Source organism: Canis lupus, chromosome 23 (assembly GCF_003254725.2).
Source record: "Canis lupus dingo isolate Sandy chromosome 23, ASM325472v2, whole genome shotgun sequence".
NCBI lineage: Eukaryota > Metazoa > Chordata > Mammalia > Carnivora > Canidae > Canis > Canis lupus.
In genome coordinates this window covers 1915841-2204198 of record NC_064265.1, presented here as the reverse complement: position 1 = coordinate 2204198, position 288358 = coordinate 1915841, and the positions used below count along the sequence as shown (strand labels likewise).

At 39.1% G+C, this 288358-nt stretch overlaps 4 protein-coding genes, 2 long non-coding RNA genes, 1 other non-coding gene and 3 pseudogenes across 25 annotated transcripts; 4 read left to right on the top strand and 6 right to left on the bottom strand.

The window, feature by feature from the left end:
* The first annotated feature begins 35096 nt into the window (after window positions 1-35096).
* LOC112668893 (cyclin-J-like) lies at window positions 35097-42614 on the top strand (annotated as a pseudogene).
* LOC112668927 (U4 spliceosomal RNA) lies at window positions 35644-35834 on the bottom strand (annotated as a pseudogene).
* A 10212-nt stretch (window positions 42615-52826) lies between the features above and the next one.
* On the top strand, window positions 52827-130797 carry TOPAZ1 (testis and ovary specific TOPAZ 1). Its single transcript, XM_025461469.3, is given in 21 exon segments — window positions 52827-53058; window positions 53571-56022; window positions 65618-65634; window positions 65637-65678; window positions 66377-66504; window positions 77570-77634; window positions 79638-79777; window positions 81147-81232; window positions 81949-82074; window positions 84003-84066; window positions 90473-90624; window positions 90807-90899; window positions 92224-92339; window positions 106760-106826; window positions 107911-108085; window positions 108812-108912; window positions 111076-111241; window positions 120476-120640; window positions 121894-122097; window positions 127318-127501; window positions 130495-130797. Coding segments are annotated over 21 exon segments (4968 nt in total). The 5' UTR covers window positions 52827-52853; the 3' UTR covers window positions 130715-130797.
* Window positions 109885-165009, bottom strand: LOC118352014 (uncharacterized). 2 transcript variants are annotated; one of them, XR_004808395.2, is made up of 4 exons: window positions 164833-165009; window positions 115094-115150; window positions 114182-114229; window positions 109885-110083 (listed from the first exon to the last, which is right to left on the bottom strand). It is a non-coding gene; the product is annotated as an uncharacterized LOC118352014 (long non-coding RNA). The 2 variants fall into 2 exon arrangements; XR_007405099.1 differs by lacking the exon at window positions 164833-165009 and adding an exon at window positions 131352-132448.
* TCAIM (T cell activation inhibitor, mitochondrial) lies at window positions 132493-186176 on the top strand. Of its 5 annotated transcripts, none has more exons than XM_025461472.3 (11): window positions 132493-132679; window positions 144807-144879; window positions 147567-147705; window positions 157176-157329; window positions 162413-162665; window positions 174756-174878; window positions 177269-177366; window positions 178243-178334; window positions 181038-181270; window positions 181863-181994; window positions 184481-186176. In XM_025461472.3, exons 2-11 carry the CDS (start codon window positions 144851-144853, stop codon window positions 184719-184721), a joined length of 1494 nt encoding a protein of 497 aa, XP_025317257.1. In that variant the 5' UTR covers window positions 132493-132679; window positions 144807-144850; the 3' UTR covers window positions 184722-186176. The 5 variants fall into 5 exon arrangements, with proteins under 5 accessions (XP_025317257.1, XP_048955603.1, XP_025317256.1 ...); XM_049099646.1 differs by having other exon boundaries at window positions 183608-186176; XM_025461471.3 differs by having other exon boundaries at window positions 132502-132617.
* LOC112668835 (uncharacterized) lies at window positions 184446-192496 on the bottom strand. 2 transcript variants are annotated; one of them, XR_007405098.1, is made up of 3 exons: window positions 192366-192496; window positions 185574-190788; window positions 184446-184693 (listed from the first exon to the last, which is right to left on the bottom strand). It is a non-coding gene; the product is annotated as an uncharacterized LOC112668835 (transcript). The 2 variants fall into 2 exon arrangements; XR_004808392.2 differs by lacking the exon at window positions 184446-184693 and adding an exon at window positions 185030-185233.
* Window positions 192497-202452: 9956 nt separating this feature from the next.
* Window positions 202453-285351, bottom strand: ZNF445 (zinc finger protein 445). 13 transcript variants are annotated; one of them, XM_049100015.1, is made up of 8 exons: window positions 284222-284324; window positions 214622-215173; window positions 212171-212339; window positions 211746-211822; window positions 211326-211452; window positions 210739-210849; window positions 208047-209923; window positions 202453-204536 (listed from the first exon to the last, which is right to left on the bottom strand). In XM_049100015.1, exons 2-8 carry the CDS (start codon window positions 215048-215050, stop codon window positions 204477-204479), a joined length of 2850 nt encoding a protein of 949 aa, XP_048955972.1. In that variant the 5' UTR covers window positions 215051-215173; window positions 284222-284324; the 3' UTR covers window positions 202453-204476. The 13 variants fall into 13 exon arrangements, with proteins under 13 accessions (XP_048955972.1, XP_048955973.1, XP_048955974.1 ...); XM_049100016.1 differs by having other exon boundaries at window positions 202453-203582; XM_049100017.1 differs by having other exon boundaries at window positions 202453-209923; window positions 214622-214777; window positions 215041-215173.
* Window positions 220670-222601, bottom strand: LOC112668838 (graves disease carrier protein-like; annotated as a pseudogene).
* On the top strand, window positions 260023-273898 carry LOC125753446 (uncharacterized). Its single transcript, XR_007405324.1, has 2 exons — window positions 260023-264386; window positions 265094-273898. It is a non-coding gene; the product is annotated as an uncharacterized LOC125753446 (long non-coding RNA).
* Window positions 273572-284798, bottom strand: LOC112668840 (zinc finger protein with KRAB and SCAN domains 7). Its single transcript, XM_025461485.3, is given in 5 exon segments — window positions 273572-274452; window positions 274455-275702; window positions 277530-277656; window positions 277978-278069; window positions 284670-284798. Coding segments are annotated over 5 exon segments (1707 nt in total). The 5' UTR covers window positions 284710-284798; the 3' UTR covers window positions 273572-274252.
* Window positions 285352-288358: the final 3007 nt, after the last annotated feature.

The following is a 288358-nucleotide window of genomic DNA, read 5'->3' as shown; positions in this document are numbered from 1 at the left end:
TAAAACTAAAAACCTTTTATTATACTCTGTAACTATAACAGAGATTAAAATAATGCTTAATACATCATATGTTAGTTAATATTATGGTGTCATTTTTCCAATTTTCCAAGCAAAAATACCTTTTTACAGACACTACTTATTTCCCTTAACTAAGGTGGTCACTATAGGTCACTGCTTGGTAAACTCTAGGTTCCATCTGGTCTGGGGCATGACCATGTCCCAGCTACCAGGAAGCAAGTTTTCATTATGCCAGGCTTTCAGTTTCCACTCTGCAGCACCACCCTTTGCTTTCCCAAATTCCAGGGGTATCAATGGGACATGGCCATCATATCACACAGATGGTCACCCTCTGGTCATTCTGATTCCACAAATGCTTGCTTGTATAGTTTTTATAGTCAAAGTCACGTCTGACATGGTCAAAGGCAAAGTAGATTCTGAGATACTGTGTAAATAGCAGGATGCAGCTCTTTTTATGTCCTTAAATAGAGGCCTTATTGGCTCTCAACAATACAAAGTATCAGCTTCTAGGCAAAATAAGACAATGTGTCCATCTCAGTTCAAAGATAGAATTTTTCTCAAGGCTAAAAAAGAACCAATATTATAATATAAACAAAGCAAATAAAATTAAATAAGAACTACCCAAATTAAGCCTGCTATTATTCAGGTTGCTCATCAGGGGATACTGAGTGATGTCATTTCTCTAAATCAACCAACTAGAATTCTAAAGTATAGCTTATATTCCAGCTTCATTCATTTAAATCTCATTCTCAAGGGAAAGCAAATCCAGAGGTTTCTCCCACATTTGCCGTGGTTTGGCACAACAAACAACTAAGAGCATTTTTCTCTTGCTCCAAGATGCAGCATAGGGAAATATCACTTTATCCCCCTTACCTGCATCATTATCCATTTGTGTCCTCCATTTCCATCTACCACAATTTCCCATAATGAATGGACAACATTCATTATCTGTCTCAAACAAAATAATGAACCTGGATTTCTGGATTCAGCCATAATGTCTACCCATAGGGTAGAGAGCTGGATTAGCCTTGCTATAACTTCCCCTTTTGTCCATTTTCAGGAAGAAGAAGAAGAAATCAAATTAGAAAAGCAAAGGATGAGGGAACTGGGCAGGCAACTGGGTAACATTTAGAGACAGTCCTAGTGTAGACATGAGGTGAAGCCACTAGCTTGCCTTTTTGCCTTTGGAAAAAATCACAGTTAAATTCCAAGATAATGAAATTGTATCCTGAGTGGCAAAGTCTCTCGTCTCTATAGTCTCAACCCAAGTTATTCCCAAGAACTGAACTGATTAAGCCTTGCCTTTTAGACAATCAATTGACCATCTTTAGCTGTGCTGTATATGCTGTTGGAGTTCTCCAATTTTCCCTTGTTGCTTCTTCTGAAAAGAGCATCATAATATCATCAATGTGGAAAAAAAAAAAACAACAACTTAATTTTGATGGTTGTGAGCATATACTGGAGACCTCAGTTACTGCTGTGGGAAGATTGAATGCATACTGCATTCCTTCCATAAGAAAACAAATTGTGCCTGGCCTCCTTCCAAAAATTCATACAGAAATGTAGGCATTAATCTAATCTGTCAACCTTTAACTTGCTATACTTCCTAAACACCTTTCACTATGTCTATAGCTTGCTGAAAAGACCAAAAAGACCAACATGTGGTCTCCAGGAGCCACCTGCTTTACTCTTAGACCAAATGAGACTACTAATATGAAAGTGGAGAGATTATCAGTCCTGCTTCTTGCATTTAGTCTTCCCACAATGGCAGTATTATTTAATATTCAGTTGAGAGTGTGTATGGCGGAGAAAGGAGGGACTATTATATTTGGGAACTGAATTCCACATACAAATAGCAGCATATTCTTTTTTTAAGATTTTATTTTATTATTTATTAATGAGAGACACACACAGAGAGAGAGGCAGAGACACAAGCAGAGGGAGAAGCAGGCTCCATGCAGGGAGCCCAAAGTGGGACTCGATCCCGGGTCTCCAGGATCACACCCTGGGCGGAAGGCAGCACTAAACCGCTGAGCCACCGGGGCTGCCCCCAATAGCAGCCTATTCAATACTCAGACAAGCACGTTTGATCTTCCCTGTGGTGGGTTTTCTTCTCAATCACATTGGAATGGTGTCAATAACTACAGAGGGTCTGAGATTTTACCCTACTTGCAAGCTAAAAAATTTAGTCTGCTGCAGTGTCATAGTAGAAGGTCAAAATACTTTATTACGGGATCCCTGGGTGGCGCAGCGGTTTGGCGCCTGCCTTTGGCCCAGGGCGCGATCCTGAAGACCCAGGATCGAATCCCACGTCGGGCTCCCGGTGCATGGAGCCTGCTTCTCCCTCTGCCTATGTCTCTGCCTCTCTCTCTTTCTCTCTCTGTGACTATCATAAATAAAAAAAAAAAAAATAATAGAAAGTTTAAAAAAAACAAAATACTTTATTACTTATGGAACAGGAAACATATGGTTCTTTTTAGCATGGTTCCCCTGGCACCAGGTAAATGTAGCACTGCAGATATCAAAGTCCCAAGATGGGAAAGGCATCATCATGATTAAGAGTAGAAAGAGTAGGGGATCCCTGGGTGGTGCAGCGGTTTGGCACCTGCCTTTGGCCCAGGGCGCGATCCTGGAGACCCGGGATCGAGTCCCACGTCGGGCTCCCGGTGCATGGAGCCTGCTTCTCCCTCCGCCTGTGTCTCTGCTTCTCTCTCTCTCTCTCTCTCTGTGACTATCATAAATAAATTTTAAAAATTAAAAAAAAAAAAAAGAGAAGGAAGAGTACTAGGGTGCCTGGGTGGCTCAGTTGGTTGAGCATTGAATGCTTGATTTCGGTTCAGGTCATTATCTTAGGGTCATGAGATTGAGCCCTGCATCAGCTCTGGGTTCAGTGTGGACCCTGCTTGAGATTCTCTCACTCCCCCTCACCCTGCTCATGCTCTCTACCTCTCCCTCTCTACAATAAATAAATATTTAAAAATAAAATAAAATAAAAATTTTAAAAAAGAACAGGAAGAGTCAAGTGTGCCTGAAGGCTGATCATCAAAGGGAGAAGCAGAATGAAGAGATTAGCAAGGTAAGTAGGGGCCAGATTTTCAGAACCTATGGATCATGGTAAGAAGTCTTGAATTTTATTTTTATTTTTTTAAATATTTTATTTTATTTATTCATGAGACACACAGAGAGAGAGAGAGAGAGAGAGAAAGAGAGAGAGAGAGAGAGGCAGAGACACAGGCAGAGGGAAAAGCAGGCTCCACACAGGGAGCCTGATGTGGGACTCAATCCTGGGACTTCAGGATCATGCCCTGAGCGGAAGGCAGGCACCAAACTGCTGAGCCACCCAGGGATCCCCCTAAGTCTTGAATTTTATTCTTGTAGAGAGGGACCCATGCAACTCTTCAAAGTAGGAAATGCCATAATGTGATTTATGCCTGAAGAAGATCATTCTGGTTGCAATGTGGAGAGAAGATAGAAGGTCAAGAGTGAAACGTTTAGTCCAAGTGAGAGGTAAGGATAGTTTGATTAGGAGGTGGTAGAAATATGGAAAGACATAGATTTCAGGCCATATGGGGCTCAAATCAACATGTCTTGCCAATGGATTGGTGAGGAGAGGCTCTGTGCTAGAGGTAAAGGAAGAATTAAGGATGAGTTCTATGTTTTTTGGCTTGAAGAAAAACTAAGCATACAAGAGGTGAGAAGCTAGGAAACAAGATTTGGGCAACCAGAGGGGCATCATAAGCTCTCCTTTTGAACAAAAGTGCCTTGAATACATATAAACTTTGGACTGTTAGTATGTTGGATATAAGTAAAGGAATGGAAGTAGACAATGTGGCCCAGTGAAGGAGTATAGAGAAAAGACCAGATCAATATCACAGATGTGGGTAAAGATTCAGCTACAAGTGTGGACAACATGGTGTTTATCATAACAGAACAAAACAGTAGCCCCAAATCCATCAATAGGAGAGTGATTAAACAATACTACTCCATCACTTAAAATTGTGTTCTATAATGTATTTGCTCACATAGAAGAGGTTCATATTAAAAGAGTTATGCAGCTACATATTCCATTTTTATTCAAGGACTCTCTGTAGGCAGGCATAAAAGTAAGAATAAAAGAAACAAATATACATAAAAATATTAATGATAGTCTGAATGGCTAGATTACTTTTTTTTTTTTTTTTACATTTCTACAGCTTCCTCAATGAACATGTATCATTTGTATAATAGGAGAACAGCTATGAAAAAATGAATTGACTTCTCAAAGCTCATCTTTCTAGGGATTTGTGTGTAGGCATTAAGCTAACCCCAGGAAATCAGAACAGTCCAATCTGTCTTATTTCTTTGCATCATTGGTGTAGCCAGCGGTTCTGAATCTTCATTGCACATTAGAATCGGCTGGGAAACTTGCATTTCTATGCCAGGGCCCTCCCCCTAGAGATTCTGACTGAAATGGTCTGGACTGGGCCCAGGCATACCTATTTGGAGGCCCAGGTGATTCTGATGGGCAGGTAGAGATGAGAACCATTGGCAAGCCCTGGCTCGGTCTCCAAATCATGGTCTGTGAAAAGTGGGAGAAGTGAGGAGGGTAGAAAAGGTAGAGAAGGAGGAATTGTGAAAGAAAGAAGACTTAGAATAAAGCATTAAAGAGAAATTAATCAGGACACAAAATGCAAGGAGGAAAAGGTTGAGAACTCCTCCCACCTTAAAATAGCTTTTATTTCACACCAGGCACTAGTTAGTTGCAAAAATCTGATCCTTGCACAGAAGCTGATAATAAGAGGCCGTTCCCAAAGCTGCTGGAGCAGGTGTTTCCTCCCAAAAGAGGGTGGGCCAGAACTGTAAATCTCATTTTGGAAGTTTCAAGCCCTGGGGATACTATTCTGTGTTGCTGCCACTCTTGCTGCCATCTGTACTGAATCTCAGCTCCCGTTTCTGGGGCAGCCCTCCATCCAACTGGCAGCCCTACCATTTGCATTCTTGCACAGTGTGTGAATGAAGGGGGAGAACCTTTGGCAAGGCAGCCCTGGGGTCTCCTTCCCTCAAAAGATTTGCCAGTGATCCTTGCCCTGCTGGCGTCTTTAATTGCTCCACTATGGGGAGCAATTGAGATTAAATGGCTGCTTGCTGGGTGGCTGTGTAATGCAGGGCCTATGCGGCCCTATTTGGAGCATTTGTTGTATCCCAGGATTGAATGAAGCAACTGCTGCTGTTGCTGAAGCTCCCGGAGTGTTCCTTGAAGCCATGTCAAAGCAGGCTCTTAATTTTGCAAAACAGCCTCCAAAGTCAAACCAGCTCTGTACTGGAGTCATTACAGATAGAAGGATGTCACAAACAGAAGCCAGAAAGCACAGAAAGAACTGGGCAGAAGGAAATTTAGGGCTATGAGCCAAGAAAATGGGTTCTCATAGAAGTTCAGGTTGCTCTGAATAGCCAGCAGGGGAGAAAAAGACCCCACACTCCTAGAAGTTCCACACTTCTCTAATAAAGCTGGGCAGCCTCTGGGGCAAAGGTCATCCCAAGAGAGTCCAGAAGTTCAGTGTTTTGGATGCTCAGGCCCAGAGTAAGGTACTACTACTGACTACTTGGACAAGTTGCCAAGCTTCCTAAAACCTCAAGTCACTAAACTTGCAAGATGGTAAAAGGAAAACATAGGAAATCAAGGTGTGTTTACATCTTCTCTTGGAAGTGTTTTCAAAGATGAGCTTTGATGGGACACCTGGGTGGCTCAGTGGTTGACTGTCTACCTCCAGCTCAGGGTGTGATCCCAGAGTCCCAGGATGGAGTCCTGCATCAGGCTCCCCACAGGAAGCCTGCTTCTCCCTCTGCCTATGTCTCTGCCTTTCTCTTTGGGTCTCTCATGAATAAAAAAAAAATTGAGCCCTGTTCAACATCATCATACAGAATGGACTGGGGACCTCATTTAGATTGATCCAATACAAATACCAAATCTCTTGGCAACCCCAGAAATTGACCAGTTCCTATCACATATTAGAGAGTAAATTAAACTTCTAGTAGAAAGGACAAGCATTTCCATTTAGGAAAGATCTCTTCAGGGATCCCTGGGTGGCGCAGCGGTTTGGCGCCTGCCTTTGGCCCAGGGCGCGATCCTGGAGACCCGGGATCGAATCCCACGTCAGGCTCCCGGTGCATGGAGCCTGCTTCTCCCTCGGCCTGTGTCTCTGCCTCTCTCTCTCTCTCTCTGTGTGTGACTATCATAAATAAATGAAAAAAAATTTAAAAAAAAAAAAAAAAAAAAGGAAAGATCTCTTCAGGCAACTACTGCAAATGAATCACAAAATGTATATATCAAGGCAGACTAACCAGGGAAATTGATGCTTGATTATTATCAACTATTAGCTATACTAATTATAAACTGGCAGTTGTCTACCCCACAGAAAACTTTGCTTACTCGGGCCTTGAATCTGGGCAAAATCAGTTGACAGGGCCTATTATTTACTAAGGCTTTTCCTAATTTTTAATATTTAAATGACCTAGTTCTAACTTTATTCTGCTTACATCTAGTTCAGCCCAATGTGTTAGGCAATCATTAAATGCAGGAGAAAAACATCTCAATCAGCCTATGAGATGTGAGGGAACAACCCAAGAAACCAGAGCAACAGTCAGACAAGCTTATCAGGTGATAAGCAAGGATAAAGGGGGCAGATGCAGACAGGAGGGGCAGGTTTCATGTAGGGGGGCAACTCCTGCTCAGCACTAGCCAATTACTACTCCTTGGAAATGTGGATGTGGTGCTACCAGATATGATTTTTCAGTGTAAGCCAAAAACCCAAATTTAAGAGAAATTCCTGTTTTTAAATATCGACAACTAATTCAAATTGCAAACAAAAAGTGTCATGGGTCAAACTATATCTTTGGGACAGATTCAGCAAACAGACTGCCAATTTATGAGATCTAGATTGACACAGAGAAGGATGCAGTAAATAAGGAATGAAACCAACAGAGCTCTATAAATGAGTGAAGAGTGGTGACCCCTAAACTTGGGGTCAGGAAAGATGTCAGAAAGAAAACAAGTCTTACAACAGTGCCCAAAGAACATAATTTGGGGTTGCAGGCAAGTGTGTATACATCTGCCAGACTTCAGAACAGTCAGCAAAGGAATGAAAACAAGATGGAAAATGCAGAGCCCAGTGAACTGAAGTACAGCAAGTATGCTAGTGCAGTAGGATATTTAACCTTTCCTTTTATTTCCCATATTTTCACCTTTTAAGAATATAGGCAGCGCTGTGCTCATTGCTTCAGGGAAGAAGTCATAGCAGCTGGGACTACAGAGCTTGTTTCCAGAACTCCCTGGGTCTAGGGTACAATTCCCAAGAAAGGTGGTCACAAAATGAAGTGAATAGCCTAGAAAGAACTTTCCCTTGATTGTGGAAGTGAAATCAAACAGAGAAGCTGAGAAGTATAGTGGCAGAAGTAACCTGCTCCCTATTTGCCAGGAAGAACCATGTGGGAAGGTGCCAGAAAGAAAAGGGATGTAGTATACCCAGGCAGATGAATTTCTATATGGCTGCCCAGATAGATTCCCAGATACAGTCTGGAAGTAGCAGAGAGTCCCAGGAAAATGCATATCCCATTTTACCAACACATAAGCATGTGTTGACAAATGCTTCAAAACCAAGAAGATCCCGCCCCATACCTTGGCTACCCTGAAAAAGAATGAAGTTCACATTTCTAAGGACCCAGTAAAATGAAAGCTTAAAATAAAAGCTTTGCTTTGTTTTTCATATACCTGGGTTTGTAGACTGAGATTCAAACTGGCTCCCTCATAGGATTTAAAAGTGAAGGCGGATAGGTCAGAAGCAGTATCTGAACTTGAATCTAAGCTCCTCTGCCAATGATCAGAGGCAATTTCCAATATGGCCCCCAAAGAACCCCATGCCCTTGTGTAGTCCCCTTCTACATTGTACCAGGATTGGTCTGTGTGTGACCAATAGCATACAGCAGAAGTGATTGCATACAACTTTCAGGACTAGGTTATAAAAAGACTAACTCTATCTCACTTTTGTGCCCTCTCTCTTTCTCTCTCTCTCTCTCTCTCTCTCTCTCTCTCTCTCATCACTCTCTCTGGGAGAAGTAAGCTGTCATGTTGTGAACAGCTTTAGGAGAAGCTCACATGGCAAAGAACTAAAGCCTCTGGAAAATAGCCAGTGAGGCGCTGAGGCCAATCACTGACTATGAGTAAAATGAGAAGCAGATTCTATGTCCTCACTCAAGCCTTGAGATGACTACAACATCACAAGAGAGACTGAACCAGAACACCCTAGCTACGCCACTCATGGATTCCTGACCCTTATAAATTCTGAAATAATAAATGTTTGGTGTTTTTACCTGTTAAGTAATTTGTTATACAGCAATAGGTGAACTAATACATTCTCACCTCAAAAGACACAGCAGATGTTGAACCTAATAAATAGGAATTAGATGACTGGCCAGTAGCAAAGTGCAGAAGTTTTGTCCTTTCTCTGCTAAGATGGTGTCACTAACCTTCTGCCAGAGGTGTGGATTCAGGAGAGAGACATAAATAAGGTGAGTAGTCTGGGATAGATCATAACCTTGAGTTTATTCAAAAGAGAGGATTCAGGTAGACAGTCAGGTATGGGTGCTAAGCCGTGCTAAGCATTAGAGGCACTTCTGGGTGTTACAGGACAAATCTTTACAGAAATTATGTCAGCAGAGGCAAATTTGCCATCATGGTTTACAACAGTTGAGAAACTAAGAGCTAGTTCCCAAGTATTCTGGAAACTTCAAGCCAAAGCCCCACAGGCTGGGCAACATAGTCAGTTGCATTGGGTGATTTAAGGTAAAGACTAATTTTCAAGAGCAGCAAATCTTTGCAAGTCACTTCTTCCCTCCCACTCATTTTTTTACACAGAAGGGGAACATTTGCTGTTTTTTTAGTGCCTAGAGCCTTAGCATCTGCCCCCTTGTCATTTGGGAATTGAGTATTTCAGCACTTGCTGATTTTCAAAGTAGCCACTAATCACCTATGACAAACCAGAAGCAGTTATAAACTGGTGCACTGAAGGGTTAACCCAGGGCTTCTTTATCTCTGATGTGTCTGACATTTATTTTTCATGGTCTATGAAGCTGGTGGGTGTAAACTGGGTACCCCAGAACCCAGGAGAGAGCCTGGGCTGGGAAGGCCTGGAATCCAGCTCTCTCTGGAGAGGTTTCCTGAAGTCTTTCTTCCAGTGCTAAGGCTTTGCCCACAGGTATCCTTCTGTCTTAGCAGAGCCACAAAAGGGTGCTTCCAAAATGGTGCCAGTGACTTCCCTATAGCATGCGTTAGCTCCACTGCTAACTATTCCCACTAGAAACATTTATAATCCTAAATGAATCTATTTTGGATCCTGATGTAAAATGTAAGGGACTTCTCTAAACTAGTACAGAGTTTTTTTCTCAAGGATAGTCATTCCTATCACCTCATCCTGGTGATTCTTCCCTTTAACCTTGTGACAAAGTATCCATTCACAAAGGACTGAGTTTGATTTTAAATTCTCTTATCTGGAAGCAGGGAAGAACTGAACGTAAGCTTGTGGTATCAGGGGAAGGGCAACTCATGATGAGTAGCCTCTGTCAAATGTTAAGAAAATGTTGAAGTGAATGACAGTGGTCTTCTGGGTGTTTGGATGGACCAGAGGTCACTGGGTGTTTGGATGGACTGAGCTGGGCTCTGGGTGGCCAGAGCCAAATCCTCTGTTACCTTCAGTCTCTCTTTGCAAGCAGAGCTTTTGCTTCCTAACTGTAGGAAGAAGAGGAGGTTTGGGCTGGCAAAGGAGGAGTAGAAAGAAAGCTGACCGGGGCAAGAACTAGGGGTAGTATGGAGACAGCTCTTTTCCTGGCCCCTTGGATGGCTTTGAATACCTATGGGTAGGAGCATAAAGAAGAGTGAGAATAATAGTTCATGAGAATCTTGAAGACACTCTGGAAACAGCCAGAGCTGCTTCTGGGCCTAGGGATAGAGTTGGACACAGCTGTTGGAGAAGGTCTATCTCAGCAGAGCTTAACATGCCTCTGGTCCCTCAAAGAAGGGGAATTCCTAAAACCATTCACATCCCTAACTCCATCTGCTTTCCATAGAATCCAATCTGTGATTTGTACACATTGGCCTTGTCAGAACCTTGTTCCACTCAGAATTAGAATCATTATAAAAGATTTGAGAAAAATTAATACACAGGGGCTTTTCCAGAAGGCTCTCCACAGCCAGACACATGGAAAAATGTTTTCAGGAGCCTCTTCTAGCTTCCCATTCCCAGGCCTCCTGATACTTAAAGATGTTTACATCTCCAGGACAGTGTCTAAAGATAAAATTACAAGAACCCCAATGTATAAGGGAAAATGAAACTTCTGATTAAATGAAGGAAAATGGAATCCAAAGTTTCACCAAACCTAGTTAGAAACCATGTGGTAACATTAAATGGTATCTTGGGATGTGACCAAAAGGGCCCCCTTCATTTTGTTTCCCACATGCAGGTCTGTTTTGTTTTTGTAAAACGATAGCCAATTATATGGGGCTCTATGGCTCTGTCAGGGCAAGCTGATACCTGAGGGCCCAGCTAAAATGCCACTGGGAAATGCCAGCAGGTACACAACAGGATCTATTCTGATGCTGGTGATGGCAGTAGTTTAAGTGGCTGTAAAATTTAGGGTCTGGCACAGTGGTTGTAAAAATGTCACTTGTATGTCCTTCATGACTATAAAGGCTCCAAAGCTGATTTTCATCTTTCCTGCAAACTACTTTCTTTTCTGCTTAAGTTAGCCAGAGTCAGTATTTTTTTTTCAGAGTCAGTATTTTTAAAGCAAAATCTGACTTTCAACAGCCTTCAAGAGATGGATAGACAAGGGAAGAAAGCTTACTTCAATAGGAAAAGACTCAAATGTCTCCCCAAAGAGAACCATACACTGTCTGATGCACTCTTCCCCCTGTTGGATACACTCTATTTCTGGTAGCTTAGGGTACACATTTGATGTGTTGTTCTTTCAGTTTGAACCATGACAACTGTCTCAAAGATATGGCACAGGCTTGGACCAGGTGCTCTGACAGACACAGAAGAGCCATGGTCCTAAGGGACCAGCTGAAAGGCTGAGTGTGAGCTTCTACTGCTAATTAATGAAACTTAAAGAATGATACAAAATAGCCATTTTCCCTCCACAGAAACAGACTTCTGCATAAAGTGCTTCAGATGGCACTCTGCTTCACTGCTGCTCCTAGAGGAGTAGAACTGAGACAAAACTTGCTTGCAGGTAGTTGGCTTGTCAACGCATCCCAAGGATCAGCAGTGAGGAGAAAGGAAGCATAAGATGGGGGAGGAGTGAAAGCTATCACCAGATGTGTCATCATCACTGATTGTCACCACTGTAGACCAGTGGAGATCAGCCTTCTGAGAAGGCCAGGAAAAGTTTACCCCAGAATTGTCTACCTTGGGGACAAAAGGGAAAAGCACTAATAATGGGCTATTTGTCCACTGGCCAAGGGTTACCCCATGGTGCCCTAACCCCACGCATCCAGATTACATATGCAGCTGTGTGAGGTAGACTCTCACAACTCCAACTTGCCTGTCACCCCAAGCTTTAAGAGTAGTTTCAGGGCAGGTGTGGCCCTGCCAGCAAAAGGCGATGACACCAGGGAACCGTGTATTCTAGCTGTGCCTGGAATCAGATGCTAGCCCACAGAGATGTGAGATGTTGTGCAAAGTATCTCATTGTATCCCATCTCACTCCCAGTGGTGCTTTCTCATAGTCTGTCATGTTTTCAGAAGATTAGTACCATGTTACATATCTACTAAGAAAGATTGTTGCCCAGGTTTGGTCATTTTCAAGGGTTTTCTTTTAATATTTTATTTTTTTAAGTACTTTCTATATCTAATGTGGGACTCAAACTCAGAACCCCTAGATTGAGAGTTACTTGCTCTACCAACTGAGCCAACCAGGTGCCCCAGTCATTTTCAATGTTATTTTTGGAAAAAGCCCCACATCATCATGGGAGCAAAACAGATCCCACAAGGTCTTGGCCTCTTTTCCTTGGGCACACTCTTTAGCTTATGCATCATTACTTTGGATTCATTACCATGGGCTGGGCACAGAGAATGGGGTTCTAAGATTTGGGTTTTGGGCTTAGGAAAAGAAATCCTAGGGACGCCTGGGTGGCTCAGTGGTTGAACATCTGCCTTGGCTGGGGGGTGATCCTAGAGTCTCGGGATCAAGTCCCACATCAAGCTTCCTGGAGTCTGCTTCTCCCTCTGCCTGTGTCTCTGCCTCTCTCTCTCTCTGTCTCTCTCTCTCTGTCTCTCATGAATAAATAAATAAATAAAATGTGTTTTAAAAAAGGAAAAGAAATCTATTTAGGTCTAAAGCATGAGCCTCAGGCTCCAGCCCAGCTTCTTCAGACTCTGTATAGGGTCCTGGGGAGTATATGTCACAGACTCAGCTAAAGTGACTGTTGGTCTTCCATGAACTATTGTTCCTTGAGTGTGGAGCTTCCCTGAGGACCTCCCAGGAAAAGTATTACTGAACCAAGATATGATACAGGGTCTATCACCACTTTGAAGGCAACAGAGCACCTGTCTTTACCCATGGCATTTACCTGGGCAAAGGTGTGAATGATATAATCCAGCAATAACCTGAAGCTCTTCTTTATAGGTTTCAGTTTTAGTTACCAGAACTGTTTACCTTAAGTTATTATTTCCAAATAGATTTGGAAACTAATTCCTCTTTGCCTTTTGGGGAATATCCTTTATCAAAATTGTCAGCATGTAAAGCAGAAGTAAAATAAAGCTTAGGGTTGGAATTCTGGCCATAATTATGTAACAATCTCAATACATTATCACTGGCAAAGTATCAAAGTAAATTATGAATTAAGTAAAGAGTTCAGAGTTCATTAGTTTCTTCTAAGCTTAAGTTTCTATTAATTTCATTCTTCATTCCTCTTATTACTATAGCACTAACATTTGCAGCCACTAAACACTTTTCTCAGCAAAGAATTTCTCTGTAAGTCTAAAAAACTTTTCTCAGTTAACCAATTTCTTTTTCAAACCCACTAAGTGGAAGAGAGCTCTTATAATAGTTTTTTCTACAAGGAAAGAATAGTGATCCAAACAGCATTAATGGGTGTGAAGACATTAAAGATGATAGCTATTAAAGTATAATATCTGTGTCCTATACCATTATATAGGCAAAAGCTATAAGGTGAACTGTCATTGACAAATAGGGGTGCTAACTCAGGGAAGAGACAGCCTATTTCAGTACTACAGTCAGAAACTGCCATCATGCTTGCTCTCACTTTTAGCCCAAACTCTCTCTTCCCTTCCAATTGCTCTTTTGGCCAGAGAAAGCTCTTCAAGCAGCCATACTACAACACATTGAAGCATCTTGCATCTGACTTTAGCTTTGATATAAGTGTTAGCAAACCTCCATGTTCATATCCTTGCCAGGATTTGGTATTCAACACTTAAAACCTCTGTTTATTCAGCGCTTAAAGTTTAGAGAGATTAAGATTATCCCATGTCATAATTTAAAGAACACAGACATGTTCTCTATAATAGCCCAACATATGATGTAAAAAAGTATTATGGGAAGCATACACAGGCCAGTGCAGTGGTCATGGCAGTTGCCAAAGAAGAAACAATGACTGTGTATTGACATCTTGTCACAGGTAGATGCCTCTCTCCTCCCCTTTTGGAGAAACGCTCCCCTACACTCTCTAGTCATATAGCTCTGGTCACTCTGCCAATCACAGGCTGAGCTGATCAGTGATTTGCCACATGTCCTTGTCCCAGCCAAATTCAGGCCAATCTAAGTCCCTCCTTGGAATTTTTCTTATTGAAGTTGTTGTGGGAATGCTTTTTTCTCTCTGATCATGTAGAATTGTGTTCATCTGCTGACTTTTATTTTAGTGGTTGCTTTATGGATTATAATATATATCCTTACCTTAGTCTATTTTGGGTTAATATCATATTATTTCACCTAAACTATCCTTACAGTCATATACTTCCATTTACTTACCTTATCCTTTGTAAGATAGCTAATATACATATACATGTATATGTGTATATATATATATATATAGCATCCATATATATTATAAGGCTCACAATTTAGTGTATTTGTCAATATTTGTCAAAATTATTTGCTATTTAATGTTTGCATATATATGTTCTATTTCTGGTGTTCTTAATCTTCATTGAAGAGTCAGGTTTTCATCTGGTGTTATTTTCTTTCAGTGTGTAGAACATCCTTTTATTTATTTATTTTTTTGTGGAACAAATCTGCTGGTGATTAATTTTCTTAGGTATTGCTTATCAGAAAATGTTTTTATTTTGTCCTTTATTCTTGAAGGATATTTTGGCTGGATGTACAATTCTGAGTCGACAGTTTTCTTTCAGCACAAAATTCTTTTTTTAAAAAAGGTTTTATTTATCTGAGAAAGAGAGCAAGCAAGAGAGAGAGAGCACAAGTGGTGGAAAGGGGCAGAAGGAGAGGGAGAAACAGACTCCCCACTGAGCAGGGAGCCTAACTCGGACCTGGATCTCAGGATTCAGAGATAATGACCTGAGCTGAAGACAGATGCTTAGCCAACTAAGCCACCCAGGTGCCCCAAAAATAAATTTCTTTAAAAAACCACACACACACACACACACACACACACACACACAAAGAAGATAGGAAAGAAAGAACAAAGGAGCAAGTAAGACAAGCAGAACCCAAATAGCAAAATGGCAACCCTAAATCTAACCATAATTACACTAAATGTAAGTAGATTAAACACTCAAAATAAAAGGCAGAGATTGTCAATCTGATTGAGGAAAAAAAGACATACCTAACATGCTATCTACAATAGATATTAACTTTTTATTTAAATTCAATTTACTTAGCATACAATGTAATATTAGTTTCAGGTGTACATTATAGCGATTCATCACTTACAACACTGGATGCTCATTATAGCAAGCACACTCCTCAATCCACATCACTTATTTCACCCATCCCCCTCACCCACTTCCCCTCTGGTACTCATCAGTCTTTGATTATTTGTTTTGTTTCTTAAATTCCAGATATGAGTAGAAATCATATGGTATTTGTCTTTATTTGACTGACTTATTTAGCCTAGCAAAATACTCTCTAGCTCCATCCATGTTGTTGCAAATGAAAATATTTCATTCTTTTTTATGACTGAGTAATAGTATTCATATATGTAATACTAATATTCATTCATATATATGACATTTTCTTTATCAGTCATCTATCAATGAATACTTGGACTGTTTCCATACTTTGGCCTTTGTAGACAATGCTACTATAAACATTAGGGTGCATGTGTCCCTTTGAATTATGATTTTTGTAGATGAGATATTTTAAATACAAAGATATAGACACCTTTAAGTAAACCTATAAAAGGGAATATATGGTGCAAAAAAGAAGCATAAGAAAATTAAATTTGCCACATTAAGATTGTATGTGGTACTTTGTAAGACAAAGAATTGCCATCAATAAAGAGACATTTCAAATTATAGAAGAATAAATTCTCCAGGAAGATAAAATAGTCAAATTTTAAATGTATAGGTCAACTAACAGAACTTGCAACTACACGAAGCAAAAATGGATAGAATAAAGATGAGAAAAAAAATCTATAATTATACTTGGAGATCTAACATTTCTCTCTCAGTTACTGATAGAAAAACTAGACGTCCCCCAAAATCAGTAAGGACAGAGAGACTTGAAAAATACGTTGACCAACTTGACCTAAATGACATCTGTAGAACACTTTACCAATTGTGGAATATATATGGTACATTCATCAAGATAGATCATGTGCTGAACCAGAAATTGTCAATAAATTCAAAAGATAAAATTCATACAACATATGTTCTCTGTCTACAGTGGACTTAGAAATCAATGACAGTGAGTTATTTAGGAAAAAAATAAACTGCAAATATTTGGAAATTAAACATACTTCTAATAAGTCAAAGAAGAAATAAAAGGAAATTATAAAATATTTTGAACTGATTAATAATTAATAAAGCATATTAAAATGTGTGAGATGCAGCTGAAAGATGCTTAGAGTCTCAGAGGAAAATTGTATCTATAAATATTTATTTTAGAAAGGAAATTCTTAAATCAATAATTTAAGGTTCTGTGTTAAATAGATATGATAAAGAGCAAAGTAAACCCAAAGCAAGCCCAATATAAATAAGAGAATTGATAAAATAAAGAAAATTTGTAGCCCATAAAAGATACAAGTACAGAAAATACAAAAATGGAGCATATTAGGAATATGAGAGGTTGGTTCTAAGATTAACAAATTGATGAGCCTCTAGTTACACTAATCAAGAAAATAAAAAGAACATGAATTACCATTACTATGGATGAAAAGACATTAAAAGGATAAGCAAACATTATGAACAATTTTATGACATTAAATAATTTAGGCAAAATGAATGAAGTCCATGAAAAATAAAAATTATTAAAGCTTCAAGGAGAAGTAAGTAATCTCAATGCCTATACCTATTAAAGATACTATTATCAAAATTCTTCTCATAAGACTTTAGGCCCAGATGGTTTCATTAGCACATTCTTTCAATAATTTAAGGAAAAAACACCAGTCTTACACAAACTCTTCCAGAAAAAGGAGTAGAAAACATTTCCTAATTTATTTTATGAAGCCAGCGTTTTCTTAATACCAACACCCGACAAAGGCTATACGAGGGTACTGTAGACCAGTATCTCTCATGTACATATATATGGTACTTAGCAGAAGTATTAATAAATCAATGCATTTGAACAAATGAATTTTATGCTTGGAATTGGTTTAAGTTTTGAAAACTAATCAGTAAAATTCCCCATGTTAACATAATAAAAGGGAAAAAAAAACACATGATTTCAATAGATGCAGAAAAAGCATTTAACAAAGTTCCACACGAATTTAGGATAAAAATCATTTAGTATACTAGGAGTAGAAGGAAATTTCCTCAATCTGGTAAAAGTCATCAACAAAAGACTTGCAGCAAACATCATACTCAACTGATGAAATGCTGAATACTTTCCACCTACAATCAGTGACAAAGCAAGGATATCCATGCTCACCATTTCTATTCAACTGTGTACTAGAAATTGTAGCCACTGCAACAAAGTAAGAAAAAGGAAAGCCATAAAGATTAGAGTAAGAAGTTAAACTTTTTCTATTCATAGATGACATGGTTGTTTATGTAGAAAGTTTTTAAAAATCTATGTATTGGGATGCCTGAGTGGCTCAGTGGTTGAGTATCTGCCTTCAGCTCAGGGCATGATCCCAGAGTTCTGGGATCAAGTCCCACATTGGGAGCCCTGCATGGAGCCTGCTACTCTCTCTGCCTACGTCTCTGCCTCTCTCTGTGTGTCTTTAATGAATAAATAAATAAAATCTTTTTAAAAATCTATGTATCAATTACTAGAACTAACGAGTGAATGTGTAAGGTCACAAGATACAAGGTCAACATTGGAAAAAAATTAATTTTATCTCTTATATACCAATTTAAAAACCAACCCCTTCTATAATAGCTTTCCAGCCTCCTTGGCATTTGGTATGGCCTGTCACCAAGCTCTAGTCAATGGAACATGATGAGAAGTGTTCTGCACCCCTCTTGACATGGCCCAAGAATTCCTCAATCATCAGTCCTCCCTATCCTTATCATTATCAGAAACCTTGGCAGCCTTGCCTTGGATACCATAGTTTGAAGATGACAGAGCTACAAGATAGATGCCTGGGTACCTGAAGTCCTATTTTAGAAGAGAGATGCCTGCTGTCAGGAATAAGTGTTTTGATACTTCTCATAACAAATTTATCATGTTTTATCCATTAGCTGATATGACCTTAACTGATGTAGTGGCTATCACTTGAGGATCAGATAAGGAATGAGTGGTGGGTGAATAGTCTAGAACTCCATGCTGCAGTTAAATGCCATGGTATGATATATCCATATGGCTGTGCATACTTCTAAGAATTGAGTTGACAGAGGCCATAGCAGCATTTTTCTAGATATGTCTCCTGAGGCAAGGAAAATAAAAGCAAAAATAAACTACTGATACTACACCAAAATAAAAAGCACAGTGAAGGAAACAATCAATAAGGCAACCTACTGAAAGGGAGAAGATATTTACAAATGACATATCCAATAAAGTGTTAGTGTCCAAAATTTATAAAGAACTTATACAGGGCAGCTCTGGTGGCTCAGCGGTTTAGCATCTCCAGCATGATCCTGGAGACCCGGGATCGAGTCCCGGATGGAGTCCCACATCGAGTCCCACATCGAGTCCCACATCGAGTCCCACATCGGGCCCCCTGCATGGATCCTGCTTCTTCCTCTGCCTGTGTCTCTGCCTCTCTCTCTGTGTCTCTCATGAATAAATAAAATCTTAAAAAAAAAAAAAAAAAGAACTTATACAACTCAATACCCAAAAACCAAATAATCCAATTTAAAAACAGGCAGAAGACATGAATAGACATTTCTCTAAGGAAGACATCCTGATGACCAAAAGACCCATGAAAAGATGCTCAACATCACTAATCATCAGGGAAATGTAAATCAAAACTAAAATGAGATATCTCACACCTGTCAGAATGGCAAAAATCAAAATCACAAAAAATAGCAGGTGTTGGCAAGGATATGGAGAAAAGGGAACCCTCTTGCACTACTGGGGAGACTACAAACTGGTGTGGCCACTGTGGAAAACAGTATGGTGTTTGGAAAACAGTATCCAAAAAAGTTAAAAGTAAAGGGGGTGCCTGGATAGCTCTGTCAGTTGGGAGCCAACTCTTGATTTCTACTTAGGTTGTGATCTCAGAGTTGTGGGATCAGGCCCAAATTGGGCTCTGCACTCAGTGGGAAGTCTGCTTGAGATTCCTTCTCTCCCTCTCCCCCTGTCCTTACCACAACTCCCTCCTGCTTTTTCTGGCTCTCTCTAAAATGACAAATGGATAAAAATCTTTAAAAATTTTTTAAGTTAAAAATAGAACTACCCTACAATCCAGTAATTGCACTGCTTTATATTTACCAAATATATATATATATATATATATATATATATAAACACTAATTCAAAAGGATATAAACATGCACCTCAATGTTTATAGTAGCTTTATCTACAATAGCCAAAGTATGGAAACAGCCCAAGTGTCCGTCAATAGATGAATGGATAAAGAAGATGTGTGTGTGTGTGTGTATTCCACTAATACATAAACAATATTATATATATACATATATATAATATATAATTCAGCCATAAAAAAGAATGGAATCTTGCCACTTGCAACAACATAGATGGAGCTAGACAAAATAAGTCAGTCAGAGAAAGACAAATACCATATGATTGCACTTGTATGTGGAATTTAAGAAATAAAGCAAACAAGCAAAGGGAAAAATTTAAAAGAGAGACAAATCAAGAGACAGACTCTTAATTACAGAGAACAAACTGATAGTTATCAGAGTGGTGGAGCTTGAGGGATGGGTGAAATAGGTGATAGGGATTAAGGAGCGCACTTGTCATGGTGAGTAATGAGTGATGATGTACAGACTGTTGAATCACTATATTGTACATCCAAAAATAATATAACACTGTATGATATATATATCATATATTGGATTTAAAATTTTTCAAAGATCCATAAAAGAATTAGAACAAAAAAAGAGTTGAGTAGACAGTACAGCTCGCGCGGAAGCACCGCGGCTGGGTGGCGGTGGTGTGCTCCAGCACCCAGAACCGGAGTATGGAGGTGCACAAAATCCTCAACAAACGTGGATTCAGTGTCCGGTCCTTTGGAACAGGAACTCATGTGAAGCTCCCAGGACCAGCACCTGACAGGCCAAATGTTTATGATTTCAAAACTACATATGATCTCCTTAGGACGGATAAAGAACTCTATACGCAGAATGGCATCTTACATATGTTGGACAAAAATAAGAGGATCAAGCCTCGGCCAGAAAGGTTCCAGAACTGCAGAGACCTGTTCGATCTGATCCTCACCTGTGAAGAGAGAGTGTACGATCAGGTGGTAGAAGATCTGAATTCCAGAGAGCAGGAGACCTGCCAGCCGGTGCATGTGATCAATGTGGACATTCAGGACAACCACGAGGAGGCCACCCTGGGGGCATTCCTCATCTGTGGGCTCTGCCAGTGTATTCAGCACACGGAGGACATGGAGAACGAGATCGACGAGCTGCTTCAGGAGTTCGAGGAGAAGAGTGGCAGAGCCTTCCTGCACTCGGTGGGCTTCTACTGAGCCGCCTGGCCTGGCGCGCCGCCCCCTCCTGAAGCGCCTTGTTGAGCTTCCTTTTGTTAATACTTTTTCCCTCCTGATATTTGTTTTTACCTTTAGGTATTCCACCGGCCGACGGTAGCAGTACCCAATAAATTGTACATATGAAACGCAAAGCTACACATAAATGCCAGATTAAAAACAATCAAGTTTTTCTGTCCGCTTTGACTTAACGAGTGGGATGTTGATTATAAAGTTTTTTTCTTTAACCAAAACAGTAAACAACGGTTTCTAGTACCTTTCCCCCATGCATTTGTGGCTTCATTGTGGCTCCTTCGTTCCACCCTCAAACTTGCTGTAATGTACAAATAATCTGAATAAAGCAATGGGCTTGGTCTTACTAGGAAAGAGCTTTAAAAAAAAAAAAAAAAGAATTGAGTAGACAGAAAGATTAGACCCATAATGTGGATCCATTTAAATAACTTGAAATACTGTCTAAACTGAAGGAATTATACACATACAAAGACATATTATTAAGTGCATTAGAAAGGCTGGAGTGGAATGCAAGTGGATTTTAGGGACAAGGAGAAAAAACATGTGACCACAAAATGATGCTGAACTCAGCAGGCACAAGGAGATAACACAAAGAGACAACAGGTTGGAAGATGGGGAGTCTAAAAGTAGATGCTATTAGGAGTCTATGTGAGATCAGCACACAAAGACAATGTTAAGGATTGTTTAGGAAGAAGTCTGGTGGCACAGTTTACAGAAATAGCAAATAATAGTATATTTAGTTTTTAAAAACCCATTTGATATTCATTGTCACATTTGCAAGACAGGATGGTATATTTTTTTCTGGCAGATGCAAAAATATCATTAAGTCATAATAGTGCTTATCTACGCATTCACTCAGGAGTTTAATAATGGCCATGTAGACTGCACTTGTCTGAATGAATCCTTATCTAATAGTGCTTATCTATGTTTCAAAGGAAAGGTTATTGGAAACAGTAATCTGATAACCCAGGGGGCTATTGATGGGAGCCTAAAAACAGGAATGTTAAAATTGAGACTATCATTTAACCAAAAGTTCTGCTATGGATCTATAAAGAACTTCAAAGACCTTGAACATATCTTGCATGCAACGATTCATATTTGGCCTTATTTCTCTTCTAGAAAAAATAGCTCAAGACTGTTAGACATTTCATCAGACACACATGAGAAGGAAAAGATCTGACTGCATAATAATCCTATTGTTTAAATTCCTATGTAAGGGAGAAGAGACATAGTTCCAGTCTGGCCATTTGGTATGTGAATTATATATGATGTTTGAAAGGGTTCTTTAGACACTCAACTCAGTCTCTGCTGAAAAGGGTGCAATAAAAATATATTTAAGGCCCTATGGAAATAGCAACAGCCATTAAAGTTGTACCCCTTAAAGAAAAAATTGTAATTGAATGACATTGCTATAGTATTCACATATAGCTTGAGAAGAGACAGCACCTAGAGATGCAAAATACATTTTGAATATTTGCCTATATTTGGGTAAGTTTCTGAAAGCTCACCAATAACAGCAGAGAGTATCAAAGTAGAATTCTATTTAAGAGGACAAAGTATAGGGAAAGGTAGAGAGTCAAAATGTTCATGTCTCATTACTGATTTCAGCAATAAAATATTTCAACACACACTTGTGGCTTCTGTGTTACTGTGGTTCTCAAAACTTCAATGCTTTAGAATCTTTGCACTATAAGAACTTTGTAAAGATGTCAAGATAAAATGCCTTTCCTTCACAGTTTTATACTATAGAGTGAAGCTTAAGATATATCCCTTGGTGGCTAGCATTCTGATAGGAAATAGCCTTTGGCACACCACCATCTAGTGGCATCCAAGAAGAACTCAAAAGCTTTTTTTTTTTTTCCTTTAAATTCACTGGAACAGAGGAAGTGGAGTCTACCCAACCTGATAACCTCCTTTCTTTGCACTTTAAGCCCTCTGTAATTATAGAGGACGCATTCACTCAGGAGTTTAATAATGGCCATGTAGACTGCACTTGTCTGAATGAATCCTGTCACCTTCCATCATGACTTTTTTTTTTAGGGGTTGGTGAGGAGCAGAGGGAGAGAGAGAGATAATCTCAAGTGGGCTCCATGCTGGGCTGGATCTCACAACCCTGAGATCATGACCTGGGTTGAAATCAAGAGTCAGACACTTAACCTACTGAGCCACCCAGATACCCCAGTCTTTCATCATCTTGAGTGAGGATCATAGTATGTATCCCTAAATCTATTGTGAGACTAAAAAGGACTCACATGTGTAGTGTTCACAACTATGCCTGGTATAGAGTAAGCACTCAAATATCCTCACCAGTAACCAGTTAGAGTTAATGAGATTCCATGCTTAAAAATTTAACTCACCAGTCGTTAGAGTTAAATCAAGCCATCTAGGTTTGTCAGGTTGCCCTACCACCATCATTCACAAACATAGGTGGGCAGAGGCAGCAGCACTTCCACTGAGTAAGAGCAAAAAAGAAATGAAGGAAAAGCACCCTTTCCCCTCCTATTTTTAGGACATTATTCTTTCCATTACCTCCAAATAATATTAGAATTAATCAATATGCATTTCACAAACACATCTGGGAATCTGGTAAAACGTGGATTTACCTGAAAAAAAAATGCACACAAATCTTACATTTGGTTTTGGGCAGTTCACTGAGCTCCAAAGTTTATTCCCATCAACAGCAAGGTCAATACTACCTCATCGAGACGCTGCAGGGCTATCAGAATGATAGGAGGAGATGACTTTCCTCCAATCCCTTTTTAAGCTCCTTACTTCTAATTCCATGGAGAAGAGTTATTAGTAAACAGAGGGCTACATTTTTATGTGTCCTCATCTGTGCCCTGGGGTAAATGGGTTTGCCATTCACTCATTCACTGAGAAGAAGCTAACAGAATTTCTTTATGGCTGCAGTTGCTTTTTATTCTCAAGCTTTATTCTCTTCTTCCTCCAAACCAGGAATAAGGGTTTAGGGGCTGTTCTAATGCAATATGACAGCTGTAAGAAGAGGATGAAGGGTCTATAAAATACACTGACATTAAGAACCCAGACATCTGTCGGGTAATTTAGGATTTTAAACAATAAATAGAACAGGTGTTCAGGATTGCCAGCAGGCCTGGATAGTCATATCTTCATGAAAGCCACATCTTTTATGAGAGAAGTGCCCAAGAAGGGGTGACCTAAGTTGTTCACTGAGAACCACAGGATTTTCCTCAGCCCTATCACCAAACACTCCTGGATCATGGTAGATATTTGTTGGATCACAGTAGACATTCTCAAGTTCAAAAGTTATACAAGGTTCATTGTGATTTTAGGGATGTCAATGTAGTTTTATATAGCTGAATATTATCTGGTTTATATGGGGAGGGTATGCATAGTTGAACATTCTGTCCTTGCCAGGTCAAATATATCAGAAACCCAAGTGGACTGCAGGATAAAGCAGGAAGAAGAAAATTGGTGTTAGTGGCAATCTTTTGATTTTTTTTTTCCCTGCCTCCCTGCCCCATGAGAAGTTAACACTCTATTTTGTAATTTTGGTTGCAATTTTCCTAAATTGTATGCAAGCCAAATAGTGCCTCTGTGGACAATCATGCCACACTAAACCTAGCCACCTTTCTGATGAGCCATGGTCCCCATCTTTCTTTTTGGTCTCCCAAACATTGGAGCTATCCTTCATATATTACAGTTTCTTTTATCCTTTCTTAATGATTTTATATTCCTTTTCATCTGATCTTTCATCTTAGCAATTCATTCTTTGGCTGTATCTACTACTGTTTATCCTATATACATGCTCTTTATCGTACTTTTCTCATATTTCTTCTTGGTTCTTTGATTTCTAGCTCTTGCTTCATGCTCCTAACACCATTATTGATCATCCCTATTTTAGGTTCTTGACCTATCTGTTCCAAAGTTCTGTTTCAGAGAGTTTGTATTATTCAATTTGTGGTCTTTTATATAGTTATGGTGACTCCAGGCTATTTCCTTGAGTGTATCTGCCACCCTACCTGGTCATGAGGAAAGCTAAAAGGCAGGTTCTCTTCTTTTTCAGTGCTGGTGAGCCTGAAGAATAAACAGGAGAGGAATCCTGGGTACCACAGAGCTGCCTTTGAAATTTCTTCGAGGCAATTCTCATCTTTAAATACTATATATAATATTTAAAGATATATATTCATATTATTTATACTCTATAGTGCATATATATATTTTCCTATTACTTGGTAATTGAGTAATTAATATATTTAGTATACTAATATGTATATACTACTAAGAAAAACACTGTTCCCAGAATGATACATGAAAAGAATGTGACTCTGGAGGTTTAAACCTCTATGAGCCTTAACGTAAGCCTCTATGAGCCTACACTTCAGACAGGATTGTAAGGATTAAAGAAAATGTGTCTAGGCTAACACAATCCTGGCAGAGTAGACACTACTCTGTGTTAGCAAAGAGTTCCCTTCTACAAACTACCTCATAGTCTTCTTACTCTTGACATTCAGAATATCTTTCAGATATCAAGATAAAAAATACTAAGGAATCAATCCAATAATGAAAGTAAGGGTTGGGACTCTGTCATTAGCAGTTCTATACTACAAAAATAAATAGATGAGGAAAATCATACATCTCATACATGGTGTCTATCATTTTCATAGATGCATAATTCATAAATTTACAATTAAAAAGTGGTGAAAGCAGATTGAAGCTCTCTATGGAGGTTACATTCAAAGCTCTAGCTTTAAGGGTAACATTGACTCTTGGGAGCCAAGGCCAAAAACATGGTTGAATGCTTTCTGCCAAAAGCAATGATAATTTAATCCAAATGAAAGGAAAGACTGACTGAGCTCCTTCACTAACATAGTCTTTGGGATTGCAAAAGAGTCTTTTAGGGTTTTTGGAACCTGTGTCAGATGGAGACAAGAGAGATAGATGGAGCCACAGCTGGAGAGTGGCCAGAAGGAAATGACTACTTCTGAAAGAGGAAAGACTATATGGTGAAGTAAACCAGCCATTTGGGCCCCTGAAAGCTATATTTGTTCAGGAACCAACTGACTGTAAAAGCACATGGGTACGCACACTAAGAATTGGAAATAAAATCTGAAGAGGACTGTTCCCAGAGTCCAGGCTGGCAAACTTCTGAAGGCAAGTGTTAAGTAGATAAGCTGAACAGTTCTGTAAACCCACCATAGCTATCTGCCATAGGCAAGTGGATGAGATGTGATGGGCAATGTATTCAGTATCAGGCCAGACCCCTAATACCAATACCCTAATGGCACCCTACCATTAACGAGTTATAGAAAAATCTAATATCTGAGTTTTAATTGTAGAGTTGTAAAGGAAGAGTATTCTTGTCATTTTATGAAAGAAAAAGAGTGATAGAATAGACTAGATTATCACTAAGCCCCCTTTAGCTGAATTTCTCAGTGTCTCAAGCACTGGAACCTTAGGCATATAATAGTTTCCTTTCAATCAAGATCATGCATGGTTTACATATTTGCTGTAGAACTCATCTTAGATTAGGGTCCTCTCACAAGCATACCTGGGATTTTCTTAAGACTTTCAAATGCCAGAGAACCTGCATTCATTTTTAAATCAGCACTTTGAGTAGCTACTTCACACTAGGCATTGAGTTAACCCAATATAAGTAATGGGAATGTAGGAACTGTTCCCTATTGTCAGGGTATTTGGTCATCTGAAAGGGAAGAAGTCACAGTGAAGAAATTATTGTGGCTTAAAAACTAGTAAAAAAATTCCCTTTATTAGAAATCAAGCTCAACATTAGAAACTTTTGATCCATATCCCAAGCAGACAAGGGAAAAGCCAAGTTCTTTGGCTGCTTCATTCCATTCACTCACCTTTCCTGGGTTGGGCATAGCCATATAAGCCAATATAATACAACACTGGGGAAGAAGGACCAGGACATCTCCAGGTTCAAAATTGATGGGCTTCTCTCATTAACTTATTTATTCAGAGTAGCAGCGGCTTACCATGGAAGTGAATGGGAAAAAGCTGGTAAGGTCTTGATGTGTAGATGGGGCTTGTAAGGCAGGACTTAGACTAGATACAGTGCCATTTTGGTTTTGGTGATTTGGCAGGCTGTACTGGTGACCTAGGCTGGGTGGCCAAGGACAGAGGTGTTCCAGGCTAATAAACACTTAGACATTTAACAAAAACAATAGTTGGCTTAGGAACCTGCTATTCCCCTTCACTACATAAAAAACTAACTCTTCAGAGCAAAGTTTGGATGGATGGCATGACTGGAGGCTATATTCTTCAGAAGAGCAGATTAAATGCACAGAGTAGGGATCCCTGGGTGGCGCAGCGGTTTAGCGCCTGCCTTTGGCCCAGGGCACAATCCTGGAGACCCAGGATCGAATCCCACGTCGGGCTCCCGGTGCATGGAGCCTGCTTCTCCCTCTGCCTGTGTCTCTGCCTCTCTCTCTCTCTCTCTGTGTGTGACTATCATAAATAAATAAAAATTAAAAAAAAAAAAAATAAATGCACAGAGTAGTTAATATCTATGAAGATAGGGAGACACATAGCTGACCTTCCAGCTCTCTTCCAGCTGACTTCCCCAGGAGTGGAAGTGGCTCTCTTCCACTCCTAGGGACTCAGCTTTTTCTATAAGCCCCTTTGTTCAACCTGGGCTTATCTTTCAAAGATCATAAACTTCTCATCACAGTGACCCAAGCAGTAGGTTTCAAAAAAGGACTCTAGGCCTTTTGACTGGATTCCCCCACCACCCATGAAGACAGAAGCTGTTGGGCTAGAGAAATTTACAGCTTGTGACTAGATTTAATGCTCAGGGAAACATGAGAGGGAGGGGAGCTCATAAGACCACTCAGTTGCCTTGCACAAAGGATGCTTCATTTGAGCAACAGTACACTGTTTCTAACCAGCAATAAATATTTCTTATGATTACAAGGAATATGTTAGGTAAGTTCTTAAGAAAATTTGGAGAGGCAATATAAGAAACAGCATAAAGGATCATAGCAGAAGGGAGGGAAAACTGAATGGGAAGTCATCAGAGAGGGAGAAAACCCTCCCAATGAGAATTATGAGAGACTCATAACTATGGAAAATAAACTGAAGGTTGTTGGAAGGAAGGTGGGTGAGGGGATGGGGTAATTGGGTGGTGGGTATTAAGGAGGGCACATGATGTGATGAGCACTGGGTGTTAATACGCAACTGATAAATTACTGAACACTACATCTGGAACTAATGATGTACTTATATGTTGGCTTAATGAGTTTAAAGAAAAAAAAAACTTGGAGTGGCTATATTTTTGAGGGAAGTACAAAATCATTCCCCAGAGTCTAATGTGCCATTGGGGAAAAACTATTGCCCAAACAGCACTTGGAAGCATGGGTTAAGTAAGTGGTCCTCAGACCTCATTGAAAGTGGGTGATACCTTGGGAGCTTATTAAGGTACAAGTTCCTGAGTCCCACCACAAGAGATTTGGAGTCAGTGGTCTGTGACTCTTCATTTGTATCAAACACCCAGATAATAACAATGTAATTGTTCCATGATTTACACACCTGAAGGAACAAACCTTTAGTTGGGACCAAGATCCACACAGCCCAGCTGGACCTTACACTTTTAGGAATACACCTATGACTCCATAACATGGGTGGTCTGCTCCAAGATTTGTTTGGGATACCACCATACACTGAAACTGACTCCACACCTGTGTCTGTGTTATGAACAGAAGTGGCTCCGGGACTTCTCCATAGGTCAGGGATTTGGGGTGCTGGACAGAGGAACTGGGAAGTAATGCTTGAACTTAAATAATGAGCTATTTGGGGTAGCTTGGGAAGGACTTAGTGCTGATTGTTGGGCAAGTGACCCTGATTTTATTGTTAGAATGACAGTAGCCTACAAAAATGGCTGATTCATACAGTGGTTGCAGGTGTCAAATTTTCCATCTTACACTGGATTCTAAGCTCATTGAAGATGAGAACTGCGTGTTACACATTTAGTGCCCCAGAAGAGCATTCCAAATAGTAGGTGTTAAAGTTAATTGCCCTAACTGCACATCCCCTAAACCTTGCCCTAATGCCTATAGACAAGTATAGTTCCTTGCATATTAAAAGGCATACCACAAGTAATTACAGATATGACTTAACACTAGAGTCTCCTAAGTCAGAGCTGCCACACAGGGCTACACAGGATGTGCACTGAAAAAAATCTATCACGTGGAAGAGGCCATCATTTACACTGCAGTCATCAAAGGTCTAAGTGTAAGAGCTACAAACACAAAACTCAGAAGAAAACACAGATGTGAATCTTCATGACCTGGGATTATATACGCCATGAAAAGCACAAAGAACAAAACAAAAAATAGAATAATTGGTCTTCATAAAAATTAAAACTTTGGTGCTTCAATAGACACCATCAGAAAGTGAAAAGACAATCCACAGAATGGGAGAAAATTTGTGTAAATCACCTATCTGATAAGAGACTTGTGTCTAGAATATGTAAAGAACTTCTATGCCTCAGTAGTAACATGACAACTCAATTTTTAAAAAATATATTATTTAATTAATTAATTAATTTAGAGAAAGCACAAGTGGGGGGAGAAGCAGAGGTAGAGGGAGAGAGAGAACCCCAAGCACAATCCACACTGAGCATGGAGCCCAACATATGGGCTTACTCCCATGATCCTGAGATCATGACCTGAGCCAAAATCAAGAGTCTGACACCAACTGACTGAGCCACTCAGGTGCTCCAAAATAACTCAGTTTTTTAAATGAGCAAAGTATTTGAACAGACATTTCTCCAAAGAAGATATGCAAATGGTCAATATGCACATGAAAAGCTCAATATGTTTAATCATTAGGGAAATGACATAAAAATCATAATGAGATATCATGTCATACTTACTAATATGGATGGAACCAGAAAGATGGATAAATCTTTATGATGATGTGGAAAAATTAGAATTTTCATACACTGCTGATGGAAATGCAAAAAGCAGTCTGGCAGGGCAGCCTGGGTGGCTCAGCAGTTTGGCGCCGCCTTCAGCCCAGGGCCTGATCCTGGAGACCCGAGATTGAGTCCCATGTCAGGCATGGGGCCTGCTTCTCCCTCTGCCTGTGTCTCTGCCTCTGTGTGTGTCTCTCATGAATAAATAAATAAAATCTTTTAAAAAAAACAGTCTGGTAGTTTCTTTAATGGTTTAATATATAGATATATACCTAAGAGAAATGTAAAAAATAATTCCACACAAAAACATGTACACAAGTATTCAAAGCATTGTTGTTTATAATAGCCAAAAAGTGGACACAACCCAATTGCCCATCAACTAATGAATAGGTAAACAAAATGTGGTATATCCATGCAATGGAATATTATTTGGCAATAAAGAGGAATAAAGTATTAATACACACTACAACATGGATGGATCTTAAAACAGGCAAAGTGAAAGAAGCCAGATACAAAAGATCACATATGATTCTATTAATATGAAATTCCCAAAATAGGCAAATTCATACAGATAAAAAGTATATTGGTGGTCACCAAGGGCTGGGATGGTTGGAAGGAAATGGGGAGTGACTGCTACTGAGAATGGAGTTTCTTTTGGGCATGTGAAATGTTCTAAAATTAATTGTGAGGATAGTTTCACATTCCTGAATGTTTTAAAAACCATTGAGTTGTATACTTTAAATGGATTAAATGTAAGGTATGTGAATTATATTTTAATAAAGCTGTTATTTCATTTAAAAAAAACATTACAATAAAACTGACAAGAAAACATCTAGAGGAACAAAGGTGTTCAATATTTTGAAAATCTTTGATAAATTTGTATAATATTAGATTTATACAATAAGAAATTCTTCTAAGTGTGTTTCATACCAGCTGAGCCACTGTGTATGGTTGGGCAAACTGTACACTCAACAATGTACTCAGCAGTTTGTAAGAACCTTGCCCAAGGTAAACTCCATCTCAGACTGTATGCTTTTCTAGCCTGGGAGGTAGAGGTGACCTGTGCCATGACTCTACATTGTATCAACACTCAAACAGTTATTCTTCATTTCCACTCATTCCTCCCCACTTCAAATGACCTAGTTCACCTATATTCCCTAACCAATTACCTTGAAATGCATAGCACATGAAAAAAGGCCAGGGTTGAGCAGAATGGATATGAAACCCCAGCCTTCTTCCAGGTTGGGTTTCAAGCATTTCCATTTACTTCCTGAGTCTGTACTGACCAACTGGGGACTCCATGTATCTCCTTCAAGGCACTGAAACCCTGGATTGTGATTCTTGCTAACAATTTATTTCTGTGACTTTATTTTAGCAAAATGATTTGGAGTTTTACCTTGAGTGCTGAAGAACTCTTAATTATTTCCTAATGGCCTAAAATGGATAACATCTTTTAACTGCTAAAGGAAATTGAACACTGACTAACTGAACAGTTTGGTACACTAATATTTTGAGAATAAAATAAGATGATACATATGAAAAAAACTTGAATGCATATAGAGAATAAATGGTCTGTAGCTAGAAATAGGAAGACACTATTTAAAGGACTTCAAGGCACGTGTCCTTAGGTTAATTATTTTGCTTCTTTGGGCCTCATTTTATCCATTAGTGAAGTGGGGAGGGAAATAGCAGTACCCTTTTTATAAGGTTGTTAGGAAGATTAAATGAATTAATATATATTAAGAACTTTAGGAAAATATCCATTTCAGGCTCTTCTATTGTTACAATGTTTGCTATTCTATTTCATAGCATATTCCAGATTTTCCTTTGATTGAATTTTTTAAAGATCTGCTCCAATGCATTGGCCAGCAGCTTGTAAGCTTCCTCTTACCTTGATCTTAATTTTTCTAAATATATGACAATTAAACAGCATAATTTATATCAACATATAACACTAAGAACTTGGTTCTGGAGCTGGACATCTTGATATTAAACCTGATTCTGTTATTTCCCTATAACCTCTTGGAGCCTCAGTTTCACCATCTGTTAAATATATAGTTGTTGTATAATAAATGAATTATTACATGCAAAGTCTTAGAACATAGTAAGCACTGCATAAGCATTTGCTATTATTAAGTTAGATTCAAAATATGAAAATATTATTGTTGGTTTTATGATCAGAATTACTTATTCTTCTGGATTGCTGCTTAAAAAAAAACCCTCAGGTACACAATCAGGTACAATCTAAGTCTATTATCTCTAGACCTCATTACTGGAGAAGAATCTTAGGGCAACCATTATGAGTTTAAAGCCCAGAATTTATATCAGTCTAAACAAATACAAAGGAAAACAACTAATAGGAACCAATCAAGGTGGTTGTTTTTTCATGCAAATTCATATTTCAGGAGCAATATAAAAGTACAATTGAAAGCAAGATTTTTAAAAATCTTCATGGTATTAGGCTGACCAGTCCTGGGAATAATTTCTGGCGTTAAAAATTAAAGACAGCAGTCCATATTAAAGCTTAAGTCAGTGTAGGAACCCCAACCTACATGAATATGATCATAAATCCTGGACTTCAGGTCTTAAAAAGAGGCAATATTCTCTTGTAAATATTGATTAACTAATTAATAATTCACGGGAAAGTCATTACACAAAACCTCTTTAGTGGCTACTGACTGCAGTGCTCCCTCCATGCGCTCAGTGCTGTTCTTTGATTGTCCTGCAAATGTGGCTTGAAATCGCTCTGGTCCTCTCACTCCCCTGGTATCCAAACCAGTAAATTCCAGACGAATTCGTTACAGCCCCTCACAGGGTCCTGCCCGCGCATTCACAAATTGCAGTACGTGCATTAAGATGTTACTTTTTTTTTTTTTTTTGAGATTAAACAGGCGGGTTTTTATTATCAAATGTAATAATTCTACGAAAACTCAGTGGTATTGTGGTTAAGTATTACTTCCTATCTTAAAGTCTTTCAGAGCTTTGAGCAGACAGCATCTTAAAGCATCCGGTATAAACAACTCTTTTTCTGATCTTAAGTGCCAGTTGTCACCAATCTTCACGCAAAATGTTTTTTTGTTTTTTTTGTTTGTTTGTTTGTTTTTCCCTACTGCAGTTAAAGGGCCATTCCTGGTCAAGTGAAGAGGGAACGTTTGGCTCTCCATTCAAGATGTTAATCAAAGTAATGCAAAGTAAATAAAAATAGCAGCCACATAAATCTGCAGGGCATTGCATCCAAACACTAAGGACAGCAGGAGGAACTTAAGAAACACATGTACACTTAATCAAATCCTATTTTCTTCTTTGGAGTTACTCAAGGCAGCAGTACTAGCTAGCCAGTGTCTAATATTTGCACTTTTGTAGCTAAACACATAGTGCTAAACACTGACAGCATCAATAGCCGTTCTAGAGTAGAAGTTGGCTGGGTTAGAAGTTGAAGGGTCAGAAGGAATTTGATAGAATACGCACACTGAAAGAGTTACCTCTGAAGAGTTTCTTATGATCCCCACAGAAATTATTGAACCATCTAAAAAATTCAGTGAATCACAAAACTAAATGATGAATGCTAATGTCACCCAATGATGAATAAAATGTACATAAACATGAGCATTAATTTTGATATGCTATTATATATCCACAGCATACATATGAGAATATGGGCCTCCAAATTAAAATGCATGGGAAGATTCATTGCTTTCCTACTTAAGGGTATCTTATTAGACATAAAATAGCTATCTCTCAGAAAGGAGGCCTCCTTCCTCAAGAGCTCTCTTCTCTTAGAGGTTTATATTAAAACCAAGTGTAGGGATCCCTGGGTGGCGCAGCGGTTTGGCGCCTGCCTTTGGCCCAGGGCGCGATCCTGGAGACCCGGGATCGAATCCCACATCAGGCTCCCGGTGCATGGAGCCTGCTTCTCCCTCTGCCTGTGTCTCTGCCTCTCTCTCTCTCTCTCTGTGACTATCATAAATAAATAAAAATAAAAAATAAAAAAAAAATAAAAAAAAAAAAAAACCAAGTGTGGAGAGGAAATCACTGGCAGATTGAACACATGCAAATTCAGATCTTTTATTTAACAAAAGATATCATAGAATCAAAAGACAAGCTACCAATGGGAGAAAATGCCAGTGATATACATAATCAGGCAGGTAGTGATATCTGTAATATAGACAGAGAATATGTAAATCCACAGGAAAAAACCCTCCATAATTGGCAAAGGATATGAATACAAATTCACAGAAGAAACAATAACTGACACCTCATAAAAATATGTTGAGCCTCAATAATGTTCAATGAAGTGCAAATTAGAAATAGAAGATGCCATTCTAGTCCATCACAAGGTAAAAAATTAAAATATCAACATATAACACTAAGAATATATTTTACATTGTAATTTCCATTTCCATTAAAATAAAAAGAATTTGAAAATCTCTTCATGACTAACTTCATTTATTCAACCAGTATTTATTGACTGTTACTAAAGCTGATCACAGGGCTAGACCATGTAGTAGTTACTATATGAATAAAAAGACATCTGCAAGTAAACTATAGTTTAGAGAGAAAGAAACCAGTATCCAAGCAACCTACTGCATATAAGACAGAGTGAAATAGGTACATGATAGATATGGAAGATCAGAGGATTCCCAGGGGGAGACATTCTCAAGAATAGCTGGCATTTGAACAGATCCGATAATGTTGAGCTGAAATAATATGGGCAGAAGAAAGAGGAAAAATAGCCAGCTACAGTTTTTTTTTTAAGTAAAATCCCAGAATTAAGAAAAGCCATGAATAATTAGAACATTGAAGCTAGTGTGAACATGGTAGCCAGATTGCAGGTGGTAAGACCAGTAAATAGAAGATGATTTGATGGTTTTCAGCCTAGAATCTATAAACTCCCAACCAAATATCCTCATGTCTGTGAAGGCATTTGCTTCCAAAACTTCTTACTAAACCATGATATAAGTGGGCTTTATCCTCAGGGCAAGAATGATTCAGCCATCACCTGGGTATGTTGCCCAGGTTCTTATCACCTGGATTAAATGGACAAATTGCTAGAAAAAAATAAATTACCTTCCCAACAATAAATAGAAAACTTGAATAGTTCCATGACCACTAAAGAAATTGACTCAATGGTAAAAAAGAAAACAAAACAACCACAAACCCTGCCTCTTTCCCCACAAAAAATTCCAGATTCAGAAATGTCCAGCATTATGAAAGATATAACTATAATCTAGCCCTAACTATTCCAGAGTATAGATAAAAGAAAAAAATGCCCAAATCATCTTATGAGGCAAGAGTAACCTTGACATCAAAACTTGGCAAAAACTATATAAGAAAAAGGAGCACCTGCATGGCTCAGCTGGCTAAGCATCTGCCTTCAGCTGGGTCATGATCCTAGAGTTCAGGATTAAGCCCAGTGTTGGGCTCCCTGCTCAGTGGGGAGCCTGCTTCTCCTTCTCCTTCTCCCTGTGCCCCTCCCCCTGCCCATGCTTGCTTGCTTTCTCTCTCTGAAATAAATGAATATAATCTTTTTTTAAAAAAGAACTATGTAAGACAGAAAAAGTATAAGGCAACCTCATTCTTGAACATAAATACAAAAATCTAAAAAAAAAAAAAAAAAAATTCCAGGTGGGGCTCCTGGCTGGCTCAGTTGGTTAAGGGTCTGCCTTCTGATCATAATCTCCAGGTCCTGGAATCAAGCCCTGCATCAGGCTCCTTGCTCAGCAGGGAGCCTGATTCTCCCTCTCCCTTTGCCTGCCACTCCCCCTCCTGTGTTCACTCTCTCTTTCTGTCAAATAAATAAATAAACACCTTAAAAAATACAGGCAACAAAAATTAATGAATAAATGAAAATGATATTATACCATGACCAAGGTGAGTTTATTCCAGGAATGCAAGTATGTTTTAATATTTGAAAACAAATTAACTCATCACATTAACAGATTAAAGGAGAAAAATGATATGATCATTTCAACATAGAGTAAGCATTTTATAAATGACCTTGTAAAATACACAAAATTGTAAAAGCCAGGAAGATCCAAACAGGCTTAAGCAGAAGCATATGATTAGAGGATTTGTTCCATCAGATACCAATTCTTTTTATAAAACTATAGTAATGGAGAAAGTGATATTGATATAGGACTAGACAAATGAGCCATTGAGAAAAAAAATAACCTAGAAATAGAGTCTCAAATATGAAGACACTCTTTAAAATGAAAGTGCATTGCATAATACTGGGGAAAAGATTTTTTTTTTGCAATAAATGGTACTAAGACAACTGAGTATTCATATAGGAAAAATAACTTTGAAACCCATATCTCATGTGGGAGGCAAATCTAAGCTTTCAGCAAATAATGTAGAATATTGTCTGGACGTGTGAGCAGGAAAATATTTTATAAACAAAGAACAATGACTTTAGAGAAAAGCTTAATAAATTCACATTAAATTTTAAAATTTCTGTTTAACAAAAGACATCATAAAGTGAAAAGGCAAGCCAGCCATAAAACTCAAATCCAGAATATGTAAAGAACTCCTACAAATAATTAGCAATAATCGCGCCTCGGATAAACCTCATTGGCCACGATACTGCTACTGCACAAAGCTTCTTACAAATAATTAAAACTAAAATGGCTACATGTCATTATAAATTTATCCAAATCCAAGGAATATACGAAAGTAAACCGTAATGTAAACTATGCATTTGAGGTAATGCTGATGTCAGTGTAGGTTCATCAACTATAACAAATGTACCACTGTGAGGGGAGTGTTTATAATGGAGGAGACTATGCATGTGTGAGGGTAGAGGGTATATGGGAAATAGCTATACCTCCTGCTCAATGTTGCTATGGGCCTAAAACTGCTCTAAAAATAAAAATTTATTTTTAAAAAATAGTTATGAGTCAAGAGAACTTTTTTAAGAACCAAAAAATTTGGATAAACACAGCACAAAAGAGGATATCCAAATAGTCAATAATTAAGGAAGAATGGTTCATAGACTAAAATCTCAATAAGTTACCATTGTAGACGCACCAGAGTAGCAAAAAGTGGAAAGTCTTAAAAAATAAAAATAAAAATAAAAAATCTTAAAAATGTAGGAAGTCTTATAATTCTAAATGTTGTTGAACATATTATGGTGGAAATTCTCATATTCTCCAGGTGTGAATGAAAACTGGAATAACCACTTTGTATGTTTACAACTATTGGAATCCAGATTTATCTAATAATGTAGAAAGAGCTATACCCTGAGCCAGCCACTTTACTCTTGGATCCTAAAGAAATTTGTTTACATATGCATCAGGATACACATAAAAGAATATTCATGGCAACATTTTTATGATAGACAAAACCCATATGCAAACCAAATGCACATCAACAATAAAAATAGGTACATTGAGATACATTAATATAATGAAATATTATGCAGCAATGAGAATGACCAAACTGGAGCAATGGATGAATATTGGCCACAAAAAACAAACAAACAAACAAACAAAAAAAAAAAAACAGGAGGGAAGGAGGAAGGCAAAAAAATTCATACAATATGACCCATTTAAATAAAGTTCAAAAAGAGCCAAACTCTACTAGGCCATTTAAAGAAGAGGTATATATGGGACAAAACTATAAAGGAAACAACAAATCATTGTCACAAGAAGCAAGAAAGGATAGAAGTGGCCAAGCATCTCATAATCAGGCAATGTTCCCTTTATTGGTCCCTGGTGGTAGTTACACAGGTGTTTGCTTTACTATTGTGGATTAAAATATTCATCTATCAATGCTACATTTCAGAAATAAAAGCATAATTTCGTTATGTTTTTAAATGTATGTTTGGTTCTCCTTTGTGTTCTAAAGTATTTGATAAGATTTGTTTTTAGATGTTTACATGAAATAGTTTATAACAAGTAGAAATCAGTCCTTCTGCCTTTATGAGAATTTTAATATTAAACTATGAAGTACAATTCAATATTATGAATATCAACACTGAAGGGAGGAGAAGAGGGATGATGAACTCAGAATTCACTCAGCATCACATTATTAACAAGCTCTGTGCTGCCACACATTCAGCTGAACTGACTCAGCTAATAAGCAGGAAGGTGGTATAAGAGGAAGGATGGGCCAGAACCTGCTAGTCTTGAGTCAGTTAGGCATGATGGGTGGAGATGTCAAGAAAATAGTTTTTTGAGCAGGTCAAACCTGGCAGGGAGAGGGAGCACAAAGCTTGAATCCAGAAATGGAAAGACTCCTCAGCAACTGCACAGGAAAGGGCTGCAGCCTCACAAAGGGTTTTGTTATGGTGTATGAGGTGAAATACACTGGCTCTACAGAGACTCTAGCTGACAAGGCTTTTTGTGCATGGGTGGGGGGAGATTGAGTACAGAACCCACATCCCCCTTTTCTTTAGTCACTTCAATCAATGCTCACAATGCCCAGCTGCTTTCTTGAGTTGGAAAATATCTTTTTTGTTTGTTTGATGGGCTTTGCTCTTTATGAGTGAGGTATTTTGAGGCTTCTCTTATTCCCCAAAGAGTGGTCAGTGACCAAGAGAATATCAAAGAGCCTGGAAAATGGTAAAAATTTGTGACCAAAAACAAAACACAATTTTCATCTGCGTATTGGCAATATACCATGATTAAGAACTTGTTATCTCTATGCTGAATTGTCTTGACTGGAGAGCTAACACTAGTGTGAAAACTTGCCTTTCAAACATCTCTAATGATCTATGCACTAAAGTGAATCACTTCTCTGGTCTACCTTCCACCCAAATCTTCTCCCGCTACTGGTGTGCTCTTGCTCTGCTTGCATTGATTCTTCCTTTTGACTTAGGAATCCCTAGCTTTTTGCAAAGGGGCACCTGGACGGTGAAGGGTGTAGATGGGTAACATCTAGCTTACCTATCCATAAACACATCCCGTTTATACCGTTCTGTGCTTACTGCCTCCATGTAATATTCTTACTTCAACAAAGGAGGGGTCATTATCAACAGTGGTACAGGATGGGGTGAAAGGGCGTTATGGAGGCTTGGGGCTCACCAGATTTTTGGAAGCAAGACCTGACACACTTATAAAAAATCTTAGCATCTAATATTGAAAATTAGATCTCTTCCCAAAAAGTATTCCTTCACAAAATCTTGTTCAAAGGAACCAAAGGCCAGAACTCTTTATTTCCTTTTTCTGAGATAGAGAAGGTCATTCTTAGGGAGGTGATGTCTGTCTTGGTTTAAAGATTTGCATGGAAAAAGAAGCAAAGGGCTACCTAAAATGCCTAAGTCTCTAAGCTGTACTGAATTGGAGGTTCACTAAGAAACTTAGCAGTTTGGGATCAGCGTTCAGGTTGACAGGTGGAAGCAATGAACCAACATTAATTCCCTTCTCCCTTAAGGAGCTAGCAGTTCCCCCAGTGACCTTTAGTCAAGTACACCAATATGGGAACAAAATCTGGCAATAAGGAAGATAGCACTTCTCAAGCTTTCTAAGAAGTTGAAGGGAGATATAACAAGTAAGCACCTCAATATTTGAATTGAATTTGTTTGAATCTCAATTCTTCATTCCTTTGGAGGTGCTAAGAGGAGACTAGGAAAAGGTAGATTATCAAGGAAAGGACAAAGAGCAAGGGCAGGATGGAGGGTTGGAATATAGAGGGTAACATTACTTTATAGGAGGAAGTGCCTGAGCTGTGTCCATGTCACAAGTTCCCAGTTGCCTGAGTCTCTGCCATTTCCCAAATTCCTACTATTCTCGAATTCGTAAGATAAAAGGGTCAATAAATAACTTCAAGATAACTGCTTGGAAGTTACAGGAGATAGGAAGAAAAGTACACACTTTATGACAACCTTGGAGTTGTCTCCCTGTTGTATCTGCTTCCCACTTGAGGGAACCCAGTAGAAGAATTGGTTAGGGAAAATGCACAGCGGGTACTCAAGGACGGTACCTGACTTATTGAAGAGGGCTTGAAAAGCAAAGACAGGTGCCCCCTGTTGGTTTCCTGCTGCACTGGCCTCTCTGGCAGTTGAGTGAGCCCATTTCCCCCCCAAACTTAGAAGTCTCTATGCCTTACTACTTGAAACCACAGGCTTGGACACATGCTGGAACAAATGGCAGAGAGTTATTGGGGATGTGACTGGCTGCAGTGCCTGGGGGAGGGGGGCGGGGAACCAGGTCACACTGCATAGGAGAAGTCTTCTACCTCCATGGGTAAGCCATGCAAAGGGGAAAAAAACTGCTAAATGATGTAGGGTTGGTTTGTACTTTCCTATAGTGATTCCAGTAGACTTTAAGGTGAATTATAGGGTGGGTAGGCAGTAGTGACTGCGGTCCAAGCCAATCTCAGGAAAAAAACCATAGACCCACACAATGTGAATGTAGCTTATCACAATGACAGTGCGGTACATAAACTCTCTCTGGATTCTGCTGAAGTGAACAAATGCTTCTAGAGTACACTTATGCCAGGCGTCTTACAGAATCTTCATTTAGGAGCACAAGGCATGCAGCAAGTGATTTATCACCCAGGTCTCTTAGATCAGCGTTCTCAAACCAGAGCTTGCATCAGGATCCCCTGCAGGGCTTGTTAAAACACAGATTGCAGGGCTCCACCCCAGAGTTTCTTATTCAGAAGATCTGCAGTAGGGCCTGAGAATTTGCACTTCTAACAAGTTTCCAGGTGAAGCTGATGTGTTGCTTAGGGATGTTTCTAGATGTTTCTTACTAGCAGAAGTACTATTCATAGGAAAGGGCAGTATTAACAGGAGACTTATGTAGGGCTGCAAGGAAATTTTATTATCTATGAAGACTGTAACATTAACATTGCCTGAAACCACTGACTTCATAGCTGTGTACCTCCCATCGTATGCCCCCATCGTGAATACACCAGATGAAGTTGGGGTTGTGACTGCCTGAAGTCAGAAGTTTTCCATTAACCTTCAGCTGGAACTGATGACCTTTTAGGTAAACAGTCGTTTGGGAAAATCAATGCAGGTACCAAAGACTCTACAGAAAGTGTTTACAAGTGTGAAGCATTGAGCTGGTGTTTGCTTTGTCTAATTGATGTGATAATGATATGAAGAAAGTATGCATATCAGCAACCCATAGCCAAATACATCTGGGGTAAATACAGGGTTTTTGTATGATTAATTGATCTCATTTCCTGAACCTGATTTCCTGTTTCCCTGCCACTTCCACCTGTAAAACCAAGTACACTTGTTGAATCTTGTCATGTCAAAAAAGCAGGGAAGCTATCAAACTACCAAAAAGTAACAGGATTATATTTCTAAGCACTTGATAAAACTCCCAAAGGCCAGAGATGAGAGAATTGACACAACAACAACAAAAAAAGACAGTGGTAATAGAAATACTCAAATACGTAAGTCATCAGTAAATCCAAGAAAAATATCACCTCTGGAGCATGATAGAGAACAAACTCTTTTTAAAAGGTAGTTAACTGCTTTTTCCATATAGGCAGAACCACTATGTAACCCCTAGCAAGTGAGGGGAAACTTCTCTGTATAGAAGCAGCTACCCAGCTAATAGATGACAGAATAGATTTAGAATGTCAGCATTTTGCACTCCACAATGAATTAAGGCATGTAGGCATTGAGCATCAGGGGCTCAGTATCAGACACCGAGGGGTGACCAGATATCATGAGCCTCCTACTGAAAAAAAACACATTGTCATTTATGAAGATATCTTGGGGGGGGAAAAGTATAGGATCAGGTCTCAGAAAACTCAAGAGGACAGAAAAATGACAAATTATGTTCTAAAAGTGCAATTATCAACATTTAGCTAGCTTCTGGGAAACTTTAACAAATGACTCCGTTTCTTCAAAATGCAAAAGGAAGAAGGGAGAACCCTGAAGATCAAAAGATGCCAGAACAATGGGCGGTTGGGCCGGCGCTGCGGGGCCCCAGCTGAGGCCGGCGCTTCCAGAGAAGGCTGGTGGCCGACCCGCACGCCGGGGCTGTGGGGCCGCGGTTCCGGACTGAGCTTGCTGCGTCTGGCAGGCTCGCCGCGCGGTCCCCTGGAGCTGGAGGGAAAGTAGTGGCGGGGACGTCCATCAACCGCTTCGATGCAAGGAGCTGAAGTTGCCTTCCTACAAAGGCCAGTCCCCTCAACTAAGTCTCAGAAGCTAGTTTGCTGACCTGATTGCCATTGTGAGCAATCGCTTCACCCTCTGCCATTCTGCTCGACATCTTGCTATTTGCTGGACTTATTTATGGATCCGTATGACCTCTCTATCCAGCAGCTGCATTTAGTTCCACCTTCCTGTCTGCTTTTAGGAAGGAAATTTGAAGGGAAAGAAGATAGCGTGCCTAAGCTGGAACAGCTCAACAGCCTAGGTTGTATAATTAATATGAATCTAGTATTAACAAAGCAAAATTTGCTACATATGGAACTGTTATTAGAAACCTTTCAGTGGGGGATCGCCTGCCTTTGGCCCAGGGCGCAATCCTGGAGACTCGGGATCGAATCCCACGTCGGGCTCCCGGTGCATGGAGCCTGCTTCTCCCTCTCCCTCTGCCTGTGTCTCTGCCTCTCTCTCCCTCTCTCTCTCTCTCTCTCTCTCTCTCCCTCTCTCTCTCTCTGTGTGTGTGTGTGTGACTATCGAAAGAAAGAAAGAAAGAAAGAAAGAAAGAAAGAAAGAAAGAAAGAAAGAAAGAAAGAAACCTTTCAGTGGAACCTCTGCCTTCCAGCAGCTGCCCATTTCATTATTATCTCTCCGAAGCAGTACACGAAACAGATCTTGATGATGGCTGGTCAATGATTTGCTTGGAAAAAAACGAAACTCTACAAGACCAAGTATGCAGATTTCCTGGAAGTATCTTTGCAAGATTATGCCTTTTTAAATTATGCACCTTCTTTAGTAGCTGCTGCATGTGGGCTTCTTCAAGGATTATACTTTGTCCTTCTCCAACGTGGCCCACAAGACTGCATCGTCTTACTGCTTACTCCTGGGATTTTTTTTTAGTGCAATGCATTGAACAGCTATTGATCGCACATGATAACGATGTGAACGATGCCAACAGAGGACAGGCAGGGTCCCAGCCGGCGCAGCTGAGTGTGCTGCAGTCAGCCTCCCAGCCCACAAGGCCGGTTCACTTTCAGCAGCCCCACTATCTCCATGAGACGCACCACACCTCGCTGCAGTACCGCCATCCTGTAGCGGAACAGCCAAGGTGCCAGCAGATGGGATCTACCACACACAGCTCCTCTGACACACTACAGACGTGACCTGCTGGCTTCCAAGCCAGTGTTCAGGGCCTCAGGCATGTGCAGACCGGTGTTGGGATGTCACTGGCAATACCAGAAGTGAAGCCCTGTCCGAATGTTTCTTATAACCAGAGTTCCCAGAAAAATGAATATTACCCTTGCATTACTCCTTGCTTTGAAAAGTGATTTTATGTGAAGGTAATTCCTGACTCAGACTGTTCTGTGACTTGAAGCTCTGGGTATTTTCATGGCTTGCTTCATCTTCTTTCATGCTACTTTTGCAGTGAGGTTCTCTGAGCACCCTATTTTGAATTGCAACATCTCCAATAGCATTCCCTGGTACTCTTCCCTTACTTCCTATCCATCACCTTATCACCTATCCCTACACCTTTTTATTATCACTTTATGTACTGCCTATTTTGCTTATTCTTTGCCCACAGGAATGCAGTCCATGAAAGCAGGTAATTTTTTCTGCTCTACTCTCAGAGCCTAAAACAGTGCCTGGAATGCAGTTTGCACTTAAATATTTCAATTGTTGTTTAACTGTCTTTACACTTAGGCATGAAATGCAGAATTATTTTTCCTTTTAAATAGTTTAATTTTCCCTTGCTTGGGGTGTTTCCACTCATAGAAGAGATTGCTTCTTGAGAATAAGTATCCAACAGTAATATAATTAGAATTATTCTATTAATGTGAGATATTGCCTTTGATGTTTATCACATTTGCCTTAGCAGTGGATATTAGAAATTGCGGAATGAGTGTAGACAGAAAGGGAAAAGCCTGGAGATGTTGAGTTACACATCCAGTAATAGTGGACCAGATAGGTCAACAGAACTCTCCAAAGGAAGATAACTAGAAAAGCCATGTTAAATATAAAAATTAAGTTCCTAGAGGCATCGAAGATCTACCAACCTAGTGAAGGATTACAGAGGTCAAGTTTTACAAAAAGATATGACTCTGAGAAGGTGAGCCCAGTAATTGGAGGACTGCTAATGCAGTAGAGGTAACATCACCAGTTATATACAACCAAATTTGATTTCAGATGAATAGCAAACAGTTTTAGGGTCAGCATATCCCAAATATTATGTGGGATATACTTTTATTTAAAAAAGTATTTGTTATTTATCTAAAAGTTAAATTTACTGAATGTTCTTCAACATAAGAATGGACAAAAACCCTTCCCAAATCTCCCTTGAATATCCATGGAATGACCATAAATGTTCAATGACTGTTCTTTCTAAGGACTGATCGGTGCCAGGCCTCACACTCAGTGCTTGGAGAAGAGAGATCAGTAAGACACTCTCTGGCTCTCAAAGAGGAATTTTTCTACCTTGGGGTCTCTTGAATCTGTTACTTGATTTTTTTTTTTCCAATGTTTTCCTATAACCTAGGGACTATGGAGAGAGCTCTCTAGTTAGCCTCCTCCTTCCTGCAGTCCTGCACAGCCCTTCTTGCAGATCAGCCTTCCTGAACTTCAACTTACCATCTGCTTTTCCACAGTCCCTCAAAAAAGAGAATTTCAGGTTCCTTGTATCCAACAAATGTGTACTCAAGCATTTGCTCTGTGCCAGGGACTCCTTTCAGTGGTAGAGGTCCAGAAGGGCCCTGCTGGGAAAGACAATGAACAAGTATACTATGTGGCAACAATAAAAGTGCCATGAGGAGGAATCTTCTGTCTTCAAGTGGTGACAACATTGAATTTTACCTGAGTCCTGTGATCCTGGAAAACAGAAGGTTAAGAAATTCCTGGGCAGCCCTGGTGGCTCAGTGGTTTAGCACTGCCTTCAGCCCAGAGTGTGATCCTGGAGACCCGGGATCAAGTCCCACGTCAGGCTCCCTGCTTCTCCCTCTGCCTATCTCTGTGTCTCTCAAATCTCTGTGTCTCTCGTGTCTCTGTGTCTCTCATGAATAAATAAATAAAATCTTTAAAAAAATTCCTCCACATTTTATGTTCCAGGAAACTGCTTACTGCAAAGAACCACCTTTTATCATATAACTGAGATAAGACTCATAGATGCCTCTCTTATTTACCTATGACAAGGTGAGACCCAGATCCTCAAAATTCCCTTTCTTGCTTCATAAATGATTAGCTGAACTGCCTGTCCCCATTGATCAATTGGAACAGCATGCTTGTTAACCAAACTTTGGTTAATCTTCTCTCCTTCCTCCACATTCCTGAACTTTGGCCCATCCTCACCCTAAGTCAGCATGGAAACTCCTTTTCCCCACTACCCCTGCTGGCCTCAGGGTCAAACAGTCTCTATTCTACTTTCAATTATAATTACCCTATCATCCTACTACCCCACACCTGGTTCATTCAAGCTTTATTTTTTTCCTTCCTGTAAAATAAAAATTATTTTTGCCTTACTCTGGAGATGCTTATAGATCCCATAGCCATGGCACTCTCCTACGGCAATAGTCTCCTTCCCATCACCCTTGCCATAACCCTTTGAACAGAAGTCTCTTCTAAGTCCAGATTTCCTTTTTATTTACATTGGTCAGTGAAGATCTCTTTTTATAGCAGCATTTGAGTAGAACCCTGAAGCAAGTTGGGGAATTGAGCATATCAGTTCTAGTGGGAAGAAACATTCCAGGTAAGGGAACAACAAATGCAAAAGACACAAGGACAGATCGTGCTTATCATGTTCAAGTGACAAGTGAGAAGGCTGGAACACCATAAGGGGGAAAGTGATAGAATGTTAGGACAAAGGGATACTGGGGACATGATTGATTATACTGGGCCTAAAACCATCAGGACCTGGATTTTATTTTATTTTTTTTCTGGATTTTATTTTAAATGGGATAGGTAGCCATTGAAGGCTCTCTGGGCAGAGGCAACTGTTTTATTTTTTAAATTTAATTTCAATTAATTAGCATATAATGTATTGTTAGTTTCAGAGGTAGAGGTCAGTGATTCATTAGTCTTATATAACAACCAGTGCTCATTATATCACATACCCTACTTGATATTGATCACCTAGTTACCCTATTTCCCCATCACCTTCCCCTCCAGCAACCCTCAGTTTGTTTCCTATGATTAAGAGTCTCTTATGGTTTATCTCCCTTTCTGATTTTGTCTTGTTTTATTTTTTCCTCTCTTCCCCTATTATCCTTTGTTTTTTTAAATTCTACTTATAAGTAGGATCATATAATTGTCTTTCTCTGATTGACTTATTTCACTTAGCACAATACCCTTTAGTTCCATCCATGTCATTGCAAATGGCAAGACTTCATTTTTCTGATGGCCAAGTAGTATTCCATATTCCAGTGTGTGTGTACATTGTGTGTGTGTGTGTGTGTGTGTGTGTGTGTGTATAACCATATTTAGCCATTCATCTATCAATGGATATCTGGGCTCTTTCTATAGTTTAGCTATTGTGGACATCACTGTTATAAACATTGGGGTGCTGGTGCCCCCTTTGGATCGCTACATTTGTATATTTAGGGTAGTGCAATTGCTGGGTCATAGGGTCAAAGGGTGGCTCTATTTTAAACTTTTTGAGGAGCTTCCATACGAAGAGGCAACTTGATTTTAATGAAGCAACTTGACTCTTGTGTGGGTAAAGTTAGAAATAGGGAAATCATGTTTCTCTAATAGTTCAGGCAAGAAAGGATAGTGCTCTGACTAGGGGACAGAAGTGATGCACATGATGAGAAATGGTGATATTTTGATTTATTTTTTATTTCTTTAAAGATTTTTATTTATTTATTTATTTGACAAAGAGAGAGTACAAGCAGGGGGAGCAGACAGATTGAGAGGGAGAAACAGGCTCCCTGCCGAGCAAGGGCTTAATCCCAGGACCCTGGGATCATGACCTGAGCTGAAGGCAGATGCTTAATGGACTGAGTTACCCAGGTGCCCATGGATTTATTTTTAAGGTAGAGCAGAGTTTGCTGAATGGGAGTGGAAGACCAGGCCAGTGAGAGAGAGGATTCCAGGATGAATCTAAGGTTTTTGACCTAAGTAACTGGAATTATGGAGTTAAAGCTAACTGACCTGAGAAAACTATGGGAGAAAAAACTATGGAAGGATCAAGAGTTCTCTTTGGGGCATATAAATTTAAAATGTCAAGTAGATATTGTCTTAGCTTGAGCAGAGCCCAAAGCCTATGTGTAAGTAATAGTAAATAGGAGGTACAGGCCCAGCAATAAGAAAAGGGACCAGGAAGGAAGAAAGGCCAATTAAAAAGTGTGTTATTAAGGTTGCTGCTATGTGCAATGAAAACTTAAATCCTCAAAAGTACCTGAGAGAATATACAAAATGCCTCCAAAATTGTCTGTCTGAAGGGCAGGGTACAAGCACACTTATTCATTAGCTCTCCACCCCTGCTGGTTGTCGGTTTCTCCAGGTTTGCTAACAACATCTTTCAACCCTCTTGTTGCCCACGCCCAAAACAAACCCAGCTGTCTGCTCTGGAACACTGGGGGAAATCCTAGGGGCAGAAAATGAAAATTCTTGGTGAATGCTCTCTGCTAAGTGAGTCAAAGCCTGAAATAAACTATTTGTCCCAGCCACTTGGATCAGAAGCATGGGTAGAATGTGGTGCTGGAAATATAAATCAGGAAGTCATACATGTATATAAAAACATATATAATGTCCTTTTGAGTGGGAAACTGACTAAATAGAAGGAAATTTTCTCTGTCACACTTCACTCTACCCATTGGTAAGCGTAATTCTAGTATAGTAGCCACTGTCATAATTCCCTTCTATCTAAGGTTATCCCATATTGGACAGTAAAATGAGGATTCCCTCCTCCACAAACAAGATAATAGACTGCAATAATGACCCTAATTCAAATGGAAAATTTGAGAGGCATAAATATAAGATCCCTAACAGATGTTAGAGTATGGGCACCTGCACCATAGTCATTCATAGAACAGGTATGTAGCCATATGCAGAAGCAGCAGAATAAATTTGTGCTTGCTTCAATCTCACTCAGACCAGAGTTGGTTGTCTCCTGAAGAATCCTCACTTGGAAGTACAGGAGACTAAGCAGCAAACAGAATAAACACTTAGAAATGATTCATTTACAGCACTTTTAAATTAGCTTCCTATGCCTCTCAATGGTAAAATGAAGAGTTTAGACAGTTTCTGATTCACAGATTTCCATTGTGTTCCATTTTGGACTTATTACACTGAGTAATTGAGTTCTTTTTACTCAATGACACAATCAAACGCTCTTATGATCAAACAGCGTGGAATGGGAGGAAAGAGTGATGACTCATCCTTGGTTGCTCTGGATCTGAAGCCCTCTAGCGGATAGAGAGTTAATTGAGATTCCCAAATCTGGACTTTAATCTGAAGTAAAATATTTGGTCTTTGATTTTTTTTTTTCCCCCTAGAGGTAAAAAAGGATCACTGATTAAAAAAAAAAAAAAACATTTAAAATATTCCAACATGTTATTCTTTGTGGATCTCAGATTGATTATGTGATATTCCTGGACAGAAGATTTATAACCTAAAACAGAATAAAAAGCTAACCCTAGAGAAAGTATTGGAAATACTTAGGAAAAAGAACAGTAACCATATTTTATGTTATTTAGACATTCATTTTAAGATAGATGGTGAAAAAAACATTTCCTGATACTGTGTCAAAACAGAAGTCTTTCCTTTCATTCTCTTTGCTCCTTCTACCCTTACCCTTAGTTACTAGGGGTGTGTGTGGGGGGGTTTCTTATCAGAAAAAAGAAATTAAGTATTTTATTTTTTATTTTTTTAAGATTTTATTCATGTATTCATGAGAGAGACACATACACACAGAGAGAGAGGCAGAGACATAGGCAAAGGGAGAAACAGGCTCCATGCAGGCAGCCCAATGTGGGACTTGATCCCAGACCCTAGGATCACAACCTGAGCCAAAGGCAGATGCACAACCACTAAGCCACCTTGGCGTCCCAGAAATTAAGTATTTTAAACAGTGGAATGTAATTCAGGAGATGGGCTGAATGAATGGAGAAAACCAACAGGGTTTCATGATTCTCAGAGATTTGTAACAACAGAAAGCCACTGCCACCCCATGAAGCAAAGAGATCTCTAGGTACCTGGTGGAAGCTGCACCACAGTGAGCCTGACAAGCAAGAGATTGGGTCTCAAAGGAAATGCAGCTAGTGTCTGATAGGCAGCCTAAGGACTAGAAAAGTATCCCTTCTCCTACAACAATGTTTTCCATTAGTCAGATCTCACCCAAAGCCAAATGACCCAGGAGAATGGAAAACACAGACTGCAGGGGCTGGCCCTGTGATTCAGAGCAGGCAGAGAAAGGGCATGGAATTGCTTTGAGTACAAACTGGCCAGGGACAGGCATGATAACAGAGTATAAGTCATACTGTCAAAGCTGATAAATATCTCAATAAGTTTGATAGTTTTCTAGATGTTTGGAGAAGTAGACCATGGATCTATAGGACTGGCTTCATGGGCACATGATCTGTGTAGTTGCACAGGCCCCACAAATTATGTAGCCAGTCCTGTACATTAATAATCTACAGCTACAGTTGTGGAATATAGAGAATGTGCCTGTGCTGTCATCTTTCCAGGATACACAAAGGATATTGGAGAAACAGTGACCCTCTAGCTGACTTTGAGGGCTGATCAGTAGTGTTGTTCAGGATCCAGGGGCAAGGGAAAAGGGTTAATAGAAAAAGGGAAGGGACCAGAAGGGACCCCCAGACTCTCACAGAGGGCCAACTCTGTGGACTGAGATGCAACCCAAAAGGTATGGTAAATATTCTGCTCCCAATCCCAAATCTTCTGAACTACCAAGTGTGTAAGATCTGCGCTAGGAAGATTGAATCCTGTTGGTAAACAACTGTGTTGGTGGCCCTTTCCAGAAATTATCAAGCTCAATAGAAGACTTATGATAATCGTGTCACAGAAGAGAGCAGAAGATCCATGAAAACTTGTATAAACATACCTAATCTCAGGTTTTCTGTGAAAGTAGTTTGGTATGACGAATTTGAAATCTGTAACAAAGATTAGAATTTTCTTATTCAGAACATTCAGTGCTTGATTTTGCAGCTACCTATGCTACTAATCTTTCTTTTATGCATTGCTCAATAGTTATGGGACACAAAAGTGTTTAAATTCCTGGGTCTATAGCTATATTTAGGATCATCTGTTTTTATTCAGACCAAATAAGCTGGGCTCCTGAATTTTTATTTTATTTTATTAAGATCTTAGTAGCAATGTTTATTTTGTAGGTAGTAAATGTGAGAATTTATATAGAGTCTCTCTTTTGATATATTGAGGTTTTTATTTAACAAATCTACTTAATATTTACAATCTGCTAGGTTCTAAGTGCTTTACAAACATTTGCACACAAAATTCTACCCATCTTAGGTTCTCCATTTGTTAAAGTGCCCTTTGTTAAAGGGGCTTTAACAAAAAGATTAACAAGAGAAATCAGTTTAATGAATACAGTGTACATCATGCAGGAGAAACCTCAACAAAAAGTAACTCAAAGTGATGGCTTAGAGCTCTGGCCTATGCGGTGCTATCATCAATGAACAATAAATTTGTTTAGAAGTGGCAGGACAAAGGAAAGCAAATTTAGGCTTCCTAAGGTGGCAAACTGTAGGAAGATCAAAATATGAGAAGAAACTAATAGAGTAAGATTTATAGATTCCTCTAGTGACATCTCTATGCTGATAAAAGTCTAGAGTCATCTCCAGTAAAGCAGAATTAATATCCTGCCTTTAGGCAGAAAGGGTGGAGAGGTAGAGCGGGTTATCATGTATTTGCTGCTTCCTAATTGTCATCAGCTCAAAATAATGTATATGTCAAAGAGTCCTATTTGGGGGTGACATATTTGGATTCCTTCACAAGACCCTATTATTTCATTTTGCAGATGAGAAACTGAGACAGAAGTGAATGAAAATGTAGCCTGAAATCCCTAAAATAGATTTTTCTATTCTGTAATTCTTAAACTGGTATCCCTTTGCTGGGGATTTTCATAAGCAGAAAGAGCCAGGGGGAAGTTTCTAGATCCTCTAAAAAACCTCCCCTACCTAAGTTGTATTTTATAGAACCTCCTAAGAACAGTCCTCTTAAATTGCTCATCCAAACTGCCATAGTAATCTGTGCATCACACCTACCATCCTTTAATATCCACACACATTGGGTTTAAAAAAATCACATTTCTTTTAAAACATACCTTCTGTTAGTCTTTGCATTTTTGTATCTGTCCAGGAAGAGATACACAAGAGCTTAAGGCAATGTGTTAGCAGATAGGCAGGAATATCTGACACTCCTTGCTCCCAACACACACATGCAGACAAATGCATACATATGTAAGAAGAAACGTAGCAGGGAAGCTTCCTTGAGAGGTGATTCTCACACTGAATCTTGAAGGGGAATATGCAGTTCACCAGGTAGAAAAGCATTAAAAAAAAAAAAATCTCCACGACTAGCATGTAGAGATGCACAGGCATGATGACACTGCATACAAAGTGCAGGATATGTGTGGTGTTAAAATATAGTTCCTCCCCAAAAAAGATAGAAGTCATAACTTTCACAGAGATGTAAAGATGAACATGTGTTAACGACTTTCTCTCATGAGACAGATTTTATAAATACCAGTTGAAATGGTAAGTCCAAAGAATAGACACATTTATAGATCAGGAATATTGAAAAGAATGTGCAAATTGAGGCAAAACTGGCTTCTTCCATTAGTGAGAGTGGAAGTCAACTGAACATCTATAAGACAGAATTTGCATGTCTACAAACAATTCTTTTGTATTGCTACCACTTATTTAAAACTTAGAGTTGTAAGACAGCTCCCAAAGAATCAGCAGATAATGCAGAAGGGTGACTCCTTCAGTTTTCCACTGAAGCACAACTTTTCCCCTACAGTGAGTGTAAGAGACAAAATTTGTTAAATATTCAGTGGCCACATCAAAAAAAGCCACAAATACCACACTGAAGAGTTTGGACTTCTTTCTGCTAGCTTTAGTTTCTGAGTAACGGAGGTTCGTGAAGGGCCAAGCTTTATGATCTCGCCAGATCGCTTTTCATGCGAGGCCAGTGGGGCAAAGCCCAGCAGCAGGTGGAAGCTTCCCCGGAATAGTGCAACTGTCACGGGCTATACCCCAAGACCTGACCTTTACCGCCCACATGCTTGTACTCACTGACCTCTGTCCCGCATTTTTCCTTAAGCTCTTCTTTCCAGCTTATCTCTTACCTCAGGCAAATGAAAGCGAAAGCTCCCCCAGAGGGATAAGAGCTGCCCAGATGATGACCTCCAGCCACACCAGTCTGAGCCTAAGCCCGGACTCCTGCTTGCGCAGACGGATCACGCAGTGACCTGCAGAATGATCGGGACAACTTTTACCTCCTTGTGATACTAAGACCTCCGCCCAGCGAGGAGCTGGAGCCTCCTTTACGTAACCTCTTGCGGTTGGAGGACGTGAGCGAGCGCCGCGGCCTGCTCCCCTTGGCTGCACGCTCGTGCTCGTGCCTGAGCACGCTCCCATGCCCAGGCCCACCTACGCTGACAGGGCTTCCCTAAGTATTCATCCTCCCCCTAAGTCACCCAGCCACCGCTGCCAGGAGTCACAGCTCTGGAAGCCATTCCCAGTGGTCTCCGTGTTGCTGAAAACGAAGTTTTCCTTCGTTTCCTTCGGCTCAACCCTGACTCACCAAGGAGCAACCCCTGCGGGTTCGGTTACACAAGCACAGAGGCACGAATGCAGTCTAGAAGGCGGATGCTCTAGATAGGTCAGATTCTGAGAGGCTGAGCCAAAATCCTAGCAAAGCGGAGAGAGTGGCCAAGCCCAGAAAGCAGAACCGAGCCGCTGGACTGACTGTGGCTGAGGTGGATGAAGTGCAAAGCTGCGTGGGGTGGTTTCTGGATTCCTGGCTCAGACAGCCGGGGGGCTGGTGGCACGCCCCCTACACAGGGAGGGCGAGCCTGGCAGGAAAGGTGGGCTCCGGTTTGCACCTCGAGACTTGCGGCGTCTCTACGGTACGCGGGTAAATATGCGGAGAAGGCTGAGAGGCAGGAACCGCAGAGACGGGACGGTTAGAAACCACTGGACGTGGTTGTCCCGGCGAGCAGCAGGCTGGTGGGACCGCGGGCCACAGCAGGCCCTGCGCGGTTCCACCGAGCTGTCGCCTAAGACGGCGCCCGGGCCGCAGCCCCAACGGGCCGTCCACAGACCCGCAGCGCAGCGGCCCAGCCCTTCGCCCATTGGGCCCCGCCCAGCCGGTCCAGCCGGCGGCGGCGCGGCGGCGGCGGCGGCGGCGGCGGCGGCGGCGGCACGCAGACCCACTTCCGCTTCCGGCCTGGGCCAGCCGGCGGCTGCGGGCGACAGGCCGCGTGCTGAGGGGCCGAGGCCGGCTGGCGCTTGGCACCGGGCACCAGGAGCCTTCGCGCGGCGGGTGGGCTCCTGTGAGCGGGTGCGGCGGGCAGGGCGGGCTGCCCGGGGCGGATGCGGCGGCCACTGCCCTCGGGCCCCGCGGCGGCCCCCAGGCGTGAAGGCGAAGCGCGAGGTCCGAGGAAGCGAGGCCGGCGGCCGGGGCCGAGCGAAGCGGGAGGCCGCGGCCCTGAGGCTGGGGGATGCGAGGATAGCAGGCAAAAGAGGAGGATGGTGGCCCGGGCGCCCGGGAGAGAAGAGGTGGAAAGTGACAAGTCGGGTGAGCGCGGGGCCGGAAGGCTGCCGTGAGGCGGCGAGAGGAGGGCTGGGGGCTCGGCGTCCTTCGGACCCGGCAGAGCCGCGGGGCTTAGCGGCCGCCAGGGCGGCGGAGCTCCTCTTGCGGTTGGGGGGCCCGAGCAAGCGCCGCGGCCTGCTCCCCTTCGCTCCGCGCTCGTGCCTGACCTGAATTGGCGAGGGCCTTTCCGCTGCACGTGGTGGACCGGGAGGGTGCCCAGGAGCTCTCTGGGAAGGTGTTCGCCCTCGGAGGAGCCCGTGGCTAGAATTACTGAGAGGGTTCCTGCTAGTACTCGTTGGGCTAGTGTTGGGGTGAGGCTGCTGCGGGTTTCTGTGTAGCTCCTTAACAGGAATTAGGTCCTTTATATAAAAACAGTTGTGTATTCTCATATAGCTATTAAGGGAAATAAAAGTGGATGGTTTCAGTTTCTTATTTTAAGTGGGACTGCTTTTTTCTTCTCAATATAAAGTCTTTTCTGGTTTTTATGTTTTTATCAGCCAAGGAAAAAAAAGTTACTGAAGCCTCAAGTGATGATCCACAGCCAGGGATTGACCTGGTAAGAAAGGAATCATTAACCAGTTCGGAATCTTTCCAAACAGTGGAGTGCAGTGAATTTCAAAGTATGGCTTTCTTGCAGTCTTTGGGTCAGGAAGGTTTGGTAGAAAGTATTAGAAGAAGAATTCGAATTAAAAATCTTAAAAGCTTAGAAAGCCCACCTCTCAAAATAACTGAAAGTAAGGCTACACAAAATATTAAGGTTGAATTCCAAGATGAACTGTGCAAGAATACTTCAAAATATTCTTGTAACAGCTTGTCACCTGGAGTGGAAAATAATTCCACTTTAAAATTACGTGATTGCAGTTGTTTCCCCCATTCCAAGGGTTGTAGTGATGAAAATAACCTTTCATATAAACCTGATGGTGGATATATGCAAGTATCAGAAAATTCCTCGAAGTTAAAGAAAGAAAACCTTAGGAGTCTTGCAGATAAGAGTGACACAAGTAGCGCTCCTCAGCTTTTACAAACTGAAGAAAACTTAATGGGAATAAATAAATTTTTGCTTGAAGAAACTGATTTATACCAAAGTAAAAGTAATGGCTTACTTTCCTGCCTTCAAAATGAAAAAAATAAATACTTAATAGAGGAGAGCAATGTTGATAGAAAACCCAGGAAAATGATGAAGGTGTCTGGAAAAGGAGATGAAATGATTATTGAGATGAACTTCTCTAATGTGTATAACAAGTCTGAGTTGGTGTTACAAGAAAACCAAACAAGTGCTGAGGGTAAAGAAACAGAGACTTTAGAAGCTAAAAAAAGTCCTTTAAAGGTTTTGAGAAAAATAAGCCATAATACATTCTCCCCAATGGATCATTTAGTAAGTCTTCCAGAAACAGCAGAAAAAAAAACAAGTCCTGAACATGATGTAAATGCTATGTTTCAGAAAACCATTGAGCCACTTTTGGAAGAAGAAACAAAGACTGCTTCAGAACCCTTAGGATTTAAACGCATGGAACCAGAGGAGTACTTTAAGTTGATGCAAAGCTCAATAGTGAAATTACCTAGTTATTGCCATCTTACTGAAAAGGGATCTTCACGGGAAGACTTGAGAAATGAAGCTGAAGAATCGAAGTTAGGCTGTCACAGAACAATACCGATGACTGGTAAAAGAACTTGGCCTTGTTTTTCATGTGCTAGAATATCTCCCCAGTGTTGGAAAAAGTCTTCCTTGTCAGATTCAAATAACTTTCTTCCTGAGTCTCAGGAAAGTTTTAGGCAAGATGATTTTTCTAAACACCAAACAAATCAAGCTCACTTAACTGATTCTAAATTATCATTACAAAGTACCATAACAGAAACAAACAGTGAATCTTCAAGTAAAGAAAAATTGGATTCTAATTGTTTGTCTTTAGTCTCTACAGTAGAACCTACTTTAATGATTATAAAGGAACCCATAATCGATGATAAAAAGATAAAGTCAGAGGAACCAAGAAGTGGGTCAGAGGTAGTTGCTAATACTACGGAAGATACTCAGCTAATTAATGTGTCTCAAAACTTAACAGGAAGTAAAAAAAAAGATAGAGGGAATTTAACAAAATTTAATTTGACAGTGGCTTCCCAGGATGGCCAGGAAGCAAATAACTCTATAGGCAAAACTATGCATCGAAAAGCATGCATTGCTAAACAAACCCTTGTGGTTCCAGACTTGGTTAAAATACTGAACACAGGACGGCTGACTAATTTTAAAATTCCGTTACTTAAGAATAAAACAGGAAAAAAAAAAATAAATGCCAGATCATCAGAGAGAGAAGCATGTAGTCCCCTAGAACTTCTTGACAACTTCTCTGGAGCAGAGGTAAGACAAAATAGGAATAAAGAAAATGTCTCTACAGTAACTTCAGGACCTCAATCTTTGAGAATACAAAATAGTGTAACTCCAGTGCAAGCTAATTCTGACTCCTGTGGCTGCAAGAATTCCTGTAGTATTTCTTCAAGCTTTTTAAAGCAAGGTGATGATAATAAACCATCCAACTACATTTCTGAACCAGGCAATATTATTTCAAATAAGGAAGCTATTTCTCTGAGAGTTGAAAGAAATACTTTTTCTTGTGATCGTGGGTATATAGAGAAAGGTCCTGCTTTCTGCTCTAATGAACAAGAATCTTTCAAATCAGTTTCCTCTGAAATAAGTGGTAGAGATATGACTAAGAACTTTTCAGAAATTAAAATGGGGTTTCCAGATATTCTTAAAGCATATGAAGATGATGTCCTCTTAATTGATGTCATTCAAGATGACCCAGATCTCTTTGGGGTCTCCAATGAAGGGGAGCTCTCATTTACTTCAGAGTTCCCTATGATAAACCAGGAACCCAGTGTTGCTGAAGAGCACCAATCAACAGACTCTAAGCACATGGAACTTCCAGAAAAAAAAGAACCAAGCGATGACTTGAGGTATGCATGTTCAAGTATGCCTTTTGGTGCAGATTATTGTTGGGGGTTTCAAAAGCACTTTCTGCTCTTACATATCGCTAATTTATTCAGTGATCATTGAAGCTCCATTATTTTTTTTAAACCCAGTTATTTACTAAATGCAGTACAGCACATTACTCCTGAGACCTGGAAATGTCATTATGCTAAAACTTAGAGTCAAAAACAATTCTGTATATCTTGGAAATTATAATGGGGCAGATTAGCTGTTCAGAACTTTATGGTTTAAGTAGCTTTTTAAATTACTAATATTGCTTTCAAAGTAAATTTATTTTCCTGTTTAATTATTACAAATATGTGGGTATACTTTTATTTCAGCCATGTTACTTATTAAGAACTATGTATTTTAACTCATTTTCTGTGGCTTCCTTCTTAGATAAAAAAAAAATTCATTTTTTAAGGAACATAGAAGCCTGAGAAAAGTTTGACCTGTTTAGGACTTGAGAGTAGAATCAGAAGTTAAACCAGTTTTCAAAGGAAAATAGCATTTTCTAATGGTTCTCCTTTTTAAGGTGATGGTTTTATATGATGATTTAGCCTGAGGCAATTTTAAATGGAACCATAATAACCTTCATGCTCAGGAATTTGATCTTTTCTGGTTGGTCCAAATTTTATATTATGTCATATTTTACTAAATTTTTATGATTCTTTAAGATCTAATTTATATAATATTTGAATAATAGAATGTTTTGTAAACAGACTCAAAGAAACATGAAAACATTTTCTGCTAAGATTCACTGCTACATGACTTAAATCTCTCTGGTATTTATAAAACTCAGTTACTTTTGTGATATCGTAGTCTTCTTGATGTTCTTAGTGTTTCAGGAACTTGTAACTTATCACCAAATAGAAATAAAGAGTTTTATTATTTACTTTTAGTGATGTAAAAATGAGGTAGAATTGATAACCTGCCCACTCTGAAGACAGAAAAAATAAGATGACAGGTTGTCAACTTGTACAGGGTCACACTGCTAATAACATAATCTGGATTTGATCCTAGGCCTGTCTTGTGAATTAGTCCTTTGGGGGAAAAAATAGTGGTTCTTACTTGACCTTTATGGTTTTTATGGTTTTTTAATCTTCTTGCCACCTATCAGCTATGAGACCTTTAAAGGCAAATCACTTTGCCTTATCTATAAAAAAGGGAAGATACTTGCTTCCTCTTCATGCAAGTTAAATCAAAGAATGAATTTTGGTTTTAGCATGGCACTGGGTGAGGAGTAAGGGTTCAGTAGAAGGTAGTTTTTGAAGGTGATTTTAACTCTTGTTATACCATGCCTCCTTTGAGGAATACAAATTAGAGCAAATCATGTATTCAAGAGCAACATCTGTTAGCTAAGAAGATGCTGACAATGAGCTACCATCAAAGGTAGCGAGAACTGTGGGCAGGAAGTTTGTTTTCTGTCCTTTTTTCTTTTTTCTTTTTTTTTTTTAGTATAATGGCTGATTTTGAAAAAGTGATACATGTTCATTGCATTAAAAGTGTAAAAGTAGGAATCCTACCACCCCAAATAACAAATTAATTGCTAACAATTTGTATTCATCTGGGCATGTAGTTAAATACTGTTTCAGAAAGATTGTATCATGCCATTTTTTTTAGTAAAAACATTTACTTTTATTAACTCTTAACGTGGTGGGGGGAACTAAAGCAAAACTAAAGGGGATTGCTAAAACAATACACTCTGTATCACAAGAAATTAGTTTCTAGGGGTGCCTGGGTGGCTCAGTTGTTTAAATGTCTGCCTTTGGCTCAGGTCATGACCCCAAAGTCCTGGGATTGAGCCCCAAGTTGGGCTCACTGTTCAATGGGAAGTCTGCTTCTCCCTCTCCTGCTCCCCTGCTTGTGCTCTCTCTCTGTCAAATAAATAAATAAAATCTTTTTTTAAAAAAAGGAATTAGTTTTTAAATGTTTGTTAAGTTAATAAGAAAGATTATTTAAAAGTTTGAATTTTATCATGACTTTTAAAAATTGTATTCTAACTTCAGACAGCAGCATTTGCTTTTCTGAGGTGAAAGATGAATGTAACAAAGTACACTTTGCTTTTTCTCCCAGTCTTGCCTCCAACTTTTTTGTTTAAAAAAAAAAAAAAAAAAAGTTAAGCCTTGTGTCATTGACATTCTCTTCAATAATCTGAATTCCCAAAGACTTATTCTTAATTATGTGTTTAAATTGATTCATTCCCTACTACCAGTCCTTTTACTTTCCTCTAATATTGACTAGTTGGCTAGATTTCAGAGCATTTTTTTTTTTCCAAAAAAGTTCATAATTGCTCTGTTCTTTTAGATCTTGGAAACCTAAGAATGACCTGTCTAAGAAAAAATTTGGTATCAAATTTTCAGTTTACATATTTCCTCTTTACAATTATATAATTCCTACCTGCTCTCTGGCTTTGAATGTTGTGGAAAAGTCTGAAGCCAAACTAATTCTCCATCACCTCTCTCTAAACTGCTGCCACCACTTCTGCCACCACTGTTGTCATCTTCTTTCTCCTTCTCTTCTGTGCTGTCAGTTGTTTCTCCTATTTTCTATCTTGGGATTGGTAATTACATGTCAGTTTTTCCCAGTCGGGATGAACCATTTTGATTTGCAGTATCACATTTACTTAAGATAATTTTTCTGATTGTCTTTGAACTTCATTCCTCTTTATTTCAAGTGCACCAGTTATACTTTTATTGGATTTTTTCTTTCATACTGCTTCTGAAATTTTGGAAATTGAATATTTCCTCAGTAGTTAAATTTTTTCTGCAATAGAAATACCAGTTTTATAATCATGCACAATGCTACCACAAACTTAACGGGGAAGAATGGAGGTATGGTAACCAGAGGGTCTGCTAATAGTTGTGCAAAGAGTTGTTAATGGTTCCAGAATTAAATGAAGGTTAAAATATAATTTCAGATTTATCCCTTTTGTCAACCAGTTGCTAGTTCATATACTATTTTTTTTCCTCACTCTAAGACAGTAAGAGGTTGAAGCCTGTTAGACTTGAGTTTGCATTTAACACGAACAGAAATTAAAGATGGGAGGCTTAGGCTCAGAAGCTCTGGACTGCCTTATTGTTAAAACAGGTGGACAAAGCTAAGTTGATTCAGTTGTTGGGGGAAGTGTTCTCATACCTGGTTAGGGAGATTTTGTAAGATGTTTAAGTTATGTTAGAATGTCTGTTCATTGTTCTCTACAGTGGGTGAAGCCCGTATTAAAATCCAAATAATTAGAAACATATTAGAGCTAACTAACACTTGAACTGATAAGCTTGGCAATGTATATTTTGTGAAATTGATAAAACTTTTGAATTAGCCTATAAACATGGTTGGAGATTTGAGAATGTCTGTAATAGCAAGTGGACTTAGAAAATAGAATTAACTTCCATCACAATTTTATTATATCCTAAAATTTCTGTTGAGTGATCTACAATGGATCATTGAGATTTTAAGAATCTGCCAAATATTCAAGGGAATTATTATGTAGCCACAGAGGAAAAATCAATGTATCTGAAACAAAAATATACAAACTGAAGTACTAAGAATACTAGTAGTTTAGAAAAGAGGGATGAAAAGGCATCTTAGAAAAGTCAAAATTTCTACTGATCGTTGAAATTTGTATTGATTTATATTTAACAAAAGGGAAGAAGGAAGAAGGTTTGGTGGGGGAAGAAAAATAAGAAAAGGTGGGCAGAAGATAATGGTAGATATGAATATGGTTGTGTAGGACAAATTATGAAGCATTTTCCCGACTTTCAGAGTTAGGAGCCCTTTCTGTTCTCATAGCACCTTTTGCTACCTCACTTACGGCACTGATTTTATGATAGTATAATTTACATCTCTCTTACCTGTTAAATTGTTGGACTTCCTGAGGCTAGGAAATGTCCATGTGTTATTTACCTCTACAAGCGCAGTCCCTCATACTCTGAGGGAATTAAACTTTTAATTTTAATTTCTACTATAAAAGGCTATTCCTCAGGCATCTAGATTTAAATATATATAAGTGGAGTCAGTAAATCCATTCTTTGTAAAGCAAATAGATGTTGATGAATAGTAAGGTGATGCCAGATACACCAGTAGAATTGATTCTGGTGATCAGTGAGAATCAGTTATACCACATAAAGAGCCTTGTACATTCTGGAGCTGGTAATAATAAACACAAACTTCTAACACAAACACAAAAATACCTGGGACCAAGGTCATTCAAGTGACTCACAGGTCATTCTTTCTCACCCTTGTATGTTTGGACTCTAGAGTAGGCTATCTTTCAGGATGCTTAACTTGCTCCATTCTCCTTTTCCACTGCATGTCTGAGATACTCTACAGTGCAAAATTTTACACTCAATTATCAAAACTGATATTTAGTGTCTACCCTGTGCTAGATACGCCATTTATTTCACTTAGTTTCAACCTCAGAAGTATTTTACTATTTTAATTTTTTATAGTTGACATATAATGTTATACGTATGTTATATAAATTTCAGGTATACAGCATAGTGACTTAACATCTCCATACCTTAAGCTGTGCTCACCACAAATATAGCAACCATCTGTCACCATACAACACTATTACAGTATCACTGACTATTTCCTATGCTGTGCCTTTTAATCCCATGATTTATTCATTCCATAGCCAGAAGCCTATATCTTCTACTCTCTTTCACCTACTTGTCCCATTCCCCTACCCCCCCTTCCTTCTGGCAACCATCAATTTATTCTCTATAGATTTGATTCTGCCTTTTTTTTTTTTTTAAGATTTAATTTATTTATTCATGAGAGAGAGGCACAGACACAGGCAGAGGGAGAAGCAGGCTCCATTCCATGCAGGGAGCCTGACATGGGACTCAATCCCGGGTCCCCAGGACCACACCCCGGGCGGAAGGCAGCGCCAAACCACTGAGCCACCCGGGCTGCCCCTGATTCTGCTTTTTGTTTATTTGTTTGTTTTTTAGATTCCACATACGAGTGAAATCATATAGTATTTGTCTTTCTCAGTCTGATTTCACTTAACATGATACCCTGTAAATCCATCCATGTTGTTGCAAATAGCATGTTCATCCTTTTTTAATGCTGTGTAATATTTGTGTGTGTGTGTGTACCACGTCTTCTTTATCCATTAATCTATCAACGAATACTTAGTTTGCTTCCGTATTTTGGCTAATGTAAATAATGCTGCAGTAAACATAGAGGTGCATATATTAGTGTTTTCATTTTCTTTCAGCACTAGCATTACTGGATCATATGGTAGTTCTATTTTTAATTTTTTGAGGAACTTCCATACTGTTTTCCACAGTGGCTGCACCAATTTGTGTTCCTACCAACAGCACACAAGCGTTCCTTTTTCTCCACATCCTTACCAACACTTGTTATTTCTTGTGTTTTTTATTTTAACCATTCTGATAGTTGTAAAGTGATCTTTCATTGTGATTTTGATTTGCATTTTTCTGATAATCAGTGATATTGAGCATCTTTTCATGTGTCCATTGGCCATCTGTGTGTCTCCTTTGGAAAAATGTTCAGTTCCTCTAAAACTAGCCATCTTTAAAATTAAATCAAAGTGTTTAACATTCCAAAGGACACAAAGCTATTAACTTAGTAAGGGCTAAGATCTGAACCCAGGGTAATATGCTCTAAAGTTTGTCTCCCCAGCCCAAAACAGACTGCTGGGAGAGTGGCATTTTGGTTATTTCTTTGGCTTTAATTCGATTATAGATTGCCAAAGAATAGTAATTTACTTTTGATCTCTTTTCTCTCCTATCTCTTCCCCTTTAAAGTGGCAGGTGTTGATGCTAGAGGGGTTCCTGGGTGGCTTCAGCCTGGGTCATTATCTCAGGGTCCTAGGATTGAGCCCCACATGGGGCTTGCTACTCAGTGGGGAGTCTGCTGCTTCTTCTCCCCCTGCCCTCCTCTTCACTTATGTTTTCTCTCTCTCTTAAATAAATGATAAAATCCTTTTAAAAAGTAATAAAATGGCAGGTGGGGCAGTATGAAGAAGTGCCATTCTGATTTTTACTTTTTTCTCTTTTGGACCACATAAACCATTGTTATTGTCTTTGCCAGAATATATGGTATTGTACTTGATGGAGTGATCGTTTGTAGTATCAGGAGACCTACTACTTCACACCATGGCATCAGGTTAGGCAACCTCTGGCCAATGAATTATCCGGATATGTTTCTCTGCTTTTGGCCACTAATATTTGCAGAATAATTGTAGTACTTTCAAATTAAAGCAATATACTTGCTATACCTATTTATGGTTTTGTTTTACTTGCAAGAATAACCTATGTGTATGGAGCTATACCTATTTGAGGATGTAACTTTCAGGTTAATTAGAAACTGCAAAGCACCCCTGTTCTTCTCTGTTTGAGTCACTTAATTATATTCATGCTATTACTTTAATATCTCACAATTTTTCCTTCCTCTCAATTCTCACTGCTACTGTCTTATTCATCTTTCTCTTAGAGTATTGTAATGAGCTTCTGATTAATCTTCCTGAATTCTCTTAGTTTATCCTCCTTCATAGTGATATTCCGAAATAGAAATTGATCTGCCAGTGACAACTACATTGCTTCAGTGGCTTTCAGCCACCTGAAGATAGTCTAAATTGCTTGGCATGTCTTTTTAAGGCTCTTTAGGGGATTACATCTACTTTCTCTTTGACAACTATGGTTTTAGGAAGGAGGAAAGGGGAGCAAAAAAGCTAATGAAAGATAAGCACAACAAGCAGTTCACTGTTTTCACAATATGTCATGTACTTGAATTCTTTTGCATATGTTTCTTTTTTTTCTTTTTTTTTTTTTTAAGGTTTTATTTATCCGAGGGAGAGAAAGAGGACAAACAGGGCTAGGGCAGAGAGAGAGGGAGAAGCAGATTCCCCACTGAGCAGGGAGCCCAATGGAGAGCTCAATCCCAGGCCCTCAGGATCATGACCTGAGCCAAAGGTGGATGCTTAACTGACTGAGCCACCGAGGTACCCCTGCATGGGTTTCTTTATCTGGAAGTCCCTTTTTATTCAGTTATCTTTCAAACCTCCTCTGAGCTGTTATTCTAGTAATTTGTTCCAGTAGTTCCCTTGGCATATATCTCAGTATATCCTTTCTACTTGTATGTAAGGCTTCTTTATACTAGGAGTTCCTAGATAGAAGAGAGGCATCTTCATTTGGGTCTCCCTAGTGTCTGGCCAGGAAAATGTCAGGTGCTGAGTATATGGAGAGCAACTAGACACACAGAGGCTTTGTCCTCACTGAGCTTTTGATTTACCAAGAGAGGCAGATAGTTAAGCAAGTACAGTCAGATATGATTGCATGTTGCATATTGAGAAGTACAAGATATTTAAGACTTCCTGGTCAAAATGACTTTAAGATGAATATTAAAGGAATTAGCCAATTGGTGAAGAAAAGTAAATAGAATTTTTTAAAAGATTTTATTTATATATTCATGACGTGGATGGAACTGGAGGGTATTATGCTGAGTGAAATAAGTCAATCGGAGAAGGACAAACATTATATGTTCTCATTTATTTGGGGAATATAAATAATAGTGAAAGCGAATAGAAGGGAAGGGAGAAGAAATGGGTAGGAAATATCAAAAAGGGAGACAGAACATAAAGACTCCTAACTCTGGGAAACGAACTAGGGGTGGTGGAAGGGGAGGAGAGTGGGGGGTGGGGGTGAATGGGTGACGGGCACTGATGGGGGCACTTGACGGGATGAGCACTGGGTGTTATTCTGTATGTTGGCAAATTGAACACCAATAAAAAATAAATGTATTATTTTTTAAAAAAGATTTTATTTATATATTCATGAAAGACACAGAGAGAGAGGCAGAGACATGGGCAGAGGGAGAAGCAGGCTCCTCACAGGGAGCCCAATGCGGGACTCAGTCTGGGAAACCCGGGATCACGCCCTGAGCCGAAGACAGATGCACAACTGCTGAGCCATCCAGGCGTCCCTAGAATTTTGTCACAGATGGAAGAAATAGCCAATATAAAAACCCACAGGGAAAGACCTGTCACAACTGAGAAACAGAAATAGTGTCTGGTGGCTTAGAGTTCCTATGGCAAGAAATAAAGCTACAAAACGTGTGGAAAGCTCAGTCATTAAGGGCTTTTCAAATAGGATGACCATAGAATTTATTTTCTGAGCCGCAACTTTTGAGAATGAAAAGAGGAATTTTTAATAATATATGCCAGGACAACAGGCATAAACTGACCATCCTAGATAAACTGGAAGTCATCGTGAATTTGAACTTTATCCTAAGAGCATATGGAGATTTGCCAAAGGACATGATGATTTCAGACAGAGATGGGAGTGTATTTGAGAGAGATTTAGGACTTGAAAAATTGATTAATCTGATTGGTTAATCAGAGGTAGGAGTTAAGGATGATACCTGGTTCCTCTTATTTCAAAGAAAGGCATTACAACTCTCTGATATGAAGGAGAAGGATTGGGGATGTGTTCTGGTCATGATGTAAACATGTTGAGTTGCAGAGACCTTTGAAATACTAAAATGGAGACAAGTCTAAATAAAAGAGGAAAAGAATTAGGGGAGGAGATTTGTACATTAGGAGTCTTCTGTTTGTATTATTATCTTCTCATTCTTTAAACTATATATTTCTGATTGTTTCTAGATCTTATGTCAGGGAGCAAATACTTCATATTTTCCAAAGACTGTAAAGAATGATGTTTATAAAATGTTTTATTTGGTTTTTCTCTTTCATGAGAAGGAAGTAATCCTGAACCAATTGGCATTTGTAGAGCTGTAGGATAGGTTTAATAAAGCTAACTTATTAAATAAAAAAAAATGGTAGGATTATGGTGTTTATTATATTTTATTCTGTGTACATTTATGTATTTATTTTTTTTTAAATGGAATCATGTTTGGCCATTTGTTTTTGAATTGGCTCCTATGGATGTAGTTTTCATTTGTTGAGCCTATGCTGTTGGTTTTAAAAACATTTTATCTTATTTAATCCTCATAATAACCTCATAGATAGGTGATAATTCCCATTTTACAGATACGGTTAGGTTAGACTCAAAGGAATTACATAATATTGCCATAGTTGACACAGTTAAGTGGCAGAACAATATCTGAAACCAGGTTGGTCAAGCTCTGATCTTCATACCCTTGACCTTTAGACCACATGTTGTCTTCAGAGATTAAGAGATTACAAAAAAAAAAAAAAAGATGATTCAAACTGTTCTCAAACTATCTTCCTTTTACACTGGCAGTAAAAAATATATATACACATACTTTAGAATAGAAGTTAAACATCAGCTCGTATTGGTGTAATAGTTTAAAATTGTTTTGAATGCTTGGTATATGTCATCAGGTTCTCTCTGAGTAACAGTTTGATATGGCAGCACTCCCTAACAATTGTGGTATATGTGTGTGATTAAAGAACCAAATGAGTACTCTATTTAGGTGTGCTGGATTCTGAGCTCCGTGCAGAAGACCTCTATCCTTGGAGGACTTAAGCTGATGTTCACCAGCTATTAAAGCTGGTAATATATAATGTTTAGAGAAGTAGATCTGTGTAGAATCTGTTATAATGTTCAAGCTCTGTTTGCTTTATAGTAGAAAACTTCCTATACTGGATCCGGATTGATGAAGTCAGAGATCTGTGCTTCTTTATCAGCAGGTAAAATTTGACTTTTTTGAAATATGCAATATTGAAGTATCTTTTTGTATCTCTATTCAGGCCTAATCAAATGAATTAAATAGGAAGCTCTTCATTTTAGAGTCTGTTAACTATATGTTTTACAGTTTGTCAGTTTTCCTCAGTTTTAGTTGCTTGGTTGGCAGATAAGATTTTGAGAAATTTTCCATTTGATTAGTTAGTAAATAACTTTGTTAGGTTTTATCTACAAAAGAGATCATTGACCTTAGAAACTTTTGTGGCTGTATTTTGAAATGGAAATACATGTTAAAGCTTTGTCACATTTTAAATCTGAATCTTTTTAAGAGTTTTTATAATTAACAGTTAATCGTAAGTTTAAATACCTGGATCTTTACTTCACAGGAAATATTTTCAAAGTTAATTGTATTTTGATTTTCAGGTTTTAAAAATATATTGAACATAGCTGGGCATAAGAAACATTCTTACATTTATCTTGGTATATCTCAATTTTGTCCTAATGCCAATTCTTTTTATACTGTATAATGGAGTTACTTTGAAAGAGAAAGAGGAATAATTATATAGTTTGCTGAAAACTACTTATGTTTGTCACATTGGACTTTAAAAGAATCTGAATTTTAACTCATTTTTAGAACAGTCTTTGAACAATTTAGTCGTTGCACTGTATAAAGCTTCTACAGTTAAATATTATTTCTTTTCAGCAAATGAAATTAAACATGATTCCCAAGGAGAAAACATTTCCTTAGGGAAAGTTACTAATGAGACCTATGGAAGTGAAAAGCTAGGAGACTTCAGTGAAAATGTAAAAGGTTCAGACTTGGATGAAAAGGTACTAGGAAATCTTGCATTTTCTTATTTCCTAATCTAAATGGTGGTGATGCTAAAATTCATCTTAATAGTGCTGTCAGTAGTTCAGACTTGGATGAAAAGGTGCTGTGGAGAATCTTTTGCATTTTCTTATTTTTTGGTCTAAATAGTCGTAATAGAGATTCATCATAACAGCATGGTCAGGTGATAAGTGTCACTACTTTTTATTGAGTAAAAGAATCACATCATTCTGCCCATAGGATATATTGTTTGATCCTTTGTACAAGCACACTGTGAACAGGTATCCTTTGTCTGGGAAAGTGCGATGTTTAATTATGTATTTAGCCTTTTTTTTTTTTTTTTTTTTTTTTTTTGTATCCTGCAGTGGGTCTCAAACCTATGTAAATCTAAATTGTTAATATTTTCCTGCCTCATTAAACACAAAGTACGGAGTATCATTTGATCTTTGAAGCTTAAGAATATCTTAGTGCCCCAGGACTGTGATGTACACATCAGTTAACCACAGATATGGAAGGCATAGAAATTGGAGCTAAACCAAACTTGATGGTGGAACATACCACTGGCATATGATCTGGGGAAAAATTAGATTATTGAGTTTATTCTTGTTTCCTGCCAGAAAATGTGTGTGATTGTCTTAACCTTTTGCATAATTTAACTGACTCATATGCAACTATTTCATATTTTCTTCTTTCTCATTATTCCTCCTTATTTATCCTCACAGCTACCAATCTAGTTTTCTACTTCACCAAGAAAATTGAAGTAACTGGAAAAGAACTTCCTAATTCCCTACCAATACATTAGCCCCCTTAACCTGCATCTGCTCCCAAAATTCCACCTTCTCTTCAATTACAATAGATGATCTAGCCAAGGTTATTCCTTCCACCTGTGTGTTAAAGTCCATATCTTAAAATATTACTCCAGTAATTCTTCTTTTATTATTGGATCATTCTCATCAATATATAAACATGCTGTTTATATATTGATAAATATCTAAAACATATATATATCAAACAAAACAACAACAAAAGTTTCCATAGTCCTATTTTTCTTTTCAGCTGTCATCCTGTTTCTCAAAAGGCTTATCTATATCCACTATCTCTAGTTTCTTTCCTCTGGTTCTCTTGAACCCATTCCAAAGATATTTGCCTTCATTGCAACCAAAACTATCCTTAAACTCTCCAGTGACCTCCTTGTTTGGAGCTAATGGACATTATCTCAATCTTAATCTTACTTAACCTATCATCATTTTTTGTCAGTGATCACACTTTCCTTGAAACCCTGACTTCCAGGGTAAACATATTGCCTGGTTTATTTTCTGCCTTTCTGTCTGCAACTTCCCAGTTGATTTTGCTGGTCTCTCCTGATCTCCCTGACCTCTGTCTATTGCAGTGACCCAGAACCTAGACCACAATGTGTTCTTTCCTATCTAGATTTGCTCCTTAGATGGTCTCATCCAACCTCATTGCATTAAATGCCATCTCTGTACTAAGACTCTCAAATTTGTAACTGCAGCCTGAACTACTTCTCTGAACTACTTACCTTTATGTCTAGTTGCCTACTGGATCCACTTAGATTTCCAATTAGACATCTCAAATTTAACTGTTCAGACTGAATTTCTGGAACATCTATATACAGCTTACCAGCTTACCTTATTTCAGTTGAGGACACATACAGACTGAAAGCAAAGGGATGGAATGGCTGTTAACCAAAAGACGAGAAATAACATGCCAGTAAAGATGTGGAGAAAAAGGAACTTTCTTTATAGGAGTATAAATTGGTACAACTACTATGGAAGAAAAATATAACAGTTCCTTAAAATATTAAAAATAGAACTACCACACAATTTAGCATTTCAACTACCAAGTATACAAAGAAAACAAATTTTAATCAGAAAGATACATGCATCTCTGTATTCACCGCAGTATTACTTACCAGCATTACACTGAGTAAAATAAATTGGACAGAGAAAAACATACCGTATGATCTCACTTTTAAGTGGAATCAAGACAAAACCTAGAATCAAAGATACAGAAAACAGATTCATGGTTGCCAGAAAGGAGGGGGAGGTTGTGATGGGGCAAAATCCATAAAAGGAGTCAAAAAATACAAACTTCCAGTTATAGAATAAATATATGGCATAAGGGATACAGTGATTCACTTTGTATATGACAGATGGTAATTAGACCTACTGTGATCATTTTGTAGTATATACAAATGTCAAAGCACTATGTTGTATACTTGAAACTAAGGTGATATTTGTGTGTCAGTTTTACCTCAATAAAAAATTAAATAATTTGTAAAAATTTTTTTAAAAACTGAACTTCTGTTATACATCCCCTCCTTATAACAGACCGGTTTTTCCTGTAATAATCCCTTTTTCTGTTAATGACAACTCCATCCTTTTATAATTACTCAGGTTCAAAACCTTAGATCTCCTTACTTTTTCTCTCAGTCCATATCCAGACTGTAAAGGAAGCCTGCAGGTTTTATCTCAGATAATGTCTAGAAACTCTACTTTTCATCACCCCCAATGACCACACAGGCCCAAGATAATGTAATCTCTTGCCTGAATTATTGCAATCACCTTCTAATAGGTTTGCTTCTAATTTTGTCCTCTTATAGTTTATTCTCAATGCAGCATAAGTTAGATAATGTTATTCTTCTGCTTCAGACTGTCCATTGGTTTGTAATGACATTTAGATTCAAAGCCAGACAGAGCCTTTACTACCACGTGCGGTACTCTTTCTCATCTCTTGTACTACTGTCCATATTCTTTTCACTCTCACCATCGGAGCCTCCTTGCTGTTCTTGGAACATACCAAGGCTTTCTCCCACTTCAGGGCCTTGCCCTTGCCATTATCTGCCTGTAATGTTCTTCTAAAAATAGTATAGTTCTCTTACTTCCATCACATCTTTACTCAGATTTCATGTTCTCAGAGATAACTTACCTGGCCATCCAACCTAAAACTTCAGTGTTCTCCTTTCTCCTAGCATTTCTTTTTTCTTTTATTTTTTTTAAGATTTTATTTATTTATTCATGAGAGAGAAAGAGAGAGAGAGAGAGAGGCAGAGACACAGGCAGAGGGAGAAGCAGGCTCCCCACAAAGAGCCCGATGCAGGACTTGATAGACCCCGGGATCACGCCCTGAGCTGAAGGCAGATGCTCAACCACTGAGCCATCCAGGTGTCCCACTCCTAGAATTTCTTAATTCCCCCTCTCACATTCACTATGATTTAACATTGTAAATATTTACTTATGTTTATATCCTCTTGCTAGAGTGAAACTCCATGAAAGCAAGGATTTTTGTTCATTTTGCTTACTACTTCATCTCTAGCACCTAGAGTAGTAGCTGGTACAGAGTAGTGACACAAATAATTGTTGAATGCATACTGTTTGTGAACTCCATTTAAAAATAGTCTTTAAGTGCTAGAAGTGTCCTGTAACACAGATAATCTCACAAGGTACTTGCTTAATGGTTTGGTGATGATAACAACCAGTATGTACTGAGCCTTTGTTATATGTCAGCCAGCCACTGTTAAATATCTAGCAAAGGTTATCATGTTTTATCCACATAATATAACAAGGTGCTGTTCAGGAGTCCCCAAGGCCACCCTCAGATTTAGTGATTTGCTAGAATTTGCAGAGGTTAGCAAAGCTGTTATACTCAAGATTATATTTTATTACGGTGAAGAAATGCACATTAAAATCCACGAATAAAAAAAAATAATAAAATAAAATAAAATCCACGAATAAATCACTCTGTCCATGAGAAACCAGGCACAAGTTTCCAGTTGTCCTCTTCCATGTGGACGCTGCTTACTTCTCCCAGCAAAGATGCATGACAATAACAGTATTGCTAACCAAGGGAACTTACTTGAGGCCTGGTCAGAGTCTTTATTGGGGTCAGTCACATTGGTATGGCTGGCTGCCTGCATGGCTGACCTTAGTCACTTGGTTTCTCCAGACCCTTCAGAGGTCAAGCTGTTGTCACAAGGCCCCCACTGTAAATCACATTGTTTTAGATCATCTGGAGTGACTGAAGGCCCCTACATGAATTGCATTGTCAGCATACACTGCCTGGTCCCAGGCCCCTAGTTAAACAAAGACGCATTTATCAGGCAGCATATTCCAAAGGCTTAAGTTACCTCCAAGGAGTAGGTCAAAGGCTAAACCTTCATTGCACACAGTATAGACAACTCTGACTTGCTGAGATAGTCCTTTGCTGGACATGGGGTGTGTACTGTTATTTTCTTTTGTAGATAAAAGAAACCTGAGATTTGAGTCAGTTTCTTGTCCATAGTCACATAGCAGAGTTCCTTGACACTATAGGTAGGCAAAGTTTTCTTTAAAGGGCTAAATGGCAAATACCTATATGGCTCTGTGGGCTATATAGTTGTGGTTGCAATTACTCAACTCTGCCATTGTAGCAAGAAGCCATAGACCATATATAAACAAATAGTAGTTGCTATGTTCAGATAAATCTTTATTTACAAAAACAGGCAGCCTGCAGGCTGTAGCTTTCCAACCCTTGCTCTTAAGTATTAAAAAAAAGAAGAAGAAAAGAAAAGAAACAGTTTGTACTTTATTTAAAGCTGAGGAAAAGATTTAATCCATTCACTCCTGCAAGCATAGATTTTAGGAGATGTCTGCCAGAATTCACTGAATTTTTAACACTGTAAATATTTTAAAGATGTAGACTATTTTTGGCATTGGCTCTTTTAAAAATAATCTGCAGAATCATTTAGTTGCTTCCTGGTATAGTAAGATTTCTTGGTTTTGCTTAAAAGAAAGGGATGATGCATTTATCTTTCTAATACCATGGTAAGCTTCAAAGTACCAACTCCTTAAAAAAATACATGACCAGGTAATAATATTTATCTTTAAGATATTTGGCCCCCAAGTTTCAGAATTAAACTTTATTCGTATCTCTCACCTTCATTTTAGTAGTTTATTTTTTTTTTTTAGGAGTTTATTAGGTTAACTTCAGGACATATGTATGGCCTAGCACTTCCCTGCATTTATATACAGTTTTCTGTGCATTTTCAGATATACTTCATGATTGATCTTTTATGTATCTGTTAATTTATATAATAAATATGGAATATATATATGCTCTGTTTTTCAGAGAGCTTGTTTTTATTTTGTCTTATATGTCCATTAAACCCAGAATCCATATGTAACAATTTTTAAGTTTACCATGGTAGTAGTAATTGCTTAATGAGTCTAGTTTTGAACCCCAGATAAAATGCTAGTATACTCTTCTGTTAGCTTTTAATTTTGAGATAATTGTAGATTCCCAGGAAATGGCAAAAGTAGTATACAGAGGACCCATGGACCCTTCACCTAGTTTTTCCCTGTGATTACATTTTTAAGTACAGTATCAAAACCAAGAATCTGATATTAAATGTAAGTATATATACTTCTGTGTATTTTAGTAAGTGGGCAGATTTTTGTAGCCACTACTGCAATCAAGATAAAGAATTATTCCATCACTACAATGATCTCCCTTATATTATTCCTCGGTTACACCTTTCTCCTTACCTCTGACATTCCTAACCTTAGCAACCATTAATCTGTTTCCCATCTCTGTAATTTTGGTATTTTGAAATAGATGTAGATTTACTGGAGGTTGTCTAGAAGATTATTAATTTTATTGCTATTCCAAAAGAACTAGCTTTGGTTTTATTGATTTTTTTTTTCTCTATTGCTTTGTTTCTATTTCACTGATTTCAGCTGATCATTATTTTCTCCTTTTTTTTGCTTACTTTGGATTTAATTTGCCCTTCTTAACCTCTTAAGGTTGCAACCTCTTAAGGTCATTGATTTAAAATTTATTTCCCGAGACAATTTAGTGCTATAAATTTATCCATGAATAGGGCCTTAGCAGCATCCCATATTCTTTTAACTTTGAAATGGTTATAGATTCACATGTGGTGGTAAGAAATAACAGGGAAAGATCTCGTGTACCCTTTACCAGTTTTCCCCAATGTAACATTACAAAACCATAGTACAATATCACACCAGAGTATTGACTTTTTTTTTTTTTTAGTATTGACGTTAATTTAGCAGAGGTATAAAGCATTTCCATCACCACAAGGAACTCTCCTGTTGCCCTTATAGCCATGCCTACTTTCTTCCTGCCTACTCCTAAACTCTCCTGAACCCATGACAACCACTAATCTGTTCTCCATTTCTATAATTTTGTCATTTTAAGAAAGTTACATAAATGGAATCATTCAGTATGTAACCTCTTCAGATTTTTTTTACCCAGCATAATCCTCTGGATATTCATCAAGTTTGTTTCATGCATCAATAGTTGATTCATTTTTATTGCTTAGCAGTACTCCATGGGTTGGGTTACCACAGTTTATCTGAAAGCTCTTTCTTCATTGAAGGACATCCACATTGTTTACAGTTTTCGGCTATTACAAATAAAGCTACTATAAACATTTGTTTACCAGTTTTTGGTGAACATAATTTTAAACTTCTCTGGGATAAATCCCCGTCTGCAGTTGCTAGCTGTATGGTAATTGCATGCTAAGGTTTTAATTTAGGTGAACTCAGATTCCTTTTCAAATCTTTGTTCAGTTCTTTTAGCCTTAGCTGGGCTGTTTGGAGTCTACCAGTTCAAAGATACAGTTCAAGGGTCAGTAAGAAATTAGGACAGAATTTATAAGCAGATTTCAGGATTTCCTTTCTTAGGCTCTCTCTTTCCCTGGATTCCCAGCCCTACTTCCCAGTTTATGACCTTGTCCTAAACTTAGCCTTCTGGTTTGTTTCCATAAGGCAAGTTTTTGGCCTTCCCAAGTAGCTCAACCAGGATCTGCCTTCAAGAATAAAGCTATGAAAGCAAAAGAGTTAGCTAGTGCTTGCTATTCCTTCTTTCCAAGTGGAGAATTCCCTCCAGGTTCTGCCAGCTTTTCATATGTTTCCAGTGGTTTCAAGCAGAGATTTTTATATTTTACCTAGTTTTTACCTACAGGAGGATTAGCCCAATAAGACATACTCTACCATTTCTCAAAGTATATTGTATATCCTTTTTAATTTTATGTAAATGGTAGCATACCATTCTTTACCTTGCTTTTTAAACTTAGTATATAATGGAGTATTTCTTTTCAATGTATGTAATTATGCCTTATTTTTATAATTACATAATTATCTACTGCATGGATATACTCTATTCAACAAGTTCCACTATTAGTGGACATGTGGTTGTTCCCATTTTTTGCTATTTAAATATTGCTGCATTATGTATCCTTGAACATAAGGCATTTTGTGTATGTGCAGGCATTTTTAGATTCTTAGAAGTAGAATTGTCAGATTGGCCTACATAGAGATGGCTGTGATTTATACTTTCAATAACATTGGGTGAGAATGCCAGTTTTCTCCCCACACAACTAACGAACTTAGTATTAAAATTTTTGTCCCATCTGTCTATTTTTACAAGTGACTTTTAGTTTCAATTTGCTTTTCTCTTAGGAGACTAAGCATCTTTTAGTATGTTTAAAGGCCATTTTTAAATGAACTTTCTTTTTATGTGTTTTGCCCATTTTTCTTCTGAGATTTTGATCTTTTTTTACTTGTAGGAACTTTTCATATATTAAACATCCTTACGTCACTCACAGGGAAATACAAATCAAAACTACAATGAAATATCACCTCATACCTATCAGAAGGGCTGAAATTAACAACACAAGACCAACAGATGTTGGCAAGGATGCAGAGAAAAGGGAACCCTGCTACACTGTTGGTGGGAATGCAAACTGGTGCAGCCACTCTGGAGAACAGTATGGAGGGTCCCAAAAAAGTTAATAGAAACTACCCTATGATGTAGCAATTGCACTACTAGGTATTTGCCCAAAGGATACAAAAATACTGGTTTGAAGGGATATGTCCACCTTGATGTTCATAGCATTATCAACAATAGCCAAATCTGGAAAGAGCCCAGATGTTCATTAACTGATGAATGGATAAACAGAATGCTGAATATATATTATATACAGAACAGAATATTATTTAGTCATTTAAAAAGAATGAAATCTTGCCATTTGCAATGACATGATGGAGCTAGAGAATATTATGCCAAGCAAAATAGGTCATATAGATAAATACTCTGATTTCACTCATATGTAGAATTTAAGAAACAAAACAGATGAACATGGGATGGGGGAAGAGAGGCAAACCATAAAACAGACTTTTAGCTATAGAGAACAAACAGGGTTGTTGGAGGAGAGATGGGCAGGGGTATGGGTTAAATTGGTGATGGGTATTAAGGAAGGCATTTGTTGTGATGAGCTCTGGATATTGTATTTAAGTGATGAATCACAAAATTCTACATCTTAAACTAATATTACACTGTATGTTAACTAACTGGAATCTTAAATAAAACTTGAAACTACAAAACACAAAAAATATATTCTTTGTCCTATGTTCCCACACTTTTTCCTATTTTTTGTCTGTTCTGACTTGATTTAGGAGTTTGGCTTTTTTTTTTTTTTTTTTTAACCTTAAAGGAGGTTTTTGGTCAAATCTACTAGTTTTCTCTTCTGATATTTGAGTTATGAGTAATAGAGAAGCCCTTTCCCATTTCAAGATTTAAAGTTTTCTCTTGTATATTTTTCTGGTGTTTTTTTTCTGTTTTTTTATTATGTTTGAATTTTTTTTTGAGATTTTATTTATTCATGAGAGACAGAGAGAAAGGTGGGGGGGGGGGGCAGAGACACAGATATACAGGCAGAGGGAGAAGCAGACTCTATGCAGGGAGCCTGATGTGGGACTCCATCCCAGGACTTCAGGATCACACCCTGGGCCAAAGGCAGGCACTAAACCCCTGAGTCCCCCAGGGATCCCTTATGTTTGAATTTTTATCTTTCTGAATCTAAAATCTATCTTGAGAGAAAGAATGTAGAAACAATGTAACCTTTAAAAAATTTTTTTGATGGATGGCTTTTGTGTACTTTGTAGTCTAGTATAAGAAAATACCAAAAATATTTATATTCACACCTGTTGGTGTGATAATTTATGGTTTCTGCTTTTGGTATCATGCTTAAGTTTTTTCCACTCTTAAAATTATACAAATACCCACCTTTATTTTTTTTGCTATTTTTGTATATTTAAATCTTTACCTAAAAAGTATTTTAACATATGGTGAGTTGGTACCAAACTTATTTTCTACCCAGTTAACTAGCCCATTTTTCTGCTGCCATTTATTGAATCATTTCCTCACAGATTTCAAATGTTATCTTTAATATTCTCAAATTTGTGGGATCCTTGGGTGGCTCAGTGGTTTAGTGCCTGCCTTTGGCCCAGGGCATAATTCTGGAGTCCCCGGATCAAGTCCCATGTCGGGCTCCCTGCATGGAGCCTGCTTCTCCCTCTGCCTGTGTCTCTACCTCTGTGTGTGTGTGTGTGTGTGTGTGTGTGTGTGTGTGTGTGTGTGTCTCTCATGAATAAATAAATCTTTTAAAAAAATTTCAAATTTGTATGTGTGGAACTGTTCCTTTTGTTTCATTGATTGCTCAGGTCCTTGTACTAATATCAATCATATTGTCAATTATTTGAAAAATAAAAATAGCAAGCAAAATAAAAATAAGGCTTGCTTTAAAAGACCCTAAGATGTATAATAAATTTAAAATATTTTTTTTGGCCATTCTTATATTCTCTTAAGAGTGCTTTAAACTCACGTGATCAGGGGCATCTGTGTGGCTCAGTAGTTGAGCATCTGCCTTCAGCTCAGGTCGTGATCTTCAGGTCCTGGAGTCTTGCATTGGGCTTCCAGCAGGGAGACTGCTTCTCCCTCTGCCTATGTCTCTGCCTCTCTGTCTCTTGAATAAATAAGTAAAGTCTTAAAAAATATATAAACTCACATGATAAAGTAGTTTTTAAAATATATACATTAATTTGGGGAGAATTAACATCTTTACCTTTAATAGTCTCGTGTAGAACATGGTATATTTTTTTTAATATTTTATGTTTCTCAGTTGATTTTTGTAATTTTCTTTGCAAGGGTTAAAAGTATATGCAGTGTGTATCATTATATCATTACACATATTACAGTAATATGTGTTATGTACTTTTAAAAAAAGAATAGTTGTTGGGGTGCCTGGGTAGTTCAGTTGGTTAAGCGTCAGACTCTTGATTTTTGGCTCAGGTCATGATCTCTCAGAGGATTGTGATATCGAGATGAGTTGAGCTCTGTGGTGGGTATGGAACCTGCTTAAAATTTTCTCTCTCCTCCATCCACCCCTCCCTTTATACCTGCACATGCATACTTTGTCTCTCAAAGAAAAAAAAAGGTTAAAAGAGTACATTTTCAGTGCTCTCATCACAAGGAGAAATTTCTTTTTCTCTTGTTCTTTTTGTTGTAGCTCTATGAGAAAATAGGTGTTAGCTGCAGCTATTGTAATGATTTCACAATGTATGTAAATCCAGCCATCATGCTGTATGCATTAAACTTATACAGTAATATATATCAATTCTCAGCAAGGCTGGAAAAAATTTTTAGTAATTAAAAAATTTAATTTTTCATATAAAGTAAGAATTTAAATGGTTATCTCTGCTCATAATAGGTAATTTGGGGATTTATTTTCTTGTTCCCTGCCTGTTTTTTAAAAGTTTAATATTAGCATGTATAACTTCCTTATAATTAGGCACGATTCCAGAACACTAATGTGAAATGTTTTGAGTATAGTGATAAATGAAATACATTTAATACTTCCAATGAGAAAAATGAATTTGTTCATAAATACCACCTAAAAATAAAAGTCACTTAATGCTTTTTATCTGAATGAAAACAAATGTAACTTTAATTGTTCATAATAATTTTAAATGCCAGTTTATGTAACTATGGTGTCAAAAGCTGAGAAAATTTATGATTTCTATGAGTTTTTCTCTTAAGCAACAGTGGAATTTTTAAGTCAATATTAGTATTTCAAATACTGTAGAGTTGTTTTGTCAGTTGGCCATAAGCTAGTGGTTTAATTAACATCTAATATATCCCAGTAAACCTTATAGATATGGAATACAAAAATATTCACTTGTACTTTTAACCATAATTTTTTCACAGAGTAGATTTTCAGAAAAGGTGACTATTAAAGAAGAAAAAGAAAATATCTTTGAAGTTTACAAAAGGTTTGTACCATTTTTAATTATGTAATTTTAAAATAGTTACATAATTTGTATTTTGAGTGTGTTTTTCATTCTCTGCTCTATGTGCTTGGGCTACCATGCTGTGAGCCATACATAGAGATTATTAATCAGTGTATCAGGTATACCCAGATGTCAGGGATACTTTCAGTTAGTATAAAGCTGTGACAAAGATTTTTGAGCCATTAAAATATTTTTTGAGGAAGGAATAAGGAATAATGATAAAAGAAAAAAGAATGTGTACATGACCTTTGGGAAGGTAGAAAAGTGTCAGAAATCAGATGAATATTGCAGTTTGCAGGTATCTGACATGTTTGCAGTGATTAGTACTAAGAGTTACAGTACACTCACTTGAACATATGCCAATACCAAACTTAAAGGATACCTTGGAGATCACGATCCATCCTGCATGCCTGTTTTGCTGTTGGGGCAAGGTACACTGAGATCAGGTGACAAATGTGTTCAAGTCCTTTTGTGTTAAGGCAGTAGTTTTCAGTGTGATCCTTTATAGCAGCAGCATCAAGTGGGAACATGTTAGAAATGCAAATTACTTGGTTCCATTCCTGACCTGCTGAATCAGAAACTCTGGAGATGGGGCCCATCAGTCTGTGGTTCAGCAAGGCCACCAGCTGATCCTAATATGTGCTCAAGTTTGAGAACCACTGAATGAAGGAAAAGCCTAGGTGAGAATTAGATTGGCACAGAAACCCAGTATGATCCATGACCATTTGAAATTTTAAAAGGGAAAAAATGACAAAAGTTCCCTTTTTTTCCCTCTTATAGGCATTTTGCTTACAACGAAGTAGTGTCATTGCAGTCTGCAGAGTTTTATCATCAGTTTGGCTCTACCACAATGATCAGGAATGTGACATTGGAAAAGTCACTACATTACTCCAGGCTTTAGTCATTCAATCAAAAACAAAATAATTTTACTAGATAATCTCTTCCATCTGTAAAATTCCATAATTCTTGTTTGTTCTATATTATTGTTCTTGTTTTGTTTTGAGGAATGTGGTGTTGATTGCATATATTAATGATGTCCCAAGTTGGAAAAAGAAGTGATAATCTCTTTCCTGTGTAATTTTTAAAAAAGATTTTATTTATTTATTTGAGAGAGAGCATGAGCAGAGGGAGGGACAGAGGGAGAAGCAGACTCCCTGCTGAGCCACCCAGGCACCCCTTGTGTAATTTTTAAGCTTTTTCAATGCTAACTAAGTTTCAGCTGTTGTAAGTGTGGCACCTTCTTTCTGTTTTTTGTTTTTTTTTTTTTTTTTTTTTTCTCCTCTCTGGCCCAGGGAACTCCAGCTGAAAAAGCTTAATAGAATTATTTTTAAGGTAAAATATTGCAGTATCTGAGTGATTTTCGCCTAAAAACTAAGTTCATTCATAACTATCAGTCAGCTTTGAGATACTTTCCACTTTCTCCTTCGCTTCTTTCTTTTTCTAAGTAAGTGAAGCTCCAGAAAACTCCTAAGTTTTTCTGAAACAGGTTATATAGGATCTCACATATTAAAATATAGTCAGAGCTGGTTAAATCTAAGCAACCAAGAACAGCACATTTTTTATACCTTCTTCCCCAAGGAAGCTCTCAGGTACCTGTATAAATTTATTAAATATGCTTGTTCTAAAGAATAATTCATAATTTATTTATTTTACTCTACTATCAATAGAATAATTGGATGATCTTTTCTGGATTAGAATGCTAGCCTAGTTCCTCCTCAGACTTTTTGTCTGGTGTGATCAAAAATACTCTGCTCTAGTTTTAACCCAACAACCTTTCTCCTACCCCTACCCTGGCCATTTAACAAGCACTGAAGAAGGCAAGAACACCTACTGAAGATACTGAAGAATCATAATATGGTAATAGTATACAGCATGGTGTATAACATATACATAGTGTGTTAGGTTGTGTTTCTACTTATTTGATTCTCATTACTTTAATGTTTCTAGAATTTTAAAATCTGATTTTGGCTTTTGTGCTCACACAGTGAAGATTCTAAAAATGCAGCGATCATGGTTGGTGAATGTCATTTGGCAGCACTGGTCCCAAAACCTCTGTGCTTATCAGTGCCACCTTTGAATCTGAGTGCTCATCAAGAAGACCTATTTCTAAAGCCCTGGATGAATGGTACTGTTATCTTAATAAAATTTTATTGGCTTTTGATAACATAGAAACTGTATAGGAGATTTTTTTCATCAAAAACAAAAAAGTAAAAAATATCAAAACACACTTAGAATATGTTAAAATTGGAAAGTTAGTATACCTTTACTTAGAACTTTAGATGGAATAATTTCTTAAATATCTGTGTTTGTGTGATAGCGGTAAAATATAGGATATACCTAAAATATTCATATCTTAGTTGAATATTTTAAAATTTTATAATGTATTTAGAATTTGTGTCAGGTTTTTTTGACGATCCATAATGCTTGAACAAAATAGGCTAGATTGAAGAATGAATTTAGAAGCAATAAAATTTCTTTGTGTAGCCCACACCTAATTCTTCTGTACTTTCCTATTACAGACTTTGTGCTGCCTGGTGTCTTGTGCTACAGCAGCATGCCCAGATGATTGTGTGTTTTATCTTAAAAAGCCTTAATGGTTCTTATAATGAAAATTACAGCAAAACTATGCAGCAGAAACTTGAGCTTGTTCCAAATTCACCTGATGCTACCAAGTGAAAAATGCAATTATTTAAAATAAAAAGTTTTTAAATTATTTTATCTTTAGAGAAAAACATTTCTAAATGTCCTAATTCTCATTTTGAAAGACCAACATTAAGGGATAGGATGCCTAGTGTATCAGTAGCTCAGGTGACCAAAACACAATACCATAGACTGGGTGGCCTAAATGACAGAAATTTATTTCCCACAGTTCTGGAGGCTAAGATCAAGGTTCTGGCAGGGTTCAGTTTCTGGCTCTCTTCCTGGTTTATGGATGGCTGCCTCCTTGCTAAGGCCTCACGTGGCCTTGCCTTGATACATGTGCATGGAGAAAGAGCAAGCTCTCTCATGTCTCTTCTTATAAAGACATTAATTCCATCTGATCAGTGTCTCCCCCTTATGACCCCATTTCATTCTGTAAAAGGCCCGATCTTCAAATAAAGGGTTAGAGCTTGAACATATGAATTTGTAGGGGGTACATAGTTCATTTTGGTAATACCTAGGTTTGTCAGTTTCCTTAGAAATTTTAATTGTGTATCATATATGTGCGTTTAACATAAAGACTATTATTTAAATGCTGTGTTCAGTACTGCTATATAAAGCTTTTAAGAAAGTATCTTCAGCTTAAAATTAGTTTAAGATTTTACATTTAGGCCTAGAAATACTTAAGGAGCATTTTTTATTTCACAGGCACACACTGTAGCATCATAGTCTGTGAACAGAGTATGAGTAGTCCAAAGTAAAACTTTAAAGCAGATAGTAGTGGTAATATTTCATTGTTATGAAGGGAAGAAACTAACATAATGATGTGTGATGTCATTCTTAATCACTTCTAGATTTCAAATTTCCAGGAAAACATTCTTTCCTAAAGCTGCAGAGTCCTGAAACTTGTGAAATTTTTAAGAGGGAAAAAAATGTAGGGGTAAGTCCCCCATTAAAAAAAAAAATAATCCTATAAAAGCACATATTTTGGTTGTATTTCCCTATCATTTTTTTTAAGCACTTCTGGCCATTTACAGATTTTGAATGGCAGTTGGTGGTAAAAAGCAGAAAATGAGTAGTGACTCCGAGGATATTCACAAATAATGTTAAGAAGTTGAAAGAAGGCTGGGTGGGTAGGGTGGAGAGTGAATATACAAAACAAAATATAGGATGGATAGTTCCCTGTGATGGAAGAGAAAGCTAATGATTTAATTAAAGCAGTTTATAGAGAAAGTTTGTTGTAAATATTTTTATTCCGTCATATCTTTGTTACTCAGAAAAGCTGTGGAAAATTTGGATTCTAAGTAAATGCATCTGAAATATGCATATTATAATAGAATAGCTTCTTATAAAAGCAAAAGGGGCCAGGTATATGAGAAAGGGGAGGGAATGCATAAACTTTTAAAAACATGTAACGTAAAACAGTAGTAACTGGAATATTTTACACTGAAGGAAATTGCAAAAATTCGACATCATTTAAAATTTTTGTTTTCATCATTTTAAAAATATCAATTGTTTGGAGTTTTACTTTATCAAGTCAGCAATTTGTCTTGATACTCTTTTGGGTGTATATATTTCTGGTTCCTTCAAATGCTTTCTCACTTGATTATGGTGTTTTGTAATTAACATAAAAAGAAAATATATCTAATTTTCTAGGTGTTCCAGAAGCCCCTAGGGTTGATGCTACCCCATAGATATTGCAAATTTCATTTTAATACATTACGTGGCTGTGAACGATCACAATGCAAGTTTGCTCATGTGCCTGAGCAAGGGGATGAAAAGGTAAAATATGTAATGTCTGTGAAGTAGAGATTGTTTTAATAATCATCTGTTATATGTTTAATTCAGATTTTCTTTGACTCCTGCTAGCATAGATGAGCTTTGCCTAGTTTTGTACTTTATATAAATGAAATCATACAATCTGTATTCTTATTTTTAGTTTCTTTTTGTTCAATATTTTTGAGATTCATCTATATTTTTTAGTTATAAACATTTCTTTCTCATTGCTGTATAATAAATATTCCAGTGTGCGAGTATATCAAAATTATTTTATTGATAAATATTACTTTTGATTCATTTGGGTGGTTTCTAAACCTGCCTGTCTTTTGGTGGATATATATGTGTGTGTGTATATATATATGTATGTATATACATATATATAAACACACACTTTCTGATGGGTTATACTTAAAACTGGAATTGCTGGTTCATAGGATCTGCATATGTACAACTTTAGTCAATATTGCCAAGCAGATTTCTGAAGTGGTCTGCCAAATTACACTCTCACCAGCAATGTTGAAGTGTTCTGGTTGATTCATAGCCTTACCAGCTCTTGGTATTTATCAGCCTTTTAATTTTAACCATTCTGGTGGGTGGGGAGTGATGCCTTCCCTGATGATGATTGATGAAGCTGAGCATCTTTCAAAATCATTAGATGCTTGGATACCCTCTTTTTGGAAATATCTAAGTATTTTGCCTATATTCTATGGGATTGTCTTTTTCTTTCTTTTTTTTTTTTTAAGATTTTATTTATTTATGAGAGACAGAGAGAGAAAGAGAGAGAGAGGCAGAGGGAGAAGCAGGCTCCATGCAGGGAGCCCGACGTGGGACTCGATCCCAGGACTCCAGGATCAGGCCCTGGGCTGAAGGCGGTGCTAAACCGCTGAGCTACCCAGGCTGCCCGGATTGCCTTTTTCTTATCTGTCTTAAGAATTCTTTATATTTTCTGGGTGTAAGTTCTCTGTTGGATATGTGTATGGCAGGTAACTCTTACTAGTGTACTGGTTGCCTTTTCACCCTCTTTAAAAGTGTCTTTTGGTAAACAGAATTTCTTAATTTTTATATAGCCCAGTTTTGTTGATTTTCTTAACCTTTTTTTTTTTTTTTGTCCTGTTGAAGAAATAGTTGCCAAGATCTTGTTTTTTTGTTTTTTTGTTTGTTTGTTTGTTTGTTTGTTTGTTTTTAAGGTCCAATGTTTTATCTTTGTATTTAGAATACTAAGCCACCATTAAGGAGGGCACATGATGTAGTAAGCACTGGGTGTTACATGCTACTGATGAATTATTGAACTCTACATCTGAAACTAATGTACTATATATTGGCTAACTGAATTTAAATTTTAAAAAAAAAACACTAAGCCACCTGGAATTGATTTTTTTTGTTTATTATGTGAAGAAAAGGTCAAGATAAATATTTTTTCCTGTGTGGATCCCTAGATGACCCAACACCATTTACTAAAAAAAGACCATTTTTCCCCCCACTGCACTGCAGGGTCACCATGTCACAAACCAGCTGATTCTATATGAGCGTGTCTATTTCTAGGCTCTCTATTCTAATCCATTGGTAAATGGATTTATCCTTGCATGAGTAAAGTTATTTTTTTAAATGACCTAAATAAGATTTTTTAAAAATTTCAGATACTCAAGGATTTCTTCCTTTCCCCCATTGCTTGCTAATCTAGGCTATTTCCTTGACCTTTTCTTTTTCAGAGCATCTCTAGAATAAGGTTTTTGTAGTGAGTTCAATATGCATTTCAAATCTGTGAGTTAACCTAACTTCAACTTTTTATGCCATTGCTTTAAGTTTACTTAAAAAAATAGAATAAAAAAAAGAATAAAAAAATAGAATAAACAGAAAGATAGGATAGAAATTTGTCTTTTATGAAATATAAAAAGAATATAAAAAGGTAATATGTTTTTCATTACTTGTAGGTTTGTATGGATGTGTTTAAGAAATATATAAGTATCAACGAGCTGTGTTTGCTACAACGTGCAGGTATGAGACAATGGAACGATTACTATAAATTCATGAATGTGAGTGTTTCAAACAATGTGCTATTGTATTTTATAGTTTGAAAGTAACTTCAGTACTTTAAAGTATGAAAACTGAATGCCTTAGAGTGGCTCTGCTGGTCTTAGAAAGGATTAAAAATAAGTGTGCCATTTTGGTTACTAAAAAAATTAGAATCCACCTAACACTATAGTTCTCTTACATACTAATATTTGCATGGATGTATAGGTATAAGAAAAAATAATACTGTTAATTGGCTTAAAATCTTTCTGAAGGGATGTTTCAGAAACTGAAATCTTTCCTACTTCTTATCCTCTTAACACTTACCTCTTTGAGGCCAGTACACTTCCATACTGAATTCTGTGTAAGTCCCTAAACAGGCCAGGCTCTGTTATAATATCACAGCCACTGTACCTGCTCTCTATCTGGGATGCCTTTCTTCCATCCCTCTTCCCTATAGCAAAGACCTATTTATCTTTCAAATCTTAGTCCTAGGAAATAGCAGATTGCTGATTGCTGCTTCTGATCACAGAGGTGCAAAGAGATGGGCAGCTATTATTATCCTACTTTTTCCCATTGTCTTAAGCCTCTCTTCTTCCTGCTAAAGTGACTTCCAAACAATTTAAAGAGCTAGCACTCTTTTTTTTACCTTGTCTTTCATTTTTCTTTTTCCCCATTTCGGAGCCAAGTCTTAGAGACTAGGATATTCAAAAACAACTGCATGCATATATTGGGGAAACTAAAAAGTGACTGCATGAGAAAGGCTCACTAAAGAAATGATAAGACCTTAAATTTACTTCAGACTGATCCTCCCCACAGAACATACAACAATAAAAAAACAAAAGCAGGGATCTCTGGGTGGCGCAGCGGTTTGGCGCCTGCCTTTGGCCCAGGGCGCAATCCTGGAGACCCGGGATCGAATCCCACATTGGGCTCCCGGTGCATGGAGCCTGCTTTCCCTCTGCCTGTGTCTCTGCCTCTCTCTCTCTCTGTGTGACTATCATAAATAAATAAAAAAATAAAAAATAAATAAAAACAAAAGCAGTAAACAGAAACAATAACAAAACAACAGGCCCTGGGGGAAGGGAGAGAATCTGAGCTCTTGCAGTTACCAGTTATTAGATTAAAATGCCCACTTTCAACAAAAAAGTCACAAGGTATACAAAGAAATAGGAAAAAGTACAGCCCACTCAAAGGAAAAAATGTATCAATAGAAACTATCCCTGTAAAAGATCTAATGGCAGATAGTTGAGATAGTGACTTCAAAACAACTGTCTTAAAGATGTTTAACATACTTACAAAGATATAGAGGAAGTAAAGAAAATGATGTATGAACAAAGTGGAAATATTAATAAAGAGAGGTTAAGAAAACTCAAAAAAAAAACTGGAGCTGAAAAAGTACAATAACAAGTAAAAAGTTTACTACAAGGATTCAAAGGCAGATTTAAGCAGGCAAAAAATCAGCAAACTTGAAGATAAGACAATAGAAATTACTGAGTTCAAAGAAGAGAGAAAAGAAAGATTGAAGAAAAGTGAACAACAGCCTAAGGGACCTGTGGGATTCTGTTAAATAGATAAATATATACATTGTGTGAATCCCAGAAGGAGAAGAAAAAGAGGGAGGCAGAAAGAGTATGTAAACAGACTGGCTGAAAACTTCCCAAATTTGATGAAAGTCATGAATATAAATGTCCAAAAAGCTTAACAAACTCCAAGTAAGATGATGAACTCAAAGAAACTCACACCAAAACACATTATAATCAAAGTTTCAAAAGCCAAAGACAGTCTTGAAGGCAGCTGGAGAGAAGCAAATCATCACATCCAAGGGATCCTCAGTAAGATTATAAGCAAATTTCTCATTAGAAACTAGAGGTCAAAAGAAAGCCAATATTTTCAACATGCTTCAGGAAATTTTCTGTCGACCAGGAACCCTATATCTAGCAAAACTACCCTTCAAAAATAAAGGAGAAATTAAGACCTTTTCAGATAAGTAGAAGCTGGGAGAGTTCATTTCCCGTAGACCTGCCCTGCATGAAATGATCAAGGGAGTCCCGCATGGTGAAATGAAAGAACACATAGTCACTCAAGGTCATGTGGAGAAATAATGGTCTCAATAGAGGTAGTAAATACATGGACAATAGTAAAAGTTAGTAATTATTTAAACAATAGTTTGTAACTGCTATTCTGTTTTCTTCTCTATGATTAAAGAGACTAAAACAGTTAAAGAAAAAAATTATTAGTGTAAAAAGTAGTAGTATTGCAAATTTGATAACTCCAAATCTTCTCTTCTATATAATTTAAGAGCCTCATGCATTTTAAAAAACTGTTAATGTTTGGGACACACAGTATGTAAAAATGTAATTTTATGACTTAACTGAAAAGGGTAGGGATGGAGTTTTGTAAAAAAAAGCAGTTTTTGTATGTTACTGAAGTTAAGCTGGTATTAGTTCATATTAGAGTGTTACGACTTTAGGATGTTAAATGTAATCCTCATGGTAATCACAAAGAAAATAGCTATAGAATAAACACAAAAAGGAATTTAAACATTTAATTAAAAACATCAACTAAACAAAGACAATAGTAATGCAGAAAATAAAGAACAAAAAAGCTACAAGTATGCAAATAGGAAACAACAAAATACAGAAGTCCTTCCTTACTGTATGCTAACTAACAAAATTTAAATTTAAAAAGTTATATTTGTTTATATCATACTATAGTCTGTTAAGTATACAATAATTTTTTAAAAAGTGTATATACCTTAACCTTCATTGCTAAAAAACTCTAGCCATCATCCAAAGCCCTCAGTGAGTCCCAGTCACTGATCACAGATGACTACAACAGATGTAATAATGAAAAAGTTTGAAATATTTCAAGAATTACCAAAATGTGACACAGAGACATACAGTGAGCAGTACTGTTGGGAAAATGGTGCCAGTAGACTTACTTTATTTAGGGTTCCTGCAATCCTTTAATTTGTAAAAGATGCAAAATCTGCAAAGTGCAATAAAATGAAGTACAATAAAACAAGGTAGGCCTGTACCAAGGTAGGTCTTTCATAAAAGTGAAGTGGGTGGTATAAAGCATACTCTAGAAAGTGAGGGAAACCTGTGTATGAAAACCTATTGCAGAAAGCATACTCAGTGGTGAAAGACCAAAACTCTTCCCCTTAAGATCAGGAACAAAGGCAAGGGTACCCATTTTCATCATTTCTGTTCAAACTAAAACTGGAAGATTTATAATCCAGAATGATCAGACGAGGCAAAGAAATAAAATGCATCCATTTCGGAAAAGAAGTAAAATTAACTCTGCACATTATCAACAATAGCCAAATTATGGAAAGAGCCCAAGATAAAGAAGATGTGGTGTGTGTATACACATACATATATATAACAGAATATTTGTTTTTAAGATTTTACTTATTTATTCATGAGAGACATAGGCAGAGGGAGAAGCAAGCTCCATGCAGGGAGCCCGACATGGGACTTGATCCTGGGTCTCCAGGATCACACCCTGAGCTGAAGGTAGCACTAAACTGCTGAGCCACCCAGGCTGCCCTATATAACAGAATATTCAGCCATCAAAAAGAATAAAATCTTGCCATTTGCAACAACAAGGATGGAGCTAGAGTGTATTGTACTAAGTGAAATAAGTCAGAGAAATATAAATACCATATGATTTCACTCATTTGTGGAATTTAAGAAAACATGACCATAGGGGAAGGGAGGAAAAAAAGAGGGAAGCAAATAATTAGATACTCTTAACTACAGAGAATAAACTGAGGGTTGGTGAAGGAGAGATGGGTGGGGGGATAGGCTAAATGGGTGATGGGTATAAGGAGGGCACTTGTGATGAACACTGGCTGTTCTATGTAAGTGATAAATCACTAAGTTTTACACTTGAAACCAATTTTACCATGTTAACTAACTAGAATTTAAATAAAAACTTGAAATAAAAAAAATTACCTGTTTGCAAATAATATGATCTTACATGTAGAAACTCTAAAGATTCCACCAAAAAACCCGTTAGAACTAAAATATAAATTCAGCAAAGTAGCAGTATATGGATTGAACATGCAAAAATCACTTGCATTTCTATATATTCAGAAAACAATCTGAAAAAGAAATAAAAGCATTTCAATTTATAGTAGCACCAAGAATAATAAAATATTTAGGAATTAACTAAGGAAATGAAAGATATGTCATTGCTGAAAGAAATTAGACAGAAACTAGTAGAAACAAATCTCATGTTCACGGATTGGAAGACTTCATACTATTTTTTTTTTAAAGAATTTATTTGTTCATGAGAGACAGAAAGAGGCAGAGACACAGGTAGAGGGAGAAGCAGGCTCCATGCAGGGATCCTGACATGGGACTCGATCCCTGGTCTCCACCAGGATCACACCCTGGGCTGAAGGCGGCGCTAAACCCCTGAGCCACCCAGGCTGCCCATGACTTCATATTGTTAAAATGTCCATACTACATAAGTGATCTACTGGAAATTCAGTGCAATCCCTATCAAAATACCAATGACTTTTTTTTTTCCAGAATTAGAAAAACTAAAAATTCATATTTTATTGCAAGGAACCCCAAAATGAGTATAAAAAACAATCTTGAAAATAAAACTGGAGGACTTGAAAACTTCCTACAAAAGCTTCCTACAAAGCTAGAGTAATAAACAAGACTGCAGTATTGGCATAAAGACAGACATATAAACCAATTGGATAGAATAGAGAGCCCAGACAAAACCCCTCATATCAAATGATTCTAGGCAATGGTTCCAAGACAACTCAATGGGGAAAAGGATAGTTTCTTCGACAAGTGGTGCTGGGAATACTGGATAGCTACATGCTAAAGAATAAAATTAAACCCTTACCTGACACTCTATACAAAAACCAATTCAAAATGGATCAAAGATCCTAATATAAGACCTACAACAATAAACCCCTTAAAAGAAGTCATAAGGACAGAAGCTTAACAACACTGGTTTGGCAGTAATTTCTCAGATATGACACCAGAAACACAGACAACAAAAGAAAAAGACAAATTGGACTTCATGAAAATTTAAAAATTTTGTTCATTAAAAGACAGTATCTGACAGAATGGGAGAAAATATTTGCAAATCATATATCTAACAATGGATTAACATCCAAAATATATAGAGAATTCCTAAAAACTCAACAGCAAAAAAGCAAGCTGATTCGGAAATAGGCAGGGGTGCCTGGTTGGCTCAGTCAGTTAAGCCTCTGCATTTAGCTCAGATCATGAATCTGGAGTCCTGGGATTGAGCCCCATGTCAGGCTCCCTGCTCGGCGAGGAGTCTGCTTCTCCCTCTCTCTGCTCCTATCCCTCCGCTTCTCCCCCTGCTCATGCTTACATGCTCTCTCTTTCTGTGACTCTCTCAAATAAAATCTTTTAAAAAGCAGCAGCGGGGATCCCTGGGTGGCGCAGCGGTTTGGTGCCTGCCTTTGGCCCAGGGCGCGATCCTGGAGACCCGGGATCGAATCCCACGTCGGGCTCCCGGTGCATGGAGCCTGCTTCTCCCTCTGCCTGTGTCTCTGCCTCATTCTCTCTCTCTCTCTCTCTGTGACTATCACAAATAAATAAAAATTTTAAAAAAAATTAAATAAATAAATAAATAAATAAATAGCAGCACCAAGTAATCCAGATGGTAGTAAGTATTTTGGGCAGAAATAACTACACTAAAATAAAACCCAAGGTAATTTTTATTAAGGCAGTTTCAGCTAGGGTATAGAGATTCTGACCTGTAAAAGTTTGCAATGGGGAAAAAAATAATCCATGAGTGATCCCTTAAAATAATTTTACCAAAATAATGGGAAAAAATTAGAAATGGTTTAAGTGTTGTTATAGAAAGTAAATTAAGTTGGATTAACATTAAGAAATTACTTTCCGAGAGGAAATTAGTATACTTTTTAGTAGAATGTTCATAATCATAACTGGAATAAAAAATATCTCTAGGATCAACATGTTGGTGGGGTTAAAAACAAGAAGGGGTATGTATACAAATAGTCTGTATCCATCCCCAAATTATACAGTTTCTCATACATGACCAAGCCTGGCCTGAAGAATCCCTGAGAGTGTGGCTCCCTCAGAGTTCCAAGGATACCATGTTGTATGAGGCAGCTAACCTATTTCTTGTGGTTAGCACATAAGTTAGCTCCCACTCTAGTGCCTACTATGCTTGGTTGACTTCAAATGTTAGTCATTAACTTTTATTTTAATTTACTTTCATCAAATATTGCTGATACAGAAGTGTACCTTTCAAGAAGATAAATTTACACTGCTTGATCTTTAAATATAGAAAATTTGTCTAATTTAGGAAAGATAAATATCTTGATATCAGCAAATGATTTTTATATTTTTTTTATTTTTAGTCAACACATTTATGGATTACTACAGAAAGTTTCCGCCGGGTATACACTTTGATTTGCAAGTGCTAAATGACCTTCTAAATTCTTTACTCAAACATTGTTTATTGAAAGAAGTATTTCAGGTAGTGAACCTCAGCATAATGGTTAAAATGCTGGTAAGTAACCTGAAAATCTATGCTTTTTAGTATTGTAAGTAAATTTGTTATATTTCTTGTTTGTATAATTTATCAATTAAATCTTTGGGTTTATTGAATAATTCCTAGAGAACGCTTTTATTTTCAGCTTAAATGAAAGAAGACATGAAAATGAGTATAATTTTTTGTTTTATTTTATCCAGCCTGCTTTGAAAATATTGCTAAAAATATTTGAACATGTGGCAACTATGAAATTAAGGAATGCTGTACCTGCTTTAATAGATATATTTTGCAAGGTATGCTTTATCACTTTTATTCTCTGATACTGAATAACCAAGAAAATAATTCTTTCCACTTACACTCTTAAACTGCCTTTTACTCACATTCTTGATGCCAAAGAATTCTGTTTTCAGAAATGTTCTTTTTCTCTTGAAAGAGGATTTATAAACAGACTCCAGTGACTGATGGGCCTTCCCCTTAAATAGTAAATCGTTCTAAGCACTCCAGGTGACTTCTTTCTGATTTGTAAAGTCATCTCTACACCTTAAAGATGATTAAAGAAAACTCTTTATCAAAAGATATGAGGTCATTTATAACAAAAATCAATACACAGATCAATATATACATAGAAAATCATGACCCAAACAAAGTAAGAAAAACAAAGAAACATGGAGGTTAGGAATTAATTTTATAGTTGGCACCAAAAAAAAAAAAAAAAGAAAAAAAGAAAAAGAAAAAAGAATTTTATGGCTTTCTAAAATTATATTAAAATATGTACTTTTGGCTGCTTACTGGTATTTAGCACTGCCCAGCCATCCATTTCAGAACAGGCTGATAACAAGAACCACCCCTCTCGCCCACCCTTTCTATAAGGAGCAGCATTGGAACCACTCTAGCAGAATATACAGGTATTTCGGTGAATACCTCTAGATCCACATTACAAAACTTGACAGAATTATCTGCCTGGAAATTTTTTAAGCTAGAAATTACTTATCACCACTAGTAGTTTTAGAAAACCTCAGTTTGATATGTCTCAGGAAGTTTACAATCTGGGATAACTTACAAAAACAAGTGCTAGGCTAAAGACTAAATGTGTACCAAACAGGAGGTATGGATGATAAATTCATTGAGATAACTTGGAAAACAAAGAATATTCAAGTTTTGAATTCAAACATTATTTTCATTTTCACTTTAAATTCTTAAGGTATCTAACTGTGGTTTTCAGATATTGGAAGAAAATATACTTCAGGGGGTTTTTTTGTTTTGTTTTTTTGTTTTTGTTTTTTTACTTCAAGTTTTTTGTTTTTTTTTTTAAGATTTTATTTATTTATTCATCAGAGAGAGAGAGAGGCAGAGACACAGGCAGAGGGAGAAGCAGGCTCCATGCAGGGAGCCCGATGTGGGACTTGATCCCGGGTCTCCAGGATCATGCCCTGGGGTGAAGGTGGCGCTAAACCACGGAGCCACCCGGGCTTCCCTACTTCAAGTTTTTTAAGTGAATTTTAGTTCTACTTGTTTTAGTTTTTCCACCAATCCCCTAGTTGTTACATACTGGTTTTCAACTCTTCCATATTTGTATAAGAATAAATACCTTTTTTTTTTTTTTTTGGTCTTCTACAGTTTGTTGAAGCTGGGATGGTGTTTGACCCAGAGCACTTTAACTATATAGTCAAGCTCTTATACCAACTACAGGCTTCCCAACAAGAAATAACTGCAGTTCTGGAGATGAAATCCAGGTAAGAAAAGTGATTATAACTAAAGTTAAACTTAACATACACATTTTTTTGTGATATATATATATTTTTTACAGACTTGGAAAGGGTGAAAGCAAAGCACTTATTTATCACTGTATTCCAAACATCGAGCTAGCGACCCACCATAAGCCTTTCTTTCATCTCTTGGCTATGTCCTAGTCACATTGTCATTAGTCAGGCTGCTTCTAGACAGCCTTCCTAGCCAGCCTCACCAAATCTTTCCAGTACCTGATCCACCTCAGTGTTTGGCACATCAACTGTAAAAAGAACCTCTTATCCTGTTTCAGAACTTAATGCACCTTCTTTTATGTGTATAAAGTACCTCAATTCTTTTTTTTTTTCTTTCACTTCTTTTCATGTTAGCTATGTAAAATACTTTAATTCCTCTTTTTCATTCTTTTTTCTCACTTGTTCACTTTCTCTCTTATGGGCTTCCCAATTGATTTATTTGGAAACCTATGATATTATGAGTAGTACCATAATATACCTGTATTAACGAAAAGGAAAGCCACAACTTTTACAAAAACTGTAATTAGGGACGCCTGGGTGGCTCAGCAGTTGAGCATCTGCCTTTGGCTCAGGGTGTAATCCCAGGGTCCAGAATCGAGTCCCACATCGGGCTCCTTACAGGGAGTCTGCTTCTTCCTCTGAGTCTCTGCCTCTCTCTCTGTGTGTCTCATGAATAAATAAATAAAATCACTTCTCATTATCCTCTAATATAGGGTTTTTCAGACTTTCTTGGTTCATAGTGTCCATAGGCCCAAAAAAGTACATTAACAGTCATATATACTAAGTAGTTAGATCCAAACAAGTTAATAGTAGTAATTTGATGGTATCTGACAGAAGATGCTTTGAAAAATTAAAGTAACCTATGGGGCTCCTGTGAATTTTCTGTAGTGCCCTGGATGTCATTGTACACAGTTAAGAAATAGCAGTGATTCCACTAAGTGATACTACTTCTCTTGAAGCACCAGCATTGAAGATACATTTAACTTTCTCAAGTTCTGAGTTTTTTTCTTTCTTTAACTAATAATGATTAATATTTCTGTTTATAAAAATTATAATACTATTTTAGGTTAAATAGATTATTGGGACTACCTAGGAAATAAGTTTTTGTAAGAAAAATGCTGTTTGTCTAGCACAGAGTTCTGGGATATAATCTATTTATAATGACTAGAGTACATCAATATTTTCTTCCAAATATTAAGTCATTCTTCTCCTGATCCATCCGCTAACAAGTTGGCATTTCGGACAGTGGCAGCTATGATAGAGAGCTCAAATGGCTAGCAGATCTTCATCTCCTGTGAGATTGAATAGCATCTGGCACCTCTAGGTGCAAGAGGAGCAGTACTACCCTTGTTTCCAGGAGAGCTATACAGCTTCACCTTTCAGGCAGTGATCTCTTGGTATAGAAAAAGGATCTCTTGGTACAAGAAGATTCCAGAACAAACCAGCCTTAGTTTTCAATTTTTCAACAATCACACATACATGTTTATAGTTTATTTTATAACCCCTAATTTTGATAATTGTATCCTTATACACTCTGCTCCTTCCTGTGCTCCCACTTCAAAAGAATTATCTAGTATTTTTAAGAGGAATTAACGTTGGCCTATTTGATGAAAGACAAAGTAGGATGATAACTGTGGATAGTAAGGGGTATGGGTTGTGGTTAGGGATGTAGACCTGGCCTCAATGCAGAAGGAAAAAATTTAGTATTTATCATTTTATGTTTGAACTTTCCAGACACCCTTTGAAATAATTACCCTTTTCTGGGCTCGGGAAATGAATTTTAATGAACACTCATACTTGATTTTGATTATAGTTTTAAATTAGGTAGTTTATAGTTCATTGGAAAGGCTTTCACATTCACACAAAGAATTCCAACATATTCAGGATATCAGTGAGAATTTAGATGTGTCTGTAATTTAGGACATTTAACATACACTTAATGAGTTTACAATTGTTTTATTTTGAAATAATTATAGATTTACAGAAATGTTGCAAAAATTAGTATAGAGACTTTCCCTTTATCTAGCTACCTTTTATGTTAACATCCTACATAGTAATAGTGCAGTTATCAAAACCAAGAAATCAGCAGTCATAAAATCCAATTAACTACAATCTTAGAGCATCCTAGTAGGAGGTACATGGTGCCAACATATCTTATTGATTAACTTAACCTTGGTAACTTAGTTAAAAATGTTATCCGCTAGGTTTCTACACTGTAGTTACTGTTTGTCCCTTTGTAATTAATATTATGGGCAAGAGACTTTAACATAATTCACCCTGTTTCTCCTCAAGCCTTCATATGTTAATTACAGTATTCATCAGGGAATCTTTCTGCAAGTTACTACTATGGTATTTGCTCAATGGTGATTTTACATTTTCCCTATTTCTTCTACATATATTAATTGGAATTTTGAGTAAGGAAGAACTTTCTCTTCTCCATTTATTTATCCATTTATTACAGTATGAACTCATGAGTATTTATTTTATCTTACGGTTTATGTATAATTTAATACTATTATTATTAATTTTTTTGCTCAAATTCTTCCAGATTTGTCCCTTGGGAGGTCCTTCAGGGTGGTTCCTATAGCCTTTGATCATATTCTGTTCATTTTCCCCTCCATTTTCTTATTTTTTGGAGCCACAGAGTTGTTTTAAGTTTCATCTTCTGTTTACCCTGCCCGAGCACTGGCAACAACCAAGGAGTTTCTCCAAGGAGTTCCGGTTCCTTTCATTGGAAAGTGGTATTTGAAAACCAAGATCTGAATGAGCTTATTGCTGCAGGAGTGTCATTGCAGCTAGATCCTCTCAGTGTACAGGGCTAGGAAATATATTCATTATATATGTATATAAAAATATATAAACAAAACATACATATAGAAAATATATGCACATATATATGCACACAAAACACACCTACACAAAAACATATTTTTCTATTTGTATGTATATTAAAAAACATGAGTTCATACTGACTGCTTAATTCTAATCCAGCACCACATACTCATTTTAGCTTTCCATTTTCTTATATATAAATTCTTTTTCTGACAGCGAGAAATGTGACTTTCATTGTCTACAATGTGTTTACTCATTTATCAATCCTTCTATCCAAAAGTGGTGTCAGAACTGCTAACCCATACCCCTGTGAAAAAAATTTAGAATGTAGTATTAATATAAAGTTATTTTTTTCTTTAGCCTTACAGTTTTCAGCCAAAATATTATTTCCTGTTTCTTAGGTTAGTTCTTTTCTTTTCCCCACTGCTGTTGAGTGTGGATATTCATTTGTAGAAAATTGAGGTTTATTCGCTACTTTTTTTGCATTATATTTTTGAGTTCTTCCAAATCCTACTTTTAAATATTTATTTAGGGAGGTATATGAAACATTATTGTTTATTCTAAGAGTCAAAGCAATATTAAAACGTATGCAATGAGAAGTGTTGTCCCCCTTATCCCTACCGTCTCATTTCCATTTCCTCCTCTTTTACCTCTTTACCACCTACTAGAGGTAGCTAGTGTTTTAGTTCTGGTTTGTCCCTTTTATAATGAGCAGATATATACATATTTTGTTAATCTTTGTTTCTTACAAGGATATCATACGATAAATATTCTTTTCAACTTTTCTTTTTTCACTTAAAACAGTATATCCTGGAAGTCAATTTGAATTAGTTCATGAAGGAGTTTGTCATTCTTTTTTATAACTGCATGGATATACTATAAGTTTTTCAGTCAATGTATAGGTATTTAAGTTTTCCCCAATATTTGGCAGTAAAAATAATGCTTCAGTGAATAACCTTGGATATATGTATTTTTTAACATTGTTGGAGGTATATTTTTAGGGTACATTTCTAGAATTGGGAATTAGGGTCAGTGCACTAGAGCAACCACTAAACAATTATACAAAGTACTCAAAAACCTGTAGATAACCAAAATGAAATTCTAAAAATATTAGAAGTAATCCCAAAGGAAGATAAGGAAGGGGAAACAGAAAACAGATAATAATAAAATGGCAGACTTGAGCTCTAGCATATCAATAATTACTTTAGATATTCCAATTACGATAATTAAAGGATGGTGATTGGCAGAGTAGATATAAAAGCATGACCCAACTATATGCTATCTATAAGAAATTCACTTTCATTAGTAAGATATAGGTAGGTTGAAAGTCAAAGGATGGAAAACAATATACCATGCAAAGGTTAATTTAATTTTATTAAAAAAAAACCTTTTTTTAGATTTTATTTATATATTCATGAGAGACACAGAAAGAGAGAGAGAGGCAGAGACACAGGCAGAGGGAGAAGCAGGCTCCATGCAGGGAGCCCGATGCGGAACTTGATCCCGGGTCTCCAGGATCAGGCCCTGGGCTGAAAGCAGGCGCTAAACCGCTGAGCCACCCAGGCTGCCCCGCAAAGGTTAATTTTAAAAACAATGTGAATGGCTATATTAATGGCAGATAAGATACACTTCAGAGCAAAGAAAACTGCAAAGGGGAACACTATATAATGATAAAACAGTCAATACACCAGAGACTTAACAATCTTAAATGTGTATGCAGCAGGCAATAGAGCTTCAAAATACATGACACAAAAGTGACAGAACTGAATGGATAAAATTGACAAATCTATAACTTTCATTGGAAACTATATAAAATCAAATTACCAAAGAAGATAGCAAGAAAGGAATAAAGGAACTACAAAATAGCTGGAAAACAATTTAACAAAATACCAATACTGAGTCCTTGCATATCAATTATTAATTTAATTTGACTATATTAAGTTATCCAATTAAAAGAATATCTAAATGGATTAAAAAATAAGATTCAGCTATATATTGCCTTCAAGAGACTTCCTTGAGCTTTAAAAACACACTTATGCTGAAAGTGAAGGGATGAAAAGAGCTATTCCATGCAAATGGAAGCCAAAAGACGGCAGGCAATACTTTTATCAGAAAAACTACACTTTAAGTAACAAGAGACAAGGTCATTATATAATGATAAAGAAGTCAGTTCATAAAGAGGATGCATGTGTGTGTACCCAATATCAGAGCAGCCAAATATATATAGGAAATATTAACAGATCAAATGGGATAAATAGACACCAGTGTAATAAAAGTAGATGTGAATACCCACCTTCAACAATGGGGATATCATCCAGCAGAAAATCGGTAAAGAAACATGTGACTTGAACTACACTTTAGACTAAATGTACATAACACATATATACAAAACAATCCAACAGCAGCAGAGTACACTTCTCTTGAGCATATTCTGACCATTCTCAGGAATAGATCATTGTTAATTCACAAAACAAGTAATAAAATATAAGAACACTGAATCAGGCATCTTTCCTAATCAGTATGATACTAGAAATCAATAACATGAGGAAAACTGGAAAATCCACAAATATGTGGAAATTAAACAGCATACTCCTGAACAGCCAGTGAGTCAAAGAAGAAATCAAAAGAGAAGTAAAAAAAATCTTGGACAAATGAAAATGGAACCACAACATACCAAAATCTTTGGGATACAGCAAAAGCAGTTCTAAGAGGGACATTCATAATGATAAATGCCTACATTAAGAAGAAAGGATGTTCTCAAACTTAACTATATATATACCTCAAAGAACTAGAAAAAGAACAAACTAAGGCCAAGGTTAATAGAAGGAAGGAAATAAAGGTCAGAACAGAAATAAGTAGAGACTAGAAAACAGAAAAGGACAAACTGTCAAACAGAAGTCAAACTGACTTTTGGTTTTCAAAAAGATAAAACTGACAAGCCTTTTAGCTACCCTAAGGAAAAAAAGACAACTAACATAAATCAGAAATGTAAGAGGAGACATTACAACTGATAGCATGATAGCACAGAAATACAAAGGCTATTAACAGACTACCATGAACAATTACACACTGATGGGACAACCTAGATGAATAAATTCCTAGAAACATACAACTTACCAAGTTTCAATCATGAAGAAATGGAAAAAGTAAGATTTTGAATAAGGAGATTGAATCAGTAAAACAAACCAAAACAAACAAAAAACAACTCTCCATAAAGAAAATCCCAGGGCTGGATAGTGTCACTGATGAATTTTACCAAACAGTTAAGGAAGAATTAATATCAATCCTTCTCAAAGCCTTCCCAAAAAAAATGAAGATGAAGGGACACTTCCAGACTCATTTACAAGTCAAGCATTACTCTGATACCAAAGTCAGACAAGTATATTACAAATACTGAAAATCACAAGACCGTATTCCTCATGAACATAGATACAAAAATCCTCAACAAAATATAAGCAAAGCAAATTCAACTGCACATGATACACCAAGATAAAGTGAGATTTATCCCTGGGATACGATAATAGTTCAACATGTGCGTATCAATATGATAATACTACATTAACAGAATGAAGGATAGATATCAAATGATTCAATAGATGCAGATGACAAAATTTAACATCCTTTTGTGATAAAAACTCTAAACACATTAGGTATAGAAAGAATGTACCTCACTATATCAGTGCCCATATATGACAAGCTCACAGCTAACATCATACTCAATGGTAAAAAGGCTGAAATCTTTTCCTCTAAGGTCTGGAACAAGGAAATGATGCTTACTGTCACCGCTTTTATTTAGCATAGTGCTGGAAGTCCTCGCCAGAGTGATTAGGCAAGAAAAAGAAATAAAAGACTTTAAAATTATAAATAGTTAAAATAGTCTGTTTGCAGATAACATGATCCAACATACAGAAAACCTTAAAGACTCCACCAAAACCTGTTAGAACTAATAAATGAAGTAAAGTTGCAGGATACAGTATTGACATACAAAAATCAGTTGCATCTTAAAAAAGCATTTGGCAAAGTACAACATACATTCATTATAAAAACTCTCAACAAAATAGGACTAGAGGGAATGTACCTCAACATAAAAGCTGTATACAAAAACCCCACACCTAATGTTATCCTCAGTGGGGAAAAACAGAGCTTTTCCTCTACTGCCAGGAATAAGACAGGATGTCCACTCTCATCATCATTTACCATAGTACTGGAAGTCCTAGCCACAGCAATCCAAATAGAAAAAGAAATGAAAGGCACTCAAATTGGCAAGGAAGAAGTCAAGTGATAGTGTAGAAAACCCAAAAGACTCCAACAAAAAACTGCTAGAACTGATAATAAATTCAGCAAAGTCACAGGTTACAAAATCAATGTACAGTAATCTGCCATGTTTCTATACACCAATAATGAAGCAGCAGAAAGAGAAATCAAGGAATAGATCCCATTTATAATTGCAACAAAAACCATGAGATACCTAGAAATAAACCTAAACAACGAGGTGAAAGACCTATACTCTATAAAAACACTGATGAAAGAAATTGAAGAAATTAAATTCCACAAGAAATGAAAAGACATTCCATGCTCAGAGATTGGAAGAACCAATATTGTTACAATGTCTATACTACCCAAAGCAATCTACATGTTTAATGATCCCTATCAAAATGCCAACAGCAGGGGATCCCTGGGTAGTTCAGCCGTTTAGCCCCTGCCTTCAGCCCGGGGCTTGATTCTGGAGACCTGGGATCGAGTCCCACATTGGGCTCCCTGCATGGAGCCTGCTTCTCCCTCTGCCTGTGTCTCTGCCTCTCTCTCTGTCTCTATGTCTCTCATGAATAAAAAAATCTTTTTTAAAAAATGCCAACAGCATTTTTCACAGAGCTAGAACAATCCTAAAATTTTTATGGAACCACAGAATGTGTCTAATAGCTAAAGCAGCCTGGAAAAAGCAAAGAAAAGCAGGAAATATCACAATTCCAGACTTCAAATTATATTACAAAGCTGTCCTGATCAAAACCGTATGGTATTGGCACAAAAATAGATACATAGATCAATGGAACAGAACAGAAACCCCAGAAATGGATTCACAACTCTGTGGTCAACTAATCTTCGATGAACCAGGAAAGAATATCCAATGCAAAAAAGACTTCAGCAAATGGTGTTGGGAAAACTGGACAGCAACATCCAAAGAATGCAATTGGACCACTTCCTTACATCCTACACAAATATAAATCCAAATGGATGAAAGACCTAAATGTGAGACAGGAGGGGTTCCTGGGTGGCTCGGTCGGTTAAGTATCTGCCTTCAGCCCAGGTCATGATCTCAGGGTTCTGGGATTGAGCATCGCCTCAGGCTCCATGCTCATTAGAGAGTCTGCTTCTTCCTCTTCTTCCCCCTCTTCTTGTGCACACTCTCTCTCACAAATAACAACATAACAGACAGAAAATCATTAAAATCTTAGATGAAAAAAAAATCTTAATGAGAACAAAGGCAGTAACCTCTTTGACATTGGCCATGTAGCAGCTTCTTACTAAATATATCTACTGAGGCAAGGGAAACAGAAGCAAAAATGAACTATTGGGACTTCATCAAGTTAAAAAGTTTCTGCACAATGAAGGAAACTATGAGTAAAACTAAAGGCAACCTATGGAATGGGAGAAGATATTTGCAAAGGACATCCGATAAAGGGTTAGTTTCCAAAATCTATAAAGAACTTCTCAAACTCAACACCCCAAAAATGAATAATCCAGTTAAGAAATTGGCAGAAGACATGAATAGACATTTTTCCAAAGAAGATGGAAAACAGACACATGAAGAGATGCTTAACATCACTTACCATCTGAGAAATGCAAATCAAAATTACAATGAGATATCACTTCACACCTGTCAGAATGGCTAAAATTAACAATACAAGAAACAATAGTTGTTGGGGAGGATGTAGAGAAACAGGAACCCTCTTGCACAGCAGGGATGCAAACTGGTGCAGCCACTCTGAAAAACAGTATGGAAGTTCCTCAAAAAGTTAAAAATAGAATTACCCTATGATCCAGCAATTGCTAGGTATTAACACAAAGGATACAGAAATACTATTTCACAGGTATACATGCACCCTGATGTAGCAGCATTATAAATAATAGCCAAATTATGGAAAGAGCCCAAATGTCCATTGACTGATGAATGAATGAAGAAGATGTGGTATAGAATAGATATACAATGGTATATTACTCAGCCATAAAAAATAATGAAATATCACCATTTGCAAGTGTGGATGGAGCTAGAATATATTATGCCAGGTAAAATAAGTCATTCAGAGAAAGACAAATGCCATATGATTTAACTCATGGAATTTAAGAAATAAAACAGAATAGGGAAAAGAAGAAAGAGAAGCAAACCAAGAAACAGACTCTTAACTATAGAGAACAAACTGGTAGCTATTAGAGGGGAGGTAGGTGGAGGGACGGGTTAAATAGGTGATGGGGATGAAGGATCATTTGTTGTGAAGAGCACCAGGTATTTGTGGAAGTGTTGAATCACTAAATTGTACTCCTGAAACTAATATTACAGTGTATGTTAACTGGAATGTAAATAAAAACTTAAAAATTAAAATAAAAAATAAATCAGTTGCATTTCCATATACTAACAATGATGTAATTAAAAAGACCTGAAGAAAACAACCTCATTTATAATAACATCAAAAATATACTTAAGAAAAAAATTTACTGAGGAGATAAAAGACTTGTACACTGAAAACCATAAAACATCAGTATAAGAAATAAAAACAAATAGTTTGAAAAATATTCTATGTTCGTGGAATGGAATAATTAATATTGTAAAAATGTCTATCTATGTACCCAAAACTCACTATAGATTCAACTCAACTCCTATCAAAATTTTTTTACAGAAATAGAAAAAATTTTAAAATGCATATGGAACTATGACCTATGACTTTGAATGGCTAAAGGAATCGAGTAAAAAGAAAAGTAGGATGTGATGTATATATACAATGGAGTATATATTATTCAGCCTTTAAAAACATGGATTAACCTGGTATATATAATGCTAAGTGAAATAAGGCAGAGACAAATCTGCATGATCTTACATGTGGAATCTAAAAAAGGCTAATTCAGCAACAAATGAGAATAGTGTTTGTTACCAGGAGATGGGGAGTGGGACAAATGAGATGTTGGCCAAAGGGTATAAACTTGCAGTTATAAGATTATTAAGTTCTGGAGACCTATTTTATAGCATGGTGACTATAGTGAGTAATAAGGAATTGTGTACTTGAAATTTGCTGAGAGTAGATTTTGTGTTCTCTGTACACACACACATACTAGGTGACATGATAGATGCATTAATTATGTTGACGGTGACCATTATTTCACAATGTATATGTCTAGTAAAACATGTTGTATACGTTAACATTCCTCGGTGTAACTGGGGGGAAAGTATCAATACCAGTGCTAGCAAGGATGTGGAAAAAGTGTCTCATATGTTATTGGTGGGAATATAAAATCGTGTAATCATTCTGGAAAATAGTGTAGCAGTTTCTTTAAAAACTGAACATATAAAAATCAAGGACTGCTATTGACTTGCTGGGCATTTATGCTAATTAAATGAAAACTTGTACTCAAAAACTTGTATACAAATGTTCATAGCAGCTTAAATTGTAATAGCCAAAAACTGGGGAGAGAGAACAGATGTTCTTCCGCAGGTGAATGAACAGTTCAGTTGTGGTACATCCATACCAAGGAATACTACTGAGCAGTAAAAATCAGCAAACTGTTGAAACATGAAGCAAGCTGAATTGATCTCAGAGGAATTGTGCTGATTTTAAAAAGCTAGTCTCAAAGGCCATATGCTACATGGCTCCAATTATTTTTTTTTAAGATTTATTCATGAGAGACACAGAGAGAGAGAAGGAGAGAGAGGCAGAGACACGGGCAGAAGGAGAAGCAGGCTCCATGCAGGGAGCCTGATGGAGAACTTGATCCCAGGACCCCAGGATCACGCCCTAGGCTGAAGGCGGCACTAAACCGCTGAGCCACCTGGGCTACATGGCTCCATTTATATAATGACAAAGTTATAGATATGAAGAACCGATTAATGGTTGACAGAATATCCTGAGAACAGGGCTTGGGAGATAAATATAAATGGATAGCATGAGGAAATTTCTTTGTGGCGATGGAACAGTTCTGTATCTGTATTGTGGTGATGGTTACATGAATCTGTACATGGGATAAAATTGCATAGAACTATACACACACAGATGAATGCATGTAGAAAGTGGTGAAAACTGAATAATGTCTATAGTCTAATTAACAGTATTGTAACAATGTCAGTTTCCTAGTTTTTATGTTGTTTTACAATTATATAAGAAATCATCATTGGAAGAAGCTGGACGAAGGGTACCAGGACTGTGTACTATTTTGAAAATTCCTGTGAGTCTATAATTATTTCAAAATAAGTTTTTTAAAGGTAAGTACATAGATACTGCCAAATTTCCCTCCAGAAGGGCTGTACCAATTTGTGTATACAGTATGTATGTATATATATGTGATGTTTGTATATATGGTATATGTGTGTGTGTATATGAATTCTGGTATATGTGCATATGTAAACATATAAATACATGCACAAATAAAAAAGACTATTCAGCAAAGCTTTGCTAACAGTGTATTGTCATTTTTTATCTTTTCTAATCTGTTAACAAATGCTGTTTCAGTGTTGTTTGAATTTACATTTCTTTTATTATAAATGAGTTTGAACATTTTCTTTTAATATACTTGAGGGCCATTTTTATACTTTGTGTTGTGAATTGTCTTTTCCCATTTTTGTTAGACTCTAGTTCTTTGTTCCTTAAATGTCAGGAGTTCTTAATATATTGTACTAGACCTTGATGCTATATAATTACAAATATTTTTTTCCAGTTTGTCAGTTGTCTTTTGGTGCTTTTTGCCATGCAAAAATTTTTATTTTTATTCAACCTAAATTACCAGTGTTTTTTAATTGCCTCAGTTTTGATTCATAGTTATTTTTTTATTGCATCTGAATTTTGAGTCATAATTTCCTTGCATCAAAGTTTTGGAGGAATTCACTCATGTTTTCTTCTATTACTTGTATGGTTTCATTTTTATATTTAGGTTTCTAATCTATTTGGAGTTTATTCTTATGTGTGTTGTAAGATAGAGATCTATTTTTTTCCCAAGAGTTTTCCAGTTTCCCCAGCACTATTTATTTAATTTGAGTGATTTGAAATGCTACCTTTATCACATACTAAATTTCATTTGTGCTTGGGTCTGTGTCTGGACTTTGTATTCTATTCCACTGAACTATTTGTTTATTCCTGCACCAGTTCTACAGTTTTTTAATTATAGAGGCTTTAAAGTATACATTAACATTTTGTAGAGATAATCTTTTTTTTAAGATTTTATTTATTTATTCATGATAGACATAGAGAGAGAGAGAGAGAGAGGCAGAGACACAGGCAGAGGGAGAAGCAGGCTCCATGCAGGGAGCCTGACGTGGGACTCGATCCCGGGACTCCAGGATCACGCCCTGGGCCAAAGGCAGGCGCTAAACCGCTGAGCCACCCAGGGATCCCCTTGTAGAGATAATCTCCTGGAAAATTTTTCTTTTCAATGTCTTTCTTGTTCTTATTGCATATATGTTTTTACTACATGAACGTCAGTATCAACTTCCCAACCCCATGTAGTAGCTTGTTGGTATGTTTGTTGGAATTATGTTAAATCTATGAATTAACTTAGCGAGAACTAACAACTTTATAACATTGAGTTCATTTAAAGAATATGAAATGTTTTCTGTTGTTCAAACTTATGTGTTTTTCAGGAATATTTAGGGTTTCTCCCAATAAGTATTTAATCTTTGTTGCTATTGAATGTGAGTTTTTCTGTATCATCATATACTGAATTTCTTTATTTTTTGTATACATAAAGGGCATTTGTTTTGTTTGTAAATTTTATGTTCTAGAAATTTGAAGTCTTTAATGTTTGAGTTAGTTTTGTCTTTGAATCTGTGAGCATTTCCAGGTATACTATCATATCATATATGTGAACAGAGTTTTACTTCTTCTTTATCATTGTTATGCCTGTAAGTAATTTGTTTTATCTAATTGCTTTGGCTCATACCTCTAGTACAGTACTGAATAATAATAGATATAGTGGGTATCCTGATCTTAGTGGAAATCTCTCTAGATTTTCTCATTAAATATAGTCATAGGTTTAGGACTACAGTGTATATATTTAATTGCTTTAAGAAAGTATCTCTCAATTCTTATAGTTGTAGGTGAATTGACGTTGAATTTTATCACTTTTTTAATATCTATGAAAATAATCATGATTTTTTTCTCTTAGATTTATTAATTATGGTGTATGATACTGGTGGATTTTTTTTTTAATATTGAAGTTACCTTACATTTGTGAAGTAAATGCCACTTTGTCATGGTGTGTCATTTTAAGGTGATCTTGTATTCTGTCAATGTTTTTTTAAATTATGAGGTAAAATACATATAAAATTTACCATCTTAACCATTTTTAAGTGTAGAGTCAGTGGTATTAAATACATTCACATCACAACTGTTATCCCCATAACTCTTTTCAATTTGAAAACTGATTTGCTTGTTAATATTTTCTTTAGCTTTTTGCATCATCATTATAAGTAATATTCTACGCTTTTCCTTCTTTGTTCTGCCTTTATCTAGTTTAGGTATCAGTGTTATTTATACTTGATTCATGAAAGGAATTAGTAAATTATCCTTTCTCTTTAATACTCTGGAATAATTTTTAGAGGACTGGGACTAATGATCAAAATTGACCCCAAAGTTGGCTGTTATGTGGTACTCTTAGCTTAATGGCACCCTGTTCTTTCTCCTTTTTCTTCTTTTTTTTTTTTTTTTCTGTTTCCAGTTGGCAAAGGATGCTTCTTCTTTCATTTTTGTCTTATTTTTTCTTTCCCAGAAGCTATGCATTTTATAGATTGTGTTCTTTAAATCACATATATCTTTTAAGTTCCTGCTGTGTGGGTTGTGTTCTAATTTACCCTTTTTTTTTTTTTAAGCATTTTTCAAACTTAGTGTGGACTTTGTCTTTGTGGTGGGATTTTTTTTAGTCAACGTTACAGCTGCCTGTTCAGTTTTTCCATGGGTTTTTTTGTGTTGTTTTGGTTTGTTTCTGCTTATCACAAATCCTTGTGGGATCAGCAAGGGTGGAGTGGAAGCAGGAAAGATCAAGTGCTGTCTTTAATGTTTTTTTCTCCTTTAATTCACAATTATTTTGAAGTTTGTCACTCTCTTAAAATTACCTAAAGGTTGAAAGTATGGTTTCATGTGGATTTTGCTTTTTCCTTTTTGTTGCCTATGGTTTTGGAAGGAAATAGTGTGAGGTAGGTATCTTTGTGTTTGCTGTTTTCTTCATCTCTCAAGAATTTTTATAGTATGTTACTCCATTCCTTTTTTTTCCTCCACTCTCTTAGGTATAAACTATAGAACAAGTGAATTAGGGACAATAGTGACTTTTGAAGGGTGAACATAATTAACCTTTTTCTATTATTAAAGGTTACGGATGAGGCAATTTAAAAAGAACTGGAAATGTGATTTAGATTCAGCCTTGAACGAAATAGAGGTATGACACTTATTTTTTTTAAATAAATTGCTGAGATCTCTGAAAACCAATAACAAAGAAACTTTGAATAATAACTCCATTTTATGAAAAGTTTTTTAAACACTGTTGTTATACAGAGAAAATGCTCACAGAAAAGAAGTCTAATATTTTTTTAATACTTTGAAATAACAAACAATTTCTAGAGTTATAGACTGTTCTAAAAATAATTCTAGAAATAGTTTTTCAGCTTCAAAATTAACATACTAAGGTATAATCTAAGGCTTAGCCTTTATTTCTTGTCACTGGACAGTCTCAGTGCACAAGAAAGTTGACCTTCTTGTCACAATCCCTAAATGTCTGCAGTGTGTGAAATGATAGCAGAAAGCCAAGGTCAGTTTGCCCTCTCCAGGCATTTGGAGTATAAGAAATAGAGAACTTTCCAGAAAAGAAAAGAAAGAGAACGAACTTTCAAGATGATTTTACTGTTTAGTTTAAGATCATTTTGTACTCCCCTAGTAATTGTTGGTTTAGTCTTAACTTAATTAGTATTTATATCCTTGAAAAAAAATATTTTTTTGGTGTGGAAAATTATTACTTTGTAATAGAAAATAATGGGAAGATGGTAAGTTTACAAAACTTACTTTGTAGTCCCTTTCATAGAAGAAATGTTAATACCCAAAAGGATGGGGCCCAAAATTATAAATGGGGCCAAATAATAGAAAAATGCAATCTCTAAAAGTAGTAAAATAATTTATTTCTGTAGAGACAGCTCAAATCATATAGTTAATCATCTGTTTTCCATAAAATCTGTGTCCACTGTCTAGTTCAGGTTTGGGGGTGACATCATTAAGTACATTGGGCAAAGATTATTAAAACAAATGTACATTGCCCATCTGGAACTCATAGATACTATGGTATAGTCAGAAACACAAATTGTACAATAGCAAGTTATTGATGGAGTATAACAGTGTTAAGTTTATAAGATCTACAGATTCTGTTATTAATTTATATACATCTAATGCCTGCATGTGCCTATTCCGTAATATGTTTGTATAAATGACAGCTTTCTTTTTTTGTTTTGTTTTGTTTCTAATAACTCTGATAGCATTGTAAAGAAAAAGGTGACTGGACCAAACTGGGAAATTTATACATTAACATAAAAATGGGCTGTGAAAACTTTGCAGATTTCCAGAGATTTTGTGCTTGTATTGCTGAAACACTAACAAAAGACTGTAAAGAAGAGAGACCAGGTGTTCCATTTTGTGAATTTGCTGAAACAGGTAAAATGTCACTGTTTGGGTCTGAGTATTGTACGTGTTAGGGTGTTGCAGTGTTCTTAACACAAAGGTAGAGTTCTTACTATTTTCCATAATTTTCCATGTTGGAGATAATATTGCAGATTTCAGATACTTCTTCGCTTTATAAATGTTTCATCTTTTTATTATTAAGTTAGATTATAATGATATAAAATTAAGAATTGATGTTTTATGTTATTTTTCTCATGTTTTATGTTATTTTTCTTTGCAGTCAGATTGGTAAAACTGTTCCTAGCAAATTAGCACCTGAAGTTTTGAATCATTAAAGTTGTTACTATATTCAGTACTATCAGTCAACAAAATTCATGTTTTTGAGACTCTTTTTTTTGTTTGTTTGTTTGTTTTTTTTTGGCATGAGCTCTTCACTGCTATATTCTCTATCAGAAGTCAGCAAACCTTTTCTGCAAAGGGTCAGGAGTAAATATTTGAAACTCCACATGTTCACATATGACCACACAATCATATAGTTTTCTTTTCCTTTCAAATAACCCTTTAAAAATAGGGAAACCATTCTTAGCTCACAAGCTGTACAAAAAACAGGACACAGGCCAGATTTGTCCTTATAGGCTGTGGTTTGTCAACACACTTATTAGTCTTTGTTCTAGTATCAGTAATTTCATATTAATTTGCCTTTGCTGCAATTTTAAATTACTTTTTCACTTTTTTCCACATGCCTACTTTGTGTTTCAGTTAGCAAAGATCCACAAATTAGTGAAGTCGATAAAACTTTGCTGGGAAGAATTGGAATCAGTGCTATGTACTTCTATCACAAGCTGTTGCTGTGGTCCAAGGTATGTCATTAAATTTTCGTTTTGGCTTGGTACAGAGAGTGTTAATCTTACATTTTTTAACAGGATATAGTTAACCCTGCAAGTAAGAAATTTGCTAATAATTGTTACAAGTGACAAAATTAGTCCCAAACTAGTAAGTGAATTATTAGGTAGTGTATTAGGCAGATGTGGAAAGGTAGTAGCATGAGGCCAGCTACCCTGAAGAATCTCAGTTTGGGAGCACTTAGGAAGCTATGCTAAGTATCGTTTATTTGAAACAACTTTCAACAGAGAATTTTGCTACCTCCTATATATTGATAACGTTATAATTTTGCAAAAGTTCAAGACACCTTTTTTAAGATGAACCCAGGGAATTCACAATTAACATAACTCATTAAAAATCATCTCCTAGAATGGTCTTGAACACTATATACCATGTATCTTGATATCTACCTTTGAGGTTTAGCTCACCATAGAAGTGGTCTAGTTATTCTGGACCATCCTGAACTACCATTTTTTAGATTTCCCTGATGTAGCAGGTGGTTATAGATTCAATAAAGTGAAATAAAGTAGAGAACAGGAAAATCTAAAATAGAATTAAGTGCTGAGGGATGGATGGAGCAGTTGAGAGTCAGTACTGAATCAGCTATTATAATGTATCTTTCGTTACTTCCTTCTTCTTATAAAAAGGTTATTTCATAACTGAATACGTTCAATAACATTTAAGTCCATGGTCATTCATACTATACAAATTCATTGATTTTTTTTTTAATTAAACAAAACAGCAACAGAATCCTTATACATAAGGTCTCCAGTCTCCAAGGTCAAGAGGTTAGCACTTACTGTGTGGTAGGCCTGGGATAAGCAGAATGTACCTTGTCCCTGGTCTCACAGTTTAGCTTAAGGTTCATCATAGCATTAATTTCTTGGATATTTAGTGCTTGAGAAATTGAGGACAACATAACAAATTCTTTTCGACAAAGATTTGCTGAAATTTTTATTTCTATTATTATTATTTTTAAAGATTTTATTTATTCATGAAAGACAGAGAGAGAGAGAGAGAGGCAGAGACACAGGCAGAGGGAGAAGCAGGCTCCATGCAGGGACCCCGATGCGGGACTCAATCCCAGGACTCCAGGATCACGCCCTGGGCTGAAGGCAGGTGCTAAACCTCTGAGCCACCCAGGGATCCCTGAAAATTTAGAGTATGTGTTAATTTTATTATTATTTCTTAAGAGGCTGGTAAGTTTGTACCTGTATTATAATTTAAATTTTTCACTGTCTTATTTTATTTAGTATGATGTTTTTTAGTTAACCTTTTGAACACAAAAATAAAACCATTAAAATTAAGCTAGAGCTATGTCTTTAAAAATGCACTCATTTCTGTAATCAACTTGAAAGTACCTTGATATCGCAATATGCATCTGACTCAATTATCATAGAATATAATGTAGGACAAGGATCTACAGACTAAAGACCTAATCTGACCTCTAGCCTGTTTTTGTGCATCTCAAGAGCTAAGAATGTTTCTTACATTTCTAAAGAGTTAGAAAATAAAAACAGCAACAACCAAAAAAGAATGTATAGCTTGACCACATGTGACCTGTGGAGTCAAACTAGAAAAAGTTTGCTGACCCTTGATATGAAATAATAATATATATCTAATTTCTGATGTCTAGACTAGAGATAATCTTTATGTAGACTATGTGAAATAATTAGTCTATTGAATCAAAAAACAATTTTCAGCCAGCAGTTTTATTCTTTTTCCCCCCACTATCCTTCTTTATGTAAATTTAATAAGATATCATCTTGATTTTCACTCTCTCTCACTCTTGGCTCTTAGGGTGATTAACAGAAGTGCAAAACTTAAAATCAATAGTTTTCCATATTACGGCACGAAATTCCTTTTTCAAATGAAATCTTTAGGGCAAGTACAGGTATAAAAACCTTTGAAAAGGGGCTCAGCAGGGTGAGGATTAGTCAGAGGCAAAGCCCTGCTTTCTCCCCTTCCCTGTCTTCTGTGTGGCTAATCAGGAGGGGGCTTAAGGAAAGAGTCTTTTGAGAACCATTTTCTAGAAGGATGATTCAAATTGGATAATTGAGTTCTGTATAATTAATGATTTTACATCTCTTTGATACTTTAAATGCATGATACTAAATTAGTGTTCTTTATTTTTACTCCAGGGAAGGAAAGTCTTAGATAAACTATATGAATTAAAAATACATTTTACAAGTTTAAAAGGACTTACAGGGCCTGAGAAGTTAGCACCAAGATGTCAAATTGTGAATATTGCAGCAGAAATTTTTCTAAAAAGTGGAAGCCTAGATGGTGCCATTTGGGTATTGAGGGGTAAGTTATGATGTATGCAAGCATAACATAATTTGTTATAATTCTTGATTGTGTAATTACCTTATGTTGATGTTGAATTCTGGGTGGTAGTTTGCCCTACTAAACCCTAGTGATCATGTGGGTAGGAAAGATGGTTGTTGTTTGTATAAAATGAAAAGAGAAGGTTAACTTCATTTTATTTATTTTTTTTTTTAAAGATTTTATTTATTTATTCATGATAGTCACAGAGAGAGAGAGAGAGAGGCAGAGACACAGGCAGAGGGAGAAGCAGGCTCCATGCACCGGGAGCCCGACGTGGGATTCGATCCCGGGTCTCCAGGATCACGCCCCCGGCCAAAGGCAGGCGCCAAACTGCTGCGCCACCCAGGGATCCCGGTTAACTTCATTTTAAAGAAAAAATTTTGTGACCTTTGGTTGAGAAGCTAGATCTTACTTTGACCCAGGCACCATGCAAAATGCTTTACCTGGATTATCTCAGTTCATCTTTATAGAAACCCTATGAGTTTAGAATTAGTATAACTTGCTCCTTTTTTTTTTTTAAATAAAAAATGTCAAAGACATCAAGCAACTTGCCCAGTTGCTTATATAACAAGTAAGAAATGAAGGCTGGATTCAAACCCAAACAGTCCAGCTTCAGAGCCCAGGCTTTAGCTGCTGAGACAGGGAGATCCATATTATACTTGGCATAAACTCTTGTCTTTGTACATACAGGCAAACATGACTTTAAAGCAAGATAAGTAAAGCTTACTTCCCTAGTAAGTCAATCCATCTAGCAGAAATTACAATGAAATTAAGCCAGCAGAAGCAATTATGGTTATTAGTTTTCTATAAATAAACTTACAGAAGTAAATAAAAATTTAGCACACTGGTAACAGCATGCAGTATTGTGGTGGCTCTGGCTACTTGAAACATCAGGCAGATTTTATTTGATAAAATGAGATAACAGTGAAGAAACCTCAAGAATCTCTGGATTTAGGTGGGAAGATGGAATATATGACCTTTACACTAACACACACATATACCAGCACCCATATATATTCATATATATGTATGAATACATAATTTATATCTAGTATTTATATAGAATCATTACATATATAATACTTTGTTCAGGGATGAGAGTTTATGGAATACAGAGGTTGTGAGTGGACTTGAGGATCAAGCCTGGTGAGAAAGTTTTTCTTCAATTTAACAAACATAGCAAGTGAAGTTTGCTAAATAAGGAAGAATAAATGAAATACAAAAATAGAAATTAGCAAAATGTAAGCCAACCTTTGTTATTAGGAGATGTGGCAAGAAATGGAAAGGATAAAATTGTTGGTAAAACTTAGTTGGGGCACTTTGTGACAGGAAACTATAGCCTAAAATTTCTGGCAAAACTAGTCTTTCTCAAACTAGAACTTTTTTTTTTTTAAGATTTTATATATTTATTCATGAGAGACACGGAGAGAGGCACAGACATAGGCAGAGAGAGAAGCAGGCTCCATGCAGGGAGCCTGACATGGGACTGGGTCCCCAGTCTCCAGGATCACACCCTGGGCTGAAGGTGGCACTAAATCGCTGAGCCACCCAGGGTGCCCTCAGACTAGAACTTGAAGGAGAGTTTGTGGGAGGGGTATGGGATGGTCTAGGGAGATTTTAAAGTTTTACAATTTCAGTGTTATCTTTAAAAATTATATAAGTTATAAACACAGGGTTCTCTTTTGCAAGGACTATTTCAGTTAAAGGTCACTTGCATAAATAAAAATTTACTTCTTCAAGAGAAGGGCACACAGAAGTATGCTAACTTCTCTCCGGAATTGCAGTAAATGGACCTTTCTCAAGAAAGGAAATACAGAGGTCTTCATCTCACTTGTAATAATCTAGAGTAATACTCATAATAAGAGAAATACATATTAAAATTACAAAACACCTGTCAGACTAGCAAAGTAAGAGTTTAGTGATACACTTTTCATGAGAGTATAGAAAAATAGGCATTCATATACATTGTCTTTAGGGGCTTTTGGCTAAATATCTGTCAAAATTTAAGAGTGTATATTTCCTTTTATATATCATCTCTATTCCTAAGAATTTCTCCTACAAACACAGGGGTAGGAACTATAAGTTACCTAGAATCTTTTATTTACCATCAACAGTGATCAAAAAGGATTCCACATAACTTAAATATCCATTAAAAGAGTATCAGTTAACTAACTGTGCACTAGTCATATGATGGAGTAGAATGAAGCAGATCTACAGATACTGGAGTGATCTGTTGCCAGGTGACAAAACGAATGTGCAGAACAGTGTGCACTGTAACAAAAATAAGTAATATGGATACATACCCTTAAAATATTTGTAAAAGTATGCACAAGAAACAAATTATAGTGGCTGCTTCTGAGAAGAGGAATCGGTCTTGGAGGACTTTTACATATGTTTTTTCTATATTTTTCCTTTTGAAAAAGTGTATACTTCTTATCTTCTAGACTTTTTTATGGGAGGGGGTTATACATTAGCCATGCTTGAGAAATGCAGAATATTTTACACAATTTAGTGAGTGGCAGACTTATGATGAGAATAAATCTATTGTTTTGGCTTTTTAGTTTGACATTTAAAACACTTTCTCAGCACTTGTATCTTGTATCTTGGCAAATGAACAAGAGATTCCTGCCTTCTCCCCTTACCAGCATAAAAAAGAGCCTTAAAACCATAATTTATATAATGATCATTTGGAGACTGAAGAGTGTCTTAACTCTTTAGAATATACATTTTCTAAAAAGTTCTGCCATTTATTGAGAAGCTGCTCTTGTACTTTAAAATAAATTTTATTGCCTTAATATAAGTAATATATATTCATTATCAAGAAATAAGAAAAGTTACAGAAGAAAAACTGATGATAGAAATTCCTTATTCAGTCTACCCAGAAATGACTGTTAATCACTTTCATGTTACTATACATACCTGTACCTTGCATTCTTTTTCAGGAACAGTCTTTTTATGGACATCTTTCTGTGAAAAGAAGTATTTTTCTACAACATCACTTAATAGAATGCAAGGTTTCCTATCTTGTGAATTAATATTTATTTATATAAATATAAATACATAAATATTTCTATGGATACATAAATATTTCTTGGTCTACTTTGTTTTCAGATGTCTATGATAAACAGTAATCCCTGCTAAACATCTCTGGTAATATTACATCCTGAGGATAAATTCTGATGGAATTACTGTGTTACAGAATAGGGATAAAGGCTAAAGCTTTTTGGTAAATGTTGGTAGATTTGCTCTTATTCCCATTCAGATTTGTGTCACATTATTTTGAGTTTATTAGCCTCCCTTTGTAAGAAAATCCTAAAGAACTATTACAGACATTGTCCTCTTAGGGGGTCTCAGTTACATATGAACAGTCCACATGTTAGTGCCCAAAGTTATGGTTTTTAGTTATCAAACAGACTAGTACATTCCAGTTATGCAATCCCTAATTTAGCTACCAGTACATTCCATTCCAGGTCTCACCTCTTTGAGTCCACTCAGCACTCTACACCTTTAGAAAAGTTAGAAAAGCACTCTACACCTTTAGAAAAGTTACAGTAATTATAGTCTTACAGTGTGTGAAGATGCATGTTATGAAATACCCTCACCAGTATTATTTTTCAAATATTAGTTTTCTTATCTCCTTGCTAGTCTTATAGAGAAAAGTAATGTTTGCCGCTTTACTTTACATTGTAAATTACTAGTTCATGTTCTTGGTCTTTTTCAAATTTTAATCTTTCTCTTCATTATTGATTTAATAATAATATGAGTATTTGCTATATACCAAGCATTGTGCTAAGTGTGTTACTTGTGTCATCTCATCTTACCAATACTAACCTTAGGAGGTGGGTGACGGTATCCCAAAATGGAGACATAGGTTCAGAGAGGATCACACTGCAAATAAAGATGAAGGAAGAATTCCAATCTAGTTCTGATTGTAGAGTCCATATTTCTAAGCCCTATAACAGTGCTATTGTTTCCCTAGCCTTTCCTCTAAACGGACTTCATAAAATTGCAACTAGAGCAGAAGTACAAACAGACCCAGATCTAACCTGGTCAGCCACCTGAGCAAGATGGTGATTCTGATCTTGTTTTTGTAAGTCTAAGACAATGGTTCTCAAAGCTGACCATCAGAACACCCGGAAGGAAGATTGTTAAAACACAAATGGCTTGGCCTATCCCCATTTGAATCATTGTCTGCGATGAGTCCTGAGAATTTGCATTTTTTATAATTTCTCAGATGTTGCTGATGCTCTTGCTGGTCTGGGGACCTCACTTTGAAGATCACTGCCCTACAACTCATTGGGACTTCTCACACCTCCCCTTATGTCTGTAAACTACACTCCCTCACGTCACTCCCCTAGTTTGTTAACCAGTGCTATAAGCATCACCATTTTTTTAATGCATTACTTATGGATTTTCTTCCTTTAACTATCTTTGTACCTTCCTAGGGAGGAAATGTCCAGAGTTTTGGTTTTAGATTTTTTCCTAGTTTTATTGAGATATAATTGACATAGAGCACTGTATAAGTTTAAGGAGTATAGAATAGTAACATATATATTGTGATTTGATTAGTACAATAATTTTAGTTAATAACCATTATCTCCTATAGATAGAAAAAAAGAAAAATCTAACCTGAGATGAGAACTCTGAGGATCTACTCTCAACAACTTTCCTAGATGTCATACAGCAGTTAACGATAATTACCATGTTGTGCATTACATCTCCTATATTATAATTGGAAGTTTGTACCTTTTGACCACTTTTGTCCATTTCTCTACCTCCAACCCCTATTCTAGTAACCACAAATTCAATCACTTTTTCTAGAGTTTGTGTTTAAGATTCCACATATAAGTGAGATCATACAGTATTTGTCTTTCTCTTTTTCACTTATTTCACTTAGTATAATGCTCTCAAGGTCCATCTTTATTGTAGGCTGTAATTGTTTAAAGCATATATGTTTGTATGTGGTTTTTTTTGGGGGGGCGGTTGGTTGGTTGTTTAGAAAAATGTTAATCTTTTTATAATAGGAAATTTAGTATAAAGGTTAGCCTGATAACCTAGACCAGTGACTGACTGTCACTGCAGTACTAATATAAGTATATAAACAATGTTAATATTTAAGAAAAACTGTATTATCTTCATTTGCAACCAGTAGATGGCTCTGTTCAGCACCGTGTTGTGATAGACCAGGCCATCATCTTCAGTCTGTTTTCATATAACTGTTTCACTTATACCTACCTATGTAGGCATAGACAATATTATAGGTCATTACCACCTCTTTCCCAAATAATTTTCATCAAATGTGAGCACTGTGCATTTTCAGTGATGGAATGTTAGATTTTTGTTAATTTCATCTTTGTACATTTCTGTTTTGCTTTAGTTTTTTATAGTGATCGTTTATATTGTTTAAATACTTTTTTAAAGATTTATTTTAGAGAGACAGTGCACATGACCAGGGGAAGGGGCAGAGGGAGAAGAAGAGAGAAATCTCAAGAAGACTCCCTGCTGAGCATAGAGCCCAATGTGGGGCTTGATCCCAGGACCCTGAGATCACAATCAAGCCAAAATCAAGAGTCAGATTGCTCAACCAACTGAGCTACCCAGGTGCCCCAAAATATAAACATTACTTTAAAAGTAATCAACCAATTTGGCCTTATCCTGAACAATAATATCTATGAAGTCACCAGTTTAATGTGGTTTTTATGCTTAATGAGCTCTTCTATTTTTATAATACACAAATAATCATTAAAATTATAATGTAACCTAAAAATCAGTGCAGGTACTTACCATCAATAATGTGTGTGTGTATATATATATATATATATATATATATATATATATGATGTGTATATATGTTATATATATATATATCACACTTAGGAAATATCATACTATAAATTATGTCCTTTAATATTATGATAGTTCTACATATTAAAGATAGTAGTCCTTGATCCGCTGGATATTTGCAAATATTCTTCTTAGCTTTCATTTTCCATTAACTTTGATATTTTTGCATTTTCGTTTTTCTTTTGCCTGCCTGACATTTTTTTCTACTTAAACGTGAACTACTTTTTGTTTAAGTATTCTTTTTTGTATAACTTTTTATTGATTTAATATTCTTTTTTTTTGTAATGCTGACACCCTATATTACATTAGTTTCAAGTGTACAACATAGTGACTCAACATTTCTGTACTTTATGCTTATGTTCACTACAAGCATAGCTACCATCTGTCACTATACAACGTATTAAAATACTTATTGACTATATTCCCAGTGCTTTACCTTTTATTCCCACGACTTATTCATTCCATCTTGAGAAGACTGTATCTCCCCCTCTCCTTCACTGTTTTGTCTATCTTCTCCCCATAAACAGTTTATTTTCAGTATTTATGGGTCTGTTTCTGCTTTTTAAATTATTGTTAATTTTTGTTTTGTATCATGCTTTGGGGCTTTGGGCAGTCTTTAGTGATCTCAGAATTATATATTTATCCATATGTTTTTCAAAAATTTTGGTTAATTACCAGCTTTAAATTTTGATATAATGTGGGAATGTAATTTTATTTATTTCCCCAAAATGTCCCAACTCACCCTTCACTCACTTATTTGAAATAACACTTTTATTATAGGTTAGAATCTTGTATCTGCTTAGGTCTGTTTCTGTACTTGCCTCCTCTCCCAGGGATCTCTGTTTCTGTGGTAATGCCAAACTCTTTTAAGGTATTGTAGCTTTAGAATATGTGATAATACCTATTTAGGCAAGACCACCTTCACTCCTCTTCCAAAACTGTTATTTACATTTTCAAGTGGTTATTCTTTTGGATTAATTTCAGAGTTATTGAGTCAGTTTTTCATAGAGTGCTATAGGAAATTGATTGGGATTATATTAAATATATATTAAAGGGAGAAAGGTATCCTTTAGATTTTCCTTATGATATATGCAGTACTCACTATGGTAAAGGATAATTATTTAATAGTCTCACTAGCCTGGAAGTTCATTCACTGCAGGTCATCTTAATAGTCTTTATATTCTTAGTGCCCTATATTCAAAATCTTGCATCAGTAAAGACTGAATAAGCATATGTGGGAGGTAAGTAAAGAATTGATATTACAGAAAATTTGCTTGTACTTGGAGATTTTTTTTAGACAAATGGAAAATACTCCCAACCTTGGAACAGAGAAAAACATGAGAATTAATGGGGATGAGAACTTTTATATAACAGTAAAACTAGGTATCAAGTACATGTATAAACTGGTTTTTGCTTTTGAAAGTTTAATTCTCATAAGAATTCTTACTAAATTTTCATGAAAGTGATGGAATTGTGAATGGGGTGGATGAGTTAAAAGCTATTAATTCCAAATGACTTCCCAATGACCAGTTTCAGTCAAACTTTGGTTCATAAAATGGCCAACGTACTCAGGTTTTGTAAAAATAGCCACACAATTTGGTAAGATTTCAAAATGAATCTCCTGAAATACCATCTTTCAAAAAATATTACCATTATTCCCACCTTAATAATTTAAAAAATGAGTACTAAATAAAGAAGAATAATGCAATTGTTATTAAAAAAGGCCACATAGTCTACTTTTTATATATATGACATATTTACCAGATAGATGTTTAACCAAAAATAATTGAACTTACTTGATAAAAATAAAATTCCGTTTATAAGGAATAGTGATTTTACTTTTGGGAATTATGGGGGCAAATGGAATTATGTTTAACAGATATAGCCTTTCAGAGGATAGCAAGTTCATTTAAATTCCTCTGTATAGTAAAATTTAAGCAAATTTGGGAGTAAATTAGAGTATCTGTTTAAATGAGCTAATAATCATAAAGCACTAATATTTGTAAAACATTGCATAGCACATACTCTAAGGCAAGTCAGTCAGTCAATCAAGTGGACTCTAGTAATTTAAAAGCAAGCTCCTGTTTTAAAGTTATATGGGATAGTTAAGGCTTTATTTTGGCATTATATATGTGAATTACCAAATCTTTCCTTAATACTTATTATGTTCACTGTGCTGGGAAGGCCACAAAATAAAAAGAATACGTGACTCCTTCACTTAGCCCACTTAAAAAGGAATATAATTTAAGTGTCATATAGCAACGTTTCATTTATGTGCCTTATGTATGATGATTGAGGGAATTAAGTAAATGATAAAATATTAACATCTCTAATATTTTAGCACCTCAGTGTTCTGTATTACAGTCTCTTATTGCTTTTCTCAATGTGAAAATCAGGGCAGAAATTAAGGAACTTCAACATTATAGGGAATATTCTTTTTTTTAAGTTGAGTGAAGGGTACATAGAAGTTCATTATTATGTTTTTATAACTTATGTACATTAGGTATTCTGTACATATCAAATATTTCATAATAAAAATTGTTTAAGAAATTGGGAGGAAAGCTGTTCCCCAAAATACCAAACCTAATTGAATTGTGTATTTTTTAAGATTTTATTTATTATTTTATTTTTTAGAGATTATCTATTTTAGAGGGAGAGAGAAAGAATATGAGTGTGGGAAGGGGCAGAGGGAGAAAGAAACTTTAGCAGACACCACGCCAAGCATGGAGCCCAATACCAAGCTCAGTCTCATGATCCTGATATCACAACCTGAGCCAAAACCAGAATTTGGATGATTAACCAACTGCATCACCCAAGCACCCCTTTATTTATTTGAGAGAGAGAGAGAGAGTACAAGCAGGGGGAGCAGCAGATAGAGGAGGAAAGACTCTGAAGCTGACTCTGTACTGGGCACAGAGCCCAATGCAGGTCTCCATCCCAGGACCCTGATATCATAATGTGAGCTGAAATGAAGAGTTAGATGCTTAACTTACTGAGCCACCCAGACACCCTAAATTATGTATTATTTGTTTTGTAAAATGTTGAACTTGTCCACACAAAAAATATTTTACATTATAACAAATAATATGAGAACATTATTTTCATGCAAAAATAAACATTAACTTAATCAATAACTAATTAGTATACTTAGAAAAATGAATTAATTTAAAAATGAGTGCTCATTGGTTTGCGTCTCCTTAGGATGGTGATCATCATTATATAAGCTGTTTCTAATAAATTTGAGTCATTGTTAGCTTTTCTGAACACATACTCAAGTCTTGATACTTAACATATTTGAAAACAAGTGTGATTATATTTTTAAGTGTAATTTACATAGGTAAAGTATTAGTACTTTATTCTTTTTGGAAGAGTCTGAATGGATCATCAGTACACCACTGTGGCCTTGTGATAGACTGGATGTACTCAATCGACATAATCTGCTCTGTACAATTGCACATGAAATCTTAGCCAAGAGCCTTTACAGACAGACATTTGAAGTTTTGCAAAATCTACCAGGTTTTCAAAATTCTCAAGGTATGTTTTTTAAAGATCTCAATTTCTTGTCCACCCGGTGTTTAAATAAGAAACAATTCTGCACGTATTTTGGTTGAGCATATATTTTTTTAATGAAATTGTGTTCCACAAAATGTGTTCTCTGTAAATTGAATATGCTTTTCTGGTTTTTGTTTTGTTTTGTTTTGCTTTATTTTGTTTTGTTTAAAGCAGAGGTGCTTAATTTTGGGTTGTCAGCAGTTCCCCAGTGCTTTCATCAGTCCCCTTTCCCTATCAGCAGCAAACAGTAATGCCCCCAGCAAGCTTCATGTGGTAAAAGAATTCATGCTTTAGAATAATGCAAAAAACTTTTTTCTTTTATTATTTAATATATATACAAATATAGAGCTTAGTTTCCATTACCCTGGAACTAGGGAAACATGAAATAAATGGAAGAATTAGCAAATGAGAAGTTCAAAAAAAGGGAATGTTAATATGGAAAGTAGTAGGTAGTGCTCTTCAGTCCTTATGCTGCGGTCTTGTATGAGCAGGAAGAGAATCCATGTTAGGGGAAATGTGAGCAATAGCGCTTGGATCAAAATGAGCTGAGTAATGGGTTCAGAGTGGCAGGTTACCACTTTATCAGAATGTTTTATCAGTCAGTGTTCTAGGAAAAATTCCATTGGTGGAGACTTTTAGGAAGAGACTAAAAGGTAAGGAGATTAATTTCCTACTAAAGTCTGGATCACTAAAGGATGCTAACAGATAAAGTGATAAAGACCAAAGTGTAGGTCATAGATTGAATTGATTGAATATAGGGAATAAAAGATTTGGCAGTCTCCAAAGTGACTTCTAAATGAGGAATTGAGAGAACTAGAAATACCCAATAAAAGATTTGTTTTTAATTTGAGAGAGAATATTATGAAGGGATGATTCATTTTTAGTCATGGAAAATTAAATCTGAGGCCTGAACTGTGGACAACACAAGTAGAACTATGCAAGTCATCCATTTTGAAATCCTGCAGATGCAGACACAGGTGGGATTACAAATGGGTGTTAATGCAGCTTCTGGAATATTTGGTCAGGCTTCTTATATTTTGTTAACAAGTAAATGAATGAGTTTTTGTTGAATGCTTACTTGTTTCTTAGAGAATATGTAAGATGAATGCATTTTAGTGACTGTGACTCCCATAGTAGGTAGCAAAGTGCCAAGGGGAGCAGAGGGAAAAGTAGTGAGAGAGAAAAGATGGAGAATCTAAAATCGATCGATTTCATTATATCTGTTTTTTTTCCAGAAACTGTGGAGGTCTCACAATATAGCCTTCTTTTTAATAAACTTCTAGACGCCTGTATAGAAAGCAACAGTCTTGGTATGTCATCTTCTGTAGCAGAATTCATGATTTCACAGAACATACCTATTGATTTCTCCTTTCTCAGAAGATTAATTACTTCTTTGGGAAGGAGTTGTTTATGGCTCAAAGCTAGAGCCCACTACAAAAGTAAGTTATATTTTAAAAATACATATTTGATATTTTAGTTTTGACTTTGATTTTCTAACCCTGAAGCCTTATAATTTTATGACTAGGCATTTAAATATGTTTCAAAAGTTGATACACATTCAAATATAGTGGTCTACGCAGATTTGTGCTCTCTTGAAACCTGGGGATGCCTGGGTGATTTGGCAGTTTAGCGCCTGCCTTCGGCCTGGGGCGTAATCCTGGAGACCCGGGATCAAGTCCCGCATCAGCTCCCTGCATGGAGCCTGCTTCTTCCTCTGCCTGTGTCTCTGCTTCTCTCTCTGTGTGTGTCTCTCATGAATAAATAGATTAAAAAATCTTAAAAAAAAAAAATATTTAAAAGAAACCTGTCCTTTCTCTTGTTTCTAATTACTGTATCTTCATTTCTTTGCACATTAGTATGCCCACTGGAAGGTGCACAAAAGAAATAAATGATAGCATTTGAACCAGTTTGGCATAGCTTAGAAATATATAGGAGTAAAATAATTGGGTAGAATGAAGTTTAAGGAATATTTAGATATTTTATTCATCCCTGCTATATGCCTGATCTTTGTAAGTTAGAATATTTATGTAGCAGGCCACATGGGAAGTACAGAGGCTGCCATTCCTGAACATGATACACAAGTTTTTTGCATGGTTCCTAGTAATAGAATTTTGTTAATCTATTTACAGTTGTTTCTCTCTAATCAGTAAGCCTAGAAAACTAATGCTTTCTCTAGTCCCAGCCACCTTGTAGGTATTTGAATTGGAAAATAATTTTGTGTAGAATCTAGATCCAGAAAAAAAATCCTTTCTACCTTACTATAGTAATTTGTCTTAAATTTCCAATTCTTTTTATTTTTTTTTTTTTTTTTTTTTTTTTTGAGAGAGAGTAGGGGGAGGGGCAGATGAAGAGAGAAAAAGAATCCTCCTTGCTCTGGACATGGAGCCCAGCACAGAGCCCAACTCGGAGCTCCATCTCATAACCCTGAGATCATGACCTGAACCACCCAGGTGCCCATTTCAACTGCCATGTGTATGACAAACATTTGAGTGCCTACTATGTGTTAGTACCGTGCCAGATTTGCCAAATATCCTAGCCATCCCTACCAGCACAAAAACCTTTCTGAACCTGGAAGTGTTTTTCACACTACCAGCTGTGATTAGTTTAGCAGGTAGTAACTTTTTTTCCCAATGAAATAAAGAAAATATTAGCCTACATTACAGGTAGTAAGGTTAAGTATTATTTGGTAAAATTTTCATTTTAGTTACATATATACATATTATATACTGGGTCTATCAAAAGAAGTTTTGAAAGCATAGTTGTTTAAAAAAACAACTTAAAGGATCCTTTTAAAGGATGATCAAATTTAGAGGAAAGGTAGAATTGTTTTTTCATAAACACCTCACTTCAATTTTGTGGTTATGTTTCAACCCTTATATTATTTCCCTGCAAATTACTAGAAATTACACGCAAAGTATATATGTACTGTTTGATATTACTTCTTAATTTTACTTTTTAGAATCCATGTTAATGGGATTCTTTATTTTCCAAATAATTGTGCAGTTTGGGGAACATGCCATTAGAAGGTGTTTTTATATGCCACAGGAACAAAACCTAAACTTGGAAACATTTAAATGAGATTTCTATGAATCTCGATTTGTTAGTTGAAAATAAGATTCTATATTAAAGCAGCTAAGCTTAATCATTTGTAAAAATTTTTTTGAAGATTTTACTTATTTATTCATGAGAGACACACAGAGAGAGACATAAGGAGAGAGAGAAAGTAGGCTCCATGCAGCGAGCCCGATGTGGGACTCAATCCCAGGACTCCAGGATCACACCCTGGGCCAAAGGCAGACGTTTAACCTCTGAGCCACCCAGGCATCCCCGTAAAATTTTTTATTAACAGCTTTTTTGAGATATAACTAAAAACCATGATAGTTCACCCATTTACAGTGGTGGTAAGATATTCATAGTTAGAACATTTTCATGCCAAAAAGAAACCTCATATACATTAGTAGTCATTCCCTGTTCTTCCACCAAATTCTTCCAGCCCTAATCATAATTTATTTTGAGAGTTTTTCTTTTTCAGTAGTGTTAAAACAATTCATGCCAAGGTACAATTCAGTACCTTTTTTACTAGCACTTTTTCTTTTATCTAAACTCATCTGTGCCTAGTTTCATATGCAGTGAACTTCTGAGAGTTATGCAGGTGAAATATAGGACAGTATTTTCATTTTTTTTAATCTACCTGAGTTATAGAATGAAATGAATAATTTACAATCACTGATCAGTCTTTAGAACATCTTATTTCCTGATGATGTTGACATTTAAAATATCATTGGTATCTCTTTAGATTTATCTACACACATAGTTAACACTCTAGGAAAGCCTTTGAGTGCCTTATAATCACCCTAGTAGTACCTGATTCTGGGGATATGGCTTTTTCATGAAGGCACTGTTAAGACTGTGGTGCCAATGCCTTTGTTTTGGTTTTTTTTTAAATATATTTTATGTAGCTTTATTGAAATAACTTCACATGCCATAAAATTCACCCATTTAAAGTAGATTAGTGTATTAGTTTTTATTATATTCACAGAATTGTGCAGCCATCACCACAATCTAATTTTAGGGACCAGGTGAGTTGAGGACCTGTACTCTTCTGCCATCTTGCCCCTCCCCCACAATCTAATTTTAGAACATCTTCAGCACCTCCAGAAGAAATCCTAAACATATTAGCATTCCCCAGATGCCTCTTACTGACCCAGCCCAAGGCAACAATTAATCTACTTTATTTGTGTGGATTTGCATATTCTGAGCATTTCATGTAAACGAAATAATTCAGTATGTAGTTTTTTATGACTAGGTTCTTAGCATAATATGTTGTAACATGTATCAATACTTCATTCCGGGATCCCTGGGTGGCGCAGCGGTTTGGCGCCTGCCTTTGGCCCAGGGCACGATCCTGGAGACCTGGGATCGAATCCCACGTCGGGCTCCCGGTGCATGGAGCCTGCTTCTCCCTCTGCCTATGTCTCTGCCTCTCTCTCTCTCTCTCTCTCTCTCTGTGACTATCATAAATAAATAAAAAATTAAAAAAATACTTCATTCCTTTTTATTGAGGAGTAATACTCCATTGTATAGAATTTATGTATCCATCCATTCTTTGATGGACATTTGAGTTGTTTCCACTTTTTGGTTATTATGAGTAACACTGCTGCAAACATTCACATATAAGTTTTTGTGTGGACATCTATTTTTATTTCTTTTGGGAGCAGAATTATTGGCTCATATGATAACTCTGTTTTTAGCATTTTGAGAAACTGCCAATTTGTTTTCTCAAAGAAGCTACATCATTTTATATTTATATACCCACCTCCCAAATTTGAGATTTTCAGTTTCTTCACATCCTCACCAACACTTACTACACTATGTTTTTTATTTTAGCTTTCTTGGTAGATATACAGTGAATCATTGTGGTTTTGATTTTGCATGATTCTAATGACTAATGATGTTGAACACCTTTTCATGTGCTTATTGGCCGTTTGTGTATCTTCTGTGGAGAAATGCCTGTTAAATCTTTACCCATTTTTTTTCTTTGTACATTTTTTAATTGGGTTTCTTTGAGCTGTAAGATTACACATATATATACATATACACATAATACACATATAGATACATATATACTCTCCTTGCAAGTCTCATGTCACATACATGAATTTCAGGGGTGGTTTTCCATTCTGTGAACTGTCTTTCACTTTCTTTATGGCTTTGCTTTGCTTTTTGTTTTCAAACTAATCAGAAGGAAACTGTCCACAGACAGTAAAGTTCCCTTCCTGATGCTCCTGATTTGTTTTCCCTAGACCTAAAAATTCTCTCAGAGCTGAAAAGTGAGGAAGGGAGATATTAGTGTGTCTTTCTGTTAATGTTTTTTCCCCTAAAACCAAACGGGAATATTTTTCTTTTCATATTTGCTTTTAGGGGAAAAAAGTAATGTTGCTAAATTTCTATTCAGTTTCTTATTTTTTGTTTTCCTCTTCTGATCAGCAATTAAAAGAAGAGTGTATGTAAATTCTATCTATCAATAGCTAGTAGGAATGTTAATGAGTCGATAGGTGTGTTAGTCCTTGGAAGTGACCTAGGGAGGTGGGGCTGACTACCTAGTATTTAGGAATCCAAAATCTGGAGTCACAAGGCTGGGGTAATCCCCGAAGCCCCGTCACCTATAATATGGGAGTCACTGTACCTGATTTCAGAGGTAGTAGTAAGCTGTCAGTTAAAATTAGGTAAAACCTATGTGTTTATGTTTAACACAGGTTCCTGGCACTGAATAGGTCCTCAGAGATTAACCATCAACATCCACATTAGATTAATTCTTAAAGAAACTAAAAACATTTTAAACAAAGTTTACATACAGATTTTAATTGGTTTCAGTAAAACATGACAGTATAATATTGTCTATATACAGCTTGGAGGTCTTAGGACTTAAGGGGATTTCCCTATAAATCATTTGTAATCATCTAAACAGTTGAAAAATTATATCTCTTTCCTTGAAAGTAAAATTTTTAGAACATGATTTGGTAAGCACCTACAACAGTAAGCACCTACAATAGTGAGCACCTATAAGAAAGATATGTATTTTATTTATTTTTATATCTAAATATTGCTTAGCTCAATGCCGGACAGAGTAGGAACAGTAAATGTTTATTACACAAACTGTAACAGGACTATAAATAAGTGCTCAAAAATAGTAAAATATCTGTGTGACAGAAAAGTCTGCAAATTATAATTTCTATTTTTTCCTACATTTTGGATTCATAATTCAGGATAGGCAATAATTACAAATCTATGTAGTTGCTTTTAGACCAGATCCCATTAAAACAAAATCCAAGTTGCTATTCTGGTTTTTTAGTTATTCTGAAATTATGTTGTGTTGACTATGGCTTGAAATAAATGGGCAGTTATTACAATAAGGCTTAAAAGTCATTTTTAGGAGAGTTTTAAAAATGTATTTCTTCATATTTAATTGACAAGTATTTCACAAAGAATAATATCAAATATACTTGGATAAGCTCACCACCATATAATTTATATAATAAACGTGCTGATGTGAAGAATCATTCTGTAATGTAAGTAATTATCATGTGTGACTATTTTGGAAGTCTAGCTTTTTACCTGTTGAGGTTTTAGTAAAGTTTGATCTATTATTTGATTTCCAGGTGCTCTTTCATTGGGTTGCTACCCACCGTTGGAGGGAAATTTATATAGAAAAATTCTGCTGATTCCTTCTTATTTATCTGAGATTGAAATGCTTTTAGCTATTGAAATCTTCCTGGTATCTAATGCTAGTAGTATTCAGAGTCCTGGAACTTCTACACAGATACTGCAGATAGTTTTGAAAAGGTTGGTTGATCATAACTTCTAAGCGCATACTAAAAGCAGATCATGGTTCCCTACACCGGCCCTAGAATGTAAATGTTTATATATATTTTATAATATATGTTGTATATATTTTATGCATATTATATATATACAAACATTTATATGTGTGTGTGTGTGTGTACTTGTGTATATATGTATTTACAAACTTTGGTAACATTTAAATTGAGAAAGGATTTGACTTGAGACTTAAAACCAGACAAGCTCATAGCATTTAATAAAAACACGTTTGTTTACAACCTCAAAGATGCTGTCAGATGTTCAAAGAGATGGATCCTCTTTAAGTATCAGTCTTTTCATGTGTACAGATAGTTTTTAGATAGTTATCTAAAAGTTATGTATCTTTTTGATCAACACAAAAGATCTAAGAATCAGGTCTGAAAGGGAAACATGTGATAGTTTATTTGGTTCCATAAAGTATTTTGTTGAAAAATAAAGCCATCAGCTGAGTTTCTAACATTTGTATGTTTTACATAACAGTTTAAATGAGATTTTAACATTTTAAATTTAACATTTAACATTTTAACATTTTAAAATGTTACAAATGCATAATACTATAATGGAGCTGTTGGACCAGACTGGTATCTCTTCAAATAATTTTGTTCAAAGTCCCAGAATTTAGGCTTATACTACTCCAATTTCTTATCATCCTATCCAGGAAACTAATACAGATCTCATGGGTCTCCTGTTTTAGAGTTTCTTAACAAGAATTTTGCTTCAGTTTACTGGTGTCTGACAGTTACCTGGATCCCAGCATAAGATGCAAGACTCTTGCATTAGAAACAGAAGATGTTATCAATTATGGTACAGCAAGCAGCATGATTATCTGCATATTTGTATCTCTTGTTTTGCTCCCAAGTCCCAGATGGGCCCAGTTGGATACCTGCACATGCACTGGGTTCTGTTATAGAAGAGTAATCTTGAACTTTAGGGGACCTAAATCTATTATGATGAATGATAAGCTTGCCTGCCCTGTTGCTCTGCAGGGAAACACCATCTCCATCTTATAAGGCTATAAGCAAACCTGCCCTTTGCTCCAAGAGAACCTATCTTTGTCTTTCAAGGTGGTTCACTATCTAAACATCTTTGAAATGCAGAATAAGAGATTGTGTCTCTGCTCTCAAAACTTCTAGAAATGCAGAGACCCAGGAAGAATTATCATCTAATAACCTAGTCTAAGCTTATACATTGTCATTTCTGCTTAATTCCATATGTGATAACAAGTCATTTGTATCTAGCCCATACTTAAGGGGAGGAAAATTAGAAAATAATTTTTAAGTAGATACCACACTGGGCTTGAACTCAGCAAACCTGAGATCAAGACCTGAGATCAAGACCTGAGCTGAGATCAAGAGTTGGACACTTAATCGACTGGGCCACCCCAGGCACCTCAGGATATAATGTATTTTAGGTCCACAATTTTTTAAACTGACTAAAATGAGCTTTTTTGTTATAGCTCTATTCTTTGCTGAGGGCTTCCATGTTTACTACTGTACGCTATAAGTGGCATGAGGCATTTGGGCTCCCCAACCCAAGAAGGGTTTGGTTTTCTTTTAGCTTCCCATTACCCCATATATCAACCTTTTTATTCATTTTGAATTTGGTGGGTGTTTGTGACTTCAGTGCATAACTAGTGAAATGCCTAAATCTTTAACTTTGTCACAAACAATATGATTTTCTCTATTATTATCATCATACTGAGACCTGCCTTGTTACGCTCACCTCTCTCAGAATTTTATTCCTCTTTATACTGAAAAACCTGCACCTAGTTGGCATAAGCCCAATCTACTAGCTTCTAGGCACTACTCTCTTAAGCCAGAATGTAGTAGAAGGCACCTGACCAATCCTTCTTCTCTGTAACCATTTGTTCAACTTGGTGTGACCAAGTTGAAGTCCTCACTGCCACCACTCCATGTACCACACTAAGGTATTAATGCAAGTAGGCTCATTCTTGCGCCCTGCTCTTGGGCCCTACAGGTGCCAAGAGCAGGATGCAGTGAATACAAAACAACTGATGCCTAATATAACAGCGACATCTCTATCTTAAATACTTCTCACTCCCTATCCCTTAGGATAAACAGTCATAAGAATTTTATGAATTTTATGAAATTTGGAGACTGGTAGAAGAGTTATTAGAAAAGTAAATTCTAGCACTTAGTGAAGAATCTTAAATCAAGACTAAAGAAAATAACTGGAAATTTGGTAAAGATATATAACTACAATTCTGTTACCAAATGTTAGCTGTTAAGTATATGCTTATAATTAAAAATAGCAAATATCAAGGTAAAACATATGACCGTTAGTAACTCCAAATTAAATTTTGTATTCTTGGTGTACATTACAATGAAGAGTTATGCAATTATCAACTTTCAAGATACAGAGAGAGGCTATTAGCCGTGTTCTAGATCAGTGTTTTTCAAACTATGGGTTGTAGTGCATTTGTGTGGTGAAATCAGTTTAGGGTATTAACAACCACATTATTTTTTTTTAAGACGTATGTATTTATTTTAAAGAGAGGAAAAAAGCATGCATGGGGGAAGGGCAAAGGGAGAGGGAGAGAAAGTTTTAAGTAGACTCATTGCTGAAAGTTTTAAGTAGACTCCTTGCCTCAATCTCATGACCCTGAGATCAGGGCCTGAAACAGAAACTAAGAGTTGGAACCTTAACCAACTGTGCCATGGAGGCACCTCTGCAACCATATTATTAAAATAAGTAAATAAAAGAGAGTAGAAAATAGAGTACATTGTCATATGGGTAAGTGTTTTCTGAAACTTTTCCATCTATGTATGAGGGTATATACTGGGTCACAGTATAAACTGTGTGTCATGTTCAAAAAAATTTGAAAGCCACTATTAGAATACAGTAAAAAAAAACTCAAATCTTAGTACCAGTAAATGTAAATGACTGTCTTTTGAAGAAACTATAGTTTCTGACTTTGTAAGGTGTTCACTTTGTAGATGTGAAGAAAACAAATCTTGGAACAAGGATGATTATCATGCTGCAGTGGAAAGGTTAATTATGGCTGCTCGAATATCGGATCCAAAGCTCTTCATTAAGCATATGACTGTCAATGTTAATAAGGAACAGGTTTATAGTTTGGAACATTGTTCTGCCCTGAAATGGTTGAAGGAGAATATGAAGTGGGCTGGAAAGGTTTGGCTTTTCAGTAACCATTAGTTAATAAAGGCTTTTTTTTTCTTTTTTTAAGTTCAAGTAATCATTGTTGAAAATAAAAGGCAATAAAGACAGTTTTCACTATATTCACCTTTCGCCCTTTATTGTTTTATACTAAGTTAATAGTTTCCAAACTAAAAATTGGGGTTAAAGGATGCAGATGGTTATCCATACTGGATAACCATTCAAATTGAATTCAAATTACTTTTTGACTTCTCTTTAACTTACATAAACCTAAGTATGGTAAACCCCTATTTATTCTGAAATCCAAGCAGTGGAAAATCACAATGTTTTGCAGCATTTAATAAGAGGGAGACATAAAAGGGAAAGTAACTGGAGTTTTCAGATAAACCTTTAGGGGTATGAAATAAGTTTAGTGTATACACAGTACAGTGGCTAAATCCTATGCTGCATATGTAATCTAGAATAGTAAATACTATTCAAAAATGATTCAAACACCAAGATTTGAGAGCAACCTGAGTTATACCAAAAAATTTTAAATTACTCTCTGAATAACTGTATCTTAGAATGTACGTATTTTGAAAATTTGTAGTTTGTTACATTAAGTATGACTAAAGAAAACAGTATTTTAAACATACACCACAACCTAAATACTCTAACAAGGACTGTTCCTAACTACCTTTAGAAAGTTAAAACTCCTTTTCTGAAGTCTTCCTCCAGATCTTTAGCACAGTCATTTTCCAAGGTGATCATTCTCAATCCTTGATTTGATATTTTAAACCATAATCTTAAATCATTTAGAGAAAAACCCTGAATAAGGTGAGTAATAAAAGAATAAGTCATGACTAGGAGAACTAAAGTATTTCTTAAAGTTCTCAAAACAGGATAATAGCATCACTGGATTAAGTCCATACACTCTCAAGACTAAAAAAAGTTAATTCCTAGCACGTAGCAAAATGCCAATTACCATATGATGAGACGTGAAATGAACACTTGGGAATGGGATATGGGAAGTAAGGCAACGACTTAAACATGCTCAATTCTCTAGTATGAAAAACCGGGTAACTCTTAACTGCCATAACTTAAGTAGCACCTAGAAAATAAATTAAGTTTGGAGATTACTACCATCAGTTTGAGGGCCTTTGAGGACAAGTGAAAAATGTAAGTGGACACTTATAAGTTAGTCCTTCCTAAAGATGGAAATTTGAAAACCAAAGAAAGGAATTCGAAAAAGATGAGACTGTTTAGTGCTGGTGGCCAGGATGCATTTGAAAAGATTAAAATGGAAAAAGAAAAAAGATTAAAATGCTAAAGATGGTAAGTTAAGCTTTTAGGGAAAAAATGGGATCGAATGGAATGGATTACAAGTGACCAAGTTGTTTTAAGTCAAGAGTAAGAGTCCTTAGGGATGGAGCAAATAGAAGAGGTTTTTTGTTTTTTTGTTTTGTTTTGTTTTTGTTTTTCTCTGTCAGCAGTACCAAAAGGTAGGGAAAAGAGCGGTTGTCGCATTTGCCTCATTTCATTTGTGGCTGTTCCTAGGGTTAAAGCTACACAAGCAAAAATAAAGCCAAAACCCGAGATGAATCGTTGTTTTAAAAGGGGTGGGGGCAATGCTCGTTTGATGATAGCCAGATACTGAAGGGACCAAAGTCAAAAAGTAAACTGGCGAAAATGTCTAAGAATTAGCTATAGCTCTGTAAGGAATGCCCTGAGGCCCTGTGGTATCCGGCGCTCTCCACTGAAAGCTCTCGGGCCCGCTCGCCCCCTCCCCGGGCGCTCGGCGCATGCGCGCTCCCCCCCCCCCCCCCCCCCCCGCCCCAGCTCCCGCGCCAGCGCGCGTTCGGCCGCCCTCCTCCCCGGCCTGTCCACTCGGTTCCGGGCAGGCCGCGCCACCTGCCGCCTGGTCATTGCCGACGCCCGCCGGCCTAGCCCGCCCCGTCTCGGAGTGCGTGTCCGTATCTCCCGAAGCTTTCCGCGGAACGCCCGGAGCCCCCTCCCGGCCGGGCGGTAAGCGGGCGACCGAGGACGGCAGCCCGGCCACCTGGCCCCAGCTGTGGGCGCGGGCCCGGGGCCGCCGGGGGCTTCCCCCACGTCCGGCTTCGCGCAGGCGCGCGGGGAGCAGGGCCGGGCCCGCGTCGGCCAATGAGGGCGCAAGTTCTGTAGCCGCCGCGGCCGGCGCGCGACCGGGGGGGGCCTCGGGGGCGGGGGCCCGGCGACCACTCCCCGTAGGACGCTGGGAGCCCGTGGAGCGGGACGAGGGCGGGTGGGAGCGCCGGGCCCTGCGGGGGAGGTGGGGCGGCGGGGACCGCGCTGCGCATGCGCGTCCGCAAGGCCCGGCCGGCGGCGCCCTTTCCCCGGGCCGGGGCGGATCCTGCGTCGGGTCCCGGGCCGGCGGTGACGTAGGGCCTCGGCCGATGCGCCGGGCGGAGTCCGCCTGGGACGGCGGGCGGGCTTGGGGGCGGCCGCGCCGCTTCTGCTGCCCCTGGTGTTGAAACGAGAAACCGGGAGACGACTTACGGGTGTTGCCGACTGTGCTGTTTCCCCGAAGCCCTTACCGTATCGCTGTGATTCAAACCTCATAGCAAAAGATTTAGGAAGGAATCTAATGAACTAGGGACTTTGCTCTTGCTATAATTTGTTGATTTATTTGTAGGACTTCATGCTTTGCCTTTTTCGCTTCCCTGAGAAGTAGTCAAAAGCAATGAAAAATAGTCTGCTTTTATTTCTCCTTGAGCAAACTGCTCTTAAAAACCGCAGTATAGTTACTAAGATAAGTCACAGTTTAAATGAGAGTAACCTGAGAATATTAAACTTTGTTCAGTTACTTTCAAGTAAAAATTGTGCCAAATGGCCAAAGACCAATCCTAGGACCTTTATTTAACATACACTTACTGCTTCTGTATCAGAGTAAACAAAACTTTAAAAAAAATAAATAAACCAACCCATAATTTGGCTTTTCCACCAAATTAGATATCTCTTTCTACTAGATTTGACCTCAAACTGCATAGATTTAATACCTCAGTACGGAGTTTAGGCTAAAAGCAGAATTTTTCATTCTAACAAAATAAAAGCTAACATCACTATTAAATGGATGACAGTGGGCAGCCCGGGTAGCTCAGCGGTTTAGCGCCGCCTTCAGCCCAGGGCCTCATCCTGGAGGCCCACGTCCGGCTCCCTGCATGGAGCCAGCTTCTTCCTCTGTCCATCTCTCTCTCTCTCTCTCTCTCTCACAAATAAATAAAATCTTTTTTAAAAAAATTAATAGATGACAGTGGCCATTTACAATGGTTTGCAAATGAATTGTGACTTTCCATATCCAACCCCTTCATCCGGAGTGTTCTCCATCTCCTTGGAAGACCTTCCAAACTACCCGCCCTTCAGTCTAGGAGTACCAGAGAATTTCCCCATAATACACAGTGCATGGCTGTATTATTTCATTTACTATGTTTTACAATTATCTTTCTTTGGTTATTTTTCCTGGTCTTAATGGTTTTTTTTTTTTATTCCCAATACTTTGCATAGAGCCTGGTACATAAGAACTTGGTAAATGCCTGTTAATAAATTAAGTATATTAAGGATCCAGAGTGCCTCACAAGTTTGAAGAGTTAGATATTTTACAGCATGCCCAAGCCAAGCCTTTTCCAAATGGAAGAATAGTAGGCTACATGGAATATGTGCAAAAACCACCTGTGGAAAAATTTAGAGACAAGAACCCTGCAATTTGACCTGGTGCCCCAGGCTTTCAGGCTATTTCTCACTAGCAAATGAGAGCACCCAACTGTACTCTGAAGCAGATTTTCTATCTACTAAAACTCATTTGACTTTCATGGGTAGTTCAGTCCTATTAGGGAAAGAATCATAGATCTAAATCTTCTTGTTAGCAATCACATTTCTCATAGTAAATTAAAAAGTTGACATTGTAGTTATCAGTCAAAATCAGTTATGATTTTATTTTCCTTTCCCTGGGGCCTGTTTATTTCTGGCTAGAATGATGAAATTGGATTCTTGGTCTTGCAGAGAGATAAGGACTGACCCAAAAACTGTACCACATGAAGAGGCAAGCAGCCATGCCTGCCTGTGGGCTGAAGTGTAACTTTGTTTCCACTTATAATTTTTTTTTAAGCTCAGAAGTAGATAAACCATACAGAAAAGAAGGAACTATTAAAGGAAAACTTAAAAATTATTTGATTTTTCCACGTACAATCGAGTATCTAGAGAGATTTCCTAAGTTTGTTAAAGAAGTATTTTTAATCCTGTAAAAACTTAAGTGTGCATCAGAATCCCAAAATCATGTTAAAACAGATTGCTGGACTGCACCCAGTTTCTGATTCTGCAGGACTGGGGCAAGGCCTGATAATTTGCATTTCTAACAAGTTCCCAGATACGATGTTCCATCTTTGACAACTAATGCCCTAAAGGTTATTTCCTGTTTCTTCTTTTGTTTCTTCTCCCCACCTTTCCAAAACTGGATCCTGATCTCATCATGCTTTCCCTGTCACTAGTGGTCACAGCCCACTCTTCAAGGAGATCATACTGGAAATACTTTAAAAACTCATCGGACTCCAGAGGGAAACCACACATTTCCTGTCTGGTTCTTCAGCAGAACCAGAAAAAAATACTTTTAATTTTTTCCAATGATTTTAAATAGGAAACAATCATCTTAGAATAATAATTTCATTGACTGTATATCAGAATTAAATGAATATCTTTTATATATACAGGCATTTTCCTGTAGAGAGATGAGTTGGCCACCATTGGCAGGAAGGAGAGATTGTTCGCAAAAGGCAAAGAAGCTCTCTTTCCTCTCATGTTATCCACCTCTCAGTTGAGAAAACCGCTTTATTAATTCTTTAAAAGTGCAGTTCCAAAAAATAAAAATGCAGTTCCCACAGCACAATATAATTTTATTATACTCACTTAAGTTTTTTTGTTTGAAGAGAAATACCACCATGAAAACGTTTTTATTACTTAGCAAGTGCTAATTTGTCTTTGAATAATAAGAATAAACAGCCGTATTTATTTGTTCTGATAGATTTTTTCCCTAAAGTTTATTAAATTAAATCATTCATTTGTAATTTTTGACTTGTTTGTAGCCTTGCACTGTATTTTTTTAAGACTTTCACACACTCTTATGATAATTCTGAGTTTTCAAATTATGAAATTTGTTTTTAGATGTCTAAATACCTGTTCTACCTATATGTAAGGCCTTATTAGGAGGGTGAAAAGGAATTCTGCACAAGTTTGTATACCCTGAATAATATAATGATAATAGTTGCCACTTACATGAACTTTCTATTTGCCAGATGTTGCTGAATCCCTTATGTGCATTATTATATCTAAGTTTCACAAAAATCCTGAGGCAGGTAGCCCCTACGTTTACACATCATATACTCCTTAAAACATGTACAAAAGTCTAATGTGGTATTCCATATCCAGAGAGCTAAAAAATAATTCAATATTCTAGAGTACATTTTAACTTTTAGAAATAGTCTGTAATGGATATTTCCAGGATTTTATATGCATCTTTCAAGATTTTTTTCTTAAACACACAGTGCATATAACTTCCTGTCTAGTCCAGTGAGCACCAGATCAAGGACAAACAATGATATCTGTATTTATTATTGTTTCATTTGTATTAAATTTGTTAGTCTTTACTGCTAGTATTAGAATTGCAATTCTTCCCTTTTGATAAAAACAAAAGTCAATAAACTGGCATTTTCTACAATAAAGTTTCTGACTAAACTACTTCTATCTCTAGCAGACCATACCACAGTATTAGTTGCAAGTATGCTCTCAGCTAATGAACATTTTTAAATCTTGAATTAAAGGGCAATTGGGGTGACAGTACATATTATATAGGTGTTTCTACTGTAATCACACACACATTCCTGGAAATCCTGATATCTTATAGGACAGGACACTAAAATAACAGGGTTCATGAAGAAAAAATCCACACTACTTAAAACAAGACATGTGGAAGTCTCCAGCTTTTTCATCTGCACTAACAGCTTTTCATAGTGCTTGATGTTGTGAAAAATGCAAGGGATACTTGAAGCTACTGGCCATCAGTTTGTAAGCCAAAAGAAGGAACTTTTGCATATTACTGAGGCCTTTGTAATTGTAGAAAGACCACCTCTGATCACTCCAAACCTTTAACGTGTTGGGATAAACTGCATAGGATATAGCATCTTTTCCCTATTCACCAATTGCACATATGCTAATACACATTAAAGAAACTTATTTTATAGCAGAACAGACAGCTTTTGAACTATCTGTATTATTTATTAGATGAGGAAAGGTGAAATAACTTTACTGAATAATAGTAATAATAATCCCACTCAGGAAGGTGAAATAACTTGCCCCACTGTTCACACAGGTAAGTGCCAGAATCAAGATTTGAATACAGATCTCAGGGCAACCTTGCTTTCCACAGACTGCCGTCTCTGGCAGTGTCATGTTAACTTAAAATATTTTTGCCTTGAACTGGCTTAGAACAGCACAGTCCAGTAGGAATATAATATGAACCACAGATGTAATTTTACATTTTGTAGTAGTAAACAGCAGAAGACAATTAAAATCAGATTGTGTTTTACTTTTAAAAAAGGAAAAAGATGGGCAGCCTGGGTGGCTCAGAGGTTTAGCGCCGCCTTCGGCCCTGGGTGTGATCCTGGAGACCCGGGATCAAGTCCCACGTCAGGCTCCTGCATGGAGCCTGCTTCTCCCTCTACCTGTGTCTCTGCCTCTCTCTCTCTCTCTCTCTCTTTTTCTCCTCTCCCTCTGTCTCTCATGAATAAAGTCTTTAAAAAAAAAAAGCAAAAAGAAACTAAGATTAATTTTAATACATTGAATCAACATTTAATCAATATAAAAAAGTATTAATGAGAGATACTTTGCATTCTCTGTACTAAATCTTTAAAATGCAAAGCATACTTTACACTTAAAACAGGTCTCAATTTGGAGTAGTCACATGTGGCTAGTGGCTGCCTCATCAGGTAGCTATCATGGGCCTACGTGCTAATTCTTTTTATTCTACTGCCATGTGAACTCTTATTTTTCCCTTTTTTTTTTTTTTTTTAAGGATTTTACTTATTTATTAGAGAGAGAGGGAGCTAGGGGAGAAGCAGAAAGGGGGACAAGCAGACTTAGCGCTGCACACAGAGACTGATGTAGGGCTGGATCCCAGGACCCCAAGATCATGACCTGAGCCTAAATCAAGAGTCAGACACTTAAGGAACTGAGCCACTGAGGTGTCCCCCATGGGAATCTTTTTAGGAAATCACCTACTCACCAGAAAAGCAAGCAGAAAAACACCTAACTCTTAACTTGTAATAGCCTTTTTCAATTTTAAGTTCTCTCTAAATCTAGAAAACATGGTTTACTGTTCAGACTTGTATTTAAAAATATTTCATTTTCATTGGGAGAATCCACTGTCACATTTCTGAGTATTAATGTCCTTTATTAGTCAATCACTGCACAATAGTAATTTTACCTTATGATTACAAAGTGGACAGCGGGGGATCCCTGGGTGGCTCAGCGGTTTAGCGCCTGCCTTTGGCCCAGGGCACGATCCTGGAGTCCCACGTCGGGCTTCCGGCATGGAGCCTGCTTCTCCCTCCTCCTGTGTCTCTGCCTCTCTCTCTCTATATCATAAATAAATGAATAAATAAATCTTTAAAAAAAAAGTGGACAGTGAATATATAATTTTTCTGTACAGCTGAAAACCAGTACTTTAAGTACAGAAACTATTTATTTAAATTCAAGTTAGTACAGAAACTTTTTTTTGCTTTGATTATTTTTTACAGAAATGGTTCTGAAACAAGCTGCATAAGTTCTCTGCACACGCACACACAATTCTCTGCACAACATACTTTGTGCTCCATGTTTGAAAATCATTAAGGATGCATTCTCTATAATTTTTGCAATTTTGCTCTTGGTGATTCTTTGGAGACTAATTCTGAGCTAACTCTGAAGTTATAAAGCTGCTTTTTATGATAAACGAGCTTCTTTTCCTAGCAATTCTTATTCATAAATGTTTAGATATATAAGTTTAGTGTAATTTGGCTCTCTGCCTGTAAAACTCTTTATGAATCAAATTTGAAACAGTCTTTCCTAAATTCTTTTCAAATTTTGTGATTGTCTTTATAGTGTACCTTAATTTTCAAACTTCAAAACATATTTTTCAAATCAGTTATAACAGTTTCTTTTCAGCGTTGTATTTGTTTTGATGTCTTGCTTTTGACAATGTATAGTAGAGCATGTTGTTTGGATCACCTACCTTATTCATCAGATGGAGACATTTTGATTTTATGTCTTTCTAAGATACTGCTGCAAAAGACAAAACAGGTTGCATTGTGGTATTGTAGGCCAAGGTGCTTTGCATTGTTCGGTAATTCTGGCTTTCAAGGGTGCTTTTAGGATCACTTTATGCTGAATAATGGATGTTGGGTAGAACATGGCTGCGTATTTCATGTTTCCCACCCATATTTTTGGACGGTCATATACCTCTCAAGTATTTCTCATTTTTTATGCAGTTTTAGCTCATTTATTAGTATCTTTGCCATTAAATGGCATACATTTTCTAAATAATATGAAAAATAAGGGGTGCCTGGCTGGCTCAGCCAGAAGAGCGAGTGACTCTTGATCTCGGGGTTATGAATTTGAGCCCCACGTTGGATACAGAGATTCCTAAAAAAATAAATAAGTAAACTTTAATATAAAAAATGAAATTTCATTATGTGTTGAGCTATATCTTCTTGAGCTAAATTGGGACTACAGCCTAGGACTGTCTTTGGACAGATGCTCCAGGGTTAGGGTCTTATTTATTTATTTTTAGATTTATTTATTTATTTATTCATGATAGACATAGAGTGAGAGAGAGAGAGAGAGAGGCAGAGACACAAGCAGAGGGAGAAGCAGGCTCCATGCTGGGAGCTGGACGTGGGACTTGATCCTGGGACCCCAGGATCGTGCTCTGGGCTAAACTGCCGAGCCACCCAGGGATCCCAGGGTCTTATTTTAAATACCAAGTGAACCACACCCTTTCATGTTATATTCAGGTTCTTCATTTAATTTGAATGCTAAAAGCATTGAATTAAAAAAGAATTTTAAGAACAGATGTCACATGTTCATTGTAAATAAACTAGGAAATTAAAAAAAATGAAAGCACTTAATATCCTATTACCTGGAAATAGCCAGTTACAGATCGCATATGTATATCCCTCTAGGTTTTTTTTTTTTTTTTTTTTGCAAGCTTTGAGCCTTGTATCTGTGCTGTCTTAACTAAGATTAGATTATTTGGTTATTTCTTGAGAAATAATTTGGTGAGAATTTAGTCCATCACAGATTGCATTGAATCTTTAGATAGTCTAAATGGTTCTTTTTCCTCATTGCATCTCCATTTGGTCTCAGAAATCTTCAGAATGGTAGGAGTATTTCTTGTATCTGTGTATTTGTCTCAAACAAAATTAAAGATGAATGGTTAAATAAAATCACCTTTTTTTTTTTTTTAAGATTTTATTTATTCATGACAGAGAGAGAGAGAGAGGCAGAGACACAGGCAGAGGGAGAAGCAGGCTCCACACAAGAAACCCAATGTGGGACTCGATCCCAGGACCCCGGGATCATGTCCTGAGGCAAAGGCAGGTGCTCAACCACTGAGCCACTCAGGCGTCCCTAAAATCACCTTTTTAAACATTTAAATAGATACCTCTAAACACGTTCTGCATCCCAGAGACTCTTGCCACATCAGTCAACCAGAAAATAAAGTATCCATTGTTGTTTGAATATGTACATTTTTAAAGGCTATTTTTGATTGGCCTTAAAAAACATAATTCTATCATTCTATTAATGGCAGTTATGCTTCATTACATTATCTTGGTTCAGGTATATTAATACATCATAAAAATATTTTTTGTGGAGGAATTGGGGTATGGGGAAAGGGAGAGAGAGAGAGACTCTTAAGCAGGCTCCACACCCAGCACAGAGCCTGACATGGGGCTCGATCTCATGATCCTGGGATCATGACCTGAGCTGAAATCAAGAGTTGGACCCTTAACCAACTAAGCCACCCAGGCACCCCTCATGTGAAGATTTTTTTAAGCATACTTAATGCTCAAGATTTGACAGAATATGATTTTAGAAACTAGTGGTTTAAGAGACTGTTGCTCAGTAGATCTCTGGAAGAATGGAATAATGGAGAGTGAGAAAGCTAACAGCTTGATAATAGAGGGAAAGAGTTTTTTACCAGGTGATTATTGTGTGAATAATGTGGCATTTCAAGGCTTATTTAGGAACTACTTATAGGATTTTTTTCTCATAGGATTCTTTAAATCATTATGTCAGTTGACATGGATACCATACTGTAGTTGAAGATTTTCCTAAAATCTAAATTATTGGAAAAGATCATGTAATTAAAATTTTCTTCCCCCTTTTATCTGCTTGACTTCTTTAATTTTTGTAAGCTTGAATTTTTTTAAAAAATAAACTTTTTAGAACACTTTTAGGTTCACAGCAAAATATAGAGTTCCCAATATACTCCTTGTTCCTGATACACACAGTCTTCCATACCTGCATGCTACATTTGTTAGAATTCATGAACCTAACTGACACATCATTATCACCCAAAGTCCACAGCTTATATTAGGGTTCACTCTTGATGTTGTATATCCCTCTATTAGGGTTTTGATAAAAGTATTTTATGTATCCACCGTGGTAGTATAGAGAATAGTTTCACTGCCCTAAAAATCCTCTGCTCCACCTATTCATCCCTCTCTCCCCCAACCCCTGGCAACTACTGAACTTTTTACTGTTTCCATAGCTTTGCCTTTTCCAGAATATTATATAGTTGGAATCATATATTATATAATCTTTGCAAATTGGCTTCTGTCACTTAGTAATTTTTTTTAAAGATTTTATTCATTTATTCATGAGAGACACCGAGAGAGAGAGGCAGAGACACAGGTAGAGGGAGAAGCAGGTTCCCTGCAGGGAGCCTGATATGGGACTCAATCCCAGGACCCCGGGATCATGCCCTGGCAGATGCTCAACCACTGAGCCACCCAGGTGACCCTGTCACTTAGTAATTTGCATTTAAGTTTCCTCTATGTCTTTTTGTGGCTTGATGACTAATTTCTTTATCTTTTTTAAACTTTTAAAAAATCTATATTGAGTTTATTTAAACTAAAAAAAGACAGTTCACCCATTTCTTCTCTACTCACACCCCTCCTTTAGCAGCCACCAATCTGTTCTCTATATTTATAAGTTTGGTGGGTTTTTTCATTTTGTTTTTGTTTTTTGTTTTGTTTTGTTTTCAGATCCCACATTTAAGAGAGATTGTGCAGTATTTGTCTTTCTTTGTCTGACTTATTTCACTTAGCATACTGTCCCTGAGATCCATCTATATTGTTGCAAATGGAAGATTTCATTCTTTTTTATGGCTGAAAAATATTTGATTGTGTGTGTGTATCACATTTTCTGTATTCATTCATCAATGGATACTTTGGTTGTGTCCATATCTTGGCTATTGTGAATAATGCTGCAAGAACATGAGGATGCATACATCTTTTTGAATTAGTGGTTTTGTTTTCTTTGGATAAATAACCCAGAAGGAATTGTTGGATCATATGGTAGTTCAATCTTTAATTTTTTGAGGAACCTCCATACTGTTTTCCATAGTGGCTGCACCAATTTACATTCCCACCAACAGTGTACAAGGGTTTCCTTTTCTCCACATCCTCACCAACCCTTGTTATTTCTTTTGTCTTTTTGGTAGTAACCATTCTAACAGATATGAAGTATTATCTTATTGTAGTTTTCATTTGCATTTCCCTGATAATGAGGTTGAGCATCTTTTCATATGTCTGTTGGCCATTCTGTATGTCTTCTTTAGAAAAATGTCCATTCAAATCTTCTATTTTTTTTAAGATTTTATTTATTTATTCATGAGAGACACAGAGAGAGTGAGAGAGAGGCAGACACAGGCAGAGGCAGAAGCAGGCTCCAGGCAGGGAGCCTGCCATGGGACTCAATTCCAGGTCTCCAGGATCAGGCCCTGGGCTGAAGGCTGCGCTAAACCTCTGAGCCAATAGCCTTCTGCCTATTTTTTAATCAGATTGTTTGCTATTGAGTTGAGTTCTTTATGTATTTTGGATATTGGCCCCTTATTGGATTTTGCAGTTATTTTCTCCCAATAAATAGGTTGCTTTTTCATTTTGTTGATGGTTTCCTTTGCTGTGCAAAAGCTTTTTAGTTTGATGTAGTCCTAATTGTTTCTTTTTTCTTAGTTACTTTTGCTTTTGGTTTCTGATTCAAAAAAGCATTGCCAAGACCTGTGTTAAAGAGCTGGCCACCTTTTTCTTTTTCTAGGAGTTTTATGCTTTTAGGTCTTGTGTTCAAGTCTTTAATCCATTTTGAATTAGTTTTTGTGTGTGGTATATGAGGTTCAGTTTCATTCTTTTGTATATGGCTGTCCAGTTTTCCCAACACCATTTCTTGAAGAGACTATCTTTTCCCCATGGTATACTCTTGGCTCCTTTGTCATAAATTAACCATATATGCATAGATTTATTGAGGGCTCTCTATTCTGTCCTGTTAATCTAAATGTCTGTTTTTATGTCAATATCATACTGTTCTAATTACTATCACTTTGGAAGCTTCTTCCACATCTTTTCTTACATGGCTTGATGACCTTTTCTTTTTAGTGCTAAATAATATTCCATTGTCTGGATGTACTACAGTTTATTTATCCATTCACCTACTGAAAAAATCCTGACTGCTCCCAAGTTTTGGCAGTTATGAATAAAGCTACTATAAACATTGGTGTGCAGGTTTCTATGTAAACATAGTTTTTAGTTCATTTGAGTAAATACCAAGGAGTGTGATTGTGTGAGAGTGATCATGTGGTGAAAGTATGTTTGGTTTTGTAAGAAACTACCATACTGTCCTCCAAAGTGGCTGTGCCATTTTGCATTCCCACCAGCAGTAAGAATTCATTTTGCTCTACATCTTCATCAGCATTTAGTGTTGTCAATGCTCTGGACTTTGGATATTCTAATAGATGTGTAGTAGTATTTCGTTGTTGTTTTAATTTGCAGTTTGCTAATGATATATCATGTTGAACATCTTTTCCTTTGATTATTTACCATCTATATATCTTACTTGATGAGGTGTCCAAGTCTTTGGCCCATTTTTTTCTTTGTTCAGAAATTTTTATTTACTATAAAGACAAACCACCAAAATGGAAATAACAATCTCTTTTTCAAATATGTATATCTTTTGCAAATATTTCCTCCAGTCTGTGGTTTGTCTTCTCATTGTCTTTTGCAGAGCACAAGTTTTTACTTTTAAGAAAGTTCACTTTATCAATTCTTTTTTCATGGATCATGCCTCTGGTGTTATATCTAAAAGTCATCAACATACCCAAGGTCATCTAGGTTTTTTTTCCTATATTATTTTCTAGGAGTTTTATAGTTTTGTGATTTATGTTTAAGTTTGTGACCCGTTTTGAGTAAATTTTTGTGAAGGGTATAAGGTCTGTACCTGGATTAATTTATTTGCATGTCGATGTCCAGTTGTTTTAGCACCATTTGTTGAAAAGATTATCTTTGCTCTAAAGATCAGTTGGCTGTATTTATGTGGATCTATTTCTGGGTTCTTTATTCTGTTCCATTGATCCATTTGTCTATTCTTTTACCAGTACCACACTGTCTTGATAACTATAGCTGTATAGTGAGTCTTGAAGTCAGGTAGTGTCATTCTTCCAACTTTGTTCTTCAATATTGAGTTGGCTATTCTGCGTCTTTTACTCGAGTTTGTCAATATCCATAAAATAACTTACTGGAGTTTTGATTGGGATTGTACTGAATCTGTAGATTCAATTTGTTGTCCTATAGATTAAGTTGGAAAGTACTGACATCTTGACAATATTGAGTCATCCTATCCATGGGCATGTGATATCTATTTATTTAATTCTTCTTTGATTTCATTCATCATTTTTGTAATTTTACTCATTTAGATCTTGTACATATTTTGTCAGATTTATAGATAAGCATTTCACTTGGGGGGTGCTAATATAAACGGTAATGTTTTCATTTCAAATTCTCTTTGTTCATCACTTGTATCTGCTTAACTTTTTAAGTGATTAATGGATGCCTGGGAGTTGATATACATATATATTCAGAAATGTTTTGCCACCTGAGACCTGTGAGAAGGTAAGCTTTGTGGTCCAATCTGTAATTAATACGGAAGGGGGATTCTGTTATGCATTTGGCTAATTTTAATTTATTGTAATTTTTCAAATTCTAAAATTATATAATGGTGGTGGAGGGCAGGAACAAAAAGAGAAAAAGAAAATTCATATGAATATCCAGGTCCTCCAAGAGTTCCTCTTCAGGGCAGAAGGTGAAAAGAATACTATCTTTCAGAATAATTCAGTCTGAAAAGTTTAAGAGGAGGAAAGATAGAGTTTGTCCTTAGCACAGTTTTTGTCATGTTGCCCTCAACTCTATTGCTATCAGATGGAAAACCACTTTACATTTAAATTGTATAGTAAGATCATTTGACTACTGTGTTTGTTATTTATGACATATAATCTAAATCCTATTTCAAGAAAGGATTTAAGGACTTCAACTATACAAATTTAATTGGCATTTTATAATAGGCATAATGAGCTAATTGAAAGACATCAGAAGCCCTGTAAAGAAAAAGATTATTGTGTTGAAAGGCAGAACTGATTAAACAATTACTCAGATGTCAAATTTAGTTCGGTTTCTTGGTAGCTAAGCCAAAAAAGGGAATAATAGTGTACATCTGGCTCCAAATATAAAACTAAAATACAATTTGACCTGTTTCATAAAAATAATATGTGATGTTTCAGGTTCCTAAAACATATTTGGCAGTAATTAGTACTTTTAAATAACTATCCTGTGCAAGTAAATAGTCACTGTCAATGGGGGTTATTTAGGGGAAACAGACTTTTTCCACCAACTTGTATATGACAAAGATTATCAAAGAAAGGAAAACTTTCTCTAATTGAATTTATGACACAATTCTTAGGAGGTAGAGAGGGGAGAAGTAGAGGCAGGGAAACAAACAAACTGAGATACCGTGCCCTGAAAACTTGTTCTTCTGCAGATGTGGAGACATTCTTCAAAAAAAAAAAAAGACATTATTCATGTTGTGGTATCTTAATAATGTTCAACCACAGAAAAATAGACTAATATATTGTATTTTCATGCTCCAATACAAGGAGACGCCATAGGAGCCTAGAGGAATGCTTGCCTCTTCACTCCATGGTGTTGATAGGCAGTGAATAGTAGTGATTGCATTATAGAACCACCACTTTTCGAGCTTGTTTTATTCTAGTCTTCAGAAAACTATATTTTAATCATAATGCATACAGTACAAGTTCCATAACAGGAGTTGCCCTTGCCACACACAATATCCAGTGATATTTTCTGTTGCATGTCTTCTCTTTTTTAATACTGGTCATGACCCTGTAGGTTAATTTTATCACACCATGGATCATGAAAAACACTGCTGTAGAGTAATTGCAGCGCAAATTCTTTGCTGTTAATTAGCAATCAAGTCATATGCTTTAAATATAAAATAGATACCAGTAGTGACATTCTGTTACTCCAGTCTGTAAATTCGCCAATCTCCTAAAGTGTCCTTAATGGCTCTCCATTTGATTTGACTCAAGGCAATGTTGCTCTTACCAGTTGAATAACTTTCTTTTTTGGAAAAATCCATATGATTTGACAAATTTCTCACCCTACATAGTCTGTGGTCTACAAAAATTAGAAGTAAATTGTACATGTATTTTTAAATGTACTTGAGATACTTATATTTAAAGAAATCCTCTAGTGCAGAGGTCAGCAAAGTATAGTCTATGGGTCAGATGGGCCCACTACCTATTTATGTAAGTAAAGATCTATTTGACCATGGGCACACTCATTCATGTGCTTATTGTGGCTGCTTTCCCGCTACAATGGCTAAGTAGAATAAGTCTAACACAGGCCATGTGGTCCACAAAGCCTAAAGTGTTTACTGTAAGACCCTTTTTCAGAAAAGGTTTGCTGTCCTCTCTTCTAGCAATTCGTCTTTCAAAAATATAATCCTTTCCTAATGTCTTATAACTCAGATTTTCCTGTGCCAAATTTGCTCAATTTCAAGCAACATGATATTGCTTTTGATTTAGTTTTCCTTGATTCTGTTGAGTTTCCTTTCATTAACTACCTACTAGATAGATACTCATTTAACATACATTAATAACACTTGTGCCAAACCCTATGCTGTGGCAGCATAAGATATCCACTGAGCTCTCCTATCTCTCTGGGTCCACCAAATGGATTTGCCTCAATGCCACACTTTCTTGGCTGTCACTGACCAAGCAAAGCAGGAATACTAAGTCAGGTTCATTCCAGCAAGACACAGGACTCCTCCAGTGGTTGCCTTTGGTCCAGTTCCTCATTAGCCTGGCTGAGCCCTTGAAACTGCTACAATCTAAGACTTCCTATCCAGTCCTCCTGCCTCTCCTCTACCCTGCAGGTGTCAGGCCTAAATCATGGTCTGAAAGTTCTCCCTATCTTCTCCTTCCTTTCCCAGTTCTTCTCTCACATGTCTAAGTGTGTTTTGATCTCTGCCTTTAGACAGATGCCAACTAACATAGCCAACAACAGCATGTATACATAAAACATGTTTACTGCCTTCAAGGGCGCATAGTAGCTGAGGAGGACGGGTGGGTGGAGGAAGAGAAGAACAAATGGATCTTTTTCTATGGTATTTTTCATACATAATAATTTTAATGTTATTATAGTGTCACTTTATGCATTGGAGAATCTGTGTGTGTGTGTGTGTCAGTGCTTTGGTGAATAATAAATTCACATCTTTTTAAAAGGTTATGTCTAGAGAAGATATTTCCACCCTGGTTTCGAAACTCCTCAAGAGCTTTATCAGGAGCTGAAGCAGTCAATGCCTTGAGGCCATTCTATTTTGCAGTACATCCAGATTTCTTTGGACAGCACCCCAGAGAAAGGGTAAACATATATTTATTTAACCGTTAGTCCACATTTCATAAACTGAAATTTTGCTTTTTTGACTCAATATAATAGAGTTCTATAAATTTGGATTGTGTTGTCATAGTAATAAAGTCAGTGTTTTTAATTACTTTGAAATATACATATTGAAAATTGAAACTGTAACTATTGTTTTATGAAATCTGAGGGAATGGAAAGACATACATTGATCTTTTCCCCCAGTTCCTGCCACCTAGTTCCTAAAACCCTGTGGCTTCCTAAGTGAGAAGAACACTGGAAACATCTCTTGTTCTGTTCTTTGGTCTTTGACCCCATCCCTGACACCTGACTCCTAAAACCCTGGTGAATCCGTAAGTGATAGCAACACCAGGAGCATCTTCTGTTCTAATGTTGTGACCCTGGGCTCCTGGATGGGGGCTGGCCACCAGAAACACCAAAGCATGATTAGAAGCTTGGAATTTTCAGCCCCAACCCTCAACCTCTGAGAGGAGAGAAGGGCTGGAAATAGAGTTAATAACTGATCATGCCTACATGAGGAAGCCTCCATATAATTCTAGTAGTAATGGCATTCAGCCAGCTTCCAGGTGGGCAAACACGTCTACACTGAAGGGTCGTGATCCCAAACTCCATGGGGACCAAAGCTCCTGCACTTGGGACACTGTGTCTCTGTTTACCTGGCTAGTTAGTTGCATTCTTTATTGTATCCTTTATAAGGTAAACATAAGTAAGTTTTTCCCTGAGTTCTGTAAACTGCTCTAGCAAGTTAATAGAATCTAAGGAGGGGGTTGCTGCAAATTACTGGTTGATTAAAAGCACAGGTGGTAACAGGAGTGATTGGCATCTGAAGTGTGTGTATGTGGAAGGGGCAGTGGAGGGAGAGCAGTCTTGGGGAACAGAGCCCTTAACCTGTGGGATCTGACACGGTCTCTGGGCACATAATGTCAGAATTGAGTTAAATTGTAGGACATCCAGCTGGTGTTACAGAAAATTGTTCATTGTGGGGAAAAACATTTGGTGACCAGAAGTATCAGAAGTGAAGTGTTTTGTGTGACTATAAAGGAGGTACACAGGAGATAGGCTGGGTTTTTCCTTTATATGAAAGCAGTCATTTTTTTATGAAGACAATAAAGCTATCATGGGAACTCTTTTTTTTTTAAGATTTTATTTATTTATTCATGAGAGACACAGAGAAAGAGGCAGAGACATAGGCAGAGGGAGAAGCAGGCTCCCTCCAGGGAGCCTGATGTGGGACTCGGGACTCGATCCCAGGAACCTGGGATCATGCCCTGAACTGAAGGCTCAATGGCTGAGAGCCACCCAGGTATCCCGTGGAGACTCTTTAAAGTATTAGTAATCATGTTTTCTGAGCCAATTTTTAGAATAAAATTTAGTGTTTGAAAGAAAATTTCAGGCTTCTGTTGCCATGGTCAATTTTTTTTTTAAGGATAGTTATAAGGAAAGTTTTTCAGTGGGCTAAGTGGTTTTCCCTTCTGTTGCATGCTGCTGGTTCACTTCGCTACAACTTCAGTTATTATGTGCTCAAGGAGTACAAACAGAGATAAAAAGTAACTTAAATAAACTTGGTGAGGAAGGTCAAGATTATTTCATTGGTTCTATTTATCTTCCTTAACATTAATACCTGGTTTAACATGAAAAGGAATTTAGAACTCTAGAAAATTTAGAACATTATTATATAATATTTTTCTACTTGCAGTGGAAAAAAATTAATTTTGCTTCTTTGCTCTAGGAAAATATTCTGATTGTAATATTTGATATATATATTGGCTTTTAAAAGTCAGATCCTTTCTAATAATTAGTAAAATGAATCAACAGAAAAATATCCATTACTTTGGAGATGGATATTTATTTATTTAAAGTTTTTAAACCCAACATGTGTGGAAGAATTATGCCTGGTAGTAGGTGAATGTTTTCCCTCCTCTACCAATGTTTTTTTTTTTTTTTAATTAAACCTTCTATGTGTTCTAAAAAGTGAACTCAGACACAGGTTACTTAAACTCTACATTCCAAAGAAATGTCTGGCTTTGGTGTTGGCCCTTGACTGCCTCCTGGGATATTAGCTCTGAGCCATTAGAATATCCTACCTTATGGGCATCTTTTGTATGTGTGAGGTCTCAAGCCATGCCAGGTTTCTTATGGTAAAAATGTGAGTTTCGGTGAATGCCGGTTTTCATATGTCTGAGGCCCTTTGAGTATACTGGAGACCATTTGAATAAAGTCAGTCACATAGGCACTACATGCCTGCATGAGTGAGCCCAGTAAAATGCTGAACACCAAGGCTTAGATGAGCTTCCTTGGTTGGCAGCACTTCTCATGCTTTGTCATGCATTGTTGGTGGGGAATTAAGGACTAGCTTTATAAATCCCCTGGGAGAGGAGAACTGGAATCTTTCACCTGGCCTCTTCTGGACTCTACCCTACATGCCTTTTACCTTTTCTGATTTTAATCTGTATCCTTTGCTATAATAAATCATAATCATGAGTATAACAGCTTTTCTGAGTTCTATAAATTCTTCTACTAAATTGAAGAGTGGTCATGGAGAGCTCCAACACAATATACCTGAAATGTAATTGTTCTGGTAAGTTAATAAAACTGAACCTTGAACAATGCAGGGGTTGGGGCACTAACCCCCTACGCATTCAAAAATCTATGTATAACCTTTGACTTCCCAAAAACTTAACTACTAATAGCCTACTATTGACCAGGAGCCTTACCAATAATATATTCAGTTAACACATATTCTGCATGGTATATTTATAATATCCTATATTCTTGCAATAAAATAGCTAGAGAAAAGAAAATGTTACTAAGAAATCATAAGGAAGAGAAAAATACATTTACAGTGCTGTATTTATCCAACAAATCTACTTTTAAGTGGGCCCATGCAGTTCTAACCCATGTTGTTCTGGAGTCAACTGTATTTACATTTACTTTTGAACTCGTATTAGAGTGCCTACCCTGTTTCAAGCCTTGGTTTCTGGGTTTTTATTTGGGGTCAGTCACATAGATGTGGCTTCTTTCTTTTCTTGTTTAGGTGTGGCCTTTCATGAGGCTCTCCCAGATTGCCGTATTGGAGACTGTCAGCCCACCTTCCTTTCCAGCACACTTTGTCCCCCATATCCTGCCATTCTTTTGCTATCTTTGTCCCTTTCCTACTGTTGTGCCCAAGATTGCGAATCCGAGAAACCACCAAGGAGCCTACACCGATGCAAAAACATGAGGGTTTATTTACAAGCTCAAGCTTGGGTCCAAGTATACCCGACACAGCGACACAGCAGAGCAGGGACTTGGACCCCGAGGCTAAGAAGCATAGCAGTTTTATAGGGGCCCGTGGCCAATGAGATTATAACACACACAGAAAGTTGCACAGTCATGTCGGTCCATACGCAGGTGGCCAATTGAATTACATTTTACCCTATATTATCTATTTGAACTGGCCCATCACTCTGGTCAGAATTGGCACGCAGTTTTGGCGGGCACAAGACAGGGTTACATTTTTATGAGCCAATTTCCCGTAAGGGTGTGCTCAATGGCTTGACTAGGGTGGGGCAGTGCCTTAAGCAATAAGCAGGTCATGTGGGGGTAATACAGGAGGTGGCGGGTGCAGCACAAAATGGAGTTAGTCCTGCTCTGCTTGTCCAGGGGTAGGGGATTTTTGTTAAATTTCCTGGGTCCCACACTGCCATTCTGTTGCGTCTTTGTCCCCTTCTCTCTCATTTTAAGCATACCATCACCAAAATGCAGTCTGCGAAGGCAGTTCACCCTTTTTGGCACTTCATGTGCAGTCCTGTCTTCTCTGCATTTGTACGGGACACTCTTGTCCCTTTTCTAGAGGAAACAGTCTCAAAGTAAAGCACAGCTATTGTTGTTAATCCTCTTCATTTTAACTCAGTTATAAAATACACAAAACAAGCAGGAGAAAGGCAAGTAAGCGGAAGAGTAGGGGACCTCGTTTCATCTGTTCCCCTGAATTTAGCTAGATAACTATCAAATCATTTTGAACACCTATGAATTAAACCTAAGATGTAAGAAAAGAATTGCTGGGGGATCCCTGGGTGGCTCAGCGGTTTAGCACCTGCCTTTGGCCCAGGGCATGATCCTGGAGTCCTGGGATCAAGTCCCACGTCGGGCTCCCCATATGGAGCCTGCTTCTGCCTCTGCCTGTGTCTCTGCCCACCCCCCCTGTCAATCTATGAATAAAAATAAAATCTTTAAAAAAAAAAAAAAGAATTGCTGGAATTCTGCAAATAGAAAAGTGACCACTTTTTTTGCAAGGTAGGGAGATAGGGTGAAGTGAATCTTACACAGTATATCAGTGATAAATGGTGGGGGGAGGGAGCCGCTAAGCCAGCTACCAGAAAGTGAGATAGCCCTGGAGTGCAAAATCAGAACCTTTAGAAATCTGCTCCAGTGAGAGACGTCCCTGCCTGAAAGGTGCTCAGGTGGTGAAGCAGGACAGAATCCTGGGTGGCACAGGGTAGTCTCAGGATTCACTGGGTCACAGAAAGAACAAGGGTGCCTGAGTGCAAGAGTTCCCAAGCATTGGAGTGGGGAAATCAGTTTGGTCAGAGAGCCTAGAAGTGAGCTTGGTTCACTATAAACCATGAATCATGGTACAGTCCAGCAACAACTCTGTGTGGGGGTTCTGCAAAGGGCAAAAATGCGATGCCCCTCCACCTTCCCCCCTGGAGGATTAGTGCGGGTGTGCACCACAGGACACTACAGAGTTTGGCACACAAAAAAGTGAAGACTACTTATCCCTGAGGGTTTACTGTGGAGAGAGGACTATGATCTTTCACCTCTGTGGGTGAAGATGGTGCATAGCCATTTTTATTTTCATCCTCTAAAGAGGTTCAGAAAGCCTTCAGGGAACAAAAGCCACATAGAGTAACCAAAAGCAGTTTACACTGAGCCTGGCCCCCTGACAAGGGGCGGTGCTACCCCACCCAGGCAGACACCTGAGAATCAGCATGGAAGTCTCCTCCCCCAGAAGAACACTTGGAAGTATAGAGAACACCAAGTTTATGGAGCACACAGGACTGCAAAACTCCAGCTCTAGGGGAAAATAGTATATAGAATTCATGATTTGTTTCTGTTTAAAATTTTCCTTTTCTTTTTTCCCTTTTCAACCACTTCCTTATTTTATCAGCTCCTTCTTTTTAATTCTTTTTTTAACCTTCATTTTTTTACGCCTACATTGTATAGAGTAGAGATAGAGTCTTCATTTTTGGCTTCCTTTCACTATAATTCAATTATATATATAAAGTTTTGCTTTCTTTACAATTTTGTGATTCAGTGTCTTCTAACAAACAGACCAAAATACACCCAGGACCAACTAGATCACCCTGTTTTGTCCACCTGGGAGATTATATTCTCTCTCCCTCCCCTATATTTTTCTTATTCTTTTCTTCTTTGGTTTCTGACCTCTTTGGATTTGTCTAGTGTGTATTTTGCTTGTGTTATCACTATTTTTTATTTTGTTCTCTTATTCATCCATTTTTCTCTGGGCAAAATGACTAGAAGGAGGAATTCAGAGCAAAGAACCACTCTTTGCTAATATGTGGTAATACTCTCTGCCACATATATAATCAATATGGTTATAAGCAAAATGTCAGAGCTGGAATTCAGGATAATGATTATAAAGTTACTTATTGGGCTTGAAAAAAGCATAAAAGACACTAGAGAATCTCTTAGTGCAGAAATAAAATCTAATGAGGCCAAATTAAAAATGATTTAACTGAGCTGCAATCTAAATTGGATGCTCTAACAGCTAGGGTAAATGAGGAAGAAGAGAGTCGGTGACATAAAGACAAGTTGATGGAAAGGAAAGAAGCTAAGAAAAGAAACAAAATCAACATGGACCATGAGGAGAGGCTTGGAGAAATCAGTGATACTATAAAACAAAACAATATTAGAATTATTGTAGTCTCTGAGGAAGAAGAGAGAGGGCCAGAAGGCATATGTGACCAAATCATAGCTGAGAACTTCCCTAATCTGGAGAGGAAACAGGTGTTCAAGTCCAAGAGATAGAGAGGACCCCTTTCAAAATGAAGGTAGGTCAACACCCAGACATATGTTAGTGATGCTTGCAAATTTCAGAGATAAAGAGAAAATCCTGAAAGCAGCTCAAGACGAGAGGTTCCTAATCTACAGAAGTAGAAACATTAGGCTGTCAGAAGACATATCCACAGAGACCCTGGCAGGCCAGAAAGGACCTGCATGATACACTCAGGATACTAAATGAGAAAAATATGCAATGAAGAATACTTTACCCAGCAGGGCTGTCATGCAGAATGGAAGGAGAGATAAAGAGCTTCCAGAACAAACAGAAAATAAAAGAATTTGTGATCACTAAACCAGCCCTGCAAGAAATATTAAAGCAAATTTTAAGAATGTATCATGAGCAACTGTATGCCAGCGAATTAGGCAATCTGGAAGAATTGGGTGCATTCCTGGAAAGTTATAAACTACCAAACTGAAACAGGAAGAAGTAGAAAACCTGAACAGACCAATAACCAGCAAGGAAACTGAAGCAGTCATCAAAAAACTCCGAATAAGCAAGTGTCTAGGGTCACATGGCTTCCCAGAGAAATTCTACCAAATATTTAAAGAAGAATTAATACCTGTTCTACTGAAAGATCTATACTCTTAAAAACTACAGAACACTATGAAAGAAATTGAGGAAGACACAAAGAAGTGGAAAACATTCCATGCTCATGGATTGGAAGAATAAATATTGTGAAAATGTGTATGCTACACAGAGCGATCTACATATCCAATACAATCCCTATAAAATACCATCAACATTTTTCACAGAGATGAAACAAATAATCATAAGATTTGTATGGAACAAGAAAAGACCTCAAATAGCAGAGGAATGTTGAAAAAGAAAACCAAAGCTGGGGGCATCACAATGCCTGACTTTAAGCTATATTATAGAGCTGTGATCATCAAGACAGTAGGAGTATGATACGGGCACAAAAAAGCATAGATCAATGGAATAGAATAGAGAACCCAGAAATGGGCTCTCAACTCTATGGTCAATAACCCTTAGAACAGGAAAGAATACCAACTGGAAAAAAGACAGTCACTTCAACAAATGGTGCTAGAAAAATTGGACAGCCACATGTAAGAGAATGAAATTGGAACACTTCTTGCTGGACAAGGCGGCAACCTCTTCGACCTAGACAAATCTCCAAAGGCAAGGGAAATAAAAGCAAAAATGAACTATTGGGACTTCATCAAGATTAAAAGCTTCTGCTGCATGGCATGGTGTACCCTGCCGTGGACAGGAAACGGGCACGGGAAACGGGCACAGTCGGAAAGGGGGCCGCCCCGTCACCCATCTTGAAACGCAGGTTCGTGGGGAACCCGGTGCTAAACCATTCGTAGATGACCTGCTTCTGGGTCGGAATTTCGTCCGTAGCGAAGTAGCTCCCTCGCTGTGATCTATTGAAAGTCAGCCCTCCATACAAGGGTTTGTAAAACAAACAACAAAGAACTTATCAAACTTAACACACACACACACACACACACACACACACACACAAAATAATAATAATCCAGTCAAGAAATGGGCAGAAGACCTGAACAGACATTTCTCCAAACAAATGGCCAATGGACATATGAAAAAATGTTCCACATCACTTGATATCAGGGAAATATAAATCAAAACCGCAATGAGACACCACCCCACACCAGTCAGAATGGCTAAAATTAACAAGACAGGAAACAACAAATGTTGGAGAGGATGTGGAGAAAGGGGAACCTTCTTACACTGTTGGTGGGAATGTGAACTGATATAACCACTCTGGAAAACTGTGTGGAGGTTCCTCAAAGTTAAAAATAGAGATACCCTATGATCCAGCAATTGCACTACTGGGGATTTACCCCAAAAATACAAGTGTAGTGATCTGCAGGAGCACCTGCCCCCCATGTTCATAGGAGCAATGTCCACAATAACTAAATGATGGAAAGACTTAAGATGTTCATTGACAGATGAATGGATAAAGAAGATGTGGTCTATATACACGGTGTAATATTACTGTATTAGCCATCAGAAAGGATGAATACCCACTATTTACATTGACATGGATGGAACTGATGGTATTATGCTGAGTGAAATAAATCAATCAGAGAAAGACAATTATTATATGATTTCACTCATATGTGGAATATAAGAAACAACACAGAGGAACATAAGAGAAGGGAGGGAAAGTCATCAAAGTGGGAGAAAAAAACCATGAGACTCCTAACTATAGGAAACAAGCTGAGGATTACTGGAGGGGGGATAGGTGGGAAGATAGGATGATTTGGTAATGGGCACATGAAATGATGAGCACTTGGTGTTATTTACAAATGATAAAATTATTGAATACTGCACCTGAAACTTACGATGTTGGCTACTCATATATTTGCTAATTGAATATAAGAAAATAAAATACACAAAACATTTCTAGGTTTCAAAAATTAAAACTAAATACAAAGTTTATTTAGAAGTCTAACTCCTCCTGTCCCCATTGCTTTACCCCATTCCTGTAACTTCCTGTAGATAACCATTTTTATTCATTTCTGGGTTGTTCTGCCTATTTCTTTTTTGCAAAAATAGGAACTTGTAGCAAAACATAATTATGAAGATTTAGTCTTAACACTAGCAGGAAATGTACATCAGCTGCCCCGCTGAATTCTAGTAGCTAAGAACAGCATACTATGATCATTTAAACAGACAAACAAAAATAAACTGATTGTTCCTAATTTCAAGTCACACAATGTGTTTGAGAAGAAACCTAAAATGATAGGAAACATGGTTACTATTTATGCCCTTTTGTAGAGCTATTCTTTCATGAAAGGGCATTTCTTTCTTTCACTTAACAACCTTGAAAATAACTCCATGTCAATTCCTAGACACCTACACCACATTCTCTATTTGGTTGTATAGTATTCTATTGAATGATTGTACCATAATTCAACCAGTCACTGGACAGTCACTTTAAGAGCCTATATATAGAGAGAAATAACTTGCAAATATTTTCTCCCAGTAGCTTATTTGCCTGTGAACTGCTTAGTGTGTGTGTGTGGTGGGAAGAGGGGTTGTGTGCTTTTTTTTTTGAGTTTTTAATTTTTTTATGTAAGTGGATTTATCGATGTATTGTCAATCATATATTAGAGATATTTAGTCATAGTTAGGCTTTTTCCACACCAAAATTATAATGGAGTCAACCATGTTTTCTTCTAGTACTTATACAGTTAACATTTTTTCACATGGTAACCTTAGTTTTGTTTCGTGTTGTAAGATGTGGATCCAATTTTATTCTTCACCAAAGAGCTACGAAATCCCAACATATTTAATACTAAATTGTTTAATACCCTCATTAATGTGTTTAAAGGTCAGGATATAATTTCTGTTTTCTTGTTCTGTTTTGTGTGTAAATGCCCCTTGATTTTTTTTTCAGGAAGTAAATGAAAATTCTCTTAAGAGATTAAGTGTCTACTTAGAAAACCTCCAGAAACCAGGCTTCAAGTCTTTGAAACCAACTCAGCTTACATTTTATGTAAGAGAAACAGAGCAGAATTCCTCTGAAGGCCAGGAACCTTTTAGCACATCTGGTATGTTTTCTTATTTCTAGTGTTTCCCTTGTGAGCTTTGTGATAAATCTGTTCACTAAGTCTGCTGTTGCCAGGGTACCTTTGGATTGAAGCCTTGTTTGTTAAAAAAAAAAAAAAAAAAAAAAAAAGTAATGTCATTTAATTAATTGCTTTCCTAGAATTAGCTTCTATTCTGGCTACCTGTGTTTGAATAAGCCATTTTTTTGTGTGTTTAAACTCTTGTCTGTAAAACTGAAATGTTCTTAGTTGTCCACTTCCTATTTCATGTTTTAAGTGTTAACCATGTATGTAACAATTTACATTTTTAAGAAGTACAGCCTATATTCCCTTATTTAGTTATCAAAATACCATGTGAAGTAGGTAGTATTTGCCAAGTAAATTAGTAATGTGCAGGGATTTTGCCAGGACTACAGAGATGGAATGTGGATCTTAAACCCAAGTCTTTCAACTCCAGCTGTAGGCTCTTTTTATTTTTATTTTTTTAAGATTTTTTTATTTATTCATGAGACACAGAGAGAGAGAGGCAGAGACACAGGCAGAGGGAGAAGCAGGCTCCATGCAGGGAGGCTGATGTGGGATTCGATCCCGGGACTTGAGGATCATGCCCTGGGCTGAAGGCAGGCACTAAACTGCTGAGCCACCCAGGGATCCCTGTAGGCTCTTTTTAATCAGTCTTAATAGGTAGCCGTCTTTTTGACCCTTTGTTACTGCTTTACCCCTGATCCAGAATTACTTAAAGTTAAAGGCAAATACAGGTCTATCAACTCTCTAAATATCTAAATAAAAGGATCATTCAGCTTTCTGTGAAATAAGGCTAAAACAGAAAATGCAGTATAATCTTTTTAAAAGATTTTATTTATTCATGAGAGACACAAAGGGAAAGGCTTTTCTCCCTCTATGTAGAGGGAGAAGCAGACTCCCTGCGGGGAATCCAGTATGGGACTCCATCCAAGGACCCTGGGATCATGACCTGAGCTGAAGGCAGATTCTTAACCCACTGGGCTACCAAGGTGCCCCGCACTATTATTTTTTTGAAACAAACTGTTAGACAACTCAGAATCTGATAGGTTTTTGGGACCTAGAATCTATTTCTAGCTCTTCCAGTGACTGGCTGTGTGACCTTAACTTCTGGTTCTTCATTATTAAAATGAAAGAGGTGAAGTACTGTGTTAAAGTTCTAAAGCCTTCACAGTAAAGACCCCCTGCCTCATACCTAGGCCTCTCAAGGTTCTCATGTGCTTGCATGGGGTGAAGAGGAGCTTAATCTAAAAAGTGCTGAAACAGGATCTTTCTGTTGAAAACAACTTCGTACCCAGTCTCTGCAGGGATGAGCATTTAATAATACATTTTCTCTTTGTTTTCTTACTCTCTCATGTTTGAATGTGAGAGATCAGGAATCAGAAATTCTTTTCCTTGAGTGTTTCTCCATCTACCTCTGATTGGAAGTTTTATTAAAAATAGACACTATTCTTCATTATCCAAAGACAAAAAGTCAACTCATAGTCCTATTGTGAAGGAACCCGCTCTATTGAATAATGCTTAAATGATAGTAGCAATAACAACAATTATATTTATCACTCTAAATGACAAAATTCTATTTAAAATTGTAAGTAATCATAAATGTGCTGTTCTTAAGCAGCTGAGATATATTTCTGCTAGTCCAAGACCAAATATTCACAAATACTCTTCAATAGATACACAGTCAAGATTAGGCTAGGAATTGAAAAACATCATATACTTAGGTATAGTGGTGTACTTAGATTTCATGATTTCTCCATGACAGATGGAATGTATGAAGGCAAATTATATCCTTTACAGTTTTTTTAAAGATTTTATTTATTTATTCATGAGAGACACAGAAAGAGAGGCAGAGACACAGGCAGAGGGAGAAGCAGGCTCCATGCAGGGAGGCTGATGTGGGACTCGATCCCGGGACTCTAGGATCACGCCCTGGGCTGAAGGCAGGTGCTAAACCACTGAGCCACCCAGGGATCCCCTCCTTTACAGTTTTTAAAACAAGAATATTATCACTATTTTTATTTGGTTGTGTTTTGAAGAGTCAGGCTCATTTATAGTATCTACAATTGCCACTTTCATGACCACCATCTACTGGGTTTGTCTTGAATGCTGACTACATGTGGAATTAAAGAATAAACCAGGTCTGTTTGTCAGGGAAGGAGCAAACAGAGGGAAACTCAGAAACTTAGGAGATTTCATGCAGCAGGTTAGGGGTAGAGCTGTTACTAGAACTAATGTCTCCTTATTCCTAGTCTAATGTGATTTATATATACTACATTATCAATTCTTCTTTTAAAATATTGTTAGTCATCATTTTTGCCTTTACCTTTATGACAGAGATTGGCACTCTGACTTAAATACTTATTTAAAACATTTTTAGGTCTTTAACCTTTTTATCTGATTATAAAATTAAGATAATTGATAATTAACATGGTAATCAGGTAAAATGTTTAGTACTGATTTTCATTCCTGAAATTCAAGATCTAAATCACTTCTACAAAAATAAAAAATAAAAATAAATAAATCACTTCTACAGCTCTACTCTTTTTGGTACCCTGTGAGGAAATAAATTTCCTTAAAACAAGTAGAAAATTCACTAGGAGTTTTCTATGAGTTAATGCTAGAACAAGTAGTTGTAGGCATCTGTGACTGAGTAAAGACAGAAGTCCTCTACTTTCATTAATGGTAAACTTTGAGCCATTCATTAAACAAAAATAGATTACAGAAAAAAAAATTAGAAATGGGAGATAATATAAGCAAAAATGACAAAAAGATAATGTTAATGTATGAAGATCTCTTAGAAACCAAAAGGAAAACAGAGTAGCTCCCTTACAAAAATGGGCAAAGACAATGACTAGACAGCTCAGGAAATAATATACACAAATAGCTAACAAACATTAAAATGTTTGGCTTCAGTAGTCAAGTCCAAACTAAACTAATTAGGTACTGTTTTCCAATAAAGCATATGTGCAATTTGGTATGGCATTCCTTAGCCCTTACATTGGGTTAAATAATTAATAGAGCTGATAAGATAGAAACAGATTTGTTCCTTGACTGAGCTCTTCCTAACCTCAAACACAGGAATTCTTTCACCAACTAGAATAGCTCTCCTGCCAGTATTTCTCACTTTATCATCAAATGAGTCAACAAATTCAACTAAAAAAACTTTGTTTGCATGTTCTAGATTCCTTAAGTCTGTGTGGCAAACATAGTATGTTATCTCTTGAGAATGATTCAAATTGTAGTATCTGATCATCAGTCGTAAAGACAAGAAAATACATTTCAGCCTTGTATGTAAAGCGATAAATTAAAAACTTTCATGTTCATCAGTTTCAGAAGTGTCAAATAACTTAAGTGTCAAATAAATTATGCTACCTTCATTATATGGACCGGGATATATAGCTGCTATAAAGAGTGGATTGATCTATACACACAGACATGAAAGAGTCACCAAGTTTAATAACAAAAGAAAGTTCAAAGTAATATGTCTACAATGATAGTATTTATATATTAAAAGGAAACGATTTGGGGCAGCCCGGGTGGCTCAGCGGTTTAGTGCCGGCTTCAGCCCAGGGCCTGATCCTGGAGACCCAGGATCGAGTCCTACATCGGGCTTCCTGCATGGAGCCTGCTTCTCCCTCTGCCCATGTCTCTGCCTCTGTCTCTCTCTCTCTCTGTCTCTCATGAATAAATAAATAAATAAATAAATAAGAAAAGGAAAGGAAATAATTCAAACTGTAGACGTGTGTTTGTGTAAACAAATAGGGGTATATATCCTATGTAATATACATACATAAGCACAAAGAAAAGGTCTAGAGCAGTTCTATGAGAAAGTTCCAAGTTCCAAGAGAACTTTCTGTGATGATATAAATGTTCTGTATTTGCACTAATACAGCAGGCACAAGCCCCATGTGACTGTTCAGCACTTGAAATGTTAGTGTGACCAGGAACTGAATTTTAATTTTGTTTAATTTTAATTAATCTAATTATAAACCACCACATAGGACTAGTAGCTACCATATGAGACAGTGCAGGTCAAAAAGCATAGGTATCATCTTACTGTTAATGATGGTTATATCTAGTAAAGATGTGAGGTTGTATGCTGGTTAACAGAAGATTTTTATTTTTACTATATGTATCTCTAATTTCACAGTGAGGATATACTTCTATAATAATGGTATAATTTTCAAAACCAAGAAGAAAGAGTCAGCATTCTGTTCTGGAGAAAATACTGGTCTTGGAGTCAACTCAGACTTAAGCCCTTGCTCTGCATTCTTCCTAATCTCCTTGAGCCAGATTTCTTCATATTTGCAGAGATAAGAATCACAAAGTTGATGGGGGTGTTGAGAAGCTACATAAATTCAGCTAGAACCAAGCCTAACACCCAGTAATGAAGAGAAAAAAGAGAGAGAACTCTAGACCTCCTGTTGAGGATGTAACAAGTTAGATTACTAACCTTAGCCCACTGACTACTCAAAATCAAAATCAGATTGTGAAGTGTTAACTTTTAAACAGGGAATTTCACATCACTTCCAAAAATATTGAGTTACCTAGTAGGTAATATCCTGTAATCATAGAGAAAATTTGAGATGGATTTCTGTCACCCCTGAGACTAGACTGTCTGGCTGCTCCATCTGAACCACTATCACAGTACAACCTCCCCGTGCCCCTCTTTTCCCCTCTTTGTCTTAGTGCTAGATACCATCTTTCATGGACACTCGCTCATAGGAGAGCTTTTCCATCTCTTAGACTGAAGAGACCAAATTTATGGGCAGCATTGAAAATATTCTGAACCCCCCGACCCTTGGGCTGAAATGTATTTGGTCTCTAGTGCCAAACTAGAAAGGGAACTGACTGAGGAATTCATGAAGGTAAAGATACTGTGGTATGGTTTTGGAGAACAGAAGTAGTTTTCCATTTACAGATTATTTGCCAGTTGGATAGATTTTAATCAGTAATCAAATGTTTTAAAAGATTTTGATTTTACTTATGTTGCATGAAAAATTATTTTGAATAAAGCAAATAATCATCTGTATTAATTGTTTGGGGGAATTATATTCTCTAGGATTTCGAGCAGTCAAATTTACTTTGCACACCAGAGATCTGCTAAGCACAGTATTATATATTCTCAACTCCTGCAGTTTATCTGTTGAACATATCCAAAGCTTGAATAATAATGTGCACTCCCAGCCTCTCAAGGAGGCTAAAAGGATGTCTGACAGGCCCATCAAGTGGGACAAATCTTATTACTACTTTACTGGATTCAAGGACCCTCATGAAGACCTCGAACAAGTCTCAAGAATGGAAACAACCCTAACGTATGTAAAAAAGTTCTTATTTAACTAAGTTTGTTTGTGGTTCATATTTAAAATTAAAGTCTAATTTTCCAGGAAATGTACTTCTATCAATATAGTTAATCCAGTAACCATTATGAAAAAGATATTTCATGTTTCTTAAAGTTGCCAGAATACTTCTAGCTGTATTTAATTTGTGCTCTTTTGATACCAAACACATGCAGGAGACTTATAATTTTTAAAAATTCTGTAAATGGAGAAAGGATATACCTAAGACTATTAAAAAATTAGGCTTCTTCATGTGTTAAGCATTTCTGATTTCTTCAGATAGTTCACTAGTAATGTTCTTTAGTGTAATAATCCATACATGATAAAAATGCATGGAGACAACATTTTAAAACATCATCTAAGGGGTTATAAAGTATAAACTGTCAGCTATAAAATAAACTAGTCCTAGTGATGTAATGGACAGTCTGGGAATTGTGGTTAATAATAGTGTATTTTGTACTTGAAAGTTGGTGAGAGAATAGATCTTCACAGTTTTCATCATAAGAAAAAAAAATTTATATCTATGTATAGTGATGGCTGTTAACAGGATGTACTATGGTGATCATTTTGTAGTATATATCAATAACAAATCATGTTATGTACATGAAACTAATGTTATATGTCAATTATGTCTAAATTTCTAAAAATATCATTTGGAATCTCTTGAGAAAGAATAATTTTTACTTATAAAATCCATGTATGAAATATTTCTCTTTCATTTGTCTTGTTTGTAAAGTCATCATTAATGTTTTTTTGAGTAAGTCCTTTTTGGACTTCGTATTCTGTTCCTTTGGTTGTTTCTTGAGAGTCCATGGCTCACCAGAAGATTCTCACTTATTACAACATGGTAAATTATCCTTCATTCTTTACTGGCAGAGCATTTGCTTTGTAGATTACCTATACTAATTTAGGAATCCCTGCCCTTGTTGTCTAGCCAGATCCCAAATAAAGCTGTAGCAGAGTCTAGCACAGAAAGAGAGGCAGTTATCTCTCTGAAGGCATGGGTATACATGCCTGTGTTGATGATCTATCTCTGATCTATTTGTGTAACTAGTGGGTAGATCACCTCCCAAAATATGTGGATTTTAGTTCGAATTTTCTTTGTAAACTAAAACAAAATAAAAATGTGACTTTGGAAGATGGCGGAAGAGTAGGGGTCCTCAACTCACCTGGCCCCACAAACTTACCTAGATAACTTTCAAAACATCCTGAACACCTATGAATTCAACCTAAGATTTAAAGAGAGAACAGGGATCCCTGGGTGGCGCAGCGGTTTGGCGCCTGCCTTTGGCCCAGGGCGCTATCCTGGAGATCCGGGATCGAATCCCACATCGGGCTCCCGGTGCATGGAGCCTGCTTCTCCCTCTGCCTGTGTCTCTGCCTCTCTCTCTCTCTCTCTCTCTCTCTGTGTGTGTGACTATCATAAAAAAATAAAAAAATAATAAAGAGAGAACAGCTGGAATGCTACAGAGAGAAAAGTTATTGCTTTTAACAAGGTAGGAAGACAAAAAATGAAAATAATAAAGAATAAAGTGGGGGAGGGGAACTGCGACTAGCAGGGCTAAGGTGGAGTGGCAAGAGACTCCAGGGCAGGAAAGCCAGCCCCGGAGAAGCAGGAACTTTAAAAATCCGCACCGGAGTTTTACCTGATGGAAAAATGCTTAGCAGGGAAATTGGGCAAAATTCCAGGAGGGGCAGTGAAGCCTCAAGATTTCTGGAGTCACTATAAGAGGAGGGTCGCCCAGAGGGAAGGCTCACCGTAAACCGCGGGCCAATATTGGTAAAGGGCTGGAGCTCCGCAGGGCATTTGGGAGAACCCAGGTGGCTAGTGGCCAGCTCTAGAGCTCCCTTTACCCTAGAGCCTGGCAATGGAAGGAGGTGGCTGCACCCTGTTCCCTTCAGGAGAAGCGGCCCCCCGGGAGTGCAGGTCAAGCCACACAGGGACCTGGATCCCAGGATGCTCAAGAGAACAAAGCTGGCAATCCTGCATTTCCCCTGGGACAGGAGGAAGCAAGGAGGGCACAGGACAGTGAGAACTCTCCTACCGCTGAGTGCCCCCAAGCTGTGGAGATTAGTGCACCTGCGCCTGCCCCCCAGGAGCATCTAGGCCAGTGTGGACTGGGAGCTGTGGTTAGCTACTCACAGGGAGCTCGACTCCAGAGCTGGAGACCTGACCTCCGCCATCATTGTTGTTCCTCTTTGTTTCACCTTGTGCCTGGGAGAGGCAGGGCCTCTAGGGAACAAAGGCCTTACTGGATAAACAGCTCACACTGAGCCGGGCACCCGGCACGGGGCGGGGCATCTCCCCCAGGTGCACACACCTGAGAATCAGTGCAGCAGGCCCCTCCCCCAGAAGACCATCTGGAAGAACAAGGGAAGAGCAAGTTTATTGACCAAGCAGCACCGGAAAGCTGAGAGAAAATAATATATAGAACTAGAAAGTCCTTTTTTTTTTCCTTTTTCCATTACAACTCATTTTTATATCAGACTAAAAATCTCCAATATTTTTTCTCTTTTCCCACCTTAACTACAATATTTTACGAGCTCTTCATTTTTAAGTATTTTCTTTTTTAACTTTCATATTTCTACAATTACATGTCTTAGATATATTTTTCACTTCTGGATTCCCTTCAATGTATTCAATTTAATTATGGTAGATATACAATATATGAGTATTTGTTTTTTGTTTTTTCTGCCTTGTTTTGTTTTATAATGGTGGAAGTTAGTATTATCTTCTAAGACACGACCAGTATACACTCAGAACCATGTGGAGCACTGTGTTGGTCCATTCTGTGAGATTATATTCTCTCTTCCTTCCCATTCTGCCCCCCTCTTTTATCTTGTTTGTTTTTGTGGTCAATGTTGGGGCTTTCTATAAGTATTGCTGGTTTATATAAATTTGGGATTGAGGATCTTCTAACATACAGAACAAAATACACTCAGAACCAAGAGGTTCACCCTCTAGGACCCCTCAGGTAGATTATATTCTCTCTCCACTACCATTTACTCACTACCACCATCCCCCCATTTTAATTTTCTTTCTTTTTCCTCTTTACTTTGTTTTTTTGCTTTGTCTTTTTTCTTCTTTGTTTGTGGTTTTTGGCTTTTTACTTTTACTGCCTTGTTTTAAAATTTATTTTTCACCGTAGTGTTCCTTTTTTATTTTGTTGTTCTGTTCTTTTTCTTTTATTTTCTGGTTTCTTATCTCTTCAGAATAATGTAGGGTGTGTTTTACTTAGGTTGTGGTTCATATTTTTGACTCAGCCTGCTCATAGAGCCACTCTGTACTGGACAAAATGACTAGAAGGAAGAATTCACCACAAAAGAAAGAACCAGAAACAATACTCTCTACCACAAAGTTGCAGATTTTGGATTTCAATATGACGTAATTCAATTCAGAAGTACAATTATAAACCCACTGGTGGCTCTGGAAAAAAGCATAAAGGACTCTAGAAACTTCCCTACTGTACAATTGGGATCTAATCAGGCCAAAATTAAAAATAGATTAACCTAAATGCAATCCAAACTGGATGCTATAACTGCTAGGATTAATGAAGTGGAAGAGAGTGAGTGGCATAGAAGACAAGTTGATGGAATGAAAGGAAGCTGGGGTAAAAAGAGAAAAACAACTAAGAGGAAAGGCTGAAGGAAATAAATAATGGCTTGAGAAGGAAGAATATACATCTAATTGGGATTCCAGAAGAGGCTGAGAGAGAGACAGGATCACAAACTATATTTGAACAAATCATAGCTGAGAACTTCCCTAATCTGGGGAAGGAAACAGGCAATCTGATCCAAGAGATAGAAAGATCCCCCAAAAAAAATCAATAAAAACCATTCAACACCTAGATATTTAATAGTGAAATTTTCAAATTTCAAAGAGAAAAAGAAAATTCTTAAAGCAGCTCCAGACAAGAGATTCTTAACTTATATGGGGAGAAATATCAGAATAACAACAGACCTCTCCACAGAGACCTGCCAGGTCAGAAGGGCTGGCATGATATATACAGGGTACTAAATGAGAAGGACATGCAGCCAAGAATACCTTATCCAGCAAGGCCCTCATTCAGAATAGAAGGAGAGATAAAGAGCTCCCAGGAGAGGTGGAAACTGAAAGAATATGTGACCACCAAACCGGCTCTGCAAGAAATATTAAGGGGGACCCTGTAAAAGAAAAAGGGAGCCCAAAGAAACAATCCACAAAAACAGGGACTCAATAGGTAATACAATGACACTAAATTCATATCTTTCAATAGTTATTCTGAACATGAATGGGCTAAATGATCCCATCAAAACACACAGGGTATCAGACTGAATAAAAAAGTGAGACCCATCTATATGCTGTCTACAAGATACTCATTTTAGATCTAAAGACACTTCCAGCCTGAAAATGAAGGGGTGGAGAACCATTTACCATTCACATGGTCCTCAAAAGAGCTGGGGTAGCAATCCTCATATCAGATAAATTAAAGTTTATACCAAATACTGTAGTAAGAGATGAAGAAGGACACCATATTATACTTAAAGGGTCTATCCAACAAGAAGACCTAACAATCATGAATATTTATGCCCCTAATGTGGGAGCAGCCAAGTATATCAATCAATTAATAAAAAGTAAAGAGATACTTAGATAATAATTCACTAGGAGACTTCAACATGGCACTTTCAGCAAATGACAGGTATTTTAAGCAGAACATCAACAAAGAAACAAGGGCCTTAAATGATACACTGGACCAAATAGATTTCACAGATATATACAGTACTTTCCATCTGAATGCAACTCAATACACAGTCTTCTCAAGTGCACATGGAACTTTCTCTAGAGTAGTCCACATACTGGGTCACAAATCAGGTCTCAACTAAACTATTGAGATTTTCAGATTACAATGCTTTGAAACTAGAACTCAATCACAAAAAGAAATTTGGAAGAAACTGAAATACATGGAGGTTAGAGAGCATCCTACTAAAAGATAAATGGGTCAACCAGGAAATAAGAGAATAATTTTAAAAATTCATGGAAACAAATGGAAATACAACATTCAAAACCTTTGGGATACAGCAAAAGCAGCCCTAAGAGGGAAATACATTGCAATACAAGCCTCCCTCAAAAAATTGGAAAAAACGCAAATACACAAGCTAACCTCTCACTTAAAGGAATTGGAGAAAGAACAGCAAATAAAGCCTACACCAAACAGAAGAGAGATAATAAAGATTAGAGCAGAACTCAATGAAATATAGACCAGAAGAACTGTAGAACAGATCAACAAAGCCAGGAGCTGGTTCTTTGAAAGAATTAATAAGATAGATAAACCACTAGCCAACTTTATTAAAAATAAAAGCAAAAAGACTAAAATTAATAAAAACGTGAACAAAAGAGTAAAGATCACAACCAATACCAAGGAAATACAAACGATTTTTAAAATGTACTATGAGCAGCTATATGCCAACAAATTAGTCAATCTAGAAATGGATGCATTTCTGGAAAATCACAATTTACTAAAACTGGAACAGAAAGGAAAAAAAATAAAAACCTGAACTGGCCAATAACCAGTGACGAAATTGAAGCAGCCATCAAAAACCTCCCAAGGGATCCCTGGGTGGCGCAGCGGTTTGGTGCCTGCCTTTGGCCCAGGGCGTGATCCTGGAGACCCGGGATCGAATCCCACGTCGGGCTCCCTGTGCATGGAGCCTGCTTCTCCCTCTGCCTGTGTCTCTGCCTCTCTCTCTCTCTGTGTGACTATCATAAATAAAAAAATAAAAAAATAAACCTGTACTCTTAAAAAAAAAAAAAAAAAAAAAAACCTCCCAAGACACAAAAGTCCAGGGCCTGAAGCCTTCCCAGGAGAATTCTACAAATGGTTTAAAGAAGAAATAATACCTATTCTACTAAAGGTGTTACATAGAAAGGGAGGGAATTCTTCCAAACTGGTTCTATGAGACCAGCATTACCTTGATTCCAAAACCAGACAAAGACCCCACCAAAAAGGAGAATTATAGTCCAATATCCCTGATGAGCACAGATGCCAAAATTCTCAACAAGATACTAGCCAGTAGGATCCAACAGTACATTAAGAGGGTTATTCACCATGACCCACTGGGATTTATCCCCAGGATGCAAGGGGGGGTTCAACATTTGCAAAACAATCATGATAGATCACATCAATAAAAGAAAAAACAAGAACCATATGATCCTCTCAGTAGATGTAGAGAAAGCATTTGACAAGATACAATATCCATTCCTGATTAAAACTCTTCAAAGTGTAGGGATAAAGGGAATAGTCCTTAATATCTTAAAAGTCATTTATGAAAAGCCCACAGCAAATATCATTCTCAATGGGGAAACACTGGGAGCCTTTCCCCTAAAGTCGGGAACACAACAGGGATGCCCACTCTCACCAGTGTTATTCAGCATAGTACTAGAAGTCTTAGCCTCAACAATTAGACAACAAAAAGAAATAAAAGGCATTCAAATTGGCAAGAAGTCAAACTCTTCCTCTTAGCAGATGACATGATACTGCATATAGAAAACCCACAAGACTCCACCCCAAGATTACTAGAACTTATACAGCAATTCAGCAATGTGGCAGGATACAAAATCAATGCCCAGAAATCAGTGGCATTTCTATACACTAACAATGAGACTGAAGAAAGAGAAATTAAGAAGTCAATCCCATTTACAATTGTACCCAAAAGCATAAGATACCTAGGAATAAACCTAACCAAAGAGGTAAAGGATCTATATGCTAAAAACTACAGAAGACTTCTGAAAGAAATTGAGGAAGACACAAAGAGATGGAAAAACATTCCATGCTCATGGATTGGAAGAATAAATATTGTGAAAATTTCTATACTCCCCAGGGCAATTTACATGTTCATTGCAATTCCTATCAAAATACCATGGACTTTCTTCACAAAGTTGGAACAAATATTTTTTTAAGATTTGTATGGAATCAGAAAAGACCCCAAATAGCCAGAGTAATATTGAAAAGGAAAACCAATGCGGGGAGGTGGGCATCACAATGTACTACAAGCTGTACTACAAAGCTGTGATCATCAAGACAGTGTGGTCCTGGCACAAAAACAGACACATAGATCAGTAGTACAGAATAGAGAACCTGGAAATGGGCCCCCAACCCTATGGTCAACTAATATTCAACAAAGCAGGAAAGACCATATCCACTGGAAAAAGGACAGTCTCTTCAATAAATGGTGCTGGGAAAATTGGACAGCCACGTGAAGAAGAATGAAACTAGACTATTCTCTTACACCATACACAAAGATAAACTCAAAATGGATGCCTTTTAGTTTTGTTGACTGTTTTCTTCACTGTGCAGAAGCTTTTTATCTTGAAGAAGTCCCAGTAGTTCACTTTTGCTTTTGTTTCCCTTGCCTCAGGAGACACCCCTAGTAAAAAGTTGCTATAGCCTATGTCAGAGAGGTTGCTGCCTGTGTTCTCCTCTCGGATTTTAGTAGTTTCCTATCTCACATGTAGGTCTTTCATCCATTTTGAATTTATGTTGTTTATGATGTAAGGAAGTGGTCCAGCTTTATTCTTTTGCACGTTGCTGTCCAGTTTTCCCACCATGATTTGTTGAAGAGACTGTATTTTTCCCACTGCATAGTCTTTCCTGCTTTGTTGGAGATTAATTGACCACATAGTCATGGGTCCATTTCTAGGGTTTCTGTTCTGTTCCATTGATTGATGCTTATTTTTATGCCAGTAAAAATATTTTGATGCCATACTGTTTTGATCACTACAGCTTTATATAACTTGAAGTCTAGAATTGTGATGCCTCCTGCTTTGCTTTGCTTTTTCCAGGCTGCTTTGGATATTTGGAATCTTTTGTGATTCCATACAAATTTTAGGATTGTTCTAGTTCTATGAAAAGTGCTACTGGTATTTTGATAGGGATTGCTTTAAATATGTAGATTGTTTTAAGTAGTATAGACATTTAAACAATATTTGTTCTTCCAGTCCATAAGCATGGAATGTTTTTTCCATTTCTTTGTGTCATCTTCAGTTTCTTTCATCAGTGTTTTACAGTTTACATCTTCAGTTTCTTTCATCAGTGTTTTACAAAGAGTACAGGTCTTTCACCTCTTTGGTTAGGCTTATTTCTAGGTGTCTTATGGTTTTTGGTACATCAACAGAGCTTTAAAAAAAACTAATACTACTTTAAAAATATATATATCTGTGATTACTAAGCACTATTTGGATGATTTTATTTTTTATAAATTTTCCAAATAAGAAATTCAACATTTCTTAAAGTTCTTGATGAGTGAAGGTTAAAACGTATGGTGTAACTATTTTATTATAAAATGAAAATAAGATGACTCCTAAATCTCAATAGTAATTTGAATGGACTTCTCCCCATTAAAAATAAAGGGTTCAGATTTTACAAATGACTACGATTGCAAAATTAAGAATTTAAATTATTTTTGTGGCAAAATCAGGCATTAATGTCCTTTCAAAATCCAATAGAGAATTCTCATTTAAAGAGTAATGCAGATCTCTGTCTCCTAGTTCTAGAGTATGGACAGTCAGGATAACCATGTATTTCCATATTGGACAAGAAGGTATACTTTTCTCTTTGCCTTATGACTTAATTTGCATAAACTATAGGTTGTCTAGTGATCTCCTGAGATCAGATTTAAAAATCAAATTATATAATAAAAGACATTAGGTAACAACATTAGATAATAAAAGACTCATCTTTCCCTAGTGGAGGTAATAGGGTCATGGAGGAAATAAGACAAGTACAGAAATTATTGTAGAAATTATACAAACGGACTGTGATTGTGTCTCTCAAAAAGAGATCCTAAAAAAGTCCCTGGCCAGTCATAGGACAGAAGTTAGGGGGAGAGTATGTCCAGAAAGATTTTAAAGTAAATGCTGCTCTTGCCTTACTTCCAGTTTGTCTTCATAGTTTTTTCTTAGAGAAGAATAGGATCATTCAAAAATGCTTAATGGGAATCTGCATTACTACTTACTGCATTATAGCTTACTAAGGATCTGTTACTACTGGTTTCTCTTCCCTGCATCCTAGAGTCTATATTCCCCCTAATATTAAATATTCAGTTTTACAAAAATATTTTGTCATGTCATTCCCCTTAATAACTTGTGCATTATCCAGAGAAGCATTTCCCAGTTGGTACCCTACAGATCCTCAGGGACTTATGGGAGGTTCATGGAGGTGGCTGAGGGAAAACAAAGGAATGTCAGTGGGAGATGTGCTTTTTGGAATTTTTGAAAGATGGAAAGCAGATGGGAGGAGAAACAAGTCTTACCTCCCCTCTACAACTTAACTTGTCTTGGAAGGTCCAACCAATGTCATAAGGAAAAGAAATGATTAAGATGATGACCCCTATTTTTTTCCACAGTAAATACTTTACCAGTTTTCCTTTCAGTTAGTTTATTTTGAAGAGATACTTAGAGCTGTGTAAACATCATTTTACGTGAACTCCCTAGCCTGAAGCTTCATTGGTGATTCTTTTTTTTTTTTTTTTTTTTCCGTTGGTGATTCTTGCCTGAATCATATATTACTATGATGGTTTCCAGATAGTAATTTTCTGATTTTACCATCCCTTCAAGCTGGCTCCTCTGTTCCTGTCATTCCTTGGGAAATCTCACTTTCTGATTCATTAAATCATTCCAAGCTCTTCTGGACCATTCTGCCCTAGTGTTTGAGTCAGCCATTTTGCCAGGAAGCTCTGGTTCTTTTTAGTAAGGAATGGTTTTTAGAAACCAAGACCTGGGGGCTACATGTGTTCAGTAGCTCCTGAACCTCTCTTGGTTGAAGCCAGGAAACCTGTATCTTTATCTATATTAAATGCTGTGTTTAGAAGCTTCATTTTTATCTCACTGTTTAGGAAAAAAACAAAAAAACAAAAAAATTGTTAAACTAGACCAGTTGATTTTTTTTTTTAAGGTTTTATTTATTTATTCATGAGAGACACACAGAGAGTGGCAGAGACACAAGCAGAGGGAGAAGCAGGTTCCCTGCGGAGTCCCAGGGATCCCAGGACCCCAGGATTACGACCTGAGCCGAAGGCAGATGCTCAACCATTGAGCCACCCAGGCATCCCTAGACCAGTTGATTTTTATATACTAAATGTAAGAATTCCAGAAATCAAGTCATAAGTGTATAATCTTAAGATTGTATTTGTCTACACTTAAAGACATTTTTTGTCACCAAACCAAAGACAGTATGTTGTTTGAGAATTCATTTGTCAGCAAGTCATGCTTTCTCTTCTATGATTTAAGGTAAATTGAATAACATATATTAATAAATGAGAAAAATGTTGAAAAACTATAATGTGATAGTTAATAATAGTGATGTAAAGTGGATATTTTTATTTATTTTCTTACTACATTATGCAGAGATGACAAAGTTTTTACCAGTACCCTTGAAAAGGGAATAGGAAGAGTTATTAATTACAGCACAAAGTTAGTGAATTAAAAATATCGAATACCAGGACGCCTGGGTGGCTCAGCAATTCAAGACCTGCTTTCGGCTCAGGGCATGATCCCAGGACATGGAATCGAGTCTCACATCAAGCTCCTGCAAGGAGCCTGCTTCTCCCTCTGCCTATGTCTCTGCCTCTCTCTGTGTGTCTCTATGAATGAATAAATAAAATCTTTTTTTTTTAAATGTCGAATACCTTTTCTTAGAGGGTAAGGTCCCGACTCTTCCTTCATGGTCTGTTCCCCCACCGCCCCCCACTCTTCTTCGCTCGTCTAATTTTGTACATCCCTCCATCTGGGCACAGTGGTTCACCTTAGGGTTTCTTGTGCACTAGTGTGATTGGCAAGCCCTTCCTCCTCACTAATCTGCCTGGAAACATCTGATACATCTCTCAGGTTACAAGTCACATATCACCTATTCTGTAGAATCTTACAGACAGAATTAATTCTTCCTTTGTTCCCATAGAGGTTCATCTATCCTATTCTTTATAAAAAAAAAAAAATTATTTAATTATTTGAGAAAAAGAACATGAGCAAAGGGAGGGGCAGAGGGAGATGGAGAAGCAGACTCCCCACTGAACAGGGAGCCCACCACAGGGCTCTATCCCAGGACCCCAGGATCATGATCTAACCACCCAGGTGCCCCTCATATATCTATATTCCTTAATAGATGTGTCTTCCTTTGCACAGTGATTTTATCTTCCTTAAATCCCAACACAACACAGTATCAGGCATTTCAAACAAATACTTGATAAATGCATAAAGATTTTATTGGTTCCAAGGTTATCAATTTGATAATTTTTAAAATGTTTATTGTGTCAGCACCTGTTTAATCATATTCTAGTTATGATGATTTCCTTTGCATATATAATAAAATTAAATTCTTTTTAAATTAAATTAATTATGCTAAACCTATTGCTGTATTTCCAGAGATGGGATAAAGGTTTAAAAATTCAAGATACTTCAAAACCTCTCCCTTATGTGTATTACAACTTTCAGTAGGCTGTACCACACATCACTCATGTACAGGTGAGAGGATAAAACCACTACTTCCACCAGAGCAAATGGGTAAATAATGTTATGGTACAACTAATAAAGTAAAAAAGTCAAATTCAGAAGACCCATCTAATGGTGCTGGGGACATTTAAAGGGTATTGAATATGTCCTAATGAAGGAACTTACAAGGATTACCTTGTGGGTTCTAGCTGGGTAGACTCCGACTTCTTACTTTAATTAAATCTTGGTCATTAGTGCCTGAGCTCTCAATGCTTACTCCCTCATAGTCCCTCTGGTGGCCAGATAACCACTCCAGTCTCCTTACCATAGAGCCTCTCAAAACACCTGTCTTTCAGGCCGCTCTGTTTACTTCCCTGGTGCTCACTGCCACCCTTCCGCATGCCCCACTGAATTTAGTGCTCCTACTTCAGGCTGTACTCAACATTCCCCACCTTGTGTTTTGCTTCTACTTTGGTAAAGGTTTGGTTGGAAACTGAGTTTAACACTGGGGCTGTTTTACTGTAGTGCCTATGTCTTTTAATACTAGAAATATTTGCATTATACTCAGTAATAAAAGCGTATATCTCTGTTTTTTTTCTTTCTAGATCTTGGTTAGATAACAATGGGAAAAGTGCAGTTAAAAAACTGAAGAATAGTTTGCCACTTAGAAAAGAACTAGACCGTTTAAAAGATGATCTGTCTCATCAGCTTCAGCTCTCAGACATCAGGTAACAAAGACAGAACCTAATTTAGAGGCTAAAATAAGCATATATTATCTACTGGTAAAGCTTTCCAGGAGTTAGATATTTGCATTTTTAACTTTAATTATTCTGATAACTATAAGTAGTCTTCTGTTATCTTTTTCTGAAAGTAATCAAATGTTCGTCTATGTAAGAAAATTATTAATTTCTTGTTTAAAATAGTGAAGTAAGGTTTAGATACTGACATTTTTACCATAACAGTTTAATTTTTAAAGTAATGTTTATAAGAAAAATATCCTTTCCATATGCACATAATATATAAAAAGTAATTATTCCTCCCTCCTATGTATTCTTGATTCTGTGTTGTATAGCATGACTTTTCAAAGACGTTTTCATTAACCTGGAAATCGCAGTTACATAACGATAACAGGCATTTATTATAAATACAGATTTAACAGCTGTTAAAACAGTAAGGGAGGGGAAAGGGGCCCTGATGTGATGCAGCTGTGGAAGTTCCTGTTATAAGAACTCTGAGAAGCTGTTGTCCAGTCTCGTGCTTCAACATTCCATTTATTGTTCGTTGTGACCTGTTTTGTTGTTTTCAACAATTATCAGGATTCTTTTTCTTCTTTTGAACTAAGTGACTACTTGGGTATCTAATAGCACCTTTTCTGGTGCCTACGGAGTACTGATAATACATGTATTGTTCTTATATATTCAAATCATAGTTTGGGGTTTTTTTTATCATGGTATTTTATAAAAGATAATTCAGATTTCAAGAAAAGCGTGTAGGCTTGGGGTGTGTGGAATGTTTGGCTTTGTGCTGATAGGTGCTGTTTTATCATCACATCAGTATTTTTAGGCCCTGCTTTGATTAATAAGGGCTTCTTCCAATTCCACAGTCTAGTAGCATGGGCTTTTCTAGCTAACACCCAAATAATAAGATCCTTTTTAAAAGTTTGTCAAATAAATTTATGTACATAAAATTACCTTTTTCTACTACAAATTCTAAATGATCTGACAAAGAGGCTGGGATTAGGAAAATAAAAGGATTTTTTTTTTTTTTTAGGATTTCTTAAACATGAAAAGAAACAAGCATTATATTACAAATATGTTGTAGAAATATCTCAGTTTTGATTTCTGCCATGGTAAATATCAATAAATGTAGAACACATAAACAAAAGCTCTTTGGGTTCTCCATTTTTAAGAGTGCAAAAGCTTTCTGAGACCAAAACAATTGAGGATTATGGATACAACAGCTTTCCACTATTGGAAGATTAGCCAGTGCTTCCAAAAGATGTGGAAACATTGTGACCTGTGACATTGTTTCTAACTCTAAGCTGCCTGCATGAGCGACCATTTATTAATGAGAACTGTATTTAGGGGATCCCTGGGTGGCTCAGCGGTTTAGCGCCTGCCTTCAGCCCAGGGCGTGATCCTGGAGTCCCGGGATTGAGTCCCGCATCGGGTTCCCTGCATGGAGCCTGCTTCTCCCTCTGCCTGTGTCTTGCTTCTCTCTCTCTTTGTGTCTCTCATGAATAAATAAATAAAATCTTTTAAAAAATAACTAGTAGCTTATTTAGTAGTGTACATTCTTTTAAATTATATCATTTTCAACTATGGGTTAAAGGAAAATTTTTGAAAATCGACTTTATCAGAAATTAAATTCACTAGAATCAATGATAGGATGAAGAAGGAACCTAAGTTTTTTGAGAGCTTGTTTTAAGTGCCTTATACCTTCACATATATTCCCTTCGATTTGTGCTACCTGTGCTAAACGAAGTGATCCCATTTTGTATGTATGAAATGGAAACATTAGGAAAGCTAGCAGCAACTTGTTAAGGTCACAGAGCTAATAAATCACAGCATTAGAATTCAAAGGTGATGTTCTGAGACTACTAACAACCAGTGCTCTTTACCTTTGCACACCAGTGCCTCTGTGACACCATGTGAGTATCAGGTTCCATTTCATCACTAATATTCGGTGTTCATTTATAGGATAAGTAGGTTACATGTCATAAAAATCACCTCCCCTAGAATAAGACAAAAAGAATCAGATCTAGAACTAGTATTCCTAATTAGGACTTAAATCTAAAACAAAATCATCATCATTGAATGATGTGGAGATGAAAAAGATGATAAGTGTTCTCCATTTAATTCCCTTGTTTTAAAATAGAAACAGCATAGTGTATTTGCTTATTTGAAATGTTTGGGTATCTGAACATAGTAGTAATATTTTTACCCTCTAGCATACCATTCATTTTCAATTTGGTTGCTTCATAACAAAATGAGCTAGTTGGAAAACATATGCCTACTTGAGAAAGAAACTCACAGGAATCAAGCAGCTGGGGGTGAATGCATGCTTCTTCCCTCAGGGAGGCCTCGTGTTAATGTGCCTGTGTACTCTGTTGTACTAGGTGGCAGAGGAGCTGGGGCATTGCCCATCGCTGTAGCCAGCTTCATAGTTTAGGCCGCTTAGTGCAGCAGAACTTGGAAATTCTTAAAAATGCCAAAGGTAAGCAATTTCCATTTTCTTTTAAAATATCACTCAGCCGCTATACACATCTGTAAATTGTGGAGTAAAACTAAGTGTTAAAAGACCTCTACAGGGGGCAGCCCTGGTGGCGCAGCGGTTTAGCGCCGCCTGCAGCCCAGAGCGTGATCCTGGAGACCCTGGATCGAGTCCCACGTCAAGGTCCCTGCATGGAGCCTGCTTCTCCCTCTGCCTGTGTCTCTGCCTCTCTCTCTCTCTCTCTCTGTGTGTCTCTATGAATAAATAAATAAAATCTTAAAAAAAAAAAAAAAAAAAGACCTCTACAGGGATGCCTGGGTGGCTCAGCGGTTGAGCGTCTGCCTTCGCTCAGGTCATGATCCCGGAGTCTGGGATCGAGTCCAGCATCGGGCTCTCTGCGAGGAGCCTGCTTCTCCCTCTGCCTGTCTCTGCCCCTCTCTCTCTCTCTCTCTTTCTCTCGTCCCTCATGAATAAACAAATAAAATCTTTTAAAAAATAAAATAAAAGACCTTACAGATGTGACTTCATCACAGCTGAACTTTTAAATCTGTTTCTTTGAATAAAACAGCAACATAAATTAGACTTTTAGGGGTGCGTGGGTGGCTCAGTCAATTGAGTGACTGACTTGATTTCAGCTCAGGTCATGAGACCTAGCCAGTATCATTGGGCTCCACTCTCAGCAAGGAGTCTGCTTGAGATTCCCCCCCATTCATGTGCACATGCATGTGCACTCTTCCTCTCTCTAAAATAAATAAATCTTAAAAAATTTTTAATTAGCCTTTAAGCTTCTACTGAATTTAAGCCTGAATTTGTATGCTTAAAAAAAAAAAAAAAGTGTATCTCTGGATAGTAACCAAAGGGTTTGTGTTTTATCATCAGGATGTACAATAATATTTACAGACCGATCCGGGATGAGTGCAGTGGGCCATGTGATGCTAGGAACAATGGATGTCCATCATCACTGGACAAAAGTAAGGAAGTTTCAAAGCAAAAAAACTCTGATTTGTCATAGACCTACTTTTGTTTCAAACTCTATTATGTCAGTGAACTAAAAAACTCGAATCACAGTTTCAGCTGTTTTCAGGATCGATGTTTATTGTCATGTAGTTAAAATACTTCCGGGCCTCATTTTTAAGTCAATTTTTATTTGGAAATTTTATAGTCTTTTCTGAAGTGCAGCCTAAAAAGCCTGCATTCTATTGTTTTTGGTTTTAACAAATTTACTGTGTTATAATGAACATACAATAAACTGCACATATTTAGTTGTATAATTCAATGAAATTTAACATGTGTAAATATCCATGAAGCCATTAACACAATCAAGATGGTGAATATATCCATCACCCACAAAAGTATGCTTGTGTCCCTTTGTAAACTCTCTCCTCCATCCCACCACCCTTCCCCAAGCAACCAATAGGCTGCTCTCTGTCACATAAATCATTTTATATTACTTGAATTTCATATAAGTGGAATCACAAAGTATGTATTTCTTTGGGGGAGAGGGTTCTGTTTTCTTTATTCAACATAATTATTTTCAGATTCATCCATGCTATTGCACTTTTCAAGAACTTATTCCTTTTTATTCCCATGTAGTGTTTCATCATATAAATATACCAATTAGTTTATCCATTTATCTATTGATGGACATTGAATTATGTCAGTTTTGGCAATTAGAAATAAAGCTATTAGGAACATGATGTCCATATGCACATATATTTCCTTTTCTCCTAAAGGTGGAATAGTTAGAACATATGTTAGGGTATTTTACCTCTTAAGAAACTGCTAATGCTTGCAATGGTGGTCTTTTTAATTTTAGCCATTCTAATAGGTGTGTGGTGCTATTACATGGGGACTTAATTTGCATTTCCTTAACGAAAAATGATGGAAGTATCTTTGTGTATGCTTATTTGCTGTCCACATACTCTCTTTTGTGAAGTGTCTATTCAAATCAAATATTTGATAGAAGATATTTGGAAACCTTATCTGACAATGTCTGGTACCTAATGTATAAAGGACTCTCAAAACTCAGTAGTCAGAAAAACCCAAACAATCCAAAAAGCCAAAAGACATGAACAGCTACATCACAGAAGACCTACAAATGACAAATTTTTTTGAATGGCTAAAATGAAAGATAATGACATCACCAAATTCTGGCAGAAATACTGGATCACTCATCCATCACTGATGGGAATCTGTAGAATGGTACAAGGACTCCAGAAAAAAGCATGACAGTACAGAACTAAACGTGTTTAACATATGACCCAGCAGTCACACCTTTGGGCCTTTATTTTAGAAAAGTAAAAATTATGTTCACACAAAAACCTGTACACAAATGCACATAAGAGCCAACAACTAGAAAAACTCTAATGTCAAACTCTGAAGGATATTAAAGTTTTATAACAGGTTAGCAGGTTGTATCAATGTCAGTTTCCCAGTTGTGATGTTATACTACTGTTTTGTAAGATGTTACCATTGGGAAAACTGGGTGAAATATGTATGTATTTACAGTTATCTGAAAATAAAAAGTGTTTTAAAGGTAGTTACCATTTATACATAGATAACTCATTGATAGGAAAATGGAGAAAGTAGGTAGGGAAATTATTTTCACAGTGTTAGAAATATATTATAAATTACTTGTAGAATTTGTGTACTATTGTTGCTTTTATTCTAGCAGAGGTTTGTGATACCTTTCCAGTCCTCTGTAAGTTGTACATCGCCAGCTCTCTATATAAAGTCTCAGTCCTTAGCACAGCACCAGGGCCTTCCCCACCCCAGCCGTACCAGACTCCGGGGTTGGCCATGTGCTGCCTTTTCATGCTTCCATCTTTGCATATGCTTGTCTCTCTTCCCCCAACACACACCCGCGTCCCTCTTGCTAAATACTGTATCTCTTCAGACAGATCACATTAGACTTCCTTAGAAACCTTTACTTGAGGAATGCCTGGGTGGCTCAGAGGTTTAGCACCTGCTTTCTGGCCAGGCTGTGATCCTGGAGTTCTGGAATTGAGTCCCACATCGGGCTCCCTGCATGGAGCCTGCTTCTCCCTCTGCCTGTGTCTCTCATGAATAAATAAATAAAATCTTAAAAAAATAAAAAAGAAACCTTTACATGAATGTCCTCTCTGTGGCACGTAGGACAAAGAATCCTGATTCTTGTTTTGTTTACTTGCACCCCACCTGAAAAGCAGGGCGCAGCTCCTCCCCACCCCACCCCCGACTAGGAGACCTAATTTCATGCTTAAGTACATGGTAGATGCTCAGTGATGTTTATTGCATGGAATTGAGTTTTGCTGAAATTCTGAAAAAGTAGACTTGGAGCCGAAATACATGTCCTGTATTTCTCACACCCTTCTTTATTAGACCATGTAATCATTCTAAAATAATTTGAGATTTAAATGTTAGTACTTAAGACTTATTTTCATTGGAACATATTTCTTTTTTTCTGCAGTCTCTTCAGTCCTATCTAAAACTCCCTAGGATTTATAGTGGTTTGTTTTGAATATTAATATTTCCAGTGTTACATTAAGTCTTTTTCTTTCACTTATTAGAACTTTCCTTTTAGGAAAACAATTTTCTTATTAAAATTTCTGAATACAATTTTTGGAATCCTAAAATTGAGCTATTGTAAAAACATTAAACTAAGTATTTCTTTTATTTTTTAAAAAATACTGTAGCTTTTTGAACGGTTACCAAGTTATTTTGACCTTCAGAGGAGGCTGATGCTTTTAGAAGACCAAATAAGCTACCTTCTCGGCGGCATACAAGTGGTTTATATTGAGGAATTGCAACCAGTATTGACGCTTGAAGAATATTACTCTCTTCTTGATGTGTTCTATAACAGACTGTTGAAAAACAGAATACCCTTTCACCCTAGAAGTCTGCGTGGTTTACAAATGATCCTTAACAGGTAAATATCTAAAACAAGAACTACTTTTATTCTTTTACTTAGATGTGTTGTGTGTGTAAGTGGATTAAATTGTTTTGTGTTTCAGTGTGTGATTCTTAGGAACTAAAGAAAAGAATGTCACTCCTGTTAGCAACACTCTTACACATTAAAAAAGTCAATATGAAGGGATTGAAGGATTGACTCTCCAGAACATTCTTGAAATACAATGCTACTTACAGGGCAAAGTTAATCCTATAGAAAACTGTCTAGGATTAAACTAATGTTGAATCAATAGCCCACATTTTTTGTCCATGTACTATTTTCATAGCCCGTGCTTGGTGCTAAATGCACACCTTACCTCATACCTCACTGTGAAGTGAGCTACTGCCTCCATTTTACAGATGAGGGTGGCCACAGAGTGAGGAAGTATGTGGTTACTCTGAAAGTGTGTCTCTTTGGGGAACAGCAGAACTTAAAGCATAATTTTACTATACTTTTAAAGTGGATTTTCTTGATGAATTCCTTCATTGCTCATCAGACTAATATTTTATTTGGGCGTAGAGTGGGGAACGAGGGATGAGTGATTTTTCCTTTTATGTGTATTTTGTTACAGTGACAGATATGCTCCAAGCTTGCATGAACTCGGGCACTTTAACATCCCAACCCTCTGTGACCCAGCAAACCTCCAGTGGTTTATTCTCACCAAAGCCCAGCAGGCAAGAGACAACATGAAAAGAAAAGAAGAGTAAGTGCCATGAGCCTTTTGTAATGTCCTGCCAGTCTGTTAAAAATCCAGGTATTCAGAATTCATAAATATGGGACATAAAAACTGCATGAAACTTAGGAAATTGACTGATTTGTGTACATTCCATGTTTATTTATCCCCTACCCCATTCTGCCAGGCATTGCATGTGGTGTTTAGGTCTGATGATAACAGCCTAAATTATATTACCACCATGTACCTCCATTTGACAAGCCAGGCTTGTTAGTATAAAAGTCAACTCAGGAGCAGAACAAAAGATAAGAATATCAGAAGGAAATTCCCCAGATGGAAAAAGGTGGCAACAAGGAAAAATTCAGTTACTACTTGAATAACAGGAATCTTTATTGTTTAAAACTTTGAGAACTACTGATGTAAAGCAAGCTTCGTCTGCATTTTAAGTAAATGAGAGGTACCCAGGGAGGGAAAGGCTGTTCCCCACTGTTTCCCTAGTGGAGGGGCCAGCCCTGGAGAGGGCCTCAGCAAAGGTTGCCCTCTCTGGCTCGATCCTCCTCCAAAATTGCGCCCCAGAAGGACTGATGGGCACTCCTGATTATAAAGGTTGTGGCCTAAGGGTCAGGGCAACCCCCTGGGAGGAGGCCAGAGGCTTCTCCGAGTAGGAATGGGAATGCATGGCCCTGCCCAGAGATGTGTATAAAGATGTGTCATTGGAGAACTACACAGTAACTTGGCCATGATATGAGGCTCTCCGTTTCTAAGCCAGACTGTTAATATCTGTCTTTTTTTTTTTTTTTTCCGAGCCAGTGAGAAAAGTCCTTTATAAAAAAAAAAGTTTGTCAGTCCCTGACAAAGGTGGTACCATAGGTGGTACCTATGGTTCTTCCTGTCTGATCCTGGGAAAAGCAGGTACAGGTCCAGCTGGGACATTCTGAGAGCCCCATCATCCCTAACTGCTGTCTGCCTTCTCTAAGCAGCCTTGTCTAGAAGGAGTTATCTTACAGAAAAGACTAGCAGCACCTGAGAAAGTGTTCTGTGTGTTGCTGAAGGGAGTGAGTCAGCAACTACACACTCCTGCTACTAACCGCCAGCTCACTGCAATGACCGTTTCTGTTTCCAAATCTTTTTCTGGCTTATGGATATTTCATGGTATTCTTCTCCTTTATGCAGAGATTAAGTAAATAGGGACACCTGGGTGGTCGAGCATCTGCCTTCAGCTCAGGTCATGATCTCGGGGTCCTGGGATCCAGCCCCACGTCAGGAGTCTGCTTCTCTCTCTCCCTCTGCCCCCTGCTTGTGCTCTCTCTCTCTCTCTCTCTCTCTCAAATAAATGGATAACATCTTTAAAAAAAAAAAAAAAAGGAGTGGGTAAATAGAGGTTATTTGGGTATTTTTAACCAGTGCAATACTTTAACTTCTCTGGCAGTTTTGCTTTGCTCCCCTTATTGTGTGGGCTTCCCAAGTGATGTCCATGCTGGTCTGCACACCCCTCAAGGGTGTGACAAGGTGGAGGCCTCTTTCATACATCCCAAGATTCAGAAGATTGAAACTATTTACCCAAACATACCTCTAATCATTGGCCACCTGTGGGAGAATGCATTTAAGACACTGAGTTCTGCCCTGATTTGTCTGCTTTGTAGGCCTTCACTCAAGCCCTTGATGGAACAAGAGGCATTGCAGCCCACAGGCCAGGGATGGGCATAGAAGAAAATGGAGGGGAAGTGCCTCCTCCCCAGCTCCCTGGTCTTGTTGTGAGCCTGCTGAGTGTTTGGAAGTCTCTAGAAGTCATTACTGCCCAAGGGTCAGATTGGAGGTGGTTTCTAAAACCAGGGCTTTTACACTCATCTTTCTGCTTTCTTTGGTTACTAACAGCTGCTCAGTGAGGCAGGATAAGAACATTTTAAATTATGTATTAATTACCTTTACCTATTGCTGCTAAAAGATTTAACAAATTCTTTCAGAGATAATGCTTAGGAACTATTGGCATGTCTTCTAAGCATGTTATTTACCCTTTGTGGATACCATTTTCATTGTTGAGAGTAGAAGGACCTGCGGATGGCACTAGAGGGTATTATGCTAAGTGAGATAATTCAGTCTGAGAAAGACAAATACCACATGATTTCACTCATATGTGGAATTTCAGAAACAAAACAGATGAATATAGGGGAAGGGAAGGAAAAATAAGATACAGAGAGGGAAGCAAACAATATGAGACTCTTAAGTCTAGGAAACAAACAGAGTCGTTGGAGGGGAGGTGGGTGAGGGGTTGGGGCACTGGGTGATGGGCATTAAGGAGGTACGTGATGCGATGACACTGGGTGTTATATGCAACTGATTAATCAAATCACTAAACTCCACCTCTGAAACTAATACTACACTGTATGTGAACTAGCTTGGGCTTAAATAAAATCTTGAAAGAAAGTTAGAGCTTCAGTATATAACATTAATCTATTTTATGTTCTTTTATTTGGTGATAGCTTGTAGCAATATTATGTTTATTTTCAATATAACAGGTTAAAGGTTATTGAAAATGAATTGATACAGGCTTCAACGAAGAAATTTTCCCTGGAAAAGTTTTATAAGGAGCCCAGCGTTTCTAGTAAGCAAATGGTGGACTGTTGTAAGAGACTTCTAGAACAGTCACTGCCTTACCTGCAGGGGATGCACCTCTGCATTTCACATTTTTATTCTGTTATGCAAGATGGAGACCTTTGTATTCCTTGGAACTGGAAGGATGGAGAAGCCATTAAGTAACACAGAAATCTGTATTCTTTTTGAAGAGATAAGAAACTGTTAAATTTATTTAAATCCACAACTTGATATAGCAGTATTATTTACATATTACAAGTAGGAAGTCTCTAACTGCTGCTCTAAAAGTAAACCTTTTTTCAAAATTAATTTCTGCTACATAACTTGTTTTAAAAGGTTTTATCTCCCAGTCTTATGGTGTTTCTTATCTGATTGGCATGATTGGGTAAAAAGATGTCAAAATGAAAGAACCTATTTTTAGCGGTATGTAAAAGAGGTACATAGGTAAAGAAATTGTAAAAGAGGTACAGAGGTAAGGAAATTGTATATTTTTATATGAGTGAATGTGGCTACTGTTTGAAACAGGTCTCATTCAGCATAGCTCTGGAGCAGTGGAACTCATTCAGCGTGCAGCTGGAGAATTCATCTGTGTCCATATGAACATGTGTTTTGCAGCCAGTAAGGGACAGTTGCACCAAAGTAGGAGAGCAGCAAAACTTAGATAACCAGGCTTTTCCCTAAAGAAAGAGTAGAAGGAAAAAAAAAAAGCAACTGGGTGTATAAATACTATTGACATTGTCACAAGCAGTCCGATACTAGTTTGTTAAAACATCTTAGTGACAGAAAATGTAGGTTTAAATCTGTAAGTTTTCCGACCCATTAAAATATTACAGCTGTTGGTAGCATGACACTGACACACAGTAGAGGTCTTTGAATCAGTGAGGTGACGCCTTTGTCTTTGTGGACAAACTATCCAGTAAATAGGGGCAGGAATGACTCGGGCCATTCAGGATTTCTGGCACCCCCTCAGTGGGTCCTCCTGCCCCTGCCGGCCCCTGTGAGCACCCCCATGCCCACCTCGGCCCCCGGGGCCACAGGGGGCCCTCTCTGCAGACACAGGACTCCTCTCCACAGGCGCTTCCCTTGGATAATATTATTTCACCAGATCCAGAACCTCTTCGGCTCGTTTCTCAAGAGGACCAGGTGAATCCCGAGGTGGGATGCCGTGTTTGTAGCCCCTCCTGCTGAAGAAAAGGGAAAGGAATTTTTTTCCACCGTGCGCCAGAAAGAAAAGGAGCTGTTAACAGCCATTCTTGAGGCACATTTTAGATTCATCAAAACACTATTATTTAAACTGATAAATTCAAATATGTGTTCAATAGAAATACTGATTTGTAGTTTTTCTGGTTTGTGCATATCATCTCTTTGAAGCTTCAGTAACAACTCTACTGATTTTTTTTTCCTAATGTAAGAATGTTGCCCTTAAAGATTTTCCAGAGCCAGATGATGAGAGTAAAAATCCCTTCCTTAGAGATATAAGGAAATTTATTGAAAAATTGGTTTGGATTATGCCATTTCTAATGGCAACTAATAACAGAATCCTTAGTGATATGTTTTGAATTGGACTTTGTCCCAGAACTGATTGTTAATAATAACATAATAAATAGTACATTAAACAGATTGTTTTTATTGTCATTCAGTTATTAATAGTTTTACAACTATTGCAACATAGTAGGAAGTTATAAGAAATTGCTGGCCTCCATGACTGCCTCTCCCCATGACAAAGGGGGAAACCTCCGTCCCCCCACTGAAAACTGGGACAGGGACAGGCCCTTCCGACTGAAGCCATGGGTGGGAAATGGTCTCCAGAGGGACCTGGGCTCCAAACCCAGGCCGACCTCTCCCGAGGAAGCAGCAGGCCCTACCTCCTCCTTTATTTCTTAAAAGACCTAAGGTCCAGGCAGCGTGCCTGAGCTAATGAGAGGCGGTGGGCATTGGGAACTGGACAGGTGAACAGGAGGGGGCAGGGCTGTGTCAGAAGTCACCTCACTTGTGGAACCTCTAAGACTGTGTGTGCATCCCAGGCAGCGGTCCCTGAAGTGGACCCCTGCAGCTCAGACCTCTGTCCCAGCACCCTGGGACTAACCCAGCCTCAGCACCCCACCCCACCTGTGGACCTGCCTGAGCTTCGCTGGAGCAAGCCAGTAAAGACCACATCAGTCCTGCGGAGACTCATGGCTCCAAGACTCTGGGCTCTTCTGCAGGAGGCCATGGTCCTGGTAGCCTTCTGCCACAGGCCCCAGAGCTGGGAACCCAAACTCCCAGGAGGCTAGCTCCCGGACCCAGGGTGCAGGAGCCACTGATGCATTGGGTGAGGCCTGGCAGCTGGCTGACCGCAAACCGCCTCCCTGTTTCAAGAGTGCCTCTGATCTCTGCCACCTGGCCACAACTCCAGCCATGAGCTCCCTGACCTGGCAGGGCCACCCAAGTGCCTGTCCCAGGAGTAGGAATTGACACAATCCCCAGGGCACCTAAGTAGGACTCCTCGTGGCTCCCGGCACTGAGTGACCCTCGACAAGGCCTCACTTGGCCTCAGTCTCCCCATCCGTAAAAGGAGACACTGGGTCGTGTTCTTGGAAGTTCTTCCCACCCTAAGTGAGTCTGCCCCAGGAATGCAGACCCCTCCCTTGGATGGTCCTGGCTGCCAGCCCTGGCACCCCTCACTCCTGAGCAGTTGAGACAAGGAAGAGGAGGTGAAACAGCCCGTGGCCACACAAATCAGAGTTGGTGTCATGGGACCCTCTTCTAACCCCACTCCCCTGCTACTACAACATGTCTACTGGTCACTCGAAACCCTTCCCTCATGAATGCATACCTGTTATGGGGCATTATAGGAATATTTCCCCCTAAGGTGACAAATGTTGCACATGGGGAATGTTGCACACCGAAAACTAAGGGGAGACTTGGCCAAGGCCACACTGCCTCCTGGAGGCAGGAGAGGTGGGACTAGAACCCAGGTGTCCCAAGGGGTATGAGGGGAGGGGTCTGAGCCGGCAGCAGCACCCCCAGCCCTGCAGGGCCCATCACCAGATTCACGCTGGGTGTAGGTGGACCATGTCAAGATCAGATGTGCCCTGGAGCAGTCCTTGTCCTGGCAGGTGTGAGGGCATAGCAGACACAGAGACCTTACGTGGTGAGGGATGTGAGGCCCTGCCACTGTGGTGTGGGTGGGTCAGCAGGCAGCAGGGCCTTCCTGGCACCTATGGGACTTGTAAGAGCAGGGAGGCCTGGCAGCCACTCAACCAGATTGCTCCACAGCCTTCGTTCTCCCCATTCCAGTCAGGCCTGGGTGCACTCTGGCACCCCACAAGTGCCTATGGGCATCATTTGTGCAGCATTTGCACACATCTGCCCCAAAGTCCATCACAGCAGCTAATGTGAAGGAAACCGATTCAGCACAGGGTATGGCCCACCATGGAGGAGGCCATCAGACTTCACCCTCCGAATCTTTTGGAGGTTGTCCATTTTTCATTTTCCCTGTCATTACCACAGGCATTGGCCTAGACCTAGTGTCAGCACCCATGAGTCAGAGACTTCCAGGTCAGCAGAACTGGCAGTGTAATCCGCCGGAGGGACGATCTATATAGACACCGGCTCCAGACCCCGCTTCCACCCCCACCCCAAAAAGCAGGATGTTTAAACTTTGGAGCAAAATCTTGGCTGAATGATTTCCTGATCTTTTTCCTATTCATTTCCTAGTCATTGAGCAAACACTTAGGAAGCACCTACTGTATGCAGGCAGTGGGAACACAGCAGGGACCAAGCAGACAAGAGCCTGCATTTGGTTTATGCTTCTTGGGGCTGACACAAATTACAAACCGGGTAACAAGTGCATTCCCTCACAGTCTTGAAACCAGAAGTCCAAAATCAAGGTGTCAGCGAGACCATGCTCCTTCCAGAGGCCTGGGAAGACAGTCCTTTCTTGGCCTCTTCTGGGCTCTAGGGCTGCCAGTGTTTCTGGCTTGTGGCCACATGACTCCAATCTCTGCCTCTGTGTGTCGGTCTCAAAACTCACCCCGTGTCTCTCCTCGAAGAATGCAGGTGAATCGGTGTAGGGCCTACTGGATAATTTAGGTTAAGCCTCTCCTCTCAAGACCCATAACTTAACCACATTTGTTAGAGAAGGTCGTATTCACAAGATTGCAGTGGTTAGGACATGAACACATCCTTTGAGGCCACCATTCAATCCATTGTCCTGGTGACTGGGGGTCACCATTGCAAGCCCCATTTATTTTAATCTTCCCTTGAATGATGTTGCAGAGGGAACCCACCATCTGTGAGCAACATGCCAAGTCCACCTGAGACCCTGGTAAGGTGCACACTCTCCTTCCTACTCGAGCATTATTTCACATCCACTAGCCTTCCCAAAGTTAGAGTTTCCTGGGATTCCAGGCTCCACCTAGCCTGCCCTATTTACTGGGTATTTGAATTGGTTCCAGCCTCTCACTTTTCTAATTTGTCTGCAGTGAACTTGTCTGTGCACATGCTTCTCTTTTCTCCTTGGGATGCTGAGTTCCAAGTTAGAGCTGTGTTGTAGGCGCTCTGTGCCACTGACCTACTTGCTGCTGCTCAGCATGAAGCCATACTTCCTACATGCTCTGCAGAACCAGAGGGAATTCCTTTAAGCTTCTCTACTTCAGACTGAGCACCATAGTAAATTTTTTCAGTAGAGTGCCCTGGAGGTGCATTGCAGGAGGCAGGGGCCCCTCCTGCTGATTCTGGAGGCTGCACAATTGGTCAGAAGTATGAGTGTGGTGGCAACCCGTGGAGATTTGCCCAGAACACATGGCCCCAGCTGGGCCTGGTGGCCCTTTTGACACTGTGAGTGCCTGGCCTCCTGCCATTTGGTGTTCCCAGGGCCTCACCCATCCCTGGTTCCTGCTGACATAGTGATAGACAGCGAAGTTGAGAAGGCCTAGCAGACAGGCTTGCTCACCCCTACATTGTACAGGGGGGATACTAAGACCAGGAGAGGCAGGATTCTGACTGGGTCACAGGACACATCGACTGCAGAATCAAGGCTGGACCATAGGCTTTTGCTCCCCAGGCCTGAGAACTGGGGCTTCCTGGGGTCCTCATTCTGAGCCCCTGCTCACTGTCTCATACCCCAGCATAACTGGACCAGTCACTCCATTCCTGGAGGGTCAAGCAGCTGCCCATTGTCCCACCAAAGCATCATCCAGAGCCTATCCACCAGGGGAGGCAGAGCTAGAAGGGCTGCCCCGCCCAAAGGCTCTGTCCACCTCAGAATGCCTCAAGGAGAGCTCCTGGCAAGGCTCTAGCCACTTTGTACTCATGGCCCAGGGTAGCCCTGAGTTCCACCCCCTGGGCTGTACCCAGAAACACAGGGCCGACAGGTCCTACACATCCTGGCTTGTTCCTATCTCAACCAAAGAGGTATCCTTCTGGCTCTGGCTGGGACCAAACATACTGCTCTGATACCAACATCAGAACCAAAGTATTAAACACCAAAAACTTATGAGCAAAATACTAAGGTGGCTTGAGAGGTAAAAGAATGTCTAGAAAACATTATGTGTCAAAATCTAAGTTAAATTTATATGGGGTTTGAAAGCACTTGGTGTGTTCTTCTAAGAAGTCCTGTGCGCAGTCCTGTGCGCTTCCAGGGGAGGCAGAAGCATCCTCAACGTGAGCATGATGGCAGGCTGTTCTGACCATGAGTGTCTCAGAAAGGTGTGGCCACGCAAATACTCATAAATTCAAAAGGAAAATCGGTTATTCCCAGTAAGGACATTTTTCAGCTTGCAGGTGAAGGCCCAGGGGGCAGAAGGGCTGGGAAGAAGGGAAGAGGATGGAAGTAGAGGGGTTGGTCCAAGGGGGCCACATGTTGACAGAGCACCTCCTGGTGGTGAGATGGTAACAGGAACTGCTGAGAATGGTGGGGCGCTCCTTGCTCCAGCCTTAGCCAGGCCGCGGGTTGGTAGGGATGGGAGGGAGTGCCTGGAGCCAGTGTCTTTCAGTGAAGCCTTAGGAGGCAGTGGAAAGGCCACCTTCTGCGCAGGTGTGCTGGATGGGCCCTGGTCATTGAGAGGAGCCCCCTGCATGCTCCCATGCTGAGACCTGGGCCTCTCTTGGGGCTTCTCCACAGAAGCTGGAGAAGCTTCAGGTACATCTGCCTTCAGTGGTGGGTAGGTGAGTTCTCCACTTACCTCATTTACCCAGAAAAACGTATCTAGAGGTTTCTTCCCTTGTCCAAATGGACTCTTAGACATAGCTACAAAGGAGAAAATTGAGACAACACAGGTGTACCTTTAGCTGTCCATAGTGGGGGCAGAGGGCTCCCTCTACACAGTCAGGGTCAAAGGGAGCCACCAACCCTTGGGCGAGGATCAGATAGCCTGTGCCAGGATTCGGTCAGGGAGACAGATGCTTTCCCAGATGCTTCAGAAATCCTCCCAGGGCCAGGAGCAGGCCTTGCTGGAGGCTCTAGATGAATTCTAGTGTCTTTTTAAAACATGTCTTTTCGAATTTTTAAATTTTAACCAAGTATACTGAGAAATATACTTTAAATCCTGACCTACTTCAGAAGTGTGTTTGTGTATGTTGTATGATGGATACTAACAATTTCATAGAACTTAAATGGTTATATGCAACAGTCTTGGTATTTTCTATGCAATTCAATCCTACATTCCTTATGAAAATCCTAGTTGCTCCTCCTTAAAGTCATTTTCTAAAGAAAGTAATAATGATTAATAAACTATAGTTTGAAAAACACTGAGGATAAGAGAAAAATGGAGAATGCTGGGTCTTCTACAAAAGAGGACCAAAAAAATCACTCTGCAAATTTTACAAAAACATGACCATGTGTGGTCTGCAGAATGGTCCCCCAGAGAAGGCCATGCCCTAGTCCTTGGAACTTGTGACTGTTTCATTACACGGCAAAAGGAAATTTGCAGATGGAATAAAAATTACAGACTTTACCTTAAATTAGGGATTATCCTGTATTATCTGGGAGCCCCAATCCAATCATTTGATCTCGAAAAAGCAGAGAGCTTTATCTGACTGGGGTCAAGAGATACAGCAGGAGGAGCCGTACGACAGAATCTAAGTAAGAGAAAGACTCGCCTACCACTGGTGGCCTGATGGTGGCCAGCCAAGTGGAAACCATGAGAAGGAAATAAATTCTATCAAATGAATGAGTCTGGAAGTGGATTTTCCTCTAGAGTCTCCAAATAAGGGCCAGGGTAGACAGACCTTGATGTGGGTCTTATGAGAGAGTACCAAGCCACACTTAACCAGACTCAGGACCTACCACTGTGGGAGAGAATAAATGGCTCTTGTTCCAAGTCGCTAGATTTGTGGTCACTTGTTACAGCAACAACAGGAACTCATACACCATGTGGACACTTTTCTAGGACCAGTGGGAGAGATGGGCTGCAAAGCTGAGGACTCCTGTGCTCAGGGTAAGCCCACCTTTGGTGTGGGCGTATGAGCCAGTCTGGGGGACTCTTCCTACTTTCTTTCTGTCAAGCTTGATAATTGCTTCACCTTCTTTAGAGTAGACAGTGACTGTCACTCCTGAGAAATGTCAAGATACATTACCTAGCAGGTCAACCAGCCTTCAAGGTCCTGACACCTATATCCTGTGAAGCTGTGATTAGCCAACAAGCAGAAAGGATTTCCCCAGCCTCCCCCTGGTGTCCACAAGGCCACAAGGCCATGGATAAGTCAGCACATTCCACATTGATTTTCACAATTGTGGTAGCTGATAACAAGGGCATGGTGGATTGAATAGCTAGGGCCTGACCAGGAACTGGGGGACTGGAAAGGTGTAAAGGATTTGAAGCTCACCTATAGAAAAGTGCTAGAGTGGAGGTGTCTATGGAGGGAGCTTCAGAAAGAAGAAGCGGTGTTAGAAGACTGGGGGCTCCTAGCAACCTGGTCTTTGTTGGGTGAAGCGCTTCCCACTCTACCCCAGCCTAGATTCCGCCTGATGACCCCAGGCCCCTCCAGTGCTGCCACACACATACACTTCACCCTCCTGAACTATGGCATCCAGCCCTCCTCCTTTTCCCAGTCAATGGGAAGAGTTTTTTTCTCTTCCTCTCCAAAACTCTTTTTTTTAAAGTTATTTATTTATTTATTTATTTATTTATTTATTCATGGGTTGGGAGGCAGAGGGGGGAAGCAGACTCCATGTAGGGAGCCAGATAAAGCAGAGAAACAAATCAGTAATAAAGAAGTTAAAATTATAAAAAACAATAAAGGTGAAAAGAAGAGAGAAAGAAAAGTATTGGATCATGAAAGTAGACTTAGGTAACTCAGTGAATCCTTAAAGCATACTAACATGGATATCATAGGAGTCCCAGAAGAAGAAGAGAGGGAAAAGGAGGCAGGTTTCTTTGAGCAAATTCTAGCTGAAAACTTCCCTAATCTGGGGAAAGAAACATATATCAAAATCCAAGAGGCACGGAGAACTCCCATCAAATTCAATAAAAGCTGGTCTGTATCAAGACATATTGTAATCAAATTCATAAAATACACAGGCAAGAAAAGAATCCTGAAAGCAGCAAGGGAAGAAGTGTTCCTTAAGCTATAAGGGAAGACAGATTGAATTCACAGCAGATCTGTCCACAGAAACTTGGAAGGCCAGAAGGCAGTGGCAGGTACTGAATGGAGAAAATACACAGCCAAGAATATTTTATCCAGGCAGCCCCTGTGGCGCAGCGGTTTAGCACCGCCTGCAGCCCACAGCGTGATCTTGGAGACCCTGGATCGAGTCCTGCGTCAGGCTCTCTGCATGGAGCCTGCTTCTCCCTCTGCCTGTGTCTCTGCTACTCTCTCTCTCTGCATCTCTATGAATGAATAAATAAATAAAATCTTTAAAAAAATAAAAAAAGAATATTTTATCCATCAAAGCTGCCATTCAGAATAAAAGAAGAGATAAAGAATTTCCCAAACAAAAACTAAAAGAGGTGGTGACCACTAAACCAGCCCTGCTAGAAATATTAAAGCAGACTTTTTGAGTGGGAAAGAAAGATCAAAAGCAACAAAGACTAGAAAGGAACATAGAACACCACCAGAAACATCAGCTTTACAGATAACACAAGGCACTAAGTTCATATATTTCAATATTACTATGAATGTAAATGGACTAAATGCTCCAGTCAAAAGACATAGGGTATAAGAATGGATAAAAAACATGACTCATCTATATGCTCCCTAAAGGAGACTCATTTTAGACCTACCAACACCTGCAGATTGAAAGTGAAGAGATGAAGAACCATCTATCATGCTAATGGAAGTCAAAGGAAAGCCATATCATACAAACAAGATTTTAAACCAAAGACTGTAATAGGAGATGAAGAAGGACCTATTTCAAAATTAAGGGGTCTATCCATCAAGAAGATCTAACAATTGTAAATATTTATCCTCCCAATTTGTGAGCACCCAAATAAATAAATAAATAAATAACAAACATAAAGTCATTGATATAATACGATAATAGCAGGTGACTTTAACACCTCATTTAGGGGATCCCTGGATGGCGCAGCGGTTTGGCGGCTGCCTTTGGCCCAGGGCGCGATCCTGGAGACCCGGGATTGAATCCCACATCGGGCTCCCGGTGCATGGAGCCTGCTTCTCCCTCTGCCTGTGTCTCTGCCTCTCTCTCTCTCTGTGACTATCATAAATAAATAAATACCTTAAAAAATTTTAACACCTCATTTACAATAATGGAAAGATCATCTAAGCAGAAAATCAACACAGAAACAATGGCTTTGAATGGCACACTGGACCAGGTGGACTTAATAGGCATATTGAGAACATTTCATCATAATGCAGCAGAATACACATTCTTTTCAATTGCACGTGGAATATTCTCCAGAATAGATCACACACTGGATCATAAATCAGCCCTCAACAAGTACAAAAGGACTGAGATAATACCATGTATATTTTCTGACCACAACGCTATGAAGTAATGAAGCCAATCAAAAGAAAAAAATTTGAAAGAGCACAAATACATGGAGGTTAAGGAACATCTTACTAAAGAATGAATGGGTAAATCAGGAAGTTAAAGGATAAAAAATAAATACATGGAAACAAATGAAAATGAAAACATAACAGACCGGGGCACCTGGGTGGCTCAGACAGTTAAGCATCTGCCTTTGGCTCAAGTCATGATCCCAGGGTCCTGGGATTGAGACCCACATTGGGCTCCTTGCTCATCAGGGAGCTGCTTCTCCCTCTCCCCCATACTCCTCTCTCTTTCTCTCTCTCACTCTCTCTCTCCCTCCCTCCCTCTCAAATAAATGAATAAAAGAGAAAGAAAGAAAGAAAGAAAGAAAGAAAGAAAGAAAGAAAGAAAGAAAGAAAGAAAAAGAAAGAAGGAAGGAAGGAAGGAAGGAAGGAAGGAAGGAAGGAAGGAAGGAAGGAAGAAAGAAAGAAAGAAAGAAAGAAAGAAAGAAAGAAAGAAAGAAAGGACACAATAGTCCAAAACCTTTGGAATACAGGCATACCTCAAGAAGCAACGGAAATCTCAAATACACAACCCAACTTTACACCTAAAGGAGCTAGGAAAGGAAAGCAAATAAGCCTAAAGCTACCAAAGAAGGGAAATGATGAAGATGAGAGCAGAAATAAAATATATAGAAACAAACAAACAAAATCCGGTAGAACAGATCAATGAAAATAAGAGCTGGTTCTTTGAAAGAATTAATAAAATTGATAAATCCTTAGCCAGTCTTATCAAAAGGAAAATAAAAAGGATAAAAAAAAAGACCCAAATAGATAAAATCATGAATAAAAGATCACAACCAAGACCCCAGAGAAATACAAAAAAAATATAAAAAAGTATTATGAGAAACTATACACCAACAAAATGGATGATCTAGAGAACTGGATGCATTCCTAGACACATACAAACTATCAAAACTAAAACAGGAAGAAATAGATCCATAACCAGCAAAGAAACTGAAGCAGTCCAAAAACCCCCCCAACAAACAAAAGTCCTGGGCCAGATGGCTCCCCAGGGGAATTCTACCAGACATTTAAAAAATTAATGCCTATTCTCACACTGTTCCAAAAAATAGAAATGGAAGGAAAACTTCCAAGCTTCTCCTATGAGGCCAGCATTACTTTGATTCCAAAACCAAAGATCCCACTAGAAAGGAAAATTGCAGGCCAATATCCCTGATGAACATAGATGCAAAAATTCTCACCAAGATACTAATCCATAGGATCCAACAGTACATTAAAAGGATTATTCACCACGACCACTTGGGATTTATTCCTGGGCTGCAAGGGCGCTTCAACATCCACAAATCAATCAATGTGACATACCACGTTAATAAAAGAAAGGACAAGAACCATATGATCCTCTCAATAGATGCAGAGAAAACATTTGACAAAATACAGCATCCATTCTTAATAAAAATCCTCAACAAAGTAGGGGTGGATGGAACATACTTCAACATCATAAAGGCCATATATAAAAGACCCACAGCTTGTATCATCCTCAATGAGGAAAAACTGAGAGCTTTTCCTCTACGGTCAGGAACCAGACAGGGATGCCCACTCTTGCCATTACTATTTAAGGTGGTACTAGAAGTCCTAGCCTCAGCAATCAGACAAGAAGAAGAAATAAAAGGCATCCAGGGTGGCTCAGTCAGTTAAATGTCTTCTGCCTCTTGATTTTGGCCCAGGTCATGATCTCAGAAATGTGAGATAGTAACCCATGTTGCCCCTACCATCTGCTCATGCACACACATGTTCTCACTCTCTCTCAAAAAAGAGGGAAGGGAAGGGAAGGGAAGGGAAGGGAAGGGAAGGGAAGGGAAGGGAAGGGAAGGGAAGGGAAGGGAAGGGAAGGGAAGGGAAGAAAGGACATTCAAATTGGCAAGGAAGGAGTGAAACTTTCACCATGTGCAAATGACATGATACTCTATGTAGAAAACCCAAAAGACTCCATGAAAAAATTGCTAGATACATGAATTCAGCAAAATCACAGGATATAAAACCAAAATACAGAAATCTGTTGCTCCAATAATGAATCAGCAGAAAAGGAAATGAAGGAATCAATCCCATCTACAGGTGCACCAAAAATAGTATGATACCTAGGAATAAACCTACCCGAAGAGATAAAAGATCTATATTCTATATTCTAAACTATAGAACACTTATGAAAGAAATTGAAGAGGACACAAAGAAATGGAAAAGCATTCCATGCTCATGGATTGGAAAAACAAACATTAAAATGTCTATATTAGGGGCAGCCCGGGTGGCTCAGCGGTTTAGCACCACCTTCAGCCCATGGCCTGATCCTGGTGACCCGGGATTGAGTCCCACGTCAGCCTCCCTGCATGGAGCCTGCTTCTCCCTCTGCCTGTGTCTCTGCCCCCCCCACCCCGTGTCGCTCATGAATAAATAAAATCTTTTAAAAAAATAAATATCTATATTACCCAAAGCAATTCTACACATTCAGTGCAATCCCTATCAAAATACCAACAGCATTTTTCATAGACCTATAACAAACAATCCTAAATTTGTATGGAACCACATAAGACTCCAAATAGTCAAATCATCCTGAAAAAGAAAAGCAAAGCTGGAGGTAGTGATTCCACATTTCAAGCTATATTACAAAGTTGTAGTCATCAAGACAGTATGGTACTGGCACACACACACAGATCAATAGAAAAAAATAGAAAACCTAGAAATGGACCCACGACTCTATGGTCAATTAATCTTTGACAAAGCAGGAAAGAAGAATATCCAATGGAGGGACTCCTGGGTGGCTCAGCGGTTGAGCGTCTGTCTTCCGCTCAGGGCGTGATCCTGGAGTCCCGGGATCGAGTCCCACATAGGGCTCCCTGCATGGAGCCTGCTTCTCCCTCTGCCTGTGTCTCTGCCTGCCTCTCTCTCTCTCATGTCTCTGACGAATAAATAAAATCCTTTAAAAATATTTTTAAAAAGAATATCCAATAGAGAGAAGGTAGTGTGTTTAACAAATGGTGTTGAGAAAACTGGACAGCCACATGCAGAAGAATGAAATTGGACCACTTTCTTACACTGCACACAAAAACAAATTCAAAATGAATGAAAGACCTCAGTGTAAGGCAGGAATCCATTAAAATCCTAGAAGAGGACTCAGGCAGCAATGATGAAGTCCCAACAGTTCATGTTTGCTTTTGTTTCCCTTGCCTCTAGAGGCGTGTCTAGCAAGAAGTTGCTGTGGCCAAGGTCAAAGAGGTTGTGCCTATGTTCTCCTCTAGGATTTTGATGGATTCCTGTCACACATATAGATCTTTCATTCATTTTGAGCTTATCTTTGTGTACAGTGTAAGAAAATGGTCCAGTTTCATTGTTCTGCATGTGTCTGTCCAACTTTCCTAGCACCATTTGTTGAAGAGACTGTTCTTTTTCCAGTGGATGTTCTTCTCTGTTTTGTCGAATATTAGTTAACCACAGAGTTGAGGGCCCATTTCTGAGTTTCTTATTCTGTTCCATTGATCTATGTGTCTGTTTTTGTGCCAGTACCACACTGTCTTGATGATCACAGCTTTGTAAGACAGCTTGATGTCTGGTGTTGTGATGCCACCAGCTTAGGTTTCCTTTTTAAACATTCCTCTGGCTGTTTAGGGTCTTGTCTGGTTCCATAAATTTTTAGGATTGTTTGTTCCAGCTGTGTGAAAAATGCCAATGTTATTTTGATAGGGATTGCATTGAATGTGTAGATTGCTCTGGGTAGCATAGACATTTTCACAATATCTTTTCTTCCAGTCGATGAGCATGGACTATTTTTCCATTTCTTTGTCTTCCTCAATTTCTTTCATAGGTGTTCTGTAGCTTTTTAGAGTACAGATACTTTACCTCTTTGGTTAGGTTTATTCCTAGGTATCTTACTATTTTTGACACAATTGCAAATGAAATTAATTCCTTAATTTCTTTCTTCTGTCTCATTGTTAGTGTCTAGAAATGCAACTGATTTCTGTGCATTGATTTTATATCCTGCAATATTACTGAATTCTTGTATGAGTTCTAGCAATTCTGGAGTGGAGGTTTTGGGTTTTCTGCATAAAGTATCATGTCACCTGCAAGGAGTGAGAGTTTGGCTTCTTCTTTGCCAATTTGAATGCCTTTTATTTCCTTTTTGTTGTCTGATTGCTGAGGCTAGGGCTTCTAGTACTATGTAGAACAACAATGGTGAGAGTGGACATCCCTGTTGTGTTCCTGATCTTAGGGGAAAGGCTCTCAGTTTTTCCCTATTGAGGATGATATTCGTTATGGGCTTTTCATACATGGCTTTTATGATATTGAGGTATGTTCCCTCTATCCCTACCCTGTGGACAGTTTTAATCAAGAAAGGATGTTGTATTTGGGCAAATGCTTTTTCTGCATCAATTGGGAGGATCATATGGTTCTTGTCCTTTTTTAAATTAATGTGATGTATCATGTTGATTGATTTGGGGATGCTGAAGCACCTTGCAGCCCAGGAATAAATCCTACTTGGTTGTGGTGAATAATCCTTTTAATGTACTGTTGTATCCTACTGACTAGTATCTTGGTGAGAATTTTGCATCCATGTTCTTCAGGGATATTGGTCTGTAATTCTTTTTGGTGGGATCTTTGTCTGGCTTTGGGATCAAGGTAATGCTAGCCTCATAGAAACAGTTTGGAATTTTTCCTTCCATTTCAATTTTTTGAAACAACTTCAGAAGAATAGGTATTAGTTCTTTAAATATTTGGTAGAATTTTCCCTGGGAGTCCATCTGGCCTAGGACTTTTGTTTTTTGGGAGGTTTTTGATGACTGTTTTGGTTTCCTTGCTGGTTATTGGTCTTTTCAGGTTTTCTATTTCTTCCTGTTTCAATTTTGGTAGTTTACATGTTTCTAGGGATGCACCCATTTCTTCCAGATTGCCTAATTTGTTGCCATATAGTTGCTCATACTATGTTCTTAAAATCCTTTGTATTTCCTTGGTGTTGGTCGTATCTCTCCTCTTTCATTCATGATTTTATTAATTTGAGTTCTTCCTCTTCTTGATAAATCTGGGTAGGTGTTTATCGATCTTATTCTTTCAAAAACAAGTTTCTAGTTTTGTTATTCTATTCTACTATTCTTCTGCTATTTCACTGAGTACTGCTCTAATCTTTAGTTATCTCTCTTCTGCTGGGTTTAGGCTTTATATGCTGTTCTTTTTCTGGCTCCTTTAGGTGTAAGTTTAGGTTGTGCATTTGAGACGTTCCTTGTTTCTTGAGAAAGGCCTGTATTGCTATATACTTCCCTTCTTAGGACCACCTTTGCTATATCCTAATGGTTTTGAACAGTTGTGTTTTCATTTTCATTAGTCTTCGTGAATTTTTAAAGTTCCTCTTTAATTTCCTGGTTGACTCATTTCATTCTTTAGTAGGATACTCTTTAGCCTCCATGTATTTGAGTTCTTTCCAAATGTCCTGTTTTGAACAGCTGTTTTCATTTTCATTTGTTTCCATAAGTTAAGTTCTTCTTTAATTTCCTTTTCAAAAAGTGTTATATTGTTTCCCTCTGAGTATGATTCATGTGTGTAACTAATATGTGGAATGTTTCCATGAATCCAAAAGTACACTTCCCTTTGATTGCTGACTTCAATATTTTGTATTGGTTTATATACATAAGGACTCTTTAGCCTTCTCACCAAGGAGGAATCTTCTATGGCCATTCTATGTAGAGGTGTGATCAATGTCCCACCACCCCAATATTTCGTATTGGTTTTTTTTTTTTTTAATTTTTATTTATTCATGATAGTCACAGAGAGAGAGAGAGAGGCAGAGACACAGGCAGAGGGAGAAGCAGGCTCCATGCACCGGGAGCCCGATGTGGGATCCCATCCCGGGTCTGCAGGATCGCGCCCCGGGCCAAAGGCAGGCGCCAAACCGCTGCGCCACCCAGGGATCCCCGTATTGGTTTATGTACATAAGGACTCTTTAGCCTTCTCACCAAGGAAGAATCTTCTATGGCCATTTCAAGTAAACTTCAATGACACGTCCAAGGGCAGTTGTTTTCTGCTCTCATTCAAACCAGTCACAAAGGGAAAACATACATACTTAGACCAATTTTCTCTACTTCTATCCAGTATAATCAGATTCTTAGATCCATACCAATAGTAGCCATCTGTTGAAACCACTTTACATCCTATGAAACTTAATCAGCAGATGTGCACATTTTACTTGCCTTAACTAGCTTAAATAGATTTCATAGTAAGAGGCTTGAACTAATGTATGCCCACAGTTGGACAGTTGGACAACAAAGACAAATGGCTTAACTATGGGATATAAATGGAGGCATCCTTGCCTTTTGAATTGATTGATTAATTTATAATTCAGGGCTATAGGAGTCTACTCTCTGCTCTTCCCAATGTTCTGTTGGGCTCTTATCACCCATTGGGTAGCATTGGAGGCAAATCAGACATGCTGTCAATTTGTTAAAGTATAAATTTATTTTGTCAAATTTATTAAACATACTTATTAAATATATTAATTTTGTTGTAAAATAAATGTCTTTAAGCAGAAATACCTTTATACATTCCCCATTTTGAGACATTCAAGTTTCAGTTCAATACAATGAGTAAGGTGAAATAGCTAATTACTATGGTCCACAGGTAAAATCAACTGCTTATGACATAATTTATATGTCATAATTTTAAGTGACCAGCTGTCCATTACGTAACAATATTTTTAAGTTTTTTTTAATATTTTATTTATTTATGATAGACATAGAGAGAGAGAGAGAGAGAGGCAGAGACACAGGCAGAGGGAGAGGCAGGCTCCAGGATCGCGCCCTGGGCCAAAGGCAGGCGCTAAACCACTGAGCCACCCAGGGATCCCAATATTTTTAAGTTTTATTTAAATAATATCCACACCCAATGTGGGGCTTGAACTCACGACCCTATGAAGGGTCGCATGCTCTTCCGACTGAGCCAGCCAAGTGCTCCTACACATAATTTCTTTAACAAATATTCTTGGTCTCAAAGTTTTAAGTCAAACATCCTAGGGATTTTTAAGATAATTTAGGATGCTTTGAGAATGGGGTTGGAACTCTGTGACCCACATCTATTTTGCCAGCTATTTCCCCATCAGGTTCTGGTATCAGGAAATGTTAAAATCTGCAGTGTTGAAGAACTGTGATTGTGTGTCAACTTGGCTGGATACAGAGTGCTCAGATATTTGGTCCAACAGTATTTTGAATATGTTGAGTATTTCTGGGTAAGATTTAAATTGATGAGCTTTGAGTAAAGAAGATAGTTTCCATTATGTGGATGTGTCTCATCAAATCAGTTGAAGGCCTGCATAGAACAGAAAGACTGCCCCCTCTCCCCCCCCCGGGGCAAGAAAGAATTCTCCAGGAGGCTGCCTTTGGACTTCATCTGCAACACTGGCTCTTCCTGGTTCTACAACAGTCAGCTCGCAGATCAGAACAGGAATATTAACTCTCCTGGGTCTCCAGTCTGCTGGCCCATCCTGCAGATTTTTGACTTGCCTGCCTCTGGAATCACATGAAACAATTCCATGTATCTCTTTCCATATGTATACACACATCATATTAGGTCTGTTCCTCTGAAGAACCCTAATACAAAGAGGAGGGTTTTTGTGTGTATGTGGGCACTGCCTCCTGTTCCCAATGCTTCTTTACTCTAGCAGTGGCAATTCCCTCTGGTAGCAGCAACTGGGTCCAGCTTGCAGTTCTGTCACCATAGGGCCCTCCTTCTGATTCAGCCCAGCTCCAGCCCAGCAGTGCTCTCCTCCATGTAGGTCTGAGTTCAGCTCTACAGGTAGTCTCTTCCAACGTCCTACCTTTAACAATTCTTTGTTCCTGCTTTGTAGTTTGCTCCGTGGAGGTGTGATCAGTGTCCCACCACCCCAAACTGATTCAGATGTCAAGACAAATGACAGTACACACATCAATAAGGTCATGAGAAAATTTTATTATTCACATGTGGCTCTCTGGGAAGAGCAAAACAGACATCCAAGCCAGTCAGTTTACACTGATTGCAAGGAGGGGCAAATGGCTCTGATTTTTATTGTGGTTAGGGGTTTGGGCTTCCAGGGTAATAGAAAAAGCCAGGGTTTGCATAAACTTCACCTCAAGTGCTGAGGGAGTGCCTGGGCTTTATCAGCTTGCTCAGGTATCAGGCAAAAGTGGGGAGGGAGAGGGATTGAAAACTGTCAGTGGTTAAACATCAGAAATGGGGTGAGTCTCCATTAAAGTTCCCCCAGCCTTGGGGTGGTACCAGGTCTCAAGTCACTACACCTCCATGATATATACTAGGATTTTTTTTGCGTTTTTAGTTATTTAGATATATCTCCTAAACAATTCTAAATTCTTTTTCTTAAATTAATTGGTATGGTTTCTGGCTCCTGACTATAACCTGGGTGATAGAAGTCCTCTTTGCTATTCTACAGAGTTAGCATTAACTAAATAGGTGTGCCAGTTGGGCATATAAGCGATTTAGTCACCTTTCTTCACTTGCCTAATAAAATGGAATAGCTGACTAAACATCTCCATCCACAGGATCCCATTACCTAAGCTTTTCCCCCCATTTCTTAAACTTTTGAGTCTAAAGCTTCACTTCCTACTTTTAGGCAAAAAGGTTAAAGAAAATAGAGCGCATACTTTCCTATAAACTGTATGTCTTGGACAACATGGACCAATACACAGAAAATATTTTCAATCATTTTCACGGATGCATGGTATTCCATCATAGATACATCAGAACTGTTGAACCATTCCTTTACTAATAGCCATTTATTTATTGCTGATTTTTGTAGGTGAGGAAACTAAAGCCTTGAGAGATTATTAAATGGCTCACTCTAAGTAACAGTATATAAATGGCAGAACCAGGAATTCTATAAAATCGTAAGATGCCAGAGTCCATGCTTATAAACATTTTTATTCTTAAGTATTTTAAACAGTGAAAAAAAACCACACTATCCTGTTAAGCAACGTATGACTCACCTACAACAATTTTTAAAGTGAAATAAAACACAACTGCAGCTTCCACATATCCTCCCTTATTCCATCAGCAGCTCCCGCCCTGAAAAGGCAGAACACGACTTTCACACAACATTCCAATACATGACTTTATACTCTTCATCATATAATTGAATCCACAGGAATATATTATTGTGCAAAACAGTAATAACATTACTTACTATATGCCAACAATGCTTACATGCCAGCCACTAATTAAAACACTTTATTACATGCATTATTTCATGAACCATTCTCCACCCCCAATTATCTTGTGAGGTTGGCAAATACTATCCCATTTCATTAAAAAAGTGAAACACAAATTAAGTTTAAATAATGTGCCCACAGATACACAGTATGTTTAATTTTACATAAATGACATATTTACATAACTTCTGCAACTTTCTCAGCAGTTTTTATTTATCTATGTTTAAAGATGTAATTCTAGCTCTTTCATATTCTCTTGCCAAAGTACCAAAAACACCATGGACCAATACACAGAGAATATTTTGAATCATTTTCCTGTTTTTTCTTTTTCCTGTTGATGGACATTTAGGCTTTTCCCCTTCTTGTTACCTAAAACAATACTGCAACGAACAATACAGCAATGAACAGTTTTATACAAATGTCCCTCTACACATGAAGTTCCTCTAGGGTTTATACAGGAGTAGGACTGCTGGTGGTACGCACACCATTATAAGATTTTGCAGACTACCTGGCACAGGAGCTATCACAACTTCCACTCCCACTCCCACTTGCACAGGGAATTCCCACTGTTCCACACAGGTACCCATGCTAGGGCTTGTAAAGCTTGTCATCTTGAGGAGTGTGAGATGGTCCATATTAACCCCTATTTCCCGTGCTTTCTTCTATGTACATGTCTCTGTGTGGGCTGATGGTCTGTCAGCGAGGTGGTGGTCAACCACACTGAACAACTGATTCAAAGACTTTCCAATACTTACTCATCTCTGGGGGAGTCCCAGCCCTCTGGTTCTCCCTGCTCCAACTTCGGTTCTTCCTAGGCAGCAAAAGCAAGCAAGGCAGGGTTCAAAGAAGCCTGCATGTTCTCCAGGCCAGAATGGGGCACAACATGAGAATTGGTGGCTAGGGCAGTCAGAAATTGTCAATTGAAGCCACATGGCTTGGGACCACCCAGAGCTGAACTGTGGTGGTGCACCTATGGGTGACCTCCAGTCCATCAAGATGGACTCATCTCAAGGCCCCCTCAAAGCACGCCAATCCTGACTCAGCTGAACTAGTTCAGGTAATTTTTTTTACAAAGTCTCTGTACAGCAAACAGATAAATAAGCACCCAAGCCTGGCCTCCAGAGTGGAGGTTGGCTGCAGAGGCAGGCCTAGCTCTTGAAAACCTGGACACCTAGCAGAATAAGATACAGGCATCAAAAGAGGTGGGGCCAGGAGAGAGGTCTTTGACAGATGAAGATTAGGGACGACGAGGATTATTAGCTTGAAGGATGAGGACCTGGGCCAGCATGGATAGGGTCTACACTCCTAGTGAAGATAGACAGCACAGGACAGCCAGTCCAGGGGTGTTCAGGGGCAAGCAAGGAGTTAAATCCAACACCGATTACACCAAAATGTTAAGTAGTTAGCTAAAGTAGTGAGACCTCTTCCTTTAGCTAATCTGTATTTACTAGTATTTCTATAATAATCATATATGACTCATAAAATTATTTAAAAATTCAGGTTCTTGAACAGACCCCATCAGTACAATCCCAAAATATTAAAGGCTTACCTCAGTATAGAGGCATTTCTGTTGATTTTTACTTCTTTGTACACTTGAAAATTTGATTTGAATGTTTAAAAATAAGTATATCCCACTTTATAAAAATGGCAGTAGAAAACCGCTATTGGCGCAGGAAGTCTGTGGGGTGACAGTGGCACAAGGAGTTGGGCAGGAGGGTGGGAGGAATATGGACAGAAAAGGGGTATTTCCGTGGTTGTAGCACAAACTCACTTGAAGCTCAAGCTGACTCAGAGCTGCAGTTCTGTGAGGACTGTGGTCCTAAAGATCAGCTACTTCACCCTGAACCTTTGCACACCAAGCCCTCCTTTGCCAATCCTAAGAATCAGGGAACAATTTAATTACTCGTTTTACATGCGAGAAAATAGATGCAGATGCTCAGTGACCTGTCCAAGATCATGCCAAGAAAAGGCACACTGAGCCTGGCCATCCCATGACCCTGGACTCAGCACATGGGACTCTGGTGCCTGCCCAGCCACTTCTAGAGCCAGTTTTTGGTACTAGACCAGTGATGGGACACCCAATTTCCATGGACAGCTGCTGTAGGAAAATGATGCAGAGCCAGGATTACCGAACTCCCCTGAATACAAAGCTGAATGGGGACCAGACACGAACACCATGTCTGCCCCTAGTCCCCACCTCTGGCTATTCCATGTGATATCACCACAAAGTATCAGAGTCTTCATTTTCACCTGCCCACAACAATCCAAGAAGGATAAGATTACTTGCACTCTACTGAAAGGACATTTTCCAGGTTGGTTTCTTCTCACTACAAAAAATGACCTGCTGCACCAGTCTGCCCCAACTCACGCAGTAAAATGTAGTCTGAGATGGTGCTCTACTATCAAGTGAGATATTTTATCCTTATATTCATAATGTGAGCTCTTCAATAACCAGAAGCAATGACTACTTACACGAATTTTAGAAAAATCACTCCTTTACCCTGCCACTGAGCTAATTCTTTTTGCTTCAAGTTGGCAAATGAGATGGGGCCAACCCCACCAGGCCACCTTTTCTCCAGAGGGCACCAATCATGTGAACTGGTACCATTGGGTTGAACCCGATATCAGCACCGGATCCAATGTGCGAAGAAAGCTACATGAGGGTTAGAAGGTCCCTGCAGTGTGCAGAAATTAGAGATGCAAGCACAATAGTTAAATGTTCACAACTATTGAGAACTGGAGGTCTTATAGAAAATTCAGACCCTTTGAGGGGAGAGAAGAGGGTCCCATTCATGGAAACTGGCAGCAGAGATAACTGCATAAAAATCTCTAAGCTATTTAATCTCACTGAGCCCTTGGGTCTGTGGTTAACCTCATAAAAATGTAATTCAGATTCAGACTACATCATTCCTCAACTCAAAACTGTCCCAAAGCTCCCTCCCTCCCTTTGAGGCAGCTCCAGACCCAGTGGGCACCCATGATACTCACATGGCTTGGCCCACTACCTCTCTGGGGCCTGCTCTTCTGCAAGTTCACTCCACTCTAGCCCAGGGACCTGCCTGCCATTCTCCAAGGACTACAGATAAGATTCCACCTCCTGTGCCTTGATCTAGAGACCCACAGGGTTCATGCCCTAACCTCCAGGTATTTGCTCAAGTTTCACCTTCTCTGCTGAAGCACTCCTTAACCAGCCTACTTAAAATCGCAACCCTCCTCCTAATCCAGTACTGCCTCTCACTCTTCTCTCATTTTGTCCAAAACATATATCACCTTCTCAACTACTATTTGTCTCATTTGTTTATTGTCTGTAAAGATCCAAGACAGCAGATCTTTTGTCTGTTCTGGTCACTCCTAGGTCTCTGGAACACACAACAGTGCCTGGCATATGGGAGGTACTCAGCACATTTCTGATGAATAGATGGCCTGTTGCTGCCCATGCAGTGGGGTAGGGTAGAGACAGCAATGGGGCAATGTGAGAGCCCCACCCTTCCAGGTGATTGAGTCCAACTCTGCTCTCCTCCATGGGCTGCTGAGATTACTCTATGCCCGTGGCAGATACCAAAGCAAGATATGAAGTCCAAAGCTGCAGCCAGAACTCCCAGGAGGCATCTGAGGAGACTAGTAGGAGTTTTTGCTGCTGCTGCTGCTGCTGCTGCTTGTAAGGTCAAACAGAATATGCACCACCACAGGATCCAATTGGCCCCTCCCCAGCAGCAAAGCCCATTACATTATAGGTATTTTGTCAAACCACAAAGGGCAACGCTATCTGCTTTTAGACTTATACCTGGCTAGGGGCTCCATGCCACTCTGCAAAGGCCGCTCCTGGGGCCCGAGCCTCCAGAAGGGCCCCAATAAAGAGGCTGCTGTTCTTCCCCAGCATCACGTGGCCCAGCAGGTAGGAAAGCAGGTGCCCTGAGTTTTTGAATCCTCAGAATTCTCTGCCACCAGCTTTGAAAATAGAAAAGGCTAGATCCTTTGTGAAGGTTTTCCCCACACTGCCCACAATTAAGGGTTCTTTAGCAGTGCTGCTAGGAACCCCTTTTCCCCACTGTCAGATCCCAAGCTAATCTCTAATGTGGTTTTTCATATGCCGAGCCAAATTTGAAGACCACCTGAAGGTCTTCCCACACTCTCTGCATTTGAAGGGCCTCTCTCGAGTATGAAATCTCTTGTGGCTAATAAGTTGTGAGCTTTTGCTAAAAATTTTTCCACAGGTGCTACACTTGTGGCATTTTTTCCCAATGGGTATGCTCTGGTCACAAGCTTCCTCAGAATCTTCAAGGGGCTTCTCCTCACTTGGTTCTAATTCCTGTAAACTCACCTTTGTATCCTGGCTGGAAGACAACCCAGCCAGGCTGCATTCAGACTGTGCCACTCTGGTGTGTTTTCTCTGATGAATGCAGAGGGTATGTCTTCCAATGAAATCTTTCCCACACCACTGACATTTAAAAGGTCTCTCTTTAGTGTGGATTCTCTGATGATTAACAAGGCGATGTTTTCTATCATAAGATTTCCCACACAGATTACATTTATAGCGCTTCTCTCCACTGTGTATTCCGTTATGATCTAAAAGACTTCTTTTACGTGTAAAAGTTTTTCCACATTCTTGGCACCAAAAAGGTTTCTCACCAGGGAGGATTTGTGGCTGCAGATTTGGTGTGTTTCCATTTTCACGATACTCATACTGTTTTTCCAGAGAGTGAATTCTCTGATGACGGGAGAGGTTAGAACTCCATCTGAAAGCTTTCCCACATTCCTTGCACTTGTAAGGCTTCTCTCTGGTGTGAATTCTCTGATGGATGAGGAGGAACGAGTGATTACGGAAGGCTTTGCCACACTGGCTACATTTGTAGGCTTCCTCTGTGTTGTGACTACTCTGAGGAACCTGGAACACGCTGTCCTGACTATAAGATGGCCCATCCTCAGGTTTTCTCTGAATGATATGCTGCTTCTTATGAGCAATAAAGGCCGACCGATGGGTAAACTCTTTTGCACATTCACTACATCTGTATGGCTTCTCACCTGTGTGAATTCTCTGATGATTAATGAGGGATTTTTTTCGAGTAAAAGTTTTCCCACACTGCTGACAAGGAAAAGATTTCTCTGTAGCAGGAGCACTCTGGGGCTGACTGCAACTGGAGGTTGGTCTGAAGTCTTCTCTACATTTGTCTTGATCATAGAAATTTTCTTCCTGGTGCATTCTCATATGACGAGTAAAGTTTGATCTCCACCTAAAGGTTTTCCTACATTTGGTACATTTATAAGGTTTCTCCTGAGTGTGGATCCTCTGATGTTCAACAACATACGATTTACAGTGGAAGGATTTCCTACACTGGCTGCAGTCAAAGGGTTTCCCTCTACTTTGGTCTCTCAAATGATGATCAAATCCTGGGCCATAGATGAGAGCTTCCTCAAACTGATTAGGCTCGAGAAATTTCTGCTTAGCATGAGTTTCCTGGTGTAGACGGTAGGCAGACATGCGTCGGAAAGCCTTGTCACATAAACTACATTTATAAGGTTTCACTCCAGTGTGAATCTTTTCATGTCGCACACAGTTTGAGCTCCACCTAAAGGCTTTCCCACAAACTCTGCAATGAAATGGTTTCTCCTGAGTGTGAAGTCTCTGATGACAGGCAAGATGGGAGCTATGACTGAAGGTCCTCCCACAGTCACTGCACTTATACAATGTCCCCACCATGTGAAGATTCTGCCCATGTGAGCTAATGCTGAAGTCTTTCCCATGTGAATCCTTTGTATTTCCTTTTAGTCCAGGATAAATTCGCTGATGCAGGCTAAATCCACCAACTATGTGCCTGAGCCCTTTCCCATATTCCTTGTAATCATAGTGGTATGAACTCCCTTTGAAGTGTCTGCCACAGCCATGTTTAAGGGATCGCTTTCTTCTGGGAACTCTCAAATATGTAGTATGTTTTAAATTACAACTAGTACTTCTTCCCGATTCTTCAGATTCTTTTCCTGTCCTGTGACTGAAATTGGTCTCTTCTTTCTTAACTCTTACTTGTATGGGGTTTCCACATTGTTCCTTTAGTCTGGTCTTCTGTTCAAAAGAGTCTCTGAGGCCCATTCCTTCAAAAACACTCATCACACAACAGTCTGACGGCACAGCTAAGGTTTCTGCTTCTTCCAAAGGTTCATGTTTTAAGACGAACTTGTTTGTTTTTATCTGAAGCTCACCTCCTGACACAAAATAAAACACAAGACAATGTTCTCTTTTCCATACTCAGGAATGCAGAAAGCAGCAAAGGACGGATGGATGGACGGACAGACAAACAAGTACACACACAAACAAATAAATAATAAAGAGCCACAATCTTGGGCAGTGAGGCTTTTGCTTGATTGTCAGTATCTTTACCAAATAGTCTGGGAAGGCAAAACATGGAAGAATGTTCCAGATGACAGGGAAGGGAGAAGGAAAAGGTGTGCACAGCAGCTGAACATACACAGAAATCACATTTAGCTGAATAACACAGCCAATAAATGAATGTTAAACAGTAAGAGAGGGGAGAGGAATCATGGTATATGAGGATAAGAAGACCAACGCACTCAAGAGCTCTAGGGAGGAGGACCATGGAAGACTGGCAGAAAGAACTGGAAGTCAAGCTTCTCATAGGGGCGAAGAAGAAGAGCAGTAGTGGGATTAGGGCTCTTTAGAGCTCAAAGGGGTGGGCATGAGCCAAGGCCAGCAGGAATACAGCAGAGGGATGAGGAGTAGCATCACTAAATAGAAAACAGTGCAACAGTGAAGCCCCAATGGGCAAGAACAATTACTGAAAAGGCTTCTGGGGAAGGGGCAGGGCCAGAAACAAACGTCTAATAGGTCAGTCCAGAGGGGAGAGACCCAGAAGCCCAGCACTCCTTAGCAATACTTGTTAAGGATCTTCCTTCTAGCAAACAACAAAGTATGTTCTCTGTGACTTAGTTAGTGTAAAAGACTTAAGAAAGAGAAGAGTAGATGTGAGAGGAGTAGGATACAGAGGTTCTCTGGAACTCACCTGCAAGGGCAACACCTGGATTCCCCTTAGGCTGAGCTCCCTGGACATCCAGGCCCCATGGCTCCCTTGCCTCCAGCCAGGAAATCAGAATAGGTTTGGCGAATGGTCCCACTGCAGAAGAGAAGGACATGGGATGAGATGGAAGGGTAGATAAATCATACAGATCTATTCTCCAGGACCTTCTCAGGCCTGAGGTCCTGGCAAGGACAAGGGCAAGGCCAGGGAGGCTGGTGGAGGAAGCCAGGACAGGAGGCCCAGACAGCTATTTCCAACAGCTCTGAGCAGAGACAAAAGAGGCTGAAAGAAGTCACAGCCAAAAGGATCACTAGGATTCTTTGAAGGTGGGAGCCACAAGACAACTCAATCAGTTCAATCAACATTTTTGGGATATCTAACTATGAATTTGACATATATGATTTTTAACCTTTACAATAATCCAGCAAACAGGTATCATTATCATCATATTTCAAGAGAGGAGACTAGGTGATAGAGCCAGGGTCAAAGCCAGGCCAGGTCCATGTCTAGACACCATAATAATAATAAGATAGAAGTAAAAGTAGGTAGAAGCATGGGTATCAATGCCTTACCCAGAGAAACCATGTTCCTGTAATTCTCCAGCATCACATCCCTGTACAAGTTTCTCTCAGCAGGGTCCAGCCATCCCCACTCATCCTGTGAGAAGGTCACTTCCACGTCCTTGAAAGTCACAGCCTCCTGAAAAACACAGTCTTATGTCTGAGAGTCAGTCTATAACTCCTGGCTATTAGGAGGGGGCAGGGGAAGGGAGCAGGTCCTGAGTGAGCACATATGGACCCGGTAAGGGTAAAAGAGAAGACCACCACCCAGCAAAAGAGCTCTGGGCTCAAGGGGGATAATCTGGTCTCCAGGATCTGAGTCTTTGGATATGAGGTTACTGGACACACAGACTCAAGATGAGGAGAAGCCTCAATGATTCCATTAGGCAGCAATGCTGAGATGTCATGAAGGCCCAAGGTCTTGTGGCTCACCTGAGGCTGAGCTGTCAACAGGTCTCCTGGGCACCCTTCTCTCTGGGAAAGGGCAGGCACCTGGGCAACAGGGGGCTCTAAGGGAGAAGAAAGAGCCATGAGAGAAGGTAGCCCAGCTCTTGGCACCCCACTGAGGAGGTCCACTCTTCCCCCCCAGAGGATTCCTGGGCCTACAAGCAGGTATGGACAACTGTTAAACACCCATTCCACATTTCCCCAGTGTTTGCTGAGGGCTGGGGAGTGAGGTGTAGGGGGTGCAAAGGGAGGAGGAGCTAGGTAGACATGGGTCACAGAAAGGTAGAAAGGACACAGGGCTAAGTGCCAAAACTGAAAGGGATTCCCAAGAGAGGACAGATGGTGAAATGACAATACTATTTTGGGATGTGTGGCATACAGCTGGGGTCTTAGAGCTAGATGTCAAGTACCGGATTGCCTAGCCAGGAAGTGACACACTCCTGTTTCATAGGGAGGCTCCAGGTAGTCCCCAAGAGTAGAGTCGCTCCTGAGAGGTGAAGCAGGGGGCCATATCTGTGAGGCTTGCAGGGCTCCTGTACCCATCCAATGCACGTCTGGGCTCTGAGCAAGGGCTGGGTCCTGGTAAGAAGAAAATGATGTGAGAGGATCCCCATGGGTATCATGGGGGATCTAGTCTTGAGGATCCCTCTGAGCAAACCCAGACAAGAGGCCACATGGCCAATCTTTAAAAGCAGGGACCCAGAGGAAGGCAAACCAGGCCTTTTGTTACCTACAGGCAGAGGGAAAGGAGGAAGAGAAAGCCCAGGGGGGAACCCCTCAGCCCTCAGCTTCCCTGGGCTCTCGTGTGGGCCATGAAGGACATAGGTGGAACCAGATTCTGGCTACAACACAGGGAGGCATCCAGCAAGGCAGTGCTGTAAGGCCTAAGGGGCTGCAGTGACACCTCCCCATTAGCCCCTCAGCTCCCACCTCTGGTCTGGAACTTAGAAATGAGAGAGAAGAAATTTACCCCTGAGTTAAATGATAATGGTTCACAGCAGAGATGCAGATAGATAACATCTATAAGTATCAGGCCCTGCTCCAGGCACTGTTAAGCAAAGTAACCTCAAAGAAGTGGCACAGGTCCCAGACGTAAATCTGACTAAGACAGTAACACTGCCAGAGAGGCAATGCTACTTGTGAGGGTCAGCCATGGAACCACAGAAGAGAAAGTCTCAGGTACAAAAACTGGCAGTGCCCCTCCAGGCAGAGACTTGGAAAGAGGCACTCTTTGCCCTGGGACTTCAAATGGTTCCAGTCTCTGAGGCAAGGCTATCCCTGATGTGGAAATGAGTATAAGAAGCTTATAGCCAATGAACTTTCAAGTTTTTTCTGGTCCCGTGGCCAAGACATTGATTCCACTGATTGGATGATTCTTGGCCAGAGGCTGTAAACATGTGATACCGAGCTACAGCCTAAAGATGATGACCTGGTTCCTCTCATTCCCTACCAAAAAGATAATACAGAAACAATACAAAGGTGGAAGCAGACAGCCCAATGAGTCTAAGAACAAAATTTCTTGGGTCCTAGTTGCTCAATTCATATGAACCAAAGGGTGATTATGATATTTATGTGTATCTTGAGCCATTCCGTTCATTTTCAGAATTTGGGAGATGTCCTCCCAGTCCATTTTGTTTTCTAATTTCTGACTAGCTTTCAACCAGGTAGGCCTTGTATGAACATTTGGCAATGTTTTCAGGGATTTTCAAACCTTACATGTAGCTCTAAAAGAATTAAATGTAACCAAGCCACAATTCTGTACCTACTATGTACCTAATTTGCTTTAATCAGTTATTTTTCAATCATTTAGAACATCTTGGTATTTTGGTAAAAATCATAAATGTTCTTTTAGATTTTTTTTAAATTGTAACCAATGTTAAGCACAAAGGTTTTCTTTTTAAATAGTCATACCTTGCACTGATTTATTATCATTTACTGATGGCAGATATTCAGTCAGATGTGTTACTTGATTGACTTAATTTGAGATTATATTTGGGAGAAGAGTATGTCAAATATGTTTCAGAAATCGTAAAGGTAATTTTCACTTATGCATAAATTATATATATGTGGAATTACATATATTTTTATTGAAAAAAAATTTTAAAGAAGTCTATAAAAATGATAAATGCTCTTAAAAAAAAAAAATAAATAAAAACTCCAAAGCTACAGGAAGCATTGAGAAGCTCGCCTGTGTGGGGCAGTCACAGCTCTTTCCCAGTGCTAAGGCCGGGGCTGGGCAGATGGTGGACATTCAAATATACACTGTTCTCATTGTTAGATCAGTTTTGCATATTCTTTTCAATAAACTGATGTTCTGAAAGAATGTGAGCAAGAGGAGTGAAGCTGTGAAATAAAGTCTTCCAATTTCTAGGCCCTGGATTGACCCTCGATACTCTTTTTTTACTCCTGATTCCTGCACAGAACAAATTCTCAAAAGCTTACTAAAAAAGAAAGAATATGTTATGAGTGCACTGAATTTATAGGTCTTACCATGTACTCAGAAGCCAAGAGTCCTGACTCTAACAAGCAAGAGACACATCACTCCCACTTCACAGGTCAGCATCAAGTCAACTTAGATACATGGAAATGGACTTGCATGTAAGTCACTGCATCCAAAAGCTCATTACTGTTATCTACAGACCCTCTTCCTGGAGCTGACTGTCCTCCAGGAAGTTGCCTGCTAAAACGTCCTTGGCTCAGGGTCCATCTCTCAGCTGTTCAGGTGTTGTGGGAATGAAAAGGGAAGACATTTCCTGCCTTCCTCAATGCTGAGGGTTCGGAGGCCCAACAGACCCACTCTAGACAAGCTGGCTGACTGACAGGCAGAGTTCTCTGGGCATCACACACTTGCTCACACTCACCCTCCATGGTGTCCCATCAAGGTCCCTCAGCAGCTCTTCCAGCAGGGCCACAGCCTCCTCACCACTCTCAGGGTGATGCAGCTGTACCCAGGTCCGGAGTTCCCCAGGCAAGATGCTCAGGAACTGCTCCAGCACCAGCAGCTCCAGGATCTGGGCCTTGGAGAGAATGTCAGGCCTCAGCCACCAGCGGCAGAGCTCCCGGAGCCGGCTGAAAGTCTCTAGGGGCCCAGAAGATTCATAGTAGCGAAGCTGCCTGAAGAGCTGGCGAAACAGCTCCTGGCCAGAACGGTTGAGTGTCTGTGGCCTGGCAGCCTGCACTGAAGTATAGCCTTCATCCTCTTCTTCCTTCTTTACCATCTGAAGACGCCCTCGTTCCCTTGAAGCCTGGGCCTGAGCTGGATGAACTGCATACCACCTACCTGGAGGCATCACTCCTGCTCAGAGTCTACCCAGCAGAGTGCACACCAATTCTATGTTAGCCGTGTCGCTGCTGGGACCTCAGGAGTAGTTATTCAGCACTTTGCTGGGACATCAGATGTCACTGGCAAGAGACTAAAATAAACAATATTATTGTTCAGGAGGGATGTGAGAATGATGGTACAGTTAGATCACGGTAGCCAGAATCACCCTTGGATGTATGAAAAGAGAGCATATGAAGATTTGCACAGCCGTGCCTGCCAATATGAAGCAGGTGAGGGCTAGATTGTCACATATGCCATAAACTAAGAAAATATTCCGGAATACACAAAAATGTGTACAGGGCTTATATGCTAAAAATTACAAATGGCTGATGAAAGAAACCAAAGAAGATCTAAATAATGGATACATACCGTATCACATACTGGAAGATGACATAGAAAGGAGGCAATATTCCCCCAGATCCACGGAATTAATGCTATTCCTATCAATATCTCAGCAAAGTTTTTTGTATATGTAGACAAGATTATCCTAAAATTTACGTGGAAAAGCAAAGGAATTACAATAGCTAAAACAGTTTCTAAAAATTAGAATAAAGTGTGAAGAAATCTATTTAATTTCAAGACTTAGAGATACAATAATCAAGACTACAGATCTACCAAGTGCAATAGTAGGTATTTACCCCAAGAATACAAGAACATGGGGCTCTGGGTGGCTCAGCAGCCAAGTACCTGCTTCAGCTCAGGGTGTGATCCTGAGGTCCTGGGATCAAGTCCTGCCATCAGGCTCCCTGAGGGGAGTGTGCTTCTCCCTCTACCTATGTCTCTGCCTCTCTCTTTCTCATGAATAAATAAATAAAATCTTGAAAAAAAAATACAAGAACACTAATTCAAAGTGATACATGCACCCCAATATTTATGGTAGCATTATCTACAATACCCAAATTATGGAAACAGACCAAGTGTCCAATGACTGGTGAACAGATAAAGAAGATGTGGTATAGATATACAATGGAGTATTACTCAGCCATCAAAAAGAATGAAATCTTGCCATTGGCAACAACGTGGATGGAGCCAGAGAGTATTATGTTAAGTGAACTAAGTCAGTCAGAGAAAGGCAAATACCATTATTTCATTCATATGTGGAATTTAAGAAACAAAACAAATGAGCAAAAAGGGGGGGAGAGAGAAAGTACACATGCACATGTGCACCAAACCAAGAAACAGTCTTTAACAAACTGATGGTCACCAGAGGAGAGATGTTGGGGGGGGGTGGGGGGAAATAGGTGATATGCATTATTTTGTGTACTTGTACTGGGTACAGGGTGTTGTGTGGAAGTGCTGAATCACTATATTGTACATCTGAAACTAATATAACACTATGTTAACTAACTGGAATTTCAATAAAAACTTAAAAGAGACTGTGGTATTGGTGGAAGAAGAGACACAAACCAGCGGAAAAGAAAAACCTGCAATACAAATATGCCCAACTGGTCTGTAATATCAAATGTGACTTTACTAATATATTTAAAATATCTCAAATAAGCAATTCAAAAACAAAACAAATGCTGATTAGGAATCCCTTAAATGACTATGGCCCCAACAATGGGTTAAGAAGTGTAATTTGGAAACTACTAACCCAGCCCTCTACTAAACTCCTTATTTCCTTTAGTAATTCATGCTAATGGAGGCTATCCAAAGGTTAAGCCACACTCAGGAGCCACTAGAGCTTAGTAACAGAGTAGAGGACATGAACTAAGACTGACCTGGGTTCAAATCAACCTCATTTATCAACTAACTATGGAGACATCACTTTACCTCTTAAAATATCTGTGGCCTCACTGTATAATACGGGTATGGCTGTGGGGTCTAAGTGAAAAAACAACCTGGGCACATTTTGGGCTCTCCGTGAATGTTTGTTTCTTCAGATCTAGGCAAAGAGCTTATGCTGCAGGCCACACCGCTGTGCAGGAGTCTACCCTACTGATGTGCCCAACTGATTTTTTTTATAAAAGTGCAAAAACCAATTCAAAGGAGGAAGGATACTTAAATACTGATGGAGAAACTGGACACTGATAGACAAAATCATGAGGGCCAATGTAAACCTTAGAGCTTACACAAAAATCAATTCAAAATGAATCCTGGACTTAAATATAAAACATGAAACTGGGGATCCCTGGGTGGTGCAGCGGTTTGGCGCCTGCCTTTGGCCCAGGGCGCGATCCTGGAGACCCGGGATCGAATCCCACATCAGGCTCCTGGTGCATGGAGCCTGCTTCTCCCTCTGCCTGTGTCTCTGCCTCTCTCTCTCTCACTGTGTGCCTATCATAAATAAAAAATAAAAATAAAAAAAAAATTTAAAAAAAAATATGAAAGTATGCAACTTTTAGAAAAAAGCACAGGAGAAAATCTTTTTTTTTTTTTTTTAATTTATTTATTCATGATAGTCACACGGAGAGAGAGAGAGAGGCAGAGAGAGACACAGGCAGAGGGAGAAGCAGGCTCCATGCACCGGGAGCCCGATGTGGGATTCGATCCCGGGTCTCCAGGATCGCACCCTGGGCCAAAGGCAGGCGCCAAACCGCTGCGCCACCCAGGGATCCCTCACAGGAGAAAATCTTTAGGCTCTAAGATTAGGCAGTCATTAGAATTGACACTAAAAGCATGATCCATAAAAAGGAAAACTGATAAACTGAACCTCATCAAAATTTAAAACCTGCTCTAGGAAGACCTTTGTTGAGAGCATGAGAAGACAAGCTACAGATTGGAAGATAATATTTACAAGCCACATATCTGACAAAGAACTAATATCTGACTATAATAAGAATTCTCAGCAGTAAAAAGGGCAAACAATCCCATAAGAAAATGGGCGAAAGACATGAAGATATATTTCACCAATGAGGACACACAAATAAGCATATGAGAAAATGTTCAACATGATTAGCCATCAGGGAAATGCATATTAAAACAACAACAAAAATAAAAAAAATAAAACAACAATAACATAATCACTATACATCTACCAGAATGGCTAAAATAAAACGTGGCAACACCAAATGCTGTTGAGGATACAAAGAAACCAGACCACTCAGGATGCCTGGGTGGCTCAGTGGTTGAGCATCTGTCTTCCGCTCAGGTCATGATCCCAGGGTCTTGGGATCGAGTCCCAAATTGGGCTCCCCGCAGGGAGCCTTGCTTCTCTCTCTCCCTCTGCCTCTGCCTCTGCCTCTCTGTGTCTCTCATGAATAAATAAATAAAATCGTAAAAAAAAAAAAAAAAAAAAAAAACCACCAGAAAGAACCAAATCACTCATCCATTACTAGCTGGAATGTAAAATTGTACAGCTACTTTGGGAAGCAGTGTAGCGGTTTCTTAAAAACTCAACTAGTGTGGCTCAGCAGTTAAGCGCCTGCCTTTAAGGCATGATCCTGGGGTCCTGGGGATCGACTCCCACATCAGGCTCCCTGCAAGCCTGCTTCTCCCTCTGCCTAGGTCTCTGTGTCTCTCTGTGTCTCTCATGAATAAATAAAATCTTAAAAAACAAACAAAAAATTCAACAGGTTCCTACCATACAATCTAGTAGTTGCACACCTAGACATATATCCCAGAAAAATGAAAACTTATGTCCACAGAAAAACTTGTATACAATTGTTCACTGTAGCCTATTCATAATAGCCCAAATCTGGAAACCACCCAGATGTCCTGCAATGGATGAATAGTTAAGCTAAGGTACAACCATACTATGGAACACTACTTGCAATAAAAAGAATGAGTATTTGCAACAACTTGGATACATCTCCAGAGAATGATGATGAATGAAAAGAGCCAACCTGAAAAGGTTACACAGTATATGATTCTATTTATACAATATTCTTGAAAAAGATAGAAATGGACAGCAGATTAGTGGTTGCCAGGGTAGTTAAGGACTGCAAAGCAGAGTTGGAGGATATTATGGTTTTACTTAATTAAGAACTGACTTCATTTTTGATATTTGACTGCTGACAGCTTTTAAGCCCACCACTCTTACTTCTCCTTCCTGCCAACATCTGGTCAGAGAAATAAGAAAGTCCAGCTGCTCCCTTAGCACTGGCAGGAAGTTCAAAGTTCAAAGCACACAAGCCCTGGCCCGTGTATAAAAATCCTCACCCCAGCTTCACTCTAACCATAATAAAAGCCAAAGCCAGGGGATCCCTGGGTGGTGCAGCGGTTTAGCGCCTGCCTTTGGCCCAGGGCGTGATCCTGGAGACCCAGGATCGAATCCCACGTCGGGCTCCCGGTGCATGGAGCCTGCTTCTCCCTCTGCCTGTGTCTCTGCCTCTGCTCTCTCTCTCTCTCTGTGCAACTATCATAAAAAAAAAAAAAAGAAGCCAAAGCCAGTCACCTTTCCTTGCTCTCTGAAGCGATTTTTTTTTACATTTAAAACTACTTTAACATAAGGATATCAATTCAAATCATGTTTTACATTTCTACTTAAGTTTATATTACATTAAAACTATTTTACACTGAAAAACAAGTTGATATATCATGACATAATGTCTTAACAAACATTCTTTGACATTCATATTTATATTTTTGGATATTTCAAAGTCCACTTGAATAAATTTTCTATTATATACCAAATCACCTAACAAAAACAAATCTATAATGCTAATCTGCTTTGGTATTGAGATATATTGAATATCTGCTTTGATATATCAAGTGAGGATATTCAGTATTTATTATTACTTCCTTTGAGAAACCCATTGATTTTGGGATACCTGGGTGGCTCAGTTGGTTAAGCACCTACCTTCGACTCAGGTCAGTATCCCAGGGTCCTGAAATCAAGCCCTGTGTTGGGCTTCCTGCTCAGTGAGAAGCCTGCTTCTCCCTCTACCCATCCCTCCCTGCTTGTGCTTATTCTCTCTCTCTCAAATAAATAAAATCTTTAAAGAAAAATGAGAGAGAAATAACACTGATTTTTAGAACACATTTAAATCAGTCTTGGTCTGGGTGATGGGCACTTAGGGGAGCATTTGATGGGATGAGCACTGCGTATTATTCCATATGTTGGCAAATTGAACACCAATAAAAAATAAATTAAAATAAAAAAATAAAATAAGTCTTGGTATCTAGTAATAACATTTGAACAATACCCAAAAATTCTTCATTTATTGTTGAATTTCCACAAGACTAATTTTTAAATATTTATTTAAAAATGAAGAGAAAAAGTGTTAGTCCTATCTAGTGGAACAGAATTATGAGAAGAGAGAAAGTAAGAATGATCTTCAACGTTGGCTTCTAAGCTATGTTTTGTATAACTTAAACATTCAGTTCTCATCATTCTGCTGCAATAAAACCAAGCCTGTTTATTGTAATAATAATAACCAATATTAGAGGCTTTGAAAATCATGATCATAATTAATGCTTGGATTTAAAGCATGATGAAATGAATGGCAACCTCCTGGATCCCATTTTAAATTAGTTCTACTTCCAAATAACATTTTAAAACAGTTTTAAGGGCAGCCAGGTGGCTCAGCGGTTTAGCGCCACCTGCGGCCCAGGGTGTGATCCTGGAGACCCTGGATTGAGTCCCATGTCAGGCTCTCTGTATGATGCCTGCTTCTCCCTCTACCTGTGTCTCTGCCTCTCTCTCTCTCTCTCTCTCTCTCTCTCTGTCTCTATGAATAAATAAATAAAATCTTAAAAAAAAAAGTTTTAAGTAATCTAACTGATTAGCCAGCATCAGCTTAGGAATTTTTTCAGTGCTCTAAGGTATAACTCTTGCCATCAAAAAGCACAAAGACTTTTGATTACTTATGAATAAAACAAATCAAGAACTAAAATACCAGTGCTTCCTATGACAAGGCTTTCAAGTAACATTCCCTCTAAAATTTTTTTTTTAAGATTTTATTTATTTATTCATGACAGACACAGAGAGAGAGAGGCACAGACATAGCCAGAGGGTGAAGCAGGCTCCATGCAGGGAGCCCAACGTGGGACTCGGGACTCGATCCTAGAATTCTAGGATCTTGCCCTGGGCTGAAGGCAGGCGCTCAACCGCTGAGCCACCCAGGTGTCCCTCCCCCCAAAATTAAAGTATCATTTTATTTCTCCCTCTAAGAGCTTATTAAGGAAAAGAAATCACTTTTTTTTTTAGTTGAGGTAACAAAAACCTGCTTCCTAGTCATATGCTGTAAAAGCCACTGTTTGAGATGGAATATAGCAAATGTAATTAAGAAATAAACTACAATATAATCCTTCTCAAATTCCATGGTGTCCATGGACATACTTAATAGTCTCCCGCATGATAAGATACTCTTCAGATTCTGGAAGAATAGTTCCTAATTATCTTTGCCAATGAATTACATCAAATGGATAGGATATGATCTGTGCAATTGCTCCAGCAACATCACCACAAAGTAAATTTATATCAGTTTTTAAAAAATAAGACATTAGGATTATCTGATGAAGGTCTGCCAAAAAGAGTAGGAGCACAGGAAAGCCTAATACTCTTTAAAGTACCAAAAGATAAAAATGAAACACTTGCATTTGGAGCCATTCCTAGCATAGTAGGCATCAGGCCTCTGTAAAATCCAAGAAAACCACCTTCATTTGCATAAATTGTTTTGAATGCATGAATAATTCTTGCATAATTATGTTCCTCTTTCACCTGGGATGCTAGGCATACTCTAACCATGTTAAGAGGATTGGTACAGATAACTGCTGTCATACTTGCCATGGATGCAGCAATTTATCTGTGCACATGGCCATAAACCCCTAACTTTATAATAATTAACATTTTATAATGCTCAAATGCCATAAACTATATTGCACTGTAGAAAAAGATCCAAATCATCACTGCACATTCACTTTATACAATCAAAGGTATCCCTCCTTTTGAGGAATAGCACACAAAGCAGAAAATACTCCTAAATACATATAATGGTGATTGTGAGTTTGTAATAAAACTTACTCAATCCAAAAGAGCAACTGTTGTTTTGGCATAGCATCTGGCAATACCTCTAGCCGGAAAGGAGTACAACCAGAAGTCCTAGTGAGCAGTGGGCCCTCTGGGTCCTGCCACCTGTGGTACATTGGGAGGGGGAGTTGGCTGTTGCCAGGACTGCAGTCACCACCATGAGGATCAGGGCCATGTGGGGAGCTTTGGTCAACACTTCACAAAACACAGCCATGGTCAAAGCAGGTAGTGACAGGGCACCGACCTCCACACAAGTGGGACAGAATATCTCTTAAGACATTTTAGACCAGCTTGGAGCCTGCCTTCCTTTTTCCAGAAGCCTCATTTGAGTAGTAAATCTCTTCATATCCATATTCATATATTCAATATATATTCATATTCATATTCATGAGTGCACCTCTGTCATCAGTCTTAATGTCCAACCAAATATTTTGTAAAGAGGTCTATTCCACCAACAAGGGGTGACAAAAATACTATAAAAAAAAAAAAGGGAAACGTGAAAGATCTGTATGGTGATGAAAATGCTCTGTATCTTGATTACATCAATGTCAATATCAGGTTGTATCACTGTACTACAGTTTCACAAGATGTTATTACTGAGACCATGGTTGGGGGAGGGTAAAGAATACATGGCGTTTTTCTTGTGACTACATGTAAATATACAATTATTTCTTTTTTTTTATATACAATTATTTCAAAATGAGTTTTGTTTTTTTAAAGAAATGCTCCTGTTGGAATAATATAGTCCTAAATATTCAATAAGTAAAAGAAGAAATAGCAAGGAAATTAGAAGACGTTTTGAAATAAGCAAAAATGAACACAAAACATCCCAAAACTAATAGGATGAAATTAACTTCGGGGAGTGCTTAGGGGGAATTTTATTCTGTGAATGAATATATTAATAAATTAATGCATAATTAATTTTTGCATATCCAAAAAAGAAAGATCTGAAATCAACCAATCCTTTTACCTTAAAAAACTGGAAAAAAGGGGATCCCTGGGTGGCGCAGTGGTTTGGTGCCTGACTTCGGCCCAGGCCGTGATCCTGGAGTTCTGGGATCGAGTGCTACATCAGGCTTCCTGCATGAAGCCTGCTTTTCCTCTGTCTGTGTCTCTGCCTCTCTGTGTGTGTGTCTCTCATGAATAAATAAAATCTTTAAAAGTAAATAAATAAATAAGTAAGTGAGTCTCTAGTAGATGGGCATATACATAGGTCTTGCTTTTTTATTGCTTTAGGATTCTTTGGGATTCCTCTTTCTTTTACAGGTCCCCCTTAATATTTCTTGCAGATCCGGTTTAGTTGTCACGTATTCTTTAAGTTTCTGCCTACACTAAAAGCTCTTTATCTCTCCTTCTATCTTGAATGACATCTTGCTGGATAAAGTATTCTTGGCTGCATGTCCTTCTCATTTAGTACCCTGTATATATCATGCTAGCCTTTTCTGGCCTGCCAGGGTTCTGTGGAGAGGTCTGCTGTTAATCTGATATTTCTCCCCATGTAAGTTAAGGATCTCTTCTCTCAAACTGCTTTAAGAATTTTCTTTGAAATTTGCAAGTTTCACTATTAGATATCGAAGTGTTGAATGGTTTTTATTTCTTTGGGGTGGGGGTCCTTTCTATCTCTTGTATTTCAATGCCTGTTTCCTTCCCCCAGATTAGTGAAGTTCTCAGCTATGATTTGTTCAAATATACTTTGTGGTCCTCTCTCTTTCTCTCTCAGCCTCTTCTGAAATCCCAATTAAACATATATTCTTCCCTCTCAAGCTATCATTTATTTCCTTCTGCCTGTCCTCATGGGCTCTTAGTGGTTTTTCTTTTTTTTTCCTCAGCTTCCTTCCTTTCCATCAACTTGTCTTCTATGCCACTCACTCTCTTCCACCTCATTAACCCTAGCACTTAGAGCATCCAGTTTGGACTGCATCTCGGTTAATCTATTTTTAATTTCAGCCTGATTAGGTGTCAATTCTGCAGTATGGCAGTATCTAGAATCCTTTATGCTTTTTTCCAGAGCCACCAGTAATTTTATAATTGTACCTCAGAATTGAATTTCTAACATCATATTGAAATCCAAATTCTGTACATTTGTGACATAGAGTATTGCTTCCAGTTCTTTGTTTCGTGGTGAAGTCTTCCTTCCAGTTATTTTGTGCAGTGCAGAGTGGCTGAATGAGTGAGCTGAGTCAAAAGTATCAACCTCAACCTAAGGAAAATACATCCTTTATGATTCTGAAGAGCTCAGAGACCAGAAAATTAAAGGAAAAGAAGAACAGAATGAAATAAAAGGACCATTAATGTGAAAAACAAATTTTAAAACAAAGAAGTAAAAATAAAAAACAAAAAACAAAGAAGGAGAAAAAAAAAAAAAGAAGAGAGGAGAGGGAAAAAAGTGGCAGATGGTGGTGCTGAAGAAGTGGTAGTGGAGAGAATGTAGTCTCCCTGAGGGGTCCTAAAGAGAGATCCTCTTGTTCTGAGTGTATTTTGTTCTGTATGCTAGAAGACACTCAACCTAAAATTTATATAAACCAGCAAAACTTATATAAAGATCCAATATTGACCACAAATCATGAACAAGATAAAAGAGGGCCGTAGAATGGGAAGAGAGAATATAATTTCACAGAATGAATCAACATGTTGTCCCACTTGGATCTGGGTGTATTTTGGTCATGTGTTAGAAAGTACTAACTTCCTCCATTGCAAAAAACAAAAATTAGAAAAAGCAAAAAACAGAAACCGTATCTCATATATCTACCAAAATTAAATTGAATACTTTGAAGGGAATCCAGGAGTGAAAAATATATCTAAGACAGGTAATTGTAGAAATATGAAAGTAAAAAAGGAAAAAACTTAAAAACGAAAAGTTGGTAAAATATTGTAGTTAATGTAGGAAAAGAGAATAAATATTGGAAATTTTTAGCCTGATATAAAAATGAGCTGTAATGAAAAAATAAAAGCAAAAATAAAAGGACTCTCTAGTTCTATATACTATTTTCCCTCAGTTCTGGAGTGTTCCAGTGCCGCTCGTTTTGTAATTTGCTTATCCTTTGTTCTTCCAGCGGATCTTCTGGGGGAGGGGTCTACTACACTGATTTTCAGGTCTACTACCCAGGTATGTGCCTGGGTAGAGATCCCCCGCCCCCTGCTGGGTGCCGGGCTGAGTGTTAGCTGTTTATCCTGTGAGGCCTTTTTTTCCCTAGAGGCCCCACATCCCCCAGGCACAAGGGGAAACAAAGAGAAAAGGAAAACTAAAATGGCAGTGGCTAGATCTCCAGCTCTGGAGTCCAGCTCCCCACGTGTAACTAACCACAGTCTCCCAGTCCACACTGGCCTAGATTGCTCCTGGGGGCAGGTGCAGGTGCACTGATCTGCACAGCTAGCAGGGTGCCTAGCGGCAGGAGAGTTCTTGCTCTCCTGTGCCCTCCGCGCTTCTCTCTGTCCCAGGGGGAATGGAGGATAGCCAACTTTGTCCACTTCTGCACCCTTGGATCCAGGGCCCTGTGCCATTGGACCTGCGCTCCTGGGAACCACCTCCTCCAAAGAGAATGGAGGACAGCTGCCTTCATCCGTTTTCAGGCTCTAGGGTAAAGGCAGTTCCAGAGCTGGTACGCATAACCAGCGGGCTTCTCTCAAATGTCTGGAGGGCTGTGGCACTCCAGCCTTTTACCGAGATCAGACCACGATTTGTGGTGAACTTTCCCCTGGGCGACCCTCCTGTTACAGTGACTCTGGGAATCTTGATGCTTCACTGCCCCTCCTGCAATTCTGCCTGATTTCCCTGCCAAGTACTTTTCTGTCAGGGAAAACTCAGGCTTGGATTTTTAAGGTTCCCACTTCTCCAGGCCTGGGCTTTCAGGCCTCAGAGGCTTACACCACCCCTCTTTAGCCCTGCTATTCACAGTTCCCCTCCTCCACTTTATTCTTTTTTATTTTTTTTTTGCCTTCCTACCTTGTTAGAGGCAAAAACTTTTCTCTGTAGCATTCCAGCTGCTCTCTCCTTACGTTGCAGGTCAAATTCGTAGGTGTTCAGGATGTTTTGAAAGTCATTTAGGTTAAGTTTGTGGGACCAGATGAGTTGAGGACCCCTACTCTTCTGCCATCTTGTCCGGTTTCTGTCCAAACCCATTCTATGAGGTCAGCATTACCTTGATCCCAAAACCAGACAAAGACCCCACAAAAAAGGAAAATTACAGACCAATATCCCTGATGGACACGGATGCAAAAATTCTCACCAAGATACTAGCTAATTGGATCCAAATAGGACACTTAAACAATTAAACACTATGACCAAGTAGGATTCATTCCTGGTCTTCAGGGGTGGTTACATAGCCACAAATCAACCAATGCGATACACCACATCAATAAAAGAAAGGAGAAGAACCATATGATCCTCTCAATTAATGCAAAAAAAGCATTTGACAAAATTCTGCATTGTTTCTTAATTTAAAAAATTCTCCACCAAGTAGAAATAAAGGTAACATACCTCAATATCATAAAAGCCATATATGAAAAAACCACAGAGATTATCACCTTCAGGGGGAAGATGATACCCTTTCCCCCTAAGGTCAAGAAGATGAATAGATGTCCACTCTCACCACTGTTATTCAACAGAGTATTAAAAGTCCTAGCCTCAGCCATCAGACAACAAAAAGAAATAAAAGCAATCCAAATTGGCAAAGAAGAAATAGAACTCTCACTCTTCACAGATGAGATGATACTATATGCTGAAATCCCAAAGACTCCATTCAAACACTGCTATATTCAGCCAAGTTGAAGGATATAAAATCAATGCACAGAAGTAGGTTGCACTTCTATACACTAACAATGAGACAAAAGATTGTGAAATCAAGAATCAATTCCATTTACAACTGCATCAAAAACCATAAGATACCTAGGAATAAACCTAACCAAAGAGGTAAAGGATCTGTACTCTGAAAACTATAGACATTTATGAAAGAAATTGAGGAAGACACAAAGAAATGAAAAAATATTCCATGCTCATCAACTGGAAGATAAACATTGTGAAAATGGATATGCTACCCAGAGCAATCTACACATTCAATGCAATCTCTATTAAAATACTGTTGACATTTTTCACAGAGTTGGAACAAACAATCCTAAATTTTGTATGGAACTAGACAAGACCCTGAATAGCCAATGGAATGTTGAAAAAGAAAACCAAAGCTGTGGGCATAACCATGCCTGATATCAAGCTGTATTACAAAGCTGAGATAATTAAGATAGTGTGGTACTGGCACAAAAACACTTAGATCAATGGAACAAAATAGAGAACCCAGAAATGGACCCTCAACTCTATGGTCAACCTTTAACAAAGCAGGGAACATATCCAATGGAAAAAGGACAGTTCTTCAACAAATGGTGTTGGGAATACTGGATAGCCATATACAGAAGTAAGAAATTGGACCATTTTCACCATACACAAAAATAAACTCAAAATGGATGAAAGACCTCAATGTGAGATTGAAATCCATCAAAACCCTAAGAGAGAACACAAGCTGCAGCCCCTTTGACTTTGACCACGGCAACGTCTTCCTAGGCACGTCTCTAAAGGCAAGGGAACAAAACCAAATATGAACTACTGGAACTTCATCAAGATAAAAAGCTTCTGCACAGCAAAGGAAACAGTCAACAAAACTAAAAGACAAAGAATGGGAAATGATATTTGCAAATGCGTATCAGATAAAAGGCTAGTTATCTAAGATCTCTATAGGACTTATAAAACTCAACACACAAAAAACAATCCAGGCAAGAAATGGGCAGAAGACACGAACAGACATCTTTCCAAAGAAGACACACAAATGCCCAATAAGCACATGAAAAAAAAAAGCTCCAAATCACTTGTCATCAGGGAAATACAAATCAAAACCATAATAAGATGCCACTTTACACCAGTTCAAATGGCTAAAATGAACAACACAGGAAACAAAAGATGTTGGCATGGATGTGAAGGGGGAACCCTGTTCCTACTGCTGGTGGGAATGCAAGCTGGTGCAGCCACTCTGGAAAACAGTGTGGAGGTTCCTCAAGAAGTTTAAAATAGAGCTACTCCTACAACCCAGCAATTGCACTACTGGATATTTACCGCAAAGATACAGATGCAGTGAATCGACTGGATACCTGCACTCCAATGTTTATACCACCAATGTCTGCAATACCCAAATTGTGGAAGGAGCCAGATGTCCTGTGACAGATGAATGGAAAACGATGTGGTATATGTATATATAATGGAATATTACTCAGCCATCAGAAAGGAGGAATACCTACCATTTACACTGACATGGATAGAACTGGAGGGTGCTATGCTAAGTAAAATAAGTCAATCAGAGAAAGACAATTATCATATGGTTTCACTCATATGGGGCATATAAGAAATAGTGCAAGGGATCCTAAGGGAAGGGACGGAAACGGAGTGGAGAAATCCGAGAGGAAGACCAACCATGAGAGACTCTTAACTCTGGAAACAAACTGAGGATTGCTGAAGGGGACAAGGGTAGAGGGAATGGGGTAACTGGGTGACAGGCATTAAGGAGGGCGTGAGATGTGATGAGCACGCAACTGATGAAATACTGAACTCTACATCTGAAACTAATAATGTAGTATATGTTGGCTTATTGAATGTAAAAGAAAAAAAGAGTAAGCAGAAAATGATGACGGAAAAAAGGCCAAATGTCAGAAAGGTTACTCTGGTGTGGTAGAGTATGTATGCCTGTTACTATCCACCTTGTATCTTTTGTCTTTCCCCAATTTCCTACAATAATAATTAAATGCTTTAAAGATCATAGTTATTAACTCATTTAAGTCTTAAAGTAAAAAATACAGTTGGCATATGCATAAAAAACTTCTTCAGCCTTACTCAGCCATTATATTCTCCAGCAGGTGGTATAAGACTCACCCTTCCTAATTATCAATGTTCCATGAAATGTTGCATATCACATTTATACTCAAAGAAGTGATAAATATTGCACTTTAAACAACACAGCAACAAACCATCTCAGTTCCCAAGACAGAAGAGGCAGGCAGAGAGGGGAAAATGCAGCACATTCTGGAAGAGGTCCTGGGTGCAATGTGGCTGCAACTCAAGAAACTGAAGAAGGAAAAACAAACCCACACAATCTTAGTTCTCTTTAGCCACCAAATAAGCAAACCAATTCGAGAAATCTGAATGAAAAAGAGAAGAATGTAGGATGCAACCAGGCAAATGAGGAAACAAAATGCTACCCAAAACACAATGTGCAAAGAAAAACAGCTGAGAAAGCTTAAACAAATATGAAAAAAAAAGGTGAGATAACAGCACACATAGGCACCTGTTGTACATGACCTCACAACTCAGTGCACCATGTCACAGATGATGCTTATCTTCCCCAGAGACCACCCCGCATTTCCCACCACCATTTAGTACATTTAAAAAAATCACTACCTTCACTCAGAAGCCATCCCCTACTTCGTCAGAAGCCAATACATACTCAACATCCTCCAGATTCAGCCGATGGCATCAGGACAGACAAAAAAAAAAAAAGAATGACTAAACACAGATGGAAAGAGGCTCCCAGGAGAAAGCATGCTGCCATCCAGGTAACAGAAAGAAACTACACTCTTGTTCTCAGGGCATGAAGAGTCAAGCAAAGGACTACATTAACGATCACACAGGCTGAGGAGTCTGCTAAAGTTCTGGCAGAGAAATGAAGCCTTGCTGTAAAAAACTAGGGGAGAAAAAGAAGAAGTAGTATTTGAGAAAACAAAACAAAGGAAAAGGATGGAATGATAAAGTAGGTGGCCCAAGGCCCACAGACAGACTTGAAGATCAGCAACAATAAAAGATGGCTGAAAGGAAAGGGTGCCTCAGGATCAAGAGGAAGAGGCTCAGGGGCAGCCCCGGTGGCTCAGCAGTTTAGCGCTGCCTTCAGTCTAGGGTGTGATCCTGGAGACCCGGGATCGGGATCGAGTCCCATGTCGGGCTTCCTGCATGGAGGCTGCTTCTCCCTCTGCCTGTGTCTCTGCCTCTCTCTCTCTCTCTCTCTCTCTGTCACGAATGAATGAATGAATGAATAAATAAGTAAAATCTTAAAAAAAAAAAAAAAAAAAAAAGAGGGGCAGGTTCCAACCGTGTAAGCCCCAGCAGCACAAACGGATAGCAGAAACAACAGTTCAGAAGGAAGCTAGAAGTCAGAAGGAGGGACAGAGCTGTAGAACAGACTGGAGAAGAGCATGAAACTGAAGTGTGGAAGAACAAGAAAGCTGCTCAGGGTAACCAGAGATCAGGCAGTGAGGCTAAAGAGAATGAACTTGAGGCCAGAGACAAATATTCTGAAGAAATGCACCAAGCAGGAAATCTAAATGACAAGACCTATCTCAGGAAATGGAGGCCCACAGTGCAATTAGCACCAGAAACAAGCCTCCAAGCAGACCTGTTCTGAAGCAGCTGTTACGGAAATGTCTGAAGAGGTCAGTGAGGCATCTGGACAGAGGTGATGAGAAGACTGACAGACAGGAAAATGAGGGCAAAAGCCAGGAATTTGGCAAAGGATTTCAGGTTTCCAACCAAAGAAAGCACCACAAATACGGAGAGACATGCCCGCCCCCAGGGCCTTTCTGAATCCGGATGAAAGAGCCAGGGCACAGGAAAGACATGGGGACCAGTGAGCTGAACCTGCCCAGTTCAGGTATCCCAATGCCTCAAGGTTTCTCCATGTCCCAACTAGTTTTTGAGAAAGAAGAAAAACTTCACTCACCCCAGGCCCAGGAGGAAACTTGAGCTGATCAGGCCTCTTCTCCCACAGCTTCATACTTTGACCCCAGTCTCAACCCCACAATTGAAAATGGCTTTGTGAAGCACAGGGAAAAACCCAAGCAGTTATCCAGGGCATTTTTCAGAAATATTTTTTTTGCTTTTCTTTGCTTTTCTTTGCTTTTCTTTGCTTTCTTGTCATTTTGCTTCAATTCATACACAATGTGAATTTGTTTTCTTTTAAAATCCTCATTAAGCACTTTCTTATTCTTGTGTTTTTCCTATCAGTGTAAGGATACATACGCTTTATTTTATACGCTGATAAGGAAACAAAAAGACTGCTTCCAGTACATAATTAAAATGTTACATTACGCTTAAATACATCGCTTAAGAAATGAGCTCAAACCTAGCACCCAAAACTTGGTTTCTCCATACCATTCTCCAATAAATAGAACTAGGGATCCTTGGAGAAGTGGTGGTGGTTTCCAGGCTGGGGAAGGGAAGAAACAACGTGAGTATTCTGTGGTGCCAGGAAGGCGGGGAAAGACACCAAAAAGGATGTGGGCTCTGCAAGGGGAAACAGAAGCCAACCTCAAGGCGCTCCCCATGGCCAAAGCTGGAGTACTTTAAGCAATAAAGTAAGTAATATTAGCACTGCATCATAGCCCAAAGAATACATACCCAACATCACACACTGATATAACTAACCGAATAAATAAAACAAAGGGAAACAAGGCACAACTCTTCCTCTGACAGTATTCCAATTAACAGAAAAGAGGGAATAACAGAAAGTCACCATTAGACCATTACACTAATAAGATCCACCAGGAGGGCTAATTAGTGGGTGAAAGTTAAGGAAAAACAGGATATTGCTATGCAAGGTCTCAAAGTATCTTCCCCGAAATAATCACCAGTTACAAAGGGAGAGACAGTAGGTTTACAGTAGTGACACATGGCAGATACCAGCAGGTCAAAACCAATAGCGACAAAAAAAAAAAAAAAAAAAAAACAAAAACCAAAAAAAAAAAAAAAAACGACAGTAACAAGACATATGGACACCATCCTCAATGGAAGCAGAAGAAAACATCTGACAAAACCAAAGTAAGAGTCACTCTAAAAATACCAGCACGACATACTTCAAAGTGTCGAGGTCACAAAACACACGAAAAGATGGAGAGACTGTCACATACTGAAGGGAACAAGGAGACATGACAACTAAATGGAATGAGGGATTCTAGATTGGTTCCCTGAACAGAAAAAGGTCACTAGTGAGAAACTGATGAACTCTAAGTAAAGTCAGCAGTTTAATTAATAGTACCACACTACTGTAAATGTCTTCAGTTTGCTGACTGTACTATGGTTATGCAAGATGTTAACGTTAGGCAAAGTAAGTAAAGAATATCAGGGAACTCTGTACAGTTTCTGCAACCTCCTGTAAGTCTACAATCATTCAAAAAGACGGCAGCCCAGGTGGCCCAGAGGTTTAGCGCCGCCTTCAGCCCAGGGCCCGATCCTGGAGACACAGGATTGAGTCCCACGTCAGGCTCCCTTGCATGGAGCCTGATTCTCCCTCCGCCCGTGTCTCTGCTGTGCTTTCTCTCTCTCTCTGTCTCTCATTAATAAATAAATAAAATCTTAAAAAGAAGAGAAAGCTTTTTTGAATTGAGGAAGCGTGTTATCTTTTTTCTCTGATTTATTTTTATCTTAGGTTACAAATTAACTTGGCAGTCAAAGATATTAAACACTGTCACTCTTCTCTCTTAACAATATCTACTGAGCACCTACTATGCCCCAAGCACTAAGGTCTCTGTAGGGAATAGAGACAAACAAATAAAAACCTGCCTTAAAAAAAAAACAAAAACAAAAAAAAACACCTGCCTTGCACAGCTTATAGGAAGACAGACAACGAAGTGAAGGAAATATACAGTATGTTAGTGCCCGGCACCATGCAGTATAATAAAACAAGGAAGGAGGCTACGAGGTTTGAGATCAGGGAAGGAAATGTTTAAGCTCAAAAATTCAACCTTGTAGAGCACATCATGGTTCACCTGACGGAGCTGTTTCAGATTTTTTTCTGATACAAAAATACTGCAGACTGCCAAATACAGTAAGTTATGGTTACTATACACTATGTATATTTACCCCCAAGCAACTCTCCAATATCACGGAAGGCTTATACACCAAGACCTCTTGGACACGAGGACCTCAGAAAACTTAAAGTGGCATAGCTACCATTTTTGATGCTGTTGTCGGTTTCCTTTCTAGGTACAAATTGAGGTTTCCCTTCAAAACATTCCCATCGGGATCCGTGGGTGGCGCAGCGGTTTGGCGCCTGCCTTTGGCCCAGGGCGCGATCCTGGACACCCGGGATCGAATCCCACGTCGGGCTCCCGGTGCATGGAGCCTGCTTCTCCCTCTGCCTGTGTCTCTGCCTCTCTCTCTCTCTGTGACTATCATAAATAAATAAAAATTAAAAAAATAAAATCTTTAAAAAAAGAAAAAACATTCCCATCATTTCGGCCTACAGGAAGGATTATGGCTTTTAACCAAAGTCTGTCTGCCTTTCTCCAGCATTAACATTGACATGTAAGAACACCCTCCTTCATCAGGCCCTCAACACACACACATACACACACACCCGTGTAAACAGATGCGAGTTCTCCGACATTCCTTCAGCAAATTACCACTAAAGCCACTCGCTGACATTTCCCTGCAAATAATGTACCTACCACTACCGAGTTTTCACTCTTGAACTAGTTTCAAACAGGATGGTGGTGTTCTTTCCTGGCCACCACTTTAACCCAGAAGGAGACCATCCTCTGACTTCTGAGGCCTGTGCCAGTCAGATACAGTGCAGTGGTTTCGGGTTGGAGCTGCACCGTCTGTTTAAAAACTCCCTTTTATGAAAATAAAATCTTTTAAGAATATATCACCGAAAATAAAAACTCTTTTATATATTTCGCTTTCATTTTGAAAGGAGACAAGATTGTGCTATTTTTCTGCACAAACGTCACTTGTTGAGCCTTGAGAGCTTCATGCAATGTGTACTATGGAAAATAAACTAAACTGCAAACAACACGTTCTCATCACACTCACGGAAGTGTGTCTTAGCGGTGCCACGACGCCGGCACCAAGTGTGACCACCACGTGAGCAAGTGCATTCCGCCGGCTCAAGGTAGTGTGATTTTCAAGGAGCAAGAGTATAAATGTACTTAATGCCGCTGAGTGATGCCACACTTCAGTAAACAGATAGCACCATGTACGTGTGTGCGCGTGTAGGAGCCTGCATCGCCAGCGCATTTTACAGCTCCCCGCAGCACCCGGACGGAGCTCTGCGGACTGCGGCTACTCTTCCTTTGCGGGCACTCCCCGCGGCACCTAATCGTCCAGAACGAGCCCGCTTTGTTTGCGCAATTGGGAGAAAGGACGCGGCGCCGAAGCCAGGACCCCCGGCTGCGTGCCCGCGGCTGCGAGGCGCTTCCAGGTCCGCACCGGAGCCCCCGCCACACCGCCCGCCCCGGCGCAGCCTCCAGGCCCGGCCCCGGCCGCCCCCTCCCGCAGCCCGCGCGGCCCCGGCCCCGGCCCCGGCCCCGGAGCGCCCGCCCGGCGGCCCCCGCCCCCGCGCCCCCGCGCCCCCGCGCCCCGCGCCCGCCGCGCCGCCGCTCACCGACTCCGTGGGCCCCCGACGCTCGGTCCTCCGGCCGCGCCACCTGCCCAGGGCCCCGCGCCCCGCGCCCCGCGCCCCCGCCCGCGCCCGGCGCCCGCCCCTCCGTCGGCTCCGCTCGCGCACGCGCGCCGCCGCCCGGGGCCTCTCTAGGAAGCTGGGAGGGCCAACGTCTCGGCTTCTCCCAGCGCCCGCGGGAGGCAGGCGGGCCTGCGAGCGCGAGGCTTGGCCCCCGGCGCCCCCCGCCCCGGGGCCCTGCCCCTCCGCGCCGCCGCGCCCCGCCCTCCGGGTCCGCCCCCCGCCCTCCGACGCCAGGGTAGCCCCGGAGCCCAGGAGCCCACACCCCTTCCAACAGGTGGTGGGAAGGCCCGGCTGCCCCCCACCCCGCCCCGGGGAGGAACAGGATCCCAAACCAGGGGGCAAAGCACGGAGCACGAGCTTGTGGCTGACCGGTTCTGGCCGAAGGGAGAGCTGGTAAGGGGCCGCGCATCACTCCAGGAGGACCTCTTCCCTCCCTCGTCACCACCACAGCTGGGGGCACTTGCTGGCCTCCAGCCGCGCACACACAACTGCACCTCCCATGACCTCCAGTTGTTTACTTTGAACAAACGTCAACTGCGGGACCCAAGAAATTCAGAGAATGTCCCCCACCTCTGGCCCCTAGATGAGTAACAACTGCGGCCTCTAGCCCAAGTCAGTTCCAAGAAAAATCTGCAGAGCACGCCCTTAATGCAGAGCACGTCCCATATTGGAATGAGGAACTAAGAGCTTGAGAAACTCCTCCACCCTTACTGGAAATCCCCTAGACCAGCCCATAAAAATCCAGCTGTAACCCACCTCGGGGTCCAAGTCCCTGCTCCGCTGTGTCGGGTGTACTTGGACCAGGCTCGAGCTTGCAAATAAACCCTCGTGTGCTTGCATCGGTGTCGGCTCCTCGGTGGTTTCTCGGATTCGCGATCTTGGGCGCAACAAACTGACTCAGCAATTCACCAATGGGGCAGCCTCTAGTCTAGCAGACAGAAAGGACGGAGCTGCAAGAGCTATACAAGGCTAGGGATTTCACAGGCAGAAAGAAGGGAATAGGAGAAAAAATCTATTGGGTGAAAGGGTAGACTGGTTATTGCAGTGTGACTTTCCTTACAGGGGCTGCCAAGGTTTTATCAGGTAGATTACCTAACTAATGATCCTCAGGAAAGTCTTGATTGACTTGCTAAAGACAACAGACCCAAAATGGAGTCGCTTATGCTAAAGAGGAAAACAAAACAAAAAAAAAAAAACTGGAGGAGTGAGCCTTATGAGGAAGAACAAAAGACACAAATCTTTCTTTGGGTTTGCAAATCAGGAAGGGCAACCCAACTCAGTCGTGTGCCCATCTGAAGAGGACCGGAGTAGGTAGTATTTTTTTTTTTTTTTTTTTTTTTATGATAGTCACGCAGAGAGAGAGAGAGAGAGAGAGGGGCAGAGACACAGGCAGAGGGAGAAGCAGGCTCCATGCACCGGGAGCCCGACGTGGGATTCGATCCCGGGTCTCCAGGATCACACCCTGGGCCAAAGGCAGGCGCCAAACCGCTGCGCCACCCAGGGATCCCTAGGTAGTATTTTTATTTTTTTATTTTTTTTAATTTTTTTATTTATTTATGATAGTCACAGAGAGAGAGAGAGAGAGGCAGAGACACAGGCAGAGGGAGAAGCAGGCTCCATGCACCGGGAGCCCTGACGTGGGATTCGATCCCGGGTCTCCAGGATCGCGCCCTGGGCCAAAGGCAGGCGCTAAACCGCTGCGCCACCCAGGGATCCCCTAGGTAGTATTTTTAAAGCTGAAAACCACCCTGGAGGGAAATTTCAGTTGCCATGGATTACTCGGTGATTGGTTAACCTTTTTTGCTCAGCACTGTGGGACAGGGGAACTTTTTAGGTGTCTAAACCTTAAGATGCTTATCATGACTCCAAGGAATGTCTGCTCTTCTAAGGACTCCACAAACACTGGCTATTGCAAGATCCAGTCAGACTTTGTCAACCCTTCCCTGGCTCCCCTTCTTCCACCCCCATCACCAAACTGAAACTTAGTTACAGTTTTGGCTATCCCAGAAATGGAATCTTTTTTTTTTTTTAAAGATTTTATTTATTTATTCATGAGAGAGAGAGAGAGAGGCAGAGACACAGGCAGAGGGCCAAGCAGGCTCCATGCAGGGAGCCTGACGTGGGACTCGATCCTGCGTCTCCAGGATCAGGCCCCGGGGGTGAAGGCGGAGCTAAACCGTTGAGCCACCAGGGCTGCCCCAGAAATGGAATCTTAAACCAATCAATCAGGAATTTCCTGAGCAGCATTGGTTAGGTAATCTGCTGATAAAAGCCCCTGCCGTCCCCTGTAAAGAAAGTAGCCTTGTAATAAACAATTCACCTTTTTGTCTAGCGTAACATCCGTGTTTTCGTTGCCTTCTGGCTATAAAATGTATTGCCTGGTATAACTCTCGGAAGCTTCTTTCTATCTGCTCGACTGGATGCTGCCTGATTTATGAATCACTGAATAAAGCCAGTAAGACCTTTCAAATTTGAATTTTGTTTTTTTTAACTGGTTTCAAATTCCATGTCTGGGAGACCAAAATATAAGTAAATCACCGAAACTATAAGTAAGTTAAGTCCATTTTGGTGAAATGGGACTTAGCATTAGCAACTCCATTTTGGTCTTCTTGTCTTAACAGCTAACCGATTTACATCAGAATCTCAGCCTAATTGAGAGATGTGAACAAAAGCTTAAGACATTAGCACAACTCCCAGCTACTACCCTAGAATTCTCATGGTTTTTGCTGAATCTCTGTGTGGTAATCACAGGCACAATGTCAGGTTCACATTCTTTAAGTTGGTTATTCTCTTTGTAACTTTTCTGACATTATAATAATAGGGAGATTATCCCCTTGGTGATTAGTGGGTGCAAGTATGCATTTAAAGCTTTTGAGTGAACAGAGTGTGCCAGGGGGACTACCATGATTACAATAGGTAGAACGATTCCCAATGTCTGGAGTGCACCGTGGAGTTGTCATGGTCCTCAAGACCCAAACCGATCAGGGTCAAATAAATCAGAGAAAGACTCCACTGAAGGAGTCACTCTCTAAAACCAATTGGCTGGGTCAGTGATCTTATATAGCTGAGAGTCAACTTTCCCTAGAAGCATTCATCCAAGTGCAACAGGTGGTGTTGGCCACAGCACAAACACCTCCTTGCTCAGCCACAAGATAGTGAAGGGCTAACCCTAGTATCAGGAACAAATTTGACCAGAGAGTTTAGGGATTTTTGTTGGGCGGTTACTGCTTTAACAGTCAATTCCGCAATATCTTTGAGAGGTAAATAGAGGTTCATGATCACAGCCTCACTTGTACTTGCTCCTAACCATGGGAGTGAGATCTGCAAAGAAGCAAAATCTGAATCATGAATGCCTCTGGCAGTTCCCATTTGTTTCAGTAATGCAGATTGAGGGGAATTGGCCAGTGAGATGTCTCAGTTTGACTGTGGGCAGTTAGGGATACATTTAGATAACCCATAAGGCACGGTCTGATTGAGTGTCAGCCATCTAGGCATTCATGAGCCCAAAAATATGTTTTCCCTCAAACCTCCACAGACAAAAATCTGCTAGGGCACACACTACTCCCGTGAAAGTATTGTTACTAATGAATTTATTCACTGGGATTTTATTTGCCCAGCTAAACCCTAGGATCATCAGCTAGGCTTTCATTGTACTTTGGAAGGTAATTTCCTGTTCTAAAATAAAAGGTGGTTCTAAACTCTTTGCAGAGATTGATGCATGCGGAGAAATTTTTAGTTCTAAAAGGGGCAGTTTGTCCTCAGAGAATCATAAGACCATGGTGTTGAGAATGTAGTAATTTTTTTAAATTTTTTTTAAATTTATTTATTTATGATAGTCACAGAGAGAGAGAGAGAGAGAGAGACACAGACAGAGGGAGAAGCAGTCTCCATGCACCGGGAGCCCGATGTGGGACTCGATCCCGGGTCTCCAGGATCGTGCCCTGGGCCAAAGGCAGGCGCCAAACCACTGCGCCACCCATGGATCCCTGTAGTAATGTTTTTATAAGCATTCCTCCCTGCCAGAGTGTACAGTGATTGTAGAAGAAAGGTTAAAGTAAAGGTTCTCGATGTTTTGGTAGTAAAAGTCGGACTCTGTAGGTAACTTCAGTTGTAGTATGGTGTCATGGGGAATGGAAGAAAAATGGTCACAAGGAAGACCAAGTGGCATCTGACATCGTGGACAAATGGGAGGGTTTTGACAAATACAGCATGTTGAAAGTTATCCCCTTTAGCAATGGCTTGGGAATATGGATGCTGGCAGTATCTTTCCAAAACAGTTCCCTAGTAAAGAAAGAGAAAAGAAAGGGTTTCATGTTTTATGTTAGTGAAAGAATGAATTCTTGCTCTCGTGTCTTAAATGGAACTGGTCTACCACATGAAGTCGTTGGCTTCCTAGTTAACTTGGTTTTAAGGTCACCCGTTCAAGAGGAGAAACAAGTGTCAGGAAGATCCTTTTCAGCTGGGAGACATATGCCCACAGTTTAATGCCTTCTGGTTTTGCAGTAGTGTCAGTTATCAGGAGCACCTTGTAATGTCCCTTCCAGTGGGGTTCTAGGGCCATGTTCCTCTGGTGGTATTTCCAATATACCAAATCATGCATAACAGCGTCTTTTGTATTGGGATCTGGATCAATTTTTTTTCTCACCTGCTGATGATGGATTTTAGAATAAGACACTAAAGACTTGCAGTGCAAACAAGAGATCAACAGAAGGTTGTATACCAAAATATATAGGTCTATGGGTGACTATCTCACAAAGAGGGTACTACAAATAGTCAACAAGGCCAAAGGCAATACCTTAGGCCAAGGGAGTCCAGTAGTTTCAGTGAGTTTAAAGCTTTTGAACCAAAAAAAAAAAAAAAAAGCTTTTGAGTTTGAGGATTCCTTTAGTTCTTCAACTTTGCCTGATGATTGAGAGTGATAAAAACAGTGATAATTCTAAGAAGTTTGCAAAGTTTTAGTTAAACCTTATTATGTTCCCAGTAAAGTGGGTGCCTCAGTCACTAGTTTTCTTGGTGTATAAACTCCAAGTAGGAAATATGTTTTTCCAACAGTTTCTTTGCCACTGTGAGGGTGTCAGCCTTTTAGCAAGGAAAGGGTTCAACCCATCCAGAAAACATAAACAATAACAAGAATATATTGATAACCCATACTGAGTGGCATTTGAATAAAGTCTAGGTGTTCAAATGGTCCAGAGGGAGGATGTTCAAACACTTAGAAACAAAAATAATTTTTCCAGGTTATGAACCTGACAGGTCAGACATTGGTGATACATAGTTTTTGCAATTTTTTACAAGTCTTTTCATCAATATTTATTTATAATTTGAGTCATCTTAGCTGCACCTTGGTGGTTGAATGAATGCAATAATAAGAAGATGGGGTTTGCCAGGGAGTCAGTATAGGGGCCAAGGATAGGCTCCCAAAATGTGCCACTTTCGCATATTTGATTATTTTAAATAAAGGTTACTTAGGAAACAAGCAGTTCAAAGACAGACCCTTCTCTGCTCTCTTGAAAGCAGGAAGCAAATCTCCCATATGAAAAATAGCCTCCCTATATGAAGGAGAAAGACATCTTTATCACCAGAGATACAGACTTTAAAAGTCAAGAAAGCTGTAGAAATAAACCTTGTTACTTTTCTACTAATCTACCTCAGCCCAAATTCTGCTTAGAATTCCTTAATAAGGGATCCCTGGGTGGCGCAGCGGTTTAGCGCCTGCCTTTGGCCCAGGGCGTGATCCTGGAGACCCGGGATCGAATCCCATGTTGGGCTCCCGGTGCATGGAGCCTGCTTCTCCCTCTGCCTGTGTCTCTGCCTCTCTCTCTCTCTATGTGACTATCATAAATAAATAAAAATTAAAAAAAAATTTAAAAAAAAAGAATTCCTTAATAATTAAAGCATCCAAACACCTGTTTTCCTTATCCTATCCATTACTCACAAATTTATCATCTCTTTGTCTAAAATGTATAAAAACTATCTGCCTTGGTCATGTCTTTAGGTCTCAATTTCATTACTGGACCTCCATGCACAAATAATTTTTGGTTTTTTCTCCTGTTAACCTTTTCATGTAAATTTAATACTTAGTCCAGCTGAGAGACTTTTGAGGGTAGGAGAAAAATTCTCCCTCTCTTACACCAGGAAGAATCAAGCAGCAATCTTAAGTCTCCCAAGACCCCAACTATTGAATGTAAATTTGAGTTTACAGACATTGTTTGCCCATTATGATTTCTCTGATTCAAGAGCAGACTGCTGCCATGTTACAAGACCCTCGCGATGACAAGAGGCCAAGTCTGGCAACCAAGAGTCATTTTTTTGCAGAAGCAAGAATGGACTTCAGCCACATGTTCTGAAACCTTTGTAGTTTTTGTTGCTGCTACATGAAAAACAGTTGGGCATTTTTCTGATGCTCATTTTCAGTCCTTTTGGACAGTAATTTCAGGGAGTAAGAGAATAGCAGCAAATAATCATTTACTTACTGTCCATTTTTCATTGGAATTCCAGTGTATGTGAGAAAACCTTGTTTCCATACATCCAAAAATCAGGGATGACCCCAAAGGCATACCAGCTGTCATTATAAATATTAATAATTTCTTCTCATGATTGGTGTGCACTGGTAAGGGCATAGAGCTCTGCTTATTGGGCTGATTTAGCTTGTGGTAGGTTTACCCTCTCAAGTAGTTCACATTGCATATTAACCAAATAGCCAGTTTGGAAATTCCCTTTTCATTTTTATAGGATAACCCATCAACAAACAAAACTAGATCAGGATTAGCCAAATGAGTGTGTCATGAATCCAGACATGGTATCACAAAACGGGTCGTGTTTATCTCTCAGTCATGGGGTTCACTTTCATCAGGCAATGGCAGGACTGAGAAAGCAGAAGGATTTCATAGAAGGTTGGTCTGCTTGCAGAGAAATGCTCAGTCAACTCAGAATTAAGAAGACTTAAGACAACAGGTGGAGTTCGCAAATAATTGTCATCCCCTAGGGTTAAATCCACTGAAATGTTTACTAACTTTGCAACTACAGTAAAGCCTTAAGAAAGTTGGGATAGGCAGGAACAACTGAATCAAACTGTATGCTATAATAGGTAATATGCCTGTTCTTATCAGCATGCTCCTTTGTGAGCATTCCCAGGGCTTGATTATCTCTCTCCTGCACAGTAAGGTGTAGGGCTTTGAAGAGGTTAGGTAGCCCTAGGAAAGGCAGTTTTTGTAGTGCTTATTTTAATCTTATGATGGCCTGTTCATGTTTATCTTCCCAAGGAAGGAGTTCAGGGAACTGCATTTTCATAAGTTCATAGAGTGGGGAAGTTGATAGAGAAAAGTAAGGAACCCAGAGTCTACAATATCCAGCCAGGGTAGAAATCCACAAAGCTGTCACTCACAGTGAGCCTAGTGAATTCCTGAATAAGCTTAAAATAATTTTTGCAGACAACTGGATTTCTACAGCACCTACACTATGACTTACACAATCAATACTGTGTAAAGATAATTGCAATTTCTCCTTAGAGATTTCATGTCCTTTCTCAGCTGCTTGCAGCAAATAAATGGAATCTTATACAGAGGCTTCTTTGGTAACTGAGGATAGCAGGAGGTGGTCTACATATCATAAAAATATTGATTTCCCAAGGAGCTGGAGGAAACTTAAATCTTGATGGAGCACTTGGGAGAAATAAGAAGGAGCCTCAGTGAACCCTTGAGGCATGACTGTAAAGGTAAACTGCTGGTTATTGTAGGTAAAGGCAAACAAGTATTGGCTGCTGAGGTCTACAGAAATGCTGAAGAAGGTAAAACATAGATCTACATCTGTGAATCATTTGAAGTCTGCTAGGACTTGTGACAAAAGGGTGTTAAGGTTTGGAACAACTGGGAAATGGAATATATATATATGAAGAAATAGATATATATTTCTTCTTCTTCCTAAATAAGCTCTACACTCAACATGGGTCTTGAACTCATGACCATGAAGTCAAGAGTTGTATGCTCTACCAATTGAGCCAGCTAGGCACTCTGGGAGAACTATCTTGTTAATAGCTTTCAAGTCTTTGACAAATCTCCATCCCTACCCATAAGGTTTCTAGACTGGCAATACTGGTATGTTACAAGGATTGGTGCAGGGAATGATCAGCCCCTGGGCAATTAGGTATTCTACTCTTAGTGTGAAGTGTTGTGTGGCCTCAGATTTTAATAGATATGGAGATAACTTGGGAATAGTTTTAGTTATGTCTGTCTGAAATTTTTATAGGTTCTGCACTTTTTATTCCCTCAATGTCAGTATTTTTTTATTTTTATTTATTTATTTATTTTTTAAATTTTATTTTTCCTCCTCCTCCTCCTCCTCCTGTCAGTATTTTTTTAAAGATTTTATTTATTCAGGGATCCCTGGGTGGCGCAGCGGTGTGGCGCCTGCCTTTGGCCCAGGGCGCGATCCTGGAGACCCAGGATCGAATCCCACGTCGGGCTCCCGGTGCATGGAGCCTGCTTCTCCCTCTGCCTATGTCTCTGCCTCTCTCTCTCTCTCTCTCTCTGTGTGACTATCATAAATAAATAAAAGTTAAAAAAACAATTAAAAAAAAAGATTTTATTTATTCATGAGAGACACAGAGAGAGAGAGAGGCAGAGACACAGGCAGAGGGAGAAGCAGGCTCCATGCAGGGAGCCTGACATGGGACTCAATCCCAGGTCTCCAGGATCACGCCCTGGGCTGAATGTGGTGCTAAACCGCTGAGCCACCCAGGCTGCCCTCTCAATGTCAGTATTAGAGGTAGCCCACAGATATTTGGGCACCTCAATTAAATTAAGGATCTTTTTCTGGAAATTCTTCCTCTCCTTATCAAGGAGAGATTGTAAGGAATATTAAAACATCAGGTTTAGGTAGTCTGTATATTCTAAGGTAAGATCTATAAGAGGGGTGAAAAGATCTCTGCCTTATAGATTGGTGGGAGCTGTATCACATAGCAAAACGCAATGATTTCAGTGAAAGTGAAAGTTCTCAGTCATTTGTACTAATTGACATACAAACTCCCTGATGAAGATATTTGCAAATGTCTTATCAGATAAAGGACCAGTATCCAAGACCTATAAAGAACTCGTCAAATTCAAAACCCAAAAAAATAATCCAGTTAAGAAATAGGCAGAAGACATGAACAGACATCTCTCCAAAGAAGACATACAGATGGCCAACAGGCACATGACAAAGTGCTCAACATCACTCAGGATCAGGGAAAAACAAAACCACAATGAGATACCACCTCACATGTCAGAAAGGCTGAAATTAACAAGTCAGATGTTGGAGAAGATGTGAGAAAGGGGAGCTCTCTTACACTGTTGATGGGAATGCAAGCTGGTGCAGCCACTCTGGAAAACAGTATGGATGTTATGCAAGAAGTTAAAAATAGAGCGACCCTATGACCCAGCAATTGCACTACTGGGTTTACCCCAAAGATACAAATGTAGTGGCTCAAAGGAGCACCTGCCCCCAATGTTTATAGCAGCGATGTCCACAATAGCCAAACTATGGAAAGACCCCAGATGTTCATCAAGAGATGAATGGATAAAGAAGATGTGGTATATATCAACAATAGAATACCAGTCAGCTATCAAAAAAATTGAAATCTTAACATTTGCAAAAACATAGGTAGAGATAGAGGGTATTACACTAAGCAAAATAAAACAATCAGAGAAAGACAAATACCATATGACTTCATTCATATGTGGAATTTAAGAAAACAGGATCATGGGGAAGGGAGGAGAACATAAAATAAGATGAATTCAGACAGGGAGATAAATCATAAGAAACTCTTAACTATAGGAAACAAATTAAGGGTTGCTGAAGGGGAGGTAGGTGGATAAATAGTAACTGGGTGATGGGCATTGGGGAGGCCACTTGATGTAATGAGCACTGGGTGTTACATGCAACTGATGAATCACTGAACTCCACCTCTAAAGCTAATGATATGTTAATTAGTTGAATTTAAATAAAAAATAAAAAATAAATCTCAAAAAAGAAAAAAAAAACCTCTCCGTGAATTTAATTAGATACCATTCTATGGAGTTTTTTTTTTTTTTTTTTTTTTTTATACCTCAGAAGAATTTGTTGCCTTATAAGAGTTAGGGTTTCAAGTAGAGTACAGGTCTGGTATCTATCAGAATTTGTCAAGGTTTTCTATTGATTTTTATTTTAGTTTACCCTTGACTGCTTATGAAAATAACTAGCAGTAGTTTACTGGAGAATCCTTCAGAGTCCTGTCACCCCTGGGAGAGGCCCATAGAGGGGCCTTCAAAGGCATTTGAGTTGGTTTTGAAAGATTTGCATATAACCTTTGAAAACAATCTTTTCCAGTGTTCCAGTTGATTATAAATGAGAAACAATGTCTGGGTGTTTTTTGTTTTTTTTTGTGTGTGTGTGTGTCTGGGTGTTTTGATGATGGACCCCAAAGAGGAGGCAATGGGGGATGCCCAGGTATTCCTTTAGGTTTCTGGCCTTAAACCTATTACAACTGTAAGGACACTAACTTGGCAGACTTTTGTTTACAGTCTTACTGCAAGATCCTTTCAAAGTACTCAGCTATGGTCACAAGTTCAGCCAGACCTGTGGCTTCCCATCCTATTTTCTGCCTTATAATCAATCCACTAATCTCAGGAGATAATATGTTCACAAATAAGGCGGCTAGAGCAAGTTGGGTAGCATCATCTATTATATAAAAACCAGAATGCTTTGGAAGAGAGCTTTAGACAGGCTTTAAAGTCTGTCACAGATACAACTTTCTTTTGCTCACAGGTTTGAATAATAGACCAATCAGTGCAGGCAGGGAAGATGCTATGAGTAACTTTTAAAACATCTACAGCTAGGGCAGCCTGGGGGCTCAGCGGTTTAGTGCCTGCCTTCGCCCCAGGGCGTGATCCTGAAGTCTTGGGATCAAGTCCCACATCGGGCTCCCTGCATGGAGCCTGCTTCTCCCTCTGCCTCTCTCTCTGTCTCTCATAGATAAATAAATATACTTTTTTAAGATTTCATTTATTTATTCATGGAAGACACAGAGAGAGAGAGGCAGAGACACAGGCAGAGGGAGAAGCAGGCTCCATGCAGGGAGCCCAATGTGAGACTCGATCCCAGGACTTCCGGATCACGCCCTGGGCCGAAGGCAGGCACTAAACCGCTGAGCCACCCAGGGATCCCCTAAATAAATAATTTTTAAAAATTATTTATTTAATAAATATAAAAGCTCTTTCACAAGCTTTTTCTGATTCATAAGGACATTACATTGGAGATTGAGGATCTTGAATATCATTTTTAGATTTATACTATTCTACTTCTGGCCTCCATTTTTGGGCTTCACAATGTACACAAGTAGGTAAAAATATGGCAACCCAGGATCATAGGCCCTAATAGGGACTCTAAATTTTTCAGAAAACCTTTGGGGATCCTGTCTGGATTTAGGAAATTCCTTATGACCTTTAGTTCAGTCTTTGTCCAAGGAGGGAAGGTACCTGAAAAGGATCACCAGTAATCACAGTGGTGTTATTTTAAAAGACAACTGGTTTAGTAGTCTCCTCAAAGTGGAATAGCAATTCAGATAGAGAGGATTAGTAGATTGTAAGTGCTCAGTACGAGTCACCTCTGTTTTTTAGTTTCAGGTACTTCTTGTGTCTTTAATTTTTCATCAACCTTTTTCAAAGAAGCTATTTAAATATCTTGAAGCCTTTTGGAGGCTTCTACATGCCAATTAAAATAGATACTCCATCTTGTTTGATTTGGGAACCCTTGCTTTCAAACACTTCTTAAATGAATAACCTAACTGAAATGTTCACCATAATGGCCATTACAATTCTAGGTTGTCTTTAGTAAGATTTTGCCATTTTTGTAGAAATCTATAGCTTGCAGGACCACAGGAAAGAAAGAAAGAAAGAAAGAAAGAAAGAAAGAAAGAAAGAAAGAAAGAAAGGAAAGAAAGAAAGAAGAAAGAAAGAAAGAAAGAAAGAAAGAAAGAAAGGGAAAAAGAGTGCCAGAAAATGGAGCACTCATTTGTGGATCCACCCTCAAGAATTTGAGGATCCATTTCTTTAGTTAACCTTTGGGTCTCTCAGATCCAAATTAATACCAAAGTAATCCAAATTAATTTGGATGGGTAGGGGATTTTTTGGTGGTACCTTGTAAAACACAGACATTTTCTTGAGGTTGGCAGATGACCTAGTGTCAATCTAACCCATTCAATGACAAACTTATCCAGCACAGAAGTCTCACATTTAGATGGCCAGTGCACTAAGTGCTCAACCTGTGCCTATCAATTTTGTAGTTCTGGTTCCAAAATTCCCATTAACAATAGATCTATTATTTCTTTACCTATGGTCACATTAGTTGAAATCAACAATAAACAAGGAAATAAAACTGTGGATGCCAGCAGTAACCAAAGTACTGTAGACTAACCTAGGGCTAAGGACTAGTGAGTGCATTGTTGGAGCCTCCTGTCAATATAGACCAACCCATTAACCCCAGACTGGGAACTGGGTTAATGGGAAAGCCAGTAAAAGTAGAAAGGTCCAACACAAGAGGAGCAAAACTCAGATCTGGGAGAAAATTACCCATGCCTTTGGAAACAGGAGGAAAGATGGAGAAATAAAAGGTTCAGCAGGCACCAAAGCCTCTGCTTCCCATTGTCCACATGGCCATTAGAGGATCCCATCCTCATTGCCAAAACTGTAAAAGAACAAACCTCGAGGAGGAGGGAAGAGGCAAGATGGTGCAAGAGTAGGAGTCCTCAACTCCTCTGGTCGCACAAATTTTAGCTTTCAAAACATCCTGAACACCAATGATTTCGACCTGAGATGTAAAGAGAAAATAGCTGGGATGCCACAATAGCTTTGAAGGCTCTTGGTCTTGTTTAACCTAAACCTCTAGTCCAGGATTGACAGTATGGGTGTTAGTGGGAGTAGTATGGTTGAGAAAAGTTTTCCCTTCTGACAAGGTAGGAAGGTGAAGAAAAAATGGTGGGGGAGGGGAGCTGCAACAAGCTGGCTGCAAAGCTCAGTTGCGGAAACCCTGGGCAGGAAAGCCAAGCCACGAAAGCTGCCAGAGGACGAAAGCCCAGCCCTGGACAAGTGGGAACTTTAAAAATCCGCACCTGAGTTTTCCCTGACTGAAAAGTGCTTAGCAGGGAAATAGGGTAGAATTGCTGGAGGGGCAGTGAAGCCTCAGGATTCCCAGAGACACAATATGAGTAGGGGCGCCCAGGAGAGCAAGCCGTAGTCCAATCTCAGTAAAGGGCTGGAGGGCAGCAACCCTCCAGGGCATTTGGGAGAAGGCAGCTTAGTACACGGGCTGGCTCTGGAGCTCCCCTTACCCTAAAGCCTGGCAACGGACAGAAGAAGCTGTCCTCCATTTCCTTCAGGAGAGGCAGACCCCAAGAGGGGAAAGAACAATAAGAACTCTCCTGCCAGTGGGAGCCCTTCAATTTATTCAGATCAGTGCACCCATGCCTGCCCCCAGGAGCATTTAGGCCACGGCAGACTGGAGACTGCAGTTTGGTACTGCGGGAAGCTCTTAACTGGAGCAGGAGATCTGGCTGCCACCATTTTTGTTTTTCCTTTTTCTCCTCTTTTCACCATTCACCTAGGAGAGGCAGGGCCTCTAGGGAACAAAGGCCTCACAGGATAAACAGCTCACACTGAGCCCAACACCCAGCAGGGGGCAGGGCATCTCCGCAGGTACACACACCTGACAATCAGCACAGCAGGCCCCTCCCCTGGAAGACCAGCTAGAAGGACAGGGGAAGAGAAAGTTTACTGAACAACCAGCATTGGAAAGCTCCAGGACCGAGGGGAAATAGTATATAGAACTAGAGGGTTGGGTTTTTTGGTTTTTTGTTTGTTTGTTTGTGGCTGTTGTTATGATTCGTCTTTATTTCAGGTTAAAAATTGCCAATATTTTTTCTCTCTTTTCCTGACTTAATTACAATATTTAACCAACTCTTGATTTTTAAGCTTTTTCCTTTTTGACTTTCATATTTCTACACTTAAATGTCTTAGATATATTTTTCATTTTTGGATTCCCTCCAATGTATTCAATTTAATTTTGGTAGATATGAGTTATGGGTTTTTGTTCTTTCTGTCTCATTTTGTTTTCTAATGGTGGAAGTTAATACCTTCTAATACACGAAACAAAATACACCCAGAACCAAGTGGAATGCAGTGTTGGTTCATTCTGTGAGACTATATTCTCTCTTCCTTGCCATTTTGCCCCCCTCTTTTATCTTCTTTATGTTTTTGTGGTCAAGTTGGGTCCTTACATAAGTTTTGCTGGTTTATATAAATTTGGGATTGAGCATCTTATAACATACAGAACAAAATACACTCAGAACAAAGAGGATCACCCTCTGGGTCCCTTCGGGGAGACTCTATTCTCTCTCCACCACCACTTCCTCACCACCTCCCCCTTCCTTTCTTCATCTTTGTTTTTGTTTCTTTATTCTTACTATTTTGTTTTAAAATTTCCTTTTCACTTTAGTGCTCCTTTTGTTTTATTTTGTTCTTCTTTCTCTTTTATTTTCTGGTTTCTGACCTCTTCACAATTAGCTATGGTGTATTTTACTTAGGTTGTGGTTGATATTTTTAGCTCATCCTGCTCATAGAGCCACTCTGCACTGGACAAAATAACTGGAAGGAAGAATTCACTACAAAAGAAAAAACCTGAAGCAATACTCCATGCCACAGATGTACAGAATTGGGATTTCAATATGATGGCAGAAATTCAATACAGAAGTACAACTATAAAGTTACTGGTGGCTCTGGAAAAAAAGCTAAAGGACTCTAGAGACTCAGTTACTGCATAATTGAGATCTAATCAGGCCAAAATTAAAAATAGATTAACCAAGATGCAGTCCAAACTGGATACTGTAATTACTAGGGTTAATGAGGTAGAAGAGAGAGTGAGTGACATAGAAGACAAGTTGGTGGAAAGGAAGGAATCTGAGGAAAAAAGAGAAAAACAACTAAGAGCCCTCGAGAGAAGGCAGTGGAAAATAAATGATAGCTTGAGAAGGAAGACTATATGTCTAATTGGGATTACAAAAGAGACTGAGAGAGACAGGACCACAAAGTATATTTGAACAAATCATAGCTGAGAACTTCCCTAATGTGGGGAAGGAAACAGGCATTGAAATACAAAAGATAGAAAGGACTCCCCCAAAAAATCAATAAAAACTGCTGAACACCTCGATACTTAATCGTGAATCTTGCAAATTTCAAGAGGAAGAGAAAATTCTTAGAGCAGCATGAGACAAGAGATTCTTAACTTATATGGGGAGAAATATCAGATTAACAGCAGACCTCTCCACAGAACCCTGGCAGGCCAGACAGGGCTAGCATGATATATACAGGGTACTAAATTAGAAGGGCATGAAGCCAAGAATACTTTATCCAGAAAGATGTCATTCAAAATAGAAGGAGAGATAAAGAGCTTTCAGGATAGGCAAAAACTAAAAGAATATGTAACAACTAAACCAGATCTGCAAAACATATTAAGGGGAACCCTGTAAAAGAAAGAGGAAGCCCAAAGAAACAATCCACAAAAACAGGGACTGTAGAGGTAATATGACGGCACTAAATTCATATCTTTCAATAGTTACTCTGAACGTGAATGGCCTAAATGATCCCATCAAAAGATGTAGGGTATTGAACTGGATAAAAAAGCAAGACCCATCTATATGCCCATCTACTAGAGACTCATTTTAGACCTACGGACACCTCCAGCCAGAAAATGAAGGAGTGGAGAATCATTTACCATTCAAAGGATCCTCAAAAGAAAGCGAGGGTAGCAATCCTCATATCAGATAAGTTAGAGTTTATACCAAAGACTCTAATAATAGATGAAGAGGGACACTATATCATACTTGAAGGGTCTATCCAACAAGAAGACCCAACAATGATGAATATTTATGCCCCTAATGTGGGAGCAGCAAGGATATCAATCAATTAATAACCAAAATAAAGAGATACATAGATAATAATACACTAATAGTAGGAGACTTCAACATGACACTCTCAGCAAAAGACAGATTGTCTAAGCAGAACATTAACAAAGAAAAAAGGGCCTTGAATGATACACTGGACCAAATAGATTTCACATTATATATACAGAACATCCCATCATAATGCAACTGAATACACATTCTCCTCAAGTGCACATGGAACTTTCTCCAGAAGAGACCACATTCTGGGTCACAAATCAGGTCTCATCTGATACCAAAAGATTGGAATTCTCCACTGAATATTTTCTGACCACAGTTCTTTGAAACTAGAACTCAATCACAAGAAGAAATTTGGAAGAAACTCAAACATGTGGAAGTTAAAGAGCATTGTACTAAAAGATGAAAGGGTCAGGAAGTAAATTAAAGAATTAAAAAGATTATGGAAACTAATGAAAATGAAAATACAAACATTCAAAATATTTGGGATAGTGATCCTAAGAGGGAAATACATCACAATACAAGCCTCCTTCAAAAAATTGAAAAAAATGCAAACACACAAGGTAACCTGGCACCTAAAGGAATTAGAGAAAGAACAGCAAATAAAGCCTACCCCAAGCAGAAGAAGAGAGATAATAAAGATTCGAGCAGAACTCAATGAAATATAGACCAGGAGAACTGTAGAACATATCAATAAAACCAGGAGCTGGTTCTTTGAAAGAATTAATAAGATAGATAAACACCTAGCCAGCCTTATTAAAAAGAAAAAAGGCTCAAATTAATAAAATCATGAATGAAAGAGGAGCAATCACAACCAATACCAAGGAAATACAAAGGACTTTAAAAACTATATGCTGGGAACCCTGGGTGGTGCAGCAGTTTAGCACCTGCCTTTGGCCCAGGGCGTGATCCTGGAGACCCGGGATTGAATCCCACATCGGGCTCCCGGTGCATGGAGCCTGCTTCTCCCTCTGCCTATGTCTCTGCCTCTCTCTCTCTCTCTCTCTGTGACTATCATAAATAAATAAAGTTAAAAAAAAAAAAAAGGGAACCCTGGGTGGCGCAGCAGTTTAGTGCCTGCCTTTGGCCCAGGGCGCAATCCTGGAGACCCGGGATCGAATCCCACGTCGGGCTCCCAGTGCATGGAGCCTGCTTCTCCCTCTGCCTATGTCTCTGCCTCTCTCTCTCTCTCTGTGACTATCATAAATAAATGAAATTTAAAAAAAATAAAAAAATAAAAACTATATGCCAACAAATTAGGCAATCTAGAAGAAATGGATGCATTTCTGAAAAACCACAAATTAACAAAACTGGCACAGGAAGAAATAGAAAACCTGAACAGGCCAATAACCAGGGAGGAAACTGAAGCAGTCATCAAAAACCTCCCAAGACACAAAATTCCAGGGCCAGATGGCTTCCAAGGGGAATTCTATCAAACATTTAAGGAAGAAATAATACCTATTCTACTAAAGCTGTTTCAAAGGATAGAAAGGAAGGAAATACTCCCAAACTCCTTCTATGAGACCACCATTACCTTGATTCCAAAACCAGACAAAGACCCCACCAAAAAGAACTATAGACCAATATCCCTGGTGAACACAATGCAAAAATTGTCACCAAGATACTAGCCAATAGGATCCCACTTACATTAAGAGGATTATTCACCATGACCAAGTGGGATTTATCCCCAGGATGCAAGGCTGGTTCAACACTCATAAAACAATCAATGTGATAGATCACATCAACAAGAGAAAAAACGAGAACCATATGATCCTCCCAATAGATGCAGAGAAAGCATTTGACAAAATACAGCATCCATTCCTGATCAAAACTCTTCAAAGCATAGGGATAGAGGGAACATTCCTTAATATATTAAAAGTCATTTATGAAAAACCCACAGCAAATACCATTTTCAATGGGGAAAACCTGAGAGCCTTTCCCCTAAGATCAGGAACATGACAGCGATGTCCACTCTCCCCGCTCTTATTCAACAGAGTACTAGAAGTCCTAGCCTCAGCAGTTAGACAACAAAAAGAAATAAAAGGCATTCAAATTGACAAAGAAGTCAAACTCTCCCTCTTTGCAGATGACATGATATTGTATGTAGAAAACTGAAAGACTCCACCCCAAGATTGCTAGAACTCATACAGCAATTCGGCAGTGTGGCAGGATACAAAATCAATGCCCAGAAATCAGTGGCTTTTCTATACACTAACAATGAGACTGAAGAAAGAGAAATTAAGAAGTCAATCCCATTTACAATTGTACCCAAAAGCATAACATACCTAGGAATAAAACTAACCAAAGAGGTAAAGGATCTATACCTGAAAAACCACAGAACACTTCTGAAAGAAATTGAGGAAGACACAAAGAGGTGGAAAGACATTCCATGCTCATGAATTGGAAGAATAAATATTGTGAAAATGGCTATGCTACCCAGGGCAATTTACATTTTCAACTCAATCCCTACCAAAATACCATGGACTTTCTTCACAGACTTGGAACAAATAATCTTAAGATTTGTATGCAATGAGAAAAGACCCAGAATAGCCAGGGGAATATTGAAAAAGAAAACCAATGCCAGGGGCATCACTGTGCCGGATTTCAAGCTGTATTACAAAGCTGTGATCATCAAGATGGTGTGGTCCTGGCACAAGAACAGACACATAGATCAATGGAACAGAATAGAGAACCCAGAAATGGTCCCTCAACTCTATGGTCAACTTGTATTCGACAAAGCAGGAAAGAGTATCCACTGGAAAAAGGACAGCCTCTTCAATAATTGATGCTGGGAAAATTGGACAGCCACATGCAGAAGAATGAAACTGGACCATTCTCTTATACCAGATACAAAGATAAACTCAAAATGGTTGAAAGATCTAAATGTGAGACAGAATCCATCAAAATCCTAGAGGAGAGCACAGGCAACACTCTTTTTTAACTTGGCCACAGCAACTTCTTGCAAGATACATCTATGAAATCAAGGGAAACAAAGCAAAAATGGACTATTGGGACTTAATCGAGATAAAAAGTTTCTGCGCAGTGAAGGAAACAGTCAACAAAACTAAAAGACAACCTACAGAATGGGAGAAGATATTTGCAAATGACCTATCAGATAAAGGGCTAGAATCCAAGATCTATAAAGAACTTATTAAGCTCAACAGCAAAGAAACAAATAATCCAATCATGAAATGGGCAAAAGACATGAACAGATATTTCTCCATAGAAGATCTATATGGCCAACAAACATATGAGAAAATGCTCCACATCACTTGCCATCAGGGAAATACAAATCAAAATCACAATACAATATGATGAAATACAATACAATACAATACAATACAATACAATCACCACCTCATACCAGTGAGAATGGTGAAAATTAAGACAGGAAACAACAAATGTTGGAGAGGATGTGGAGAAGGGGGAACCCTCTTGCACTATTGGCGGGAATGTGAACTGGTGCAGCCACTCTGGAAAACTGTGTGGAGGTTCCTCAAAGCATTAAAAATAGGGCTACCCTACGACCCAGAAATTGCATTATTGGGGATTTACTCCAAAGATACAGATGTAGTAAAATGCTGGAACACCCATACCCCAATGTTTATAGCAGCAATGTCCACAGTAGCCAAACTGTGGAAGGAGCCTCAGTGTCCTTCGACAGATGATGGATAAAGAAGATGTGGTCTAGGTATACAATGGAATATTACTCAGCCATTAGAAAGGACAAATACCCACCATTTGCTTCGACGTGGATGGAACTGGAGGGTATTATGCTGAGTGAAGTAAGTCAGTTGGAGAAGGACAATCATCATATGATTTCACTCACATGAGGAATATAAGAAATGGCGAAAGGGATTATAAGGGAATGGAGGGGAACTGAATAGGAAAAATTAGAGAGGGAGACAAACCATGAGAGACTCCTAATTCTGGGAAACAAACAAAGGGTTGGGGAAGAGGAGATGGGTGGTGGGATGGGGTAACTGGGTGAAGGGCACTAAGGAGGCCACTTGATAGGATGAGCACTGGTTGTTATGCTATATGTTGGAAAATTGAATTTAAAGTTTTAAAAACAAATTTCGGAATGCCTGGCTGGCTCAGTTAGAAAGGCATGTGATTCTTGATCTTGGTGTCATGAGTTTGAGACCCACATTCGGTGTAGAGAACTAAAATAGCATAATAGTTTAATAAGCTTTAGAAGAACAGAATTCAACTGAGTGAATTTTAAAAATCGTATTGGCATTTGTTCAGCAGTTCATGAATTGGACAGCATCCAATCTAGCAGATAGAAAAGATCTCTGAAAAGTTATATAAGGCAAAAGATTTTGTAGACAGAAAGGAGCAGGAAAAAGTAAGTTACCCTAGGCATTAAGGGAAATTTGGTTATCCCAAGATTACTTTACTTTTAGGGGATTTGGGGAATTTAACAATCAGATTACCTAACTAATGCTAATCAGGAAATTCCTCATTGACTGATTTAAAATTCTATTTCTGGGACAGCTAAAGCTGTAATTAAGTTGTTTTTGTGAGTGGGGCTTAGCATAAGCAACTCCATTTGGGGCCTGTTGTCTTGTTTTTAACACTTCCATAGGTGACTTGTAGCAAGGCTCACCTAATGGATGAACAATGCCATCATTCGACAATCCTGGGAGAATAGGTACGGGGGTGGAGTGGCCACTTGAGGAAGAACTGAAGCAACATCAGTCTACTGCCCAACCTCTGCTGGAGCAAATGCCTTCTATCAACAGCATGAGAGAACCTGAAGGGTATGAAGCCAATGTCATAAAGACCACCTGCTGCAATTGGAGGGCATGCTAGAAGCTCCTATGCCAAGAGGCCCAGCAGCTGTCCTGTTTATCCTCTGGTATATACTTTCTAGTGGCAGGCCTCAGCATGTTGTCACTTGATCTTTCGGTAGGAGGGATATACTGCATGCCAAGGTTCTACTCCACCCATCTGAACCACCCCCGGTTTCTTTTCAATGTCTTAGTCACTAAGGATGGCAACAGAGAATGGATTCTGGTATCAGAGAAAGGGTGATGAAGCAGAAGAGAAACAGATGGCATATTCAAATGGTAAATAAGGAGAGTTCAAAGGTGATGTACAAAAGGTGGATGGGTTAAGCAAAGTTGACATGGGTGGTAAAGAACTCCAGGGCTAGCAATATTTGAAAGCCATTACCACTTCTAGGAGCAGGCTAACTGACAGAAGCTGTGGCCTTCAGTTGAGGGGCACTGCCAAGCCATGGTTGAGTAGAGTACATGGTTCCCCACAGAGGGAAGTGGGAGAATAAGTATCCTGGACCCTACTCTCCTTCTGATCTCCTGCCAGAGCCTGCCACTGGTTTATTTCAACTGGAAACTAGAGGGCATTCCAAGGTCAGCCTCCCATGTCTTGGGACAGAGTTGAGAAGGACTGAGTATGAATATGGAGGGACAACTGGAAAATATCTGTGCACTAAAACTGCAGTAGGTGACTGATGTCAGCCTCCTGTGACCATGTCAAGTGACCTCAAGGAAAAATTAAGAACAAGAAGCTAACCAGAAAACCAGTTAAGCAGAGGCATACAAGCAATATTTTGAAACAATCAGATATGATAGAAACCTAATGTATTAAGATGACCTAAGGGTCAGTAAATCCCAATACTTAAAACTGCAGTAAGTCACAACTCATGAAGCACAAGTATTTGGAGGGCTGTTTGCAAACATGTATATCCCTTTCTCTTTCTCTTTCTTAATCCCTTTCTCTTTTTTTGTATGTCCCCCATAGCTAGCAAGCTTTGGAGCAGTTCTCCGAAGCAGTCTGAAAGACCCTTTCCCAGGTTATAGTTCTCAGTAAAACAATGAATGAAGCCTTTACTTCCTAACCAACTTTGAGGTTGGCTTTCTTTCAGCCATATCCAACACAACCAAAAAGGAAAATGGGAACCACTCACCACTTGTCAATGTCTAATCACTTCATTACTTTCCTTTTAAAATAATGATCTTAGATAACTTGACTCCATGACGTGGGTGGTATGAGGTGGGGGCAGAGTAAACATTTATAACCATCCATGGGAAAGAGTTTTGAGTTCTGTCTCTTTAAGAATGAAATGTTCCCATTATAAAGGAGCTTGAGCAGGTTCTCTGTGTTTGGGGTGTGCTTACTGGATGTTTTTCAACATGACTAGGCAGTCAGCATGGTAGCACCCAGACTGATGTGAGAGAACAGATCCATCAGACCAGCCCTACCAGCACTGCAAAGCTGACAGCAGCCAGTAGGAGAGTAGCTCTGTTTTGAGGTCCTGCACAGCTTTTGAAGCTCGGCCCACCTCTGCCAATACCCAATTTCTCTGAGAGCCATGGCACAGAGCCTATAGCAATGAGGTTTCTGCCCTCCTCTGAGCATAGGCTTATTCTTGTGAGCTCTATTTCCCCTGAGTGCTTTGCCTCCTCACAGAGTGGGCCAGTGTGATTGGTATGAGCTCTAGACAGAATTCTTCAATTTTAATGTGCATATGAATACAAATCACTTGGAGTTTAAATGGTTAAACTGTAGATTCTAACACAGGAGATCTGAGAGGGGCCAAAGGGTATTTCTGACAAAGTCAGTTGCAGGTGTGCCCATGTTGTGTTCCTGTATGAGGCTTTGAGTAACAAAGTACTGTGAATGTCCATTACTGGCACCTAACTTGCTGCACATCATATACCCCTGCAGAGCTTTTAAAGAAACTGCATCCCATGTCAATTAAACCCACAACATGTGGATGGGACCCAGGGATTCCTAGTGGCTGCAATATATAGCCATGGTTGAGAACCTAGGAGTTTAGGACTCTTCATTTTACCCTGATTCCCTGCTGCATACAAAAGCTACATGATGGTGTTTATTGGTTTGCTTATTTTCAAGTTAAATGTATTCATTTTTTGCATCTGAAAAGAAGAGGGGAATTTCACCCCTCAATTTTTTTCTCGTATTTTGGAATGTGGAAGAAAGATTTGGAGATGGGGGTGCGGTGTGGATGGGGGTCTGCAATGTGACCAGAGAAAAAAGGAAAGAATATAAAACTGAGAATCAGTGCTCACTTTGGCAGCACATATACTAAAACTGAGAATCAGCTGTGGTTAAGTGACAGAAAGTAAATTGTCCTGGTGAGATTTTTATTCCTTTTCTGTCCACAAACTCTGAGCTCCTTCTTTTTTGGGGGAAAATAGGAAGTAGAAATTTCCTGTTTTAGAATGTTATCTTTTTAAATGAATTTTTAAGTTAGTTTTTTATTTATACTGGGGCACCTGGGTGGTTCAGTTGGTTAAGTGTCTATCTTCAGCTCAGGTCATAATTTCAGGGTTCTGGGTTCGAGCCCCATATTGGGCTCCCTGTTCGATAGGCAGCTGGCTTCTCCCTCTCCACTGCTGGTGCTCTCTTGCACCCTCTTTCTCTCTCAGGTAAATAAATAGATTCTTTAAATTAGTTTTAAATTTATACTTAAAAAATACTGATACTTTAAGCAGTAAGAAAAGGATTTAAAATGGAATTCAGCTTCTCCTTCCATTGGACACACCCCAACTCCAACCTGTCTAAGCCCTCTCCCATAGCTTTGTAAAAAAAAAAAATAGTATTCTTTGCCTAGCAGGAGTGGAAAGAAAGGATAAAGAAGCCAAGAAGGGTCTCATGGGAGTTTAAATTTTATTGGTAACGAGTGGAGGATCTGTCTATCCTTGAGTCAGGCCATAGTCATACGGAAAAGAGATTAAGGAAACTGTTTATTGTTGTATCCCAAATATTCAGAACAGGACATAATATATAGCAGGTGCTTAGCTAATATTATTGAATAAGTAAATGAATATTTTCTAAATCTAAGTCAAGTTGTTGGGTTTTTTCTCTTGTGACACTTTATATTCAGCTTATACCATAGTTATGGACTTTTAAAACCCTCTTGAGGTTAGGAAGCCAAGCCAAGTATTTGCAAGATGTAACCTGAAACACCTATAGATTTGGGTGAATTTTTCAATTCCTGAAGTTCTGAAATATCTTGATGCTCCTGGGGCTGCCAGGAAATGACCTTTCTTACTCACCTGATAAGACTGAGAACCCTGTAAGCAAGGTACATGGAGAGTCTTCCCAAGGGCCTTTATTGGCTCCATAAATCCAACCTTAGTTTCTTAAAAACATCTGGATATACTGAATTTTATGTACATCATTTAAAACTATGACATTCCAATCAATGGTGTAGTTATATAATATGTCCAATTGTATCCTGTTATAAGGAAAATGGATTTTTAATTGAATTTATGCAAGTCATTATATTCCACAAAAATAAAAATACTTCATAAAGGTTCATAATTCTGGAGGGATTAGGTAGATGGAAAAGATAAAGTTTTAATTCTGTTTACAAAGGTATAATTTGCCAAATTGCTGTAAGTTACATGTAGCTTAAGAGGAAAAAGAAAAAGATTTCCTTAAATCTGGAAAATAAAACATTAAAGCACTTAGCAACATTTCTAACAAAAATCATAAAAATTATAATCATCTTTATCAGTTCACATAATGATCTAATTCTTGTTCTGCTTAAATCTAATTTTTCCATTAATGTCCTGGAAATTCTTACCTAGTTTAGTGATATAATCTTAAAGATATCAGAAACCTGTATTTTAGAGTACTTGTCGGAGTGTCAGAGTCCTTTTCATCAATCTCTCTGAAGATGAAGCACATTTACAAAAGCATCAGAATAAATCAGTAACTGTATTTATATTTTAAATTCAGCTATCAAACATAGCTAAGTTTTAAAATTTAATTTGCCAATATATAGTATAACATCATGTGCCCTCCTTAGTGCCTGTCACCCAGTTACCTCATCCCCCCACCCCCTCCCCTTCAACAACCCTCAGTTTCTTTCCCAGAGTCAAGAATCTCTTATGGTTTGTCTTCCTCTCTAATTTTTCCCCATTCAGTTTGCCTCCCTCCCTTATGGTCCCTTTCATTATTTCTTATATTCCACATATGAGTGAGACCATAAATTGTCTTTATCCAATTACTTATTTCACTCATCATAATACCCTCTAGTTCCATCCATGTCAATGTAAATGGTAGGTATCTATCCTTTCTAATGGCTGAGTAATATTCCATTGATCACATCTTCTTTATCCATTTATCTGTGAAGGACATCTAGCTCCTTCCACAGTTTGGCTCTTGTGGACATTGCTTCTATGAACATTGGGGTGCATCTATCCAGTCAATTCACTGCATTTGTATCTTTGGGATAAATATCCAGTAGTACAATTGTTGGGCTGTATGGGTAGCTCTGTTTTTAACTACTTGAGGAACCTCCATACTGTTTTCAAGAATGGCTGCCCCAGTTTGCATTCCCACCAACAGTGGGACAGGGTTTCCCCTTATCCCCATCCTCTCCAACATCTGTTTTTTGCTATATTATTAACTTTAGCCATTCTAACTGGTGTAAAGAGGTATCTTATTGTAGTTTTGATTGTATTTCCTGGATGACAAGTGATATGGAGCATTTTTTCATATGCCTGTTGGCCATGTGTATGTCTTCTTTAAGGAAATGTCTGTTCATGTCTTCTGCCCATTCCTTGACTGGGTTCTTTGTTTTTGGATGTTGAGTTTGATAGGTGCTTTAAGATAGATCATGGATACTAGCCCTTTATCTTATATGTCATTTGCAAATATCTTCTCCCATTCTGTAGGTTGTCTTTTAGTTTTGTTGACTGTTTCCTTCACTGTGCAGAAGCTTTTTATCTTGATTAAGTCCCAATAGTCCATTTTTGCTTTTGTTTCCCTTGATTTCATAGATGTATCTTGCAAGAAGTTGCCGTAGCCAAGTTCAAAAAGGGTGTTGCCTGTGCTCTCTAGGATTTTGATGGATTCTGTCTCACATTTAGATCTTTCAACCATTTTGAGTTTATCTTTGTGTCTGGTGTAAGACAACAGTCCAGTTTCATTCTTCTGCATGTGGCTGTCCAATTTTCCCAGCATCAATTATTGAAGAGGCTGTCCTTTTTCCAGTGGATACTCTTTCCTGCTTTGTCGAATACAAGTTGACCATAGAGTTGAGGTCCCATTTCTGAGTTCTCTATTCTGTTCCATTGATCTATGTGTCTGTTTTTGTGCCAGTACCATACCGTCTTGATCATCACAGCTTTGTAATATAACTTGAGGTCAGGCATTGTGATGCCCCCAGCTTTGGTTTTCTTTGTCAACATTCCTCTGGCTGCTCAGGGTCTTTTCTGATTCCACACAAATCTTATTTGTTCCAACTCTGAAAGAAAGACCATAGTATTTTGATAGAGATTACATTGAATGTGTAGATTGCTCTGGATAGCATAGATATTTTCACAATATTTATTCTTCCAATTGATGAGTTTGGAATGATTTTCCATTTCTTTGTGCCTTCCTCAATTTCTTTCAAAAGTGTTCTGTAGTTTTTAGAGTACAGATCCTTAACCTCTTTGGACACATTTATTCCTAGGTATCTTACAGTGTTTGGTGCAATTGTTAATGGGATCAATTCCTTAATTTCTCTTTCTTCTGTCTCATTGTTAGTGTCTAGAAATGCAACTGATTTCTGTGCATTGATTTTGTATCCTGCAATGTTGCTGAATTCCTGTATGGGTTTTAGCAATTTTGGGGTGGAGGCTTTTGGGTTTTCCCTATAAAGTATCATGTCATCTGCAAAAAGTGAGAATTTGCCAATTTGAATGCCTTTTAATTTCTCTTTGTTGTCTGACTGCTGAGGCTAAGAATTCTAGTACTATGTTGAATAACAGTGGTGAGAGTGAGCATTCCTGTCATTTTCCTGACCTTAAGGGAAAGGATCTCAGTTTTTCCCCATTGAGAATGATATTCGCTGTGGGCTTTTTGTAGATGGCTTTTATGAATTGAGGTATGTTCCCTCTATCCCTACACTGTGGAGAGTATTTTATTTAATCATGAGAGACACAGAGAGAGAAGCAGAGACATAGAAAGAGGGAGAAACAGGATCCCCGCAGGGAGCCTGATGCAGAACTCAACCACAGGACCTTGGGATCGTGACACAAGCCAAAGGCAGACGCTCAACCACTGAGCCACTGGATACCCTTGTGGAGAGTTTTAATCAAGAAAGGATGCTATATTTTGTGAAATGCTTTTTCTGCATCAATTGAGAAGATCCTATAGTTCTTGTCCTTTCTTTAATTAATATGATCTATCATATTGATTGATTTGTGAATGTTGAATTACCCTTGTAGCCCAGGAATACTTCCACTTTGTTGTGGTGAGTAATCCATGAATAATCCATGAATAATCCTTTTAACGTACTGTTGGATCCCATTGGCTAGTATCGTGGTTAGAATTTTGGCATCCATGTTCATCAGGGATATTGGTCTGTAATTCTTCTTTTTGGTGGGTTTTTTATCTGGATTGGGGATAATGGTAATGCTGGTCTCATAGAAAGAATTTGGAAGTTTTCCTTCCATTTCAATTTTTTGAAACAGCTTCAGAAAAATAGGTAGTATTTTTTCTTTAAATATTTGGCAGAACTCCCCTGGGAAGCCATCTGGTCCTGGACTCTTGTTTGTTGGGAAGTTTTGATCAAAGCCTCAATTTCCTGTGGTTATAGGTCTGTTAGATTTTCTAGTTCTTCCTGTTTTCACTTTTGGTAGTTTTTAAGTTTCCAGGAATGCATCCATTCTTTCAGATTGCCTAATTTGTTGGCATATAGTTGCTCATACTATGTTCTTAAAATCCCTTGTATTTCCTTGGTGTTGGTCATGTCTCTCCTCTTTCATTCATGATCTTATTAATTCGGGTCCCTTTTCTTTTCTTTTCTTTTTGATAAGCCTGGCTAGGGACTTGTTGATCTTATTAGTTCTTTCAAAGAACCAGCTCCTAGTTTTGTTGATCTGTTCTACAGTTCTTCTGATCTCTATTTCATTGAGTTCTGCTCTAATCTTTATTATTTTTCTTCTCCTGCTTGGTTTAGGCTTATTTGATGTTCATTCTCTAGCTCTTTTAGGTGTAAGGTTAGCTTGTGTATGAGATTTTTCTAATTCTTGAGAGAGATTTGTATTACAATGTACTTCCCTCTTAGGACCACCTCTGCTGTATCCCAAAGGTATTGAACAGTTGTGTTTTCATTTGTCTCCATGAATTTTTTAAAAGTTCTTCTTTAATTTCCTGTTTGACGTGTTCACTCTACACTAGGATGCTCTTTAACCTTCAAGTGTTTGAGTTCCTTCCAAATTTCCTCTGTTGTTTGAATTTAAATTTCAATGCATTGCGGTCTGAAAATAGGCAGGGAGTAATCTCATTCTCTTGGTATCAGTTGAGACCTGATTTGTGACCCAGTATGTGATCTGTTCTGGAGAATGTGCCATGTGCAGTTGAGAAGACTGTGTATTCTGTTGCGTTAGGGCAGAGTGCTCTGTATATATCTGTGAAGTCCATGTGGCCCAGTGTGTCATTCAAAGCCCTTGATCCTTATTCATCTTCTACTTTAGATGATCTGTCCATTACTGTGAGTGGGGTGGGGAGGTCTCCTACTATTAAAGTATTATCGGTGTGTTTCTTTACTTTGGTAATCAATTGGTTGATATAATTGGCTGCTCCCAAGTTAGGAGCAGAAATTTTTACAATTGTTAGGTCATGTTGGATAGACCTTTTATGTATGATATGGCATCTTACATGTCTTATTACAGTCTGTGATTTAAATGTAACTTGCCTGATAAAAAGATTTGTACCCCAGCTTTCTTTTGAGGTCCATTTGCATGATAAGTGGTTCTCCACCCCCTCACCCTCAGTCTGGAGTCTAAAATGAGTCTCTTGTAGACAGCATATGGATGAGTCTTGCTCCCCTCTCCCCCACTCTGGTATTCTTTGTCTTTTGTTTGGAGCGTTTAGCTGATTTACATTCAGAGTAACTATTGAAAGACATGAATTTAGTGCCATTGTATTACCTGTAAAGCCCCTGTTTCTGTACATTGTCTCTATTTCTGGTCTGTCTTACTCTTGGGCTCTCTCTTCGCTTACAAGATCCCCCTTAATATTTCTTGCAGGACTGGCTCGGTGGTCACATATTCTTTCAGTTCCTGTCTGTCCTGGAACTTCTTTATCTCTCTTTCCATTCTGAATGACAGCCTTGCTGGATAAAATATTCTCAGCTGCATGCTATTCTCATTTAGTACCCTGAATATATCATGCCAGCCCTCTCTGGCCTGCCAGGTCTGTGGATCAGTCTGTTGTCGTCTAGGTCTTATACCACTGTAGATTAAGAACTTGTCTCAAACTGCTTTAAGAATTTTTCTTTTCTCCGAAATTTGCAAGCTTCACTACTATATGTAGCAGCACTGATCTATTTTTATTGATTTTTGGAACATTCCTCCCTACCTCTTTGACTTGAATGCCTGTTTCTTTCCTCAGATTAGGGAATTTATCAGCTATGATTTGCTCAAATATACCTTCTGCCTCCCCCTCATCTTCACACACCTCAATAATTCTGGTGTTAGTTCTTTTTATGACATCATAAAAAGATTTCTCAAAGCCTCTCTCCATGGGTATTGTTTTTCTCTCTTTTCTTCACCTTAATTTCTATCAACCCTTCTTCAATGTCACTTTCTCTCTTCTGCCTCATTTACCCTGGCTGTTGGAGCACCTAGTTTAGACTGTATCTCAGAGTATTTTTAATTTTGGCCTGATTAGATCTTACTTCTGCGCTAAAAAAAGTCTCTAGTATCTTTTATGCTTTTTTCAAGCCCAGCTAGTGACTTCATCATTGTAATCCTGAATTCCAGCTCTGCCATCTTACTTATATCCATATCAATTAGATCTGTGGTAGAGAGTAGTATCTCTGATTCTTTCTTTTGTTGTGATTTCCTCCTTCTAGTCATTTTGCCCAAGAAGAATGGATGAATGAGTGAACAAATAAAAAATATCAACCATGATCCAAGGGAAATACACACTAGACAAAGCCAAAGAGGTCAGAAAGCAAAAAACGAAAAAAAGGAGGGAGGGGATTGTGGAAGAAAGGATATAATTTCACAGGGTGAACAAAACAAGGTGATTTATTTGTTCCTGAGTGTATTTTGGTCTCTGTGTTAGAAGACACTGAATCTAAAAATTGTAAAGGAAGTTTATATGTTATAAACTTATGTATGAACTTATATATATATCTTATTTATATATATATATGTTTTGCTTTTTTGTATATCTATACATAGATATACAAAATATATAGATGTATATATGCATATGTGTATATATATACAAATATATACAAAAATAAAATTGATTCCAGTTAAAGGAAGCCAAAATGAAGAATATATCTTTAAAAAAGTTCATGTAGGGACACCTGGATGGCTCAGCAGTTAAGCATCTGCCTTTGGCTCAGGGCGTGATCCCACCATCCTGGGATCGAATCCCACATCAGGCTCCCTGCATGGAGCCTGCTTCTCCCTCTACCTACATCTCTGCCTCTCTCTGTCTCTCATGAATAATAAAATCTTTTTTAAAAAATTTAAAAATTTTAAAAAGTACATATAAAAATGAAAGTTAAACAAAGACTTAAAGAATTGATAAAATAAGAAGCTAGTTCAAAAGGGGAAAAAAAGAAAGGGAAAATTATAAACTGAAATTTGAACAAATCATGAGAAATCAACTAAAGTTCTATATACAATTTTCTTCTAGTGCTGGAGTTTTGCAATCCTGTGTGCTTCATAAACTTGGTGTTCCCTGCTCTTCCAGTTTGTCTTCTGATGGAGGAGCCTGCTGTGCTGATTCTCAGGTGTCTTTGCCAGGGTGAAGTCGCACTACTTCTTGCCAGGGGGCTGGGCTCAGTGTAAGCTGTTTCTGGTTGCTCTGTGTGGCTTTTGTTCCCTGAAGACTCTATGCCTCTCCAGAAGATGAAAATAAAAATGGTCACCACCACCCCACCAATCTCCAGCCCTGGAGCTGATTTTGGTCCCCTGTCTTCAGTAAACCCTTAGGGATAAGCTGGTCTTTACTTTTGAGTGTGCCATACTCTGTAGACTCCTGTAGTGTGTGTCCACACTGATCCTCCTTGGGGAAGGCAGGTTTGCCCTGTTCTTCTCCTTTATAGAGCCCCCACAGTTAGAGCTGTCACCTGGTCATCTGTGTAGTCACATCACTCTGCAGGTGTCTTTAGATCTAAAATGAGTCTCTTATAGGCAGCATATAGATGGGTCTTTTATCCATTCTAATGCCCTATGTCTTTTGTTTGGGGCATTTAGTTCATTTACATTAGAGTGATTATTGATATGAATTTAGTGACGTTGTGTTACCTATAGAATTGATGTTTCTGGTGATGTTCTCTGTTCCCTTCTAGTCTTTGTTGCTTCCCCCTCCACCCCCCACTCAAAGTGTCTCCTTTAATATTTATGAGACTCGTTTAGCAGCTATGAACTACTTTAGATTTTGTTTGTATGGGAAACTTTTTTTTTTAAAGATATTTATTTACTTTAGAAAGGAGTAGAGGGGTAAAGGGAGAGAGAGACACACACAATCTCCAGCAGACTTTTGAGGAGCCTCATGAGGGGCTTTATCACAGGTCAGACATCAGCCAAAATCAAGAGCTGGATGCTCAACCAACTAAGCCACCAAGGCATCTTGGAAACTATCTCTCCTTCTATTCTGAATTATCTTGCTGGATAAAAGTATTCCTGGCTGCATATTTCCCTCCTTCAGCACATTGAATATATTGTGACTTCTTTTTGGCCTTCCCTGTTTCTGTGAATAGATCTGCTGCACACCTGATCTGTCTTCCCTTGTAGGTTAAGGACTTTTTCCCTTGTGACTTTCAGGATTCTTTCCTTACCTGTGTAATTTGTGAATTTGACTTTAATATGTCTTGGTGATGTCTGGCTTTTGTTGAATTTAATGGGTGTTTTCTGTGCTTCTTGGATTTTGATATGCGTTTCCTTCCTTAAGTTAGGGATGTTTTCAGCTGTAATTTGGTCAAATAAAACTTCTGTTCCTTTTTCTCTCTTTTCATCTTGTGGGACTCCTATGATTCGAATGTTATTACACTTTAAGGAGTTGAAGTTCCCTAAGTCTACATTCATGATCCAATGCCTTTCTTTCCCTCTTCTTTTCACCTTCATTTTTTTCCATAATTTTATGTTCTATATCACTGATTCATTACTGTGCTTCAACCATTGTCATTGTCATGGCATCCATTTGGGTTTGTATCTCAGTTGTAACACTTTTAATTTTGGCTTGAATAGTTATTAGTCTTTATCTTTGCAGTAAGGGATTCTCTAGTGTCTTCTATGGTGTTTTCAAGTCCAGCCAGTATTCTAATAATTGCTGTTATTAGTTTTAGTTCAGACATCTTATTTATATCTGTATCAATTAAATATCTGGCTGTCAGTACTTGTTTTTTTCTTTTTGAGTGGATTCTGGTCTTATTTTCTAGGTCAAAGAAAATTAAAAAAAAAAATTAAGATCCTAGGTGTGTTTTAGTCTGTTTACTAAGAGAAGCTTGATCCAAAAAATTTTTAAATAAGATTTTAAAGTTTAAAAAATTAAAAACAAATAATAACAAAGAAATTGCTTTTTCTATATTAAAAAAAAAAAAGAGGCTAGATCCTGTTTTCCCTACAGCTAAAGCTTTGCAGCATACCACGATCAGTAGATTTGGTTGTGCAAGTTTTGTGTTGGTCTTCTGGGGGAGGGGCCTGCTGTTGAGTCTCAGGTGGACTTAATCCTAATGGAGATGCACCAGTAAGGGCGCAGGGCTTGGTGTAAGCATCTCTGGCCTCCACTTCATGGTGCTGTTTTTCTCACTGAGGTTGGTCTGTGCTGGTGGGTTAAAATGGCTTCACCCCTCTCTTATCCATGAGGGGAGCTTGTGTCCATCATTCCTCAATAAGCCCTTAGAGAGGAGCAATCACCCTTCCTATGTCCCTAGCTTCTGTCAGATCCTGCCTTCACCCTGTGTCTGAGTTGTCTGCCTGCCAGGTGGCACAGCACTCCTGTGTTTTATCTCAGGTGTGACTGGGTTTCAAAACTCCAAACGTCAGAGATCACGATAGCACAGACCCATGTTGATCCTTTAGGGGTGGGTTTTGCTGCACTGTGTCTGGTGCTGGCTTGTCCAAGAGAATGGTCGCACAACTGTGCAGTGCTTCAGTTTATGGTAAATCAAAGCACAAAGCTGATGTCAAGGTTTGCTGCCCTCAGCCTGAATCTTTGTTCCTATGCTACTGAATGGGTAGCTCATGGCATCTGTTGGGTCTTTTACCCCAGAGAAGCACTATCACCTCTACCACATGCATTCCAAGCAGGGGAACGATTTCTCCTCAGACAACTCAGGGGATCCTTAGACCATGCTGCCCTCTCCAGGTCTCCACACTTCTTCCCCACCAGAGCCCTGCTCAACTCACCAGGCATGACTCTGGTGATGACGTTGACTTCTGAAATTTTAGACTGTGCTCTGCTGTTTATAAAAACATCAGGTAATTATTTTATTATTTTGTTTTTTTAAAGTTTATTTGACACACACACAGAGAAACCGTGCACACAAGCAGGAGTGCCAGGCAGAGGGAGAGGGAGAAACAGATTTCCTGCTGATCTGGAAGTACAAAGCGGGCCCAGGACCCTGGGATCATGACCTGATCCAAAGGCAGACAACCAACTGGGCCACCCAGGCACCCCTATTTTTTATTTTATTTTTAAACTTGTGGTATTTAAATCCTCTTTTTCCCAGTCAATGGTTTTGAGAAGAATTTTTTCTTGTGTAATCTCCTGCCCATGTTTTCACTCTTTCTCTCTTGCTTCTCTTTCTGCAGTCAGGCCTCCCTCCCCTCCGCAATGTCTGTGGCTCTTTTCTACCCCAAACCAACTCTCTGCAGTTCCTACCTCCCACAAGGTGGCCCCTTTTTTTCTGCTTATCGACATGCAGCTTTGTTCCCTCAGTCTACATTTCAATTTCCTGGGTGTCCAAAATGATTTGATATTTTTCTAGCTGTGTTCAAGGGAGGCGGCAAGTTAGGGTTGCCCTACTTCTCCACCATCTTAACCCTCCCCCTGGTCTCTCCTTTCCACTTAAAGTCCCTTTTACGAATTCTTGCAGAGCTGGTTTAGTGGTCAGGAACTCCTTTAGTTTTTGTTTGGGAAACTCTTTAGCTTTCCTTCTGTTCCGAATGACCTTGCTGGATAGAGTATCTTGGCTGCAGGTTTTTTCTCATTCAGCGCTTTGAATATATCATGGTATTCCCTTTTGGCTTGCAGAATTCCTGTTGAAAAATCTCTTGCTAGCCTTATGGGCTTTCCCTTGTCAGTTACTGATTTATTTTGTCTTGCTGCTTTTAACATTTTTTATCACTATTTTTTGCAAAGTTAATTACAATATGTCTTGGTGTTGGTCTGCTTTTGTTGATTCTGCTGGGGGTTCTCCATGCCTCCTGGATCTGGATATGTTTCCTTCCCAGATTAGGGTATTTTTTAGCTATTATTTCTTCAAGTCAATTTTCTGCCCCCTTTTCTTTCTTCCTTAGGACTCCTATAGTACAAATGTTATTTTGATGGAATCACTGAGTTCCCTGAGTCTATTCATGTTTTGCATAATTCTTTTCTCTCTCTTGTTCAGCTAATTTTCCATTACTCTGTCTTCCAGGTCACTAATTTGTTCCTCTTCTTCTCCATCCTGCTGTTCATTCCATCAAGTGTTTCTCATTTGATTTATTGTGCTCTTCATCTCGACTATGTTGTTATTCCTGTCTTAATAGCCTCACTCATGTCTTAAACTCTTTTCTCAAGTCCAGGGAATTTACTTATGATTATTGCTTTAAATTCTTTATCATTAGGCATGTTACTTTTGCCTAGATTTCTGGTTGTGACCTTGTCCTTTCATTTGGGACAAATTTTTCTTTCATTTTGCCTGCCTCTCTGTATCTCTTTTTCTGTGTTAAGAAGGTCAACTGTGTCTTCTGTTCTTCAAAGTAGTGACTTTATGAAAAAGAGTTCCTGGAGTGTCCTGGAAGGCAGTGTCCCCTGTTCACCAGAACCTGGCACCTCAGGAGAGTATCCTTGTGCATTGCTTACACCCTGCTGTTGTATCTAAGTCACTTTTCCTTTTCATTCATCTGAACTGACCCTGTTGTGGGCTGTGCTTGCTCTGCAGGGTTAGTGGAACCCAAGCAGGCCAGCTCTGGTGGGAGGCAGGGTCCCACTTGGCTTCTCCCAAGTTCCCACTTGGGAACTTGGGAGAAGGATGATAATGTTAGCAAAACTTGCAATGGGCTACTAGTCCTTTGCAGGATCCCCTGAGGCACTGCTGTGGATGGGAATGTACAGCTGGGTGTGGTGTGGTGGTTGGCCTTGATGCAGTAGTTGGGCTAGGCAGAAGGTGTGTGACTGCGCAAGGTGTGTGACTGCAACTAGGGAACATAATATGCAACATAATTGCATAATTGCAGCCGTAATTGCAACTAGGGAACATAATTGCAGAGATGCACGTAGGTGTGGTATACGATGGTGCCTAGTGGCACTAGGCCAGGGAGTGCACAGCCAGTCATGCCGGCACAGCATGCAATTGTGGCTGGGGGTGTGTCACTAGGTGAGACACACGAGGATGGCTGGAGGCAGACAGCTGGTCAGGCATGGCAGATATGCATGCCACAAGGTGGCAGCCGTGCACCTGGTGGCTGGGTACCCATACAGTTTAACAAAATTTGCCCTGATTCTGTGACCAAGGCTAGCAGGCTTGGAGTGGGCAAATCCTCAGAACTTGGGCATAGCATACTAGGTTAGGTAGTCTAAGTGTCTATGCGATCCTACCTCCCCTAGGTGTCCCCGTGCTTATACTGGGGGTAGTGGAGGAAAATGGCCCTTTCCAGGTCCTTTGTTTTCAGTCTCCCAAACACTCCGAAGTCAATATGAACTGATGTCTCCTGTTTGCCCCTGGTGTTGTGTAAACTGCTTTTACATTCCTCTCTGCACAGGCTGCTGTCTTTCTAAGGATAGCACTCAGCTATCACTTGGTCTCCCAGCTTGTCCAGTGTTTAATTAGCTTGCTTCAAAAGCTCATTACAAGTCCCACTAGTTTTACAAACACACAATTCAGCTCCCCTGGTTTTTAAAGCCAAATGCTATGGGGATCAGTCTTCCCCTTGTGAACTCCCAGGTACAAGTGCCCATTTCTCTGCCCTCTTTGTGTGTGCAGCTCCATCCCTCCTGCCAGGCAGCCTTCCTTCACCTTTCTGACCATCCTAACCTTTCAGATGTAGCTTATTCTCTATGTTTAGTTATGGAGTTTGTTCCACCACCCTTAAGATCACTCTAGGTTTATTGACTTGGATGTGGATAATATCTAGTTGAAAACATGGCAGTCCAGGGTCCTCTTACTCCACCACCTTCCCAAGCTCCCTGATTATTATATTAACATCATATGATTGATTGCCTAATTACATCTTTGCCTGTTTCAGAAACTATGTAGACAGATATGAGTCAGTTATCATTACTAGATATCCTCCTGTCTTCCCAGATTTACTTTGATTTCCTAGTTCTTCCTATCTTATGGTGCCAGTACCATCCAGACCTAAACTCCTCTCAAGAATTCCAACAGCCTACAATGTCCTGGTGGCCCCAGTCATACCTGCTCCCTCAAGCCTTCACAAAGGAGCCCAGGTGGAGAAGCCCAGCACATGCCAGAGCACCTTCCCCAGTTTTCATTAACAGAGATATACCCATTTTTATAAAATTCTAGAAAATGAAAACAAATCTACAGTGACAAAAAAGCAGATCAGTAGTTACCTGGGGCTGGGGCTGGGGCCAGGGCAGGAATGCACTATAAAAGGGACTCTTCTGGGAATGATGCAAATGTTCTGTATACTGATTGTGGAAATGGTTTTCAACATGGAGTCACCTATCAAAACTCATTCAATTGTATACTTTAAATAGATGCAGTTTGTTATACTTTACGACTAAATAAATTTGATTTTTAGAATGAAAAAAAAAAACCAACAAACAACTAACCTTGATAGAACTTAACCACCAACCTAATAAAAACTCTAAGTATAGTAATTTTAGTGGATACTAACAAGCACTATTTTAAGTGCCTTATAGTTATGAACTAGTTTTATCGTCACAACCTTATGAGGTAGCTCCACTTTACAGATGGAAGAACTGAGACACAGGGAAGCTAAGTAACTTGCCCAGAGCCACACACCTAAGAAAGTGGTGGAGCCAGGAACTGAGCTAGGGTACAAGCAAAAAAATCTGTGCTCTTAACTACTATATTTCTTTTTAAAGCAATAATACAAGACTATTTCCTAAACACAAGAGCATTTAACAGCAACCAACGAGAGTGAACACTATATGCAATTGCAAAATGCCAAAACATTTCCCTCGAAAGTTAGAAGACATGGAACATCTGCTGTTCACTATTCAAAATGTTTGTTTAAAACAGTTTTGTTGGGCAGCCCTGGTGGCTCAGCGGTTTAGCGCTTCAGCCCAGGGCCTGATCCTGGAGACCCGGGATCGAGTCCCACGTCTGGCTCCCTGCATGGAGCCTGATTCTCCCTCTGCCTGTGTCTCTGCCCCTCTCTCTCTTTCTCTCTCTCTGTGTCTCTCATGAATAAATAAAATCTTAAAAAAATAAAATAAAAAGTTTTGTTATCACACAACTTAAATGACATACAGAATGGAAATGAAGAAAGTACTATTATTTGTTGTATACTAAGAAAAGTTAGGAAATGAAACTAAAAAAAAAAACTATTAAAACTAAAAATAATTTAGCAAGGCAATTGGATCCAGATAAAATTTTTAGAACTCAGTAATTTTTTTTTAATACTAGCAATAACCAATAGAAATTGAGCTGTGGCTTTCATATATAGACCATTTTCCTCCATACATGATCCTGAATACTTTTCCAGGAAGTAAGGACATTCATTTTTTTTTTTTTTTAGGACATTCATTCTTAATGAAAACCTACACCAGACTGGTGGTGAGGGGTAACATACTTATGAATAGAGCTGGCTTTCCCCCTCCAGACACAGAATGGTAGGACAATGAGCAAAGAACAAACAGAAGGTAAAATTATAGCATCCAATAGGCAAGGGGTTCTGACCAGTAAGGTGCAAATCACAGTGGAAGCATGGGTCCATGTGCTAATATGGGGTTGGGCTCCTTCTCAGAATACAGGTGCTCCCAAGATAAAACATTTTTAAGTAAGTCCTATCTGTAGATCTTATAAATATATCTGAAAACAGAAATTTAAAACATTTATTTACAAATGGCAAATTTCTAGTTGTGTCCTTGTTTCAGTAGTTTTTATAGACCTCCCCAATACACATTCTTCCTAATCTTTTCTGAGGTGCCTCCCCCCAAATCACATCTAATTCTTATTTTCTTGAGCCTCAATTATCTTCTCTTTCTTCTCCACTATCTCAGACATAAATTGGAGCTCACAATCATCTCTCCCCTGACGTTTACATATCTGACATTGCACCTCTAACCTTCTCCTCTGCTACACTGTCAATCCTACTGTCCTGCTAAGAGAAAAGGGGCAGATACCAGAGGCAAAGGCTCCCAACAATGGGGCGCTCCTGCAAGGATTGGAAGAGAGGTGTTTAAGCTAATGTCTCATACATGACTATAGGATTCTGAAAAGACTTCCTGTTTCTTAACTTTATGGGGAATGAAAGATGGCCTGGAAGATAATTATAATAATAAACTGTACTCCTCTCAACTTGGTATTAGATGGCAGTTACAGGAAGATTGAACTACTTGATATGGAAATCAGAGTCTCTGTGAATCAAACCACAGAAAGCAGGTAAAAGTACTTATCAGTGGAACAACTGCTGACTCTAAATCCTGGATATACAGGTTCACACACAGATGCATGCTCAAGCACAAATATTAGTTGAGGCTGAGGTACCAGAATTAATATTCCCAGAGGCATATGTAGAAGACATGAACAAGGCCTTTGTATGTGGTATCCTATGGTGTCCATTTTTAAAAGTTTTAGGTCTAGTGGCAAAAGGGAGTACATGCCCAGATTAAGAATGGTTGGAGAGTGAGTTTGAAAAACTTAAACAACTAGTCTATGAAAATTATTAGCTATATGCTAAAAGACATAGATACCATACCAAAACTCAAAGAGCTTACATTAAGTTGGGATGAAGTATACACATATGCCTTGACAACTGTTCTCAATGCAATTTAATAACAACTACTAATTGTAACAGACTAATTTGAAGCATTGAGGTCAAGTCAACGGAAGTTTAAGAGGAAGGAAAAAGCATTTTAAGAAAAAAGTCTTTCTGAGATGAGCTGGATCTTAAACAGTCTGAGGGACAAAAATTAGCAAAGAAGAAGAAAAGGTTCTCTAGATAGGAAATACAAGTGATGAGGATCCAGATTATAATGAAACTTTTTAAAAGGCCATTCACAAGATAGGAACCAGAGCATTGGAGAATGACTTTATGCAACTGAGAAAAGAATTACCTGGAAAAAAAAAAAAAAAAGAAGCATATAACCACTGTCCTTGAGAAGTATACAATTTGATTATGGGATTCATAACTAAAACCAGAGACACATTTTAAACAAAAAAAGAGAGGAGAGGAGAGAGGGAGAAAAGGGGGGAGAGAAGGAGGGAGAAAAGAATGTAGGGGGGGGAAGGACCTATAAGCACACGAAATGTGTAGTCCTTACTTCTCTCATAGTAGGGAAAAATGGCACTATGACTCTCCTACCTTCATAACCCAGCAGAAAGAATACAAGGAATAAACCTCCTTGATTAATGATTCCAAGAGAAGATCAGAGTATCTTTCTTACAATGAAAGTTTAACTCAAGTTTCTTGCTCTGTCTTAGAAAATCATGTCTTAACAAACTGTGTGGGCCAGAGCTGAGTGCCTCTCACCATCATGAGTTCGCTGATGGTGATTAAAAGTGGAACGCTGACTGAAGGCTTTCCCACACTCAATACATTCATAGGGCTTCTCTCCAGTGTGAACTCTTTGGTGCACAGTGAGCTGAGAGCTGTCACTAAAGGCCTTCACACAATTGTTGCATTTATACGGTTCTCCCCAGTATGGGTTCTTTGATGAACCATAAGGCTAGAATTATGACTGAAGACCTTCCCACATGCATTACATTCATATGGCTTCTCACCAGTGTGGATTCTTTGGTGTATAATGAGGTAGGAGTTTTGGTTGAAGGATTTTCCACACTCCTTGCATTTATATGGCTTTTCACCTGTGTGAAGTCTCTGGTGTCGAATAAGACATTTACTCAGACTGAATGCCTTACCACACTCATTACATTCAAAAGGTTTTTCTCCAGTATGAATTCGCTCATGGTCAGCAAGTTGAGAGATCTGACTGAAGGCTTTCCCACACTCACTACATTTGTATGGTTTTTCTCCAGTGTGGAGGCTCTGATGTCGAATAAGACATTTACTCCGACTGAAGGCCTTGCCACATTCATTACACTCATAAGGTTTCTCCCCAGTGTGGATCCTCTGATGGTCAATAAGATTTCTATTAGAACAGAAAGCTTTCCCACATTCATTACACTTGTAAGGTTTTTTACCAGTGTGAAGTACCTGATGACGGACAAGATTTTTACTCCGACTGAAGGCAGCCCCACATTCACTGCATTCATAAGGTTTCTCCCCAGTATGGGTTCTCTGATGGTCAAAAAGTTTGGAACTTTCATTGAAAGCTTTTGCACATTCATTACATTTATATGGTTTCTCACCATTATGGAGTCTCTGGTGTTGAATAAGATGGGAGCTATGCCGGTAAGTCTTTCCACACACTCTGCACTCATAGGGCTTTTCCCCCGTGTGGGTTCTGAGATGAACGATGAGCTGAGAGGTCTGCCTGAAGGTCTTACCACATTCATTACATGCATAGGGTTTCTCTCCTGTGTGGATTCTCTGATGCCCAATGAGGTGTGAACTCCAATTGAAAGCTTTACCACATTCATCACATTGATATAATTTCTGTCCCTTCAGTACTCTTTGATGTGCTGCAGCACTAGGGGACAGGTGTGGATGCTTCCCAAGTTCTTTATATTCATCACATCCACCTTTTGTGGATTTATCTTTGTCCTCATGTGTTATTTTGAAGAAAGCATTTTCCAGTCTGCTCCCTTCTTCATCTGAGGGTTGCCCTTCCAGCTTCTCTGAAGTACCTTCACAGGCAGCTCCTGCCTCTGGTTCCCCAGAAACTACTGCACAGAGCCCTCTTGACGTCCCATCAGATGACTCTGGTCCCTTACAAACTGCCAGCTTCACAGGCAACTCTGAACACCGCATCCTAGTGTCACCTGTGGCCAAAAGAGAAGAAAACAACTTTTACACATTTCTTGTCCTACTGAGGAAACAGAGTCATCAGGAGTCTACGTACCTGAAAAAAACCTTCACATCAGGAGATGACACATTTTGAACAGGAGAAAAATGGGAAATAGCTCAAGCTTCTCTTCATGGACAGAAAGATGAAGAGGGGAAAGACAGTCAGTAGGGGAGGGTGGAAGAAGGGCTGTCAGGACACAACCCATTAATTGTTCTAGTTAATTATCCAGTTAAAAGACAACCAGAAGGCAAGAGAGCAGACTGTAAAGGTGGTGTGACCTCACAGGAGTCACCTAGTAAAATGATGAACTATATAACGTCCTTTCCAACAAGATGCTGTAAGTTTCCATGGTTCCCAGTAAAAATATTGAGGAGAGGAGTGGCAAATACCTCAAATCAAAGATGACAAACAGTATGGGCAAACACATTCAGGGAAAAAAACGTATCAAAAGAAGTGATTCTCACATGTGAGAAGATTCAGGTGACAAGATTCAGAGAAGCCACAGGCTCAGAAATGCTGGGGGAAAGTACTGGAAGGGACAGCAGAGCTCTAAAGGGGGGATCCTCTAGTCTCTGGAGCAATGGACTGGTAGAAGTCATACTGCAAGGACTGCATTCCTATAAAAATTAAGAAAGGGACTGATAATTTGAAATATGAATCAAAACATGTCTTTGGTATCTTGATAATGTGGAATCATAGAAAACTGAACAGCTAAATATTTCCTTTAGAATTTGGAAATGGTGGAAGAAGCAAGCGATCAGTCACGTCTAAACACAAAACTGTTGGTTCCTTTTAATCGTATCTTAACCAGGGCAAGCCGTCGTGGCATTTCAGCACACAGAAAGTCACAGGTATCACTGCCTCTCTGACTCCTGAGCCCACCACCCTCTGCCATGTTGGCTACTGTCCTAGACCTGCCAACCAGAGAACCTGTCCTGAAAACACTCCCTTCCAGGAAGCTGTCCTTGCTCTGTGCCAAGTAACTGGTCTCAATACCAGTCAGTCAATACCACGACTGACTAGACCAGGGCACGAGGCCCAAGTGTAGCTTCTCTAATATGTTACACCTCAGCCTCTGCTGCGGCCAGGAGCAAAGTTCTGCCCAAACAGAGATGACACTTAGTGGCTGAACCACCCTTAGAGTCCCTCTCTAAGTAAATTCTGAGCTGGAAATAGGGCAAAAGAAAGAAAACTAAAACAAGTAGGAGATCTAAGCTGAAATGACGCATGGAGAGAAGCCCAGCCATCAGGAGCCATTGCATGCAGAAACTGTGGCAGCGGAAAGTCTAATAATGCAGCGGCTATGAGGGGACAAAAGATTCAGAGTGAAGAAAATGAGTAGCAGTGGGAGGACAAAAGAGATACGCAGGGAGCAACTGCCTGACATTCCCTGGCATAAAAATTATTTGCTGTTGCTGCTGAGGGCCCTGTTTCCCAAAGGATGCTCTAGCTGGTGGGTTTTGTTTGATCAGGGTTTCCATTCCTTCAGCCTTACTGGAAGTAACACAGTAATGTTATACACACACAGTAATAATGTGAGCGGCTCCCTATTCCTTACAACTACAACTTCTAAATAAACCACCTTAGGCCAATTAATAATGAAGTAAAGACAATGCTGATAACTTAAGGCTGAGCGATGGGCACAGAGAGGTTCATTACACTATCCTCTCCGCTCTGTCTCATGTTGGCAACTTTTCACAATAAAAATTTAACAAGCAAACAAACAAACAAAAAAGAATGTAGCAAAGAAAATGTAAAGAAAGGAATGCAGACTACACTACTGGGGAACAGAAATCATTACCCAATGAGGCCACGCTGCAATAATTTCCCGGCATGATGCTCCGGTACACGGCTCTCTGACCGACTGCCGGACCTTTCCACTTCCTCTCAGTATAGTCCACAGACAGGAACTCGTACGCTGCAGACACCTGGAATGACAAGCTTCTATCGCTCAGGGATATTATATTCCCAGCCTGAAGACAGACACATCAGGGTATCAAGAGCCCAGGGTGGGGGCCTGGTGGGTAAAGGGTTGATAGGGGACAGAAGCTGGGATGACATATCTAAAAGGACAAGTCCAGGCCCAGACAGAGTCCATGAACTCAGCAGGCAGGACCTAATTCCAGAGGAAGTCATTAGGCAGGGAAACCGCAGGAGTAGTCTCAGAATTGGCCAGAGCCCTGAAGATGAGCGCTAGCTATGCCCAGGCCACAGACTTGGGAACTCATGGAAGACAGAGTCCAGCTCACCTGGGGCCTGACCATCTGAAGCACAGCTGCTGCTGCCTGGTCTCCTGACTTCCCAGCTTGGGAAAGGGCAGGCACCTGCGAAGCACACGGACCTGAGGGAGGAAAGAGAGCTGTGAGAACAAGCCCTGCCTCGGCTCCAATAGGGTCTGTGTCCCAGTGAGTGGGTTCAAGAGAACCCAGGCAGCTCCACACACTGCCTCTCATCCCTCTTCCATACAGGCGTTATTCTGAGTGTGCTGTGAATTTTCCATGCAGGTGTTATTCTCAGGGTGCAGAGGGTCCCTGGTCAAACAGAAATGGCCATTCCTCCCAGCCCTCCCTCACTTCAAATTCTCTGAAGGAAGCTATACTTCTGCCCACTTTCTCTCCCTGTGGCTTCCCTGGTGTCAGGCCAGCCTGATGTGCCCCTCACGTTTCTGGCCCCTCATTACTGATTTCTTTCCCTTCCTTCTCATTATGGACATTGCAGGCACTCAGGCCTCACAGCATCCCTTTTTGCTGTCACAGATCTCATTGACTCGCAATGCCCTAATGCTGCCTGCCTTCCCAGTTCCTAGCTCTCTTCTAGACCCCTATTACAGGCTTCCAGCTACCTACCGGACATCTCATTTGGGTGTCCCTCATCACCTGAAATTCAGAGTCAAATATGGATGTTCTTTCCACGTTCTCTTCCTGACCTCCCAATTTCTTTTAATGATTCTCATTCATTTTCTTCCCTTAAACTTGCATCCATAGATAGTCCTCTAATTAGCTTTAGTTTCATCATGATTTGTATCAGATTTCCATCTGGCTTCTTTTAGGCAACTGACCACATCATAATAAAATTCATTTGGAAAAATCAAAGTCTTCTACCCAAGAGAATTTGGGAAAAAATAAGTTAAGGACTCATAATTCCAACATCAGAATTACATTACTAAGCAGCAGTCATCAAAGTAGAGTAGTATTGACATGAGGACAATTTTATAACAGGATAAGGGTTGAGAGATATACCCATACATCCATAGTGACTTATTTTTGACAAAAGTCCCAAAAGTACTGAAAAGAGAATGGACTTTTCAAAAAATGGTGCTGGTACACCAGATGTTCAAAAAAAAAATAGTGTTAGACCTCTTCTGCAGGATACATATTAAAATTATAAGGATTGCACACATAGGCACCTGTTGTACATGACCTCATAACTCAGTGCACCATGTCACAGATGATGCTTATCTTCCCCAGAGACCACCCCGCATTTCCCACCACCATTTAGTACATTTAAAAAAATCACTACCTTCACTCAGAAGCCATCCCCTACTTCGTCAGAAGCCAATACATACTCAACATCCTCCAGATTCAGCCGATGGCATCAGGACAGACAAAAAAAAAAAAAGAATGACTAAACACAGATGGAAAGAGGCTCCCAGGAGAAAGCATGCTGCCATCCAGGTAACAGAAAGAAACTACACTCTTGTTCTCAGGGCATGAAGAGTCAAGCAAAGGACTACATTAACGATCACACAGGCTGAGGAGTCTGCTAAAGTTCTGGCAGAGAAATGAAGCCTTGCTGTAAAAAACTAGGGGAGAAAAAGAAGAAGTAGTATTTGAGAAAACAAAACAAAGGAAAAGGATGGAATGATAAAGTAGGTGGCCCAAGGCCCACAGACAGACTTGAAGATCAGCAACAATAAAAGATGGCTGAAAGGAAAGGGTGCCTCAGGATCAAGAGGAAGAGGCTCAGGGGCAGCCCCGGTGGCTCAGCAGTTTAGCGCTGCCTTCAGTCTAGGGTGTGATCCTGGAGACCCGGGATCGGGATCGAGTCCCATGTCGGGCTTCCTGCATGGAGGCTGCTTCTCCCTCTGCCTGTGTCTCTGCCTCTCTCTCTCTCTCTCTCTCTCTCTCTCTGTCACGAATGAATGAATGAATGAATAAATAAGTAAAATCTTAAAAAAAAAAAAAAAAAAAAAAGAGGGGCAGGTTCCAACCGTGTAAGCCCCAGCAGCACAAACGGATAGCAGAAACAACAGTTCAGAAGGAAGCTAGAAGTCAGAAGGAGGGACAGAGCTGTAGAACAGACTGGAGAAGAGCATGAAACTGAAGTGTGGAAGAACAAGAAAGCTGCTCAGGGTAACCAGAGATCAGGCAGTGAGGCTAAAGAGAATGAACTTGAGGCCAGAGACAAATATTCTGAAGAAATGCACCAAGCAGGAAATCTAAATGACAAGACCTATCTCAGGAAATGGAGGCCCACAGTGCAATTAGCACCAGAAACAAGCCTCCAAGCAGACCTGTTCTGAAGCAGCTGTTACGGAAATGTCTGAAGAGGTCAGTGAGGCATCTGGACAGAGGTGATGAGAAGACTGACAGACAGGAAAATGAGGGCAAAAGCCAGGAATTTGGCAAAGGATTTCAGGTTTCCAACCAAAGAAAGCACCACAAATACGGAGAGACATGCCCGCCCCCAGGGCCTTTCTGAATCCGGATGAAAGAGCCAGGGCACAGGAAAGACATGGGGACCAGTGAGCTGAACCTGCCCAGTTCAGGTATCCCAATGCCTCAAGGTTTCTCCATGTCCCAACTAGTTTTTGAGAAAGAAGAAAAACTTCACTCACCCCAGGCCCAGGAGGAAACCTGAGCTGATCAGGCCTCTTCTCCCACAGCTTCATACTTTGACCCCAGTCTCAACCCCACAATTGAAAATGGCTTTGTGAAGCACAGGGAAAAACCCAAGCAGTTATCCAGGGCATTTTTCAGAAATATTTTTTTTGCTTTTCTTTGCTTTTCTTTGCTTTCTTGTCATTTTGCTTCAATTCATACACAATGTGAATTTGTTTTCTTTTAAAATCCTCATTAAGCACTTTCTTATTCTTGTGTTTTTCCTATCAGTGTAAGGATACATACGCTTTATTTTATACGCTGATAAGGAAACAAAAAGACTGCTTCCAGTACATAATTAAAATGTTACATTACGCTTAAATACATCGCTTAAGAAATGAGCTCAAACCTAGCACCCAAAACTTGGTTTCTCCATACCATTCTCCAATAAATAGAACTAGGGATCCTTGGAGAAGTGGTGGTGGTTTCCAGGCTGGGGAAGGGAAGAAACAACGTGAGTATTCTGTGGTGCCAGGAAGGCGGGGAAAGACACCAAAAAGGATGTGGGCTCTGCAAGGGGAAACAGAAGCCAACCTCAAGGCGCTCCCCATGGCCAAAGCTGGAGTACTTTAAGCAATAAAGTAAGTAATATTAGCACTGCATCATAGCCCAAAGAATACATACCCAACATCACACACTGATATAACTAACCGAATAAATAAAACAAAGGGAAACAAGGCACAACTCTTCCTCTGACAGTATTCCAATTAACAGAAAAGAGGGAATAACAGAAAGTCACCATTAGACCATTACACTAATAAGATCCACCAGGAGGGCTAATTAGTGGGTGAAAGTTAAGGAAAAACAGGATATTGCTATGCAAGGTCTCAAAGTATCTTCCCCGAAATAATCACCAGTTACAAAGGGAGAGACAGTAGGTTTACAGTAGTGACACATGGCAGATACCAGCAGGTCAAAACCAATAGCGACAAAAAAAAAAAAAAAAAAAAACAAAAACCAAAAAAAAAAAAAAAAACGACAGTAACAAGACATATGGACACCATCCTCAATGGAAGCAGAAGAAAACATCTGACAAAACCAAAGTAAGAGTCACTCTAAAAATACCAGCACGACATACTTCAAAGTGTCGAGGTCACAAAACACACGAAAAGATGGAGAGACTGTCACATACTGAAGGGAACAAGGAGACATGACAACTAAATGGAATGAGGGATTCTAGATTGGTTCCCTGAACAGAAAAAGGTCACTAGTGAGAAACTGATGAACTCTAAGTAAAGTCAGCAGTTTAATTAATAGTACCACACTACTGTAAATGTCTTCAGTTTGCTGACTGTACTATGGTTATGCAAGATGTTAACGTTAGGCAAAGTAAGTAAAGAATATCAGGGAACTCTGTACAGTTTCTGCAACCTCCTGTAAGTCTACAATCATTCAAAAAGACGGCAGCCCAGGTGGCCCAGAGGTTTAGCGCCGCCTTCAGCCCAGGGCCCGATCCTGGAGACACAGGATTGAGTCCCACGTCAGGCTCCCTTGCATGGAGCCTGATTCTCCCTCCGCCCGTGTCTCTGCTGTGCTTTCTCTCTCTCTCTGTCTCTCATTAATAAATAAATAAAATCTTAAAAAGAAGAGAAAGCTTTTTTGAATTGAGGAAGCGTGTTATCTTTTTTCTCTGATTTATTTTTATCTTAGGTTACAAATTAACTTGGCAGTCAAAGATATTAAACACTGTCACTCTTCTCTCTTAACAATATCTACTGAGCACCTACTATGCCCCAAGCACTAAGGTCTCTGTAGGGAATAGAGACAAACAAATAAAAACCTGCCTTAAAAAAAAAACAAAAACAAAAAAAAACACCTGCCTTGCACAGCTTATAGGAAGACAGACAACGAAGTGAAGGAAATATACAGTATGTTAGTGCCCGGCACCATGCAGTATAATAAAACAAGGAAGGAGGCTACGAGGTTTGAGATCAGGGAAGGAAATGTTTAAGCTCAAAAATTCAACCTTGTAGAGCACATCATGGTTCACCTGACGGAGCTGTTTCAGATTTTTTTCTGATACAAAAATACTGCAGACTGCCAAATACAGTAAGTTATGGTTACTATACACTATGTATATTTACCCCCAAGCAACTCTCCAATATCACGGAAGGCTTATACACCAAGACCTCTTGGACACGAGGACCTCAGAAAACTTAAAGTGGCATAGCTACCATTTTTGATGCTGTTGTCGGTTTCCTTTCTAGGTACAAATTGAGGTTTCCCTTCAAAACATTCCCATCGGGATCCGTGGGTGGCGCAGCGGTTTGGCGCCTGCCTTTGGCCCAGGGCGCGATCCTGGACACCCGGGATCGAATCCCACGTCGGGCTCCCGGTGCATGGAGCCTGCTTCTCCCTCTGCCTGTGTCTCTGCCTCTCTCTCTCTCTGTGACTATCATAAATAAATAAAAATTAAAAAAATAAAATCTTTAAAAAAAGAAAAAACATTCCCATCATTTCGGCCTACAGGAAGGATTATGGCTTTTAACCAAAGTCTGTCTGCCTTTCTCCAGCATTAACATTGACATGTAAGAACACCCTCCTTCATCAGGCCCTCAACACACACACATACACACACACCCGTGTAAACAGATGCGAGTTCTCCGACATTCCTTCAGCAAATTACCACTAAAGCCACTCGCTGACATTTCCCTGCAAATAATGTACCTACCACTACCGAGTTTTCACTCTTGAACTAGTTTCAAACAGGATGGTGGTGTTCTTTCCTGGCCACCACTTTAACCCAGAAGGAGACCATCCTCTGACTTCTGAGGCCTGTGCCAGTCAGATACAGTGCAGTGGTTTCGGGTTGGAGCTGCACCGTCTGTTTAAAAACTCCCTTTTATGAAAATAAAATCTTTTAAGAATATATCACCGAAAATAAAAACTCTTTTATATATTTCGCTTTCATTTTGAAAGGAGACAAGATTGTGCTATTTTTCTGCACAAACGTCACTTGTTGAGCCTTGAGAGCTTCATGCAATGTGTACTATGGAAAATAAACTAAACTGCAAACAACACGTTCTCATCACACTCACGGAAGTGTGTCTTAGCGGTGCCACGACGCCGGCACCAAGTGTGACCACCACGTGAGCAAGTGCATTCCGCCGGCTCAAGGTAGTGTGATTTTCAAGGAGCAAGAGTATAAATGTACTTAATGCCGCTGAGTGATGCCACACTTCAGTAAACAGATAGCACCATGTACGTGTGTGCGCGTGTAGGAGCCTGCATCGCCAGCGCATTTTACAGCTCCCCGCAGCACCCGGACGGAGCTCTGCGGACTGCGGCTACTCTTCCTTTGCGGGCACTCCCCGCGGCACCTAATCGTCCAGAACGAGCCCGCTTTGTTTGCGCAATTGGGAGAAAGGACGCGGCGCCGAAGCCAGGACCCCCGGCTGCGTGCCCGCGGCTGCGAGGCGCTTCCAGGTCCGCACCGGAGCCCCCGCCACACCGCCCGCCCCGGCGCAGCCTCCAGGCCCGGCCCCGGCCGCCCCCTCCCGCAGCCCGCGCGGCCCCGGCCCCGGCCCCGGCCCCGGAGCGCCCGCCCGGCGGCCCCCGCCCCCGCGCCCCCGCGCCCCCGCGCCCCCGCGCCCCGCCCCGCGCCGCCGCTCACCGACTCCGTGGGCCCCCGACGCTCGGTCCTCCGGCCGCGCCACCTGCCCAGGGCCCCGCGCCCCGCGCCCCGCGCCCCCGCCCCGCGCCCGGCGCCCGCCCCTCCGTCGGCTCCGCTCGCGCACGCGCGCCGCCGCCCGGGGCCTCTCTAGGAAGCTGGGAGGGCCAACGTCTCGGCTTCTCCCAGCGCCCGCGGGAGGCAGGCGGGCCTGCGAGCGCGAGGCTTGGCCCCCGGCGCCCCCCGCCCCGGGGCCCTGCCCCTCCGCGCCGCCGCGCCCCGCCCTCCGGGTCCGCCCCCCGCCCTCCGACGCCAGGGTAGCCCCGGAGCCCAGGAGCCCACACCCCTTCCAACAGGTGGTGGGAAGGCCCGGCTGCCCCCCACCCCGCCCCGGGGAGGAACAGGATCCCAAACCAGGGGGCAAAGCACGGAGCACGAGCTTGTGGCTGACCGGTTCTGGCCGAAGGGAGAGCTGGTAAGGGGCCGCGCATCACTCCAGGAGGACCTCTTCCCTCCCTCGTCACCACCACAGCTGGGGGCACTTGCTGGCCTCCAGCCGCGCACACACAACTGCACCTCCCATGACCTCCAGTTGTTTACTTTTGAACAAACGTCAACTGCGGGACCCAAGAAATTCAGAGAATGTCCCCCACCTCTGGCCCCTAGATGAGTAACAACTGCGGCCTCTAGCCCAAGTCAGTTCCAAGAAAAATCTGCAGAGCACGCCCTTAATGCAGAGCACGTCCCATATTGGAATGAGGAACTAAGAGCTTGAGAAACTCCTCCACCCTTACTGGAAATCCCCTAGACCAGCCCATAAAAATCCAGCTGTAACCCACCTCGGGGTCCAAGTCCCTGCTCCGCTGTGTCGGGTGTACTTGGACCAGGCTCGAGCTTGCAAATAAACCCTCGTGTGCTTGCATCGGTGTCGGCTCCTCGGTGGTTTCTCGGATTCGCGATCTTGGGCGCAACAAACTGACTCAGCAATTCACCAATGGGGCAGCCTCTAGTCTAGCAGACAGAAAGGACGGAGCTGCAAGAGCTATACAAGGCTAGGGATTTCACAGGCAGAAAGAAGGGAATAGGAGAAAAAATCTATTGGGTGAAAGGGTAGACTGGTTATTGCAGTGTGACTTTCCTTACAGGGGCTGCCAAGGTTTTATCAGGTAGATTACCTAACTAATGATCCTCAGGAAAGTCTTGATTGACTTGCTAAAGACAACAGACCCAAAATGGAGTCGCTTATGCTAAAGAGGAAAACAAAACAAAACAAAAAAAAAAAAACTGGAGGAGTGAGCCTTATGAGGAAGAACAAAAGACACAAATCTTTCTTTGGGTTTGCAAATCAGGAAGGGCAACCCAACTCAGTCGTGTGCCCATCTGAAGAGGACCGGAGTAGGTAGTATTTTTTTTTTTTTTTTTTTTTATGATAGTCACGCAGAGAGAGAGAGAGAGAGAGAGGGGCAGAGACACAGGCAGAGGGAGAAGCAGGCTCCATGCACCGGGAGCCCGACGTGGGATTCGATCCCGGGTCTCCAGGATCACACCCTGGGCCAAAGGCAGGCGCCAAACCGCTGCGCCACCCAGGGATCCCTAGGTAGTATTTTTATTTTTTATTTTTTTTTAATTTTTTTATTTATTTATGATAGTCACAGAGAGAGAGAGAGAGAGGCAGAGACACAGGCAGAGGGAGAAGCAGGCTCCATGCACCGGGAGCCTGACGTGGGATTCGATCCCGGGTCTCCAGGATCGCGCCCTGGGCCAAAGGCAGGCGCTAAACCGCTGCGCCACCCAGGGATCCCCTAGGTAGTATTTTTAAAGCTGAAAACCACCCTGGAGGGAAATTTCAGTTGCCATGGATTACTCGGTGATTGGTTAACCTTTTTTGCTCAGCACTGTGGGACAGGGGAACTTTTTAGGTGTCTAAACCTTAAGATGCTTATCATGACTCCAAGGAATGTCTGCTCTTCTAAGGACTCCACAAACACTGGCTATTGCAAGATCCAGTCAGACTTTGTCAACCCTTCCCTGGCTCCCCTTCTTCCACCCCCATCACCAAACTGAAACTTAGTTACAGTTTTGGCTATCCCAGAAATGGAATCTTTTTTTTTTTTTAAAGATTTTATTTATTTATTCATGAGAGAGAGAGAGAGAGGCAGAGACACAGGCAGAGGGCCAAGCAGGCTCCATGCAGGGAGCCTGACGTGGGACTCGATCCTGCGTCTCCAGGATCAGGCCCCGGGGGTGAAGGCGGAGCTAAACCGTTGAGCCACCAGGGCTGCCCCAGAAATGGAATCTTAAACCAATCAATCAGGAATTTCCTGAGCAGCATTGGTTAGGTAATCTGCTGATAAAAGCCCCTGCCGTCCCCTGTAAAGAAAGTAGCCTTGTAATAAACAATTCACCTTTTTGTCTAGCGTAACATCCGTGTTTTCGTTGCCTTCTGGCTATAAAATGTATTGCCTGGTATAACTCTCGGAAGCTTCTTTCTATCTGCTCGACTGGATGCTGCCTGATTTATGAATCACTGAATAAAGCCAGTAAGACCTTTCAAATTTGAATTTTGTTTTTTTTAACTGGTTTCAAATTCCATGTCTGGGAGACCAAAATATAAGTAAATCACCGAAACTATAAGTAAGTTAAGTCCATTTTGGTGAAATGGGACTTAGCATTAGCAACTCCATTTTGGTCTTCTTGTCTTAACAGCTAACCGATTTACATCAGAATCTCAGCCTAATTGAGAGATGTGAACAAAAGCTTAAGACATTAGCACAACTCCCAGCTACTACCCTAGAATTCTCATGGTTTTTGCTGAATCTCTGTGTGGTAATCACAGGCACAATGTCAGGTTCACATTCTTTAAGTTGGTTATTCTCTTTGTAACTTTTCTGACATTATAATAATAGGGAGATTATCCCCTTGGTGATTAGTGGGTGCAAGTATGCATTTAAAGCTTTTGAGTGAACAGAGTGTGCCAGGGGGACTACCATGATTACAATAGGTAGAACGATTCCCAATGTCTGGAGTGCACCGTCATGGTCCTCAAGACCCAAACCGATCAGGGTCAAATAAATCAGAGAAAGACTCCACTGAAGGAGTCACTCTCTAAAACCAATTGGCTGGGTCAGTGATCTTATATAGCTGAGAGTCAACTTTCCCTAGAAGCATTCATCCAAGTGCAACAGGTGGTGTTGGCCACAGCACAAACACCTCCTTGCTCAGCCACAAGATAGTGAAGGGCTAACCCTAGTATCAGGAACAAATTTGACCAGAGAGTTTAGGGATTTTTGTTGGGCGGTTACTGCTTTAACAGTCAATTCCGCAATATCTTTGAGAGGTAAATAGAGGTTCATGATCACAGCCTCACTTGTACTTGCTCCTAACCATGGGAGTGAGATCTGCAAAGAAGCAAAATCTGAATCATGAATGCCTCTGGCAGTTCCCATTTGTTTCAGTAATGCAGATTGAGGGGAATTGGCCAGTGAGATGTCTCAGTTTGACTGTGGGCAGTTAGGGATACATTTAGATAACCCATAAGGCACGGTCTGATTGAGTGTCAGCCATCTAGGCATTCATGAGCCCAAAAATATGTTTTCCCTCAAACCTCCACAGACAAAAATCTGCTAGGGCACACACTACTCCCGTGAAAGTATTGTTACTAATGAATTTATTCACTGGGATTTTATTTGCCCAGCTAAACCCTAGGATCATCAGCTAGGCTTTCATTGTACTTTGGAAGGTAATTTCCTGTTCTAAAATAAAAGGTGGTTCTAAACTCTTTGCAGAGATTGATGCATGCGGAGAAATTTTTAGTTCTAAAAGGGGCAGTTTGTCCTCAGAGAATCATAAGGGTGCCTGGGTGGCTCCGTCATTTAAGGGGCTGGCTGCCTTTGGCCCAGGTAGTCACCACGATGTCCTGGGTGGGGTTCATATTGGTCTCCCTGATGATGAGTGCCTGCTTCTTCCTCTGCCTCTGCCCTTCCCTCTCTGTCTCTCATGACTGAATAAATAAAATATTTTTTAAAAAGAAAAATCAGGGGGCACCTGATTGGTTGGGTGGTTGGGCCTCTGCCTTTGGCTCAGGGCATGATCCTGGAGTCCTGGGATTGAGTCCCACATCAGGCTCCCTGCATGGATCCT

Excerpts from the sequence above, each read along its gene's own strand:
- TCAIM (XM_025461471.3), top strand. Across the intron at positions 144,880-147,566 it reads CACCTGAGACCTGTGAGAAG|GTTATGTCTAGAGAAGATAT; the intron begins GTAAGCTTTGTG and ends TCTTTTTAAAAG. Across the intron at positions 157,330-162,412 it reads GGAACCTTTTAGCACATCTG|GATTTCGAGCAGTCAAATTT; the intron begins GTATGTTTTCTT and ends TATATTCTCTAG.
- ZNF445 (XM_049100011.1), bottom strand. The coding sequence starts at position 215,050 with ATGCCTCCAGGTAGGTGGTATGCAGTTCATCCAGCTCAGGCCCAGGCT. Across the intron at positions 212,340-214,621 it reads TTGATGGGACACCATGGAGG|GACCCAGCCCTTGCTCAGAG; the intron begins GTGAGTGTGAGC and ends TCTTCTTACCAG. Across the intron at positions 209,924-210,738 it reads TCCAGGTGTTGCCCTTGCAG|GAGGTGAGCTTCAGATAAAA; the intron begins GTGAGTTCCAGA and ends ATTTTGTGTCAG.